This window comes from Lepus europaeus, chromosome 3 (genome assembly GCF_033115175.1).
Source record: "Lepus europaeus isolate LE1 chromosome 3, mLepTim1.pri, whole genome shotgun sequence".
Taxonomy (NCBI): Eukaryota; Metazoa; Chordata; class Mammalia; order Lagomorpha; family Leporidae; genus Lepus; species Lepus europaeus.
In genome coordinates this window covers 142,773,132-143,061,489 of record NC_084829.1, presented here as the reverse complement: position 1 = coordinate 143,061,489, position 288,358 = coordinate 142,773,132, and the positions used below count along the sequence as shown (strand labels likewise).

The 288,358-nt window shown below is 38.4% G+C and overlaps 1 protein-coding gene across 3 annotated transcripts; it reads right to left on the bottom strand.

Moving 5' to 3' along the window:
- Window positions 1-100,876: 100,876 nt before the first annotated feature.
- On the bottom strand, window positions 100,877-263,182 carry ADGRG6 (adhesion G protein-coupled receptor G6). 3 transcript variants are annotated; one of them, XM_062186851.1, is made up of 25 exons: window positions 263,076-263,182; window positions 252,999-253,099; window positions 179,128-179,469; window positions 176,339-176,962; window positions 165,833-165,901; window positions 162,796-162,879; window positions 156,056-156,141; window positions 153,084-153,136; window positions 152,120-152,182; window positions 147,842-147,984; window positions 145,094-145,205; window positions 144,013-144,077; window positions 143,226-143,436; window positions 142,117-142,288; window positions 140,529-140,669; window positions 137,722-137,841; window positions 136,021-136,066; window positions 134,445-134,551; window positions 130,668-130,795; window positions 129,388-129,656; window positions 128,117-128,213; window positions 124,553-124,836; window positions 110,354-110,455; window positions 108,097-108,249; window positions 100,877-103,675 (listed from the first exon to the last, which is right to left on the bottom strand). In XM_062186851.1, coding segments are annotated over exons 1-25 (3,753 nt in total). In that variant the 5' UTR covers window positions 263,078-263,182; the 3' UTR covers window positions 100,877-103,496. The 3 variants fall into 3 exon arrangements, with proteins under 3 accessions (XP_062042835.1, XP_062042836.1, XP_062042837.1); XM_062186852.1 differs by lacking the exon at window positions 263,076-263,182 and adding an exon at window positions 262,643-262,733; XM_062186853.1 differs by lacking the exon at window positions 162,796-162,879.
- Between the last annotated feature and the right edge of the window lie 25,176 nt (window positions 263,183-288,358).

Here is a 288,358-nt window from a genome sequence, read left to right as displayed (position 1 = left end):
ATGGGATTAGTCAGAGATTAGGAGTCTAGATAATTCAGAGAAGATCTAGAACTAAATCCTGGGAGACTTAAAAATTAAAGGACATTGTAAAATTTTACAGCTATGATTTGGATACATCATACTGCCTATTTAATTCTTTTTAGTTTTTTTTTTTTCAGGCAATGTTGTACTTGTATTCTATAGGAAAAAGAAATAGGTATGCATGAAAAATGATTATTGTCTGTAATCACTTGGAACTTAGCATTTGAATTACTCATGGCTCACCAGAGAAATAGAATCAGGGAGGATTCCAGGATGGCAGATGAAGGAGGGAGCTTACTGCTCTAGCCCAGGAGAAGATAGTTTAAAAAAAGTGGAGAGTGTAGTCTCAAGGAAGAGTTAGGGAGAAAATGGCAGAGGAAACTCTACTGAAATTAGAGGGACACAGTGGACCTCTGTAGAGGGCATGGGTGCCCATGGCTTGGGACTACAGCACCTGAGAGCCTACAGGCCAGTGCTGGAAAGTGAGGTGATACCAGACTGTAGCAGCCTAAGCCACTGATGAAAAAGCTGCAGGAAGAGCCTAGAGGGAACACGGCTTGGAGTCCCTTGGGGGAAAGTGTATCAGCCAAACTAGAGAAAACAAACAAAAAAAGGATGGGTCGGACACGTTTCTCTCTCCCTAATCACTTTACAGTGGCGCCATGTAACAAGCCAATAGAAGAGATGCCCTTTTGGACATAGGTAACAGTTGTGCCAGCTCATGTCGGCCCAAAAAACAGCCAGGTGGAGACTCCTGACTCTGATGGAAGAACTAACAAGAGGCTAGGACCTTGTGACGGTGTGAGGTGTCTGTACTAGGTCTGTGAAAAAAAAAAACTGAGGGTGTGTGAGAGGACTCAGGGTGTGGTTGGGACTTAGAGCAGTCTCAGTGGGAGACACCACAAGCTGTGGGGGTTCCTGGTTACCTGGTGAGAGACATTGGTGGGGAATCTCAACTTAAACTGAGGACTGCACAGATTCTTTGTGTGGTCCTTGAGACAGAGAAGACGAATATTATACCCACTGGGGCTGGTGCTCAGGCACTGGACTCCATCAAGGAGAGGAGCTCAGCTATGCAGAATAAACCTCCTTTATGATTAAAAGAGAGAGGGAGAGCGGCCGGCGCCACAGCTCACTAGGCTAACCCTCCGCCTTGCGGCACTGGCACACCGGGTTCTAGTCCCAGTCAGGGCGCCAGATTCTGTCCCGGTAGCCCCTCTTCCAGGCCAGCTCTCTACTGTGGTCCGGGAGTGCAGTGGAGGATGGCCCAAGTCCTTGGGCGCTGCACCCCATGGGAGACCAGGATAAGCACCTGGATCCTGCCTTAGGATCAGTGCGGTGCGCCGGCTGCAGCGCGCCAGCCGCAGCGGCCATTGGAGGGTGAACCAATGGCAAAAGGAAGACCTTTCTCTCTGTCTGTCTCTCTCACTGTCCACTCTGCCTGTCAAAAAAATAAAAAATAAAAAAATAAAAAGAGACCACAGTGAAGAAACCAAATATCTCCAACATGCCAAACAACAAACGCAAAAACCAAGGTAACAAGAACAAGGAAGACACTATGACGCCCCCAAATGAAAAAGACACCCCAAATCAAGATTATGAAGATGATGAGATTGAAGAAATGCAAGAAGCGGATCTCAAAAAATTGATAAGAACATTAAGAAGTTCTCAGAAACAAATTCTTGAACTGCAGAAATCCTTAATGGACAAGATAGAAAATCTCTCTCGTGAAAATGAAATATTAAGGAGGAATCAAAATGAAATGAAACAACTAGTGGAACAAGAAACTGTGATAGTGACGAGAAATCATAATGAAATGAAGAATTCAATAGATCAAATGACAAACACATTAGAGAGCCTTAAAAACAGAATGGGCGAAGCAGAAGAGAGAATATCAGACTTAGAAGACAGAGAACAGGAAAGGAAACAGGCAAACCAAAGAAAAGAAGAAGAAATTAGAAATCTAAAAAATATTGTCGGGCTCTGTCCTTAATGTGCTGTACATTTTGATTTAATGCTATAACTAGTTCTCAAACAGTATGTTTCACTTTGTGTTTCTATGTGGGTGCAAACTGTTGAAATCTTTATACTAAATTGATCTTCTGTATATAAAGAGAATTGAAAATGAATCTTGATGCAAATGGAAGGGGAGAGGGAGCAGGAGAGGGGAGGGTTGCGGGTGGGAGGGAAATTATGGGAGGGGGAAGCCATTGTAATCCATAAGCTGTACATTGGAAATTTATATTCATTAAATAAAAGTAAAAAAAAATAAATAAAAAGAGAGAGGGAGAGAGAGAGATTAACCGCATCAAACCTGGGTGTGTAACCTTAGGCACACCTTTAAACATGGAGAACTGAACAGAGCTCTCTGGCCACACCCACTACAAGCCTCTAGATAGAGATTCACTGAAAGCAAACATTCCACTTATCTACAGAGTCATTGTACAATGATAAAAGATGCTATAGCAAAAAAAAAAAATGAGTATCTCCACAAATGCTGAACAAAAATGCACATAATCCAAGAAATAAGAATATGAACACAACATCATGCCCCTAAAAGAACACAACACTTAAATACTAGCTTGTGAAGATGATGAGATAGAAGAAATGCAAGAAATGAATTAAAAAAAATTGATCATAAGATTACATAGAAGTAATCAAAAGCAAATGTACAAACTTCTAAAATCCATACAGGACATGAAAAAAATTTTCTCTCATGAAATTGAGATCTTAAAGAGGCATCAAAATGGAATGAAGAATTCAATAGAACAAATAAAAATGCAGTGGAGAGTCATAAGAACAGAATCAGTGAAGCAGAAGAATGAATATTGGACTTAGAAGGCAAAGCACAGGAAAGTATACAGTCAAACCAAAGACAAGAGAAATCAGAAATTAACAACACTGTTGGGAATCTACAGGATACTATAAAAAAAAACCAACATTTGGGTGGGGGTAGGAGGGCAGGTATGGGGAGAAGAACAGTTATATCCCTAAAGCTGTACCTATGAAACTTATATTTATTAAATAGAAGCTTTCTAAAAAAAGTAGAATCAATAGGGTATATGGAGATGCACATGTTTATTTACATATTTATTCATTTGGGAACTGATTCATGCAATTATGGAAGTTGAGAAATCCCATAATGTGCCATCTGCAAGCTGGAGACCAGGGAAACTTAGGGTATAATTCCATTTGAGTCCAAAAGCCCAAGAACCAGAAAAGTTGATGTTATGTCTTTGTTGAAGTCTGAACGTAGGTATAAGGAGGTTACATTGTTGTAATTCACAAAGTCCAAATTTTCCAGAGCCAGGGGCATATATCTCAGGGCAAGAGAACATGGAAGTCACAAATCAAGCACACTGAGTGAATTGTCACCTTCTGCTCCTTTTTGTTCTACTCATGGATTGGATGATGCCTCCTTTCCCGCCAAACACTATAGAGGGAGGGTCTTCTAGTCATTCTGCTGATTCAAATGCTGATCTCTTCTGGGAACACTCATATCACCTATCTGGACATCTTTTAGTCCAGCCAAGTTGACACAAAAAGTTAATCATCACAGACTTCAAGAAAATTAAAAACTTTGAAGTGAGATCTTGACTAGGTGCTGAGGATAAAAAGGTCAACACAAGTCCTTATTTGAGTCCCCCATATAAAAATCATATCTGTGTTTGTGATATGGGAGCATATCTTTTCTGCCCTGTTTCTTAAACCTGTACTTTAAACCCTGACCTGTCAAATCTTCCCTCAGAGTACCTTTTTTAAAAAAAATATTTTACTTACTTATTTGAGAGAGAGGATTATAGACTGAGAGAGGGAGAAAGAGAGAAGTCTTCCATCCACTGGTTCACTCCCCAAATGGCCAGAATGCCCAGAGCTGAGCTGGATTTGAAACCAAGGTGGTTTCCCACATGGGTGCAGGGGCCCAGGCACTTGGGCTATCTTTTACTGCTTTCCCGGGCCATTAGCAGAGAGCTGGGTCAAAAGTGGAGCAGCCAGTACATGAACTCCTGCCCATATGGGATTCCAGCATCGCAGGCAGAGGCTTAGCCTACTATACCACAGCACTAGTCCCCAGAGTAACTTTTAAATCTGACCATGTCTTCCATTTTCAATGAAGCAGTCAGAATTATCTTTCAAAAAAAAATGCAAGGGAGGAGTAAGAGAAGGAGGAGGAGAGGGTGAAGGGAAAGGAGGAGGGAAGAAAGATTCATTGGCTTTCCACTGTGCTTGCAATAGACTCCAAGCCTTCCATTTCCACTCTTACTGTCTCTCTAAGCCTGTGTAGTCCTCCCTTAATACTTTCTGCCCTTTCCTGCATGCACCATGGCTAACATTTTCATTCGGCCTTGGGGGCGATCCCGTGAGGCTGCCTGCCTAGCCCATGCAGCTAGCCTGACTGCTGGCAGGCGGCAGGACCTCCAGGCACATCTCCCCCCATCCCCGCCTTCTTCCAATCAGGTAAACTGTTCCTGGGTGTGTCCCAGGCCCACCTGGAAATCTACCCTAACTATGTGATCTTCAAACTGATTGGAGAGGCATACTGGCACCAGCGTCAGTCCTGTCCTATAGAATTAGTGTTGCCTTGAATTATTTATGCCCCTTCTGCCTGCACTTTAAAAGTATACATGGCTGTGAATAAAGATGGACATGTTCACTGAAGCCAGTCCCTGGTGCTTCTTGTGGGAAGAATACCATTGCCGTGCTCTCCCAAGTACCCTTTAGGTCTCAGCTTAAAGGTCAAATCTATATCCCCACCCTTACGTTCCCACCAGACTTGGACCCTGGTACTTGCTTCCATAAGCCCTTTTACTTCTCATGAAGCTTAAAATATGCTGTTTATTTGGACTCAGGCAAATTGTGTTGGTCTTAATAACTAAAAGTTATTAAGAATATGAGGTAAGCAGTGACTGAAAGACCTAATGTTTTATTCTCACTATACTGCATGTTTGCTTTTTAATGGATCTTTAAAAGGTGAAGCTATGATTTGCACTGGGAAAGAAGGCTGAAAACGTCAGGGGAAACATTTTGGAGAAGCTCTGCATTTCTCAAAGTGTTTGGATCTGGGAAGAATGTAGCAATTCTCTGTGTCCTTCTTCCTTTAGAATGGGAACTAAGAACAGAGGGCAAAGCTGTGTCCAGCATGAATAGAAGTCCCGCACATCCCTGGGGAACTCACCTCTCTTTTTTCTTTTCCCTGCCTTAGCATTTTATTAGGTAAGAAGCACTCTTCCTTTGTTGAGTTCATGTAAATTTATTTGGAATTACTTACCCCATCCTGAAAGCTGTTTCTTATCTGCCTGTTTTTAATTTGCTGGAAATTTTAGAAAAGATGATTTATGGATGTGTCAAATAACTCACGTTTGAAGTAACTTAAATATCAGCTTCATTTGTTCTTCTGAATATTTCAAATATGGAACGAAATATTTTGTCGTTAAGAGTTTTCAGAGGCTTTAGTAGGAACTAAATATGCAGTTTTTACCTGTCACAGCATTCTAATTGCTCGAGTGTTCTCATGAGATGACTAATATTTCAACCTCTCTCCCTTTCTTCCTCCCTTCCTCTCTTTGTCCCTTTCTTTTGTACAGTTAAGAATATTTACAGATTCATGGAAAAACAAATGATTTAACCAGATGATCAAGAAAGATTGGGAAATAAAGATTAAGGATGTCTGAATTAGAAAGTGGTGGATATGCTTATTGGAGTGGAAAGGAAGGGTGAAGATTCTGTACTATGTGCTAATGGTCCCCATTACAAAGAAAGAGCAACCAGTACAAAGAGTACTCCACTAAACCACAAAGCTAACGGGGCAGAATTTGGTCTCTTGGCACCATCCTATGTTATTAGGTGCCAGTACTCAAACAATGGTGCATGAATGGGCTATCTCTGGTAGCAGGAAAGGAGGGTACACATTAATCCAAAAATATGTGTTCCCAGTCCCCAACTCTAATCTGGCCATTGGCCGGGGCAAATATCATCTACCAGCAAAGGAGATCAATGATAATTCTCCATCTCCACCCAGGTATGGCATTAACCCTTAAGACCACTTGGTAAAGAGCCTTCCCTGGATTTTGTTGCCCTATAAAAGTCGCAAATTCATTTTAGTAGGAAACTATGTGTATTTCTGGGTTCAGATTGCTTTTCTTACTTACAGGGATTCAGCTTGCATAACTTTTTAAAGACTTAGTGATAAATCCAACAACATGGCATTTAATGTAACATTCCATCAAACCACATGACCCACTTTACAGGAAAGTAGATGCAAGAGTGGTGACCATAATCTCCACTGATTCTATCATATTCTGCACCATCCAGAACCTTCCAGACCAATGGAGTGATGGTAAAGCATGTTGAAGGCACAGGTTAGCTTGGGGTATTATCTTGTAAGTATTAAAACTATCATCTCAGAATTAATATGCACACCAGATAAACAGCAATTATGTAGTATTGTGTGCCCAACAGGTAAAATATATGGGAATCAAGAGATGGGAGCAGTACCAGCCTCAATTACCATCAAGTCACTTGACCCATTTGGGGATTTGGCATCTAGGCTCTGTGGATTTAGATGCTCTTTCTGGTGCTTGAAGGAGATAAGCTTCCACCATGGAATAAGCATGCATCAAATGGAGTATTAAGCTAGGGTTGGAAATTTCACCTGGAAACCTCAGACTCCTCATGCCACAAGACCAAGAGGAATGAAGAGGAAATGTGATCTTGTGAGGGTTAATAAGCACTAATCTTTGGAAGCATTTGGGCTACTCTTACACAATGGGTAGTCTATTTACGTTTAAGGTTATCATTGATAAGTAGTGATTGGGTCCTATTGTTTGTTTGTTAATATACCCATTGTTTGTTTTGAATCTCCTTTTTTCTTTTACTAGCAGGTTTTCTGCCTTCACATTCTTTCCTGATGGTGATTGTCTTTCTCTGTTTCTCTGTGTAATACATCCTTAAGTATCATTTGTAAGGCTGACCGGTTGGTGGCAAATTCTAATTTTTACTTGTCTTGAAAGGTCTTTATTTCACCTTCATTTATGAATGAGAGTTTCACTGGGTTAAGTAGTCCAGGTTGGCAGTTTATCTCTTAGAACTTGGACTATATTCTTCATTTTCTTACTGCCTGTAGGGTTTGTTGTGAGAACTCTGCTGTCAATCTTGTAGGCATTCCTTTAAAAGTGACCTGGTGTTTCTGTCTTGTGAATTTTAGTGTATTCCCTTTATGTTTGACTTTTAAAAGTTTAACTATAATGTGTCATGGTAAGGATCTTTTCTGATCACGCCTATTTGGGCTTCTATGCACTTCTTTGTATTCGGATGTCCATATTTTTCTCCAAATTGGAGAAACTTTCTGCTATTATTTCATTGAATAGGTTTTCTAAGCCATTCTACTTTTTTTCCCTATTCCTTCAGGAATTCCTAAGACTCATATATTTGATTATTTGATAGTATCCCTTAGATCCTGAATATTGTTTTCATTCTTTCTAAATTTTCTACTTTTTTTGTCTGGCTGAGATATTTCAAAAGAACTGTTTTTTATGTCAGATTTTTTTTTCTGCCTTACCCAGTCTGTTTTTAAGGCTTTCCACTATATTTTGTATTTGACTTATTGAATACATCATTTCTAATATTTCTTTTTGTTTTTTCAATATTCCTGTCTGTTAAATTTTTCATCCATGTAAAGCACTCATATCCAATTTAATTTAACTAGTTTTTTTTTTTGTATTTTTTTAGTAATCTTACAGTTATTCTTTTGGATTATTTTCAGACATTTTATTAATCTTCCCTTCCTTAGAGCTCAATATTAATGTACAATTGTGTTCTTTGTTCATGCTTTTTGTGTTTCTTTGTTGGTTTTTGTGCATCTGGGAAATCTCTTGTTTCTCTCTCTTCTGGGAAATTTCTTTTTTGTGTTTTAATTAAAGGCATTATTCCTGGAGATGTGTCTCTAGAGCTCAGTGGAGTGCTTAGGGCTTACACTTAAGCTCCAGATATATACTGGGTAGAGCTGGAGAACTTCTGCTACCATTTGTGGGTGGGGCAAGAGTCCAGAGTGACTTCAATATAAGCATGATGGAGCACCTCTGGCTATGAGTCAGTGGCCGTTGGTGATTTTTGAGCCAACTGCTGTGCCCAAAGTCTTTACTTTTCTCTTTGCTTGGGTGATTCACAGCCCAAAGTGATTCCACAGCATGAGCTACAGTCCACCCACTCAGGGTGTGCACTGTATGAAACACAGAGTGACTCCATAGTGTGTTCCTTTACCACTCTGAGATTTAGTTCCAGTGTGCAGGGAGTTCTGAATTTCTAGTCAGGTTGGATGGTTGTGATATCGGAATTTGACCCCTTAAAATATATAAAAAATGTGGTCCCTTAAAGTTCCCCAAAAGTCCCATCTGGAGTATCACATGTGTTATCGGAATTTGGGGTGCCATACAATATCATCATATGCTTATTAATAAATTCTCAATATTAAAAAGCCTATGTGGGTTCTTGCCTAATATTCAGAGAAGGATTCTGAATACCAGCATAAATGAACGAGGCAGCATGGTACATTTTAAGCTTTTATTGAGTACGAAAGATGCATAGGAGAGTGAGGGCTTTATCTATAAAAGAGAGGTAGATCTGGGTTCATACCAAGTACCAGAAACCAGTCACGTGGAAGAGCATCTAGGCCTTAGGAAACATGGAGTGGGTGGCCCAAGGCCACTCACCCTGGAGATGCAGGGTTGCAGCCAGCCCCCTACTGTCAAGAGGCCAGGGCAAGGAAGAAAGGGGGCAAGGGCTGGACACACCCTGTCCCAAGCTTTTAATACACTTTTAAAAGAGAGTGGTTAATTAATCTGATTGGCCAGTGGACACTCAGGTGTGGCCAGGTAGGGGCATGAGGTCACACAGGCATGGTCTTTTAGCTCAAAAACCTAATCAATTTTAATCTGTATGCCTGTCTACTTCAGTTGCACAAGAACCCAGCTATAACCCATGACTTTCCAAGCTTCATGACTGCCCAGAACTCCCACGATATAGAGGGTCTGCTCTCTGTCCTATAAACTGCCTGGTCTCTAACTCCAGTAGCCCCTGACATCAGCAGGAAGGTCTTCCATCTCTTGAGTCAGAACAGAGTCCAGCAGTGGCTCAACCATAGCAAACTATGCCTGGCAATTTGGGTCAGGGAGACAAGGGAGGTGATGCAGCTTCCCTTTTTTGAGCAAAGTAGTCACTTAGACCTCTGTCAGCTCCCCAGGCTGGATGTGAAGCCAATGGGGACTCTGGAGTTCTTCCTCAATTAAAGCTGTGGGTGGTAGGGACTGCAGCATCTTCTTTCTATCTTCTCTTGGCAAGAGGCATTTCCCAGCTAGGTGCTGGTAGCATAGCTGCAGGAGTGGCTGGAAGTGCGGCCGTCAGTGCTGTGTGCCTTCTCTGCTTACTTCCCCATGGAGACTCTGTTCTGTTCTGTTACTTTTCCACTAAAAATTTCTGTCAATCAGTCCCCTGCAAATGTGGTCTTTCCTTCTTTTTTCTGGTATCTTTCTGTGGCTGAGGTTAGTGTAGCTTCTCATTATTCAATCATCCACAATGCCAGTTTTGTGATTTAAACACTCTAGTACTTCATGCCCAAGTGATCCAATTGCAAAATGCCTTTCATTTTCTATTCCTTTAAAAAAAAAATAAAAAGGAAGATGGTCAAGACTTCAGTTTATGTTCTATTTACACTTAATTCAAATGTGTTATTATTGTAGACTAAAGAGATATCTGGAGGAAAAAAAATTTAGCTAGAGTGCAAATTTTACCTAGTAAAAGTTTTTTTTTAATTTTCCCTCAGAGAACACCTACTTTTCTGCTTGAATATGTTATATGCCATTCAAATGGAAGAATATGGATGTGAGAATAATATTTAATTCATTCATCTCATTTCCATGTCTTCAGGGCTTTTATGCTAACACTTAGTTGTGATGCCAACAAACACCAATTTTGAAGATTCCAAAGGTCTCTCTTTCTTCCAAACGATCTCCTTCCTTTTGCATGTTTAAAAAGTAAACCTGAAGGTAGCACTGCAAAATTCCTTTAGCAAAAGCTCTCTTCTTTTATTAATAATATGCTTTATTTTAACTAAATCCAAAGAGTTTGCCAGCTGTCTCCCCTTATTGGATTGAAGGTGGGAGGGAGGGAGGGAGGGAGGGAGATGAAGCTAACTGATGATTATTAGATCTTGTGAGGATGGCAGAAAATATTTCCAATTTTATTTTATTAGGCTCACAATGACAAAGAAACTGTAAGCTCATAAAAGCTTACTTCATTCACATATTTTTTTGGCCAATGAAAAATTTCACTGTTGCCAAGTAAAAATGCTTCCTTTATTTCTCTCACTTCTGCTGACATACAATTTTTTTTGGAAAGATTTAATTAGAATCAGAAAGCAGCTGATGCAGCCAGAACTGTTGATGGAGACAAGGTGTTTGGTAGCTGGATCTAGCTTTATAAAAATATTTCCCTGGTTTTGCTATAGATGAGAGTGAGGAGGCACAGTCCTCTGGCACCAAAGCACTCCCATCACACTGGAGTTCTTTCACTACTGGGAAAAAGGGAAAACTAGAACTGTATGTACTTTTCTGCCAATATGGATGCTGCTGACCTTGGAGGTTTCAAAAGAATAAACCTGGTTATATGATTTTTGGAATAGCTGCTACAAAGCAATTCCTGATTAATCCTGTAGGGGAAAAAATGATTTTTTTCAATCTGTTTAGCTCCATACTTATATCCAGAAGTGAAAGAGTTAAAGATGCTAAGAAAATAAATACCTTTTATCACCATGATTTTGCGGGAGGGGAGGGAGTAGGCGTATCCATTTGACGCTTGCCAACACTTGCTTTTCTGTTTACTTCCCTCTTGTGTAATCGTTCTTCATGATGCTCTTGTTGATGTTAACATTTAATGAGTGCCAAAAATATGCTAAACCCTTCATGGTACATAGAATGAGCAGGCCCTTTCTCTGAGGACTCACATCAAGGCACAATAAGGATAGAAAAACTAAAGATTAAAACAGAAGACACAACCACTGAATTAGAAAATGAATTCTACCAGCAATTCTCAAACAACACAAAATAGTAGCTCTCCCCAAATGAAAAACAAAACACAACCCACACTGAAGCTTATTAATTGAAGGTCAAACCATATATAGTTGAGGATATAGAAAATGCTTGTTAACTTATTCTTTATCCTTATTATTGCAAAATCCTGGGACAGGGCCTGTGTGGGATAAAAATGGGTTTCCATAATGATATAACCTCAAGGAATTTCTGATCTAGTAAGAAAAATAAAGACAAAAATAAAAATAACATCTATGCTAACAACATAACCCCTACATACATAATCATAGGAATTCAGTGACTCCTTCCAAATAATACAGATCTTCCCCAGTTTACAATGATTTGACCCAAGAAATTTTTACTTTACTGTGATATGAAAATGATATGCATTCAGTAGAAACAGTCCTTCAAATTGTAATTTTATCTTTTTTTGGCTTGTGAAATGAGGTCTGATATCCCTACCCCATGACCATGAAGGCAAACAACTGACATTCTACAGAGTGCTTTGTTGTTAAGCTATGGTGTTCATCAGATTAAGTGTGAAATATCTATTTAGCTGACACTGTGGCATAGCTGGTAAAGCCACCGGTTGCAGTTCTGGCATCCCAAATGGGAGCCAGTTTGAGTCCTGGCTGCTCCACTTCTGATCCAGCTCTCTACTATGGCCTGGGAAAGCAGTAGAAGATGGCCCAAGCCCTTGGGACCCTGCACCAGCGTGGGAGACCCAAGAAAAGCTCCTGATTCCTGGCTCCTGGCTTCAGCTCAGCTCAGTTCTGGCCTCTACATCTCTGTAACTCTGCCTTTCAAATAAATAAATAAATATTTTAAAAGATCCCTTTAAGAATATTTTTATCTCAGGATGGATTTACTGGGATATAACCTTATTATAAGTTGAGGGACATTTGTATCAATTTCTATCCATAATCCTTAATTTGAACCATATCATGTCCTTACTGATCTACTTTCAGTATTGATTTTTCTCAACCATTTTTCATTTAATAGCTGGGGGAGCTTTTTTCTTCCAGAGAAGGCCCAGAGGACATGTAAGATTTGGAGCCCTGAAAAGAAGTAGGAATGTTCTGGGAAGAAGAAATTCAGATGTGAGGCACAAAAGGGATATGTTAGAACACTTAAGGAAATGCAACATGTGCCTGGGCCTGGGTGGTGGGTCATGAAGACTTGGGGAAGGGATGGGAGATGAGAAGAGAGAATCGGGCTGGGTCCCACAGATTTTGAGGAGTTTATGCTCTCTCTAAGATGAAAATAACTGAGGGAGGACATGCATTTGGCACAGCCATTAAGATACTGCTTGGGACACTTGCATCCCACATCAGAGTGCTTGGATCTGAGTCCGCTCTTGATTCCAGCTTCCTGATGGTGTGCACCCTGGTAGGCAGCAGGTGATGGTTCAGGTAATTGGGTTCCTGCCACCAATAAGGGAGAGACAGATTGAGTTCCTGGCTCTCAGTTTTGGCCTGGCCTGGCTGATGGAGGCATCTGAGGGATGAACCAGAAGATGGAAAATCTCTCAACTGAGATCTCTCTCTCTCTCTCTCTCTCTCTCTCTCTCTCTCCTTCTCCCTCTCTCTCAAAAAGAAGTAAAGAAAAATGTGCAATTAAGTTAATTTTCAGGAAAAGGAAACAATTGGAGGTATAGAAGATCTTGGAGATGTTTATGGCACTGCATTATACATCCTGCTTTCCACATCTTCCTGTCTGGTTGTCTAGTAGGACATTTACTTTTACAAATTCCAGGTCATTGTGATTTCCTTTCTATGTCTATAAAAGAGAATCACATCTCCAGGTCCAGATATACGGCAGATGGATCTAACACAGAGATATCTTTCCTTTAGTTACATTTGTCTATGCTGTATAAAATATTTAAAACAAGGTTATAATAATATAAAAAGCCAGCCTTATGACAAAGAAAAGCTTCAAGTGCCAGAAATAAATTGTTAAATAAAGGCAAAGCAGTGAGAGTCCAACTGCCAAAGGATATTTAATCCAGATAAAAGACTTAAAGGCTAAAACCTGCAAGTTTAACAGCCTTTCAGGAAATCCCAAGCCAGGACTCTAGGCATTTTTGGGGGCATCATTAAAACCAACACATACTGGGTGGCTCACAACAGAAATGTAGTCTGGCACAGCTCTGGAGGCCAGAAGTCTGTAATCAAATTGTTGGCAGCACTGGCTCCTTCTGGAGGCTCTGAGGGGGTGTCTGTTCCACATGTCTCTCCTAGCTTCTGGTGATGGCTGTCAGTCTGTGGCATTCCTTGGCTTGTAGTTGTATCACTCCAAGACCTGCCTCCGTTGTCACGTAGCCCCCTTCCCTGTGTCTCTCCCCCTTTCTCCCTTTATACAGATTCCATCATTGTAGTTAGGGCCCACCCTAATTAAATAATACTTTATCTTAACTTTGTAACATCTGTAGACTCTATTTCCAAATAAGATTATGCTCACACATACTATGAATAGAACATACTGTTTTGGAGAACATAATTGAACTCAAACAAGGGTATGAGTATAACTTTGGTCTCAGAGCAGTGAAACACATAAAGTTCCACATGAAACAAATTTAAAAACCTTCAATTAAAAATATCCTGTAATCAGGGCACATGACAATCCAAAACACATAAACACACACCCATAAAGATAAGCTTGCAATAATATATGTGCAAATGATCTATCATGTAAATGATCATGAGAAGAAATTAGCAAGTTGAACAATAAGGAACATGAATTTGAAATAACAAAAAACATCCTGAGAGTTTGAGATTTTGAAAATATCCCTAAAAACAGTCAGTGATGTTTTTAAGGCTTTAGAGAAGAAACAGAAAATAAAACAAAACATGTGAGGAAGAATAATGTGGATTTAGAAAAGAGAAAATGGATATTCCAAAAATAGAAGATATAGTTATTAAAGTTAACATTCTGAAATTGCTTAAGCAATGGATTAGACAGAGCTAAAGAGAGTGCATTGGAAGATGAGTCTGGTACAAGTGTTCAGAAAGTGAGACAATCAGGGAAAGATTAAAAAAAATACAGAAGACTGAATGAGGGACCTGGGAGAATAAAGAAGAAAATTCAATATATATCCAAAATAAATAATACTTTAATGTGAATGATGCTGTGATGTGGATGCAGGGATAAACAAATAGACTAACTGGGACAAAGAATACATAAAAACAAGCTCACACATTTTGGATATTTGATATGTAACAGGGATCAAGATTTATTCAAAAATATTGTTTGTTAATTGATTATACTAACAATCTCTACCTTACCCCAAAACAAAATCCCAGGTGCATTAAAAGCATAAGATTTATAATCAAGACTGAAGAATTTTTAGGAAAAAAATGTAGGAGGCAATCTTTATATAACAGGTAGGAATATCTTACAGGCTACATAAATCAAAAGAAAGTATTTTATACAGTAAAATTAAAAGCTCCTATAAGATAAAGTACATGTAAACAAAATGAAAGGAGAAAAAAATCCATATAACTGAGAATAAGTATGCAGAATATCACATAACCTAGAGTATAAAATGCCCATTTTTGCATTTCAATATCTCTAAATTTTGACATTTCTTATCATCATGAGAGAACAATTTGGAATACCTAGTGAAGTTGAAGAGGATCATAGCTTATGATCAAAAAATTTGAAGTATATACACATCCATTAAAATCAAAAAATATAATTTATAATAGACATGCAAGAGAATAACCATCAATTGATAGAATGTGAGTGTATTGAATTTGGTCTACATGTATTAACTAGGATAAATGTCAAAACATTATTTTTAATGGAAGTTATTTTACTATATATATATATTTAAAAATATATCTTATTCACTTTTTATGAATACATGACCACCAGATAACTAGGCTAGTGATTCTCTTTGGAAGGATGGAGTCCATGGGGGAGAGAAGGGAAATTCAATGATTGGCAGAAAAGTCTTCTGTTGAAAACATTTTCTTTCATTTTTAAACAATAAAAGGTCTTCAACAAAACCTAGCAAAATGTTGAACTTTCTATCTACTTAGTGTTATATTAATTGCTGTATTTTTTTTACTATCAATTATTTTCTAATAAAAAATTTAAAAATAAGCTTCTTGGGAGCAAATCAAAGTAACACCAGCATCATGTCTATTCTAGAATTTCAGTATTAGGACATGTTTGGGTACAGGGGATGCTTAATACATTGGTTAGTCAACCAGTAGACTTTGGGACATTTGATGCCATGAGTAAGCATGTTGGAACCAGATCTCACGTACGAAATCTTCTGGCAGAGTGTTCAGGTTTGTTCATTGCTGGATTCATTCCAAGGCACAGTATAGGAAAGCAACAGGAGGGATCAGGCATTCCAGACAATATATTCCTGGTGGAGATGGCAGGTATGGAGAATAACACCATGCTTACTTTTTTAAGAATGCAAGGCCAGAACCAGGGAGTGACGTTTGGTTGCTGGAAGCTTTTCATCATTGTCAAGAATTCCCTGAAGGTTGTCTGGATCCCATCCAGTGTGCCTCAGATTGCTATGGAGCTGCAGATTTAGAGAAAGAGAGATGGGTGGTAAGGAGGCAAACAGAGGTTCCTGGACTTGAGGGATGGCTAAATCACTGCCCTGATCAAATGCAGCTCCGTAAATTCCTCTGCTTTTCTCCTGGTGCCAGCAGGGGAGGCAGCTGTTTATACTCAGGACTCTTCCCCTTTTAGGCTGCAGCTGCGATGGATTCTGTGGATCTTATGAATGGGACAGAAATAGGTTTATGAAGGCATACAATTCCCTGGGAGGGGGAGGGGAGACAGTGAGAAAGAGTGAGAGAAGGGAAGGGAAGGGAAGGGAAGGAAAGGGCCAGGGGAAGGGGAGGGGAGGGCCAGGGGAAGGGGAGGGGAGGGGAGGGGAGGGCCAGAGGAAGGGGAGGGGAGGACCAGGGGAAAGATTGTCCATGTCCATTCTTCCTTTTCTCACTTGCTGGCTTGGAGAATATGCAGTTCCAAGCATTTGGAGGTTGACCAGATGTGAAAATCCTTGTAGCAGCTGGTAGCAGAGCTAAGGAATCCATTACCACAAATAATTTTCAGTGCAAGTTGCGGACAGGTCATCATGACTGATTACAGCAGGTGGGGTAGGGGGCAGTTCACTAGGAATAATTTTAATATTCCTGGGTTGTCACCTTTTAAGGAAGAAGATGGATTTGTTTGGACCAGGAAGAAAAGGAATTCGTTGTTCTTTCTCTGGTGGTGGATTGATGAGGTGTTCTCACCTGGACAGTGAAGGTACTGTCTGACCAGTAGAATATGCAGGCCAGACAGAGCAAGTCCAGGGCTGAAAACAAGACACCAGCGGTGATGAGTATTGAGGAAAAAGGACGAAGAAAAAAAAAACAAATCCTAAAAGTTAATTTAGAGTTTGCTATAGATTAATCATTATTTGTGGCATCTTGTATGTATTAGTTCATTTAACCCTCTAACATCTCTAAGATGTAAGAACAGTAGAATTATTGCAAATGAAGAAAGTGTGGTCCAGTAACTTAAACAATTGCTTGTGGTCTGTTCTCCATGACTGTACTTCCCCTTCTCCTGAGTCAGGATAGAAGAGCATGCGCCTGTTTCCTGTAGTTAAGTGTTACATCTGACTTTCTTTGTTCAATAAAATGAAAGGAGGTAACATGTGGACAGAAGGTTTAGGAAGTTTTCTGTCCTTCTTGTCCCCCTGCCATGGCAAATTGGTGACATGCCAGAGAATGAAGTTGCCATCAGCCTGGGTTGCAAGGTGAAGAAGCACGGCCACTTCTGCATTGATTAGAAAGCACATAGGGTAGGTATTTGGTGCAGTGAGTAAGTTGCCACTTGGGATGTCTCTGGGGCTGGAGTTCCAGCTCTTCTGATTCCAACTTCCTGCTAATGTGCACCTTTGTAGGTATCAGATGATGACTTAAGTACTTGGGCCCATGTAGGAGACTGGGATTGAATTCTGGGCTCCTGGCTTTGTTCTGGCCCAGCCCAAGATGTTAGAGGCCTCTGGGGAGCAATCCAATGGGTGGAAGGTCTCTTGTCTTGCCTTTCAAATAAAACAAAAATAAATCAATAAAAAAGTGGAGAAAGCTCAGCCTATAATCTACCACTTCAGCTCTTCTAACAATTTTGTAAGCAGTTGATTTAGCAAGTTCAATCCTGATTTAAAGCACCTGCAATAGTTCCATCCCCATTTAAGAGAAGATTCCTAAAAAATTTCATAGTGAAATACCCCTTCACTTTATGCTCGCTCCTACTGGTTTCAATTGTTCTTTTCTGAGTGTTCATATTCCTTCCCAGTGCCCTCTTCAGGCTCACACCTTTTGCCCACCCACAAAATATTGGTATAGTTCAGAAATGATCCTTCACTACTTCTCTTGCTGTGTGTTTTGTTTATGAATTTGTATCTACAAATTTTGTTCATTTATAATTTATTTTATTTTTATTTTTATTTTTTTATTTGACAGGTAGAGATATAGACAGTGAGAGAGAGAGAGAGAGACAGAGAGAAAGGTCTTCCTTCTGCTGGTTTACTCCCCAAATGGCCGCTATGGCCAGCGCTGTGCCAGTCCAAAGCCAGGAGCCAGGTGCTTCTTCCTGGTCTCCCATGCAGGTGCAGGAGCCCAAGCACTTGGGCCATCCTCCACTACCTTCCCGGGCCACAGTAGAGAGCTGGACTGGAAGAGGAGCAATGGGGACTAGAACCGGCGCCCATATGGGATGCTGGTGCTGCAGGCGGAGGATTAACCAAGTGAGCCATGCACTGGCCCTCATTTATCATTTATATTAATGCCTACTAATATATTGATGACTGTCTTCAGATCATACCTCTCTTCTGAGCACCAGCTCTATATTTCCAGCTAACCACTAGATATCTCCATCAAGCTTTACACAATACTTACAATTTAAAACAAAACTCACCTTCATCATCACCACCTCAACTGCCTCACCATCCAAACCTGCTCCTCTTCCTAGGTTTCATGTCTCTCAGGTAAGGGCATCATAATTCACTTCATAGCCTTTGCTAGAAATCAGTCTCCTTCAGCTTCTCTTCATGAACCCTCATCCTTACTTCCCATATTCCAACTGTACTTCCAAAATTGTCTCACATTTTGTCTTCCTCTCATTCACTTTTTCATTTATCCAGAGAGCATTTATTAAACACATACAATGTTTAGGGATATTATGCCAGATGATGGTTAACATGATCTTGTCCTTGCTCACAAAGCATTTTGCTTGGTTTACATTGTCATTGTTTCTTATCCTGTCAAATAGCTTACTAACTGATGTGTTCCTCCAACCCACCATAGTGTTTCAAGTGATGTCTCAGGATTCATTAATGTGCTTAACTATGTCTTTAGCTCCCAGGACGATCTGATTTTGGGTGTGTAATCTACTACTTATTAATTGTGTAGTCTGGGCAAGTAGATAAAAGTCTTTCTTGTGTTAATGTTTTTCTGTGTGAAATAGAGGATAGCCCAATTAGTTATCAGCTTACATTATTATGATGAAGATTTGATCAATTACTAGCCATCTAATATTTCTTTCGGGAATCATCATTGTGAATAAAATAAAGTCCAATCTCCTTGACATAACACATAATAACTCAACTACTCAGGACTAAATTTTGCTTTATTTCCCTCTACTCTTACACACTAAGTGATGTATACTGAACATACCTGTTACATTTTTTCTGGCCTCTATGCTCTTGTACATTTTGTTCCTTATGCCGAGAATTCTCTTCATGTGGCTCCTAATGGACTCCTGTCCATCTTCCCAGACTCATTTTATTCAGCAATTTTATCAGTAATTTATAATTTTCAAGCCCTGTGTTAAGGTGGTTGAGACTCAATATGAGGACTTCAAAAACTCATGGAATTAAAAGATTAGCCTATTTTGATGCAAAGGTTGAACCCATGCATGTTTTTCGTAATATGTGTTTCTCATAAATTTGTGAAGACCCCTCATATTTATGACATTCAATATATTCAGGAGATTTTCAGTTCAGTGAGGGAAACAATAAACAAGTCACTCCAGTGCAGAGTGGTGATAGTCATGATATACAGGATCTGCGAGTTAGAGGAAGACAGATGAAAGTTGTCTACTTCAGATTCTGAGAATCTTAGAATTCTGGGTTCATGAGATGCCTGAGATGTTTTAAAGGATGAAATGAGAGTAATTTGAGGGAACAGTCAATGTTTTTGAGGCGTTTCATTGTACAGCATAGGAGAACAGAGAAATAGGTTGCAGCCTCTGAGAGAAATAAGGTTGAAAAGTCTTTTTTTAAAAATTTATTTGAAAGGCATGGTTACAGGGTGAGGGAGAGACAGAGAGAGAGAGAAAGAGAGAGATCTTTTCCATCTGCTGGTTTACCACCAAATGGCCACAATGGCTGGGTCTAGGCCAGGCTAAAGCCAGGAGCCCAGAGCTGCTTCTGGGTCTCCCACGTGAGTGTAGGAGTCCAAGCACTTGGTACATACTCCACTGCTTTTCCCAGGCCATTAGCAAGGAGCTGGATTGGAAGTGGAGCAGTCAGAACACGAACTGGTGCCTATGTAGGATAATACAATCTCTTTCTCTCTCTCTCTGATGCTCTGTCTTTCAAATACATAAATAAATAAATTTTTAAAAAGTGATATTAATACGGTCTTCCTGTTTCAAAATACCTTATTGTACTGTAGACCTCAGCAACTTCAGTATATAATTTTTTTCTTTATGAATTTGAGGACTTTCACATTTCCACTTATACAAAGCACTTTATGGCTTTTCTTTGGTATATCTTGTCAATATCACTACTCTCACTTTGAAACCATTATTAAGTAAAATGAGAGTCACTTGAACACATGCACTGTGATACGATTATAGTTGTTCTAGTAACTGAGGGGGTTACTAAGCAGCCAGCTGACAGGTAGCATATACAATGTGAATACACTTGAATGAAAAGATCCACATCTTGGGTAGGGTGGAATATGATGGTATGAGATTTTATCACATAACTTGGAACAGCACACAATTTAAAATTTACAAACTGTTCATTTCAGGAATTTTTTCATCTCAGTTTCTTAGAGTGCAATTGATTATGGGTAACAGCAACTGAAAACTGAAACTGTGGGTAACGGTAACCACTGTATAAAATGTTTACACACTAATAGAGATGATTCGATAGAGAAGTAATCACTGATGGCAAAATGAGATAGGATAGATGCTAAAATTCTATCTTTAAGTGGACAAGAGAAGATAGGGCCCTGGGCATAAGTGAGGACTTGTCCAAATTTTGGAGCATAATGGGTGGTGGGCCCGTACCCACTCATCTACAGTAACCTTTCTTTCTGGTATGCACCTTTGTTACTAGTTTCCCACTAGAGATATAGAACTTCAACTGTACCTCTGTAAGCAGAAAGCTCTCAAAAATATATCTGTAGAATGAATAATGAGTGATGAATGACCTAGAGATTGTACCACCATGTGCAAATTTACAACACAAAACATGTGGTCCAAGGAAGAAAATAATTGAATGACAGCTATCCTCTGAAAGATATTTGTTCATAAGTTGAAAACCATTTTTATGATTAAGATTGTCTATTTAGTGTTTTTTATTACTCCATAAAATTTTCAGAATTTGTTTTTTATATCTGTGAAATTAGTCATTAGAATTTTTGTAGGAATTGCATTGAATCTATAGAATGGCTAAGTAGGTACTATGGACTTTTTAATGACATTAATTCTTCCTAGACATGAAGAAAATTGCATTCCATTTATCTGCATCTTCTTTTATTAATCATTATTTTATAGTTTTAAGTGTACAGATATTTCATCACTTTGATTAAATTATTCCTAAGTTTTGCTTTGGATTTGTAGCTAACAAAGCTGGAGCTATCACATTACCTGATTTAAAATATTTATTTAAATTACCAAGTTAAAATATCAAAGCTATAGCAATCAAAACATGGCTCTGGTGTAAGAAACAGACATGTGGGACGTGGGACAAGTCTTGAAGAGACTGGTTAAACTACCCACATACCACCTTGGACTGATTCCAGGTTCCTTGGGATGCATTGATGATAGCCCAGGTAATTGGGTTCCTGTACCCACATGGGAAACTTGCGTTGAATTCTTCGCTCCAGGTTTGGCTCAGCCTAGCCAGGTCACTGTGCACATTTGGGGAATGAACAAGTGAATGGGAGATTTTACTTTGTCTCTCTGTATCTGTCTCTTTCTGTCTCTCTAATGAATACATAAAACTTTAAAAAAACAAATGTGCCAATGGAATATAATAGAGAACCAAAAAATAAATCAGTATACTTAAGGCCAATTGATTTTTAACAAAGTTGCCAAGAACACATGATAGGGAAAAGACAGTATCTTCAACAAATGATATTGTAAAAACTGGATATCTATACTTAAAAGAATGAAATTAGACCTTTATCTCACACCATATACAGAAATCACCCAAAATGAATTAAAGACCTAAATATAAAACCAGAAACCATATAACTTCTAGAAGAAAAGATAGATAAAAAAACATTTTGGGGGCCAGCGCTGTAGCTTAGCGGGTAAAGTGCTGCCTGCAGTGCTGGCATCCCATATGGGCGCTGGTTCAAGACCCAGCTGCTCCACTTCTGATCCAGCTTTCTGCTATGGCCTGGAAAAGCAGTAGAAGATGGCCCAGGCTCTTGGGCCCCTGTACCCATATGGGAAGACCTGGAGGAAGCTATTGGCTCCTGGCGTCAGATTGGTGCAGCTCCGGCCGCTGTGGCCAATTAGGGAGTGAACCAGAGGATGGAAGACCTCTCTCTCTCTCTCTCTCTCTCTCTCTCTCTGCCTCTCCTTCTCTCTATGTGTAACTCCAACTTTCAAAGTAAATAAATAAATCTTTTAAAAAAGCATTTTGATATTAGTCTGGACAATTACTTTTTTGGATTTGATCCCTAGAAACAAACATAACAAAAACAAAAGTAGACAAAAATGGGATTGTATCAAACTAAAAAGTTTCTGCACAGCAAAGGAAGCTATTAGCAGTATGAAGAAATAACTTGCAGTATGGGAGAAAATACATCTGATGAAATTGTACTATTTAAAATATATAAATAACTCAAACAACTCAATAACAAAAAAATTAACCCAATTAAAAATGAGCAAAGGACTTAAAACAGGTATTTCTCAAAAGAAAATATATAAATAACCAAAATATATATGAAAATAATATTCTACCCATTAATCATTAGGAAAATGTAAATTAAAACAAAATATAGGGGCCAGCGGGTAAGGCCACCACCTGCAGTGCTGGCATCTCCTATGGGCACCTGTTCCAATCCCGGCTGCTCCACTTCTGATCCAGCTTTCTGCTATGGCCAGAGAAAGCAGTACAAGATGGTCCAAGTACTTGGGCCCCTGCACCCGCATGAGAGACCTGGAGGAAGCGTCTGGCTCCTGGCTTTAGACTGGTGCAGCTCCAGCCATTATGGCCATCTGGGGAGTGAACAGGGGATGGAGGATCTCTCAATCTCTCTCTCTCTCTTTCTCTCTCTCCACCTCTGCCTCTGCCTCTCTGTAAATCTGCTTTTCAAATAAATAAATAAACATTTTAAAAAAGTTATAGTATCACACTGATTAAATTTACTATTAGCAAAAGACAAAATGTAAGTGTTGGTGAAGATGCATGAAAAAGGAGACTTTAAAAAAAGAAAAAGATTTTTATCTTGTTTAATTGAGAGGTAGAGACAGAGAGAAAGGCCCTCTACCTGCTGGTTCACTCTCCAAATGGCCACAAAGGCCAGAGCCGGGCTGATCTGAAGCCAGGAGCCAGGAGCTTCTTTTGGACCCCCTACAAGGGTACAGGGGCCCAAGCACTTGGATCATCTTCTACTGCTTTTCCAGGCTATTGCAGAGAGCTGGATCAGAAGAGGAGCAGCTGGGGCTAGAACTGGTGCCCATAGGGAAGCCAGCACCACAGTCATGGCCCCCCAAAATTCCTATTGTTGATGCAAATGTAAATTAGTACAGTCATTGTGGAAAATAATGTGGAGGTTTCTCAAAAAATTAAAAGTAGAACTACATTATGATACAACAATGCCAATATTGGTCATATACCCAAAATAAATAAAATCAATGTAAAAAAGATGTCTGCAGTCCTGTGTTTATTGCAACACTCTTCACAATAGCCAAAATATGGAATCAACTTAAGTATGCATCAGTGGATGAATAGATAACGAATATATAGCATATAGTGTATGTATAATATCTGTATACACACAAATACAATGGTATATTATTCAGCCGTCAAAAGAAGGGGGTCCTGTTTTTGCAATAAGTGGGTGAACCTAAAGGATGCCATGTTAAATAAAATAAGCCAGATATAGACAGACAAATACCTTGTGATCCCACTGACATGTGGAATAGAGAAAGCTGAACTCATAGAAGCAGAGAGAAGAATGGTAGTTGTCAGGGCCTGGGGTATGAGGCCAGGGAAGATGGGAGAGATGCTGGTCAAAAGTACACAGTTTTTGTTGTATAGGAGGAATAAGTTCAAGAAATCAAATGTACAAATAAGCTAATTATTGCTAACCATACTTGAAATTTATAAGGAGAATAGATTTTAAATGTCATTTTAACCACAAAATATGAGAATTATGAGGTAATACATGTTGCTTCTCTTGATTTTGCCATTACACTGTATGTACATATTTGAAAACATAATATTTCATGCTATGAATATCCATAATTTTCATTTGTCATTTGAAAGCATTTTTAAATGAAATTACTCATACCAAAAAAAGGAAGGAGAAAAAGTAAACTACTTTTACATTTCTTTATTGCAAATAATTTGAGTGATTTGACTGTTATATAGACGGAAACAATTTCATAACTATTGTTGATTTTATTGAAAATGTTTATAGAATTTTCCACATCAAGCAGATAATTTCACATTATGCTGAGAAGCCTTCTAATTTTGATTTTTTGAATATTTTCCATGAAATAGTCCACTGAAGAAAAAATTATTGAAAATGGAAAGATTAAGTTATCTATTATTGTTCATCATACCATTGTTAAAAATAACAATAACCTGGAAAAAATCTCCTAGCAGAATATATTAAATTAAAACACTTGCTAAATAAATATTATATATCTCCATTAAAATCTAGTAAAAAAAAGTATGCTTAATTATATGAAAACCTGTTCATGATGTATATTTCAGTTAAAAAAATTATTTCATAATCATATGCTCAATATATTTTTAGAAAAAAATGCAAATTTATGCTTTAAAAAATCCTAGGAAATATACAAAGTATCATATAATTTCTTTTTTTTTTTTTTTTTGACAGGCAGAGTGGACAGTGAGAGAGAGACAGAGAGAAAGGTCTTCCTTTTGCCGTTGGTTCACCCTCCAATGGCTGCCGCGGTAGGCGCGCTGCGGCCGGCGCACCGCATTGATCCGATGGCAGGAGTCAGGTGCTTATCCTGGTCTCCCATGGGGTGCAGGGCCCAAACACTTGGTCCATCCTCCACTGCACTCCCTGGCCACAGCAGAGAGCTGGCCTGGAAGAGGGGCAACCGGGACAGGATCGGTGCCCTGACCGGGACTAGAACCCGGTGTGCTGGCGCCGCAAGGCGGAGGATTAGCCTAGTGAGCTGCGGCGCCGGCTATGTATAATTTCTTTACATGTTGGAATTATGGATGGCTTTTGATTTCTTATTTTTTTCTTTTCCTCTCTTGCTTATCTATGTTTTATAGTTTTATGCAATAGAAGATTTTTAAAATTTTACCATTAGTTGAGAAAGAAGACTTCTGTGTATTCACTAGACTACCGCAGTCAAGGTCATATCTACATGGCCCACAGTTTTCTGTAACTAACATCCTCAATAGAGAATGTTTTCTTCTACCTCTCACATGCAAAAAGCAGTTAACTACAGGGTTAAATCTCTGGGATGTGAAAATGCTGTTCATACAGAGCTAGCATTCATCTGGGAGAAGTGTAATGGTGTGACAAACATATTTTATTTTCCATTCCAGACCAGGAAATTTACAGGTGGGCTGGGCATGTCAGGAGTAAATATTCATGATCAATGGATGTTCTGCCTATCCTGAAAAGGGCTCGGCAGCAGTGTGGCTGTTTCTTCAGGTGCTAAATTGTTGTTCATCCATCATCTCAGCATATTTCATTTTCTCAAATGCAGGTATGATGTTTAAAGAGCAATCTTCAGCTTCTCAGGTGAGGGAAGGAAGGTTTAAACTGGTCCTTGTATTGTGTCTTTAATGCAGAGACCTATAGCATCATCAAAAGGTCATTGATGGATTATGTAACTGTCGCTATTTAGCAGTAGGTAAAAGTAACACTTCTGATTTTGTGTACTTAATAATCTCCATCTTAGTTATCCTTAATTTCCACTGTAGTCTTCTCCAAGATTAGCCTCAAGAGAACACAAACTTCCTCTCCAAATATAACCTCCACAAGTACTAAAATAGCAAGTTCTGCCCCCCCCCATTTTTATTGGTCACAATCAGAGACAAGAGGATTCAGTAATTCATCCCTGTGAGTATCATGTTAAGCACATTTTGAATCCCTTCAGAAAAATAGAAACTCACTCTAGATGTGTAGCTGGCAGGGATGTGAACTATCAATATTTTAGATGGCTCGTATTCCTTCAGCCCTAGAACGGATTTTGGTTGAGTTGTGTAGACTTCTCTATAGACCAGGTGATGGGAAGGAGACTGTCAGTTTATTTCCTGCTGTGTGTATTCATTGGTGCAAATCTTGGTGCTGAGAAGACTGCCAACATTTGTTAAATAAAGATGCACATCAGGAATGAACTAGCAGGAAAATAAGTTTTTAAAATAGAACGAAGAGAATGAGGATGATCTGAACATTCATTGGGGGAGTACAGAATTATAAATATTTGGAAATATATGTCAGGGACTAAAAGATGGAGCAGAACAAGGTTGTTAGACTAATACAGGTGTTAGAGGCTCCACTGATTCAGAAAGCATGAGCCTTTTTCAAGGGGAAGTAGGTAAAACTGAAGATTTACAGAACTTCTTCAAAACAGAAAATGAGGAACAGAACACAGGAGAACTATCGGATCTCACGCATAGGAAATGCTCAGATAGTGTATCTTTTTCCATGCTTCACAGGGAGAATGTTGAGTGGAAAGTAGCAGAGAACAATGCAGGAGGAAATGTAGTTTTGGGACTGCTCAAACTTGCCCCACTCCCTGAGTTCTGCTTCTTCTTAATTAGAATAGGCAAGTTAGCTAACATGTATTTGTAGTTCTACCTCTACAAGTAGATAATATAATGCCTGACATAGAACTGATACTCAACAAAAATTACTTACAATTATTTCAGAGAATGTTTGAGCCTTTAAATATAAGCATCCCTGGAAATGTTTGGTTACTCTGATTTTGGGGTAAGAACTTATGTCTTCATATTTTACTGGAAAATATTTTTTATCTTTTACATGAATAAATGCACAAGTTAAGTGATAAGTAATCTATTCTCTTACCAAGCATCATGATTTGGTGTTAAATATTCTAAATATGCAAATATATTATAAACATATTTTCTTTTGTCATCAAAATTTAGGAAGTAGTCAGAGATCAGAGTGGAGAGAGGATAAGAGTCTACAGTGAAGGATATGTAAAAACAGGTCAGACTAAAGCTCTGATGTCAAAGAGGATAGGTTTGGAAGACTGGCTCTCTCCCTCTTAAACTACAGATCTGAGCAAATTGTTTAAGTTCTATAATCATCAGCTTCTTCAACCAGACAAATGACCAAAATAAATATTAATTAGTAATAATTCATGTATAAATCATAATAAATCATATAAATGAAGAATGGAAGGTACTGGACTTAAATATTTGTCTTAGCTGATATAGAGTTACAAGTCTGTGAAAAGAATAAGCCTGAGGGGTCCAAACTGGAACCTAAAAACAGGCATCATATTTGAGGGTATAAACTTGCTTTTCTCAACTTTTGATAATATATGAAGTGATTATTTACTATTAAATATTTTTGAGACTTATTTTTGAACTACTACTAGGCATGGTGGAGTCTACAAAATGAATAAACTCATACATTGGTCCCCAAAGCATGTACCATGAGTGCATCTGTATTGATACAAATAAGAAAGTAATGTGGACTGGAAGAGAAGAACAGATGAAATGTTATGGGAGTTTAGAAGATTATTTCCATCACTTCTTGGCCTTTTGGCTAGGATTGAATGTAGAAGATTATTTCCAGTTAAAGGGAATATAAATGTGAATTTAAAAATTCACTTACTCGTTTTTTTAATCAACAAAAGATGTATGCATAGATTGGGCTTTTGAGACACAAGCATTGACTCTATGTTCCAATTCAATAAGGAACAAATAGAAATTCTGTCAAGATAACACCATAAACAAATGTCTGCTTTATTATCAATTTAAAGTAAAAGAGTAATTTGCACCATTAAATGGAAATTCCAGTGTCTAACAAAATGTACTGATGAAAATAGGTCCATCAGAAATTTTGTTTCAGGGACCAGTATGGCACAGTGGGGTAAGCTAACACCTGTGATACTGGTATACGTATGGTTATGGTTCAAGTCTCGGCTGCTCTGTTTTCAATCCAGCTCGCTGCTAATGTGCCTGAGAAAACAATGGAAGATGACCAACTGCTTGGGCCTCTGCAACCCATGTGGGAGAACTGATGGAGTTCCAGGCTCCTGGCTTCAGCCTGACCCAGCTCTGATTGCTGTGGCCCTTTGGAGAGTGAATCTGTGGATGGAAGATCTCCTCTCTCTGAGAAACCTTGCCACGGGTGTGCTAAGCTTGATAGAATGTCATTCTGTAATCAAAGATCTGGGAAGCATTTCCTTCCTGCAGATTCTACAAAACATTCTGTTCCCATTGCTACTCTTTCTTAAAAATGTCACTGATTTCTGGGTCAAACCTGGGCCGTGCTATGAAAAAGAAAAAAATTGTGTGAACATTTTTCCTAAAAGCTGGTGGTTCTTCAATAGGTATATACACACAAGGTGATCCACTGGGGTTTGGGAAAATATTAGGTTTTCTGTTTTTAAAAATGTACTTATTATTTATATGAAAAGGAGAAAGGGAGGAAGGGAGAGAGGGAATGAGGGAGAGAGGGAGGGAGAGAGAGACAGAGAGTGCTCTGATTCACTTCTCAAATGTCCACAACAGCTAACTGAGTCTGTGTCAAACAAATCCAAGAGCTGGCAACTCAGTATGGATCTCCCATGTGGTGGCAGGGATTTAACTACTTGAACCATCACGTGCTGCCTCCACCTTAGCAGGAAGCCGAAACTGGGAGTGGAGCCGAGACTTGAACCTAGCCTCTCTAATATGGGATCTGACATCCCAAGTGACATCTTAATCATGGTACCAAAGGCCTGCCCCTAGGATTTTTGTGTATACATTCATTATCAAACAAAGACAAAAAAACTTTATTAATTCTAAAAATTTTTTAAAATAAGCAAATAATTATATATAAAGAAGTCTACACACTCAAAGATTTTACTGGTAGAAATGAGTTATAAAGAGGTTGGAAACCAAGTGCTCTAATCAGCGAAGTTCCCATTTTCCTGCACCTTTCAGTGTCCTTTATTGGCTTTATAGCTGCATTTTTATCAATCAGAATGTCAACTGGAAGAGAGCGACTATTTTGCAATCCCCTTTCCTACATCCAGCACTTAACAGAGTCATTCAATCAGTGGTCATTAAATAACAGTGTGGCGGTGAACTGACTTGCCTCATGTCTCTCAGCTAAATTACTCTCTCATTTCAACCTCGCATAACACTGGCTTTCCTTTCTCACCTCTTTGTTTCCAAAAGTTTTGGCAGCCAGAACTACTCTCTTCACTCACATCCCTATCGATGAATATGTAGTTAGCCATTGTGGATTCAGGCAACAGCAGATAAAAAATATCTGAAAAAGATTTCATCCATACTGAACATGTCTAGATAATTTATTTTTGTCATTATAGTATAACAACTATTTCCATGACACGCATGGTGTATTAGATATTAAAAGAAATCTAGAGATGTTTTAAAGATTAAGTGAGGATGTACATAGGATATATATACAAATACGGCATCATTTTATATAAAAGCCCTGAGCATTTACAAATTTTGGTATCTGCCAGAATCCTGAGACCAATGCCCCACAGGGACTGCAGGATGACTATATGCATCTCTGTGGCTCAACCCCCATGACTTTCCCATTTTCCCAGCCTGAGTCAGCCCCCAGCTGTTTTCTGGCTTGGGAAATAACTCCTCATTCTCTTACGGTATTTTCCACATAAAATGTACCTCAAAAAGTTCAAGGAAAAATGGATGTAAAAATAAGTTTATTTTGGTTCAGAAAATTTTGAAATACATTCAATTTTCTCTTAATATGCATTTCCACAAACTTTTTTTTTTTTTTTTTTTTTTTTTTTGGGCAGGCAGAGTGGACAGTGAGAGGAAGAGACAGAGAGAAAGGTCTTCCTTTGCCATTGGTTCACCCTCCAATGGCCGCCGTGGCTGGCGCGCTGCGGCTGGCACACCGCGCTGATCCGAAGGCAGGAGCCAGGTGCTTCTCCTGGTCTCCCATGGGGTTCAGGGCCCAAGCACTTGGTCCATCCTCCACTGCACTCCCTGGCCACAGCAGAGAGCTGGCCTGGAAGAGGGGCAACCGCAACTGGGATAGAATCCCGCGCCCCACCGGGACTAGAACCCGGTGTGCCGGCGCCGCAAGGCAGATGATTAGCCTAGTGAGCCACGGCGCCGGCCTCCACAAACTTTTTGAAAATAATTTGTCTACATGAGTTTCAAAATTTTTTGAATTAAAAGAGATATCTTTCAATTCAGTTTTTTCATCAAATCTTTGAAATTCCTCTTATGAGTCTGAACTCTTCTGGATTCTGAGTTTAACAAGGGCATAATGTTTGTTTTATGTTTATAATTTAAGGGACATTCATTAAATGTTGGTCAATGATTGAATAATGAGCAAAGAAAAAATTCTTTTATTCTTTGTAAAAGTGAAAAAAAAATTTCAGAATGCTTAAGATCTCAAAGAATAGTTAAAAGTAGAACATAATCATCTCTTAAAGAGATTTTCCACAATGTCTTCATTTAAATATGAGAATATAGAATTATTGTGCTAAGACCAAAACACCTTAGGCAATGCTTTAGTTTAGTTTCCTTTCAAAGGTAGCAATTTATAAACAATTACAAGTGAGAAATTCTCTGAAGAATGTAGGAGCACCATAGGCTGCTGGTGAAGTTACATGGTGATTTTAGCATATAAATGGATGAAGGCAAGTGTATGCAAACGAGTAAGGAATAATTTAAATTTAAGTCTGTCTTTTGGAACAGATATTTTAAGTGGTACTTTTATCAGTTTCTCTGTATTTAAATGAACAATTACATAGAGCCTTTGGAATTTTCTATAAATCTTTTACTTCAGTTTTTATTTGTTTATTTTTGTTTTATTTGAAAGGGAGACAGAGGGACAGAGGGACAGAGGGGGAGAGAGAGAGAGAGAGAGAGAGAATCTTTTGCTGGTTCACTCTCTAAATGCCTGCCACAACCAGAGTTAAACCATGTCCAATCTGGGAGGCAGTACTCAATCTGGAACTTCCACCTGGATGGCATGGACTCAAGGACTTGACCTATCTACTGTCTCTCAGGACTGGAAGCAGAATTGGTAGAACTTGAATTACGCACACCAATACCAAGTGGTGCCTTAAGCCACTTTGCCAAATGATTACCCCCCTAAGCATTTTATGAATTTATAAAAAGTTCTAAAATTTATGTGGTTATCTTATTTCTATACATATACTATAAATTTATAAATATAAATATATATTTATGTTTGAAAGAGAGAAAGATTACATCCACCTACTGGTTCATTTTCCAAATGCTTGGAATGGCTGCGCTGGGCTGGGGTCAGAGGCAGGAGCTGGTGACTCAGACCAGACCTTGAGTGCAGGTGGCAGGGACCCAATCAATTGAACCAGCACCTGCTGCCACCCAAATTGTGCATTGCTGGGAATCTGGAATTGGGAACCAGGGCCAGGAATTGAATCCAGACACTCCAAAGTGGGATGCAAGTAAGTGTCTTACTGAGTATCCCCAAAGCATACTTTCCAGTGTATTTTCAAATCTCCTATTTCCTGTCATCTAAACATGTCATGATTACATTAAGTGTATATTCCAGAATGATTACTTAAGTGTTTTTCTAGCATGCTCTGATTGTTATTCTGCAGTCTTTCTATTTCTCTGAAGATATAATCAAGGACCTATTGGTCCAGGAAGCCATTTGAAGGCCTGATTTGGTACTGAAAAATAAGAACAAAATGTTGTGGTCCCTAAATTTAATTCTTATAATAAAGAAAATACTTCCTTTCTTTTCTGTTTTTCTTTTCTTAAATCAAATGGTTGAGGTAATTAATGGGGCTGTAAAAAGCAACTGTTATTCAAAACCATGTGTCTGTAATGGAGTTGGCACCAAGTAAGAAAATAATTCTCTTGTTTTCCTGGCCAAGTGTCCGCTTACTATGGCATAAAACAGGTCTGTGCCACTTATCTTCCTCAAAAATACTAAAAACAGAAGTTGTAAAGGAATACAAGTTTGATCACATTGACAACTCCACTGGCTCGCCTGATATTTTAAATGTACGGCACATAAATCTAAATCAATATATTTCAGTAATATCTTGTCTATTCTCTTTACAACACAGTGCAGAAGATGGAGAACTATGAAATCACAGCTGTTTTCTCTATTCTAGACGCTGGAAATTCAGAAGTGAATAAAAGAGTGGCATTCCCTGTCCCCAAGGAATTTCTTATCCAGGGAAGTAGGAAATTAAGAGTAAACAGACGAAAAACCGTCAATTTCAAACATGAGAAATTGCTTGAAGGAACCTGGTTGATGTGAGATAAAGTAACTTTGGGGCATGGTGGATGGGAGGGGAAATGGATTCTGCATGGATATTATGGTCACTGTAAACTGCTCTGAATATTCTAGTTGAGCCAGCTCCAGAAGGGTCCAGGTGGAGAGAGCAGTCCAACAGTAATGCCCAACTGCTGAGGTTGGTACAAAAAGAGCAAGGGGTAGAATGGGGGGAAAAAAAAGGTAATTTGGAGTCACTGTGTATGTACTCATGTATATTTACAGTAATATAACTTTGCAGCCAGTAATATGCTACCTGAATCTAATCATGATGAAAGAAAAGGTAAGCCTGTACTCTGCAAAAAAAAAAAAAAAAAAAAAAAAAGAGGAGGTACAATTAGCAACAATTTTAAACACCATAAAAAGAAAGGCTAATGAATTGCTCCAGATTTAAAAAGGTTTAAAACACACCTACATCTAAGTGCAGTGTGTGATGCAGGGATTAGATTCTGGATTGAGGGTGGTAAGGTTGTCATAAAGAAAATTGTTGGGAAAACTGGCATTATAATATGGACTAGAAAATATTATTACTGCTGTATCAATGTTAAAGTCCAAAATTTGGTCATAGATCAATGGTTATATAAGAGAATATCCTTGTTCTTAGGAAACTAACACTGAAATGCTTATAAATAAAGAGTCATGAGAGAAAATAAATGTGGCAAAATATTAGCAATTGATAAATTGGGGTAAAGTTAATTGAGAGTATAATGAACTATTGTAACTTTCCTCTAAGTTTGGGATTAGTTCAATGCTCTGGCTCCAAGGTAGAAAATCCACTTTAAGAAGACCAGATTGGAAGCAGTGAGACTAGTGACCCTCCATGGGAAAGGAGATAGTGGCTTTGGCTGGGGCAATGATAGCAGAAGTGAGAAAAGGGGACAGATTTGTGAAATGATGGGTCTTCAAAAGGCTCATGGAAAATACATAGTATGAAAAAAAGGGCTGGCGCTATGGCAAAGCAGATTTAGCATCTGCCTGCAACACTGGCATCCCATAGGGGCGCCAGTTTGAAACCCTACTGCTCCAATTCCCATCCAGATTCCTGCTAATGGCCTGGGAAAGCAGCAGAAGATGTCCCAAGTGCTGGGGCTCCTGCACCCATGTGAGAGACCTGGAAGAAGCTCCGAATTCCTGGCTTTGTCCTGGCCCAGCCCTAGACATTATGGCCATTCAGGAAATGAACAGGTGGAAGGAAGATCTCTTGCTCTCTCACTCCTCCTCTCTCTGTAACTCTGCCTTTCAAATAAACAAATAAATCCTGTTTTTAAAAAATGCATAGATTTAAAAGAAAATGAACCAAAACAAGCCTATCTTTTAATTCTATTTTTCCACAAACCATTAAAGAATGCTTGTATATTTTAGAGGTAGAAACAACAAAGATTATTGATGAATTAAATGTCTTGGCTGCTTTGCTTCCAATCCATCTCCCTGATGATGTGCCTAAGAAAGCAGTGGAAGATGGTCCAAGCATGGGGCCCTGCCATCCATGTGGGAGACCTGGACAGAGTTCCAGGCTCCTGGCTTTGGTCAGCACAGCCATGGTCCTTGTGGCCATTTGGGGAGTAAACCATTGGATGGAAGATCTCTCTCTCTCTCTCTCTCTCTCTCTCTCTCTCTCTGTGTGTGTGTGTGCGTGCGTGTCTTTTCCTCTCTCTCTCTCTCTCTCTCTCTCTCTGTAACTCTGAGATTCAAATAAATATTTTAAAATAAATAAATCATTTTTAAAAATGCTCACAGCAACCAGAGCTGGGTCAGATTGAAACCAGGAGCCTGGAACTTTATCCTGATTTCCTGCAAGGGTGACAGGGGGCCAAGCATTTGAATCATAATCTGCATTGTCCCAGGAGCCAATAGCAAGTAGTGGGATTAAAGCAGAGTAGCTGGGACTGACTGGCACTCCAAGATGTGGTGTTATCATTTCAAGCTGTGGATTAACTTCCTGTGCATAAGTTGAAGGGTTTCCTGTTTTATTGCTTCTATTTTTAAAAAAAATGAAGTACGAGATCAGGTCATAAGTGAGAACAAGGTGTGAAAGAAGTGGAAATTTTTATTTATTTATTTATTTTTTATTTTTTGACAGGCAGAGTGGACAGTGAGAGAGAGACAGAAAGGTCTTCCTTTTTTGCCGTTCATTCACCCTCCAATGGCCGCCACGGCTGGCGCACTGTGCGGTGCACCACGCTGATCTGAAGGCAGGAGCCAGGTGCTTATCCTGGTCTCCCATGGGGTGCAGGGCCCAAACACTTGGTCCATCCTCCACTGCACTCCCTGGCCACAGCAGAGAGCTGGCCTGGAAGAGGGGCAACTGGGACAGAATCCGGCGTCCCGACCTGAACTAGAACCCGGTGTGCCGGTGCCGCAGGCGGAGGATTAGCCTATTGAGCCGCGGTGCCAGCAAGAAATGGAAATTTTAATGTGACAGGATTTCAAAAAGTAGTACAATGTAATTTCAGTCTTCTTGAAAAAGTGAACAGATGATTTACGTAGAATATTTGTACCACTTTTGTGAATATTTGTCCCATTTCTGTCTTTATATATAAGAATGTACCCTTCAACTCAAACGAATCTAGGTTCAAACATTAGCCCAACTACATGACAGCTACATGATTTGGATCTAATTTCTAAAAGCAGAAATGTAAAAATCTACCTCAAATGATGTCTTATAAGCAATGCATATTACTGTATGGTAGTTAAAAATGAGCACTCAACATTGCAGTACAAGGTTAACAGCAACCAAAGATGGCACAATTATGTGTCAAAAATCCAGTGTTGGCCGGCAGGATAGCTTAACAGGCTAATCCTCCACCTTGCGGCGCCGGCACACCGGGTTCTAGTCCCAGTTGGGGCTCCGGATTCTATCCGGGTTGCCCCTCTTCCAGGCCAGCTCTCTGCTATGGTCCGGGAAGGCAGTGGAGGATGGCCCAAGTCCTTGGGCCCTGCACCCTCATGGGAGACCAGGAGAAGCACCTGGCTCCTGGCTTCGGACCAGCGAGATGCGCCTGCCGCAGCGGCCATAGAGGGTGAACCAACGGCAAAAAGGAAGACCTTCCTCTCTGTCTCTCTCTCACTATCCACTCTGCCTGTCCAAAAAATAAATAAATAAATAAATAAATATCCAGTGTCTTTTTTTTATTTAATGAATATAAATTTCCAAAGTACAGCTTATGGGTTACAATGGCTTCTCCCCTCCCATAATTTCCCTCCCACCCGCAACCCTCCCCTTTCCCGCTCCCTCTCCCGTTCCATTCACATCAAGATTCATTTTCAATTCTCTTTATATACAAAAGATCAGTTTAGTATATATTAGGTAAAGATTTCATCAGTTTGCCCCCATATAGCAACACAAAGTGAAAAAAATACTGTTGGAGTACTAGTTATAGCATTAAATAAGAGTGTACAGCACATTAAAGACAGAGATCCTACATAATATATTTTTTTAAAAATTATTAATTTTCTATGCCATTTCCAATTTAATTTTTTTTCAATTATCTTTACATACAGAAGATCGATTCAGTATATAATTAGTAAAGATCTCATCAGTTTGTACCCACACAGAAACACAAAGTGTAAAAATACTGTTTCAGTACTAGTTATAGCATCACTGCACATTAAACAACACATTAAGGACAGATTCCACATGGGATGTAAGTACACAGTGACTCCTGTTGCTGACTTAACAATTTGACACTCCTGTTCATGGCGTCAGTAATCTCCCTAGGCTCTAGTCATGAGTTGCCAGGGCTATGGAAGCCTTTAGAGTTCGCTGACTTTGATCTTATTCCGATAGGGTCATACTCAAAGTGGAAGTTCTCTCCTCCTTTCAGAGAAAGGTACCTCCTTCTTTGATGCCCTGTTCTTTCTACTGGAATCTCACTCACAGAGATCTTTCATTTAGGTCTTCTTCTTTTTTTTCTTTTCCATGGTATCTTGGCTTTCCATGCCTACAATACTCTCATGGGCTCTTCAGCCAGATCCGAATGCCTTAAGGGCTGATTCTGAGGCCAGAGTGTTGTTTAGGACGTCTGCCATTCTATGAGTCTGCTGTGTATCCCACTTCCCATGTTGGATCGTTCTCTCCCTTTTTTATTCTATCAGTTAGTATTAGCAGACACTAGTGTTGTTTGTGTGATACCTTTGACTCTTAGACCTATCAGAGCCATCAACTGTGAACTGAAATTGATCATTTGGACTAGTGAGATGGAATTGGTACATGCCACCTTGATGGAATTGTATTGGAATCCCCTGGCACATTTCTAACTCCACCATTTGCGGCAAGTCTGATTGAGCATGTCCCAAATTGTACATCTCCTCTCTCTCTTTTTCTGCTCTTAAATTTATCAGGGATCACTTTTCAGTTAAAATTTAAACACCTAAGAATAACTGTGTGTTAATTACAGAGTTCAACCACTAGTACTAGAACAACAACAACAAAAACAACAACAAATACTAAAAAGGATAAAGTATTACATTGTACATCTAGAGTCAGGACAAGAGCTGATCAGGTCATAGTTTCTTATAGTGTCCATTTCACTTCAACAGGTTTCCCCTTTGGTGCTTGGTTAGTTGTCACTGATCAGGGAGAACAAATGATATTTGTCTCTTTGGGACTGGCTTAATTCACTCAGCATGATGTTTTCCAGATTCCTCCATCTTGTTGCAAATGACCGGGTTTCGTTGTTTCTTACTGCTGTATAGTATTCTATGGAGTACATGTCCCATAATTTCTTTATCCAGTCTACTGTTGATGGGCATTTGGGTTGGTTCCAGGTCTTAGCTATTGTGAATTGAGCTGCAATAAACATTAATGTGCAGATGGCTTTTTTATTTGCCAAATTAATTTCCTTTGGGTAAATTCCAAGGAGTGGGATGGCTGGGTTGAATGGTAGGGTTATGTTCAGGTTTCTGAGGAATCTCCAGACTGACTTCCATAGTGGCTTAACCAGTTTGCATTCCCACCAACAGTGGGTTAGTGTCCCTTTTTCCCCACATCCTCTCCAGCATCTGTTGTTGGTAGATTTCTGAATGTGAGCCATTCTCACCGGGGTGAGGTGGATCCTCACTGTGGTTTTGATTTGCATTTCTCTGATTGCTAGTGATCTTGAACATTTTTTCATGTGTGTGTTGGCCATTTGGATTTCCGCTTTTGAAAAATATCTATTGAGGTCCTTGGCCCATCTCTTAAGTGGGTTGTTTGTTTTGTTGTTGTGGATTTTCTTGATTTCTTTGTAGATTCTGGTTATCAACCCTTTATCTGTAGTATAGTTTGCAAATATTTTTTCCCATTCTGTCGGTTGCCTCTTCACTTTCCTGACTGTTTCTTTTGAAGTACAGAAACTTCTCAATTTGATGCAATCCCAAATGTTAATTTTGGCTTTGACTGCCTGTGCTTCTGGGGTCTTTTCCAAGAAGTCTTTGCCTGTACCTATATCTTGCAGGGTTTCTCCAATGCTCTCTAATAATTCGATGGTTTTGGGTCGTAGATTTAAGTATTTAATCCATGTTGAGTGAATTTTTGTGTAAGGTGAAAGGTAGGGGTCTTGCTTCAAGCTTCTGCATGTGGAAATCCAATGTTCCCAGCACCATTTATTGAATAGACTGTCCTTATTCCAGGGATTAGTTTTGGATCTTTGGTTGAATATAAGTTGGCTGTAGATGTTTGGATTGATTTCTGGTGTTTCTATTCTGTTTCATTGGTCTATCCATCTGTTTCTGTACCAGTACCAGGCTGTTTTGATAACAACTGCCCTGTAGTATGTCCTGAAATCTGGTATTGTGATCCCTCCAGTGTTGTTTTTGTTGTACAAGATTGCTTTAGCTATTCAAGGTCTTCTTTGTCTCCATATGAATTTCAGCATCATTTTTTCAAGATCTGAGAAGAATGTCTTTGGTATCTTGATTGGTATTGCATCGAATGTATAAATTGCTTTTGGGAGAATAGACATTTTGATGATATTGATTCTTCCAATCCATGAGCATGGAAGATTTCTCCATTTTTTGGTATCCTCTTCTATTTCTTTCTGTAAGGTTTTGTAGTTTTCATCGTAGAGATCTTTAACGTCTTTGGTTAAGTTTATTCCAAGGTATTTGATTGTTTTTGTAGCTATTGTGAATGGGATTGATCTTAGCAGTTCTTCCTCAGCCATGGCATTGCCTGTGTATACAAAGGCTGTTGATTTTTGTGCATTGATTTTATATCCTGCTACTTTGCCCAACTCTTATATGAGTTCCAATAGTCTCTGAGTAGAGTTCTTTGGGTCCCCTAAATACAGAATCATATCATCTGCAAAGAGGGATAGTTTGAGTTCTTCCTTCCCAATTTGTATCCCTTTAATTTCTTTTTCTTGCCTAATAGCTCTGGCTAAAACTTCCAGAACTATATTGAAGAGCAGTGGTGACAGTGGGCATCCCTGTCTGGTACCAGATCTCAGCAGAAATGCTTCCAACTTTTCCCCATTCAGTAGGATGTTGGCCGTGGGTTTTTCATATATTGCTTTGATTGTATTGAGGAATGTTCCTTCCATACCCAGTTTGCTTAGAGTTTTCATCATGAAAGGGTGTTGTATTTTATCAAATGCTTTCTCTGCGTCTATTGAGAGAATCATATGGTTTTTCTTCTGCAGTTTGTTAATGTGGTATATCACGTTGATTGTTTTGCGAATGTTGAACCATCCCTGCATACCAGGCATAAATCCCACTTGGTCTGGGTGGATGATTTTTCTGATGTGTTGTTACATTCTATTGGCCAGAATTTTATTGAGTATTTTTGCATCTATGTTCATCAGGGATATTGGTCTGTAATTCTCTTTCAATGCTGCATCTTTTTCCAGCTTAGGAATTAAGGTGATGCTGGCTTCATAGAAAGAATTTGGGAGGATTCCCTGTTTTTCGATTGCTCTGAATAGTTTGAGAAGAATTGGAGTTAGTTCTTCTCTAAATGTCTGGTAGAACTCAGCAGTGAATCCATCTGGTCCTGGGCTTTTCTTTGTTGGGAGGGCCTTTATTACTGTTTCAATTTCTGTGTCAGTTATGGATCTGCTTAGGTTTTCTATGTCTTCCTGGCTCAATTTAGGTAGGTTGTATGTGTCCAAGAATCTGTCCATTTCTGATAGATCTCCGTGTTTGCCGGCATACAAGTCCTTGTAGTAATTTCTGATAATTCTTTTTATTTCTGTGGTGTCTGTTGTTACGTTTCCCTTTTCATGTCTGATCCTATTGATTTGGGTCTTTCTCTTCTTTTTTTAGTTAGTTGGGCCAATGGGGTGTAAATTTTCTTTATTTATTCAAAAAACCAGCTCCTCGTTTGGCTGATTTTTTGTAATTTTTTTTTGGATTCCATCCTGTTGATTTCTTCTTTGATTTTAATTATTTCTCTTCTCCTACTGGGTTTGGGTTTGGTTTGCTGCAGATTTTCTAGATCCTTGAGATGACTTGAAAGCTTATCTATTTGGTGCCTTTCCAATTTCTTGATGTAGGCACCTATTGATATAAACTTTCCTCTTAACTCTGCTTTTGCTGTATCCCATAGGTTTTGGTATGTTGTGCTTTTATCCTCATTTACTTCCAGAAAATTTTTGATTTCTCTTTTAATTTCTTCTATGACCCATTTTTCATTCAGGAGCATGTTTTTCAATCTCCATGTGTTTGCACGCGCTCTAGGGATTCCCGAGTTGCTAATTTCCAATTTCATTCCTTTGTGGTCTGAGAAGCTGCATGGTATGATTCTAATTCTTTTGAATTTGCTGAGACTTGCTTTATGGCCTAGTATGTGGTCAATCCATGCGAAGGTTCCATGTACTGCTGAGAAGAATGTAAAGTCTTTAGATGTAGGATAAAATGTTCTGTACATATCTGTTAGATCCATTTGGGCTATAGTGTCATTTAAATCTACTGTCTCCTTGTTGATCTTCTGTCCTGTTGATCTGTCTATCTCTGGATGTCAGTCAGGAACCTCAGTACCAGCCTCCTTTACAGTCAAATGTGGCCAGAAAACTAACTCTCCTGAGTAGAATGTGTGTGGAAACGCAAGGGCCTGCAAAGCCCAAGCCAGGACTTCCCTCGTGTCACCTTCTTTCTCTGCCTCAAGGTTGTATGGTGTGGCCAAGTAATGAATTTGAAACACTGTGGAGCCTCAAGTCACCTTATCAAAGACAACCACCTGCCTTCTAGTAACTCCTGGAAAAAATGAGAGGGAGAGTAATACATTTGTATTTCTAAATTATTGAGATTTTAGATCTTATTTGTTATGGCAACTAGTGTTCTTCTACTTAATATAAAAAAATGATACTTTGAAGTGGGATGCTGAAAACACCCCAGAATGTCATTTACTAAAAGCACAAACGATGGGGAAAAAGGATTTTGGAGGGTGGAAAGATAGACCACATGTGGGGAGCAACAGAACACTATGTAAAGCTTTACTGGTGGGAATTTGTTGGGCTATCTGTGACTTCTTAACTGTGGCTCCAGGAGAGACTGAAGAAGACATTGTTAGAAGAATTGCTTTTTCTTTGTTCTATGTGGCCAGATCTCTAAAGAGGTACAGTCAGGCAAGAATAGGCTGAATCAAGGTAGAAACGAAAGGAAATAGAAAGTTTGCAGAAAGTGAAGCATCACAGGTTGATTGTCTCTGGGCCCCACCAGTAAGAGAAAAGGGCCTTTAAGTCATTGCCATTAAGAGTGAGTTCCTTTTAAAATTGTCCATTCTCCACATTCAGATTAAATGTATGTCCTTTTTTTTAGAGATTTATTTATTTATTTATTTGAAATTCAGAGTTACACACACAGAGAGAAGGAAAGTCAGAAAGAGAGAGAGAGAGAGAGAGAGAGAGAGAGAGAGAGAGAGAGGTCTTCCATCTGCTGGTTCACTCCACAAATGGCCACAATGGATGGAGCTGTGGCAATCCAAAGCCAGGAGCCAGGAGCTTCTTCCAGATCTCCCAAATGGGTGCAGGAGCTCAAGGACTTGGGCCATTTCCACAATATAGACAAATGCCTCTAACAGATATCTACAGAACTTTTAATCCTACACTTAAAGAATACACATTCTTCTCAGCAGCACATGGAACCTACTCTAGGATTGACCACATACTAGGCCATAAAGCTAGTCTTAGCAAATGCAAAAAGAATCAAAATCATACCATGCACCTTCTCAGACCACAATGGAACGAAGCTGGAAATTAGCAACTCAGAAATCCCTAGAGAATATGCAAATACATGGAGACTGAACAACATGCTCCTGAATGAACAGTGAGTCATAGAAGAAATCAAAAGAGAAATCAAAAACTTTATGGAAGTAAATGAGGATAACAACACAATATATCAAAACTTATGGGATACAGCAAAAGCAGTGTTAAGAGGAAAGTTTATAGCAATAGGTTCCTACATCAAGAAATTGGAAAGACACCAACAAATGAGCTATCAGTGCATCCTAAGGATCTAGAAAGACTGCAGCAAACCAGACCCAAAACTAGAAGAGAAATAATTAAAATTAGAGAAGAAATCAACTGAACTGAATCCAAAAAGACATTACAAAAGATCAGCAAAACGAAGAGCTGGTTCTTTGAAAAAATAAACAAATTGACACACCATTGGGCCATCTAACTAAAAAAAGAAAAGACTCAAATCAATAAAATCAGAGATGAAAAAGGAAACGTAACAACAGACACCACAAAATAAAAAGAGTCATCAGAAATTACTAAAAAGAGTTATATGTAAGCAAACATTTCTATCAGAAATGGATAGATTCCTGTACACATACAACCTACCTAACCATGAAGACATAGAAAACCTAATCAGACCCATAACAGAGTCAGAAATTGAATAAGGATAAAGGTTCTCACAACAAAGAAAAGCCCAGGACCGGATGAATTCTAAGCTGAATCCTACCAGACATGTAAAGAATAACTAACTCCAATTCTTCTCAAACTATTCAGAACAATTGAAAAAGAGGGAATCATCCCAAACTCTTTCTAGGAAGCCAGCATTGCCATAATTGCTAAACCTGAAAAAGATGTAGCAGAAAAAAGAATTACAGACCAAATTCCCTGATGAACATAGATGCAAAAATCCTCAACAAAATTCAGGCCAATAGAACGCAACAACATATCAAAAAGATCATCCATCCCAGACCAAGGGGGATTTATCCCTGGTATGCAGGGATGGTTCAATGTTCGCAAATTAATCAATGTGATACACCACATTAAGAAACTGCAGAAGAAAAACCATATGGTTATCTCAATAGATGCAGAGAAATCATTTGATAAAATACAACACCTTTTCATGATGAAAACTCTAAGCAAATTGGGTATAGAAGGAACATTCCTCAGTATAATCAAGGCAATTTATGAAAAACCCATGGCCAGCATCTTATGGAATGGGGAAAAGTTGGAAGCATTTCCACTGAGATCTGGTACCAGACAGGGATGCCCATTCTCACCATTGCTATTCAATATAGTTCTGGAAGTTTTAGCCAGAGCCATTAGGAAGAAAAAAAAAAGAAAAGAAAAGAAATTAAAGGGATACAAATTGGGAAGGAAGAACTCAAACTATCCCTCTTTGCAGATGATATGATTCTGTATTTAGGGGACCCAAAGAACTCTCCTAAGAGACTATTGGAATTCATCGAAGAGTTTGGCAAAGTAGCAGGATATAAAATCAAGGCACAAAAATCAACAGCCTTTGTATAGTATACAAAGGCAATGCCATGGTTAAGAAAGAACTGCTAAGAGCAATCCCATTCACAATAGCTACAAAAACACTCAAATACCTTGGAATAAACTTAACCAAGGGTGTCAAAGATCTCTATGATGAAAATTATAAAATCTCAAAGAAAGAAATAGAAGAGGATACCAAAAAATGGAAAAAAACTTCCATGCTCATAGATTGGAGAATCAATATCATCAAAATGTCCATTCTCCCAAAAGAAATTTATAGAATCAATTTGATACCAATCAAAATACTAAAGACATTCTTCTCAGATCTGGAAAAAATGATGCTGAAATTCATATGCAGGCACAGGAGACCTCGAATAGCTAAAGCAATCTTGTACAACAAAAACAACACTGGAGGGATCACAATACCCAATTTCAAGACATACTACAGGGCAGTTATAATCAAAACAGCCTGGTACTGGTACAGAAACAGATGGATAGACCAATGAAACAGAATAGAAACACCAGAAATCAAACCAAACATCCACAGCCAACTTATATTTGATCAAGGATCTAAAACCAAATTCTGGAGCAAGGACTGTCTACTCAACTGAGAAATGGTGCTGAGAAAACTGGATCTCCACATGCAGAAGTTGAAGTAAGATCCCTGCCTTACACTCTACACAAAAATCCACTCAACATGGGTTAAAGATCAAATCTATGACCTGACACCATCAAATTATTAGAGAATATCGGAGAAACCCTGTAAGATAGAGGCACAGGCAAAGACTTCTTGGAAAAGACCCCAGAAGCACAGGCAATCAATGCCAAAATTACCAATTGGGATTACATCGAATTGAGGGTTCTGTACTTCAAAAGAAACAGTCAGGAAAATGAAGAGGCAACCGACAGAATGGGAAAAAAAAATTGCAAATTATGCAACCGATAAAGGGTTAATAGCCAGAATTTAAAGAGATCAAGAAACTCCATAACAATAAAACAAACAACCCACTAAGAGATGGGCCAAGGACCTAAATAGACATTTTTCTTTACAGATTTCATCTGTAAATTTCTGTTAGGTTCTTCTTGATGATTTCTGTCTCCTTAGTGAATTTCACTCATGTCATCTTTTGTTTTCCTTATTTCTTTAAGCTGTTTTTCTGTATTCTCTTGATATAATTGAGTTTGCTTACAGTCATTATTTTGAATTCCATTTTGGCATTTTATTGATCTCCTTCAGAAACAAATATATTTCTGGAGACCAATTGTGTTGTTTGGGGGTGTCATGCTACTTGATTTCTTCATGTTCCCTGCCTCCCCCACATTGACATCTGTTTATTAGGTGTAATATTCTCTTCTTTATAGAGTAGGTTTTATTTGGAGAGAGTTTTTAGAGGGTTTAGATGGAATGTAAGGAGCCATTGGCTTTTTGCCTCAGCTTTGCTTCTAGGTAAGCCCAACTTTTGACTGATTTCTTTTGCTTTCAAAAATGCCAGAAATGTCTAAAAGTAATACTGCATCAGCATTTCTTAGAGGTAGAAATGTGACTTTGAGGTGAGTACGGGTTTGCATCTTCAGTCCTTATAGAATTGAGTGTCATTTACACTAGGAATAATGATATCCAGAGCCTTGTTCTTGGTGTGAGGGATCAATGGGGGCTGTCCTCTTGTCACACTGGGAAGCCTGAGTGATTCTGGGGCTTGGGACATCAATAATTGTGTTTCTAGGACTATGTGATATGGATGGGAGCTTTCCCAGTTCTTGCTGGGAAAGTGCAATTTATGCTGAGGTTTAAACACCAAAAGCCCTAGCCCAAGGTCTAGGGGATGTAAACTGAGCCCTGCTCCAGGGCTATAGGGTGACTATAGGGTATAAAGGAGATTTTTGCACTGATAGTTATGAGTTCAGAGGTGTGGAATATGGGCAGGTTTTTCCCTAAGTCCTATCGGGTTGAGTCCAGTGAGTTTGAGGAAATTAGTCCTGATTGCTACAGTACTGGTGTTGCAGGTTGCAACCGAGTCTACCCAGACCTCCCAGGATGGGAGCCAGGTGTTGGGGATGGTGGTAGCCATCTGCACTAAGCAGAACAATACAGTAGAGCACTCCAGATGATGTGTCTGACAGCAAGTTATCCAAAGGTTGTAAAACAACATCAACAGTCCTGATTCTGCAAAGCACAGATGGAACTGCCCAGTTCTCATGTGGCATGTAAGCGTAATGCTAGAGTTTGTGCCCAAGGCTCCCAGCACTGTGAGCTACAAGGTGTAGGGGGAACTTTCTCAGGTAAGTCCAGATTTTTTATGGGCTGCTGGTGCTAAGCCCAAGAAGCTGAGTGGAACCTCCCTGAATTATGTAGAGCAAGTGAGCACAGCTCTGGGGCTTATGACCAGAACATCCACAGTTGCAGCATGCAGGGAGTCTACTATCCACCCTATAAATTGTCCTGATTCTAGCTCTAGTCACAGCATTATTGCATTCTGCCTACCGTGTCAGAGCACAGTTCAGCCAGGACTCAACCACATCCAATTGAGACTGGTGCTTGGAGATGGTGGGTGAGGGGAAAGAAACAACATGCTTCCCTTTTCAGAGCAAAGTAGCCACTCAGAAGCCAGTCAGTACCCCTGGGTTGGCTTGAAGGCAGTAGGGACTGGAATTCTCCCTCAGTTATAGTTGCTAATGTTGGGGCACCACAGCAACTTTTTCCTGCTCCATTTGGGAAAAATGGCATTTCCCAGTAGCCAGCCTACTGCATAGATGTAGGGTTTGCTGGAAGAATGCACAGTCACAGAGACATGTTTTTCCTCTTTCCTTGTTGTCCGGTCACTTCCCTACTGAAATTTTCTGTCAATCAATCCCCTGGGTTTGTGGTCCTTACTTTGTTTTTCTATTATCTTTCTGTGCCTGGGGTCAGTTCCTCTTCTCACTCTTCAGTCATCTTGGATCATCCCAAGAATAGATTTTTACTGACTATTTTACACAGGAAACTTAGAGAACAAAGATAATCTGGTAACCAAAAGGTTTCAACAGCCACTCCCCCAAAGATACGCTTACATCCAATAAACCAGGAAATCAAATGAAAACTACTTCTGCATGCCAGAATGACAAAATCAAAGAGAATGACATGTCCACAGTTGGCAGGAATTTGGACAACCATACTCCCACAGTTTGGTAGAGGGTAAAATGGCATAATCATTCGGAAATTTATGTGCAGCTTCTATTAAATTTAAATATCTGCCCATTATCAAGATCCAGGCATTCTAGTTTTAGGTATGTACCCAGAAGAAATGAGTGCCTATACGGACAAAAACTCTTTTATTTATAGTATCCTAAACTGGAATTGATCTAGAGTTTCTCAACATGAAGCTGTATAAACCTGATGTGATAAATTTATTTAATTGAATTCTACAAAGTAGTGACAACAAGACAACACAACTAACCTGGCAGCAAAGGTTAATCTTAGAAAAAAAATATGTCAGGTGGTATAAGCTGGCCAATAAAAGAAATACATATAGGTAGTACAGGAATAGGAAACACTAACTTGGATTCATGTAAAGTAGAACAGTATTTTCTTCTTACAGAGGTGGGAACAGAATGTAATGACTGGGTAGAACATAAGAGAACCCCCAGAGAAGACATAATTGCTCCATATACTGGCCTGGCATATAATATATGTAAACACAATTGGGCTTACATTTAGCATTGAATCTTTTGTGGTATAGAAGTTATGTTTCAATTTAAAATAAGTAGGTAGATATGAAGGAGAAGGGAATGGGGGAGAGCTAGAGCTAGAGTGAGAGCGAGCAAGAGAGAGATGACATTTTCTGTAATAACAACAAATCAAAAGAAAACTTGTAAGTGATGGAGCTGGTTTTCAAACCCTCTGCCAGCAAAGTCTGTTCAGTAAGTATTCTAGTGTAATGCCTCTCCAATGTGCTTAATATGTAGGTGCTCATAAATATTTTTAGAGTTGAAAGAATTGATGGCCATATTCCAATGCTTTTTGCATGGCAACATGACCTTGCATATTAATTCCTTAGAAAAGATGGATTTGTGCACAGTTCCCTGAATAATTTCCCATTGCATTTTACTGTGTATCCCTCCACTGCTAAAAAGCCAGATGCTCTTTCTTTGATCTATATTTGTTCAATAGTTGTATTGTGTATTATATTAATTAGTCAATTGGGACTCATAATATTTATTTCTTTATGATCCAAATACTGATTCTATTGGGGGAAGAGAGCTATTGTTGATATATTTGGCTTGAAGAAATTATTCTGTAAACATTAGCTTGCACTTATATTTGTGGTTCAAATACATTTGAGATTAAAAGCTTTATCTTTCTTTTCTCACTTGTATTTAATTCCATTAATCCACCTCAACCCCAAAGAAATCATGAAAAATAGTGTGTAAACATTCTATTCTTATATTTACATAAAAGCTTTGTGAGTGGTAAGTGTGTGTGTGTGTGTGTGAGAGAGAGAGGGGGGGGGAAGAGAGAGAAATACAGAGATTTGTGCTTATTACAAAATTATTCTTTAGTTGACATAAAAGTGTATTTATGTTTAAAAGATATTACTATTGGCCGGCGCTGCAGCTCACTAGGCTAATCCTCCATCTGCTGCGAAGGCACCCCGGGTTCCAGTCCCTTTTGGGGTGCCGGATTCTGTCCCGGTTGCTGCTCTTCCAGTCCAGCTCTCTGCTGTGGCCCAGGAAGGCAGTGGAGGATGGTCCAAGTGCTTGGGCCCTGCGCCTGCATGGGAGACCAGGAGGAAGTACCTGGCTCCTGGCTTCGGATCGGCACAGCACACCAGCCGTAGCAGCAATTTTGGGGGTGAACCAATGGAAGGAAGACTTTTCTCTCTGTCTGTCTCTCTCTCACTGTCTAACTCTGCCTGTCAAAAATAAAAATAAAAAAAGATATTACTATCTAAAAATATTTTGGTGAAAAGACAAAGAATATGCTGAGTGCCTACCTTTGGAAGTTCCTATGTTAGAATTTTACATTGTATGAGGTACTATATGTGAAATGATAAGAAATTTGAAGTTCAAAAAAATTAAGGAATTCGTCACATTATAAATGGCATAATATAGAACATTTTACCTGTTCTACCTGTATTAGTGTTCCATACCAGAATGATAGGCATTAAAAATGATTCCTATCCTGGAAAAGGTGTGAGTTTTTTTTTTTATTTTGATATTTAAATTCTTTGGAAGGTTGAGAGACAGAGATAAGGTGTAGAGATCTCCCATCTACTCCTTTGCTCCCCAAATGCTCACCACAGCTGGAATTGGTCCAAGCTAGCCAGGAACGGGTAACTCAGTTTTGATCTTCCTTGTGCATGGCAGAAACTCAAGCACATGAGACATTACCTGCTGCCTCCCAGGGTATGCATTAGCAGGAAGCTGGAACTGGGTGTAGAGCTGGGACCCAAACCCAGGTACTCTGTTTAGAGGATGTGGGCATCCCAAGTGACTCTTTTTTTTATAGTCAAATTTTATTCTTTTTTTTATTAAACTTTTATTTAATGAATATAAATTTCCAAAGTACAGCTTATGGGTTACAATGGCTTCCCCCTCCCAAAACTTCCCTCCCACCCACAACCCTCCCCTTTCCCGCTCCCTCTCCCATTCCATTCACATCAAGATTCATTTTCAATTCTCTTTATATACAGAAGATCAGTTTAGTATATATTAGGTAAAGATTTCAACAGTTTGCCCCCATATAGCAACACAAAGTGAAAAAAAATACTGTTGGAGTACTAGGTATAGCATTAAATAAGAGTGTACAGCACATTAAAGACAGAGATCCTACATAATATTTTTTTTAAAAAAATAATTAATTTTCTATGCCATTTCCATTTTAACACCAGGTTGTTTTTTTTTTCATTTCCAATTATCTTTATATACAGAAGATCGATTCAGTATATAATTAGTAAAGATCTCATCAGTTTGTACCCACACAGAAACACAAAGTGTAAAAATACTGTTTCAGTACTAGTTATAGCATCACTGCACATTAGACAACACATTAAGGACAGATCCCACATGGAATGTAAGTACACAGTGACTTCTGTTGCTGACTTAACAATTTGACACTCCTGTTCATGGCGTCAGTAATCTCCCTAGGCTCTAGTCATGAGTTGCCAGGGCTATGGAAGCCTTTAGAGTTCGCTGACTTTGATCTTATTCCGATAGGGTCATAGTCAAAGTGGAAGTTCTCTCCTCCCTTCGGAGAAAGGTACCTCCTTCTTTGATGGCCCCGTTCTTTCCACTGGGATCTCACTCACAGAGATCTTTCATTTAGAAACAATCACCTGGTCAGCTCTTGTCCTGACTCTAGATGTACAATGTAATACTTTATCCTTTTTAGTATTTGTTGTTGTTGTTGTTGTTCTAGTATTAGTGGTTGAACTCTGTAATTAAAACACAATTATTCTTAGGTGTTTAAATTTTTTTTTTGACAGGCAGAGTGGACAGTGAGAGAGAGACAGAGAGAAAGGTCTTCCTTTTGCCGTTGGTTCACCCTCCAATGGCCGCCGTGGTAGCGCGCTGCGGCCAGCACACCGCGTTGATCCGATGGCAGGAGCCAGGTGCTTCTCCTGGTCTCCCATGGGGTGCAGAGCCCAAACACTTGGGCCATCCTCCACTGCACTCCCTGGCCACAGCAGAGAGCTGGCCTGGAAGAGGGGCAACCGGGACAGGATCGGTGCACCGACCGGGACTAGAACCCGGTGTGCCAGCGCCTCAAGGTGGAGGATTAGCCTGTTGAGCCACAGCGCCGGCCAGGTGTTTAAATTTTAACTGTAAAGTGATCCCTGTTAAATTTAAGAGTGGAAAAAGAGAGGGAGGAGATGTACAATTTGGGACATGCTCAATCAGACTTGCCCCAAATGATGGAGTTAGAAATGTGCCAGGGGATTCCAGTACAATCCCATCAAGGTGGCATGTACCAATGCCATCGCACTAGTCCAAGTGATCAATTTCAGTTCACAGTTGATGGCTCTGATAGGTCTAAGAGTCAAAGGGATCACACAAACAAGACAAGTGTCTGCTAATACTAACTGATAGAATCAAAAAGGGAGAGAAAGATCCAACATGGGAAGTGGGATACACAGCAGACTCATAGAATGGCAGACGTCCTAAACAACACTCTGGCCTCAGAATCAGCCCTTAAGGCATTCGGATCTGGCTGAAGAGCCCATGAGAGTATTGTAGGCATGGAAAGCCAAGATACCATGGAAAAGAAAAAAAAAAAAAAGAAGCAGAAGAAGACCCAAGTGACTCTTAACTGCTATGTTTTTTTGGTTCTGATGCAATGCCAGTCCTAAGAAGAGAATAGAGTACCAAACTGCTAAACTTCTTGTTACCTGTGATGAATCCCTGATGAATTTTGGAGCAGAATGATCGGCAGGCACCTTGACAGTACACCTCACAATCACCCCATGGGCTGTACTTGTCCTGGTGGCCAAGTGAAAAGACAGGAAGATAGTCAGCAAAGAGACTCATCAAAAATGCAACCAGAACCACTAGTTAACAGAAAGAAACTAAAGGCATACAAATAGGAAAGGAGGAAGTCAAATTAGCCATTTTCAGATGACATGATTCTGAATATAGGAGAATCAAACAGTGTCACCAAGAGACTATTAGAACTAATAAGTGAATTCAGCAAATTTGCAGGATAAAAAATGAACACACAGAAATCGGTAGCATTTTATACACCAACAATGATCTTGTGAGGAAAGAACTTAAAGACCACTCTCATACACAAGAGATACAAAAAAGTAAATACGTTGGGATAAATTTGACTAAGGAAGTAAAAGAACACTACAATGAATATTATAAAATACTAATGAAAGAGATTGAAGAAAACACAAAAAAAGGGAAGAACTTCCATGATTATAGATTAGAAGAATTAATATTTGTTTTCTTTTTATTTTACTTATTTTTAAAAATTTTTCCCAAAGAATATTTTATTTAAGAAATGCAAATTTCATGCAATTCATAAGAATAACTTCAGGAATACTAATTATTCCCACCATACCCACCCACACACCCATACTCCCAGCCTTCCTCCTCCTACCTCTCCCATTCCAGTCCCATTCTCCAGTAAGATCCATTTTCAATTAACTTTATACATAGAAGACCAGCTCTGTACAAAGTAGAGTTCAAAAATTTGCAAACATAGACACACAATAAAACTTTTCCTCATCAGTCGAGACAAGGGCTGTTCAAAGTCATTGCATCTTGAAGTTAATTCCACTTTTATTTTTTTGAGAAACTTAATTAACTTTGAGGAAGCACAAAAGAATGATACATCATTTGTGAGCAGTTAGACATAACTATAACTTGCAAGACATAAGATCTACATTTAATACACTAAAAGAAAATAAGTCCTTGAGAACAAATTTTATCATTAATTCAGGAAGAACTAAAGGGGGAAGAGAACAAGTTTTATCGTTAATTCAGGAAGAACCAAAGGGGGAAAAGAACAATGGGATTGGACACTTAGGCATGACTAAAACTTATGAGACATAAGAATATCCTCCACATAATACACTAAAATGAAATAAATCTTTGAGAATAAGTTTTACTGTTAGCTCTCATAATACAAGTCTTTGAAGATAGAGGTGCTACATGGGAAGTTAGTGTACAGTGACTCCTGTTGTTAATTGAACAATTAACACTCTTATATATGAGTCTCAGGTGATTGCTGGTGTCATAAATAAGAGTGCCAATTGTTAAATCAACAACAGGAGTCACTGGGTACATGCTCCCCACGTAGGATCTCTGTCCTTAATGTGTTTTACTATGAAACTTAAAAACACTACTAGTCGAACAATACCCTATACCTTGTGTGGTTGTGTGAGTGCAGCCTGTTGAAATCCTTGCTTAGTATATACTAAGTTGATCTTCAGTATATGAAGGTAATTGAAAATGAAACTGGATGAAGGGCAGGATGGGAGAGGGAGTGGGAGAGGGGAGGGCCACGGGAGGGAGGGAGGTTGCGGGTGGAAGCCACAACAATACAAAAGTTGCATTTTGTAAATTCACATTTATTAAATAAAAAAATTAATAACTACATAACAAACAAAAATCTGTTAAGTAAAATGTTCAACAAATAGTATGAAAAAAATTCCTCAATAGTGAAGACAAGGGATGTTCAAAGCCATTGCTTCTCAAAGTGTGAATTTTACTTCTACAGATTGCCTTTTAGGTACTCTATTAGATAGCACAAGTCAGAGAGAACATATGGTATTTGTCCCTTTGTGACTGGCATATTTCACTGAGTGTGATGTGGTTTTGATTTGCATTTCACTGACAGGTATTGATTCTGAACATTTTATCATGTGTCTGTTGGCCATTTGGATTTCCTCTTTTGAAAAATATCTGTTTAAGTCCTTGGTCCGTCTCTTAAGTGGGTTTTTGTTGTTGTTGTTGTTGTTGTGGAGTTTCTTGATCTCTTTGTAGATTCTAGTTATTAATCTTTTATCAGTTGCATTGTTTGCAAATAATTTCTCTCATTCCATCAGTTGCCTCTTCATTTTCCTGACTTTCTTTTGGCATACAGAGATTCTCAATTTGATGTAATCCCATTTGTTAATTTTGGCTTTGGCTGCCTATGCCTCTGGGATATTTTCCAAGAAGTCTTTGCCTGTGCCAATGTTTGCAGGGTTTCTCCAATGTCCTATAATAATTTGAAGGTGTGGGGTAATAGATTTAGATATTTAATCCATGTTGAGTGGATTTTTGTGTAAGGTGTAAGGTAGGGATCTTGCATCATATTTTTGCATGTGGAGATACAGTTTCCCCAGCAATATTTGTTGAAGAGACTGTCCTTGTTCCAAGATTGATTTTTAGCTCCTTGGTCAAATCTAAGTTGGTTGTAGATGCTTGAATTGATTTCTTGCATTTCTATTCTGTTCCACTGGTCTATCCATCTGTTTTTGCACCAGTATCAGGCTGTTTTGATTATAACTGCCCTGTGTTATATCTTGAAAATCATTATTATGATGCCTCAAGCTTTGTTTTTGTTGTATAAAATTGCTTTAGATATTTGGGGTCTCTGTTTCCATATGTATTTCAAAATTATTTTTTCTAGATCTGAGAAAAATGACATTGATATTTTGATTGTTATTGCACTGAATCTATAAATCGCTTTTGGTAGTATGGGCGTTTTGATGATATTGATTCTTCCAATCCATGAACATGGGAGATTTTCCATTTTTTTGTATCTTCTATTTCTTTCCTTAATGTTTATAATTCTCATTGTAGAGATCTTTGACATCCTTGGTTTAATTTATTCTAAATATTCCATTTTTTGTAGATATTCTGAATGGGATTGAGCTTCGAAGTTCTGTCTCAGCCATGGAATTGTTTGTGTATACAAAGGCTTTTCATTTTTATGTATTGATTTTCCATACTACTACTTTACCAAACTCTTAAATGAGTTCCAATAGTCTTTTCATGGAGTCTTTTGGATCCTGTATATATAGGATCATGTTATCTGCAAATAGGGATAGTTTGACTTCTTCCTTCCAAATTTGTATCCCTTTGATTTCTTTTTCTTACCTAATGACTCTGGTTAAAACTTCCAGTACTATATTGAATAGCAATGGTGAGAGTGGGGATCTTTGTCTGGTTTTATATCTCAGTGGAAATGCTTCCAATTTTTCCCCACTCAATAGGATGCTGGCCGTGCGTTTTTCATAAATTTCCTTGATTGTATTGAGGAATGTTCCTTCTATACCCAATTTGCTTAGTTTTCATCATGAAAGGGTGTTGTATTTTATCAAATACTTTCTCTGTATCTATTGAGATAATCATATGGTTTTTGTTCAGCAGTTTGTTAATGTGATATATCACATTGATTTATTTGTGAATGTTGAAGCACCCTTGCATCCCAGGGATACATCCCACTTGGTCCAGGTGAATGATCTTTTTGAAGTGTTGTTTTTCTGGATTTAATTGTCTAGAATTTTGTTGAAGATTTTTGTTTCCATGTTCATCAGAGAGATCGGTCTGTAGTTCTCTTTCTCTGTTTTATCTTTTTTGGGTTTGGAATTACAGTGATGCTGGCTTCCTAGAAAGAATTTGGGAGGATTACTTCCCTTTCAATTGTTTTTAATAACTTGAGAAGTATTGGAGTTAGTTCTTTAAATGTCTGGTAGAATTCAGCAGTGAAGCCATCAGGTCCTGGGCTTTTCTTTGTTGGGAGGGTCTTTATTTCAACTTCTGTCTTGGTACAGGGTCTGTTTAGGTTTTCTGTGTCTTCATGGCTCAATTTAGGCAAGTTTTATGTGTCCAGGGATCTATCCTTTTATTCTAGTTTCCCAGTTTGTTGGCATACAACTCTTTTTATTGATGTCTGACAATTCTTTTTATTTCTGTGGTGTCTGTTGTTACATTTACTTTTTCATCTCTAGTTTTATTGATTTGGGTCTTCTCTCTTCTTTTTTTTGATTAGTTGGGCCAATGGTGTTTCAATTTTGTTTATTTATTTAAAAAAAAAACAGCTCATTGTTTTGCTGATCTTTTGTATTGTTTTCCTGGTTTCAATTTTGTTGACTTCTTCTCTAATTTAATTATCTCTTTTCTCCTACTAGTTTTGATTTGGTTTGCTGTTGTTTTTCTTGATTATATATACATGGATAGCTCATTTATTTGGTGCCTTTCCAATTTTTTGATGAAGGCATGAATTGCTATAAACTTTCCTCTTAATACTACTTTTGCTGTATAACATAAATTTTGATATGTTGTATTGTCATCTTCATTTATTCCCCCCAAATTTTTTTATTTCTCTTTGATTTCTTCAATGACCCACTGTTCTTTCAGGAGCATGTTGTTTAATCTCCATGTGTTCGTATATGTTCTAGAGATTCCTGAGTTGCTGATCTCCAGCTCCATTGAACTGCGGTGTGAGAAGATGCATGGTATGAGTTTTTTTTTTCTTTTTTTAAGTTGCTGAGACTTGCTTTACAGTCTAGCTTGTGGTCAATCTTAGAGAAAGTGTCATGCACTGATTAAAAGAAGTGTATTCTGCAGCTGTAGGATGGAACATTGTGTAGATATCTTTTAGGTCCATTTGGAATATACTGTTGATTAACTCTGTTGTTTCCTTGCTGATTTTCTGTCTGGTTAATCTGTTCTTTTCTTAGAGTGGGATATTAAAGTACCTCATTACTATTTTATTTGAGTCTAGAAGAATATAATTATAAAATGTCCATATGCTTCAAAGCAATTTACACATTCAGTGCCATCCCCCATTAACATATGACATTCTTTACAGAATTTTGCCAGAAAAGTCTAAACTTCTTATGGAACCACAAAAGACCCCAAAAACCAAAGCAATCTTGAACAATAAAGCAAAGCCATAGACATCACAATACTAGATTTCCAGACATATTAGAGGTCCATTGTAACCAAAACAGCATGGTACTTTTATAAAATGTGCTACATGGATCAATGAAACAGAATAGAAACTCCAGAAATAAACCTATGAATCCACAACCTATCTTTGACAAAGGTGCTAAAAACAATCCTTTGAAAGAATAGTTCCTCCATTTAAAAGTGATGAGAAAACTGGATTTCTTCATTCAGAAGTTTGGAACAAGACCCCCACCTTCTATATGAAAAATCAACTCAAAATGGATCAATGATCTAAATGTAAGACCTGACACTAGAGAAAAACATAAGAGAAATGCATTGGCATAGACAACCAGTTTCTGGATAAGACCCCCAAATAATGGGCAATAAATGCAGTAATAGGAAAATGGGATTATATCAAACTAAGAAGCTCCTGCACACAGAAGGAAATTATCAATAAGGTGAAGAGACAACCAACAGACTTGGTGAAAATATTTATAAATGATGAATCTGCTACAAAATTTTTTATGTAATTTTTTTATTTAGGGAAAACAAATTTACAGTAATTCATATATTCTGATTTAGGAACATAGTGATATTTTTCACTCTATTCTCTTTCCTGCACATTCTCTCACCTTCCCTCCTCTTTCCTCTCTTATTTCCTATTCTAATTTTTACAATAATCTACTTTATACTCATAAGATTAATTCTACACTAAGTAAGTGGTTCAACAAATAGGAGAAAAAAACATTGCTCCTCAACAGTAGAGACAAGGGCTATAAACCATCATTGAGACTCAAAATATGAACTTCATTGGTATACATTACATTTTTGGTATTCTATTAGTTATCACAGATAAAGGAAAGCATTATATTTATCTTTTTATAACTGGCTATTTCCCTAAGTAGTCATGTGCATCCATTTTGTTGCAAAAGACAGAATTCCATTCTTTTTTACAGCTAAGTTGTATTCTATTAGTAGTATTCCATATGTATATATATACCACAACTTCTTTATCCAGTCATCAGTTGATGGATATCTGGCTTGATTCCATATCTTAGGTATTGCGAATTAAGCTGCAAAAACATAGAAGTACAGGTAACTCTTTCATATGCTGATTTAATTTCCTTTGGGTAAATTCCCAGAAGTGGGATGCCTTTGATTGCCTGTGCTTTGATTGCCTGGGGTCTTTTCCAATAAATCATTAATGCCCAGAATATGTAAGTAGCTCAAGAAATTCATCAACTACTAAGCGATCCAGCTTGGAAATAGGCAAAGGATTTTAATAGACATTTTTCAAAAGAAGAAATACAAATTTCCAACAAACACAAAACGTAACATAAAAATAATGCTCAAGATTACTAACCATCAGGGACATACAAATAAAAATCACATTGATATATCACCTTATTCCAGTTAGAATTACTATTGTCAAAATTTCAAAAAATAGCAAATGATGGAGATTATGTAAAGGAAAGGGAACTCTAGGGGCTGGTATTTTGGCATACAGAATAAAATTTCCACCTGCGATACTGACATGCCATGACCAGTTCATGTTCTGTCTGTTCCATTTCAAGTCTAGTTCCCTACTACTGTGCCTAGAAAAGCAGTAGAAGATTGCCCAATTGATTGGGCCCCTGCCCCACATGGGCTATCAAGAAGAAGCTCCTAGCCCCTGGCTTGAGCCTGGCCCAGCTACGGTTGTTAGGACCATTTGGGGATTGAACCACTGGATGGAAGATCACAATCTCTCTCTCTCCCACTCTCCTCTCTCTGTAACTCCACTTTTCAAAGAAAAAATAAGACAAAACAAAACAGCATCACTAAAAAAATAAAATGGAGGTCACACAGTGTTGGTGGGAATGCAAATTAGTATAGCCAGTGTGGAAAACAGTATAACACTATAGAAATTCTTCAAAACACTAAAAATAGATCTACCATATGACTCAATTTTCCACTTCTGTGGATATAACCAAAGAAAATGAAATCAGTGTACAAAGGAGATATAAGTATTCCCATTGTTATTGCAGTACTATTCACATTAGCAAAGATATGGAATCAACCTAGAAGTCCATCAATGGATGAATGGATAAAGAAAACACACACACACACTAGAATATTACTCATCTATAAGAATGAAATCTTGACATTTGCAACAAAATGAATGGAATCAGAGATCATTATGCTAAATGAAATAAGACAAGCACAGGAAGAGAAATACATGCTTTCAGTCATATGTGGAATTTAATATATGTAGTAAAAAAGTGTGAATGCCACATTAATTGATTAATAGGTATTTATAAATGTTTTCTTCACTGAGTTAAACCTGTAACATAGTATTATGCCCTTCTTTCTTTGCTCTATGATCTTTGTAATGAATTCCAAGTTATATATTAATATAGCTATCATCACTTTGAAATGTGGTATGCACATGTAGATAAATATATAACATTTACATGTGAAGCAACTATAGCAAAATATTAATTGTTAAATATATGTGAACTTTTCTATATAATTTTCTATATTATTTAAAATATTTTAAAATAAAAAACTAAAATATGACAAAAATAGAACTAACAATAGTAAGTTTTTTTTAAATTTTATTATTTTTTATTTATTTGACAGAGTTAGTGAGAGAGAGACAGAGAGAAAGGTCTTCCTTCTGCTGGTTTACTCCCTAAATGGCCGCAATGGCCGGAGCTGCACCGATCCAAAGCCAAGAGCCAGGTGCTTCCTCCTGGTCTCCCATGCGGGTGCAGGTGCCCAAGCACTTGGGCCATCCTCCACTGCCTTCCCGGGCCACAGCAGAGAGCTGGACTGGAAGAGGAGCAACCAGGACTAGAACCCAGCGCCCATATGGGATGCTGGTGCCGCAGGTAGAGGATTAACCAAGTGAGCCACGAGGCTGGCTCCTAGTTTTTTAAAAAAGCAAAATGCAGAGGCTGGCACTGGGATGTAGATGGTAAAGCCACCATCTACAGTACTGACATCCCATATGGTCCATGTCCTGGCTGCTTCATTTTTAATTTAGCTCTCTGCTATGGCTTGGGAAAGCAGTAGAATGGGGTCCAAGTCTTTGGGACCTGGAAGAAGTTCCAGGCTCCTAGCTTCAGATTGGCCCAGCTCCTGCTGTTGTGTCCCTTTAGGGAGTGAATCAGTGGATGGAAGACCTCTCTCTCTCTCTCTCTCTCTCTCTCTCTCTCTGCCTCTGTCTCTCTTTAAAAAAAAAAAGTCATAATGCAGAGAGCAGAAAGGGTGGAGCATGTTTCAACACCTCCTCTGGGCTTCTAATGGAATATGAATTTGTTTGCCCATAATGGATGACCACAGCTAACTCAGTGTTGGTGGCCTCCTTGAAGAATATATTGTAGAACTTACTCTCCTGCCATGGCTGATATATCCCTGTTTTATAGTAAGGTAGCAAAGCTGACCTGGTAAATGTTTTAAAGAAGTTTATAGAATGAAATTAATAAGACAACATGAGGAAATAGAGCAGGACAGTTTATAAATTTTCTCTTTCATAATCTATAATTCCAATATATCATATGTCCACCTAATTTCCTCAATATGTTTCAGTTGTAGGACTAAAGAATACCATTCTTAGCTTTTGTGTGGGACATCCAAACAACATAACTAAAAGATTCAGCTGAAGCTTTTAAAAAAATATTTATTTATTTGATAGGCAGAGTTACACACACAGACCCACAGAGAGAGAGAGAGAGAGAGAGAGAGAGAGAGAAAGAGATCTTCCTTCCACTGGTTCACTTCCCAGTTGGCCACAATAGCTGGATCTGGGCCAGGCTAGGAGCATCTTCCAGATCTCCCATATGTGTTCAGGGGCCCAAACACTTGGGCCACCTTTTGATGCTCTCCTAGGAACATTAGTAGGGAACTGGACTGGAAGTGGAGCCACCAGGACATAAACCCACAACCATATGTGTTGTCAGCATCAAGTGGTGACTTTATCCTCTATGCTATGCCAATCTCCAGAGTTCTCTTTTCTTCACATCACCTCCACCATTTGTGATTTTTTGATGTTTTGACAGTAGCTATTCTTACTGGAATAAGGTGATGCATCAATAGTGTTTTATTTGTATGCCCCTGATGGGCCATCTTCTGCTGCTTTCCCAGGCATAGTAGCAGGGAGCTGGATCTGAAGTGGAGCAACCAGGACTCAAATTGGCATTGCGACTTTACTCAGGCTCAATCTTTGCTTGGATTTGTGACATAAACAGGTTTTCTAATCCCATGCATATCAGTTACTAGTGGACTTACTTTGTCTCCCGTTTGCCAGGAAAGGCCAGCAGTTTACCATGGCTTCTATTGCTTTTTTTTTTTTTTTTGGAGTAAAAAATGTCATCATTATTTTAAATTCTTACTATTACAAAAAACTAGTTAAACCCTAACAGCAATGGTAGTATGCAAAAAAAGAAAAGGAAGGAAGGGAGGCAGGGAGAGAAAGGAGAAAGAAAGCTTGAGAGAAAAGGAAAGGAGTGGGGAGAGAGAGAGAGAAGAGAACACAGAGGGAAGGAGGAAAGAGAAGGGGAGAAGGAAGGAAGGAGTTGAAAACCCTGTCTTTAAGATGATAAATACCCATTGATGAAATTCAGCCAGTATAACATTGGATTCCTGATTTCTTTTGTCAACTACAGTACAGGGTTCTCTGAATATCTAAGAATTGAGTAGCTGTGAAAGATGAACCAGGGTTCTATCCATGTCTTCATTGCTAAGAAAAGATTTTTATACCAAGAGTTCCATGTTTGTCACATCAGAGACCTATTGGCAAGGGGAACATACATTTTCTATTGTTCAAACCAGTTGAATTAAGCAGTCTGAACCATAATACAGGCTTCAGGTATTCAAAATATGTGGTAAATAGAATTTGAATTTTGAGTAGGTAGAAATTGGTGTGAACAGGCTGTCCTGGGTTTTGATAAAGTCATATGGTCCAGTTGGAAATATTGAAAGAGGACATGACACCTTGGAAAGACAATTTTTTCCCCAAATTTTTAATTACCTAATTTTTGAAACTATAAAGGTACATTAATTAGTCAAGCATTTTTCCTCTCTTTAAGAGAAGAGAAAATATTTTAATCATTCTGGGATATGGTTCAATAAATCCTTCAGATTCAGGTAACTTTTATGCATTTCCTATTTGAAACTTACAGGAATTATTTCTACAGAGATTGATTTCTTAATCTGACCCAGTTTTTCAGGCTGAAGTAGAACATTTTTTTCAGATTCTGGGATATATGCATATGAAATGGTTTGAATTCAAGTGCTAAAATCAGACAGACTTGGATTCAGTTCTCATCTATGCCATGTATTCACTTGTGCACAGTGGACAGTTATGTAAACCTTCTGGGTACACTTTCTGAAGAGTAAAATTGGTGAAAGAAAAGGAAATAGTTCATATTCACTCTTCTTCTATAATACTAGAAGCACCTAGCAAATGTTACATATGCTATAAATGTAATCCATTATTATTGTTATTCATAATGATAGCACTGGTAAAGTTTCCAAATCAGTCTTCTAAGGATAGAAGGGACAATCTAATCGTAAAGGGTCGTAACACACCTTGACTGATGTAACTGGAACTGAGTTGGATGAAGGTAAAACATGAGGTCATGAAAACAACTGGAAACACTTTGTGAGTAAACTGGTCCAGCTAGGGTTCAGACATGTGAAACAGTCACGTTATCAGCAGCAAGTGCCAGGAAAGACTCTGGCTGATGCAGTTCATGCAGTCTCTGAAGACACTGGCCTGGGAGCAGTGAAAGACATGTGGAGCACAGGTGGAAGAGTCTGAAATCACTACCACCCAGTGATGCCACTGAGCCTTGTGCACCAGACACAGATGGGCACCCCTGCCTTTTCAGGTCTTGAGAGCGACTGATACTCTTGTGGATGGTTGATTAAATTAAAATTGACTCTGTTACCTCTTCGCAAAGTCTCCATATTCGGAGGCCTGGACAGGTGGTCTGACTGGTAAAGCATCTGCTAGAGCAAGCATACCTCTTTACTTTCTAAAATAGGAGTCATTTTTAGCTACCATGACTCATTGGGTGGAAGATCCCTAAAGGCATTAAGGATAATGAGATGCTGACAGCCAAGAAGCTTTCATTACTCTCTGCTGTGGTCTGAACACTTTTCTCAGATTTCATGTGTTAATTTTCATGGAAAATTAATCCCCAGATTTATATGTGGTGGTGCTTGGGGGTGATTGGGTCATGAGGATTCTGCCTCATTGATGGATTAATGATGAATCCATTCACTGGTTAATGGATTAGTGGATTACACAGTTATTGCAGGAGTGGCTTTAGTGTAAAAGTGAGGTCTCCATGGTGCGCTTGCTCTGTCTTGCCATGTGATGTCATTCACCAAGTTATGACGCAGCAAGAGGGCCCTCACCAGATGCCTGCACTGCAATCTTGGGGATCCCAGTCTTCACATGAAAAAGTTAGATTTCTCTTCTTCAGAAATTATGCAGTCTCCATTATTCAGTTTTAACAACAAAAAAAAATTGACTAAGCACTGTCCCCTGGAAGAGCACAGGTTTGAGGTGAGATATATGAAGTACCAAAGGCAGCTGCGTGAATCATTCTACTACACAATTCATGCTCAGGTCAAAGGTTAGCAAAGTCAGTCACTATGCTGAATTTTGTACAGCCTGAGGTCCCCTACTAGTCATTTTTCTCTGGAAGAGATGTGATATGACTCCATGGCAGCCCATCACTTAACAATATGTGCCTTGGAATATTTTTGAAAAGAGATATGGTTTGGGAATTCAAGTTTCCATGACCTTGACAGTGTCTATAATGTTCCCCAGACTTGAACAGGAAGAGATAATATAGGATTTTGGCTTGGACAAAAAAAGGAAAACCCAGACTCCCATAAGGGTGGCCCTGTGCTACCACCTGCAGTCACATCCCAGACTTTTGACTTCTCATGTTTGGGAAAATATTTAAATTTCTTCCTTAAGTATGACACACTTTACTCAGATTTAGTCAAATATAGAACACAAAAATAATTCTGCCAATTATTGACACTCAAAAAGTAAGCATATGTTTTTATATAGAAGTTACCATTTTTATTAGGAAAATTTAGAAAAACAGAGAAAAGTGAAAAAAATTAATAACCTTACCATCTTAATAAAACCATTTGGGGCCTTTTGGCCTGTTTCTGTTATGGAGACTTTGCTGTTCAAAGTGACCTGGTTATTTTCTCAGAATCTTCCCTATACAGAATTTGAGGGTCTTCTCTGGGTATATGTGTGTATCTTAGAGGGTTGGGAAACGTGGAGAGAGAATGATCCTTGAGTGCTGAGCAAAAGATATGAATCCCAAATCCAAACACTAAGCACTGGACCAGTGCACTCTTTTCTTCAAGCAGACACCCAGGCTCCCAAACCTCATTCCCAGGTGAAGGATGCCTTTATTTAGTAGACAGGGAGATTGAGAACCTAAGGGTCTCGGTCTAAATTTCTCATGGGAACAGACCTTGTCTCTAAAACTCTAATGAATTATTCCATTAATACTTCCCTTCCTTCCACATTTCATCTAAACTCTTTTTGTCAATTAGATTGGAAAATTTTAAAAACTTCTTTTTTTCACTTTTATATAATAAATATAAATTTCCAAAGTACAACTTTTAAATTATAGTGGCTTTTCCCCCCATAACCTCGTCCCACCCCAACCATCCTATCTCCCACTCTCTCTCTCATCCCATTCTTCATCATGATTCATTTTCAATTATCTTTATATACAGAAGGTCAACTTAGTATTTACTAAGTAAGGATTTCAACAGACTGCACCCACACAGACACAAAAAGTATAAAGTACTGTTTTGGTAGCAGTTTTACCATTAATTCGCATAGTACAACACATTACATGGGGAGCAGGTGCACAGTGACTCCTGTTGTTGATTTAACAATTGGCACTCTTATTTATGGCGTCAGTAATTACCCAAGGCTCTTGTCATGAGCTGTCAAGGCTATGTAAGCCTCTTGAGTACACCAACTCTGATCTTATTTAGACAAGGCCATAATCAAAGTGGAAGTTCTCTCCTACCTTCAGAGAAAGGTACCTCCTTCTTTGATGGCCTGTTCTTTCTGCTGGGATCTCACTCACAGAGATCTTTCAATTAGGACATTTATTTATTTATTTATTTTGCCACAGTATCTTGGCTTTCCATGCCTGAGAAACTCTCATGGGCTTTTTAGCCAGATCTGAATGCCTTAAGGGCTGATTCTGAGGCCAGACTGCTGTTTAGGGCATTTGCCATTCTATGAGCCTGTTATATATCCTGCTTCCGATGTAGGATCATTCTCTCCTTTTAAATCTATCAATTATTATTTGCAGACACTCGTCTTATTTTTGTGATCCCTTTAACAGTTAATCCTATCTTTTTGATGAATTATGAACTGAAACTGATCACTTTGACTAGTGAGATGGCATTGGTACATGCCACCTTGATGGGATTGAATTGGAATCCCCTGGCACATTTCTAGCTCTGCTATTAGGGGTAAGTCCAAGTGAGCATGTGCCAAACTATACATCTCCTCCCTCTCTTATTCCCACTCTTATAGTTAACAGGGATCACTTTTCAGTTAAATAATTGTGTGTTAATTACAGAGCTCAACCAATGGTATTAAGCAGAACAAAAAAATACTAAAAGGAATAAAATAGTAAGTTGCTCCTCAACAGTCAGGACAAGGACTGATCAAGTCATTGTTTCTCATAGTATCCATTTCACTTCAACAGGTTTCCTTTTGGGTGCTCAGTTAGCTGTCACCGATCAGGGAGAACATATGATATTTGTCCCTTTGGGACTGGCTTAATTCACTCAGCATGATGTTTTCCAGGTTCCTCCATTTTGTTGCAAATACCGGATTTCATTTTTTTACTGCTGTATAGTATTCTATAGAGTACATATCCCATAATTTCTTTATCCAATCTACTGTTGATGGGCATTTAGGTTGACTCCATGTCTTAGCTACAATAAACATTGAGGTGCAGACATCTCTTTTATTTCCCAACTTAATTTCCTTTGGGTAAATTCCAAGGAGTGAGATGGCTGGGTTGTATGGTAGGGCTATATTCAGGTTTCTGAGGAATCTCCAGACTGACTTCCATAGTGGCTTAACCAGTTTACATTCCAACCAACAGTGGATTAGTGTCCCTTTTCCCCACATCCTCGCCAGCATCTGTTGTTGGTAGATTTCTGTATGTAAGCCATTCTAACTGGTTTGAGGTGAAACCTCATTGTGGTTTTGCTTTGCGTTTCCCTGATGGCTAGTGATCCTGAACATTTTTTTTTGTGTCTGTTGGCCATTTGGATTTCCTCTTTTGAAAAATGTCTATTTAGGTCCTTGGCCCATTTCTTAAGTGGGTAGTTTGTTTTATTGTTGTGGAGTTTCTTGATCTCTTTGTAGATTCTGGTTATTAATCCTTTATCTGTTGCATAATTTGCAAATATTTTCCCATTCTGTTGGTTGTCTCTTCTCTCTCCAGACAGTTTCTTTTACAATACAAAGACTTTTCAATTAGATGTAATCCCAATTATTAATTTCTGCTTTGACCACCTATGCCTCTGGGATATTTTCCAAGAAGTCTTTGCTTGTGCCTCTTTCTTGCAGGGTTTCTCCAATGTTGTATAATAATTTGATGATGTTGGGTAGTAGATTTAGATCTTTAATCCATGTTGAGTGGATTTTTGTGCAAGGTGTAAGGTAGGGGTCTTGCTTCATGCTTCTGCATGTGGAAATCCAGTTTTCTCAGAACAATTTGTTGAATACACTGTCCTTCCTCCAGGAATTGATTTTGATCCTTGATCAAATATAAGTTGGTTGTAGATGCTTGAATTGATTTCTTGCATTTCTATTCTGTTCCATTGGTCTATCCATCTGTTTCTGTACCAGTACCATGCTCTTTTGATTATAACTTCACTGTAGTATGTCCTGAAATCTAGTACTGTGATTGCTCCGGCTTTGATTTTGTTGTACAAGATTGCTTTAGCTATTTGAGGTCTCCTGTGCCTCCATATGAATTTAAGCATCATTTTTTCCAGTGTTGGGGGACTTCAATACTCCACTTTCAGCAACAGACAGATCAACCAGAGAATCAACAAGGAAACAGCAGATTTAATCAACACTATAGACCAAATGGTTCTAACAGATATCTACAGAACTTTTCCTCCTATACTTAAAGAATACACATTCTTCTCAGCAGCACATGGAACCCACTCTAGGATTGACGACATACTAGGCCATAAAGCTAATCTTAGCAAATGCAAAAAGAATCGAAATCATACCATGCACCTTCTCAGACCAATGAATGAAGCTGGAAATTAGCAACTCAGGAATCCCTAGAGCATATGCAAATACATGGAGACTGAACAACATGCTCCTGAATGAACAGTGGGTCATAGAAGAAATCAAAATAGACATCAAAAACTTTATGGAGTAAATGAGGATAACAACACAATATATCAAAACTTATGGGATACAGCAAAAGCAGTGTTAAGAGGAAAGTTTATAGCAATAGGTTCCTACATCAAAAAATTGGAAAGACACCAAAAAAATGAGCTTTCAATGCATCTCAAGGATCTAGAAAAACAGCAGCAAACCAGACCCAAAACCAGTAGGAGAAGAGAAATAATTAAAATTAGAGAAGAAATCAACTGAACTGAATCCAAAAAGACATTACAAAAGATCAGCAAAACGAAGAGCTGGTTCTTTGAAAAAATAAACAAATTGACACACCATTGGGCCATCTAACTAAAAAAAGAAAAGACTCAAATCAATAAAATCAGAGATGAAAAAGGAAACGTAACAACAGACACCACAAAATAAAAAGAGTTTTATCAGAAATTACTACAAAGAGTTGTTGTAAGCAAACATTTCTATCAGAAATGGATAGATTCCTGTACACATACAACCTACCTAAATTGAACCATGAAGACATAGAAAACCTAATCAGACCCATAACAGATTCAGAAATTGAATCAGTAATAAAGGCCCTCACAACAAAGAAAAGCCCAGGACAGGATGGATTCACTGCTGTATTCTACCAGACATTTAAAGAAGAACTAACTCCAATTCTTCTCAAACTATTCAGGACAATCGAAAAATAGGGAATCCTTCCAAATTCTTTCTAGGAAGCCAGCATCACCTTAATTCCTAAACCTGGAAAAGATGCATCAGAGGAAAAAATAACAGACCAATTTCCATGATGAACATAGACACAAAAATCCTCAATAAAATCCTGACCAATAGAATGCAACAACATATCAGAAAGATCATCCATCCCAGACCAAGGGGGATTTATCCCTGGTATGCAGGGATGGTTCAATGTTCACAAATCAATCAATGTGATACACCACATTAAAAAAACTGCAGAAGAAAAACCATATGGTTATCTCAATAGACACAGATAAAGCATTTGATAAAATACACCTTTTCATGATGAAAACTCTAAGCAAATTGGGTATAGAAGGGACATTCCTCAATATAATCAAGGCAATTTATGAAAAACCCATGGCCAGCATCCTATGGAATGGGGAAAATTTGGAATCATTTCCACTGAGATCGGGTACCAGATAGGGATGCCCACTCTCACCATTGCTATTCAATATAATACTGGAGGTTTTAGCCAGAGCCATTAGGGAAAAAAAAAAGAAAAAAAAAGAAAAGAAATTAAAGGGATACAAATTGGGAAGGAAGGGCCAGCACCGCGGCTCAATAGGCTAATCCTCCGCCTTGCGGTGCAGGCACACCGGGTTCTAGTCCCAGTCGGGGCACCGATCCTGTCCCGGTTGCCCCTCTTCCAGGCCAGCTCTCTGCTGTGGCCAGGGAGTGCAGTGGAGGATGGCCCAAGTGCTTGGGCTCTGCACCCTATGGGAGACCACGAGAAGCACCTGGCTCCTGCCATTGGATCAGCGCGATGCGCCGGCCGCAGCGCGCCAACCGCGGCGGCCATTGGAGGGTGAACCAATGGCAAAAAGGAAGACCTTTCTCTCTGTCTCTCTCTCTCACTGTCCACTCTGCCTGTCAAAAAAAAAATTAAAAAAAAAAAAACAAATTGAGAAGGAAGAAGTCAAACTATCCTTCTTTGCAGATGATATAATTCTTATTTAGGGGATCCAAATAACTCTACTAAGAGACTATTGGAATTCATAGAAGAATTTGGAAAAGTAGCAGGATATAAAATCAAGGCACAAAAATCAACAGCCTTTGTGTACAAAGGCAATGCCATGGCTGAGAAAGAACTGCTAAGATCAATCCCATGCTCAATAGCTACAAAACAATCAAATACCTTGGAATAAACTTAACTAAAGACGTCAAGATCTCTACAATGAAAATTACAAAATCTTAAAGAAAGAAATAGAAGAGGATACCAAAAAATGGAAAAATTTCCATGCTCATGGATTGGGATAATCAATATCATCAAAATGTCCATTCTCCCAAAAGCAATTTATAGATTCAATGTGATACCAATCAAAATACCAAAGACATTCTTCTCAGATCTGGGAAAAAATTTCTTTTCTCAGAAATTGTTAAAGTATAAACCATATTATCATGTAAAGAATAGTTATAATAATAATTACCTCTTTTAATTGCCTCATCTATATGAGATGTTCTATGTAAACTTCGTCTAATCTAAATAAAAGCACTCTAACAAGCAGTTGGCATCAATCCTATCTCACAGACAGTGAGACACTTAGAGGTGAGGGACTTGCTCAAGATCACACAGTGAGCTTGTGTTGGAGCTGGGCTTGGAAGTGAGGTGCATAGGTAGGCACATGCTTTACTGCCTCCTTAGCACCATGCAGCCTGTGATTGAATCCCAGCAGATACTCAGGTTTGGTACAGATTTGGTGTTTAAAATGGAGTGTTCGTCGGTGGGGCTGTTTAACCCAAGAGCAAATGGTTATTCCCCTAAAGCATTTGGTCAAACTGAATCTAAGGAAGTGTCACATGCTGACTTATTTCTCTATCTTTTGCCAATGGAATAAATAAGTTTTATGAAACGTGTTCCTGAAGCCATGGCTCCAATCGCCAATGAATGAATGAATGAAACTGAACTTAAAGGAAAGTAGAAACACAAAGCAGCATGACTTCTCAGCGATGATGTAATGTTCTTCCCTCCTTTGGACTCCATACACCCAGTCTATAAAACATCTTCCAGAACAGGTATCTCACAGAATGGTGAGGCTGGGAGAACACAGCACTTAAAATGAGTCCAGACATTTCAACACTACACATTTACCATTCCTGTAGAAAAGAGTACTTTGAATTATTCTCCACTATTAAGTAATTAAGCCCATGACCTTCCCTCTTCCACATTTACTACCACTTTAACACATGGTTTTGTTAATGGGAACATGAAACACTCTAATGTGTCTACCAGCACCAGGTGTGGGGTGTAAATCTATTTATAGGAGTTGGAGACAAAGCATGAAAAAGAAATCTTTTTGGGGCCGGCGTCATAACACACTAAGTTAATCCTCCACCTGCGGTGCTGGCACCCCATATGGGCGCCGGTTCTAGTCCCAGTTGCTTGTCTTTCAGTCCAGCTCTCTGCTGTGGCTTGGGAAAGCAGTGGACGAGGGCCCAGGAAGAAGCACCTGGCTCCTGGCTTCGGATCGGCGCAGCACCGGCCCTAGTGGCCATTTGGGGAGTGAACCAACAGAAGGAAGACCTTTATCTCTGTCTCTCTCTCTCACTGTCTATAACTCTCCCTGTCAAATAAATAAATAAATAAATAAACAAACTAAAAAAAAAGAAATCTTTTTCTGTGATTTTGAGTAACTCAGTAAGAAGGAAATCAAATAGTTGATGAATAAAAGGTTTATTTTAGTGCATGATTCTTAAAATTTATGGAAGGCATTGGACCTTCTGGTAAATATTTTCTTAAGTTGTTATCTAATGGTTGAAATGGTTTGCTAAGTATTCATGTAATATTGCTATTGTCAGCAAGCGATCTAGGACTTGCTCCCTCATTTCTCTATTCTAAGCCCAACTTCTTCTTTCATTTCTCTATTCTCTTCAAGGTAGGAAACTAATTCTATTATGAAGGAATCTGTAGGACGCACAATTTAATCTTTAGACCTTATAAAAGAGATGGCTAACATTTTTCTGTAATAGAATAGCCAAAATAAGAACTTAAATAATAATCTCATAGCTAGATTTACTTCGCCATCAGCGAAGTATACAGTAAGTAGAAAAAACCTCCCTTTTAGACCAAAGGGAAAGAAAGCTTTAAAGTGAGAATATAATTTTCCTCATGGGCATTGTCTACCTTAGAAAAACTACTACAGAACATGCCCGTGACTATAGACTTGTAGTTCAGGCCACCGAAGATTAGAGATGGGACATGGGCACTCCCTTGACTTGCATCCTCTGGTCTGCTTTAACACAAACCAGGAGGAAAAGGAAGCTAGGCATCAGAAGCAATGGGTGGCAGGCCTATTAATGGCTGATCTGTACAGTGATCTGCCCTCAAGCAGACCCAACAGGCCAGTCTACTGCAGTGGCTTTCAATGTGGTAAGCCTGGGCTTCAGCAGAAGTCAGCTTGTGAAGAGCCCTGGCAGCTCTGCCAAGAGTTGGATCACTGGAAATGGACCTGCCCTGGAGTCGAAGGATGCCCAGGTCAGAGCCACAGATCTAAGTGGCTCTAAGCTGAAAAGCCCTTCACTCAGCCCAACTTCCAAAGTGACCACTGCAGCTGAGGGGATGGTCAAGTAGGGTCAGCAACATTGCAGGCAGAACTGAAAATTTCTTGTTAGAGATGCCACCTGCCTTTACCTGGCCAGCTCTCCTCCCAGGCCAGCCAAGTAATGAAAGTCAACAGAGTGCCTTCCCCTAGGAGGGTCACACCTCCCTTAGGATATACCCCATGTGAAGAGATAGATAGGTCTGGGCCTCTTAACTTACAAGGCCTAAAGCCCACCAGATTATTATCAAGCCCCTTCTGTCAGGTTCTATTTGCCTCTCAATCAGAAAACTTAATTGTAGCTTAGACAGCACCTTTCTTAGCTCCTCTAATAATGACTCTGTCCTTTGTTCTAGACCCTGTCTAGCACACTTGGGCCTCATTCCTTTGTAATCATAACCTCTACTCTACCACCAATGGCTCTACTCCCAACCTGTGTGTACTGATGGTCCTCTTCCCCACTTAATGCTGTATAATTGTTCAAACCTGGTTAATGCCACTCTTAGGATCATTGGTTACTATCCTTACTCTGTCTTTTATGACCTTGACTGAATATGATCAGAGTCGGCAAACTTGGAAGGCTTCCATAGCCTTGGCAACTCATGAGGACAGCCTAGGGTGGTTACTGGCACCATAAACTAGAGTGTTTATTTGTTGGGTCAACAACAAGAGCCACTGTGCACTTGCTCCTCATGTGGGATCTCTGTCCTTAATGTGCTGTACATTTTGATTTAATGCTATAACTAGTACTCAAACAGTATGTTTCACTTTGTGTATCTATGTGGGTGCAAACTGTTGAAAGCTTTATACTAAATTGATCTTCTGTATATAAAGAGAATTGAAAATGAATCTTGATGTGAATGGAAGGGGAGAGGGAGCGGGAGAGGGGAGGGTTGTGGGTGGGAGGGAAGTTATGGGAGGGGGAAGCCATTGTAATCCATAAGCTGTACACTGGAAATTTATATTCATTAAATAAAAGTTAAAAAAAAGGTTTATTTTAGCTGATAGTTTGTGCTATTTAATCAAGAAAATGTCTTCAGAAAAGGAAATTGTGAATTTTGTGGTACTTGATACTCTTCTAGAGTCATAACACTGGGCAGGCATCTACTAATGGTCTGAAACTCTACAGGGGTTTGGACAAATTCCTTTGTCACTTCCCCAGCATTGTGCCAGTAATAATTCTTTACACATAGATCATTGTACCATGTGACAGTTGGCAGTAGAATCATTCTATCCTCATTGTTGGTTTAATTCATAATGACTGGGATTCTCTTTTTTGGTATGAATGGGTGCTACATTAGCCACCAGACAAGATACATCATAATGACTCCCAGTTTATTAAGCTTGAAGTGTTGAACAGCTACATTAGTTCTGAGGCAGCTAGATCATGAGATCATGGGAGCCTTGAGGTGACAGTTTATAAATATCAGCTGATACTATGCAACCTCAAGAATTTTTGCATCAGAATTTCCCATCCCAGTCTCAGTCTCCCTTCCTCCCTCCCTCCTTTCTCTCACTCTCCCCTTCCCTCTCTCTCTCCCTCCTTCCTTCTTTCCCTCCCTTCCTTCTTTTTCTGGGACTTTGGGAAAGAAGAAATCCAGGAATTCAATAATAAAAAATACTAAGTAAGGACAGGCATCATGATGCATCAGGTTAAGCTGCAGCTTGGGATGCCTGCATCCCATATTGAAGCTTGAGATTGAATTCCACTTCTGCTTCTGGTCTAGTTTCCTGCTAATGTGTACCTTGTGAGGCAGCAGATGATGGCCCAAGTACTTGGGTCCCTAACACCCATGTAGGAAACCTGAGTGGAATTCTTGCCTCCACACTTCAGCCTGGCCCAGCCATGGCTATTGTGGCCATTTGAGAAAGTAAACCAGCAGATGGAAACTCACTGGCTCTCTCTCCCTCTCCCTCTCTCAGCTTCTCTCCCTCTCTCCCTCTCTCTCTCACACACACTCTACCTTTCAAATAAATGAAAAGAAATAAACTTAAATGATAAAAATACTGAGAACTCATTAGAAAAACTTAAAAAGAAATGTTTAAAAAAGAAAATCAGTGGCATTAGGAAATACACAGCTTAGAGATAAATACAGCTAATATGTTTCTAAAGAGCCATCTAACATCTTTTTTTTTTACTAAATATGGGGGGATGGGGTACAAAAGTACTAAGCTTTTCTAAGAATTTTTGTGCTTTATCCTGCAAAGGTAAACATTGTTTACCATGAAGTAATGTTGAAGTATTAGCCTTGAATTATAGTATTTTTCAATGACCATTTCAAAACACTATACTTTTAATATTTTAGCATGATATTTTATAACAACTTCACTTTTATAGACAAGTTGCAAAAATGGAAAATAGTATTTCTGTACAATCTTAACTCAAAAGTCAATACATTACCACATTTTTTGTATCATTCATATTTCTACTTTCTTCTCTACAGATGATAGATGTATAGACAGATGGGTAGATAATGATAGATTTAAAAAAATAAAAGCTTGCTTTCTTCTATATACTTATAGTACTTTTAAAATTAAATGTGTGGGTTTTCCACATCAAAAAATTTCCAATTCTCTGTGGATACCAACTGGTACAATTTAATTCAGTTCTGAAAGGTTTACCTGGACTGACACGTTTACCTGGAGCTTATGTCAGATCCTATGAGGACCCAATCTCACAAAATGATTCTCACTAAACATGCAAATTGCAAATCCAAGATTTCCATTGTATTTCAGATTGGCTATAAATCAGGTGTTCCATGATACCCACCTCATGTTCAATAAATTCCTGTAACAACTAACAGAGTTCAGCACAATACTTGTCCTATGTCTATCATTTTATCAAAAAGGATACAATTGAACAGCCAGGTGAAGAGGCACATCAGCCAAGGCAAGAAGGAAGGATTGGGATCTTCCAGGACCTTCCTGGGAAGGCCACTCTCCCATCACCTCCATGTGTTCACTAGCATTTAAACTCCTTCATTGAAGGTTTTGATAGAGGCACTATCATGTAGCCATGATTAATTAAATCATCAGCCACTAGTGACTGAATTCAAACCCCAGCCCCTTTCTCCTCTCCCAAAGGCTGAGGATTAGAGGTAGGACTTAAATTTCCAACCCTCTAATTGCATGGTTGATTCCTCTGGCAACCAGCCCCTAACCTGAAGCTACCTAGGGCCTTTCAGCCTCAACAGACAGAAAGACGCTCATTGTTCCAGAGATGTTAAGAGTCTTAGAAGCTCTTGTATCAGGAAACAAGGGCTAACACCAAATATTACAACAAAAGATACTGCTATCACTAAGGAAGTTACAAAGGTTTTTGAACTCTCTGCCAGGAATAGGGGGCATAGACCAAATACATATTTCTTATTATATCACTATATTATAGATACTTTTTTAACTCGTTTGAGAGAATGTTGTAAGTTGTAAACATGATAGTATTAAATAATATTTCAATGTATATTTCCTGAAGCCAAGGACATTCTTTCATGCAACCACAATAAAACAATCAAAATAGGGAAACTAACATAAACAAAGAAATATGATCTGATCTAATCTATAGACCTTATTCAAATAATTCAACTGTCCCATTAATGTCCTTTATAACAAAATAAAATTATCTATGTGTGTGTATGTATCTGTATGTTTGTATGTATACATGTATTTCATGTTTCTGACCTGTAAGCCGATCCAGGAGTACACTTGGCATCCAACTGGCATGCTTCTCTTTTCTCCCTTAAAATAGTAAACTCCTTGGTCTTACTTTTTAGGCCGTGACATTTTTTGAAGAGTACAGGCCATTTAGTTTGTAAAGCGTCCTTCATCTTAAGTTAGTCTGTTTCCTAATAATTAGATTCAGGCTTTACTTTTTTGGCAGGAATTCCACAAAATATTATATCTTTCTCAGTGCAGTGGAAACACATGATAACTCTTCATCGCATTTCTGCTGATGCTACAAATACTTGTTAAGATGATGTCTTCCAGATTTCTTCTCAACAAAGTTACTATTTTAAACTTGTAATTAATTAATTTTGTAATCAAGTTTCTTGTGGAATATACAAGTATAAAACAAACTTAGAAGTGTACAATATATACAGTCCTGTTTTTAATATTTAATATTGTATTATTATTATCATTATCTCAATTTTCTTTGACGGTAGCATCCTAATATTTGCATAATATTTTCTCATATGAACGGATCTACCTTTATTGGAAATACTGCTGGTCATTTAGGTTGTCTCCATTATTTGTTATTCTAAACAACAGTGTGACACATGTCCTTTTAGAAGATCTGTTAGTGTCCTCTGATGATATTACTAGGAGAGGATTTATTACAAGTTTACAGGTTTACTACCCAACTGTCTTACTATGTTCAGGCTACTTTCACAAAGATGCCATAAATGGAGTGTTTTATAAGCAAAAGAGGTTTATTTCTCACAGTTTTGGAGACTGGGAAATCCAAAATCTAGGCAAAGATTGGTTCAGTGTCTGAAGGGTACCTGCTAGGGGCTCTAGAACACTGTCCTTTTGTTGTGTCCTTACTCGGTAAATGTGAGGAAGGGAGTTTCTTGGGCCTCTTTTATAAGGGCACTGATTCCGTTCAAGAGGTCTCCTTTCTAATGACCTAATAATGTGCCAAAAGCTCCACCTCAAAACTTCTCTACATTGGGGGATAGGCTTCAACTTTAGGGAAACTCAGTCTATATCAACAACTACCAGCTAAAATGCTTTGTTACTCTTTTTCTTTAAAAAAAAAAACATTATTTTTTTCATCTCTACTAATTTGACAATAGGATAAAAAAATGCATTTTAGAGTGTGGATTCTTGAGTTCTGCTTTTGCTTGGGATATAGAAAATTGTACAAGAACTCTTCACTCTCATTTTTATAATGAGAAAATAGACAATCTATAAAAATCATAACTTTGTCCTGAAACTATCAGAGAGCCAAGATTGTAATCCTCCACCCTTCAAACCACAAACACACACACACACACACCCCAAAAATGAAACAGAAAAAATACTCAAACTGATTCAATAGAGTAACAACAACATTTGCAGAGAAATGGGACACCTGGACAGAACATGAAAAGTTGAGTTGCCATAAAAGAGCTAAAAATTGAATAACTTACCAAAGTAGGGTGGGAACTGGCATGTCAACTTGGAATAACCCCAAACCCTATCCTGTTTGGTTCACACTCCTTTGCAAGCCCATTTTCATAGTTCTCCTTGAGGTGCTTACAAGACACAAGGCACTAGAAACAAACCCTTGAGGATTTTGCTGCCCTGAAGCTAAGAGCAGCATGAAATATCAAGCTCATGCAATTGCTGACTATATTGACTCTACCCATCACCCCATTGCCTAGACAAAAGAGGAGGTGCGCTTATTACCAGATGTCAATATTGTTTACCTCAGTTTTTATCATTCATCTACACATGATGTTGTACATCTAATAAAAGATACAATATATAAAATTTCGAAGAACAATGTTCCATTGTCAAGAGAAGAACCAGCTATAAAACAAGACTTAGAGATGAGCCACATGTTGGAACTATGAGACAGAACCTGTGAAATAACTGTTTAGCCTCTGAACGTCATGAACTAAGATCCTGTAGGATGACTTATCATGAAGAAAAAACTATAAAACATAGACATAACACACAAAAAGCAACCCTCTGAATGTGCTAGAAAATGAACAGAGGTGGACAGACTATGGTGGAAGAGCTAGCTGGAAGGAGGAGATAGGAAGACTATTACATGGGAATTCTTGAAAGTGAAATTCAAACTGGGGAGCATGTGGGAAAACCAGAAATGTGCAGTGGGGACAGTATTCATGCTGCAGAGTGTGAAGCAATCCTCGAGGGAAAGAGCCAGAGAGGTACTCCCAAATCATGGCTGCCTGTGTCTCTGAACAAGGCAGGTGGGAACAGATGCAGTGAAAACAAAAGATTTGGGTAGAAACTAGATCTGCTGGCCAAGTTTGCAATTCAAACTCAGCGACAAATTTTACCTTTTCCATCAGATACCAGCTCTGAAACTGTTTTTGAGACAGAGGCAGGATATTACATCATCACTTTGTGGTCATGCTGCTTTCTCAGTTTCCACTTTCCTTCAAGTTGCATTTCACTCATTGATTCATCAGCCATTTAGAGCCATAACTTGAAGCACATGTGTATCATAAAATGTGTTTTTCCCTTTGTGTTACATTGCTAGACTAAAAAGCCAGTATATAACACATCCTATTTCTCTTGAGAATGGATTTTTTTGCCTTGGTCTCTATGGATTGAATCCTGGACAATCATTTGGATTATATTATTTTTTTCAAACAATGTAATTTGGTTTTTTTTTTTTTGACAGGCAGAGTGGACAGAGAGAGAGAGAGACAGAGAGAAAGGTCTTCCTTTTGCCATTGGTTCACCCTCCAATGGCCGCCGCGGCCGGCGTGCTGTGGCTGGTGCATCATGCTGATCCGAAGCCAGGAGCCAGGTGCTTCTCCTGGTCTCCCATGGGGTGCAGAGCCCAAGCACTTGGGCCATCCTCCACTGCACTCCTGGGCCACAGCAGAGAGCTGGCCTGGAAGAGGGGCAACCGGGACAGAATTTGGTGCCCTGACCGGGACTAGAACCCAGTGTGCCGGCACCACAGGCAGAGGATTAGCCTATTGAGCCATTGTGCCAGCCCAAACAATGTAATTTGTAATACCAACAGATCTGTAAATTGTTCTAGGCATTGCACTAGGAACTGAGGATATGACAGAATAGAACAAAAATCTTCCTCATCCCTATGGAGGGAGCTAGAGAAAATAGACAATGAATAAATGAAGTAGTAGGAAACATTGCCAATGTGACTAGAGCTATGAATCAAATAAATATGATAATATGCTAGATGAGGGCTCAGTAAACTTTTTCTGGAAAGGACCAGAGAGTAATCATTTTAGATGTTACAGGTATTCAACTTGGCTATTTTAATGCCAAAGCAGTCACCAATGAAAATGAACAATTTATGGCTGTGTTCCAAAAAAGTTCACGATGGGCCAGTTTGGCCCATGGATCAAAATTTTCCATACAGAGGAAAGCACATTTTATTCTTGCTACTTTACATAGGGTAGACATCCTGGAATATGCTAGCTGAGATATTAGGGAATGCTTGTGTATTCTGGAAAAGGAAAAGGTGAGCAAAGAAAATCTTCGGACTGGAAAAGCCTTGGGGAATTCCAGGATCCCATCAGAAGGCCAGTGTTGGCAGGGAGTGATTAGCGAGCAGCAATTACAGATGGAGAGCAGACAAGGAAGATCATGCAAGGCTTACTGATCAGTGTGAGCAGTGTGGATCTTCCTTCAGGCACAAAGGAGAATCATTGAAAGGTTTAGTCATGCAATGGGGCAATCTGGCATGCATTGGAAAGGTCATGAGGAGAGGACAGCAAGGAATCCAATCTGAGGCACCTGCATGAATCCTGTGAAAGACAATGGAAACTTAGAAATATTTTTCTTGTTGGTGTGTTGAGTTGAGAGAGAGATAGAGAGAGAGAGAGAGAGAGAGAGAGAAAGAGATAGTATACCGCGGTTGTGGTTCACTTCCCAAATGCATGCAATAGCTGGAACTGGGCTGAGTCAAAGCCAGGAACTGGAAACTCAATCCAGGTCTCCCACATGGATGGCAGGGTTTCCATCACTTGAGCTAACACCACTCTTTCCCAGGATCTGCATTAGTAGAAATCTGGAGTCAAGAGCCAGAGCCAAGTATCCAACCCAGGCACTTCAAAATGAGACCCAGGTGTTTTAATCAGTACTTTAACTAGTAGGCTAAGCATTCACTTCTGGACACTTTCATCTGGTGTCTATACACTATTATTTGCCCCATGAGATCCTATCATTCATATGAAGTAGTTACTGCTATCATCTAAAATTAAAATTTAGGAACCAAAGCAGATTGTTCAAGGTGATGGAGCTGCCCATGGAGAGCAATTCTAAAGTCTGTCTTAGCTACTCCCCAGTGGTCCTTTGACCTTAGTTACCCTTCTCACCCCTGCCTACAGCTGTGTAGTTGAGTGGTTGCCAGAGCTCTTTGGCCCAGTACCTGTGGTTCAGCAATGAGCTGTACCACCTTGGACTTTTGGCACCAAGTACAGCCAAAAGCCTGTGCTCAATTCATAAATGCAGGGGGAGCCATTGGCAACACTTTCATCTCTGAGAGCAGGTACCAGAGTATGTTCACAGCAGAAATCAAGCTGAGTATGTCAAAGGGCACTGGGAAGTGCAGTCAATGCCATTACTCAGAAAGCATTGTGCTGAAAAGACTGAAAACCCTGTAAATGTCAGTTGTTCTTTATTCTTAATGACTGACTGTACCGGTTTGCAATAATCTGCAGGATTTAGTGTTTTTTCCCAAGGAGCAAGCCATTTCAAGGTTAAATCAATGCAACTGAGGAATCCTAAGTTTTTAGAGCCAGCAGATGTTTGCAAAATTTCCCTGTCTGGTAGTTTTCAAACTGTGCTATGTGGAAGCTGAAGGTGGTAGAGGAGCAAGAAGGAAGCTCCCGAGGAACAGGTCTCCTCCCACTCAAACACTTTCCTTTATTTTAGGCATTGGAGTTCTGGAGAAGATTTTATTTAAAAGAAAAAAAGATTTCTTCTGCAAAAAAAACAAAAAAACAAAACAAAACAAAAAAACAACTTGAATTTACCTAGTATAATGCCTTGCATTTTTGCAGAAAGGTAATTTAAGGCCTAGAGAGAGTAATGTTTGGCTTAAGAACCCACAAATGGTCAGTGACAGGGCAAGGAGTAGACCTCTTCACCTCTGAATCTGTGCCCTAGAGAATTAATATGGTACTATGGATGGAGAAAAGGTTGGATCAACTGACTTGTATAGATTATCTTCTTAATAGTTATGCATTTGGGGAAATCATTTCGATCTTCTCATTACTTATAAAAGGATTTTAATTATATTGTTTTTCTTCCTTTTTTTTTTTTTTTTTTTTTTTTTTTGACAGGCAGAGTGGACAGAGAGAGAGAGAGACAGAGAGAAAGGTCTTCCTTTTGCCATTGGTTCACCCTCCAATGGCCGCCGCGGCCGGCGTGCTGTGGCTGGTGCATCATGCTGATCCGAAGCCAGGAGCCAGGTGCTTCTCCTGGTCTCCCATGTGGGTGCAGGGGCCCAAGCACTTGGGCCATCCTCCACTGCACTCCCGGGCCACAGCAGAGAGCTGGCCTGGAAGAGGGGCAACCGGGACAGGATCGGTGCCCCGACCGGGACTAGAACCCGGTGTGCCGGCGCCGCAAGGCGGAGGATTAGCCTATATTCCTATCTTTCACTATAACATTTTCAACAAGTGAGGAATGATGAGGTAAGTTGTAAAAGCTTGAGAAAATACTCAGGTCTTAATTGCATATGTTACTTAACAAGGAGTACTCTCACAAAGCATAATTTTTGTCTAATTTCTTACCTTTTGCAACCAAGACGCTAAGAATCCTGCACTCTGTAGCAGATCCACAAGCATTTGTTTACTTTCCAGCTCTGCCAACCTCCAGTTAACACACTTTGTTCTAAGGGATGCCCATGCCATCTGCTGGTAATATGAATAATTACAGTTGAATCCATGAAAATGAAATCCTTGAGAAACGTGTTCCCCTTTTATTTTTACATTTTTAAAACAACAGTTGCAAGAGAAAAATGTGAATCTTTAATTTTTTTTAGTAATAAACAATTTAGTTCAGGAAATCTCTTCGTTTTTGGTGCAAAATGACAGAATATGCATCCTTAAGTGAGAAAGCCAAGCAAAGGAGGGAGAAAGGCTGGTAGCTGAAAAGATGTGCCAGGAGGGAAAAGGAACTGATCAATGGTGCCACCCTGTGGTCATGCAGAGCCATAGCTAGAATGAAGTGATGCAAGTGAGGCTCCATTGGTGAGACAGACTCTTAGAGAATTTTAAATATACTGTAAGATTCCCAATTCCCTAGAAAAGTTCTGAGTCTCATTAGCTCTCTGGTCTATTTTTTTAGAAACAAGATCTCCCCCATCCTGCCCACTTTCTCCCACCATGTTTTAAAATGAACACTAGGATTCATTTTTCGTTTGTTTTTAAATTAGAAGCCGAGATATGTTGCTGCAAAGTGAGAATTTCTCTGGGCTGCAATTTTGTCCTGTGAAAAAAGCATGGTTCTAGAGAAACTCTAATGTAATTACAGCCCTGGAAACCGTTACATCTGGTGAGTACAGTTGCTTTCCTGTTCAACAAGTGTCCCCTCTGGGACACCTAATCCCCTAGGCACTAAGACACCTGCATCCCATATCAGAGTGCCTGAGCTTGAGTTCTGGCTCCACTCCTGATTTTAATTTCTTACTGATGCAGTCCCTGGGAAGCAGCAATAAGAGCGCAAATATTTGGTTCTTGCCGCCCATGTGGGAGGCCTGGATTGAGTTCCTGGAACCTGGCTTTGGTTTCAGGCCAGTCCCTGCCATTTCAGGCATGTGGGGAGTGAACTAGTGGTTGGGAAATTCTCTCTCTAGCCTCATAAACAAACAAATATTTAAAGTTTCCTCCTTAACTCTCTCTTACTGAGGGTAAAGTACCTGTGTAGGGGATAACTCTCATAGCAAAAGAGATTTTGCCGGTGTGATTACTTTAGGGATGTTGAGAAGGGGGGTGGGGGGTTCTCCAGGCAGGAAATAGTGTGATCACAAAGATCCTTAAAACAGAACAGTAGGAAGGCCCAATTCAGAGACAGCAGTATGAAGATAGAAATAGAAACTGGAGTGATTGGCACCTGATGAGGAATGCTGGCAACCTCCAGAAGCTGGAAGAGACCAAGAATGGATTCACCCTGGTGCCTCCAGGAGCAGCCACTCATGCTGACACCTTCATTTGAGCTCCACAATGCTCATTTCAGATTTTGATTCCCAGAACTTTAAGAGAATAAATTTATGTCGTTTTAAGTCACTATAGAGGGTCATTTGTTATAGCAGCAATAAGAAATTCATCTACCTATGGTAATTAGTAAAGTTTTTTTACATAATCCCCATGCTATTGTTGCACTTCATGAAATTATATTTTCTTAAAATCTTCAAATATCATCTTCAAATTTTCTTGCTCTGATACATCTACTCACCTTGTATTGTCATCACTTGTTTAATACATTAGTTTTACCCACTAGAATATAAACTAATTAAGGTGAGGGGTTGATTCTAATTAATAGTGAGTACCTTATAATGCAAAGGTCTTAGCATATAGTAAATGGTTGAAAAAGCAGGTTAAATAGAAATAAATCACATCATTTCTAGATCTGATTTGAAATTTCTGAAAATGTAACTTCAGTATTATGAATATACAAGCATATAATAAGTCAGAAAGATACCATTATTTAATGAAAAATCATGAAATTTTCCCCTTATGTTTTCTTCTAGGAATTTTATAGTTTCCTGTCTTACATTTTAAGTATTTAATCCATTTTGAGTTGACTTTTTTCTTTTTATTTGAGAGACAGAATTACAGACAGAGAGAGGGAAAGGAAGAGAGAAAGTTCTTTCATCTTCTTGTTCCTGCCCCTTCTGGCCTAAATGGCCAGAGCTGGGCTAATCCGAAGCCAGGAGCCAGAAGCCTCCTCAGGGTCTCCCATGTGGGTACAGGGGTCTGAGCACCTGGGCCATCTCCCACTGCTTTTCCAGGCCAAAAGCAGAGAACTGGATAGAAAGAGGAGCAGCTCGGGACACAAACCGGTGTTCACATGGGATATCAGTGCCACAGGCAGAGGCTTGTCCTACTATTCCACAGTGCTGGCCCCTTGAGTTGACTTTTACATATGGTGAATGGTAATGTCCAGGTTCAGTCTTTTGCATGTGGCTATCCATTTTCCCCAGTACCATTAGTTAAAGAGACTCTTCCTTCCCCTTTGTGTATTTTTGGCGTTCTTGTAAAAATCATTTGATCATATATGCATGGATCGTTTCTGGTTTATGTATTCAGTTCATTGGTATATATGTCTGTCCTTATGTTAGTATCACTGTATGTAGTATTACTTATGTTAATATCACAGCAAAGTTGTGATTATTGTAGATTTGTAATACATTTTGAAATAAGGAGGTGTGATGACTTCAGTTTTGTTCTTTCTCAAGATTCATTTGGTTATTTGTGGATTTTTATGATTCCATATGAATTTTAGGATCACACTTTTTATTCCATTTGGATTTTGATATAGATTGCTTTGGTCAGTATGCATATTCTAATATTAGCTCTTCAAACCCAAGAACCCATTTGGTTGCATGGTGGGACACATGCAGAGGAAGAGATCACATGGTGAGCCAGGAAGCAGAGAGAGAGAGTGCAGCTAGGCACAATTCAACTTTTACAACCAACGCTTTCACTAGAACTGACTTCTGAGAACATGCCCCCAGTGAATTATAGACGTTCTGCTGGGCTCACTTCCCAAATACCATATTTGGATCAAGTCTCCATCTTTAATACATAACCCATCAATCATTAACATAAGACTTCATGGATTCAAGCCTTCAACACATGGGCCTTTCATGGACATATACTATCCAAATGATAGCACTGTTAGAAACCTAATTAATTTTTGTATGTTGATTTTGAATTCTGCAGCTTACTGAATTCATTTATTAATTCACTATATTTTAATGAAGTCTTCAAGTTTTTCTATGTATAAGATCATGTCATCTTCAAACTTGGACACTTTTTCTTTTTGAATTGGGATCCCTGTTTTTCTTGCTTAATTGCTCTGATGAAGCTCAGCTTGGCAATGATTTCTTGGCTATGACATCTAAAGCATAGGTATAAAAACTTCTGCACAGCAAAGTAGGCAAACAACAGAATAAAAAGGTAGCCTGTGAAATGAGAGAAAATATATGCAAGCCTTAAACTTTCTAAGGGGTGAATCTCTAATATGTAAGGAACTCAATAGTGAAAAAAAATTAAAAATCCAATTTATAAGTGGGCTAAAGGCTCAAACAGACATTTATTCAAAGAAGACAAAGTATGCTCAGTATCTACTATCATCAGGAAATGCTAACCAAACTACAATATAATATCATCTCATACCTGCCAGAATAACTACTATATTTTTAAAAAAGCAAACATCAAATGATGTTTTAGGTAAGGATTTGAAGAAATTAGAATGCTGGAATACCACTAGTGGAATGCAAAATGGTAAAGCCACTATGGAAAATAGAATAGAGGTTCCTAAAAAAATGAATGATCCAGGGATGAATTCAGGTATTTATCTAAAAGAATTCAGATCAGGATCTTGAAGGGATATTTGCACTCCAATATTATTTGTGGCATTATTTACAATGCTATGATGAAAACAACATAAAAGTCCATTAACGAATGGATAAAGCATATGTGACATATGCATACAATGGAATACTATTCATCCCTTAGAAAGGAGACTATGAAATATGAGACAATATAGATAAGCCTTTATGACATTATGCTAAGTAAACTAAGCCAGTCACAGAAAGAAAAATACTGCATGATTCCACTTATCTGACATATAAAAATAGTCAAGTTCATATGATGGTTCAAATGATGGTTTTCAGGGGTTATCTTATACTTGGCCAAACCAATATTTAGAGGTCAGTAACTTGATAAACCTGATGAACTTCACCCAACAAGTGATTAGCAGACAGAAGAGTCAAGCCCTGGAAACATATACCATAAGAAACCCTGTATCTTTCAGGAATAGCTGAAGTGTGCCACAAGAATTAGCAGGGGAAGAAAATAATGAATGCTTTGACAGGAACACTACTAGTGATAACGCATGTGCAGAAAAAAACTGTAGTTGACAGGAGCACTGGAAAATAATCTGAGAATTAGAATGTGATGGTGAATATTTAATATAAGGTGCCATTTAATTCCTAAGTTCGGATAGAGGAAGAATGAATATCATTCCCACTAACCAATATCAGCTGCAGCAAAAGTGAAACACAACCCTTAAAAGGCCATGGCATGGCATGGATCCTGAATACTGATTGGATTTTCCACTCCCTAATGTGTTCACTATTGTAGGCTACATTTTGCTTCCCAAAGATTCGATAGAACCTTGAATGTTAGCTTTCATGACAAAAAGAACTTTGCAATGTGATTTAATTAAGGATCATTGGGAGATTAGCCTGGATTACCTTTGGGGATTTAAATATAATCATGAATGTTCTATAGGAAGGAAACAGAGGGGGGCTGGTGTTGTGGCATAGTGGGTTAAGCCTCTGCCTGAGATGCCAGCATCCTAAATGGGCACCAGTTAGAGGCCTTGGATGCTCTGCTTCTGATCCAGCTCTTCTGGTGTGGCTGAGAAAGGTAGGGGAAGATTGCACGACATGGGAAACCTGGATGGAGTTCCAGGTTCTTATTTTCAGTGTGGCCCAGTTCTGGTCATTGCGGCCATTTGGGGAGTGAATCAAAAGATGTAAGATCTATCTGTGTGTCTCTCCCTGTCTTTGTAGCTCTGCCTTTCAAATAAATCAGTAAATCTTAAACAAAATAAAGAGGCATATGGAAATACCTGCAGAGAGAAGGTGGTGTGTGAAGCAGAAAGAGATTTAAGGAGAGGTTGATAGCTTTAGACATGAAGGGAGTGTTCATGAGCTATGGCATGTGGGTTTGTATCTCTAGAAAAGGCAATGAAATAGATTCCCCTCTAGAGACTTGAGTTGAGCTCCTAGAATCAAAATCCCACCAGGATTTTATGTATACAGATGCTCTTCAATTATATGGGAGTTATGTCCTGATAAACCCATTATAAGTTGAAAATGTTACAAGTTGAAAATGCATTTAATATTTAACCTAATTTACTAAATATCATCGCTCAGCAGCACAGCACAGTGTAGAGTGTAAGTTGTTCTTCTTCATCATGGAGCAGGCTGGGAGCCGCTACCCAGTATCAGCAGAGTGGATCAGAGGGAATACACTAGTGTAGGGGAAAAAAAAATAAAAATCCTAAACTCAAAGTGTGATTTCTACTGAAGATATACCACACTCATATCTGCATAAAGTATAAAAATCTTAAATTGAACCATCTTGGCTCAAGGAAATGCCATATACATAAAGGAAAAGCAAGAAGCTACCAAGACAAAGATGTGGTTGGATTTCAGGTAACACCTGCTCAGGTCACAGGGACCAACTTGCATTGCTGTTTCCTATGTTTGGGAGGCAGATTGAGAGCTATGCAAATAAAGTATAAACATAGTTTGCTCTTTGCACTTAATAAGGACTAAAAGGGGCACAGAATCTGACCCTATTTTGTCTCTAGTGTTTGCATTTTCCTATCATTTATTAAAAGATTTGAGGGACAATGTAGTCTGGCATGAAAAGGGTAGAAGTTAAAACTGTTGTTTTTAAATCCAATATTTTAATAAGAACAAGAAATTAAATCATAATGTAGAACCTGAATATCTATCTTGTTGATTTTAAGCATTAGAAAATTAAGTGTGACAAGGGCTTGTTGACAATACGTAAGCAGGACAGTAAGTAACTGTGAATATATGTATCTTTACTATCAGCACATAGTTTGAGAAAGATTGTAAAGAATCCCATTAAAAATTTCCCAAAGTAAGAAAGAACATAGCAGATGTATTATGTGGAAGATGTATTGTGTGGATTAAAATGGGCACTTGGTAAGAGCAATGCAAAGTAACTTAATTCCTCTGTTTGGAACCACTGTACTTAATATGCCTTTTTGAGAGAAATCCTATGTCTCTTTAAAGGCACTAACAAGGAAATTTTATATAGGGAAGAGATGGAAGGAAAATTGGGTCGTAAATATAGAAATGGGTGGTTATTTCAAAGTAATTTGTTGACCAAATCCCCTAATTGAATGAACAGTGACTAAAAATGGATGATAAAAGCAAAATCCTCACAATTACACAAGATATCATAAACCATAGAAGATGAAAACAATTAACAAATGCCAAAATATTTCAGGCTTTTGAGAACAGAGGCCTCATTGCCACAATCCTGGAGAATTTTGATGCTGAAAGAGCTGTGACCCTTTTTGCCCTTTGAGCAATGGAAAATAATGTCTGAAAAAAAAAAAAGAAAACAAAGTCTGGGAAAGGAGATGCAAAATCATTGTGAGGAAACCCTGATTTCTGCTCTCCTGTGGAATCTTTGGAATCTGAAGGTAAAGGTGTTTCAGTGGAATCTACTGTCATACACAAAACTGGTTGTGTATTGGGTGAAGAAAGTATAGAGAAAGATTTATTTTTAGACTCTTCAGAAAAACAAAAAAGAAATGAAACCAAACTCCCACCATTATAAAAGTCCTAAATTAATATAAATTAATGAAGTAATTTAATTTAACATGTATTTCTAGAACACCAAGTACTTGTGAGGCACTGTGCTAGTTCTTTCTTGGGATAGATAAATAAGCAATGGTAATGATGTTTAGAGTCCTAGAACTTGAACCCTAATTAACTTTTTTTTTTTTTTTGACAGGCAGAGTGGATAGTGAGAGAGAGAGACAGAGAGAAAGGTCTTCCTTTTTGCTGTTGGTTCACCCTCCAATGGCCGCTGCGGACGGCACATCGCGCTGATCCGAAGCCAGGAGCCAGGTGCTTCTCCTGGTCTCCCATGCGGGTGCAGGGCCCAAGCACTTGGGCCATCCTCCACTGCCTTCCCGGGCCATAGAAGAGAGCTGGCCTGGAAGAGGGGCAACCGGGATAGAATCCAGCGCCCCAACTGGGACTAGAACCCGGTGTGCCGGCGCCGCAAGGAGGAGGATTAGCCTGTTAAGCCACGGCGCCGGCCACCCTAATTAACTTTTTAATTTAGTTCTAAGTTTTCTTCATATACCCTATCAATGGACCACACAGAATTCATCAAAAGCCCACAATAAATTCTAAGTTTGATTTCTTGATGCCTTTGTTTGTGAACTCCCTTCTGCTTGCAAATTCAGTGACTGAAGGTCAGATTTCAAGGCACAAAGAATAAAGACCTTGAAGCCCTTTCTGACCATTTCACAACCTAGAACTAGTCTTATTCTTTCACTCTCCCTCGTTGTTTTTATGCAGTGCATTTGCATCCAGAATCATTTTGTGCACACTTAAGTATTATGGAGCTTCATGTTGACCTTGTATTACTTTCCTTTATCCCTACAAGAATAAAAAAAAGAGCCTACTTCTATATATTGTTTATAGACAATTTTTGTGAGTGAACTTTGAAAGTATAAGGACATGAAGGGCATTTCAAAATATTTCCAGGTCCTCTACTCTTATCTTCTAAGAAACAGTGAATGTTCCTGAAATGTACATTGAATGAATGGGTGCTTAAGACACGGTTTCTCAGTGACTTGATCAGCCCTTGTGCTGACTGTTGATGAACAGCTTAATACTTTATCCCTTTTAGTATTTTTTGTTTGTTCTACTTAATACTTTTGGTTGAATTCTGTAATTAATACACAATTATTCTTAAGTGTTGAAACTTAACTGAAAAGTGATCCCTGCTAAATATAAGAGTGGGAATAAGAGAAAGAAGAGATGTACAATTTGGGACTCGCTCAATCAGACGTGCCCCAAATAGTAGAGTTAGAAACGTGCCAGGGGTTTCCAATTCAATTCCATCAAGGTGGCATGTACCAATGCCATCTCACTAGTCCAAGTGATCAATTTCTGTTCACAACTGATCATAATGATAGGGCTAAGAATCAAAGGGATCACATAAACAAGACTAGTGTCTGCTAATACTAACTGAGAGAATTAAAAAGGAGAGAACGTTCCCACATGGGAAGCGGGATACACAGCAGACTCATAGAATGGCAGATGTCCTAAACAGCACTCTGGCCTCAGAATCAGCCCTTAAGGCATTTGGATATGGCTGAAGAGCCCATGAGAGTATTTCAGGCATGGAAAGCCAAGACACTATGGCAAAAAAAAAAAAAAAAAAAAAAATGAAATGACCTAAATGAAAGATCTCCACGAGTGAGATCCCAGTGGAAAGAACAGGTCATCATAGAAGGAGGTATCTTTCTCTGAAGGGAGGAGAGAACTTCCACTTTGACTATGACCTTGTCTAAATATGATCAGAGGCGGCAAACTCAAAAGGCCTCCATAGCCTTGGCAACTCATGACAAGAGCCTAGGGTGATTACTGATGCCATAAATAAGAGTGTCAATTTGTTAAATCAACAACAGGAGTCACTGTGCACTTATTCCTCATGTAGGATCTCTGTCCTTAATATGCTGTACATCATGATTTAATGCTATAACTAGTATTCAAACAGTATTTTTCACTTTGTGTTTCTGTGTGGGTGCAAACTGTTGAAAGCTTTACTTAATATATGCCAAATTGATCTTCTGTATATAAAGATAATTGAAAATGAATCTTGATGTGAATGGAATGGGAGAGGGAGTGGGAGATGGGAGGGTTGTGGGTGGGAGGGAAGTTATGGGGAGGAAAAGCCATTGTAATCCATAAGCTGTATTTTGGAAATTTATATTCATTAAATAAAAGTTAAAAAAAGACACAGTTTCTGCCAGTAGAAACTTACATTCTTAATAGGATAAACTAGAAAAGCTCACAATGACTACTGTACAGAGGAAAATCAGAAGGAAAAACAAAGACTATGGATTTTAATAAATGAGAAAATGACATTTTTTAGTGGTAGGAGAGATTCTGCAGATTAGGAGGCATTTCAAATGGAGACCAATTGCAATGGCAAAAGCATGAGAGGGAACATTCCAAAGCAAAGAGAGTATAGAACAAATCTGAGAAAATAACTAAGTTGGATTATGGTATCCATGCATTTTGGATAACCTTAAACTTTAGGGAAATGGCTCTAGATTCAGTTTAGTAGGCAATGGAGGACAATGTGGAAGGAGAGAATGATACATACAGTCAGAGCAAATAAAACAACATTTAGGCAAATAAATCAAGTTGCTATGTGTGTGATGGTTTGAGGCATTTCACTGAGATATACTCCATAAAAATTGACTGACTAACTTGTAGAAGATACATCTTCACAAATTCAGAAGTTAAAAAGGAATGCAAAAATAGTTATCTATTCAAGGTGATGAAAGAGTGACATTGTTTCATACATTATGCTGTACAACACTTATGCTTGCTACAAGGACTATTAGGAAGGTGAGTGATTTTATAAACTAGCAGAACTATATGTGTAAAACAGCAAAATTTTCTGATACTTCCTGATTATTCTAGTACTCAAATTGATCACTATTTTGAGAAGTGGTCAGGGACAGGTTAAAGTAATGAATCTTACCTAAATTAAGAAGTTGTCAATGGTAGTGGTAAAACTAGAATTTTTTTTTTTTTTTTTTTTTTTTTTTTTTGTGGACCAGCAGTGAGTGAAAAAGAAATCCTTACAGAAATGATAACTTTAGGGTGGCTAGAAACCATGTCTCTGAAAGAAAAAAAATACCATACACTTTGGAGATGCTGAGCACTTCAGATTTTTTTTCCACTAATATTTTTGCTACATTTATAGAACATTGCTGAGATTTTATATTTATTTAAGTATTTGAGAGCCTGAGCTTTGAGGGAGCAAGACTTGCTGGTACCACAGATACCTGTTTTCATCAAGAGCAACAACTACATCTTTCTTTCTTGGTTTCATCCAGAAGAGATAAATGGTACATCTAATTATTTCCTGACAGTGTATTTTGGGAGTAAAACATTGTCTGAATTTGAAGGATTCTTCAATATGAAGTTTCACATATTCCAGGAAAGAGACAATTAGGTTTGTTAGAGCAACAAACTAGACCGAAGTTCCTTCCATATCAAATTTAAGTTCAACTTCCTGCGTGATAAATTAGTATTTATGAGGGAACTTCAGAAGGCTCATGGAAAATGTAATTAAAAGATAAAGTTTATTTTGGTGCAAAGAAATGAAACCCATGCATATTAGAGGTCTTCAAAAATTTTTTTGAAAATGTGTATTCCAGAAAAACTACGCATGGATTTCAATTTTTTTGGCTGTAAAATAAGTATCTTTTAATTATTTTTCCACAAACCTTCTGAAATATCCTCATAGGTATGAGACAAGCCTTCTTCAATAACCATAATGTAAGAGAGCTGAGGCACTTAGTGGGGCCCAAGATTCTACGACTGGAATAAGTTACTTTAATTGAAAACAGAAATGATAATCAAGGTCATAATGCTTTGTAAATTTTAAAATATTTTGATATTTTAAGTCTCAATTGATCTTTACAAACAAGTGAGTTAGTTGTCAATATTATCATTTTCCTATTTTATAGATGAGAAAGCTGAGGCTTGCAAAGATTAAGATACTGCCCATTACTGACAGCTGAATGTTGATAGCATAATTCTCAATATCAAATCCATTGCTAGTTTTGCAACATACTATCATGTGATGTAAGAAAATTTTACAAGGAGATGAAAAGAATTATCAATATTATTAAAGTTTTATTTGAATTTAATGATTTTGACATAATTTTCCTGGGCATTTAGAGACAGATTAGGAAGAAGATCAGGATCTGGAGAAGTTGGGATTGATGGTAGGATCATATGATCTCTTTTCTTTCCTGTTATGCTAATCTTTTTAGAGGTTTCCAAAGACATGAGCTAGGGCAGCCCCTTTAAGACACAGAAAGCACTAAGATGTTTGTCTCTTAAAGTGTCCTGACTCTGTTAGGACAATGGAAAGAGATAGACAAAATTGTTAGTATCATTCCATAATGTGAAAAGTGTCTCTCACACATAGTCTCTGTTAATATGATGTATGATTATAACATATGTGAAGTGGGCTGAGTCATGGTGCCCAAACATTATTGTGCATGCTTCTGTGAGGGTGTATTTTGGATGAGATAACATTTAAACTTGTTCCCTTGTATCAAAGCAGATTACTTTCCATAATGAGTGGGCCTCATCCAATCAGTGGAAGACTTGCATAGAACAAAGGCTGAGCTCCCTAAAGCCAAAAAGAATTCTGCCAGCAGACTGCCTTTGAACTTGAATTACAACTCTTCCCTGGGTCTCCATTCTCCTGGATCTGCAGACTTTGGACTCTCCAAGCCTCCACAATCGCATAAACCAAGTCCCTAAAATAAATCTCTTCCTATAATACATACTCACAGTTTACTTGCTCTGTTTCTTTGGAGAATCCTAATACAATAAGGTTAGACACACACACATACACACACACACGTAGCAATTCAGATGACTGAGCCTTTCTGCCTCCACGTGAAACCAAAATTAGTCTACCAACCAAGTGAAAATAATCGATTCCAGGAGCTTCCAACCACACCCTTGTTGTCTCATGTTTGAAGCTCAGGGTTCAAGAAAGAAGGCAATCATCTCAGTTGAACTCTAGAGTTGCTTTCTATGTGAAGGAAACACAGAGGGACTTAATTTGCTTTCCAGGCCTTACAGGAGACCATTCCTGTTCATCTGAACAATATGCAGCAATGTTAAAGAGAAGTAGTGTTTCATGAAACCTACCAGCTCATTTCCATGAATTTTTAGGAAATAGTACCTTGATCATTCAGAAAGAATTCAATTCTGGATTGCTGCCCACTTCCTACACCTCCTCCTGCCCCTCCATGAACAGTGATCTGTGCTAACAAGACTCTTGAACAAGAGAGTGATTGGAGTGGAATGAATTTGTATTGCTTGTGACTGCAAAGAAAGCAAGGTTTGGACATCATCACTTTTTCAGGAAGTTTCCAGTGGCGCTGGGAGTCACTCACACTGATCAGATCTGTGGGTGTAAAAGAGGTGACTAAAAACAACGAAAGGCTACAAAATACCTAACTGTGAGTTCTGACTCATCATGGCCACTTTCATCCCAAATACATGCCAAAGAAGACATGGGGAAAATGTAACTCCAAGATTGGAGGAGAGAATGTTTTTTAAACTTTCAGTGCTTTTGTTGAGTAAACACTGACTATACCAAATAGCAGAGAAAATGTTATAAAAAAATCTTTTGAAGGAAAAATGTCCAATTGAATTGGGAATTATTTGGAGAAATAAAAGCCACAACTATGTTAGCAATCTCTTATAGCTTTTGTGGATAAGAAAAGAAAAACAACACTTCATAACTACAAACTGATTTTTCTGTTACTGTGGCAAAGGTCTAGTAAAACATTTTCTAACTTTTGTTTGGAGTACTTGCTTGGAATTATTCCTAAGAAGTTATGTGCTTTTGATAATTGTGAGCACTTGATTTAAAAAGTCTCTATTTGTATGTGTATATACACACAAGTGCACACCTAAAAGTTTGTAGAAAATCAAAATTAAAAAAATAAGTTTATTTTGGTGCAAAAGAATCCATGAAGTTGTTCATCATATACAATTCCCATAAATTTTACAAAATTATTTATTTGAAAGAGTTACAAAGAGAGAGGGAGACAGAGAAATTGGGAGATCTTCCATCCCCCAGTTCACTTCTCAGGTGGTTGCAACGGCCAGGGCTTGACCAGGCTGAAGCCAGGAGCCAGGAACTTCATGTGTGTCTCTCACGTGGGTGGTACGAGCCAAAACACCTGGGCCATTCCCTGCTGCTTTTCCTAGTCAATCAGCAAGCAGCAAGATTAGAAGTAGAGCAGTCCTTGGCTAACTCTCCGCCTGCGGCGCCGGCACACCGGGTTTTAGTCCCGGTTGGGAAACCGGATTCTGTTCTGGTTGCTCCTCTTCCAGTCCAGCTCTCTGCTGTGGCCCGGGACTGCAGTAGAGGATGGCCCAAGTACTTGGGCCCTGTACCGGCGTGGGAGACCAGGAGGAAGCACCTGGCTCCTGGCTTCGGATTGGCACAGCACGCCAGCCATAGCAGCCATTTGGGGGGGTGAACCAATGGAAAGGAAGACCTTTCTCTCTGTCTCTCTTTCACTGTCTAACTCTGCCTGTCAAAAAAAAAAAAAAATAGAGCAGTGAGACAGAAACCAGTGCCCATATGGGATGCCAGCGTTGCAGGCAATGGCTTTACCCACTACTCCACAACACTGATCTCCCATAAACATTTTAAGATTCATTGTATTCATTTGAAAGACAGATTTACAGAGATGAGAGAGTGAGAGAGAGATTTTCCACTGGTTCAGTTCTCAAGTAGCCCCAGTAGCCAGGGCTGGGACAGGAGCCTGGAACCCCATCTTGTCTTCCATGTGGGTGGCAGGGTCCCAAGCAACTGGATCATCTTCTGCTGCTTTCCCAGGCACATTAGCAGAGAACTGGATCAGAAGTGGAGAATCTGTGACTCAAATCAGCTCTCCGCTATGGGATGCCACCAACACAGGCAACAGCTTAACCCACTGTACCATATGCTGGCTTCCCCCATAAATTTTTTGAAGACTCCACATATATATTCTACCAAAAACTTTGGAGAAGTCAGTCTTTATTGCTTTCAGATTAGAATCTTAATCAAGGTAGTGACAATTCCTTTTTCTAAGAAATATATATTATTTTTAAAATATTAAGATATTGATCTAGTAGTTGTCCTGATTTCCAAGTTGGCCAAGCATCCCTCCCTTTATGCTGCACATATTTTCATTGCCATAGATGATATCCCACTGTCATGATGTCTGTAAATTCATGTATGATATAATACACAAGGAGATTCTCAGGACCCTTAAAAGGCAGCCACACGAAACATTATCTCTATAAAGTGTTTCTTGGACCTCTTCAGGAAGTTCTGTGCTAAGAACTGTTCCATAGCTTGCACATAGTTCCTTGATTTGAATATAGACCTGGCTTGGGCAGCCAAGGTAAAACAAAGACAGGCCTCCCTTCTGTGGGGCACATTTGTGCAGGTTTACGAGATGCAGCCGGTTGGTTTTGCCTTTCTTACTTGCCCAGCAAGAGATCCTCTGTTGCACACCTGAGGACACTTCTCGGCAACTGTCAGACCTGTTTTACTTGCTGCCTCTGATTTTCCTGTTTATCTGTTTTGGTGTTTCCCCCTGTGGGCCTTTCTCTATGTTGTAGCACACAGCTGGGGAGGACAAAAAGGATTTTTGTACCCACACTGGAGGGGGGGGGGGTGTCATTAATTTTAGGGTTGCTACAAGAAGACTGGAGTTTCATCTCTGATTTTCCCAATGACTGGTGGGTCCATTCTCTATTTTGCATTGCAGAGTGAATCTCCCTGCAAAATTTATCACTAGAAGACTTAAGCAGAGCCCCGAAAATATTAAATTATGTTTATGGAAAAGATAAAGAAGAGATATATAGAATAGATATATACTTTGAAAAGATATAGATAGATATATAATAGAATAGATACATACTTTGAAAAATTCAGATTGAATATGATCAAATGTCTAGCATATTTTAGCTTTTAGATCTTTGCCATTTAAGCGGAAATTACTAACATTTTTACATTGAGAGAATTTAAAGGAAATTACAGAACTGAAGTGCTGAAAATAGTTTAGCAATGAATCAGTCTCCCTTCTTTTGTAGAGAATTAAACTGAGACTCAGAGCAGATAAATAACATAATAAAGTCGCACAGACCACTACTAGGAGAGTAAGTATTTTTGAAAAGCCTGTGACCTTTCTTCTACATTGTATGATACCTTCAGTGAAGGAATTGTTGACTTCAGCAAAATGAGATCAATTCACATTTCTAAACCTAAAACAATAGTAATTCTATTTGACCAGTTCTCCTTATCCTTGCTAGTTAACAGCCTTAACAACTTACTGTAGACTGTAACATGGTTTTCTGATATGTGGAAACTTCTAGACAGATAGGAATAGAACTGAGGCCAAAAAGTCAATAGGGACCTCAGATTTTTCTGTAATTGCAACAAATTAATAGGAACAAAATTATATTTCATAGAAGGCTACACAAAGCAAGTTTAACAAATACTAGATTTTTGTTAGGCAAATCATAATTATCCTCCTAACAACCTAACATTCATTCAAAGAAAGTGATGAATTTATCAAAATTGGGGATGAAAAGAAACAGTTTTCACATGTTTTCTTCAGGGTCATGCCAATAGTTCAATTCAACATAGTTTCTAAAACATCTCTTGATTTTACACTGTTAAATGGATAGGGTAATTAAAATTCAGTTAATTTCTAAACTTCATTTTTATATTAAAATTTTTTTTGTAAATCTCTAGCTGAAGATATTACTCACCAGTATCCTGTTTTCCATGCCTGTGCCCAGAACCACTTGGACAGTGCCTAGCAGCAAACTGCCAGGGTAAACAAAGTCCTCCATCAGATTAATTTTAGTAATTCTCTGGCCATCCTGGATTTGTGTGAACATGGTATGGCTGCCATGGGGCAGAGATGGGGGGGGTGAGGGGTGGTGTGCTACTTGGAACTTTCAGGAGAGAACTTGATGCAAGGAGTGGAGTCAGCCAACAGCTTCCAGACAAGGTGTTTTCAGGACCTGCAGTACTTAGAACTGAGGATACACTGTTCCCAAGCATCCCCCAGCCAATGACTGAGCAAAACAGGAGTACTGGGACCCTCACTGGAAGATGGGCCACCTTACTGAGAAATCTTTGTGCTGGAACTTGCTGTCGGGCCAGTTAAGATTCCTCAGAACAGCACTGCGGTTTGAGTTTCTTCCTACCCAGTCTTCCTCCTTCCTACTCATTTGTCACATGGGTAAGACCTGAAGGTCTTCCTTATTCCTGCTCCCATTGTCCTGTACTTTTCACAGGCGTTATTCTCAAAAAACACCTGACATATCTAAATATATCTTGGCAGTCATCTTCTGGGGGACCAAAACTGACACAATGCATTAACTAATAACCTTTAATAAATCATATTTTGCATAATTTGGTTGTTGCAATTGAACACAATGTAAGCATCCTGAATTAGCAATGATGTTCCTTCCACCTCCTCAGCCTCTGTTAAATGGGTCAGTGTGAACACTTAGATTCATACCAAGTATTCTTTGATCAGGTATAGACACCTGATTAAAGCTGTGTCGATTTGGAGCTTTCTCAAGAATTTAAAACTAAGAGTTCTTGAAATAATTGTTATATGGTATTGAGAACCAGAGCTGTGATTTCATGTTTAAGCTTGAGGTCAGAGGTGCCAACAACTTTAAACTTCATGTTTAATATGAAGCAGAAACTAAAGGACTTGGAGAGGAAGCTAGTCTGCCGAAGATAATGAGGATGGGCAAAGATGAAAACTACAACATCACCGCTTTGGAAGACAGTGTGGCAGCTTCTTAAGAAATCTCACCTTACTCTTACCATAGGTCCCAGCAATCACATTCCTTGGTATTTTCCCAAAAGAAGTGAAAACTTATGTACACCCAAAAACTTGCATGTGATGTTTGCAATAGCAGCTTTATTCCTAATTTTCAAATCTGGAAGGATTCATCATATTCTTCAGTAGATGAGTAGAAAGCTAAACCATGGTACCTCCAGACAAAAGAATATTATTCAGCACTGAAAAGAAATGTATTATGGTTTTATTTCATTTTTGTGTTACTACAACAGAAAACCACAGATTGGGTCATTCATAGAGAAAAGAAATTTGTTTCTCAGTTCTGGAGATTGGTGAATCCATTATCAAGTCACTGGCATCTACCTGGTGAGGGCCTTTCTGTTCTATCATCCAATAGTGGAAGGCAAAGGGGTGAGTGTGTGCTAGAGAGCAAGGTGGGGCTGTACTTGCTCATAACAAGCCCACTCTCATGAGAACTAACTCATTCCCATAATGGTGACGTCAGTGCATTCATGAGGGCAGAGCCCTCATTAACTAATCACCTCCTAATAGGCCTCACCTCCTAACACTCTTCCATTGGGGATTAAGTTTACAACACATGAACTTTTGGGAACACATTCAAACCATAGCAGTTATCAAGCCATGGAAAGACATAGAGAGAGAACTTCAATGAATCATACTGAGTGAAAGAAGCCAATCTGAAAAGGCTACATACTGTATGACCCCAACTATATGAAACTGAAAAAGGTGAAACTATCAAGATAGTAGAAAGCTGAGTGGCTACCAAGGATTGGGGGTGGTGAGATGGATAAATAGGTGAGCTCAGGATTGTTTGGAGGGGCAGCAGAAATACTCTGTGTAATACTGTGATATTATTACTACAATAGCTCAAACCTACAGAACGTTCAGCACCAAGAGTAATCTCCAATTTAAACTATGATGTGTCAATGTAGGTTCATAAATTTTAGCAATTAGAAACTCTGGTGAGGGATGTTGAAAAAGGGAGGGTCTATGCATGTGTAGGGGCTGTGGATATGGGAAGTTTATGTGCTTTTATCTCAATTTTGCTGTGACCCAAAACTGCTCTACAACATTAAAATGCATCAGAGCAACCAAAAGAAAATAGCTGCTTGATGACCAAGGCCATTACCTGTTGTACTCAGAGTCCCCTAGATCTGGCTGTACACCTGGACCTGGATGCTTATCTTCATGAGCACCTTCCATGCTCTTGCATTCAATTCTCTAATACTGAAGCGAGCTTGAGCCCTAAACAGTTCTGAAAACAATTGCTCAGGAGAAGGTTTTTCTAATTTCAGACTCGAACCTGGTTCCTTTTCTACTACCATTTACAATGATTTATAGTTAGTATTAAACTGATTCATTTTGTTCTTATCCAACTTGACTGCTTCATATAAAGTGTTACAAACTTGGGACAAATATTCTTGAAAAGATCATGCTAATATAGTTTCCTTTGCTTTGTATTTCTAGTCTGTTTTTGCAACCCCATCAAAATCCAAAGTATTTTTCTAAAATAAAAAATGGAAGTGCACCACCGCCAACTTCAGTAAGCACTAACCAAGCACCTGCTAGGTTGCTAAGCAGTATGCGATTATGAAAATGACTATTTCAGACATAAGGCAGTACAAAGGGCCTCAAATTAACAGCATTCAGTAGAAAAGTCACATGCACATGAAATTAAAACACAACACAATATTATGTGTTAAATTTAAGCACTTTAGCAATTGCAGGAACTTATTTAATATTTATTACTGCTAAGTGGTATGGGAGATAATACATTAACTCTTTTTGGCAGTGATGGTTACCTCTCAGATCTTCACACACAAACCAATTTTGCTTTGTGTTTAAATAGTTTCAAATGTGTCCAATCAATCAACTCAACTGGCCAGTAAACTCCTTGTAGGAAGGCCCTCTGTTTTATTTTGCTACTCTCAGAAGGGAGAAAGGATTACTCGGCTCACTTGTTGGGTTGAGCCTTAGGACAATGAGCAGGGAAATACTCGTGTTCTAGCTTTTGTTCCTTGAGTCCTTAAACTCTTAATTTTGTTGTGGTGTTTTCTCACATGTAATGAACCAGATACTACAGATATCGACCTTAAAATGTATTCATGAGAATATCAAGTATCTTAATCTGATACTGAATTTGTAGAAATCATTTAAATTCATTCAGAATGATAATAAGCCAAGCCAAACGGAACACGTAATTTAAAAGATTCAAAAGATTTTGGAATGTACTTGAAATTATAAATCATCAATTTACATGAAAATGTCTAAAATACATGTTTGGCCAAGAAGTTGTAAGATTCTAGAGTACTTAGTGTTTGGTTATGATATTTAAATAAACTAGTTTTTTCAAAATACAGTAAATAAAAATGTCAGTAAGATTACTGGGGACTATACTGGTAAAAGCTACTCTAGGGCAAATATTATTAGTTTATGTAATCTAATTAAGCCAAGGGTTCGTATTCTCTGTAACACTGTTTCAAACCATAATTTTAATTCAGGTCCCAATTTTGATGCCACTTCCTTTACAGAACCCAGCAGGTAAAATGACATCAATCTGGGAATCTCAATGAGCTTTCCCAACATCAGTCTCTCCGTTCCTCTTTGTCTCCTCCAACAGCCTGTTTACTTATCAGGAAGTGAGGCCTCTTCTGTGGCCATGGCTTAGCCCTCTCCCTGTGCTTCTCATCCATCCTCACCCTCACCTGCAGGACTTGCTAGAAGACCCACTCACTCCCTTCTAGTGCCCCTCATCTTGTCTCCAGATGTTGTATTCCATCCATAAAACAGAGGAACCTTCCCACAACACCTTTCCTTTACACTTCCTCTCCTTTAAACTAACCCCTCCCTCTTCTTCCTATCTGCACATTTCTTGACACAGCCAGCTTCAGCGTTGTGCACAGGCTGACTTTCTTTTCTAGCTCCTACCCAGGTCATGGCACCTGGGAATGACGAGGGCACTCAGGGCTACACTGAAGAGCTGAGTTGGCTCCTATCAAAACCTGGGAGGGCTGCTTAGAAAACCTTGTGACAGTGTCAGCACTTCTCAGATCCAGTGATAATCCTCAGACACAGCCCTAAGGGTGCCTGCTGTCCTGACTTGTCCAAAGAACTCCTCAGTGTTTGTCCTTTTCCAGTCCAGTCCCTCTTCCACAATCTCCTTTCTACAGCCCGGCTAGGACTGGGTTCTCTCACTGCCCAGAAGCCTTTATGCTCCCTTGTGCCTGCTAAGAAGGTGAGGCTTCTCCAGTCAGATGCTGCAGCCCTTCACATGTTGGCCTGGTTTCAGTCTTGTCATCCCTCTGCAACCGCTTTCCCATACCCTGTAATCAAGTCAACCTCAACTATTTTTCCACTCACTGCCCTGACTTTCCAATCTCTGTGCCTGGAATCACTTTCCATACCCCCAGGAGAGGCCAATCAGAATCTATCAGAACTTGAAAGACACAGTCATCATTAATGTTTTGCTACTCCAGAGCTTTTTTCTGAAGCTCTGGAAGCTTCTGTCTGAACCTCCAGGCATTTATGCTGTCCTTGGATTACCTTCCTTCACAGTCTGTAGGTTACTTGAAGGTGGCAACTAGGCAAGCTGTTGTACAGGAAGGAATACAGCATCAAATGGACTGAGATTAGAGTACTGCTCACTTTCTCGGTGGTCATTCATGATCTTTAATCACCAATTTCCCCAAATGGGAGACTTAAATAATATACTTCCTCCTAGAATTGTGGTGAAAATTATATGAGATAAAAAATAAGCAGCTGGAACCCAAACATGTCTACGGATTTTATGTTTTTTTGCTATGGGTTCAAATTACTCAGTTTAGGTTGGAGCTGCCTGTGGTCACCAAGCATGTAATTTTTCAAAATTTTATTATTTCTTTTTTGGACTGGCTTTGAATTATAAATGCAAACATTTGAAAATTTTACTTTTATTCTTATTTTTCTCTGAGAAAACAGAGAAAGAAAACTGTCACCCTAACTGTTCTCCCTGGAAATGAAGAAGGAGGGTGAGAAGAATCAAGCAGAGCAAGAGAAGAAAAGTGGAATGAAGTAGGAAAATGAAGGAGCTGAGAGAGAGGGCGATATTTAATGCTTTTTACATGAGAGAAGTGGAATGTTATTCAACTGAAAACAGAAGTGCTTCCAAAATCCTGTATTTATAAAGCCCAATTCTTTAGATTTCAAAAATACTATAAACCACAGGGCAGCTTGCAAATCAAATGAGTGTTTCTCACCTACTGCCCATGCTTCCTGAAGTAGCCTGCTCCTATGTGACTATTGAGGGGCCTTCAGCAACTGCTTGTCTATTTTCTTTGCATGGCTTGGCCAGGACTTGCGAACCCTGGCTCAGGAGACCTGGTTTGGCAGTGACCTGCCAAAGTGCCTCACGACTTAGCACTGGGCATAGACTCTGCTGCGGAGGGCTGTGAGCCAAACTGGGTCTTGGCTGTCTGCAGGAAAGAGTTACCCTAAGTAACCAGAGAAAAAGGAAGCAGGGAGGTTCTTTTCTGATCAAGCAAGTGACATTCGTTAAAATTTATCATTTTCTAAGTTTCCCACAATTAAAATAGAAACTATAAATGTGAGAAAAATATTCCAAATTCTAACTTCTGCATGTTAGTGACTCAGTTCCCTTTCTGGGATACCGAAAACTTCCTCCCAAAGAAACCTGCTTGACTTTTAATCTGCCACAGAGCTTGGCTTTGCATCAGTCATCTTGAGAAATTCTAAGAACTTCAAAATGCATGAATCCCCAGCGAACTGGATCTTTGTCATACATTCATTCCGAGTACTTTGGCGAAGCAGTCCCATGTCCCTAGCTTAATTGGCGGCAGATTATTTTCCAGCCATCAAATAATCTTTTCCTAGTTGAGAGTCAGAAATAAAAACATTCACTCATAAAGGAATTGAATAATTCAGAACATGAATACCATAAGTATTTATTTGAAAAACATTTTCCATTTAAGTAAACTGGCAAATCAGCTAGAGTAGCTTCTTATTACTATTTGGAATTTTCACTCACAATCACTGTTATCCATCATATTCAAAGATAGTGATACAGAAAACTATTTCACAATTTTTTAGGAAAATATATACAATCTCTCTAATAGAAAGTTAATTGAAGCAACAAAGCTAGGCAATGTAAAGCTAAGATATAAAACAAATTGACATTTATAAACACAAATAAATAAATATATACAAAAGAGTCTATGCCAACAATAAAGAAAATCTATACAATGCAACAATGATGACATGAATGGAAACTATCTCAGGATCCTAGCGTCAAATGCTAACACAACAGAGTTAAAAAATATGGGGGAGAAACAGAATCTGACCTGATATTGTTCCTAAAGGTCAGATAAACTAAATTTTGGCTCCACAGCTAAATTCCTACCCATCTCCTTTGAAGGTACTAAATGCAGGTGAGAACTGCATGTTTACAACTGAGAATAGAATTTGCCTTAGTATTTTAAATCCAGTCAAATAGTTCAGTTCAGTCATTTCTTCATTTTTCCTCATCTGGTTATCCAAAATTTCTAAAGTGCAGCTGATATTGTTGTCAAATGAAAAAAAAAAGTGTTTCCCTATTGTGGATGAATATGAGTAGAAACCAAAAGCAAGGCTGTTTTTGAAGCCATCTTTTACTATTAACTAAACAAGCACGTTGGGCAGAAATCTCACAGTAGAAAGCTAAGTAGACAATGAATATCTAAGGTTTGGGGGAGGCACTATATGAATATTCAGTATTTGATTAATTTTCATCCATATGTAACCTCTGCTACAGTAAGCAGCCTCTTAATAACCAGCCTATGGAACAGTATTTGGCTGTATTGTAGTGAATCTTGATAATGTTAACATTTACTATCCTTTTCTCCAAAATACCCTTCCCTGTGAAAGAGAGCTGGGCAGTGTTCATCTCCCTGATGGTGCTCCAGGCTCCTGAAAAATGGAATAGCAGAAAATCCACCACCACATTATCTCATCATCTGTCTGAGCCTGAATGACAGCTTCATGACTGAAGATCAGAAAAATTGGGAGGTTCCCAGAGTTGCTGCACAGCCTGTGTCTTCTACTGGGAACTACCTGCTTTCTGCAAGGACTCCGTGTCCTCAGTTCATCTCTGATCTCTTCCTTTAAGCAGTCTGGTTCTGTCAATGCCTCCTTTTCTCATCTTTTATGCTGCCACTTCCCAAGACCTGCCATCTCCCAGATAACCCAGAGCAAATGTAAGAAACGGCATGCACTGAGGCCAAATTTCTAAGGAACCACATACAACTCTAAGAGCAATTAAAATGTGGTCTCCTCCATGTTCACTAGCAAGCATGCGGTACTCAGGATAGTTTGTAAATTGGATTAGCTGCTTCATATCATTCCTGATTTTTAGGCAGCAGACTGACCCATAAATCTATCTTGCCAAACCTCCTCGGGATCTTATGTATTATATTGGAGGTCTCAGTACAAATATTTTTTTGGCCAGCAATTGTACACCCATATGTTTATAAATCATTTCAATTCTTATGAGTCACCCATGTGTCTCAGATTATATTCCCTGGAACAAAATTTCAGTAAGAGAAGTTAGAAACTTTCATTTGTGCAACTGGAAATGTCTTAAAGTCTTTGGAGAAAGGACAGGACCATGGAGACTCAACAGTGTATCTCCTGGAAGGGAAAGGCTGTTTCTTGTGCAGAGATGTAGAATGGAAATTCTCCTTACTCCCTTAATACCGTGGGCTCAGTATACAGCACAGGAGGAAAAGGATAGGTACAGCAGATTAATTCTTAAATTACTCTTGGGAGGCCCATATTAACAGACTATCAAAACTATAGGAGATTCAATCTATGGGATTAAATGATAACAAATAATGATACTGGAGCCTTGTGTCTTGAATATGGCAAGGGAAATATTAGAAATTTTCATAGCTTCATATTGGTCAAAATCTTGATTTTGGAAAAACATTTTTTTCTTAAGCATGTTATAGCTCTGAAGGTAAAACATTTGATATAATATGAAAAATCCTTTTAAATCTTTGGATCAAACATTAGATATTTTTTCTAACTGTGTTTAAATTTCATTGCAAAAGAGAAAATACTACTATATTCATGGGAAAAAAGCACTAGGATGGACTTGTGGGCATCCAAATAGTTGCAAATATTTGTTTTTTACTGTTGAGAAAGAAGATACAGGAAAAGGCCACATCCAGATCTATCTATGAAGTAGGGTACAAATAAGTTCTAAACTAGAGTTTGTCCTTAGCTCTGCTTCTCCTCTATCCTCCAAATTCAGTGTCTCCTCTGAATTGTGACTAGTCTGATACAATTCTGAACTTAAAATACTGTACCTCAAATGGCTACTGAGTCATACTGCTTTCAGTACTGAAGTTTTACTGATGATGGAAGCTCCTCTATGGAAGAAATATACTGAAAAGATAAATTCTAAATTTCACAAAAGTCTTCTAAACAAAATACATTTTTATATATATGCAGTTACCTAGGTAATAGCACATTTATATCTGCTACTTGCAGTTCTCACTGCTTGCAGATTTTCATGTTTCTGTAGACTGCATTCTTTTTCTATATTAGAGACATTAAAACTTTGTGCTGTGGCTGAAGGTATCTGACATGATAATATTTTTATAGAAGTTATCTGAATGAGAATTGCAATAACCCTTGACCTTATCAATGACTTGATGGACAGGGATGATTGATGTTGGTTCTCCATCAGCATGGGTCAGTTTTGACAAAGACTTGTCCATGGAGGCATTGTCTGCAAGAAATGATACAAAAAATTAGCTTGCAAGATTGGATGGTGACATTCCTAAGGGCCTCCCCACTGTATACTCTATTTTGCATATTAAAGAAGTAAGCAAAGGAAAGGAAGCTCTAATTCTTTCTTAGGTTAGGTAATAGGCAACACTAAAATTTCAAGTTTTTCATCTTCAAAGTACATTTTTAATATTCACAGAATGACAATTTGTCTTTTAGTAATTTGTGATGTGGTTTGTTTGTTTTAAGAAATATTTTAAGTGGCATTTTCAAAGAGCCAATGAATAAAAAAATCTGAAAAACCACTTCAAAAGTACAGGCACCAACTGGCTCAAAAGACATAACAGATTGTGTTATAAATGAATTAAAATATGCTGAAATATTTATGGAAGAAATGATTTGGTATCTAAAATGTTTACCAAATGATACAGGGAAGGGCAATTGGGTAGGAGTGCATAGCTGGTGATGAGTTACTTCTTACATATTTTTCATTCTTCTCACAATGAAAATATTATACATTGAAAGGATTTTGAAGAACAAAAGTAAGTGAAAATAAATAAAAATATACTCTGAATTTTTTAAAATCGATTTTTAGCTTGTGAAATGATTGGAATCTAGCAAAAAGGGCACCTTTTATGAATTACTATTTTAATTATAGAAGACAAATTTCTTTTTATCAGAAATACTTTCATAGAAATCTATTTGCTTTTATTGACAAGGCTATGGTTTCAGAGCAACTGATAGTAATAAAGGGCTGCTAAGTAAAATTCTTCCCTGAATTTTTAAGTAATTAATATTTGACTACTATTACTCTAGACCCAAAAACTTCCTAAAATTGCCCCTGATGTGCTCTGAAACTCTCATTTGTGCTATTTTTTTTTGACAGGTAGAGTGGACAGTGAGAGAGAGAGAGACAGAGAGAAAGGTCTTCCTTTTGCCGTTGGTTCACCCTCCAATGGCTGGCGCGGCCGGCGCGGTGCAGACGGTGCACCACGCTGATCTGAAGCCAGGAGTCAGGTGCTTCTCCTGGTCTCCCATGGGGTGCAGGGCCCAAGGACCTGGGCCATCCTCCACTGCACCCCCGGTCCACAGCAGAAAGCTGGCCTGGAAGAGCAACCGGGACAGAATCCGGCGCCCCGACCAGGACTAGAACCTGGTGTGCCGGCGCTGCTGGCAGAGGATTAGCCTATTGAGCCGTGGCGCCGGCTTCCTTGTGCTATTATCTATAAATATATATGATTGTTTTCATGAATCTAATTGATACCTTCTATGTATCTTCCTTCCTTCCTCTTCCAAAAACACTTTGGAGAGAAATTCTACCCTCAAATTAACCAAATGAGAGAGCTTTTACACTGATAAAGGAGAAATGTGACTTTCTATGAGACATTTAGCTTCCTAAAGACATGTTTACTCTACATTCCATGGAAGAGGCAAACCTCTATTCCCCCAAAAAAACTGCTTTTGGGGATCATGGCTCCACAACTGGAATGCACACTGTAGGTTTTTTATGTTTTAAATAAGTTGGACCCTGTATGCGATACAACACTTAAGCCCATCAATAATTGGTATTAGTCATCATCATGATATCTGTTGTCTTGGGAAAGTATTCAAATCACTCAACCACTGTTTTGGTGAAGCCACTAAATACAATGAAGACTGAAATAGGAAACAGCACTCTCATTCCACTGTAGAGGAAGCCAGAGAGAAGAAAAGATGGATCATGGAGTGAATGAGTAGACTGAAGCATGTCCCAGTGCTGATGAGAACAAGGCCACAGAGCCATAATACAAGGCCCTGTTCCCATTTGGCTCTCAGCAAGCTGATTCATTTTATGCTTTCTTAAGTTCACATATTCACTAGCCATTGGTTTTCCATTGGGGATTTTTTGAATAATTTGTGCTTGATGTTTTTAGAGTACCACACATATTTCGGGAAAATGTCAACGATATATGAATTCTGCTTCCTTGACCACTTCAAGGAGCATATACTTTTAGAGATGCTGACCAGCTCCATTTCAAAGATACCATCCAATATGATGGGGTTTCACAGTCTAATAAATAAAATTCTGAACAAAGGCTGTATTTATTTATATATAAAATATAAATATATATTTTATAATGTTCTATTCTTCATCTCCTGGTTACATATTAAATTATACTTAATACAGATTTTTATTACATTTGCAAATTTGAAAACCAGGGGCTAGGGAAAGGAAATATTTCACCTATGCTGAAATTTTAAGCACATAAAAATCCTCACAAAGCAGGCTTGGAATTGATAATTTCCTTTTTATGACTTCTATGAATGTACCATGATATGTCCAGTAATCCAAAAGAGCAGTGGAAAAGTAACAAATCTCATGTCCTTCTATTAAAAAAAAAACTCTGAAGCACTGCTTTTCATCCTCATTTTTATCATTACATGATATGTGACCACTCACTCCAGAGCATGGTACATTTCCTAGAAGGCGCGGCTTGCAGACACCCCATGCAGAGAAGAGCCGGCACAGCCAACCATCATTTGAAACATCAGAAATTCCAGCTCTGTGCAGGAATGTCATCATGCTAGCTGAAAAGTACTGTACAGAACAAGCCATTCTGCTGGTGCGGCAAGACTCTTAGCTTAATCCATGCAAATATTCTCTTATTACCTTGCAAAAATGTCATGCATTCAAAAAAGTAATGAAAGTTTACCTGAATGATCCACTTTTGCTGAAGGAATGCTCTTAGGAGACATTATCTACACCATAAACATATGAATGTCTAGATCAATTCCAAGAATAAACCAACCAGATATCCATGATGATATGCAGTGACTTTTTGCATACTCTGAGTGATTCCCCACATAAAAGCTGTCCCATTAAAAAACTGTTTAGGTAGCCAAAGGCTATTTGAAGTCAGCTTATTGGAAACCAGAATTTATTACACCACAGCAGCAATGTCATACAGGTAACTATGTCCTCAAGCTAATTTACAAGAACCCATATCACCTCAAGAGTTTTTGGGTTAAGTGAACAGAAAAAACATTAATGAATTTTTTGAAAAGCAAATTAAAAAAACTATACAGAATTTTGAAATAGAAAAGTGTCTTTAGTTCCTCTATTTCTGAATTTCTTCTTTTATGTCCTAGTCAGTTTTCCTCAGCATCCTACAGCTCTTTCTTTCCTTAATACATCCAGAATGTATTGTGCTCCAAATTATCTACAATATTGCTCCTCTCCCCTGCTTTTCTCCAGGCTAGCAAATCTCACCTGTGTTAAAAGCAAAATAATTCAATTGATCTAATTCCTAATCATTCACAACTTATTGACGATGAATTATTTGGATTTTAGAAGTACACAAAGTTAGCATCTACATTTAGTTAAACAAAGTGAAAAAAATCATTCATTATAAGCAAAAGAAAGGCAACCAGAAAGAATAATCTATCTCTAAACATAAACCTTACAAAAATATCCTCAAGCAGATGTGAATAGATCTCTTAAATTTAGGCAAAGGTACATACATATACTGCATATATACATGATTTATATGATACAATATATATATGATGCAAAATATGCACCTTATTCTGGAAGATAATCCACACCTGACATTCCATTCCCCAAGAAAATCCTTGATCCCATGAAACTTTTAAGAACTGCTGTACTAAGTTGCTTTGAGTTCTTACTTCAATCATAAATTAATTTTGGAATTAACAAACTCTCTAACACAAAAATTTTTTCCCACAATACCACCACAAATCCCAGGCAGTGGCCACACCAGTGGCAAGGTGTAGAAGTTGATGAAAAGAGAGACACATGTGCTTGTAAATGTACATAAGGGCTGTTTGTAATTCAAATGATTGCAACATGAATAATTATAGACACGTCATATATTTACACTCTTATTTGCAAAAAGCCAAATACATATCTTTTCTGTGCCATTCTTCTACTTATGTTTAAAGGCTAAACAAATTAAACAGTAAAAAGTTATTTTTATTATCCTTTTAGAAGCAATTTTAATTAGGAATGTACTATGTGCCGAGTGTCAAGAGTTGATTGCCAGGGGTTTAATTAGTGTTGAAAAGTAATCATTTCATTTCCCTTTATAATTATTAAACTATTACACCTTTTCACACCACTCACAGACGATCAAGTACTACAAAATATTCTTTATTTTCTATGTTGTCAGAATTGCTCATATACCCATAATGCTCAATGTCAGAACAAGTGGATCATTGTGAATATCATGAATAAACAGGGTATAAAAGGTACAGCTTTATATCACTTTCTACGCTTTCCACTATTTCATACTTAATCAGTAATTTAAACAGCATCATCAGTGACACTTCCATTAAGGAATTAAGTTTTAACACTTCCAGTGGTTAAGGAATTAAATACTAGACAGTGCTGCTTCCATCTTTATCACAGCCACAATGACTCACCGGAGTGGCTATTCCTTTTGAAATAGGTGGTAGAGCTGGATTTAGATTTAGATGTAAGATACGTTGAGTTGGAACCAATAGAGCTTGAAGATAAAGATTTTCCTAGATTATCAGAACTTTTCTTGATGATATTGGTAGCTGTTTTACTCCAATCTGAAAGAAATAACATCACTCTATCAATTTTCTTTATGAGACACATGCTCTGCCCTGAAAAATCATCAGAATTTATCTGGAGCATCCCATTTTCTGATATGCTGGCAGTAGCTTAGAGATTGACACTAATCAATAATAAACTGAAGAAACAGATAGGTTTCTTACATCAATCCTGTGCATGCAATATTTAAAATCCCACTTCAATGTCCTAAGGGTGAGAAGTAATCATTGATGATAAAAAATTAATTATGGCAGCTCAATTCACAATAGCTAAGATACGGAATCAACCCAGATGACCACCACATGATGACTGGATAAGGAAAATGTTACAGATACACACACACACACAATGGAATACTACTCAACCATATAAAAGAAAGAAATCCTGTTTTCGCAACGCAGTTGAAATAGGTGGAGGCTGTTTACTGAAATAAGCCAGTCTCAAAAGACAAATATCATGTTTTCTTTGATTTATGGTAACTAATACATAGAATAAAAATATAATGTGTGTAAGTGACTTTGATCTTATTCCGATAGGGTCATAGTCAAAGTGGAAGTTCTCTCCTCCCTTCAGAGAAAGTTATCTCCTTCTAGATCAAAGTCAGCGAAATCTAAAGGCTTCCATAGCCCTGGCAACTCATGACTAGAACCTAGGGAGATTACTGACGCCATGAACAGGAGTGTCAAATTGTTAAGTCAGCAACAGGAGTCACTGTGTACTTACATCCCATGTGGGATCTGTCCTTAATGTGTTGTCTAATGTGCAGTGATGCTATAACTAGTACTGAAACAGTATTTTTACACTTTGTGTTTCTGTGTGGGTACAAACTGATGAGATCTTTACTAATTATATACTGAATCAATCTTCTGTATATTAAGATAATTGGAAATAAAAAAAAACCTGGTGTTAAATTGGAAATGGCATAGAAAATTAATTAATTTAAAAAAATATTATGTAGGATCTCTGTCTTTAATGTGCTGTACACTCTTATTTAATGCTATAACTAGTACTCCAACAGTATTTTTTTTTTCACTTTGTGTTGCTATATGGGGGCAAACTGTTGAAATCTTTACCTAATATATACTAAACTGATCTTTTGTATATAAAGAGAATTGAAAATGAATCTTGATGTGAATGGAAGGGGAGAGGGAGCGGGAAAGGGGAGGGTTGCGGGTGGGAGGGAAGTTATGGGAGGGGGGAAGCCATTGTAACCCATAAGCTGTACTTTGGAAATTTATATTCATTAAATAAAAGTTTAATAAATGAAAAACAAAACATAATACTAGAAAAGCAAATCCAAATCTGCATTGAAAAAAATCATGTATCACAATCAAGTGGGATTTATCCTGTGAACCTAAGGGCGGGGGGGGGGGGTGTCAACATTCACAAATCAATAAACACCATAAATCAAAAAAAAAAAATTATGTGTGTAAGTGAAACCGTCATCTGGGATTTGATTAATGCTTATAGCCCTTGTCCATACTCCTGAGAAGCAGTGATCTTTCTACTTACTACTTGTTGAATCCTTTATTCTTTATATGAGGATTAAGCTTGTTATTATAAATAAAAAGAAAAGAAAGGAAGGAAGAGGGATAGAGGGTGAGATGTATCATTATATTCTTAAAACTGTATATGTGAAATACATGAAGTCTATTCCTTTAAATACATAAGTAATTAAGTAAGTAAAACTTTTCTTTGGTTATTTTTTATATTGAGAAATATCTCTTTGCCTGATAAAGCAACTCCAGATTTTAAATAATATATAAGGGTAGATATTGCTATTTGAATTGCTGAATTTGACATGAAGTCTTGAGCAAATAATTGAACCTGTTTGGAATTCACGCCTCCCTTCTGAAGAATAGGTGGTTTGGGTCCAAAGTCCACATCTCTTAAACTCTGGTTTCTCTTCAGATCCTATAAATCTTTCGCCTTTTACCAAAGTCTACATCTCTTCTAGCTCTATTATTTTAAGATTCCAAGTAAGCATTTTCACATGTACCACTTTTACCCCTTGCTACCACTGGGACAGGGGTTTTCTGACAATGGAAGTGTGAAGGACAGCTACTTCAAATGTAAAATCTAATTAACAACATGCCCCTTTACCTGAGTTGTCTGCCAACCGAAATCTGCCACAGCAGAGATGTCGTCTCCACTGTTTCTGAACATTCTCCTTCATTGCACAGTGGAAGATAAATATAAATAAGCCTGTCACAAAAATACCAATATTTTACCCAACAGACATATTTTAAAGATAAATCTTATAAAATACATTGTTCTTTTTAATTTTAAATCTTTTACATTTATGTCATTAAGAAACAAGGATCTTAAGGAATCTTGTAGTATGCAGTGCTCATTTATATCCAGTAGAACACAAAGACTCAGAACTAGAATAACTACATGAATCTGATTTTCTTTGCCTGTTCTAACAATTAGTAAGACTTAACCTAAAAATCAAACGGAAAGAAGCAATATTCAATTTAACAAGCATTTAATAATATTTTCCTTACACTTGTATTTGACATAAAATCATGAAAAAAATTTCCATAAAATTTAGGAACAAAGAGAAGACTGAAAACACTCATAAGTTGTCTGTTTCAATTTGTATATTCTGAGGTATTTTATATTTGTGTATTATTATAGATACAATTATAGTATAATAGGTTGGGCCATAAAAAAAAGAGGTATTTTAGCAGGACAAATATGGCCCAAATCAGCAGAGTCATGTGGCTCCAATTGTCCTACTTTAGTTTCTCAACATTTGAACAGGAGTATTTCTGAATTGCGAAACAGTCTTTGTATTTGCAGTCATTCCTATGCTTACCAATAATTGTGTTACTTGTTGTTTGAAAGCCACCCCTTCTGGGAGTTTATTGTACATTTTAACCCTCTTGAGGAAGCCTCTTCAATTTCTCCCCCTACTCTTCCATACTTGGTTATTCCCATTATCTAACAAATATATTTTACAAACTCTTTTTTTTAAAGCCTATTTTACCTTCTAACATTTTAATTTCTAATTGTCTTCCAAGTTCAACTTCCACATTTCCTCTCCTCAAACTCCTTGATGTGGCTGTCTCCACTTTTTCTTGTATCTTTTCAACCCACACCAAATACACTACTATCCACATGCATGATGACACCACGACTGCTCTTGGGTGGGTCATGGTGACTACCATATTGCAAACTCAGTTTCCCACTGTCATTTATACTATACTTCAGAGAAGCATTAACTCAGTGGAACATCCCTTCATTCTTGACATCCTGTTGTCCACTGTCCCCCTATTTTGCTACAGATTCTTTCTTTGTCTCATTCATAGTATAAAGAGTGACATGACTGACTCAGTCGTTGATTTCCAACTCTTCTAGGGCTACATTGTCCCCCTGGGAACTAACATTTCCAAAATACAAGTACCATGCACTGATTCTTATATTTGGTCCCATTTCCTTCTATCACCAATAAAACAAGGATCCCATCCCATACTTTTACTTACATACTTGAGAGGCAGAGTTACAGACAGAAAGAGGGAAAGACAGAGAGAAAGGTCTTACAGCTACTGGTTCATTCCCCAAATGGCAAATGCTTGGGTGCCTGCACCCACATGGGAGACCTGGAGGATGCTCCCAGCTCCTGGCTTCAGTTCAGTCCAGCTCTGGCTCTTGTAGCCATTGGGAGAGTGAATCAGTAGATGGAAGATCTTTCTGTCTTTCCCTCTCTCTCTCCCTGTAACTCTGCCTCTCAAATAAATAAATCTTAAAAAAAAAAATGATGGTCATCCATATACAGATACCAGCCAGACACACTGCTGTATGACTCCACATGTTGGGAACTCCTTGTTGTCACTGCATCAGGAACCACGCTCAAAGTGAGGACTGTGCAGATCATTTGTGTGGTTCATAAGTTGGTGCTGATGAGTTTTGCACCCACAGGAGGCTAAAACTCAGTCACTGATCAACTTGGAGAAGAGGAGGTGAGGGTGTGATCACACCAATAGAGGTGACCATTCCTTCCCATCTGTTAAAAAGAGATTTACTGGCCGGCGCCGTGGATCACTTGGCTAATCCTTTGCCTGCGGCGCTGGCACCCTGGGTTCTAGTCCTGGTTGGGGCGCTGGATTCTGTCCAGGTTTCTCCTCTTCCAGTCCAGCTCTCTGCTGTGGCCCGGGAAAGCAGTGGAGGATGGCCTAAGTGCTTGGACCCTGCACACACATGGGAGACCAGGAGGAAGCACCTGGCTCCTGGCTTCGGACGGCGCAGTGCACCAGCTGTAGCGGCCATTTGGGGGGGGGGGGTGAACCAATGGGAAAGGAAGAGCTTTCTGTCTCTCTCTCTCTCACTGTCTAAATCTGCCTGTCAAAAAAAAAAAAAAAAGAGATTTACCATGCCCAACTTGGGGGTTACCCTGGAAACGTGCTCCACCCTGGACCACTGACCAGAGCTCCCTGGTCACATACAGCACACACCCCTTGGTATTCACTGAAAATACAGCCATTACACTAAACCATGGAGGCACAGTTCAAAGATAAAAGCAATCAGATGAAAAAAAACAAGAAGTATCTCCACAAATGCCTAAAAAAATAAACAGAGAAATTCAAGAAACAAGAATAAGGGAGACAATATGATCCCCGCAAAGGAACAAAAAAAAACTTCAATAGTAGAATGCAAAGATGAAGAGATTGATGAGACCCTGAAATGGAATTCAAAAGATTAATTACAGGATTGCTCAAAAGCAATCAGAAGCAAATCCACAAAATAAAGAAATCTATATGTGATATGAATAAAAATTTTTCCTATGAAATTGAGATTTTAAAGAGAAATCAAAATGAAATATTAGAAACAAAGACTTTAATAGACAAATAAAAACTGTGGTGGGAAGCCTTAACAACATAGTTGGTGAGACAGAAGAAAGAACACCTGAGCCAAAAGATAAGTCTTGGAAATTTTTCAATCAGAACAAAAAAAAAAAAAAGAAGAAGAAGAAGAAGAAGAAGAAGAAATTAGAAAAATTTAAAATAATGTTGGAGATTTATGGTATACTATCAAATGACTCAACATAGGTGGTCTTAGGAGTTTCTGAAAGTATGTAGAGAATGAACTAGAAGACCTATTTAAGTACAGGAAGCTCATAGAACTCCTAATAGACTTGACCAGAAAAGATCTTCAACACAACACATTGTAGTCAAACTTTCAACAGTATAACATTAAGAAAAGATTTTAAAATGTGCATGAGAAAAATGACACATTATTTTCAGAGGATCTCCAATTAGACTCACAGCTGACTTCTCATCAGAAACTAGGCTAGGAGAGAATGCAGACATACTGAGTCTTCAGAGAAAAAAACTGTTAACTCAGATTACTATACCCTGTAAAGCTCACATTTATGAATGAAGGTGAAGTAAAGGCCTTCCATAACAAACAGAAATTGAAAGAATCTGTCACCACTCATCCAGCCTTACAAAAGATGCTTAAGGGGTCCAGCGCTGTGGTGTAGCGGGTAAAGCTGCTGCCTGCGGTACCAGCATCTCATATAGGCACCGATTCGAGTTCCAGCTGCTCCACTTCCGATCCGGCATTCTGCTGTGGCCTGAGAAAGCAGTGGAAAATGGCCCAAGTGCTTGGGCACCTGCATCCACGTAGGAGACCCAGAGGAAACTCCTAGCTCTTGGCTTCAGGTCAGCGCAGCTCCAACCACTGCAGCCAGTTTGGGAGTGAACTAGTGGATGGGAGGCTTCTCTCTCTGCCTTTCCCTCTCTGTATAACTCTGACTTTCAAATAAATAAATCTTTAAAAAAAGATGCTTAAGAATGTGCTACAAACAGAAACACAGAAAGATTGTCATTATGAAAGAATGTGAAGGCAGAAAATCTCCAAGTAAAAGTACAGAGGAAATCCAAAGTAAGCAATAGGAACATGTATGGAAAAAATTGCATGGCCAAGTCATTACTTATCAATAGTCACCTTGAAAATTAATGGCCTAAACTCTTTCATTAAAAGACACAGGCTGGCTGAATGGATTAAAAAGCAAGACCCATCTATTTGCCACCTAAAAGAAACACATCTCACCAACAAAGATACATGCAGACTGAAAGTGAAAGGATGGAAAAAAAATCCATGCTAATGTAGAGCATAAAAGGACAGGTATGGGCATCCTAATATCAGACAAAATAGGCTTTAACACAAAAATAGTTAAAAGAGATAAATATGGGCCAGTACTGTGGCCTAGTGGGTAAAACCACCTCCTGCAGTGCACCATATGGGTGCTGGTTGGAGTCCAGGCTGCTCCACTTTTGATCCAACTCTCTGCTATGGCCTGGGAAAGCAGTAGAAGATGGCCCAAGTTCTTGGGCCCCTACACCCATGTGGGAGACTCGGAACAAGTTCCTGGCTCCTGGCTTTGAATTGGTGCAGCTCTGGCCATTGCAACCATCTGGGAAGTGAATCAGTGGATGGAAGACCTCTCTCTCTCTCTCTCTCTCTGCCTCTGCCTCTCTGTAACTCTCCCTTTCAAATAAATAAATAAATCTTTTTTTTAAAAAAAGATATGAAAATATATAATTGCAAATATTAAAAGAAAATTAAGAAAGGAAAAAGGAGGTAGGGTAGGAGTGAGGAAGAGAAGGAAGAAGACTAGGATGAAAAGTAATCATTATGTTCTTAAAACTGTATATGTGAAATACATGAAATCTGTTCCCTTTATATAAATAAATAAATTTTTAAAAAACTTATCTGTTCCTTTTGAATGTGAAGTATTCATCAAGACAATTCTCAGTTACATTGTAGCTTGCCCAATTGAAAATGTGAGGAAAAGTATTGATAGTACTGTCTGTTAAGGAAAGTAGTTAAGTGTATAAGATATGCCTAAGGTAATGCTCACATGTTTTATTCTTTCAATACCTTAACTCAAAATGACCCATACTCTTATTTTAAAAATATTAGAAAAAAAGTTTGGTGGATTTCTATAGGATGGGCCATGACTACAATGAAATGACTATGGGCTAATTCTCCCCTTGGGTTTATTGTCTTGTTTGGCCATTGGTAAGTTCTTAGCATAAATTTCTGTTGAAATCAGTGAAGATGATTACATGTTTTTACTTGAAGATAAATGGCAGCATGAAAATACTGACTTGGCCAGCCCCGCGGCTCAATAGGCTAATCCTCCACCTTGCGGCGCCGGCACACTAGGTTCTGCTGGATTCTGTCCTGGTTGCCTCTCTTCCAGGCCAGCTCTCTGCTGTGGCCCAGGAGTGCAGTGGAGGATGGCCCAAGTGCTTGGGCCCTGCACCCAATGGGAGACCAGGAGAAGCACCTGGCTCCTGCCATTGGTTCAGCGCCGTGCGCTGGCCGCAGCACACCGACCGCGGTGGCCATTGGAGGGTGAACCAACGGCAAAGGAAGACCTTTCTCTCTGTCTCTCTCTCTCATTGTCCACTCTGCCTGTCAAAAATAAAAGAAAAAAAGAAAAAAAAAGAAAATACTGACTATATTTTGGTTACTGGTTTCAAATGTATGATCATCCTATTTAAAAATTCCTGAAAAATTCAAATATCTTTATCACAATGAACTCAGTATAGGTATACTATCATTGTATTAGTATTACTATTATACCATTTAAAATACAGGTACATAAATATGTTTAAATGAATAAAATGCTATTATTATGTATAACATATTACAAATAATTAATTAGTAATAAATAGTGAGGCCTCAATATTGAATTTAGACTTGAAAGCTTTGCAGCATCTTGACAAACTCACACTGATGTCATGAAACCTTCATATCCTACAAAAGAGAACTGAACTCATGGTGAATTTTAGCCTGTAGAACTACCAGTCTGATGAATCCAAGCCATTAGCAATACTTCCTTCTGCTTGACAATTGCCTGGATTTTTTATTTTATTCATGCAAATCCATTTAATCAACTTTGAGCGAACAGATGTCTTTCTTAATTTCATACACTTGAACGAGTATCAGAGAAAGAGTGAGAGGGAGAGAGACCTTTCATCTGCTACTTCACTCCTAAATGGTTTACTCTCGAAATGCCCCCAAATAGCCAGGTCTGAGCCAGGCTGAAGCCAGGAGCTCAGAACTTCAACTGGGTTTCTCCCATGTGAGTGGCAGAGGCGCAAGCACTTGAGCCATTATCTGCTGCCACCCAGGATGCATTAGCAGGAAGCTTCATTGGATGTCGAGTATCTGGGACATGAAACAGTGCTCCAGTGTGGGATGCAGGCTTCCGAAGTGGCAGCTTAACCTGCTATATGCAATAATGCCCACCCCTAAATTAACAGGTTTCTAACCAGTCCCTTGTCTTCAACCACATTCACCCATCTTCCTTTAACCAACAAAGATATATAATCTCTAAATGTGATGTCTTAATTCTCAGTAAAATCTGCAATTTACTCATATAAAATAAATAACATTTACAGTTCTGTTAGGAAGACGAGGGTTGCAAATACAAAGGTACTCAAGATGTTTGTAGAGAAAATTGGATTAAAATATGTTTAATATTCATGCAAAAGCATTTTGAACTCCATGTATAGTTTTTCCAACATATGCATTTTTCATGTACTCTGAATACTCCCTCAAATGCATCAACATCAATTTAAAATTGTTTTGCACCATTTAGGGTTTTTTTTTTTTTTTTTTTTTTTCCAGAGTGTCTTGGCTTTCCATGCCTATAATACTCTCATGGACTCTTCAGTCAGATCCGAATGCCTTAAGGGCTGATTCTGAGGCCAGAGTGCTATTTAGGACATCTACCATTCTATGAGCCTGCTGTGTATCCCACTTCCCATGATGGATCATTCTCTCCCTTTTTGATTCTATCAGTTAGTATTAGCAGACACTAGTCTTGTTTGTATGATCCCTTTGACTCTTAGATCTATCAGTATGATCAATTGTGAACTGAAATTGATCACTTGGACTAGTGAGATGGCATTGGTACATGCAACCTTGATGGGATTGTATTGGAATCCCCTGGCACATTTCTAACTCCACCATTTGGGGCAAGAGACCTAAATGAAAGATCTCTGTGAATGAGATTCCAGTAGAAAGAACAGGCCATCAAAGAAGGAGGTACCTGAAGGGAGGGGTGAACTTCCACTTTGACTATGACCTTGTCAAATTAAGATCGAAGTTGGGGAACTCAAAGGTTTCCATAGCCTTGGCAACTCATGACTAGAGCCTAGGGAGATTACTGATGCCATAAACAAGAGTGTCAAATTGTTAAGTCAACAACAGGAGTCACTGTGCACTCACTCCTCATGTAGGATCTCTGTCCTTAATTTGTTATCCAATGTGAAGTAATGCTATAACTAGTACCAAAACAATATTTTACACTTTATGTTCTGTGTGGGTGCAAACTGATGAAATCTTTACTTAATATATACTAAATCGATCTTCTGTATAAAAAGATAATTGAAAATGAATCTTGATGTAAATGGAATGGGAGAGGGAGCGGGAGATGGGAGGGGTGTGGGTGAGAGGGAAGTTATGGGGGGGAAAGCCATTGTAATTCATAAACTGTACTTTGGAAATTTATATTTACTAAATAAAAGTTTAAAAAAAATAAAATTGTTTTGCACCAAAATAAACTTTTTAAAGTCTCCTCATATGTGGCAAAGTGAATCTGCTACTGATATTTCTAGGGTGGAAAATAAAAGGAAGTTCACTGTGCAAAATTCTCCTAGAGGACACACGGGCCAGGGCTTATCCAGCAAATATGGTGAAGAAGATGGTGAAGGCAAAGGAGCATGCTGTAAACTGGAATGGAAAGCATTCTAAAACATCTCATCAAGTACTGGATTTTATTTTTGATATCTGCCTGAGAACACGTTCAGATAGCACATTTGAGCAAAAAAAAAAAAAAAAAAACTACTTCTAAGTATTAGCATTATATTCAGTGTAGATTGCACGAGCCTGTATTTGATCTTGGACCTTACAAGAGTTATTTAATTACTTAGGGAAAAAAAAAAAGACACACTTAGATATCTGGGGTAAAAATCTGACTCCTACGTGGAACTCATTCCCTTTGCCTGATTCAGGCAAACAGTATGTGACTTCTGATGCAAATGTGAAAGAAGTCATCAAATGTATTCTCAGAAATTCACCCTGATTATCAAAAGCTTAAAATACTGCCAGAAACAGCTCCTTAGAAATTTATTACTATGAGTAGAACATAAGGGAGCTCATATAGACATCCTTTTGCTGTTCTAAAAAAGTTCACTTCCTTTTTTAAAATATATTTTTTGTTTTTTTTAAAGCGATTTATTTAGAAGGCAGAGTTAGAGAGAGAGAGAGAGAGAGAGAGAGAGAGAGAGAGATGGACTTTGCATGCCCTGATTCACTCTCCAAATACCTCTAACAGCCAATGTTGGGCCAGGCTGAAGCCAGGAGCCTGGAGCCTGGAGCCAGGAGCCAGGAGCTTCATCCATTTCTCACATGGGTACAGGGACCCAAGCACTTGGGTCATCCTCCACTGCTTTCTCATACACATTAGTAGGGAGCTGGATTGGAAGTGGAGTGGCCAGGATTGGAACTGGCGCCCAAATGAGATGCTGGTGCTGCAGGTGGTGGCTTAACTTACTGAGGCACAGCATTGACCCCAAAAATTCACTTTCAATAAGTGAAAACAGCAACTTTGGTTCCTCATTTTCTTAAGTTCTTTAATAAATAAAGGCCACCGACAGTTTCTGCAGAATCCTCACCACTAATCTCACACAGGTAACCTGAGTTGACTTTTTCTTAACCTGGATACTAAAGATTTAGAAACTCAATTAAAGGGAAGACTAAGAACATGGGTAAGTAACCAGAGGCTTGTGTCTTGATAAGACCATGAGCATAAAGCAGTTCTGGAATTTTTTGATGGGAAAGTTGGTCAGAAATTTATCAAGTATTTGGGTAGAAGAGGCCATCAACTCTAGGTAATTTGATTTTTGACAAACACAAACTAGAGTATCTCTGAACTCCCTAGCAAGCCTGCATTTGAAGCTTTAAACAGCTCCTATGTTCTGCTGTTACTAGAAATAGCCAGCTGGCTGTTATTAGGCTGGGGATCTTTAATGACTTATGATTCTCCTTGGAAACTTCTTAAATCTTCCTTTCATACACCTAAGGTGACTTTAGAAAATTATTTCTCAATGGCACAGACTGCCCCACCAAAAGATGAGTAATTTATTTCCTTGTGGTGTGTAATGTCTCAGCCAACATGACATCACTTCATATGTTAGGAGTTGAAAGGTGGTTCACCTCTTTACCTTGGCACCAGGTCAGTGTGTGTATTGTATGTGTGATTATGTAACAACTGAGCTTTCATGAGGTTTCTAACCAAACTGACAGTGGCAAGGGAGACTTGTTGGCATTTAGTATAGTGTACCTGATAATTTAACTCGATCTCCTTTTTTAAAAATAAATTTTATTTATGAGCAAGAGAGAGGAAGTACTCTCTTACTCTCTCCAAACAGCCCTGATAGCTGGAGCTGATCCAATCTGAGGCTGGCAGCCGGGAACTCAGTCTAGGTCTCCACATAAGTGACAGTATCCCAATGACTTCAGTGATCACTGCTGCCTTCCCAGGGTCCACATCAGCAGGAAGCTAGAATCAGAGCAAGAGCTAGCCCAGGCACTTTGCCGTGACACGTGGCCTTCCTAATCAGTGTCAACCAGCAGGCCAAACACCCACCCCGACTTTAACTTCTTAGTTTACCAACACACATGACAATAATATAGTATTTCCCTAAAGGATTTTTTTCTGAATAAGGCTAAGAGATGATTTATATCATTTATTCATTAAATGCATATTTGCTAATTTTTAATAAAAATAGATATTCACTTCTTAGAGAGTTTGAAGTAAGAAACTGAAGGTCCAGCTATTTGTTTTAGTTTTCTCTTTACACTTTGTGTCCTATTACTACACAATATATGCTATATTGTAAATAATACATTTTTAGATTAAAGTTGACTTTGAGAAAGCCATTATTTTTTCTGTGCTTTAGTTTCTTTATCAATCAAATGGAGAAAATACCTCTTTCTTAGTATGTACTTCGCAGACTTGTTGCAAGAATGAAAGTAAAATCACAGATGTTATGTGAAAATTCTCTATATGATAATGTACCATACAAATGAATTTATTCCTGTGGCTCTGGTTTATTTTAAGATTATCAAAGTAATTAATGAATGCAAACATTATCCCTTAGTAGAATGATAATATCCTTCTGTGTTCTCCACACCAGCATCTATTTGAACTATGTGTGACATCTTATTATATTGTCATGTATCTGCACATTAGATAGGCTGACTATGCCTAAACTATTAATCATTATTGTTTTCAATTCCTGGAAAATGAAAATTAAAATGCAATCTCTTGGTAGGAAGCTAACCTGATATCCTGAGGAACTTGACAAGAGAGTTAGTGTCTCTCTATATTGGAGATGCCTAATGTAATTAATAGTGTCAAATACTTTTCATCCATTAGTGAACAAGATCAGCAATCTGAGACACTGTCACTTGCATAACAAGCAGCTGTGTGCACATGCTACATCTTAGGACAATACTTTAAACCTACACTTCTACTAAAAGTGTCTTCAAGGGAGAGAGGGCCAAGAATCTGTAACCAACAAATTGCCTTTTATTTCTCTAGGATGAATTCTTTCACATTTATTGAAGTATAGTCTAATGTTTTTAGGCATTGGTTCCCTTTCACAAGGCAATTTTTTTTTAAATTTTAAAAGATTGTGTGTGATAGAAATTTTTAGACTTTACAATTTTTTCAAATTGTATTCTTTAGAAAAATTGAAAAAAATTAATATAATGATTAGCTAGCTGCATCCTGGGAAGGCAGCACAAACTGCAAAAGCAGATGGATATATAATCTACCATATTATAAAGGTATATTTATCTTTTCATTTTTGAGGGAAAAAGTCGATGAAATGTTCACTATATTACATATCCAAGAAAAGTAGGCAAAATAAAAATACCAAAGCAATCTACTATGGAAAATTAGACAAACTAATAAAGAAAAACTTTGTTTCAGCCTTGATTCAACTTGTGACTTCATTTGCTCATATAAGTAAAATTTTAGTCACAGTCACACAGATCATAATAATTTTCTAACATTCACTTAACATGATTTTTGCAATTAAATTATAGTTATAAATGTACATAAAATACATATAAAACTTTAAATATGTAGTAAAAATATTCAAATACAGAAAATATAAAAATAAAGAACATAAAAATTACAGAATATATACATTTATTAGTATTCTAATGACATACATGTGCTTATACACATATACCTCTATATATTATTTCCAAAAACATTGAGGGATAAGATGAATTTTTTAAAAAACATGTTTGAACTGCTATTTTGAATAAATGAATGAATGTGATAAGAAACTTATCAGAAGTCGTTCTTCTGATTTATGTTCCCTGGCATCTCCATAGAATCAACTTGAATCCTTGTTGCTTGCATGAGTCTCATCCCATAACACTACTGGTGACTTGCCGCATTCATAACCATTTCCTGCTGCACTTTAAGTACCCAACCACAGGCTAAAATAGAAGCTAAAATTCGTGTAGTATTGCTATAGTTTCCAGAATACTGTGTTAAATTCTTAATCTTCACCTATAGCTAAGTCTTATAATGACAGGCATTTAATAACTGTAATATCCCATTAAGAAGATGACCAGGTGCCTTAATCATTGTAGAAACATAAAAGCTTATCGACCAAACCACTGAGGAGTGTTTTGTAAGCAGCATACTTTCTAAACTTCTTTTGACTCTATGTACTTCGTTTCAGCTCTTCCCTTTCCAACACAGTCTACAGTACTGGACCATTTCAAATCAAATCACTGGAAAAGCCTCATATCTGCTCTTGCTATAGACACTACAGGGTGTTCGCATCCATTCTCCACAATACATCCAGCTTAGTCTTTATAGAATGTGCATCTGAGCCTGCCATGATACAAGCCAAAACCCTTTCAAAGACTTTGCACCGCTCTTATGAAAGGCCGTTTACCTGAAATATTCTTTTCCCCATAACTGTTTCTACCTTTCACCTAGTTTAGACTTATGGATCCTTCAGATTTCAGCTTAGATATCACATATTCGTTAGTATGTTCTCAACACTATGGGGTCCTTTTTAAAACCACTCTCCTTTAGAATAAAAGCTCCATGAAGAAATGGTACCAAGTCATTTTGCTGAAAGAAAGAGTGTCATAAAGGAAAAAAAAAAATACACATAATGTCATTTGCCTAAGTACTACCTGTGTTAACCTTGCATTCATTGAATTGTTTCTTTAAACTGTCTAAATTCTACAGGTTTTCTTTAATAAAGTACATCCTTCTAACAATCAAACCTCTCTTGGAATGTTCAGAAAACAACTTAGCAATAAAGACCATTGTTTGACTTTCCAAGTGTCCTGAGAACTCTTTATATAAGCGCGGCCAGTAAGCAAGTGTTCTTAGACTCGTGTACTTTGTATCAATGCCTTTTAATTTAAAATTTCTTTTTAGGAGGTGTTTTTAATATCACTGGATGTGAAGAAATCTGTTCTGAATTTATATAATTTAAAATCAGTCCTAAAGTCAGTGATTTATGAATAGCACTGACCTGATGATGGTTTACAACATTTTTCCCTCCTGACAGGAGACCCAAGCTGGGAGAAATAAAACATCCCAATTCTCATTAATGGAAACAGAGCTGAACAGACAACTGTAGCTGCTGAAGGCTACTGACGCTGCCAGGAAATTCTAAAAGCAAAACCAAGGCTGGGCTGGCAGATCAATGTGCCTTTCATGTACAATCCTGAAATATAAAACCACGGAATTTCCAATGTTAACAGACACTTCTGTCAATATTGATTTAGGCACTTATTAGTTGTATATTATTGAAGAGATTAGAGAAATATTGACTTTACAAATCTAGATTCTGGTGAAGGTATATTCATATGCTAGGTAATCCACTTCCAACTTTGGGAGGTTGCAACTGAAGCTTATTATTCTGTTTACTAAAGATAATGAGCATGTGTATTTCCTCTGTTATAGGAGATATAGGAGTTATAGGAGATAAAATTTGCTAAGTTAATTAATACGTATTTATGTCAGAGGAATCTGAGATTGAATTAAGGCCATCCTCAAAGTCTCTGTGCTTTTTTATCTAACAATCCATTCATTTAACAATCACTGAGCACCTACTATGTGACAAACAACTTTGCAGTTCACAAGCTAGTGGAGGACCCAGAAAGATAAGCAGGGCACACCACACTCTCCAGTAGGTAAGTACAGGCTTTTCTTAGAGCACATTTGTAGAGAGTACCCACCTGGAGAGAGAACCTGCTTCCTAGCCCAGCTCAGACTTGCTCAGCTTTAGTTAGCTCTTTCATCCCCACATACCTACAGTTGTAAGATCAACAGCTTCAGGTAAAGCCATTAGTCCTGCTCTGCTAAAAACCCCCTTCCAAATGTTGTCATCCAGTTTCTTTTGGAGTACTGACATCATGGTGTTTCTTCACATTAGAGAGCTTTAGCAACACAAGGAATATCCAGGACCTTAAAGATTGTCTTTAATTTTCAGAAAAAGTAATGTGCACCTATTTTAGCTTAAAAGTTGAATCTATTACAGAATATAGTAGATTGTGGATAGAATCAGTAGTATGACTGAAAGCTCCCTGAAGGAAATCTAGTATTTTTCTACAAAGTTGGCCAGTGGCAAGTGCTTGTTAAGTCAATCTAATTGCTGAATCTCATGAAAAGATGAGTTTCCAACTAAACTGTTTATATTTATTTAAAATCCAAGGAGACAGGAACCAAGGTGAATGGCTTCTATCCTTGCATAGAATACAAACATTCTTCTCACTATGAATGGCAAATCTATATGTGGAAGGGTTCTGTGAAGAACACAAACATTCAATAATGCTGCAAAGAGGACTAGTGTATGCTTTTCAATTTCCCACTGAGCTCTCAGCTGAACACTCTGCTCCATATTCATTCATACAAGAATATATGTCTACGTTCATAAAAGAATATTTATATAAGCTTTGTGTGTGTGTGTGTGTAATATATTCAACATCTAATATCAGCCTGGCTCTGTTCTAGGTGTTTGAGATACATCACAGGGGAATAAAACTGATGTAACTCACACTCTGCCTCATTTACCCAGTTGAGACCTTTTCAAAGAGTACCCACCCTGTGCCTGGAACTGTGCTAAGCATTTGCAGAAACTTAACATGGCATCCATCCAAAAAGAAGCTGTCCACAAATATGATAAAATTGCAAAGAGGAAAATGTTCAGCTACTGTTTCTCTTACCTTGTAATGAATTGAAGATGGAGAAGAGGTACATGAAAGCAATATTTAAGGGTCCCCAGGCAAAGAAGGCAAAACCCCATGTCATGCCCAGCAGGAATGTCAGGCTAACCACACTGCGCAGGTTTCTTAAAACCTCTTCTCTCAGGGTCCGGCTGCTTCTCTTGCCATTCCTCCCGCAGATTTGCACCATTACCACAATGAACATGGCAACATTCAGAAAAAACATGACTCCAAAGTACCCAGTGCAGGTCACATAAAATATGACTGGATCTTGAATCCAACAGCTTAAAAAACAAGAAGAAATGAGAAAGATTTACTGCTATGCCATACCCTGTTTACCTAGGATTTCCCTTGACTTAGGTTGTACTACTGCAGACTTCTCTCTCAAATGCCTTTAGAAAAGTCACTTCACTTCCCTGCCCCTCAGTTTCTTCTTTAACCTTTTCATATGTGTCTGTTTATGGGTGATCATCATCTTTTTTTAAAAAAAATTATTTATTTTTTTGAGAGGCAGAGTCACAGACAGAGGGAGAGACAGATAGAAAGATCTTCCATCTGCTGGTTTACTCCCCAAATGGCCACAATGGCTGGAGCTGGGTTAATCCAAAGCCAGGAGCCAGGATCTTCTTCTGGGTCTCCCAAATGGGTGCAGGAACCCAAGCACTTGGGCCATCTTTCACTGCTTTCCCAGGCCATGGTACAGATCTGGAATGGAAGAGGGGCAGCTGGGACATGAACCAGCACCCATATGGGATGCTGGCACCACAGGCCGAGGCTTTGATTACTATGCCACAGTGCCAGTCCCCGACTGTGGCATAATATCTAGTGAAGTCACTGTCAAAAAGAAAAACCAGGTAGCTTTTAGAATCCTGACTTGGTGTGAAAGTACTCTTGGTTGGCTCACCCTAAACCATGCCTGAGCTCCTTTTCTCTAAGAAAGGGAAATTTAAGTATGTAATTTTGGCCTCTTGATATTTAAAGGGTAGCCATGTGATGCTGGTCTACAAAATGATATGGAAGCAAAAATCTGCTAAGGGATTTTTGGGGAGAGCTACTTTTGACAGATTAGCTGGCAATTCCTTATTCCTTCTTCCTGCTACAAACATGACAGTGAGAGACAGAGCTGCCACAGCCATCTTATACCATGAGAGGGAAGTCAAGAAAGCTGTAGAGTTGTTGTCCCCGGCATTTTTAGCCACAAAATCAACGCCAGTGGTTGTCTATTTCCATGTTTCTTGTTACATGCAAAGAGTAAATTCCCATTTTTTTAAGCCACACCTGATTGTGAGTTCATTACTGTAGACAAAATAATTCCCATCAATATAATTAGCCTAAATGAGAGAAGAACTTTAGTTAGAGAACTATGGAATTCTTAAAAAGACACTTCCGACCCATGATTACAAACCTACACTGATTATAAATCATTCTTATGAGATACAGACGGATATTTTTGATATTTAGATTGAACAGTTAAGATAACAGATGAAACAGTAAAACCTTACTGTGGGCAAATACGCTATGAGCAAAGTTGACAGCCACTGTAATTTGCAGATGTTCTAGTGTCTTATTAATGCTACAGAAATTCTTAGGTACCTCAAAAACAGAAATGATTTAAGGTAATTCAATTCATCTTAAAATTTTAGAATAAGGGGTCAGCATTGTGGCATAGCAAGAAAAGCCACTATATGCAATGCCAGTATCCCATATGGCCACTGGTTTGTATTCTGGTCACTACACTTCCCATCCAGCTCCCTGCATATGGCCTGGGAAAAGCAGCTGAAAGTGGCCCAAGTACTTGGGCCCCTGCCACCTACATGAGAGACCCGGATGAAGTTCCTGACTCCTGGCCCAGCCCTGGCCATCTGGGGAGTGAATTAGCAAATGGAAGATCTCTCTTCCATCCTCCCTCTCTCTAACTCTTTCAAATAAAATAAATCTTTTTAAGAAATTATAGGATAAATGGTCATCATTTTCAAGCATTCCACATTATAATATGATCTCTATAGAGGCAAAAGCTGTCTTGAATATCTTTCAATTCTAGAACCTAACAGAATTTTTGGCATATAGTAAATGTTAAATAAAGAGACTTGTAGATGATCTAGAAATTTACTGAAGAATATAGCAATTAACATACTTCTAAAAGTCCCTTATTCAGAATTGATAGACTATTATGTACTTTTTTTAAAAAAAACAAGGTTTTATTTATTTGAGAGGTAGAGTTACAGACAGTGAGAGGAAGAGACAGAGAGAAAGGTCTTCCATCTGTTGGTTCACTCCCCAAATGGCCACAATGGCAAGAGCTTGGCCAATCTGACCAGGAGCCAGGAGCTTCTTCTGGGTCTCCCAAGCCGGTGCAAGGGCCCAAGTGCTTGGCCATCTTCTACTGCTTTCCCAGGCCATTGCAGAGAGCTGGATTGGAAGAGGAGCAGCTGGGACTAGAACTGGTACCCATATGGGATGTGGGCACCTCAGGTGAAAGATTAACCTACTGCAGCACAGCACTGGCCCCTTTTATTTACTTTGAGATATCCTATTATAAATGTCTCTAAAATAAGTCTACTTTCCCCTAGACCTAACTTTTCTTCCTACCTGGAAGATCCTCTAAAATCTGGAAATTCCTGACTTAGATCCATGCTTGCCTTCTCTTATTGCATGGTCTTTTGAGTCCACTTAAGAAACATGAAGAAGCAAAAACAATGAGGGATTGGACAGACTGGACAACTGATTGGATATAGAAGTTATCCAACCAGGACAGGTGCACAAACAAAAGCCTTAATCTCAATTATCTCATAGCCTAAAGGGCACTTTCTAAATTACTCAAGAATGCAATGTTCTATTCTCTACCTTTCTATACAGCATTCATAAGGGCACGAGTCACTCACTGATACTATTTAACTCTCTTAGAGATGTGTGTGGGCTTGAGAAGGTCTGAGTATTATGGAATGTGCTAAAAGAATGTGTCTTCTGAAGCTAGAAGGTGATATTTTGGGTTTTCTGGATTCTCTAAAATGATGAAGCACAATGTTAATGTGAAAAAGCAGCTCAAACATTCAGATCATGCAACTGAATTAATCTGTGTTGCAGCCAAGACCTTAGCAAATCATGTAAATGAACTTCAACCTTTTAAAATGATAGCCTCGGGGCCAGTGCTGTGGCACAGCGGGTAAAGCCACTGCATGTAGTGCCGGTATCCCATATAAGCACTGATTCGACCCAGCTGCTCCACTTCCAATTCAGCTCTCTGTTATGGCCTGGGAAAGCAGTAGAAGATGGCCCAAGTCCTTGGGCCCCTACACCCATGTGGTAGGCCTAGAAGAAGCTCCTGGCTCCTGGCTCTGGATCGGTACAGCTCTGGCCATTGCAGCCAATTAGATAGTTAACCAGCAGATGGAAGACCTCTCTCTCTCTCTGCCTCTCCTTCTCTCTCTGTATAACTCTGACTTCCAAATAAATAAATAAATAAATAAAAAATGACACCCTCATGACTGGCATAGAAAATTACACTAAACTTTAGGAAACACACACCCATTACAGATCAATTCCCCCAAAGCTTTTACTACTTACAATTCATCACCTTGTTCTTTTCCATAACTTTCTTTTCCGTAGACTTCATTTTGGTTTCTGCTAGCTAGAACAATGGACACCACTAAGGCAGGCAAACCTGTTATAAAAGGACCATGACATAGGAAAGCATTGTGAAGCACCTGGAACTGCTTCGTAAGATTGACAATGGCAAGGGGGGGAAAAGAAAGAAACACTCCATATCACAGATTCAAACTTCTTGGAACTGGCAACCTGATATTTTAAGACAACAGCAAAATCTCCTTGGTGTAGAAAACCCAATTCTAATGAGCACAGTCAAAACCTACTCTTAAAAGACAGATATTTAAATGTTGTGTTTGCTTAGCGGTATCCACCAGAGGGCCCACAGTCTGATTTATATTGAATCCAGCACTAGCAGATGTGGTTTCATTAACGACACCTCATTAGACTGCTAGAGTTCAGACAGATAAGGTAATTGCAGATGATTTTGCCTCTTTCTATGAAAGGAAATATCTTAAGAAAAACTAAGGGAAAAAAAAAAAAACCAGGGATTTAAAATCTATAATCTTTTCTCTTCTCTCAAGAGAATCAATAAAATGTTTCCATGCCTATTTTGGTGGGGAGATGCTCTACCACCCTAGTTCCATGAAATATTCTTTTATTGCCTCCAAAGGTGGTGGTGAATATCTTGGAAATGTCTCATGCTTAAATATTGCCATCTGAAAAAGATTTGTGGGAAAGCTCTAAAATGCCTGGCCTGATACAAAACCCAGATAAAGATGGGAGCTAAAGGAACAGATTCCAAACAGGCCAACACAACCGTCCATATCTGACAGAGGATTCAGGTTAAAAAGTTCAAGGTAGAATTCTATGTCTTTTGTTTGCATACACAAAAATAACATTCTTTCTCTAGTTTCCAAGACCTGGTCATGCGTCTGGGGATGAGTACGGCCTGGATTCTCAGTTGGCCTTTATATTTTGAAGCATAATGGAAACGCATCGCTCTCTGCCAGTTGCTGCTTCTTTGGACTTGGGTGGGCTGGCACTGGGCTCAGGAAATAGATTGTTGGTGACTCAGGAGCTAGGGCTACTCCTTTACTCCTGAATTTAGTGAGTTATCATGTTAGAGTTTTTAAAAAGACCATTCTGAAGATGACCCTAATCTACACTGTTCATAATTTTAAAGGTCTCTCATAACATTACTTTTCTTTAGACAAAAGGATTTTCCTATGAGAATCTGGCAATACTTATGAGAGAAACAAAATAACACCCTCAAATTTCAGGAGGCTTACCCCAGCCAATGATGCAGAATTTTAGAATATACCGGCGAATGTAAGTGTTAAACACTTTCACCAGGGCAATGTACATGTGAATGGCTTCTAGTCCCATCCAGGTAAAAGTTGCCAGAAGGAAGAAGTGCAGTAGGGCAGCCACGGCAGTACAAAGCCCATCCACATCAAAGGAGGTGATCCAGCCGTCCAGGAGGAAGATGAGATTCAGGAAGAGCAAGGCTGTACTGAGGTTCATCAAGATTTTGGAGGGATAATCCCTTCGCAACTTCCTAAAAGCAGAAAAATAGAAATAAATACAAGAACTGATATTGTAAATAAATCACTGACGCACAGACAGTAAACTCACATCTGATACAGCCCTGAGATAGGTTATGGGGCACTATCTTTTCAACATGGTTCCACTAGGAGAAAGGCTAAAGATAATTATGAGTATTTGGCCAAGTTGTAAAGACTTTTAAAATATTAATTTTATTTCAAAATTGTTTCCAATAATTTAAAAAATCCCCAAAGGATTTCAATGGATTTTTTTAATCCAGGAAAATTTCTAAAGTTACAGGAATGATATTTTTATTGAAAACAAATTTCCAAGGGTGGGGGTTTGGCACAAGTTACTGCTTGGGATATCCACATCACATCCCATACTGAAGTGCCTGGGTTCAAGTCCTGGCTCTGCTTTCTATTATAGCTTCCAGCTAATATGCAACCTTGGAGGTAATAGGTGATGGCTCAAGAACTTGGGGTCATTGCCACCCTTGTGGGAGACAGGGACTGTCTTCTCAGGTTCTGGTTTCAGCCTGGCCCAGCCCTAGTTACTGCATGCATTTGGGAATGGAATCAGTGGATGGGAGACCTCTAGCTACCTTCCAAATCAACAAACTAAATTTTTTCTAGGATTTTTTTAAATCACTTTTTTTCATGAGTTATGGATAATCTTTCTTAAATTTCCTATTTTAGGGCTGACTTTATAAAATTTATGAAGCAAATATCTTCATCTTTTACAATGTAGAAAGTATTTTAAAATAATTTTTAATATACTTCAATGTTAATCATCCCTAACAGGTTTGCATTCATTTTAGAAAAAGAAATACAATAACAATAAATTAAGATTCTGTAGCTGGAAAATCCATGTTGCATGATATATCTATGAAAAATCTGAACATTGAACTTGAACCACCCTACATGATTCACAAAGTGTATAAATGTTTTTAAAAGCCAAGGCAATTTTCCTATTCACATTTGGAACAGTTCACACTGGGCTTGGCAGAGAGAAAAATACTTACTCAAAAGCAACATATGTCAGGAGAGTTGCTGCCGAAAAAATAGCAGATATTCCACACCCAATATAGGTGATGAAAGTAAGGACTTTTGTGTTTCTTGCATCTATTTGTGAGGCACTCCTTGGAAGGTCCTGCACAGAACATGGAAGCAGTCATAAGAATTCCTTTTCTCATGAGAACAGTAATTTGTTTCACTAGAAAGTTTACTGCTAACATTAGGGCAACTCAACCTCAGGGGCTAAAAACAACTGTGTAAATCAACATAGACATCTTCATTTATTGTACTCTTGTGGATCAATAGAAGAAGGAAAAATGTAGCATTATTGCCAAGAAGAGTAGCTTATTGTTTTTTTTTTTAATTTCTTTCCCAAGCTCTTTGCACACCATAGAACATGCAGAGCAAAACCACAGGGTCTCCCAACAGAAAGTGAAGAGGAGGTAGTTGCCTGTGTGTGATAAGTTATCAGAACCATTTTTAAGTTTACAAGGCTAATGCATGAGTGTGAATGAAGTACATTGTGGCCCACATGGCCCAAACCCTTGGACCCTTAGATTCCTTGCCTGGCAGGGAAGCAGGTGCTGGTGCTTGGACTGTCCAGCTCTAAGGACAGTGCTGACACTCCTTACCATTGTCATTTCAAAGCTTGGTACATACAAGATGGGTGGCTAATTTTTTTCATAAGTCAGAAGCCACTAAAGATTTTGGGGTCACAGTTTTTGTCCCTATAGACCTGGAAGGTCACAATCTGAAGTACTGTGGGGTGTGGTGGAATAAAAAGAAATGAACACTTTTCAGCATATTAATATGAAGCATTAATTTAAATATGCTGTGCTATATTTGGAATGTCTAGGCCATGTAGAAAAATCTTTCCATTCTTTGCTAAATGGTAGTTTGGAATAGGAATAAATAATGAGGGAAGAGCAACTACTCCATCCCGATTTGAGGAGAAAGTCACCTCCATTATGCATATTTAAAAAATGGAGCCTTCTTGGAATAGTGATGTCTTGAACTTTCATGTCTTAAATTATGAAAAAGATTTGTCTTATAATTTTTTCTTTCTATATGTTACCATTCTTTCATTTTACCACGATGTCAACAAAGTCTGCTATTCACACACAGGCTTCCAGTAAGTGGTATTTGTTTGTGTGTATATGGGTATGAAACAAAGACATAGGAGTCAGTTCCAGGTTTGCTAATGGAGTATGGAATAGGTAAAGTACCTTTATGACATCAAAAATCACATAAAGTGATGGAATGAAGGAGAAGCAGGGCTTAGAATCAGTAGAAACCCACTGCCTTCTCTCAGGAATCCTTTAAAGCACTGGCAGGACATGGGGTGTCCACAGCACATGAGACAGGGTTACAGTCCATGACACATCACCACCACTAAAAAAGCCCATGGTACCTAAGTAGGTAAGCCTATTGGCTTACAAACTCTAATTAAACCCAGTCTTTATGCTAAAAATTAAATTAAACATTGCTATTTACCAATAGATATTAACACTCAATTCTTGTTATACTTTAAGAGAATGAAAATATTTATTTCTCTGAATTAACTAACATGAAAATGTACAAATGCTAAAAATACAAGTCAGTTTTACTCCAAAGAAATGTAGCTGAAGACATTAAATTCTTCATACATCTGCAGATTAGAAGATGTAATTGTGGGTCAGATGTTTGACCTACTGGCTACAATCCTGCATCTCATGTTAGAGTACATAGGTTTAACACCCAGCTCTGGTCCCTGACTCCAGCTTCTTGGTAATGCAGATCCTGAGAGACAGCACTGACAGCTTAATTAACTGGGCTCCTTCCAACCATGGGGCAACCCAGATGGGGTTCCCAACCATTGACTTCAGGCCAGCTCAGCCCCAGACACTGTGGGCATTTGGGGAATGAATCAGTAGATGGGAGCGCTCTCTCTGTATCTTAAATAAGTAAATACATTTTTAAAAGGAAAGATATAATTATGGTTGAATGTGTCACAGGGCAATTAAGACTCCAGGATATCTTGGGCAAATGAATAAAGTGACTGTAAATCAAGAAAAAAATCTAAACAGAGTCTTGGTGGTCTGAAAAATCTAAAAGGACATGGGTATGTCTCCAGAAAGCATAAATTCTGAGAAGTTTTTCTTCGAGCACTTTATGGTCCTATAAAAACAGCTAAGAAAATGGACGAGCAGCACTTAACAATGCAAGATGCACATCTCCATACACATGTTACATTAACTATTTAATCAGATGGCAACAAAGTAATATATAGCTATAAGCCCACAATAGAATTTAAACAATATAGGAACTAACTCACAGTTTAAAAAATGGGTTTTAATACTGTTATTTATTTAACATTATTATAACACAATCACACATGTGCACACATATACACAGCTGAAATATATGAATGAATTAAGCTAAAACATATAGCTGAATAAACAACTGTACAAAGTAAGTGTTTTCTGAGAGAATTCCCATTATTACTTTTGGAGAAAAGAGAACACAGAAGAACAGAGATTTTCTTTTTAACTACTTAGAGCAAACATGCCATGGTTTAGTTGTTCATGTTCATGCTCTGTGAAGAAAAAAATATTTATATGTTGAGAAAGTTGAATTACTTTCTGTGATTTGGCACCTTTGTAATTGACTTGTTCTCATGCTTCAGAGCACTTATGTACCAGATTGTCAGGAAAATTACAACTTGCAGAGTTGCCATATGACAATGACCATTCACATAGGCCAAGCAGATTCAGGAGCCAAATGCTACAGCCCACAGTTCCTCACTGCTTCCTCCCAGGCCCCACAGGAAGAAGGGTATAAGATTTAAGGGTGGGGATAAACACAACCTGTGTCTGTGATTCCAATTCAAAAAGCTTTATTGCCTCAGCTCACATTTCTTCCATCTCCTAAGAAGAAACAAATGCAGTTCGGTGCCTTTATGTAGGCAACACAGCAACAATGGCTATGTCACAACCTGAAGGGTGCCTTGGACACCAGAAAAGTATTTCCAAAAACCAAGTGAACCAAATAAAGGGAAAAGGTTTAACTCTGCAGATGAATTCAAACAAGCTGTTGGATGCAGGGTGGCTCCTGAATACTCGGTGGGATGAAGAAACATGGATATGATGTAATTTTTGTTTAAACTGTTGGGCTGGCTGGCTAATGAGATAAATGAACAGCATCATGGGAAGGAAGGAAACGAGAAAGGAAGGAAAAATACATGAAGGCTTGAGGATAGGAAAACAGCACACTCAACATTTTTTGTAGGACTTAGGTCTCCATTCTAACCCCAGTTGCTAGTGTGTTGGAACAAAATATTAACTCCCCCAGGGAGATCACTGGCACAAAACCTGGTACAAAGTGGCATTCAAACATATTGAGTGATGACATAAGGAAGACAATTTTTGATCAAAGTATTCACACTTCACTTCCATGTTAGTAACACCTGATGTTTTTACTTCTTTAACATTCCCTCCTTCCTCTCAAGTCTCCATATTTGTCTCCTTGTCCCAGTTCTCTCTTAACTCAATGATTTGATGGGGTTAGGATCATTTATCATCATAATTAATGCCAATGGGGAAAGAAGGTATAATTCTCTCCTGGAATTAGTTTAAAACATTTTTATGATTTCTGCTAATTAGATTCTTCTCTAAGAATCAAGGTTCAGGGTCAGATGAATATGATCAGAAAACAATTCCCAAACAATCTAAAATGTTGAACTCAAAAAGAAATATGCTTTCCACAATCATATTATGTCAAAATGAGCTCAGAGGTGCCCTCCTTACCATCAGAACTCCAAAGTGTGTGAAGTGGTTACACAGACAGACTGTCTCACTTGCATCTGAATCTCTGTGTGCAATACATCCGGATGTGTTCCAGCCTCCGAAACTTTCTGTAGGAAGGATCAGCAAACAGCATGGAAATAATAGTGGGTCAATACCTTTTCTGTAACGCATGAAACCTTCTTTTAGGAAATTTACCTTCTGCTTACTGAGTTTAACTGTAAAACACATGTCATTCTGGGAGCTATCAATACTTAGAATAATTTCAATTCCTGGAATCATGGTAATAGGAGTACCAGGTGGGCAATGCAGATTATCTATCCAGTGCTTTCAATGTGTGTACCATTGAATGGCCTCAGGGGTTCTGCATGTCTGATTCAATTTTAATTTTAACATATTTTAAAATAAAATTGTGGGGCTGGTGCTGTGGTATAGCGGGTAAAGCCATTCCATATGGGATGTCAGCATCCCATATGGGTGCCAGTTCAAGTCCAGGCTGCTGCACTTCTGATCCAGCTCTCTGTTATGGCCTGAGAAAGCAGTAGAAAATGGCCCACGTCCTTGGGCCCCTGCCTCCGCATGGGAGACCTGAAGGAAGCTCCTGGGTTAGGATCTGCGCAGCTCCTGCCGTTGCGGCCAACTGGGGGAGTGAAACGTGGATGGAAGACCTCTCTCTCTCTCTCTCTCTCTCTGCCTCTCCTTCTCTCTCTGTAACTTTTTCAAATAAATAATCTTTAAAAAATAAAATAAAATTGTATGAAAAGAATACTGCTTTTCAAATGTGTTTCATGCTCATAAATTCTCTGTGGATTAGGACATTTTCCCCCCTATGGTTGTTCTACATCGTTGTGAATATATAAGAACATGGGGGTCTGTTTCTTTAGAAAATGCTATTAGGTACACACCAGTCCCATGTGATAATATGCACATTTATCATGACAGCAGCCTGTACTGGCACTGAATGGATTTAGCCACAATAATCTCAAGCAGAGACCATGGGAAAGGTACCCTTAGTGGACAGGCATAGGAGATTCCCTCATTTGTACTTCTTTTCTCTACACCTTATGCCTAATGATTTGTTTATCCTTAATTTCATCTTCCTTTATTGATTGTTAAGCATCATTTTGGAAGCTGCTTATTTCTTTCAAGTAATCCTTTCTATATTGATGTTCTCTTAGCATGCTTCTCTTCTCCTCTCCTAATCCGAGGTCTGAAAACTGGATTTCAAATCATATGCCTCACTCATACCAAATGATGCTCTGAGATGTGTCCTTAAAGAATGAAATCAAATAAACACCTAAAGTCATCTGAAAGCAGTTATAAAACCAAATTTTTACAAATAAATGAAAGAAGCTACTTCATTTACAGAAAGGAAAACAGAATGAAACATGCCTATTTCTTCTTGCAATGACTAAAAAGTTACAGAAATTAGAACTGACTCCCCAAGCAACCTAAACTAAATTTTGTACATTACACTTACATTGTGACTCATTCTGGAATTAAAAGAAATGAAGATGCCTAACAATATTTAAAATTCAATTGATATCTAAATTAAGATAACTAGAATTTTAAAACTTACTGTTTTTGTTCAGATCCCAGAAGGCACAGATGGGATGATGCACTTCCTATATTAACATAAGAATAAACATGAGAAGTTGTGTTTTAAATAACTTAAAAATTGTCATTTAAACATCAAATGAATAAAAGTGCCAGGGGTTTCATAAAGAAATGGATCAGTAGTAGCCATAGTAATACAGCTTGCAAATGTCAAGATAATCTAGGGGAATCTTCTCTTTTACAGAAACTCTGTGTCAAAATTAACTATAATTTCATGAGGAATCCTATTACCCACTTTTCAGCAGGTTACCATATATGTACCATCATTAAACACTGAGTCATTTATCATTCTTGGCATTTAGTGAAGTTATTTACAACTGAACTGTGCACTGTCCCCAGAATCTCCTTTATATCTTACATAATAAACAAACTGACAATAGGGATTTGAGCAGATACTTGTACAATGGCATTCACGGCAGCATTACTCACACTAGCCAAAATGTAGATGCAACCCAAGAGTCTATTGATGGATGAATGGGTAAACAATACCTGGTACATATGTACAATGTGATATTACCCCAACTTAAAGAAGGAAGGACATTCTGACCTATATTACAGCCTAGATAAACCTTAAAGACATTATGGTATGTGAGATATACCAATTACAAAAGTTACAAAAAATACTATATAATTCCATTTACATGAGATACTTAGAGTAGTTAAAAGAACAGAAATGGAAAGCAGGAAGGCACTTCAAAAAGTTGGTGAAAAAAAAATGGAATTAAAAGATAATACACATTTTTCCATGAGCTTTTAGAAGATCCCTTGCAGAATTGTGTTTTCAGGGGGCTCTTGGAAGGGAAGAATAGGGGTTAGTATTTAAATGGGAACAGCTTCAATTGTGGATGATGCTGATGGTTGCACAACAATTTCAATATAATTAATACTACCTACCAGTACACTTAAAAGGATTAAAATTATACCTGTTATGTTAAGTATATTTCACCAAAATACAAAATAAAAATCCTCTTCTATAGATAAGAGATGAAAACAAAGGAGGTTAAAGGATAGAACAACAAGGTCTCAGGGTTCACGACCAGGGAGGGCCAGTTCTTAGATGACCTAACTCCAATCTTTAGCCCAGTTCAGTCTGCTCATTTCCTGCTGCCTTCCTGCCTGTCCATTAAAGGGCAGAATCATGCCCAGGACTCTCTGGAAAAGTGAGAAAAGCCTGTTCCTGGGCCAGCTGGGACGAAACCCTCTTCTACTTTTATCAAATAAACAGATGATAGCAAGGGTAATGAAGCAAGAAGCAAAGCAACACTTGCCAAGATTTTTAACAACAGCTAACCTCTTGAAAAGAAATCCACCCTCCCCTGTTCTCCCCTTGGCTTTTCCAGTTACAGTTATCTTTGACTTTAAAAATGTAAACAACCAAAACCTCTCAGGGTGGAATGGTGTGCCTCATTGACTTGAAGCGCTGTCGTATGTTGTTCCTTAAGGACTGTAGTTCTTTTCTTTGTTCACACTCCCCTTCAGTTTTTTGGGTCCCAGATAAGAACAATCCCCTAGTTGCTGCCATTAATGGGGACTGGGGAGTGATGCCTGGCTAGTTCTTCTCCCTTTCTGGAATACTGCCCTCACAAAAAGTGCCAGTTATTTATTTTTATCATGTCTGAAATGATCTGCCTCTGTTCAATTGCTATTAGTAAGAGTTTCTTACCTGAGTTCTTGTATGTTTGATTTTAATTTGAACAGGATCCTTCAGGTCCTGGATAGTAATGTTTCCAATACTGCATGCCATCACATAACTCACTAAGGTTTTTCTTTGGGGTCCTACATCCTTTTAAAGAACAACAACAAAAAAATTGCATGCATTAGAAGTACACACTTTCATTTTACTTTGGGCCTCCAAAATAAGCAAACAGTCAGCAATTTTTACACTTAAGATCTTCAATTCTAGAACATCCTGTTTATAAATCAAGTTGCTGGCTTTCCTGAAAGAGCTCTGCTATTTCCCTTATTATAATAAATACATTTAGGGAGAGTCACGAACCAATATTGTCAGGCAGTGTTCATAAAACTCCACTCTTGATTGAAAAGACTGATGTTGGCTAGCTAACATCCAAAACAATGCAAATTCATAAATAATAAAAACCATAAAAACTGTGAAACAATCAGATCATTTCCCTGCTCTAGAAAATAGATGAAGTTGTTTTCCCTCACAGAAGTATGAAGGAAATAGCAGTTCATCTTTCACATCCATGCCAACAGGTTGACAGGTTTACTGACTTACACCTAAATGCAGTTTCACTGGGCTAATGTCCCATCCAGAACCCGTACCTTCTTCTTAGGTCACATACTTGCCAGCATCTGCAGATTCTACTGCATGATAAGGTTGTCAGGAAATCAACTTAATGGAACTGTGCTACAAAACAATTTGGATCAAGAGGCTGTCTTGCCACAAGTTCATCTCTATTTTTACTTCTCCTTGTGTTTCTTGTCAAACCTCCTAAATTTCTCTCTGTAGCACAGTTTATAAATCAGTTGTAAAATAATTAAGGGATTGCTTCAATGCCAAATAAATCCCAGCACCAGAATATAGCTTTTTAGTTTTTTTTTTTTTTTTTACTAATTTTGTAAAAAATTAGTGGCAGTCACTATCAGTAAAGTCAGCTATTAGTTGGTAATACCCAGCCTTTAATTAAAAATATACTCTGGGGTTGGTATTGTGGTGCAGTGTGTTAAGCCACCACCTGTGACTGAGGCATCCCTATGAGCACCAGTTTGAGACTTGGCTGCTCCACTTCAAATCTAGCTCCCTGCCAGTGCATCTGGGAAGCAGTGGAAGATGACTGGCATGCTTGGGCCCCTGCCATCCATAAAGGAGACTGGGATAAAGCCCCTGGCTCCTGCTTTGGCCTGGGCCAGCCCTTGCTGTTTCAACCATTTTGGGAGTGAATCAGCAGATAGAAGATTGATCTCTCTCTTTCTCTCTCTATATATAATAGATATCTATATCTATATCTACACATACATATATACAATATAAGTATATAAAATAATATAAATAAATAAATCTTTTGGATTCAATTCCCTGAGAAAGCAGAGGAAGATGGCTCAAATGCTTGGGCTTCTGCCACCCATGTTGGAGATCTGAAAGGAGTTCCAGGATCCTGGCTTCAGCCTATACCAACTCCGGCTGTTGAGGCCATTTGGGGAGTGATCCAGGGAATGGAAGATCGCTGTAATGCTGCCTTTCAAATACATAAATGAATATTTCTTAAGAATATATTCCTATTTTGCCTACTATGTTAAGGAAGTATCATAAAACCTGTAAAAATTTTTTATCTGGCTGTAAATTTACTTTAAAAACCTAAAATATGCTCTTACTAGCAATTTTGGAAGATGCCAAAGGAGAGGTGAAAATGGCATGGAGAAGATCCAACATAAAATAGTAGCACATCCTTAAGAGTTGTCTGAAACTCTTCCTACAGGCCAAACTCCTCTCTGAACTAACCTCTCTCTACCATTCACATTTTGTGATACTCACTGTGTTTTTAATATTTTTAATGGTCACATTGCTGTAAGTCTCAAATTATAGTGATTTTAACAAATGCAGTTGTAAGTGTTCACAGCTAAAAGCAATCCTTGAGCGTAATTACCAGGCTTTTATGTAGAACATATAAATCACATTTATATAAAGTATAAAACTTGTATATAGCTTGTTCCTAAAACATTTGTTGATGACAATTCCTAACATCTGGAATTAATTACTGTCAACAGTTCCACAGTATTCCCTTTCCTTCCCTCTAACCTATTTGGCCATTTCTCTACACATGATGTATGAGGAGGACTACTTAGACACAATTCTTTCAGGCTTAAGACTCACTATCTTCTTACATAGGTTGCAGTATTTGATATACACTGATGCCTTGAATTTAAGAAATAACTTTTGTTTTTAAAAAAAAGTGTTCAGTGAAATTCTTCTAGATAGGGTTGCACTCATAAGGCAAGTAGAGGTCACCAGTGTTTGCTGGCAGTGGACCTTCTAGGATCTAGAAATGGTGCCAATAAAAATGATAATATGTGCTCAGCACAATGCCACTCTAGTCTGCGGATGTGTGAAGGCCTAAGGTCACTTGAAATGCTAATGGAAAACTGATTAAAGCCAAGAATGCTGCTCTTTATGTAAACAGTGCTTCCTGCTAAATTAAAAAAAAAATCTTTCTTTAGAGTACAACTTCTTTAAAGATCTAAATGACTGGACAGAATAAAATATTAAAAGAAGGAATAATGATTTCTTTTCTACTTCAATTTTGATTTGTATCATGCAAGTTTCAGCCCATTATTTGACTTATTTCAGAAACTCAATTAAATATAACCTGTTAACACCATATTACTATATTAAGTATTTAAGGGATTATATATAAAGTTTTCACTTTTCAAAGGAATCTGAACTTTCATTTTTATATTTGCACAAGGTAATTTCATTGGAAATTAAAAAATAACATTTTGGTACACACCTACCTGGAAAAGTCCAGTTTTGTTGAAGAAAGTAAACTGTGCCCTTCTAACTAATACAGAATCTTCTTGACTTAAATTTTCAAGTAAGTTTGGAGGCAAAATGACAGAAGCCAATGAATCCACTTGTCCACTCTCAAAATCCATCTGTCACACATATACAGATATATTGATGGAATCATCTCAAGGAAATTTATGATAAGTTTATTCCACATGTAAGTCAAAACTGTATGTATCAAGTTAGCAAGGATCAGGGTTCCCCTTGACCTCTTATCAGTCCCTGCAGCTCCTGCATAGATCCCCTTAACAGACAGAGCCAGAGACTCACATTTGGTGACTGAATGTGTAGCAAAAGAGAAAATGCACTGATTTTAACTAAGGCAAACTGAAAAACTTACACATTAGACAACATTTGCAAGTATAAAAATTAGATTTAGCATTATCAGATTTTGAGGTTTTCACAAAACCATGAAAGACAGTAACTAAGAGAGAGAGACGGGGCAGGGTAGGGGGAAGAAGGGAGGGAAGGGAGGGAAGGGAGGGAAGGAGGGAAAAAGAGAGAGAAAAGTTAATTAAGTCAATTTGATTGTAGAGACTGAGCTATCTCAGTAAAGAGGCAATAGTAGAGGTTTACACACATTCTTGAGTATTATTTTTCTGGAAAACATAGCTTAGGCTAGGGAGTGTTTTCTTGCACTCTTGGAATAGACTGAAGCTGACCAAATTTTCACTCTTAAAATGGGAAACAGAAGTAGCCTAAAGAACCACTAGTTTAAAGGAGAAAAAAATTCTTCCCTATATCCTTGTTCCTGAATGGTAATATATTCAGTTTTGTCCATCTCCCAGCTAAAGAAACTCTACACCCCACACACATTCTTTCCCTGATCAAGGACGATGCTTCCCTCATTTTCCTGTCCTGGTGGCTAGCATTGTCTGGCATATAACAGGAACCCGAAGGGCATTTTACCAACTCCAGAGGGTCTCTGTTAATCTGGCCCCAGCTTGCTGTCTAACTTCGTTGTTACCTCCATGCCGACGGCTCCCTAACCTGGGGTTTTCAAAATGTGCTCCTCACATCAGTGGACTCAGCAATACCTAAGAACTTGCTAAAAGTGCAAATCTTCACCCAGGATCTATTAATTTAGAAACACCGGAGGGAGGACCCAGTAGTCTGTTTTAATAAGTCCTCTTAGACATTCTGCTACTCAGTTTGAGAACCGCTGGCAAAGAGAATGTGCCATGCATCTTCTTACCTTTGGACCCTTAGTTCGGCTCCCTCTCTGGTTGAACAGATCCTCACCCCCACTCCCACTATGTCAGCCCTTCCTCAAGCTTTGATATTCATACTTAGGTCCAGCATCACCTTCTGTAGGGGGTGAGCTGATCATCCCCATCATTTAGGTTTTGAAATTACGCCTCCTCTTTGCTTCCATAATATCTTTTGTCTATTCCTATAGTTAAAATTTTATCAATACTTGGACCTACTCTCCACATCCCAGATCCATATTTCCTTGAAGGAACTAATGTAAGTGATGAGCAAGTTTTTATTTGTCTAATTAGTCGGTAAAAATGAAAGAAACCACTGGTTCATTACCTGGAAATATGATTCATTATTGCTTGGAAGCCCAATGCTAAAATTTGAAATTACATTTGTCCCTGGGGATAGGGATGATACGCCAAGAGCCAGATTCCGCGTTGCGATGTTCACATGTGGCGTGCTGTTTAAGTCTATCTTGAAGGCCAACTCATCAATTGTTTTTAAAGCTCTAAATAAGTAACAGTAATACCTCTGATAAGTAATACAATATTTTAGATACTTGAACATACATGTTTTGCTGCATTGTAAAATACAAACCAAATAAAATTGTCTTTGAATTTTCTGATGTTAACCTAACTATGCACAAATTAGCCCAAACCACAATAACATCAGTTAAAACATAAATTCACAGTGATAGCTATATCCAGAAGACATACCTGCTTTAAGGAAAATCAATAACTAAATCATTCTGAATAAATATTGCTTTTCATTTATCTTGGCATCTCTTTCCTCAAATGAAAAATATCTTTCCTACCCAAATGCTTAGTGGAAATCAAAGGAAATAATGTGTTAAAATGTTTTCTGAACTGCAAGACACTATAAGAATCTATAATTATTTATATTATGTAGATAAAGTAACTTAGAAAATACATTTTAATGAATATAAAAATTTTATACAAAAATGTATTTGAAAGAGAATAGGAAAAAATCTTAACATATTAAATGAAATAATCAGATATGCACAAAATTATATAAAAATATGTTTACTTTCATCTGCCCAGGCATTTTAATTTCAAAAGTCCAGCAATCACATAGTGGTGGCAGTCTCTATCATAGTTCATAGCATAATGGGCTTACTGTAACCAAGTTATACATAACCCTGGCTAGCTAAGCTTTTAGAATTTTTCGAATGAAAAATGAAATACTGATTATGCTCTTTGAGGGCCACTTATATATCTTGCCAGATGACAACTCTAGACATTTTCTAAATTATATTTCATAAAAAATACAGAAATTTGTTTTTTGACCTTGGAGACTATCACTGAACCTTTTGGAATTAAGAATTATGAAGTCTTTCCATACAGCATTCAGATAGTGAGAAATCATACCATTACACATTTCTCCAATAATCTGACTCTCCAGAAAAACAACAACAAAATACTTACTCAGAAGAAGACTCAAACAAGTCACTGTCTGAATTGCTTAAGATATTAGAAAATATATTCATTAGAGTTGAGCCAAGTGTTATATCAATGTTTTCTTCTTTGCTCACAATTCTTTTGACCTGTTCCACAATGCTAGTGATATTGGCTGAGGTTAAGTTCTGCCCATCAGCAGTTAAATTTAAAATCTCACTGGCAACTTCATTTGCTTCCCCTATAAAAAGACAAAAGAAACAACACATAAAATTTGACCTGTGTATTTTGAGTACTTCCAGGAATCCAAAGCATAGTGTGACTTTTCACACTATAGTTGATGTGGAAAAGTGAAATTCCAATGTATATCCCCCTATCACCATCTTCATAGGACAATAACTTTTCTTTATATTTGGAGACTAACTTCTCTCTTTAGTAAGATACAAACAACTTGGAGAGACCAATGCTTATATATGTTGCAAGAGAAATTTCCCTATAATCACCAAATAAGTGCATATTTATTGTTTAAAAATAATATAAGACTACAAAAGTTTGATATAAATAGCAACTTATACATTATTTTCAGTTTTTCTCTAGAATTACATTACAGTTTTTAATCTCCTACAGAATGAATGGGACAGAAAAGTTAGATTGCAGAAAAAGAATCTTCTACCTTAAGTAAGTGAAACAATCACTTGCCTGACTTTTAATATTAAATAGGATCACATAGCAGAAAAACGTGTCTAAAGAGGAAAAACAATCATGAAGAATGAGGTAATTTCATTTTGTCACTGAGAATTGAAGAAAAACTGCTTACTTGAACAGTTGGAGATATCAAGAGGCCCCCAATAAGCCAAAGATGTGTTGGAAGAGCTGGGATAGCTATGAAACAACAACAACAAAAAGATATTTCAAACATTTTGCATGAGTTTACAACTGTCAGAATTAGTTAATAGGTTTTAGAATTTACCCTGACACCTAGGTAAGTTTCATGTGAAAATAAAACTGTAATACATTGAAGTGAAACTTCCACTAAAAATTCACAGTAACACATACCAAAGAAACAAACCACTAATAATATCTGGTGTCTGAACCTATGCATGTTGGTCAAGTTCTGCTTAACAGCTTTACAGGTAAAACCTGATTTTTATTTCACATGACTGGAAAGTAGATTATAATTCACATTTTATGGTGAGGAAATGGACTTACATAAGTCAGGGAATTTCCCAAGTCTTTAGCTAGGAAGAGACAGGGCCATATTTCAAACTCAAGTCCATAAATCCTGAAAGCACTCTCTTTTCCTCCTTAGGACATGTCAAACACAGGAGTAGATGCCAAGTATTTACACTTGGGTAATGGCCCACTTCTGAATTCTTCCAAGAAAATTTAACTGGGAGTAGGATGGAAGGTAAGAATGAAACTTGACTTGCCATTTAGCAAGTCCCTACAATTATCTTATCTCCATGAAACAGTAAAAAACCTATATCTTGACAGTGTCCATCAGAAGACTCCTGCCACCTAGATGCTGCCTTATTACTTGTTTCCCATTTCTCCCTTCTCCAGATACAAAGTCTGGAATTTGAGCTGCATGTTCCAAGCTTGTAAACTTGCAGGTTTCATCAGTGTGCATGGTGCTACAGACTGGGACCACCCTTTGGTTTACAAATTCCTCTAGCTTTTGGGGGGAAGGAGTCCCTCGACATGTTGCTGGAAGAAAAATACTGCCTTTTGGATAACCTACTTTATTTTCCAACCCACAGGAAGCATATGGGTTAGGCACACACAGATATTCTGACCTTTCTTCCCAATCAATTTAAAGCATGAGAACTACAATGTAGTACCTATAACCCTGGGATGGTAGAAGGGGAGCTTTGGATGCGAGTCAATAACAGAATTACCATATCCGTGATACAGAAAAGCCAGGCTTATCTGGACAGGAAAGGCTATACTCAGAAGGTGCAATGGATGGCCAGTGAAAGCCTTTGGGTTCCTCTAGGGCGGCGCACACACCTATGAGAAAATAAGGGTGAGCATGAGAAACACTCATCTATTACTCGGTTAGGTAAAAGCAAAAATAATGATACTTGTAATTTGGTATTTATTTCATGTAATATTAATATTAAATTAATATTTACAATTAAATTATTGAATTTTATATTAAATTAATATTTACAATTAAATTATTGAATTTTATATTAAATTAATATTAAAATATTAGTGTTTAAAAATTGATAAAAATTCAGAAATTGGGAAATGTAAACATGTAATACATTTCAGAAACAAAAATCATTACATCTTGAAAAACCACCAAATAAAAAATACACACTCATGTGAGTATGTATAAATGTGATACATTATCATTGTAATGTAAATCATTAGCAGAGAATAAAATAAGTTGCAGTCAAAAATAAACAATACAGGAAATGAAAAAAATCTGAAAAATATATAATGTAATCTTTTTAAAAAGGGAAAGTCTACAGATTAGTGGATCAATAAGGTCACTGCTGAGTTGTGAGCATATTTCATGGAGAATTTTCCAGCTGCTGATAACACCCACTGCCTGGAAGCAAGAAGGCACATGTAGGCCAGCTCCACACATTGATCTTCACTTTTCCTCCTCAAATCATTCCAAATTTTGTTTGAAAATTCTTTAAGTGATGACATAAATGATTCACATTTACATTTCATAAAATATCCAAGAGCATCAACATATAAATAGCAACAATAGAATTACATATTTCAAATACTGAAAAACAAGTTACACGGGTTTGCTGGAAGTGACCAACATAGTCAGCAACTGAAAACTCAAGTGTGTTATTATGTTGATAGCGTGGACTTTTAAATTGTCATATTTTAGCCTAAAATTTTCCACCTGCTAGAAAATGTCATCCATGTATCCACTTGTAGGAAAACAGTAAAATGCGCAGTGTAAGTTACAAGGCTAACTAAATGTTCAGATATGCATAGGGAGTCATCCTGGGATTCTCCAGCCTCTTAGGACAGATGGGACTGGTCTTGCCAGGGTTCCAGGTCTTAGGTAAACTCCCACTTTTCCACTCCTCCTTGGTAAAGATTCCATGTATAAAAAGACAGCAAGTTGTACCATCCCTCCCCAGGAAGCCTTTTTTTTAGGTAGCAAATATTTTCCCGCAGAGACTCAGAAACTGTTTTTAATATTATGACTATCTCTATTATTCTTTGCATTCATCCAGCTCTGTGAGGCTCTGTAATTGCATATGTTGTCACAGGAGAGATGGGTGGTTGCTCACAGAAGTGGAGATGTCAGATTCCTCACTGCACCACGTTTCTGGTGTCAGTGGTCATCGCCTTCTTAGGGCTTCCTCACCTTGCTTCCCCTACTGCAGCCTCATAATGTATATAGTGTTAGAGTATCAACACTCTCTCTTGATTGCTACTAAAATGCTTGAGATTGTTTGGATAAGAGTTTGAGTGTCTCTCAAAGGTTCATGTATTGGGAGAGGAACTTGGTTCCCAAAGCATAATTAATGGATTAAGGCTGGTGGCTTAATCTAATATGATGTGTAGGAGGAAGGCCCAGTGGGAGGTCATTGGGGCATACTCATGGAAGGCTGTTCTCAGGAGAAGGTTGGTTATAGAAGCTGAGCTGGGCTTACCTACCCTCTCTGTGCTTTTTAGCTAGCCTAGTAGTGGTCATTCCTCTAAACAGATGAATAAGCTGCTAGAAATAAACTTTTATCTTTACAAGCCAAAATACTTCTTTCAGAAGTAACTTCTCTCAGGCATTTTAGAGTTACAAAATGGTATAGTACTGAATTCTAATATATTATTGTACTTTAGTAATATTAGAATAGTTACTTTTTATTGATACTGTATTTTTGCTTTTCTAAAGTTTTACTTATTTATTTGGAAAGCAGAGTAACAGAGAGAGAAATGGAGAGAAACAGAAAAAAAAAAAATCTCTCAATTTTTCAACTTCTGGTTCACCCTCAAAACACCACAACAGTCAGGACTGTGCCAGGCTGAAACCAGGAGCCAAGAACTCTATTCAGGTCTCACAAGTAGGAGCTCAAGCAGTTAGGCCACCATTTGCTGCCTGCTTTATTACTTTGATCCCATTGGTATAGACCTGATTTTTTTTTTTTTTTTTGCTATGTCATCCCTATTTTTTTTTTTCTTAAAAAGATTCATTTATTTAAAGGTCAGATGTACAGAGAGAAAGGGAAAAACAGAGAGAAAGATAATAAACCAGCCACTGGTTTACTCTCCAAATGTCCTTCAATGGCCAGTGCTAAGCCAGGCCGAAGCCAGGACCCAGAAGTTTCACCCAGGGCTCCCACATGAGTAGCAGGAGCCCAAGCAGTTGTGCCACCTTCTCCTACTTTTCCTAGGCCATTATCATGGAGCTAGTTCAGAAGTGAAATATCCATGATATGAACCAGTGCCTATATGGGATTCTGGGGTTGCAGGTGGTGGCTTTACACACTATGCCACAACACCGGCCTCTATGTATGTCATCAGTTTTCTACAATGTCACCAATATAATGAATTTCATCGTCAGAAAAAATATTCTTACATAAACAAGAAGAAAAGTTATTTCTTTTGTTTAATTACAACTGACTCTAGACATAGGAAATGTGTATTATAAAAGAATTAAAGTCACTTACCCAGTTGTCTCACGTTCACTGTATACAGCTTCAAGCCCTCATCCAGAGACTCGTTATTTTTTAAGAGCTTCTGCTGAATGGTTTTTCCTTCTAAAGTGGCACTGTTGGTAGCATTGTAAACTAGAAGGGCCCAAATCACCATCCTAGGAAAACATTTCAAACAGAATTATTGTTGAGATTGTGGTTTGGCTGGTTGCCTTTGGTGAGAAAAACAGAACACTTGTATGTGGAAGGTTGACCAGGAAGTGCAGACATTGAAAAAGCTGGTCAAGGTGCTCGCCAACTTTGCTGTTGCATAAATTATAATATAAAAATATTTCAATAAGGATAGATTTTATAGAATATTACATGTGCAATTCTATCATCTTGCCCTATTTCTTTTCAGAAGTGTTTACATGTTTAACATCAATATTGTTTAATAATATATCATGTATTGATATTTTATAACATGCACACAAAAACAGTACCATAGTTTTGGTATATTCTATGTTATTTCTTAATGATCAAAAATAAAGTTTCTGAAGAAAGATTAGAAATTCAATGGATCATTTTACTTTTGAAATTATTAAACGCATTATTATTCATAAATGTTGTATGATTTCTTCAGGAGAGTGACAAATGATTTTTCCATTTTCATGAACCATTTTCAAGTACTTTGTTAAGTAATCAAAATATTCTCTGTGATTGGTTGGCACAATGATGAAGAACGTGATAGAATGTCTGACCTTGAAGATCTTAAAAAGAGCAAATATCTCTTTGGGAAGCAAAGAGATGTATTCTGGAAGCCCTTTTAATTTTACAATTTCAGGGCATATAATATTCTGTTCACTTGCAGTCACAGCTATAATAAGAAGTAGAAATCAAAAGACTGATTTCAACAACAGAGTAAAATTAAATGACATTATTTTGTCATGTAGAAAATTTTTCCCCTTATATATGAAAGCTTTGAGTTTGCAAACAAAACTTTCATCTTCTTTGTATTATGAGGAGAAATAAATAATGTGACATAACAAAAGGCATTATATTCTCAAGATCAGTTATGTTTTATAAACAAAGACAAAGTAGTAGCATTTGTTTATTTTTTACAAACCTACAGAGTATTCAGTGGAGAGGTATTAGCATATTTATGACATTTTGTGAATATGAATAAAAATTAGAGTACTAATATATTTCTGTGCTAAAACAATAAGAAAGAAAAAGTGAATATCTTATATTCAAGGTTAGGTGAAATTATAGAATAGCTCCATTTTTCACACCTTAATATCTGTGCTAATCTCAAACAGAATATGCTCTAATGTTCTAATTCTCTCTGAAAACTATTTTTCTTTACAATGATCTACTACTAAATGTTCATATACAAGCCATAATTCAGGATGACACAGATGTGTGAATATAACTTTGGTATCTTAATAATTTTTAAAATTGCCTATGAAGAAGTATCTCCAGATTAAATGACTTCTCGAAGATACGCTTTGCCACTCGAGTTACTGAGAACTTGGGAATATGACCTTTGTATTCATTCACTTGAATATTGAGAACATGATCAGCACAATGTACCATGGATGGTATTGAATACCGGAATTCACCAGCTGAAGAGTAACTATGCATTTTCATAGGTCTTATCTGTGTTGTTTTCCTCTCCCATCCTGAAAACTAAAACTATTTTATGGTTCTGCAAAGTCTAATTCTATCTGTTGTCACCATCAGCCATTCTTTATTTGAATAGACCAGTCTCTGTGGTTTTGGTTTCCTGTCTGTCTAGGCGATAGAGTATGATAGTGTTATCTGAAGCTACAGTGATTCATTTGAATCAGCAGGAAAAGTTTAGAAAAAAAAAATGTTTGTAAAACTAGTAGACTGTGGTTTGAGGAAAGCTGTGAGAATATAAAGGTTCATCAATGGCATAAGAGTAGTAGAGAAGGGGAGGGCAAGGCAATAAAAATAAATATGACAATAATGCCAAAAGTTCATACCAAAGAAAAACTAAAGCGTGCATTTTCCCCACATACGCAGTCTTAGTTCATTCTCTGTATAATTATCTATGAAAATATTTACTAGTTTCACAGACTAGCAAATTGAGATTCCATAAATTTAAACATCTTTCAAGCAAGGGTTTCTGAGTAGCTAACATATATTAATGATAGCTGACTTATCATTACAAGATTGGAGAAGATCCACAGGGAGTAAAAGTGAACGCTGACTTCCACTGGTGATACCCATACTATGGTTGTCTCAATTGTTGGACAAAGTGCCCAGCAAAGGATCCAGATTGCTGTTGTATCCAGTAGAGAAGGTTCAGTGTGATCTAGCAGTAAGGGTTAGAAAGAAACCGTTCAAATAAGTGGAGGAGAGAAGCCCTGTTACCTTCAAGAATAAAGTATTGAAATGTATAAGGGTGCTTCAAAAAGTAATTAAAAGGTATTTATTTTAATGCAAATTTTTTAATCAATATAACTTTTTCATACTATATATTTTTCCATGAACATTTTGAAAACCCACATAGGCATGAATTTCAAAATCTTTTTTGCATCAAAATGCACTTTTAAAATTTTTTAAATTCCATTTCCTGCAAAATTTTTGAAGTACCCTTATATTGCTGTTTTCAGATCATAATGGAAGAGACATAACATAAAATCGAAACAACTTTCCCTATCAGATGGATCAGTCCAGTTTGTTGAACACAAAGAAATGGCAAATTCCAATATAATTTTTAAAAACATTTGTTCTTTTGAGTTCGCCGACTTCGATCTTATTCAGACAAGGTCATAGTCAAAGTGGAAGTTCTCTCCTCTCTTCAGAGAAAGGTACCTCCTTCTCTGATGGCCCCGTTCTTTCTACTGGGATCTCACTCACAGAGATCTTTCATTTAGGTTTTTTTTTTTTTTTTTTTTTTTTTTTTTTTGCCAGAGTGTCTTGGCTTTCCATGCCTGAAATAATCTCATGGGCTCCTCAGCCTCCATAGCCTTGGCAACTCATGACTAGAGCCTAGGGAGATTACTGACGCCATAAACAAGAGTATCAGGTTGTTAAGCCAACAACAGGAGTCACTGTGCACTTACTCCTCATGTAGGGTCTCTGTCCTTAATGTGTTGTTCAGTGTGAATTAATGCTATAACTAGTACTGAAATAATATTTTACACTTTATGTTCTGTGTGGGTGCAAACTGATGAAATCTTTACTTAATATATACTAAATTGATCTTCTGTATAAAAAGATAATTGAAAATGAATCGTGATGTGAATTGGAATGGGAGAGGGAGTGGGAGATGGGAGGGGTACGAGTGGAAGGAAGTTATGGGGGGGGAGCCATTATAATCCATAAACTGTACTTTGGAAATTGATATTTACTAAATAAAAGTTAAAAAAAAATACTATTTACATTATTAAAAACTAATTTGGTAACTTTTAAAATCAGCACTTGTCATTTTTATACAAATAAAAAGGTCATTACTCCTTGAAAAAAAAATTTGTTCTTCCAATGTTGAGTAAAAAAGAAGAAAAAGTAATAAGAAAGCTCTCTAGCCAATTCTCATTTGAAATCTTATTTTTATCTTCTTGTAGTAAGAATAAATTGTCTGAAAAGAAGCAAACTTTATCATCATGCTTGCACAGCCAAAACATCAATTCAGTCAACTGAAACTCAGCAAGACTTACATGATCTTTGCTTTTCAAATGATTTTAACAAAATCTTTAGAGATGCAATCAACTATGTAATATTGTTCCATTGAGGAGGATAGATCGTTTTTCATTTTGCACCACTCTTAACAGCTGGTTCTTATAAACCTACTGTTTATATATGCTAGACATATTCACTAATTTACCTTCATGGTTAAGTCATAATCCTGACATAAATTTTAAAATGAATGCCTTAGAAAATTAGCTGATGGCTTTAAATGCTGAAATCACTTTTGTGCCTATAATCTGTATTATTAGATATTACAAAATAAAAGCACTTTATTTAAAATAAAGCCACTTTCCTTAAAATCTCTTTGAAATTTCAAATAACAGATTATGACAAATAAAAAAAAACAAAAATGTTAAAAACAGTTTATACATTTTAAATGTTCTACTCATTAATTAGATTTCATTAGATGGAGATTTCTATTCAAACTGTTACATTACTATCTGCAAGGAGGAAATGCATGTATTAGTGCTAAAGAAATAATTTAAATATGCTACGTGAATAAAGATTTTCTATCGCATTGCTTGTTTATCTGCCAGTCAAGGCAGTGTGCAAGACAAAGGATAGGACACTTTCTGTAAGACTCCGCAGGGTTACCTTTGATCATTCACAATGCTTCTCTTGAATTTAATGTTGTCTTCTTCCATGCTCTGGTGAAAACTACAAATATAAATATACATATTCATTATATATCTTATTTAGCAACTTCATCCCTCATCATCAACAATAAAACCTGCTAAGGTGAAAGAAAGTGGAATGGATATTCTAGGACACCATCTCCAAATGTGTGTGCTGGGGTCTTGTTTCTTTCATAAAGCTGGGCACCTTTGGGCTCTTGCTCTGCGCAAGGATTGACGACGAATAATAGTAGACGGAAGAACCTGAGAAGTTCTGATAAAGCAACCTGCAGCTTTCACTGAACAACATACTTCCTGCACTTATTTACAACTTGATCTCTCTAGTGAGTTATCACATCTTTCGGGTCACAGAATATATGCTTAGGGGTTGTGAAATACATTTTAGAAAACTGGCTTCAGGATAAAAGTATAAAACCAAGAACAGATGATAATATTTGCTGAGGAGTTAGTGGTGCATTTAAAGAGAAATGCGGGAAGAGAACTTTTGAAAAGCCGTTGCAATCAGAGCACAGGTGCCTTATTTGTTATGTAAGTGGTAGGAATATAACTACATGAGCCATCACAGCCCCTTCCTAGAGTGCACATAACCGGAAGTAGGAACTGGGAATGCAGTATGCAAACCAGGCACTCTGATGTGTGATCCCGAGTGCCCCAGGCAGTTTCTTGACTGCTGCATTAAATACCTGCCCCATGCTAAAATTTTAAACAATGACTAGAATTCATGATGAGAAATGTTTGAAACTATTTCTGTAGCATTGAAGCATTGGTTGAAAGAAGCAATATAATATTGAGTTGTTTTACAAAGATTATGAATACAGTACGTGTGTGTATGTGAGAATGTGTATAATGGTACAATTGGGGAAAGGGTAGAATTAAATTAGATACTACTTTTTATTTCTCGAATAATTTATTCTGTCATTTACCTGATATTAATTACATAAACAGTGTAGTTCCAATTCTGGAAAGTTGAATTGAGCTGAAAAACACAATGCAAAAGCCTGAGTTTTTGGAATATTTTTTTTTTAAATTGAATCAAGTTTTCCCCCCTCTCCCAAAATAAGCTGTTAGTGGGATAGGACTCCAGGAAAATCCTGAAGATCTGGGTGAGCCAAACATAAATGCAATATTTACAGGATCATTGTACACCAAGACCTGACAAACATTCTTTCTTCCATTCCTCACCATGATCAGAGAGATAGGCCATATCCCCCTTCCATTGCCTTGTACATGAAGAAAATAAGGAGAAATAGCTTCCTCCAGTTTACGTAATCAAGAAGTAATAGATCTCAGACCAGAACTGAAGTCTATCATTTCCTCTCTAGCCCTTAATACAATGAGACTAGCACAATAAATGCCTTCCTTGTTCTTCATTTAATAAACACTGAGATGTACTGAGACATGTTTTCTAGTAATTAACATAATCTAACAATATTAGGAATACAGAAAAATTAACAACATGAACCTTTAGAAAGCAAGTGAAGACTAAGTGCAACATTACTGGGATGACAGAATTCGTGTTTAGTCTTTAGAGGCTCTTTGGGGCTCAGCATCAGACTCTTCGGAGGCAATGAATTTCTCTCGGTATAAACAGCGAGCTTCCAGGATGCAGGTGAAAAACAGAAGGTCTCCACTTACGTAAGATCCTGCTATCTATGTATCACCTCCAAAAGTTTCTTTAGATCTTATTTCTATGCACATGTAGCCTTCCTTGTACTCAATTCTGAAATTCAGTGTATATTTTAGAGAATGTTGACAAAAAGTGTGAAATTATTTTTAATTATAAATTGCAATACAGTGAATATTCCTTATGCACAATGCTTTGGAGATAGAACTGATTCAGATTTTATTTTTTTCTTGAATTTTGGAATAGACTTCATGAGTTCAACATCTCTAATCTGAAAATCCAATCATCCAAATATTCCAAATTCTAAAACTTTAGGAGTACTGCATTAAAAAAAAAAAAAAACTTGCAGATTTTGTGGGATGCTCAATCTGTTTTATGAAGCAGGGAAATCACTTATATTTTCTCCATGACCAAACAAGTATCTACTTCAGTAACTTGCATATTAAATGAAAAGTTTTTGTAAAGCCTAGCTTTAGGTAACAACAATGTTATGCTGACACTGTCTGAAGCAAGTACCAATGTAAAATTACACTTTGGCTAGCACAAACTTTCTGGTGAATGCTAATTTTCAGAATTAATGATAGTACCAGAGTATTTGTTTGAAAATGAAAATAAAGAACTGTCAAAAGAAATTTACTTCTGAAATCATTCTGATTTTAAACAAAAAGAACAATGCTAGAGAGAAAAATGGGATGCAAGAATGTAGTCTCTCTGTAAAGCTCAAGAAATTGAACACCTCTGCTAGTGTTTGAGTCAGCTGTTACTGTATCATTCCAAAAAGAAAGCAACTGCATTTATTTTGACTTCTATTACAGAATTTCATTTTCCTCTCCTGTTTTGCATCACAGTTGTTAATTACACACTTTTGTTTCTGGATATTGCTTTTAAAAACAAAACTACGTTTTCCAGTGAGTTATTCTTCATACGTGTACACACAAATAAGAAAAGTCACCTTTCCTGCTTCAGAATGTCTACTTTTATTCACAATGACTTTTTTTCACAAAAATACTAATCTTTGAACTATAACAGAATTCTACATAAAAATAACTACAAAGCCTTACAGTGTACTGTAGGTAGGAAGTGAAAATTTTGAAATTGGTATAGAGCGAATAAAAAGGAAAAAAATCATCGGTTTTATTTATAAAGAAAAGAAAAAAGTTAGATTTTCTAAAATCAGAAACTACCAAATTGTTCTCTGATAGAATATTGCTAAATAAAGTATAACCTAATGTCCCTCAACAGAAGACCTAGGCAGTCAAATAATAAAATAGTATGCTGTGTGTTTGTGTTTCTGTCCTTTTTTTTTTTTTTTTAAGATGAAGTCCTTATATTAATGTTATAAAATCTGGCAACAAGAAAAATATGGTGGAGAATGATGAGTAAAATACACTACTTACTTCTAGCGTAAAAAGGAATGAAATAAGAATTTATAGTCATATTTTCTTTTATATACATAAAAAATCCAGAAAAACCACGTTAACAGTGATTTCCAAGCAGATGGGTTGGTCTCCCAACAGATGACTGACAAAGATGGGATGATTTGTCTTTTTATACTCTGACTTTGATCCAACATTCAAACAAAAAGAATAAGAAATGTATTTTGAAAAACATAAATGGGCTGGCGCCGTGGCTTAACAGGCTAATCCTCCACCTTGCGGTGCCAGCACACGGGGTTCTAGTCCTGGTCGGGGCGCCGGATTCTGTCCTGGTTGCTCCTCTTCCAGGCCAGCTCTCTACTATGGCCCGGGAAGGCAGTGGAGGATGGCCCAGGTCCTTGGGCCCTGCACCCGCATGGGAGACCAGGAGAAGCACCTGGCTCCTGGCTTCGGATCAGCGCGATGCGCCGGCCACAGCGGCCATTGGAGGGTGAACCAATGGCAAAAAGCAAGACCTTTCTCTCTTTCTCTCTCTCTCTATCCACTCTGCCTGTCAAAAAAAAAAAAAAAAAAGAAAAAGAAAAAAAGAAAAACATAGGTGGCACTGTGTGGATCTACTAGTAGATAAGGATACTTATCAAAATCTATTTCCATTTGTGTGGTACCTTTCTTATTTAAGATGCTGATAGTCTCCTAGGCTGTTTATTACCCTTTATTCAAATATACCTCTCTTTCTTTGTAAAAGCACATCCAATCTCATGTGTCTATTCCTATATTTATAATGAACAGCATCCATGTTTCAGGATGACCCTAGATTCAGTTACCCAGAGTCTTTTCTAGATTTTAAGAACTTGAAGATTTACAACAAAATATAAATTTTACCAATTCAACTTACCCATTCTGCAACCTTGCTCTGTACTTTTACCTCAGGGTGATGAAGGCTGTTTTGAATCACTATCGATATTCTATACATAATTCCATCTGCCCATTGGAAACAAGATTAGTCCATTAATTATATTTGACAGTAATTTTAAACCATTTAAATATAGTCATATCATTCCACAAAAATTATAAGAAATGCTTTCTACAGAGCACAGAAAATTTCTGAGCTACTTTTCATGTTAAGCTTACTAACCTATCTGACTTAGGGATAGTTACCAAGTATCTATTCCTACACAGAATGTATTGTTTCTAAATTATCAACTGTATGTTTCATCACACTCTATAAATTCTATAGATAGTTGATATCTACTATTTGCAAAATGATGATTTTATGCATAGTTTGATTTCTTATATGAAATTATACTTTTTGCACATTATAAAGATTGATAATGAGGTTGGGGGCATGAAAACTTGGTGAGATTATGGGCAGACATTAACTGGGAAAAGAACAGGCTCATGTACTGACTGCCCACAACCCCTCCTTCTCATTTTCTTGTTTTCTTCTCCTCCAATATGACATCTACTATACTACTGTATTTTACCTGATTTCTGACCAGATTTTCTTAAAAATGGCCATTAATAACAAAGTAGAAGGAAAAAAGAAAGAATGTTGGCAGGAAGAATTTTAAGAGGACTAACTTACATAACAGGAAAACCTTATTGTCTAAAAGGCTCTGTTTCTTTCGTTTTGGGGCAATCTTCAAAGTAGCCTTTTTTTTTTCTTTTTTCTTTGTTGCATGAAAATCAAAACTCAATATTAATGGTTTGCTAAATCTCTCTGGATGTGTTCTACAGGTTATTTTACTTAAAGTAACTAATGAGGAAAAAATACCCATTTAAATATGATAGGTTATAGAAAAACAAAAACTTTTGATTTTCATTATTGTTAATCATATTTCTTCATCATTATGTTGTCTTAAGTAAAAATGCCCAGAAAATAAAGAAATATAGAAATATATAATTAAAATAATGTTGCAGAATACATTTAATGAAATAATGCAGAGGCAGTAAAAAGTTACAAAAGTATGTCTACATGAACCCCTGAATCTAGCAAAATGTAAATTCCAGTCCCACTGCATAAGGAATGTCTTTCCTGTAAAGTAGTCAGTTTCATGTCTAAATAACAGAATTGCCACCCCCCTACAGGTATAATTGCATAATGTATAAATGTATAAAACTGCTACAAGCCCAAGACAGGTGACTTTTTAGTTATGCAAACTAGTTTATTTCAACTTCTAAAACTTTTCAGACATTTTAATGATATTTATTTTATACTCCTTCAAAAATATTCTGAACAAAATGTATTCAGAGGTACACATTAAACAAATGATAATTCAGACCAAAAAACTATTTATCTTACAGATTTTATAATGTCAAATCATGAACTTTCTGAATGTTTGAAAGGAAATTCAAATCGTAGATTTTCTGAATAACTGAGAGGAAATTCAAGTTATAGAAGCCAAGAGTTGATTCAGTTTTCAGGAGGATATTCTGAGACTACACACGGGGGTTAGTAGACAATCTGAGAACCCACCACTAGATGGAGATCTAAAGCACACTTTTGTGATATAAGTATGAATTGTTTAAACTCTGGAAAAATACTGCAAAGTACTAAAAATAAGTATTTTTAATCACTGGCATTTCTTGAAATTTTATGGAAGTACAAAAATATTTAGGATATTTTTAAATGTTAAATATTTCCAACCCATTTTTTTCCAGTTCATTATTTTTATGAGAGACATCCAATAGCAGACATCTACATACAGTAATAGTCTTAGTAGTTACATTGCTTACAGCAAGTAAAATGTTAGTATCCCAACTTAGCATCTCATGCTACAGATTCTATTGTGCTATGACTAATTTTCAGGTAGTGTCTCTTCAGAATCCTGGGAATTATATAGTTTTTAAACAACCAAAAACTACTCAGTGTAACATACTTGTTATACTTATTTATAAGTTTTGAATAGTGGAGTAAGCAAGTAATCATGAAAATGCTTATAAGTGAATCACTAAAACAAGATAAAATGACCACCGAAGAGCTGATGAGAAGGGTTTGGAAGTTAGGAAAACAACTGGTTGAAACATTGGCCCCAGAGGAATGCTATTGAGACAACTTGACGCAGCCTGTTCCAGGACCTAACAACTCCAGGGGTATCTCAATGTAAAAGATATTCATGAATCTTCATGCCTTCCAGAAACTTCAAAATATGTATGTATTTTCCTAAAAATGATATCCAGGCTAGATGACTTAATGATACATATTTCTTGAAAAATAAGTATTTAAGAATATATCTGGTTTTTTTAAAAATACTTATTTATTTTATTTGAAAGGCAAAGTTAGAGAGAGAGAGAGAGAGAACAGAAAGAGATCTTACATCTGCTGGTTCACTGCCCAAATGACTGCAAAAGCCAGAGCTGGCTAGATCTAAGTCAGGAGCCAGGAGTTTCTTCTGGTCACCCATGGAGTGCAAGGCCTAAGTACTTGGGCCATTTTCTGCTGCTTTCCTCGGTGAATTAGCAGGGAGCTGGATCAGAAGTGAAGCAGCAGCGAATTGATCTGGCACCCACATGGAATGCCAGTGCTGCAGGCAGCAGCTTCCCCTGCTACACCACAGTGCCAGCCCCTATAACTATTTTCTTATAGCACTGTAGAATTCAAAGTAGAACTCACTGTCGGTCATTACAAATTCGGTTTCAAAGCAGTATTCCTTTCTGTAAGCATCTCTCCAATTCAGCCTTCCTTTTTTCAGATTAACATTCTTCTCAGGGTTTCTTGGATAATACAGAAATGACACTATTTTATCTAGTGTATATTCAATGGTGTGACATATAAGTGTGAAATGACAGATTTGAAAATACATGTTTGAGGCCAGCGCCATGGCTCAACAGGCTAATCCTCCACCTTGTGGCGCCGGCACAGCGGGTTCTAGTCCCAGTCGGGGCGCCAGATTCTATCCCGGTTGCCCCTCTTCCAGGCCAGCTCTCTGCTGTGGCCTGGGAAGGCAGTGGAGGATGGCCCAGGTCCTTGGGCCCTGCACCCGCATGGGAGACCAGGAGAAGCTCCTGGCTCCTAGCTTCGGATCAGCGCCGCGCCAGCTGCAGTGGCCATTGGAGGGTGAACCAACAGCAAAAAGGAAGACCTTTCTCTCTCTCTCTCTCTCTATCACTATCTACTCTGCCTATCAAAAAAAAAAAAGAAAATACATGTTTGAAAGGACAAATATAAATATATGAACCCAATGCTATTTTCTAGTTGAGATTATTTGTTTGAACTGGTGACAATGTAATTATCTAATAACAGGTGACTGTCATCCTGCAGATCCTGCACGTCCTAATTCTTCAAAATGCTTGGCATATAAAGCTACACAGATAGTTGGAATCTACCAATATCCTCTGAGATTATTGTTTAAAAAGCTAACTATATGTGATAAAGAGGAAACAGCATTTACAATTTATACTTGCATAAGCCAGATTTCAGAACAATAAGGACTAATGGAGTCAATGCCTTATTTGAGTTGCTCATGCCAACCTGATATAAGTTTATTATTCAATAGGTTTAGGGTAATGTTTCTAACGATTTGGAATCAAAATAATCATTGGTCCAAGAGCTTTTCTTGGGAATTTAATGGACAAGGCACAAAGGTTCATTATTTGTGAGAATGTTCAGGAATGTTCTCCTGAAATATTTGTTTGTGAAAAGTAACTTGAAAGATATTTTTAGTATATAATCTAAGTTGTCAGATGGAATCCTGCTGAAAATAACAAAAAAGCACTTCAGAGAGAAAAACAGGAACATTTCACAAAAGCTAGGAAGACAAATTTTATTGACATATTAAGAAAATATATCAGATTATTAAGCAATCTAAATTCCTCTCCTTTCCTTGTACTGGCATATTATTATTGATGAGCTCAGTAAATCTCTGCCAGCCCAGAGTTAAAAGGACTGGGTAAGGCAGATAACAGATGTGACAATTGTGCCTATCTTTGTTACAGTGAGTGAACAAAGTAAATACATATCAGATCATAACCCTGAGACTGTTTACTGTATCAGTTTCTCAAAGAATAAGAACTGTATGTAGTACATGAATAGTTTTAGATAATCTAGGACATGACATTAATTTGCATTTATTCCCAAAGTGAAAAAATAATTCTCAATTGCTTCAAATTTGATTACATCCAAGAAAAAAAATTCAGCTACTCTGCTTCTGGTCCAGCTTCCTGTCAATGTGTATCATGGTGGCAGCAGGTGGTGGCTCAAACAGTTGGGTCCTTGCACATGCGTGGAAGACCGAGACTAAGGTTTTAGCTCCTGGCTGCAGTCTGCTCTGGCCCTGGTTGCTGCAGGCATTTGGGGAATCGACCAGAGGACAGAAGACCTCTCTCTCTTTCCTTCCTCTTTCCCTTTATTGTACCCATCCCATCACCCTCTCTCTCTTTCTTTCTCCATTGTTCTCTCTCTTTCCTCTCTCTCCTTCTGCTTTTCAAATAAAATTAAAATAAAAGAAGTTCTTTTTTAAGAAAAGAGGTAAGGAAATATGAGGAGCCAGCAGGATATTATAAAACACGGTTTACCTTATATTTATTTTCACTTTCATTTATATATTTAATGATCAGTTATGCTTCTATTTTACAATAGCACATTAATTTCATAATGTAAATACAAAAATTTAAGTTAAAAAGTGAGTCAATTTAGTAAAAAATCTTAATAGTATGGGTGATTCAGGAATATGGTAAAACTTATTAAGATAGTACAGAAAATTGAGTACACAACTTTGAGAATATTTCTACCATGTGATAAGTTTTTGATATTTATAAATGCTCATATTATTCTCTGAGCAAGAGTCATCTGAATCATATTTTTTCATTAATATGGTTAAGATACACCATTTTAACTATCTAACATTTGCTTGCTTTGTTGAAACTCCATTGAAAGTTGTGATGCAAACAGAGATGGACTGAACAAGGCTTTCTTCAGGAATGTCAAAAATGACATGATTGAGTGAATGTAGTTCCACTCCACCAAGTCTCAGGCTCTGAAGCCTCCTATAAATGTTCTTGAGCAGTAGAGGATGTGCCAATTTTGAGGGAGAATGCTACAGAGGCTCTTTGTATGTGCATACAAAGAATGAAATACTTAGTGAGAATTATAATATTCCCATCTGTTGGCTGGAGTCCATGTGAAATATGCACTGGAAACTTCAGCTGCTCTTGCTTTCTTGGGGGTTGCTGGAATTTTTGCTCCATCATAAATCTCCTTGGTGTAACTACCAGAATAATCATAAACACTTTACTGAATCGATGTCTTTATAATCCTAATGAAATTTATATCTGTGTTTTATGTAAAATATTCCATACTTCCAAGTTAAATGTTCTTACAGAGGAAGTTGATGTAACCCCCAAAGCCAAAGAAAAAATGAGTTATGTGGGTTTCTTTTTTCTGGGTTTGGGACCTCTGGTGATATATTACAGATGTCTTGGCCTCACAAGCTAAATGATTGGGGTTTACAAAATTCCTTTGTTTCTAATATCTCATATTTGAGAATATTACTGTATTTGAGGCCACAGAATGGTCACCTGATTGGAATTTCTCTTTATTAGAACTGAAATCACAGGGGGCCGGTGCTATGGCGTAGTGGGTAAAGCCACTGCCTGCAGTGCCGGCATCCCAGATAGGCACTGGTTCGAGTCCTGGCTTGTCTACTTCTGATCCAGCTCTCTGCTGTGGCCGGGGAAAGCAGTAGAAGATAGCCTAAGTCCTTGGGCCCCTGCACATGAGTGGGATACCTGGAGAAGGTTCCTGGCTTCGGATCGGCACAGCTCCAGCCATTGCAGCCAACTGGGGAGTGAACCAGAGAATGGAAGACCTCTCTCTCTTTCTCTCTGTCTCTCTCTGTCTCTCTCTGCCTCTCCTTTTCTCTCTGTGTAACTCTGACTTTCAAATAAATAAATAAACATTTAAAAAAAGAAAAAGAACTGAAATCACTAAGACTGAATTACATGGTCCCTAAGTATTAAGCTAAACAGTTACTCAATTTACCTGGGTTTTCCTCCATTATTTTCTTTCCGCAATATTTGCAAATTACAAAGAAAATAAATAGAAAAGGATATATGAACAAAAAAGCAAGAAGCATTTGAAGTTACTTGAATTTATGTCATTAAAAGATTTTCTTAGGACTTGACATTTAATCATATTCTAACTTTATTCAACACACAAATATAGCAAAATATTTAACACAAAAATCAGTTTAAATGTCACAAATGTGTGAATATAAAGCTAATTTCAGTGATCAAATTACTAAAATTTCTTAGCTTTTTGAAATTGTAAGTTCCATTTAAAACTAGTTCCCTGAATAATCTGAGAAAGGATAATGGGAATAATAGGGCTTTTTTTCTGCTCGGATGTCCACTATTGTGAAGATTAATTTCTTATATTAAATGTATTTGTTTTACAACTTCCTTTGAAAGAAACCTTATCTAAAAGTACACAAGAGGAGTCCTGGAAATCTACCCATCCCACTGACCCTCAGCATGGGAAACCCTAGATCAAGTGATTATTACTACTGCAAAACTACAGATGCATCAACTGTCTCCGATAACAAAAACACTGTTGGAATAATATATATTCCCACCCTCAGAATATAATGTTTTATTGGGTCAGACACACCACAAATATAAAAGGTAATTATTTCTTACCATTCTTTTGTTTATCGATTCTATTAGTAACAGGCATGTTAGTGGTGACAATGGGTGATGTAGTACTAGGAGAGCTTACAGTAGCTGGTAATAAAGATGAGAAAGATGTAATTTTGCAAGGAGCACAGGAAAGTTAATATGGATGAGCAATCTATATTTAATGCATGAAAATATATAGAGGAGGAAAAAAACCATTTTTTGCCACTAAATACAACAGACCCCAAGGTTATAATGCATAAAATCAAAGCAATGTTTTCTATGTATGGCACATTAAGAATCAGTTCACATGACCTCTGGTGCCACGTGTCATTTTGCACAAGGATCTGGAACTTGCATAATGAGATTAAAGAAATGACACTTAGATTGTAGACCTAGGTCTGCCATTAAGAGGTTGGTAGTTACACAGAAGTTACTAAATCTTTCTAGACCTGTTTCCTGAGTTTGTAAATGGAAAACATTTTAGAGTGTAGTCTTTATATATTTATAGCATGCAAGTTACCAAAATTAAGTCAGTCTGCTTGATATAGTGACATTAGAGAAATAAAATTTCTTAACAAGAAGTATGTTTCCTTGTGAAGATAAAGTACACAAAATGAAAGCGAATGAAATATATAGACTAGATCAATCAATTAATGATTCTAATAACTTTACTAAACATTGTGGACAAAGAGTATTTCCCAAGGGCAAGCCTTACATGGGAGACATTTTCAAAGCCTATGCTATAGTTATGCCTCTGACACTATCAAAACCCTAAAAAGATTAAACCATTAGGCAGTGCGTTGATTATGGAAAAGCAAAGAAATAAAATAAGCTACATACATAATTTTACTATAGCTTATCAGATGATACATTTGTATTCAATGTGCATTCAAATGTACAATGTCCACATATATGTATTAAATATTAATTAATTAAAAATTATCTAAATTTAAAACACTTAAGTGATTATGCAGAGAATTACCTTCTAAAGGCCCTTAATAAAATACTGAATTTCTTGAATCAAAATTGTACATTTGTAATTAAAATAATTTTCTACTCCAAAGTATACAATATTTAAGAATAGGAATGGGGCCGGCGCCGTGGCACACTAGGTTAATCCTCCACCTGTGGCGCCAGCATCCCATATGAGCACCGGTTCTAGTCCCGGTTGCCCTTCTTCCAGTCCAGCTCTCTGCTGTGGCCTGGGAAAGCAGTGGAGGATGGCCCAAGTGTTTGGGCCCCTGAACCCATGTGGGAGACCGGAAAGAAGCTCCTGGCTTCTGGCTTCGGATTGGCGCAGCTCCAGCCGTTGCAGCCACTTGGGGAGTGAACCAACGGAAGGAAGACCCCTCTCTCTGTCTCTCCTTCTCACTGTCTGTAATTCTACCTCTTAAATAAATAAGTAAAATCTTTAAAAAAAAGAATAGGAATTCTTTTTGAAGACTTTTTTATTATGAACAACCAGTTATATTGATCTTCATGAAAAATATATCACGAAAATGGCTTTTGGTCATTTAGCTTAGAAGAGAAAAAATTAGAAAAGGCTGGGTCTCTTGTTCTTTGAATCAAAGAATCAGTACCATAGATACCTCAGACTAAATGAAAAAACAGGAACCGGCATTGTGGCAAAGCAGATTAGGCCTCTGCCTTTGGCACCAGCTTCCCATATGGGTTCAGGTTAGAGTCCCAGCTACCCCATTTCTGATCCAGCTCCCTGCTATGCACCTGTGAAAGCAGTGGAGGATGGCCCAAGTACTTGGGTCCCTGAAACCATGTAGGAGACAAGGAGGGAGCTTCTAGCTCCTGGTTTCAGATCTGCCCAGCTCTAGCCATTGAGGCCACTGGGGAGTGAACCAGAGGATAGAAGAGCTATCTCTCTGTCTCCCCTTCTTTAATTCTGTCATTCAAATAAAGAAATAAATCATTAAAAAATGCAAAAAGAAAATTTTTAAAATTTAAACCTGCCTATCTTGATTTAAATAAAATTAAGATTTTCTGGTTTATTTCATATAACTTTTAAAACTGTACTGAGTTCATGGAAACTACTTAAAGACCTACTTTTTAGAGTATCAATTGATAATATCAGAGACACAACATCTCCAAAGGAAAACTGTAGATAATAATGAGCTATACTCCCTTCCCCTGTCTGCCCTACCCCCAACACTAGAATCACAGAAGAGATCTAATGTTTCTGCTCATTTATTCTCACTTCTCATCCTGTCATCCATGCACTATGATCCCTTTAACATGAGATCCAGTTTTTGCATAAGGCATGGCCATGATTCTTAATGTGGTACATAGAATGTATTACTTCATATTTTACAGAGGACAAATGAGTGAAAAAGGGTCATGAGTAATTAGGAGGGGCACAATAAAATTAAAGCAAAATATATTATTATTTTAAAACTCACTTTATGTATTACTTAGCATGCAAGTATCTAAAATACAATACATAATGGGAATATTGACACAGTATACTCATGAAGCATCATAATAATTAACACATTAACATTCACTTAGTGAAAGCATTTTTATCTTATGATTTAAGTTATACTTTACATCATAAATTGCCTCATGGGCTTAACTAAATATTCAACTTAATTTCTTTCATTGTTTTATAGACATAAGTATTTCTTTATAATATTACATGGTTATATTTATCCTGGGCCTTTGCAATATTCTTGAGAAATGAGGAAAAATTAAATCAACCCTGTTTAAATTAACACAATTAACATTTTTTAAAAACTTAGTGCTTTATGGTATAACATAATTAACATTTTTAAAAAACTTAGTGCTTTATATAACATAATTAACATTTTTTAAAAACTTAGTGCTTTATGGAAATGTGCTCATCCAGTGTGTGAATGCATTCTTTCTATACAATGTATGTACTGTATACCCACACAACTAAAACACATCCAGAAATTCTTCTGTTTTGCTGGTTTCTGGACTTCCTAGTGAAAATTAAGATGAAAATCAAAGCAATGACAACTACATTATTCAAGGAAGAAATACAAATCAAGACAACTCCAGAAGAGGATGTTGGCTGGCTCCCTACCTTGACAAAGGGTCCCCAGATCTGCACAGTTGGCAAGTTCTGCGGCTGGGAGCGGGATCAGGTAGGAACCTTGATTAACATAAAGAGAATATATAAGTCTGTCTCAATTAATTTAATTCATTGATATTATCCTAAAAAAATAAATCAAGAATCATATGGTTGGTATAATATGAACAGCCCAAGAAAACTCCATCAAGAATACTCCAATGGGAATAAATTCTTTTAAGGTTACTGTGTTTTAATTTTCTCAAGCACAGAATCAAGTTAGTAAAATTGCCTTCAAAATCTTTACATGAATTATCAGCAATCCACACATAAAATGAGAAGTGCTATTTTCCTCCAAATTTTATAAAAAGTTCAAGGCCTTTTGTACAATACATTATAATACCCTGGTGGAAATTCCTACAGATATAATATCAACAACAAGGAGAAGTTTCAGAAGTGAACTTGGATATTATGAGTCACTCACAAAATGCATATTTTTGGTTCACAAATGCTAGCACATGCTATTTGCAATTCCAGAAACATGGTTCTGTGACTTCAAGTTAGGCTCTGTCTTTTTATTTAAAGCTTTTACTGACTCATACTTAGCAGGAAACAAGTTTTGAGCTGATTTTCTAGTAGAAGTAGGGGATTTTCTCCATCTCAATAAATCTTCCTTTGGCAGTTAACAGTTTTGCCAGTATGTTGAGCCTGGGGAAGATGGGCTACGTTTATTATGAAAAAAGCATAATTCACCAGGAATAAAGATCTAAGAATAAATGCAATTATATATAAGATACACATTTATGAGAGATCTTCAAAATGTTCATGAAAAATGTATGTTATGAAAGACTATGCATGAATTTCAAAAATTTTTGGCACCAAACTGAACATCTTTTAGTTCTATTTTCCATGAACTTTTTGAAGTATTCTCTTGTATGTACTACAAAAACAAACTTACAAGTATAAATATATATATACAAAATGATACATACTGTATTGCTAATTTTATTATTTATAAGCTACTGATTTCATTCTAATGTTTGAACATCTTCCAAACTTTCCCATGGGAATAACATGATGGGAAAGCAAGGCCAGTGTATGAGCTAACCGAAGATGCCTACTTAGGTAAACGGTGCGCATAAGCAGAAAATATCTCAGTTTAACAGCATCCCTCAGGCACCAGGAAGGAATCACATATGGTAACTCAGAAAGACCTAACCCCACAGGCAAGTCTGTGAGATGACATTGACTTATCACAGACCTTTAGAGACTCATGTAGCAAACATTTACTCATTATCTACAATATGTGAAGCAAGAAACCAGAACAATGCCTTAAGCAACATCATGTCTCTAAATTACACATGGATGGGAAATGGTCTCACAGTTCTGAATGCAAAGAGGAGAAGAGCTCTGAAGTGGTAGTGGTCCAAACTGGGACATAATGGTAGTCTGGTCAGAAGAGTAAATAGGAAATCCATTCAAAACAAGGAGAACCATAAGGCATGTGAGGTCAGAAGGATCTCGGGTAAGAGAGTAGAAATTGGTATCACCAGCAAGTAATTTCTACAACATGCCATACCAAATTCTGAAAAGGTCTTGGACTTGGGATTGCTTGGTAGGGTAACTGTAAGCAATCAGTGGAGATGATCAGATATAAAAGTAATCAGTAGCTGGTGGAGGGCTTGGTAGAATGTGCACACCATGAGAGCTGGGATCTTGTGTCTTTCTTCCACTGGTGAATTCTATACACAGTAAGTAGGTGCTCCAGCTTTACTGAAAAAATTACTGAACGTATTATGAGTGACAGCTAAAATTGTGAACTCTTAAAAGCCATGGGAAAAGATGAAGGAGAACAAGGGTAGAAACTTAGATTTAGATCAAAAGCATTCTTTTTGAGGTTATATAACCAAAAAGCAGGAGATAACAAGAAGCAGGAACAATACTAATAAGTCAGGCTTTATATCATGAGTATAAGGAGGCCAGACATAAAGAGATGGATGTAAGAAATATGGAGGCACTGGCATTGTGGTGCAGCAGGTAAAAAGTCCCTGCCAGGATATCAAAATCTCATATGGGTGTTAGTTTACGTCCTTACTACTCCACTGCTGATCTAGCTCCCTGATCATGACCCAGTAAAAGCATAAGATGGCCCAAGTGTTTGGGCTCCTGCCATCACATGGGAAACAAGATGAAGCTCATGGCTCCTGGCTTCAGCCTGGACCAGCACTGGCCATTGCAGCCATCTATGAACTGAACCAATGGATGTAAGCTCACTCTTGCTCTCTCATTCTCTTCCACTCGCTCTCCCTCTACTCTCCCTCCCTCCCTCTCCCTTCATTTCTGTAACTCTATCAAATAAATAAATCTTTTTAAAAAGAAACTTAATTATGGAGTATGTAGGGTTTAATGACTAATAGAAAACAGGAAAAGAAAGGGAAGAACTGAGATTCTACCGGTTTCCAACTTAAGAAATTGGTACATAATGATCACATAAAAGGAGACAGAAAATACCAGGAGAAGAACAAACTTTGGAAGAGTAGGATAAATAGTCCAGTGATGGAAACAGACCACTATATATAAATGGGAAGTTGTGTGTTTTTGTAAGAGGTTTTGCCAGGACATACTCAATGGAAGATACGGATGTGAAGAGAACCAGCAGACCCAGACTGTTAGTTTGAGTAGAGAATATGAGGGAACCATAAATATTCTGATATTTAATTATCAAGTATAAGTAAAAGAGCTACAGACTCCCTTATACAGAAGATGCTTTTCCAGAATTTAAGTAAAGAAAGGTTCATGGAGGTTGTAGCCATGTCAAGAACACCAGAAGCATTAAGAATGATAAAGACTATGAATGCCTTTAACTTTGTATTGGAATTGTGGTAGTGCCGCCAAAGAAATTAGTTTCAGCAGCGTGGGAACAATGAAATCCAAACTACCCAAGTTTGAGTATTGAATGCAAGAAGAGGAAGCTTGGCTGTGAAAGAAAGCAGATCTAGGGAAGGGGAGTTTGAAAGACTGAAAACTTAAGTAAGTGTATTATGGATAAAAAGCAGCGGAGAAGGCAGAAGCTGAGACAGAACCGAAGGGGACTTTTATCATGAATGCTCTCTGCCCATTATTTACTTCCATGACAATGATGGCTCATTATTAAAAGATCCGGATTTCTGAAAACTACAAAGTCTTCAAAACTCAACATGACTGATGTAATCTCAGTGTAACACACAACAGAGGAGACCCTTGGATGGAGTTCCTGCAGTTCTCAAATTACACACAATGTTGGCAGTCAAAGGTTCCTTAAACCATTTCTGGCACTGATACAGTATCTCTAGAAGACAAAGAGAGATAAGAGGAGAGTGTTGTGGGAAAGAAGTTTTAAGGCTAACTGCATTTTCACTACAGTGTGTTAAAGAGGTTTAGAGATGGGAAAAAGGAAAGTAAATCTGAAGAACTATGATTTAGAGTAAGGTTTTTAACAATTTCCTTAACTATTTCATCAGTTCCAATGTGCAGGAACAAGGATGAACTTCAAATTGTAGCATCCTTTCATGGGAAATTATAATACTTGCTTCTCAATATTTTAAGTAGCTGTTCCTTTGGGATAATTTCTTGTTTCGGCAAATTAACATTGTTCTAAAAGTATTTAATAAACACTATTTTATGATGACCCAATATAACAACAGAATTTATACTTGAATATTGTTTTGGTAAAAGTGGTATAAATATAAGTGACAAATTTAGTTTAATTAGAAGGAAATTAAACTGGGTAATGAAATCTTACTTTAAAATTATACAAACGTTCAGAAACAAATACATGAAATATAAAAAGTATACACAGACTTTTTTACAAATATCCAGTTCTATTTCTGGCATGTAAAGCCTATCACATGATCAATTTTCCTAGTCTGACAGATTTGGAAAACAGCTGAGTATTAACAAAGAATAGACATTCTTTCTACTGGATAGTGATTAACCTTTCATCTACAAATTGTTCTTAGAATGTGATCTGTATATTTTCACTGATTTGTGAGGCTACCATAAAGGTACTGAAAGGTATTTACTCAATATTAAGGGTAAATTTAGGTCTAATTTTTCTGAAAAATAAAAGGAATTCAGTGAAAATAGGCAGTTGATGGAAAATTATAAAACTGTTAATCTTTTCCCCATTTATTGTGATTGTTCTAAAATCATGCTACTGAGAAGTGTCAATAAATATTTACAAACATTGTACTAAAAAAGGGCTGATATATAGTCAGCAAATCATCTTTTACTTTACGTAGTGAAAATTCAAATAATAGTGCAGTAAATCTTCAGACTAAGATGCAAAGTGGAAAAAATAATATTTTTCAGTCTGCTCTTACTTGTTACTCATAAATAAATATATTTAACAGAAAATTATTTTGGAAGTCATCTATGTTCATAAAATGTTGAGAAACCTCAAAGAATACAGTCCTTTGTAAAGAGAGAGTGATTTTATCTCAAAAAATGGGTTGGTAATCTAAAAATGCTGAAATCAATAATTCATTTGGGATGGAAGGAAGGGGGTAATAATGACTGGAAGTTTTACAGTATAAAGGACAGAAATATAGTAATTAAAAATGAAAGGGTATGAATCCAAGATTTGGTGAGTCTTAGATACTAGGTGTAAAATTTTTGGAAATGAAAACCGAAGTTGGCACAAATCCAGATATTTCTAGAAAAGATCATCAACAACGTTAAATACTTAGTATTTGCATTTTTTCTCCATAGCCATAGTGACTAACAGATGAAAGTGTTTAATAAGTGCTTGTTAAATAGATGTAACTTAATTGAACCTGGACTATTCATTGAGTTATACTGTGCCACTCCTCAGGAAAGAGCAGTAATCAGTAAAATAAATAAAACTGGTAGAGAAGGCACTGTCTGTTCTTTATGAAAATTGATGGATGTTAGCCAGTATCTAAACTTGAATCATAACACAAGCATACCTACAATTAAAGAGTCCACTAAGGAAATCATCTATCCATGGAAGTCATAAAACTGAAAATATTTAATAAAATTGTCCTAAGAAAAATAAAGATGTTATAAATGGAAAAGGAATTACTGCTAAATAACATTTCTCCCTGGAAGGGACTGACAAGATTAAGCATGATTTTTAAAAACTGCTGAAAAATTCTTATTCTCCAAATATGCTTAGAACAGTGTAGGGGAAATTAAAAAGTACAATTCTGAAATTATGAAATGTACACTTATATTAATTTTATTAAGGCTTGGATATTTAATATGTGAAACAGATGACAATATGTTTTAATGTTAATTGAAGTAAATTCTGTTCTACCATTTAACTTTCACATTAAAATTGATTTAGCAATATATCTTTGGAAAATCCATTCATTTTCTATCACAAGTTTATCCTGGAATATTTAACAGACAATGTCAGTCCAATGGAATGTTAGGAATGAATTCTGTTTTCACATTGGTTACTGTACTGGTCCTTAGTTTGTTGGAAATTACAATAACCATAAACAGCAAGACACAGTGTTTTCTGGAAAAAAAAAAGAAAGGTGAAAATGTCAATAGAGCACACTTATTGCAGTTTTGCTTTGTTAATAAGCCTAGATATAATCTCTGCTACAGGTATTTCCTGTCAGTTAATAAGTGACTTCAGCTCTTAACTCAAAGCTGATGATTAAGCGGCAGGAAATTTCCTCCGCCATCATTACTCCTGAAACACGGGCCTGGGCATCGCAGCTTGCGGAATGAGGGCTTGTGGCATCATCTTGGAATGTCAGGAAGACAGCTCTAAAAGTTAAAGAAAAGCAAATATTTTGACCCTGTAAGCTTGTGTTACTCCTTCAATGAAGTCATTTTGAAAATTTATAAATGACTAAGGCAGATGAACATGCATTTGATATGTTCTGGTAATATTAGGTTGTGAAAGAATTCTCAAAGGCAGTGCTTAAGAAAATAGGAGGACTGCATGATCTCACTTATATGTGGCACTTACATGCAGACAAGAGCTCTCCAATAAGTAAATGATACATATGAATATTAGGTAATCAATATGTTATTTGGCTTGAATTAGCTTTTGAACAATATACACATACAAAAGGTCTTCAAAAAGTTCATGGAGGGTCAGGCATTTAGTTTAGTGATTAAAATGCCAGTTAAGGGACCAGCATAGTGGTGTAGTGGGGAAAGCTGATGCTTGCAATTCCAGCTTCCCATATGGGTGCCAATTCATGTCCTGGCTGCTCTATTTGGATTCCAGCTTCATACTGATGCACCTGGGAAAAACAATGGAAGATGGCCCAAGTATTTGGGCTCCTGCCACCCATGTGGGAGATCTGGATAGAACTCTTGGTGCCTGGCTTTGGGTTGGCACAACCTTGGCTGTGTGGTCATCTTGGGAGATTCTCTCCTCTCTCTCTCTCTCTCTCTCTCTCTCTCTCTCTCTCTCTCTCTCTCTCCCCCACCCACACCCCGCCCTCTTTAATTCTCACTTTAAAAATAAATAAATAAATAAACAATTTTCTTTGAAAAAAGATATTCGTTAAGACACTGGCTTCCCACTTAAGAGTGCCTAGGTTGACTTCCAGCTCTGGCTCCAGCTAATGCAGACCCTGGGAGAGAGCAGTGATGGTTCAAATGATTGAGTTCCTGCTACTGATGTGGGAGAACTGGAGTAAGTTCCTGGCTTCCAGCTTTAGCTTTGGCCCAGACCTAGGTGTTGCAGTCATTTTCGGAGTGAGCCAGTAGATAGGAACACTAACTGTCTGTCTCTCTGCTTCTCAACTAAATAAATGAATTTTTTAAAAAGTTCACAGGAATGTGTATCATGAAAAAACTATGCATAAATTTTTAAACATTTTTGCACCAAAATGAAGTTATCTTTTAATTCAATTTTCCATAAAGTTTTTGAAGTACTCTTGTGTATCAAAATATCATGTTGTATAACAATGAAATTTTTTATTTATCAATTATAAATTCTTGGAATAAATAATGTTTTTCAAAAGAAAATATGAGGATATGCTGATATAAATGATAGACAAGAAGACAGGTGTTCGCTCACCAACTGCCTTAGCCACTCATTTTTTTTCTTTTAAAGATTTTATTTATTTATTTGAGAGGCAGAACTAAAGACAGAGAGAGGGAGAGACAGAGGGGTCTTCCATTCACTAGATCACTCTCCAAATGGCCACAACTTGCTGGAGCTGGGCTGATCTGAAACCAGGAGCCAGGATTTTCATCCAGGTTTCTCATGTGGGAGGAGGGGCCATCTTCTACTGCTTTCCCAGTCCACAAGCAGAGAGCTGGATTAGTAGAGGAGTGGCTGCGAGAGAAACTGGTGTCCATATGGAAGGCCAGCGCTACAGGCTGAGACATAGCCTATTAGGATACAATGCCAGCCTCAGCCACTGATTATTCCCTAAGCTTTGGTTTTCACCCTGCTACGTGAACAGAGTGGCCTGAATTGGGATTCCTAAACTTAAATGCCCACAAGTGCCAGCAGGTGACATAAACACGAAAAAGGATCTGGAATGGGAAAAATACAGGGAGTGCTAAAGGCTGAAGTGAAATGGAAAACCCCTTCAGAGGAGCAGCCACCACTTAGCTCTGGCTGCATAGGCCACAAAGAAGTATTAGCCACAGATCAGTTTTTTGTTTGGCAGAGAAATCCAAAAATTTATTTTAATATGACAGATTTTTTTTAATGTTGTAAATAATTTGCCATTTAAAAGCATTGTGTGAAACAAATGCAAATGAACAAGAACAAATAAACACTACCAGCACCACCCATGGCTAAGGGCTAAACTAGCCTATGGACGGCTGGTTTGCTGCCTCTGGTCCAGGAGAAATTGCAGGTCTTTCCCAGTGTTGTCCAAAGTGTGTGTTTCAGTGAATTAGATCCTTGTGGTTCTTTGGAAGAATTTCAAGGATTGGTAATTTTTTCTTAAAGAGGTAGGCAGTAAATATTCTAGGATGGTGGGCCACGCTTTACTTAGCACCACATCAACTCAGTCACTGTAGCACTAAGGCAGCCATCGACAATATATAAACTAACGGGAATGGCTGTGTTCCAACGGAATTTTATTTACAAAAACGTGTCCTGCCATAGGCCTTCTTGGTTTGCCAAACCCTCATCTAGAGGATTTCCTAGAGAAGTTTAGGAAACTCTGCAACAGTATATCCCTCATATTTTATCATATTGAGTTATCTAAGAAGCACTGCAGGAAGGAAATCCCATAAAGTTTGTTTAAAACAAATACTGTGTTAACACCCTATAAAGCTGGTGTTTTCTCACGAATGGACTGCTGGCCTGAAGAGATGGTTCTTGGGCCTTCATGCTTCTCCCTTGGGCAAGAGCTAGCTTGCCCTGCTGTGGCCCTGAGTCACATCTTCTAGCCCTGCTTATAGTGAAAAACAGTCTAATTTATTGTGGTTAGGAGAGCTGTAAAACCAAACTTTCTGGGTTCAAACTTTGGTTTGGACACTTACTAAGTAACATTAGATAAGCTATTTAATTTCCTTATGCCTCTGATTCCCCTTCTGCAAAATGGGAGAAATAATAGAACCTTCATAATGAGATCCATGATGAAGGAAATGGGTCAGTATGTGTAAAGTGCTTAAAATGCTTTCTCACATATAATAGGCATTCAATTTAAATGAAATTTAACTATCATCAATTATTAATGTACATAGCCAAATCTTATTTGTGGGTCACTATAGCCTTTATAATATAATTCCCTAAGAAGACAATCATTATAATAATTGATCCATGTTATGACTTTCTCATAAAGGTCAAGCATATGGTAAAAAGAGGAGCCAAGGCCGGTGCTGCAGCTCAATAGGCTAATCCTCCGCCTTGCGGCGCCCGCACACCGGGTTCTAGTCCCGGTCGGGGCACCGATCCTGTCCCGGTTGCCCCTCTTCCAGGCCAGCTCTCTGCTGTGGCCAGGGAATGCAGTGGAGGATGGCCCAAGTGCTTGGGCCCTGCACCCCATGGGAGACCAGGAGAAGCACCTGGCTCCTGCCATCGGATCAGCGCGGTGCGCCGGCCGCAGCGCACCTACCGCGGCAGCCATTGGAGGGTGAACCAACGGCAAAAAGGAAGACCTTTCTCTCTCTCTCTCTCTCACTGTCCATTCTGCCTGTCAAAAAAAAAAAAAAAGAGGAGCCAAAACTAAAAACCACCACTCAGAGCACAGGAAGAGCACCAGTCCCTCTCTGCTCTACACTATCCCACACCAAATACGCACACTTGGCGTCAGTTTCTTCGCTGCGTGAGACTTTTCAGAAATCCCTGAAGGTCTTCCCCAGCTAATCTTAGTCTGAGAGAGGATCATATGGAACACTATGAGCTCTTAGATAGCTCTACAGTCTCCTTCTGTCACAGGGTATGGTTTACTCTCTTTCCAACAACCCAGGAGAGAATATCTCTCAGATGAGATCGCTAAATACCCTTCCCGTCATTGCAGGAGCACCATGAACCACAGTAGAGAGGTGGGTGCTCTTATGGAGGGGTAGGCAACAGTTCTGTAAGTCAGAAGGGTAGGTTCAGTCCAGGAACCTTGAGGAGGTGGCCTCAGTTTTTCATTATAGGCCCCAGTTTGTTCAAAGTATAGGAGATGAATTTCTGATAAAATGTCCTCCAAAGTCACAAACAAGTTGTTCAACACTGGGCCACTTCTTTCTTCCTTTATTGAGAGTTACTGCTGTTGACTAAAATGTATATATTATCAATACCTTAGATTAAGTCACAGAACATTTTAAATTGATAATGAAACATCTCCTTTTTTGTGCTTGAATCAGTTCTACAGTAAAATGAAGATTTCCAGAATTATCTTCTATACATAGAGATATTTCTCATAAATATTTTCCATGTAGCCACTTCTAACAGTATCACATTTAAGGTCTCTTACAGAGCAACCAGAGAAGACAGACAAATGCTCATTTTCAAATGGAGAAAAAAAGTTCAAAGAGAAAACTTATAATTCCTGATGATCAAGATTTTCCATAAAGTAGGCTGTGAGTAAATATTATTCTCTTAGGTGGTGGCATTTTATTTGTTATGTTATTGACATTTCATTCCAGAATGATAAACATGAGCTTGTTACTGCATCACTTTTGTGATTAAAACAGATTAACATATGTTAATTTCTTTCATTTCAAATCTAATATTAACATTTTTGTAGGACTCATTCACAATAACTATTATTCACAATAATAATAAAAAACTATCACTCACCATAACAATAATATGCTAGTGATAAATTTGTGCTATTTTATGACATAGAGAAAACTTTAAAGTAGAGGAAAACTTTGACTGAAAAAGCATGGCTTATAATTAAATGTATACTATGAAGGGCTGAGCTGATAATACTTCAAAAATGAAAAGAACTCTTTAATTTCAGTAAATATAGATGCAGATACATATGTGTTTATGTATAATTTCTGTTGACAACATATTCATAGAACAATGCTAACCAAAAAAAAAAAAAAGAGAGAGAGAGAGAGAGAGTGACCCTGCCACAGACTTACCACAACTGAGGTTACTTTCAGCTTTCAGAGCTATGGTCGGGATATTCCAAAAGTCATTTTCCCAGTCGACCACATTCCCTTTCACATTACAGCTGAGGTTGGAGAGGATTTTGGAACTCATGGTAAAATTCCAAAGTCGAAAGTTATAAATGTCCCCTTTTAGAGAGGCAATTTCATTCCGATTGGAGCCCAACAACAATCTCCCATTCCCAGGAATAACTTTACTAATGGTAGAATCACAGCGAACTGTTTCATAGTTTCTTTTGAAACTTACACCAATAGAGCCCAAAGAATTATTCCAAACAATGCAGAGCTGCTCAAAGCTTTCTGTGAAAATGTCTTCTTTTTCTTTGACAGGTAGCACGCTGCTCAGTGAGCATTTTGAGCCAGAAATAGTTAGAAAGTAGTCACTCTTGGCCTTTCCAAAACTGAGCAATTGTGCAAAGGATGCATTTGAGTAGGAGAAAGCTGTCCAGTCATTGTCTTCATTTCCAGCTTTGATTGCTTCAAAGCAGAATGTGAAAGCACTGAGCTCTGGAATGGAGATACTTTTTGCAACAGATACCTGGTAGGCATCTAGGGTCTGGGGTAAAATGACCTTTTGATTCCTTAAGGACACAGCAACTAGGATGAAAAGAGAGATAAAACATGTTATCTACAGAACAATGACCAATGAGATGCAAAATGTCTCATATATTTCAGTTACCCACTGCTTTCTAATTAATTTTCCACTCACTCCCATTGCCGCCTCCTTTCTTTTTCTGAACAGCCTTAGTCACTAATCCATTACCAACTACTCCATTACTAACTATTCCAACAATAACACTAAGAGATTCACCCATTTTAACTCTAACCATGATTGGACCTTACATGTAAACATCTGAGTGACAGCCAAGTTGATAACTACTTTTTAATCTCTAATTTTAAAAAATTAAAAAATATAACTCGATGATTTGATTGAGGGAATAACTTTCCAGGAAGTCTTTATGTACCTATCATGATTTTCAAAAACATGTTATTTTTCCAACAACTTCTAAATACAATCAATTGTTCTCTTTTTCATTAACAATTGCCTTTTACTCTTCACATTCTTATTCTACCCTCTGCTTTCAGACACTGTATGTCCTCTTTCTGTCCTACTTTCTGGCTATTTTAGGTACAAATGCAAAAAGAATTCTATTGAAGAGATGAGTTTAGAGGAAAGTTTAACAAAAAATAGAGTGTTAAGGTGTAGCTCCTTTACATCTTTGCATATGAACTCATTTTTGAGGGACAGAAGGAGCATCTGGAAAGGGCAGTCCATGAGCTTCCTGGCCCAGGTCTTCAGGGAGCAGCCACATGACCTCGGACCTCCCTCTATCTTAATCCTCTCAACTGTAATGTGGAGCACAATGGCATTCGTGGCATAGATGGACAATAAGAATTCGATAAAATCTACACAGTGTAGGGCAGTATCTGCATGACAGCAATAAATAGCAAGGGATCACCATTATTATATGTATAGTGAATTAACAATTAAAATGCAGTTACATGTACATGTGACAGGATTAAATATTACAATAGATGTAGCCCTTTACTAATATCACAGACATTATAAACTTGGTTTGAGAGAGAAGTATCTCTCCTGAAAAATAATATTAGTTAATACCAATTTCATATGAATGGTAGTTTGAACACATTTTAATATATACTAAGAATTGCTCTATGATAAAACATCATTTTAATATAAATGTTCTGCTAAAAAATCCAAGATAGAATTTAAGAGAATCATGAATTTTAGTTTATGTTTAAAATAGATAGCAGTGTATAGGTGTAATTATGCAAATAAGGATACTTATTATAGTATGAAAACAATATTCTCTATGAATTGTTAAAACAGAAAGCCTGGAAGGAAATACACCCATGAACATTTTATTAGTGGTTATGGCTACATAGTGGATCTATAGGTAATTCTAATTTGTTCCATTTTTATTTCCAAATATCCCATATAATTTTAAACATTATTTTGAAAAACTAAAGCATTGTTTTGCTTAACCACATGTGTACCCTAATATCAGTCACAAATAATATATAACTTAGAACCAGGAAACATAATTTACAATAGTGAGGGAAGATCAGTTTTGCCTTTCCTTTTTGCTTATTTTATAAAATAAATGACATATATTTAGAAACACGAAAAAAGTTTTATAACTAAATCCCAGTGCTTTAAAGCTTGACTTGTTTTAAAGAAAATTGTTTTGGCGTTATGATCTGCCAGAATCTGGGAAGCACACTGGATAATAATGATTTACTTACTTCAATTAGTCGTTTTCAGGAGGCTTTCATCAGGTTAAATTGTTTATTAGCCTAAGTAAACAATTCTTCTTAAATGTATACACTAACTTTCTATGTTTGTCCCCTACAGTTTCTTAAAAAATTAACATCTTAAAACTCAAAATAAATTGATTTCTAAGTAGAGATGTTTTAAATTTTCAGTGGAGAGATATTAAAATTACAGATTTTAATTATTAGCAATGGAATGTCTATGTGTCTTCCAAAGCAGCTTTTAACTGTTCTGTGTATAAATAGTATAAAAGAATTCAGCTCTATTGTAACCTGATTTTTGACCTTGTAATTATAGTTTGCTAATGAGAATGCTCAGAAAATAGTAACAGATTCTTACCCTTAAATCCTAATCCTAATCATTCACATTCACATAAAAGAGCATGACTCTGTCTTCTGGTCGTTGTGTTTATTGCAGCACATGTTTAATGAGAGCAGAAGCTTGGCACTGCCTTTGGTTTACATACCTCTGATGTAGCTGGCATTGAAACCTTTCTTCTGGATGCTAAAGTCACTTGAAAAGGACACACGCATCTCATTCGCACTTGAGTTAAATGATAGGCCTTTGGCAGTTGCTCCACAAAATTTAGTCTGGCTCTCTCCATTATCAAGGGATAATGAGTCATAAATGCAATTGGGAGCTTCTTCAATGTCAAAGTCATTAAAGGTTATCTGGATGATGTAGCCGGTGGGGGCTCGGAGGGTCCACAAGCAAGCCTGGCTGTTAGGGTAGTCATGAGGGTAACATGGAGAAGCGAAGGTCCCAGAAGGGCTGGACAGGACGACCCTGCAGTTGGCACATCCCCATGCTGTTGGCCAGACAAAAGAGAGACAGAGAAGGGCTGGGATTAGATGCACACAATAAACCAAGAATACTACACACTAGGGACAACCAAATAGTAAATATTTAAAAATACCAAAATACAATCATGAAAATTAAAAGGAAAATGAAACCATCTTAAGTAGAAAATGAAATACCAATAGTGATACAAAAATGAAAGGAAAAATATAAAATTTTAGTACATGATTCTTTTTTGTGGATGATGGCTTTATTTATTTTTTTAACTTTTATTTAATGAATATAAATTTCCGAAGTACAGGTTATGGATTACAATGGCTTTTCTCCCCCATAACTTCCCTCTCACCCACAACCCTCCCATCTCCCATTCCCTCTCCCATTCTATTCACATCAAGATTCATTTTCAATTATCCTTATATACAGAAGGTCAATTTAGTATATATTAAGTAAAGATTTCAACAGTTTGCATCCACATAGAAACACTAAGTGTAAAATACTGTTTCAGTACTAGTTATAGCATCACTGCACATTAAACAACACATTAAGGACAGATCCCACATGGGACATAAGTACACAGTGATTCCTGTTGCTGACTTAACAATTTGACACTCCTGTTCATGGCGTCAGTAATCTCCCTAGGCTCTTGTCATGAATTGCCAAGGCTATGGAAGCCTTTTGAGTCCACCGACTCTGATCTTATTTAGACAAGGTCATAGTCAAAGTGGAAGTTCTCTCCTCCCTTCAGAGAAAGGTACCTCCTTCTTTGATGGCCCCATTCCTTCCACTGGATCTCACTCACAGAGATCTTTCATTTAGGTCGTCTTCTTTTTTTCTTTTCCATGGTATCTTGGCTTTCCATGCCTACAATGCTCTCATGGGCTCTTCAGCCAGATCCGAATGCCTTAAGGGCTGATTCTGAGGCCAGAGTGCTGTTTAGGACATCTGTCATTCTATGAGTCTGCTGTGTATCCCATTTCCCATGTTGGATCGTTCTCTCCCTTTTTTATTCTATCAGTTAGTATTAGCAGACACTAGTCTTGTTTATGTGATCCCTTTTGACTCTTAATCCTTTAGTTATGATCAATTGTGAACTGAAACTGATCACTTTGACTAGTGAGATGGCATTGGTACATGCCACCTTGATGGGATTGAATTGGAAACCCCTGGCACGTTTCGAACTCTACCATTTGGGGCAATTCAGATTGAGCATGACCCAAATTGTACATCTCCTCCCTCTCTTATTCCCACTCTTATATTTAACAGGGATCACTTTTCAGTTAAATTTAAACACCTAAGAATAATTGTGTGTTAATTACAGAGTTCAACCAATAGTATTAAGTAGGACAAAAAAATACTAAAAGGGATAAAGTATTAAGTTGTTCCTCGACAGTCAGGACAAGAGCTGATCAAGTCACCGTTTCTCATAGTGTCCATTTCACTTCAACAGGTTTCCTTTTTGGTGCTCAGTTAGTTGTCTCCAATCCGGGAGAACATATGATATCTGTCCCTTTGGGACTGGCTTAATTCACTCAGCATGATGTTTTCCAGATTCCTCCATTTTGTTGCTATGTTTTTTTACTGCTGTATAGTATTCTATAGAGTACATGTCCCATAATTTCTTTATCCAGTCTACTGTTGATGGGCATTTAGGTTGATTCCAGGTCTTAGCTATTGTGAATTGAGCTGCAATAAACATTAAGGTGCGGACAGCTTTTTTGATTCTTCAACTTGGGAGGTCATATGTCCTGAGAATTGATGAAACTTATGAGAACTCTTAAGAAAATGCACAGAGGCCACACACATTGCATAAAAAATTAAGAAACACTGAATCCTCAAGGGCCAACAATAGGTTTCACAAAGGTTCACTGACACAGGTCTATGCCAGGGAGCATTTGGATTAGGTTGAATTAGGTTATAAAATTATAAAGGTAGATGTAAATATTAAAATCCATGGGTATAAAAGAAGAAAAACTCTTACTGCTTACTTCGCTGATGGCGAAGTGAATCTAGCTATGAGATTATTATTTAAGTTCTTAAGAAAAACTCTTAGGGAATAAGTGCTTAAATAGAAAGCTACTGGGGCTGGCACAGAGGTGTAGTACATAAAACAGCAGCATCCCATACAGTGCCAGTTCGAGTCCTGACTGCTCCACTTCTGATCCAACTCTCTCTTAATGGACCTGGAAAATCTGCAGGAGACTGCCTAAGTACTTCTGTCCCTGCATCCATGTGGAAGACCTGGAGGAAGCTCCTGGCTCCTGGCTTTAGATCCACCAAATTCTGGCCATTGCAGCCATTTGGGGCGTGAACCAATAGATGGAAGACCTCTCTATTTTGCTCTGTCTCTCTCTAACTCTGCCTTTCTAATAGATAAATGAATCTTTAAAAAAACCAGAAAGCTATCAATGTTAAAAGAAACAGGTTACTCCCTGGCAGGATACATTTTTGTCTCAAATTCAAGTAAATAGCATCATTTTTGCATGCACAGAATATTTATAGTTTTGAAAATTCTTTCACTTGCTTACCACATTTGGTAAGTATATACTTGTGTGATCATCTTATTTATTCAGTCATTGAATAAATATTTATCAAGTGCCCGTTATGTGTTAGTTACTATTTAAACAGTCTGTATCAATGAGCAAGAAAGACAAAATCTGTGAATTATACTCCAATCTTGGACCTGAGGATAATTAATCACATAATCTAATGACAGGTAATAACAAAATGTGGGAAGAAAAGTAAAGCAGAGGATACAGAGTGACATGAATTGGATGGAGACAGCAGGTAGTTCTCCAAAGAGATGACACTGAATGAGACCCAAATGAAGTGAGGGAGCACACCATGAACATGACAGAACATCACTGCATCAAAAAGAACAGCAAAAACAAAGGCCCACTGTAAAAGAATACTGGTCTTGCCCTTTGACCTCTATGTGCCATGAGGTCAAGGGTCATATTTTCTTTGCTTATCCCTCTATTCTCAGTATGCAGTGTAGATTCACAATAAATATTAATTGGATGATTTTATGTAAAAGACAAAAGTAATGCTATTATCCTATTTTCACTAAAGAAAGCAGTTAGAATCTCCTCAATTATTATTTATTCATGGCCTGCCTGCCAGCTGGAAGCAGAAACTAAGGTCTCCTATCTTCCCACAATAAATATTCATGTTATTTAAAAATATTTATGTAAGTTCAGACAGAAATATTGTTAATCCAACATTCTGAATAAATAAACTACCATAAAACTTTACTTTCAAACAATAAAATGTTTTATTAAACTTTCAAATAAAATGTTTTAACCATATTAATGGAAACTGCTATAAATTTAGTGTGTTCCTTCCTCTTTTACTGCATTAAGTGGAATGACAATGCAATGACTTTTCTTGAAAATTGTAGTGATGGCAAATACTACTTATTATTCTGACACAGTGACATATTCAAGGGCTTAGATATGTTCCACTGCTCAAGTTGGTTTTTCCTTTTATCTTTATCCTGTGACCACCTTGTGTTCCAGCTCTTCTCTACCAATTCTTTCTAACTTGCCCTCCCTCTGCTCTTCTTCCTGAGTAACTGACACCTTGTAAAGGACTGAAGACAAACAATTCAGAATGAATTATGTCCATCAAATGACTGCAAAATGCATCTTATCCATCTCTGAAATACCATGTTCTCCTTTATGGCACTATTTAGAAAAGTTATGCTTCTCCCATTTGTGAAATTATTTGTTTGCATAGACAATAAATAAACTGCTAGTCAATAAACTCAAAGAGCAGAGCATAGATACTGGTCATATTCACCAACCTATTCCCAACACATTACAGTACCCTGGTATATGGAGATTTTCAATAAAATTTGTTAAATTTATGGACAAGTTGATGAATGAAAATATGAATGGGACCACGCCTAAATTAAAGAATGACTCTTTGAAGCATATGAATCCAATTCTAAGCCTGGAAAAAAGAGTGTGTGGGTTCTGTAACAACTCTTTAGATGGGTCCTTGGGTTCTTTCTTCCAATCATTTCACTCAGAGCACAGAGACCTCTTTGGTAAGTTAAATTTCTTGTTACTATACTTGGTAACTCAGAGACAGAAGTAATCCTCATTAATTAATAATAATTTATTTGGTAATAGACTCTGGAAATTTAAAAGGAAACACAAGTAAAGAAAATAAAAAAAAAACAATTTCTGTGTCATCCTCATGTGTAGATAGGTAGCATCATTTTTCCAAGATAAGATACCATCCCCTACATCCAAGATCCAAGTAATGTTCATGACTTCATTTATCCTGATAACAGTATTTCTGCCATATTCTCCCATAAGAGCTGGATGAGGGTACTAGAAAAGTAACTCTGATTGGTAACACTGAATACACCATTTTTAACAAGTTAATCTCTCTGTGTCTCAGTTTTACCATCTTTACACTGGGATAATAATAGCACCTACCTCCTAGACTTATTGGGAATATTACATGAATAAGGAGTTCTATAAATTATAGATGGCACATGGTTACCACCATGTAGTGGTTGGCACTTACCATTGTTTCTCTAACACCAACATCTTTGTATCATTAAATGAAGAGAGATAAGGCAGTATCCCTGATAGTATGATGCCTTTTTCCCTTAGGCAATTATTGGGATAGAGAAAAGACAGAGAAGATATCCACAACATGCACTTGAAAAAAAAATAAATTCTTCCATATGATTCTCCTCTACAGCAGCTAGAGTACATTTATAGAGTGTTACTGAGTAATAATTATGTTAATTAGAGGACATGTCGCTTAAAGTATGTTTAATATTATCATGTTCATTATATTTATAGACCACAGCAAAGGGCTTTCACATGTATTATCTCACTTAGTATCATAACGGTTCTGGGAATTATGACCACCTCCATCTTTTGATGAAATCAATGAGACCACAAAGATTATATAAATTGATCAAAGTTACATATCTAATTGATAGCAGGACCAAGATTCAAACCAACTCTTCTGAATGTAAATCTAGTGTGTTTCTAGAAAGAAGAAAATGTTGCCACAAATAAAGACATAGAATAAAGTGGTGAGCTCAAATGCTATTTTAAAAGATAATTTTAATGGATAATTTCTTAAACTAAGAACTATATTTTAAGAAATGAATTTGGAACTACTTTGTTAGTAAAAGAATCCTAAGAATCTAGAATATAGTGCTTTTGATGTTTCCATTTGCAGTAATCAAATGTCACTGCTAATCACTTCCTACTCTATGAATTACTTCATTATATAATCAATACGCTCTCTCAGAGGCAGGGTTACTTAAAAAATGTCTATTGAGATATCACTGAGTGAGATCTTGGTAAAACCAGGTTTAAAATATTTTTATGAGCCATTCAGTGCACAGCATCTGGTTCCTGATGGCAGAGTAACATATTTGCCCCCCTAATTTATGAAAGCAAAGTTATTAGGTAATCCAAACAAATAACAAACCAAATTACACCTCAACTTTTGCCTATGCTACAAAGGGTTACCTGTAATTTGTTTGTGTGTATTTTCTTTTTCTTTTATTTAAAGGTTTATTTAACTTGAAAGAGCGATCCAGAGACAGAGAGAGAGAGAGAGAGGGAGACAGAGAGAGGGAGAGATCTTCTATCCACTGGTTCACTCCCCAAATGACCACAACAGCCTGGGCTAGGACAGGCTGAAACCAGGAGCCAGGAGCTTCATCCAGGTCTCCTATGTGGCTATAAGGATCCAAGGACTTGGGCCATCTTCCTCTGCTTTCTCAGGCACATTAACAGGGAGCTGCAACTGATGTGGAGCAGCCAGGACTCAAACTAAGTGTCCTTGTGGGATGCCGGCACTGCAGGCAGCATCTTAACAGGCTGCACCACAGCTCCAGCCTTTGTGTATATTTCCACAAAACTTTAATCTTCAGTGAAACTCAAAGTCAAGATGGAAAACTGCCCGGGCATACCAAGGCCTAACTCAACTAACAATTAGGTATAGATTTAATAACCATTATCCTAGGGGACATTTTACTATCTCACAGATTTGGATCCTTACTCCACCCTTGCTGCAAGTACATCTCTGTACAACTCAAATATCAAATTCCTGAAAGTCTGTCTAAAACAGAGTTTCAAATCCCAAGAGATACATGAGAGCTCAATTTTAGCTGCTTTCAACACAACTCTGTGGCTGGTATTGGATAAGTGGTTTCTTTTTTCCTACAGTGTGTTAAATGTTGAACAAAATGGCAACATTTAAGTTAAATCTTCTTATTTACATGAAAGTATATAATATTATAGCTAATAAATTTGCTTGAATATCTGGCTAATGAAAATTATCTTCAGAAAATTTAGCTAATGTCATCTGTACCTTTGCGTTTATTCAAAGTCATTGTTGGAACTATCCATGTGAATACACTGAGTACCAAAGAATTAAAAGCTCATCATTTGTTGCCTTAAAAGGTTTAAAATACTCAGTAGCCTCAGTGCCTTCTAAAAATTAAACCTAAGAGCCAGCAACCAAGAATTCTAGGACCAGTTCAACATCTAAATCTTTAAAGAACCAGGATAGCCGCACACCATTTCTAGAGATCATATCTACTTCTGCCAAATTTAACATGAAATGTAAAATATAAACAATAGTTCAGACACTGGTATGTATTAAATGACTGGTAATATACAGAACTAGACAACTTCATCGAAGTAGCTATTTATGTTTAAGTGACTTCAGACTATGATGCGGATTTTTCAGGATGGCAAAGAATCTGAATGCAATCTGGCTGTGACATCTGCGATTCTGTTAATGTGACAGACCTGGCAAGCATCCCCACCCGCCCTCACCACTCCTCCAGCTCTGCATTCAGTTAGCATTTCCAAACTGGGGAGGGTCCCTCTTGAACCAAAGTTACACTGATCACGCCAATCTCCTCCTGGAACTTCCAGCAGCCATAAAAGGATATCAATTCACTCCCACATTCCTCCTAAAACACTAGTTTCCCCAGAGTTAGCCAGCTAATTGTTTCATTGCCCTGTGTGATGGTTCAACCTCAAAATGTTCTTTGGAAGCAACAGGAATTGAAGCTACCACAATGACTTAAGCATGAGTTCAAAAGGGGACCTACTTGAATGAATTCAAGTTTGACACGGCTAGAAAACGACAAGATATGGAACTGAAGGATCCTTCACGAGGCATATACATTTGACAACTTTTTGAATCTCCAAAGATATTCACATGTACCACATCCTCATGCCTCTGATCCCTGCAATACTGTTAATGTTTAAACCTTGAGCCCTGTCTTTCCTTAATCACCTTGGCATGAAAGCATTCTGTACTTAGTTGTAAAAGATAATACTTTCAGAGGATCCAAGCAAAAGAACTGTTATAAATCCTTCTACAGTCAGCTTGTTATGTAAATGTATGTCCTTGGCAGGAGGATCAAACACACAAGTGTATGGACATGCATACCCACACATGCCCACACATATTTTCATGGGAAGTCCTTCTCTCTGAAGCAGTGGTTGATTCTTGTCCATCTCTCAGAAAAACAATGTAAAGTTAATAAGTAACTTGAAATAACTTACACGGCATTGTCTATCATTGAATCTACTATCTGGATAATATATTTATTCAAGTCCCTTCCTCATGCCCTTCCACAGTAATCCCCTGCAAATTCTGAACTCTGGATTGATCTGACTTTGGAAAACTTTCTCTCTAGTCCATAGCATTCTGATCACTGCTGAAAAGAATTCACAAAGTTGTGCAGATTATTCAATATTAAAGTGGCTCACTCGGTTAATCCTCCGCCTGTAGCGCCGGCATCCCATATGGGCGCCCGGTTCTAATCCGGGTTGCTCCTCTTCCAGTACAGCTCTCTGCTGTGGCCTGGGAGGGCAGTGGAGGATGGCCCAAGTGCTTGGGCCCCTGCACCTGCATGGGAGACCAGGAAGAAGAACCTGGCTCCTGGCTTCGAATTGGCGTAGCTCCGGCCATAATGGCCATTTGGGGGGGTGAACCAACGGAAGGAAGACCTTTCTCTCTGTCTCTCTCTCTCTCACAGTCTAACTCTAGCTGTCAAATTAAAAAAAAAAAGAGGCTTCCATTTTTATGACACTCACTCTCTGCAGTATTTGATACCTCTGAACAAACTCTGCTTCCTGAGAGTCTATCCACCCAGAGCTCTTCCATTCTCCTTCCCCTGCCCTTGCAGCCCTGAGCATTCACATTCACCCTCTGCTTGCCCTTCCAATTCTTGCAATTTCAAGTATGTTTCTCAGTCCAGCAGCACCCACGAATTTGTTGGACATACAGATTCATCCAGAGCTACTAAAGAAAACCCACATTGTAAGAAGGCTTCCAGGTGATTCATAAGCACATTAACCTTTTAGAAATGTTCCTTTAAATAACAGCATGATATTCACAATTTCTATGTGGATCTTTTCCTTAGAACATCTATCCACTTTCAGAGCTTTTGCTGTCACAGTTGTACTACTTGATCCAATGCGTGAACTTGACCTGAAGGAAACCAAATAATGGGCTTTGCTAATCTGTCAAATTCTTTTCTCTCTCAGAGAATTGGGAGTTATAGACACAGATAATGTCATCAGAGGATCACAGGCAAAAAAAATGGCGAAGTTGGTGTGGGCATTGGCCCTGGTGGTTAACATGCCAGAATCTCACTTTGCAGTGCTTGAGTTTGATTCCCAAACGCCAGTTCCTGACTCTAGCTTCCCACCAATGCTTCCTGCCTCTCACAAAGGAGACTTAGATTGTGTTTCTAGCTCTTGGCCATGGCCCTAGTCCAGCCTCAGCCCTTATGGGCATTTGGGGATTAAACCAACTGATGAAGGCTGGAGTGGGGGGCTTTTTGTCTCCTAAATGAATTTTAAAATAATTAAAATGATGACTTTATACTCAAAAGTAGCAGCCACTTCGGCCACTTGCAAACACGGGAAACATTAGAGGCTGATAGAAAAAGAAAAAAGAAAATTTACAGAACAGAGAGGTAAGAAAAAACAAGACCCTTGAGAAACAGAGAGACATTAATTCCACACATTTCACATGCAGTGATGACAGAGGAGCTGTTCTTTGTGGCTCATCCTTGGATTCTATGACAAGAAATCTTATAGTGCATAGCCACCACTCCACTCCCTTACTGGATCCAGCTTTAGTAGATTTCTCTTCCTTCTAACCAAGGGTGCTCAAGCCAATATTCTGTGAAGCTCTCCTCTCTATGTACTTTCTTTCTGAGTAATTTCATCCAAACTGAAAGGCCTTCATTATATCCAAATGCGAATGACACACATGGATTATTTGGCACCACACTCTTTTTATGTTTGTTTGTAATGGAGAGAGAGAAAAAAAATTTGCTATCTTATATCCTCTGGTTCATTCACCCAAATGCCTGCAACAGCCAGAGCTGGGCCAAGCCAAAACTAGGAGCCTAGAAATCTACCCAGGATTCCCATATGGGTGGCAGGGACCCAAGTCCTTGAGCCATCATGGGCTGCTTCCCAGGATGTGCATTAGCAGGAAGGGGGATCACAAGCAGGGGTGAGTCTCAAACCTTAGCACTGTGATATGGGATACAGGTGTCCCAAGCTGTGGCTTCACCTGCTGTACCACAATGCTTGCCCTGTGGGCACTTACTCTTGGTTGCAACTGTATACTCAACATCTCTGCTGCACGGATTCACCATTCCAAGCACAATTCCTCAAATAATTTATTTGTTTTTAGTCCCTTTATAATTGTTATTAGCAAGAGATTCATCCAAGCTAGGACACTGAATACCCCTCCTCTTTCCCACATCATTTTCGTTGGTTAAGGCTATGACGTAAGTATATCCACAGTTACGAAGTCTGTCCTCTGATTCTCATGGTCACACAATTTTAATTTTCTTATCTTTTCTCTCTTGGACAAAAGTTCAGTAACTAGTCACTTGTCAATACTCTCATCAGCTTAATCTCACACTACCAACCACCATCTTATCCTTCACATCAGTATGGGAAGGATCAGTCAAAATGCAAACGGAAGTATGAAAGCACACTTTCTCTAACTCCAAGGCTTCTCCAGAGTCCAGAAATCCGACAGCCTTTAAAGGATAGACACAGCACCCCATAGTTGCCCTGCTCACTTCCTAAATCATCTCTTACTAGCCCCCTACATCCAATCACTTAATAATTGCTTATTATGCGTAGTACCAGGCTTTCAGAAAATAATCATGTACAAGATTTAACTCTGCACTTTATGGAATTTATAGATCCTGGGAATGCAGATCAATAGTAAATGTATAAGATAATAATTGTTCTCTGACAGCAGGTATCTTAGGGCAATAGCTTATATTTAGACCTCACAGAAGTAGTGTCATTTCTAACTGATTAAGAAAAAACTGAGACCTAAATATGCAGCACAGAACTGGGCCAAGTGCAGGGAAAAGCAGAGAAGAAACAGCAAAGACCATGCTGGGTAAAGGAATCAACAGGTGCAAAGGCCTGCATGTTTAGCTGATGCATCCTGTGCGATGTGGGGAGAAGTAACAAAGATACTAAGGTGGAGACTGGAATTTGAAAAAGTTTGCAATCTATGCCAAAGAAAATGAAAAATTAACATAATAGTAGGGAAATATAAATGTTTTCAATATGGGAAAGTAAAATAGATATGTTTATCACATGTATTTAAAACCTTACATTTTTACACATAAACAACACATAGCTACCAGTGAATAAAGATCCTTGTAGGAATCACTGCAGCCTAACTCTAAGGGCTTGACAGATGACAAAAAGGAAGACAGAAGACAGCAAGCTACCCTGGCCATTTGTTCATGGAAAGAGAAAAGCAGTCACAGTGGTAGGGCAGATGAATTCTACAAGGGCTGAACTCACTGAAGCAAAGCCTAACTGTTGCTGCGTAAGATTTAAAAAAAAAAAAAAAAAAAAAAAAAAAGAAGCAGAGTGACTATCTAGTGTTAATCAAATACCTATCTTCTTTTCATCTTCTGTGTCTTATTACCTCAAAAGGGAGCCTGAGGGAACTATAAGCATCAAACTTTCAGTGTTCATTTCCTTTGAATATGTCACAGAAAACTTTTCCATATGGATTATCCAGGCAGCACTGCAGGTGAAACTGGTTATGTTGGCATCAACCAGAAAAATATTGCCAAATACTACCACCTTAAGTAGAGAATGTCCTAGTCTCATAAAAATTAATTACAGCTGTAATGCCCATGAAGGCAATGATGTCATGATTGGCTAAATAGTACATTACTTTTTGAGTGCATGAATGCAGCTAATGAGATACCCATATAATGCACCAAGACTGTACATGGCTCACAGTATAAGGTTCAAATATTAGTTTTTAGCATCATTTTGAGTATGGTTGTTCCTTATTCACACATTTTGTAGTTTGCTTTCTCATTCATTTGTACCATTGTCAAGGCCCCCACATCCATTCACTTTCAGTTTCCTTTTAGGTATCTTTATATTTGATTATCAGGAGGTGCTCAGAAGGGATGGAGATAAAAATCAATGCTAAGAGTCAGTGAGGGGCCAAACACTGTGTTACAGTGGCTAAAAGTCCCAGCCCACAGCACCGGCATCTCATATGGCTGTGGGGTCAAGTCCCCGCTGCTCCCTGCTAATGTGCCTGGGAGGGCAGCAGAGGATGACCCAACTCCTTGGGCCCCTGTACCCACGTGAGGGACCGGAAGAAGCTCCTGGCCCCTAGCTTCAGATTAGCTCAGCTCTGGCCATTGCAGCCATCTGGGGAGTAAACCAGTAGATGGAAGACCTTTCTCTATCTCTACCTTTCAAATAAATAAAATAGATCTTAAAAAGAAGTCAGTGAAGGTTATTGCTTCCTATTTATTCTGTGTTATGTGGTATTGGTAAGGGACCTAAAATTAATAGCTAGAGCAAATTCTGGGTTTGCAAAATTACTTTCTCAATCAGTTGGGAGAATATATTGGGAAGAAGGTAGTAGTAGCAGGATAAGTATGCATGTTTGCTCAAATTTTCCAAATAAGCCTTTCATTTGAGGGCATTTAAATAAAATCTTTCAGGATTGTGCACATAAATGGAAGCAGTTTAAATAGTCAAGGTTTGGAGCAAGACAAATTATAGATGCAACTGACATCATTTTTCCCCTTTAAGGAATATTGTTTCATGTAAACATCCTAGTAATAAGGTAAAAATAAAAATTCCATAACATAGACTTAAAAATAGAAGTATTTTTTCAGTAAAACTTTCCATTTGACATATGAACAGCTTGTTTAAATATGCTGTCCATTTCACAGTCTGCAGTTAATTAATCATTGGAATTAATTACTTTTCAAAATATTTGCTAACTTTTCAAGTATAACATATTAAAGAAATTTTTTTTGACAGCGATGGAGAGAAGCAGGCAGATTACTTTAAGTCTTTTTCACTTAAAAAAAACTTTTAAAAGTTTTCTTCTAACACCCTTTCAGTCAAATCATTAGATTTTGTTGATAAGGAAGATGTTATATTACTCTGGAAAAATAATCATTATGGGAAGCTGAATTAGAGGCTCTTTTGAGATCTTTTCCAGATCTAAAATTACACCTGTCAAGTATTTTCTTTAACATTTGAATACCTATAAATCCATAAAACATACTGTCTTGAAACACACCAATGTGCAGAGAAACAGAGAAGTAAGGAACACTCAACAACTGGCATTTAGTGAACAAGTGCTTTGTGTGAGACGAGAGAAGAGACTAAATCACCTCCCTCTTTCAATAGTCCACACCGAGGTGACTCTTTGGCCAAATCACAGTGGCTTCTGGTCTTGTCGCTTCTGCTCACCAACTATGGGACCTTGAGCTTGATCATTGATCATTGAAGGCCTTGTTTTCCACATCTTAAAAAATGTCTCCTTTGCTTCCAAAACTGTAGTGTGGATGACAGATTCAGGTCCTTACACACAAGAGAGATCCAATGGTTCCCCATATTAGGAAGACGCTTCCAGGAGAGTTTAAAAGATACCTGAGGCTTCCCTGAGGAAAATAGAGTCCTGATGTATAGTTCATAAGGTTACGAGGCAAGAGGGTCTTGTTGAGTGGTCATGAGACTCAGCCTGTTTATGTTTGTTGGCCTACTTTTAAGTTCTGACTCCCTACAGGACAACCAGGACAGGGAGAATGCAAGGAGAACAAATGGTCAGCAAACATCCTGACTTCTGAGGTACACTCCTGCTCAAGAAAATTTCCACATCTCGTTAACAGTACTTATTGTGCTATTTTGAATATTGCTGGCTTAGAATTATGGAGCAAGCTGTGACAGATCGTGAAGATTGAGAGTGTGGTTACATCAGGGAAACAAAAATTGGCTCCTTTTTCCCTTAATATAGCTATGTTAGTGTGCTCTTGATGCCTACCAGCTTACTTTACAAAAAAAATAGTTCATTAGTTTTATAAAGTTAATATACCTACTGAGAAGCAAGGCTGAATGTTGGCTTGTCACACCATCGCAAAATGTTTATCTAATTTGAAATCACACTGGGTTGGGGATGGGGTGATGTAGGTGCTAACCTTGCATAGCCTCTGGAAGGCTATGGGCATGGAGGCAACCCATTCAACTTCCCTCCGTTTCAGCTGCTTTCCTATGTCCCAGGGATCCTCCACATCAATCATAAGCCTGCAGAAAAAACACTCTTGAAGAAGTTCACGAAGTTCACCGAACTTTATAATTATAAGTTTCCAGGAGAGTATAAAAATCTGCTTGCTTACTGCCTTCTTTCAGCCAGTCATATTTTTAAACTTCAGAAAAATGGGAGAGTGACTTGTTCTAAGTGGGTGAATAAGGTCACACCTGCAGGCAAGCTAGGGAGAAAGCCAAACCACCAAAAGTGGGTGGGCTGGGTGGTCTACAGAGCAAACAGGGCAGCATGTTTCCAGTGGGAGGCACAGCCCTAAAAACAGAAGCTTGTCAGTGTCCCCGGCGAGGTGTGGACTGCAGCAAGCCTTGGTGCCACTGGGAGCGTGGGAGTACTCAGCTGCACACATCTGTGTCACTCTCTATTGGAGGAGTGGAATGATCATCAAAACGTCTGCAAAACTGCCTCTGTGCTGATTATGATTTGGCTTTGTGATGTTCTTTGAGAGAAAAAGAAATATGATTTGAACAGATGGATGCCTTCCATGATCTCAGAACATCAAACTACAAAGTTCTATAGGGCATAATTCCAGGAAAGTATTTTAAAATTTTATATATATGCATATATATCTATAATATTATTCTGGTTCAAGATAGACTGTAACAGAGATTAGTTTCCCCATTCTCCATGAAAACAATACTGCTAATGAGGCAGACAGCCCTAGTGCTTGCTGACATGAAGGAGGTTCATCTTATTGCAGAATCAAAAGGGACATTTCAAACAATGGCAATTTGGGATTCCAATATCAGTATAAAGCTTTAGAAACAGATATATCATTTTCTGAGGAAAGAGTATGTGCTGGGAAACTATGGGTAATTTCCCCAAGAACTCTCAGCAAGGAAAGATGAAAAACCACAGGTTTGGGAATTCTTTAATAATGAATGAAAAGAAATAGGAGACATTTGGATACAGGTCTTTCTGAAAGTTATTTGCAAAGATAATTTGAGTCGAATATCTACTCAAGGAAATTAAAATGATTTTCTCTTTTCTCTTCCCTCTCTCTCTTTTTTTTTTTTTTATTTTACAGGCAGAGTTAGACACAGAGAGAGAGACAGAGAGAAAGGTCTTCCTTTTCCGTTGGTTCACCCCCCAAATGACCATTACGGCCGGTGCGCTGCAGCCAGCGCACTGCGCCAATCTGAAGCCAGGAGCCAGGTGCTTCCTCCTGGTCTCCCATGCGGGTGCAGGGCCCAAGCACTTGGGCCATCTTCCACTGCCTTCCTGGGCCACAGCAGAGAGCTGGACTGGAAGAGGAGCAACCGGGACAGAATCCAGTGCCCCAAGCAGGACTAGAACCCGGGGTGCCAGCGCCGCAGGGGGAGGATTAGCCAAGAGAGCTCTTCTCTTTTATATAGAAGGGGTCATCAAAAAATTCATGGAAAATGTAGATTATTATTCCAAAGTTTTCTTATACCCAAATAAACATGTTTTAATTTAATTTCCATAAAGTTTTTGAACTACTCTCGTAATCAGCTGACTTTCAGTTTTTAGATGAACAGAACAAGCCTTTTTTCCAAGGACAATTTCTAGAGGGTTGCTAGCTTTTCTAACTAAAATGGGACAAAGAACTAAAGCTAGTTGAAAACTTAATAAAACTTAATATTTGCTTGTAAAAATGTGTTACTAGTTTATGTATCATGTGTTTTTTCCAGAAAGTAATAGTTTTTTAAATTATCAAAAGTACTTTTCTCTAGTACATCTCTTATTTCATGTTTTACAAATTTCTTTTATATAAAACTAAGTCATGATTCAAAAGCAAACAATGCAGCTGAAGTTTCTTGTAACCAACATAATAAGAAATACATGTTTCACACTGAGTTTAAAATTCAGGCAAAACCCTTGGCCAGAACATAAAAGAGAATGTTGTAAGTGATTGCTTATAAGACTTAATGTGCAACTGGCAAATTGAGGATCATGTTTGGTCATTAGCAATTTAAACACAGCAACGTTCCTTTTTATAGAAAATGAGAACGAAATCTTAAAGGGAAGCCTATCTTATCATTTCTGTTTACTACGTTTAAATGTCTGCTCACAGGAGAGCTAAAAATTATATACCTATAGCTCATATTAGATATTTTGGATGCACTGGCTTCTAACTTGTTCCTATCCCTGCATCTTTACAGCTGTTCTCAGCATGTAAAGTCTCATATACTTGACTGGAAATAACACACTGCCTGGCTGGAACTTTTTGCACAGTGTTTTGATGAAAGACACTACTGTCCTCCAAAGCACATTATTCAACAATTAGATTTTGGTTGCTGAAGCAAAAGACAAAGGCAGCACTATATCCTATTGAGTTGTACTAATTTGTTTCATTGGCGTCATTTTTAGGTACAGACTTTCAGTTCACAGTTTGCTTTTTATTAAGGATTTCTAGTAGAAACCATGTAAAAAGACACATCCTTCTCTGTGCGGCACACTCTTTTCAGAAATGTAAAACATAAGGATTAGAGATATAAAATTTCATAAAGTAGATCAACAACAACCATGTTTTGGCATAGCAGGTAAAGCTGCTGCCTGCAGTGCCGACATCCCATACGGGCGCTGGTTTGAGTCTCAGCTGCTCCACTTCCCATCCAGCTCCCTGCTAATGCACCTGGGAAAACAGTGGAAGATGGCCCAAGTGCTTGGAGTCCTGCACCCGTGTGGGAGACCGGAAGAAGCTCCTGGCTCCTGGCTTCTGAATGGCCCAGATCCAGCCATTTTGGGAGCCATTTGGGGAGTGAATCAGTGGCTTCTGCCTCTGCCTCTCCCTCTCTGTTAATTCTGCCTTTCAAATAAATAAATAGATCTTTAAAAAATGCAATTAACAGGCCGGCGCTGCGGCTCACTAGGCTAATCCTCCACCTGCGGCGCCGGTATTCTGGGTTCTAGTCCCGGTTGGGATGCTGGTTCTGTCCCTGTGCTCCTCTTCCAGTCCAGCTCTTTGCTGTGGCCCGGGAAGGCAGTGAAGGATGGCCCAAGTCCTTGCGCCCTGCACCTGCATGGGAGACCAGGAGGGAGTACCTGGCTCCTGGCTTCGGATCGGCACAGTACGCCGGCCATAGCAGCCATTTGGGGGGTGAACCAACGGAAGGAAGACCTTTCTCTCTGTCTCTCTCACTGTCTAACTCTGCCTTTCAAAAAAATTGCAATTAACAAAGCCAAAGTTTAATGTTAATGAAATTTTTAATTAATTTATTTGAGAGGTAGAGAGTGAGTGAGCGCTCTCTCATCTGGTGGGTCAGTCTCCAAATGCCTGCAATGACCCTGAGCTAAGCCAGGAATCAGGAACTTAGCGAAAGTTTCCCACACAGGTGGCACAGGTGGCATGAACCCAAATACATGAGCCATCACTTCTGCCTCCTAGGGCCTATATTAGTAGGAAGTTGGAATCAGGAGCCGGAGCCAGTAATCAAACCCATGTATTCCGACCTGGGACACAGATATCCTAACTGGTATCTTAACTGCAAGGTCAAACATCTGCCCATTATATTAATGATATTTTAACAAAGTACATAAAATCTACCCCATTTGGTACAACATCCAAGTAATAGTAATGTGTTGCTCCTTTTGCTGTCTTAGATGGATAAAAAGAAAAAATACATTTTTTTAAAAAGGGCCAAGTGTTGGCAAACTGTTGAAATCGTTACCTAATATATACTAAACTGATCTTCTGTATATAAAGAGAATTGAAAATGAATCATGATGTGATTGGAAGGGGAGAGGGAGCGGGAAAGGGGAGGGTTGCGGGTGGGAGGGAAGTTTTGGGAGGGGGAAGCCATTGTAACCCATAAGCTGTACTTTGGAAATTTATATTCATTAAATAAAAGTTTAATTAAAAAAAAAAAAGGGCCAAGTGTTTGGCCTAGTGGTTGACATTTACGTCCCACATTGGAGTGCCAGATTCAATCCCTGACTCGCATGAATTCAGATTCTAGGAGGCAGCAGGTGATGGCTCAAGTAATTGGGTCACTGCCACCCACATGGAGACTTGGACTGAATTCCTGCATTCTGACTCCAGCCATGGCTCAGCTCTCATCATCGTGGACATTTAGGAATTGAACTAGCAATGGAGCTCTATCAATCAGTCTCTGTCTCTCTCTCACACTCATACACACACAAATATACACACAAAGACAATGCCAAGGCTCAATTGATTTGATCTAGAACTTTATGGGAAGGCTGGGAGGAAAACAATGCATACTGATACACTTATGATATTTGATACACATTGTGATTAAATTAAATTACTGCAGTTTGGGTGGCTTCTTTTTATATGTAATTAGAATGGTATTATGGTAGATTAAACTATCATGTTTTCCTCTTGACTTTCTTTGGTAATTAGTGGTAAGGAATACAGAGGAGTAAAATAAAATATTTTAGACATAGCTTGGGTGGAAACTTTTTGCTGTCTGCTTCCTCTTTGATTCTCTGGGTTTTATCCAATAAAAATGGAAGTAGAGAGAAAAGAAAAAAAAACAGCAAGTTGATATTGTTAAGATGACCCACTTATCTTGAGTTCATATTGTGACATTGTGTGATGCCAGGACACAAAGTTACAGATTTCCTTCATCCCACATAAAGAAAGGCTTAGGGTTCTTTTTGAGGGGCAGGAGGAGGGAGGCAGAAGAGATATGAACATCTTGTGGGTACACCCTCTAAAATTTAAGACTATTTTCCTTGGCAAGCTTCATCTAATTTATTTGCTTGCCTTCCTTGTCAGATATTTCTTCTTGACTAAATACCACAAATTCATAGAAATGAGCTAGGTTAAAAAAAAAAGGAAATAACATAAAAGTAAACTTTTGCATGCATGCAGGTAATGTGTACATTTTCTGGATATACCTGTATATATGACATATGAGTGCTTCAAAAAGTTCATGGAAAATCAAACTAAAAGGTAAGTTTATTGTGATACAACAAAATCTAAAATCTATGCATAGATTTTATAATATGCATTTCCATAAACTTTTAAAAATGCTTTTTTTCATCCTTTTGAAAGTCAAGGAAACAAAGAGAGAGAGTGAGACATCTTGATATGTTGGTGCATTCCCCAAATCCCTACCAAGAGCCAGGGTTGGGCCAGGCCAAAGCCAGAAGCCCAGAGCACCATCCTGGTTTCCCAGGTGGTGGTAGCCCAAGCACTGACCCATCATTCACTACCTAACAAGATGCATCAGCAGTAAAGTGGGAGATGCAGAGCAGCCAGGTCTCCAACAGGCACATCAATATGGGACATAGGCACCCCAAGCAGGTTACACTATCATGTCCATGCCCTATCATTTTTTGAAGTTTTTGAAAACTTCCTTGTAGGTATGGATTTCAACTCTTTTTGACACCTAAGTAAACTTATACTTAAATCCAGTTGTCCACAAACCTTTTGAAACCCCTTGTGTATACAATTTCCATAGGGTCAGGCAGCATGTCTACTTTATTCACTTCCAAATCTCCAGCACCTGTCATCATGCACAGCATAGATATGTCACATAAATACACAGAAACTGAGGATAAACTGTCTGAAAATACGTGCAACAGGGGCCACATTGTGGTGCAGTAAGTTAAACCACTACCTGAGATGCTGGCATCCCATACTGCAGTGCTGGTTCAGATCTGGCTGTTCTGCTTCCAATACAGCTCCCTGCTAATGTGCCTGAGAAAGCAGAGGAAGACAGCCCAAGTACTTGGGACCCTGACACCCACATGGGATATCTGGATGGAACTCCAGGCTCCCGCCTTTGGCCTGACCCCAACCCAGCAGATGCAGCCATTTGGGAAATTAGCCAGCAGATGAAAGACCTCTGTTTCTATCTCTCTCCCACCCTCCCATCACTCTGCCTTTCAAATAAATAGATAAATCTTTAAAATAAAAGAAGAAAACATACATCATCCACATATATAAATCATGCTTAAATATGCATACATTATGAGATACTATTCTAAATAATCAAGATTTTTTTTCCACAGAGGAATTTTTTTTTTTATTTGTAGAAGCCTAGTTTGTCTACTTCATGCCCTGCACTTTACAGATGTATGAGCTAAGGCCCAAGAATACCAACTGACTTATACAAGAGGACAAAAGTGAGAATTATTTCTGATACCCAGTTAACTTTATCAAGGCAAGCTTTTCACTAATATCTCTAAGCTTCTACTGAATTTAAAGCATAGAAAGTAAATTTTAGAGTTACTAAGCTATCTTAAGGTACATACTATTCTTCTCTATATAAATTAAATTCTTAAAACCATCTTACAATGGTAGGTAGTAATTTTATTGATGATGAGATTTCTGTATCAATTTAATTAATGACTTTGTAATCTAGTCTCTAAATGTCTGAAAGTCAAGGGTCACATCTAATTTGGTTTCATCAATATTAAGTGCTAAATCTATCTCAAATGGTGGTAGTAGCTGTAGTCACAATATTAATGGGACAATTAATCTTCAAATTTTCTTCAGAATCAAAGGAATGTGAGTAATCTTAGAGTTTAGATAAGTCATCCTGCTGCTTCTTGTAACATAGGAAACAGCTTCATGAAAGCAACATGAGCGTTTGGGTCATGCAGACTTGCCGTTTCTGTGTGATCTTGGGGGAGTTATTCAACCTCGGTTTCTTTTTTGAAAAGGGAATATGGCCCCTGCTTTTTGTGGTTAGTCTACAGATTAGTGAAACCTCGTGTAACGTATGATTTAGTCAATAGCTAAAAAATGTAGACACTTCATTAATGGTAGAGTAGAAGATGCTTCAGGGCACTGGTTAGATCCCCGGTCTAGACCATGTCTACTCTCTCAGCTGTTGAGACTGCCAGCCGTTGGCAGCTCATAGCTGAGTCTCTCTGAAGAGACTGCTGTCAACAGAGACACCTAAGCCAAAGCCAAACTGCTTTTTCAGCGTAGCTGGTCAAGACAGGGGTATAAGGCCCAGTCTGTGTGCCTCAGAATAGGGTACCAGGATATTCTAGCTCCAGAGCTGCCATAGTCGTAACTGTGTCACCACCCACTTCTTTCTCTGTCCTCTCCTTTCTTCAGTTTCCTCACAGGGCTGGTGCAAGATTAATGCCAATAAACCTCATACATTCTAATCTCCATTTCAGAGTCTGGAGTTCCAGGACCTTGACCTGCAGTATCTTTTAATTTCATTGTCTTAAGCTTTGTGGAAACCACAGACACTGAGGATGTTCTATAAAGAAACCTCTATTCAACCTGTAGTGATAAGTAGAAAAATGAAGTGAGAACTAGAAGTAAGTTCTGGTTCCAGTCACTACCTAAGTAGGTTGGTGACTTATTTAATACCTCAGCTTTAACACTTTAAATACAATGTTATTATATTTTTGACACCAAGGTTAGTTTCTTTCATTTTGGAGGCATCTTTTGGCCCAATACAATTAATAGTTCCAGCAGGTCAAGAAAAAATTACCTGAACGGAAAAGAAAATCAATAATTATATATATATATATATATATATATATACACACACATATATATATATATATATATATATATTTTATTTGACAGGTAGTTATAGATAGTGAGAAGAGAGAAAGGTCTTCCTTTCGTTGGTTCACTCCCCAAATGGCCACTACGGCCGGCACTGCACCAATCCGAAGCCAGGAGCCAGGTGCTTCCTCCTGGTCTCCCATGTGGGTGCAGGGACCCAAGCACTTGGGTCATCCTCCACTGCCCTCCTGGGCCACAGCAGAGAGCTGGACTGGAAGAGGAGCAACCGGAACTAGAACCTGGCGCCCATATGGGATGCCGGTGCCGCAGGCGGAGGATTAACCAAGTGAGCCACGGAGCCGGCCCCAATAATTATATTTTTATCAAATCCCAATCAAATCACAGATCAAAGATAACTAAAGACTGTGATGTTTTCCTATCAGATTTGCAATGCAAAATTGTCCAGACTAATCTAATCTCGCAGAAATAAAATGATTTATTGTGGAATACTAATTGAAGTAGATTGCTAGTAAGTAAAATTTTCTATATTCCATTAAAATTTAAAATAATTGTTAAAAAATCAGGTTTTTTGATGAAGTCTGAATATCTCAAAACAAAACTTCACCTCCAAATACTGCTTTGCTCATGACCCATGAATATTTTTGAAGTATATAGAGGAAGCTAGTTACTGAACTACATTTGTTATTCATATTGAAGAAGCAAATGCTTTTAAATTATGTTGGGGATGAACAAACGAAGGGTACTTTTAAATAGTGTAGAGAATTAAAATATGATATTTTCCTGTTATCCTTAAACATATGAGCCTTCTAGAAAAATGACCTACCTCATGCCTAGATGTAAATTTTGCCCCTTCCAGATGGTCCTTTATCATTTGATGCTTCATCCAATTATAGGAAGGCTCAGTTGATCAACGTTGGATTTTTCATATTCTGTGTGATGTTTCCTCTGGAGAGCTTAACAAATACCATTTTAAAAATATACTGTACTAGATCATAAACCTATCACTCATGTTTGTTTTTTATTGAATTTCTGGTAAGCGGGTGGTGTGATGATTCTCAAAACCTTAATACCACCACTCCATTACCATGTAGCTAATGGGTTCAGAAAAATCCAACCACAAAAACATAATCACAGTAGCTCTCTGTAAAGAGGTACCTGAAACCTCATTGATTACTACACTTAAAATGTTCCCTGTGAAGGTCAAATTCAAAACATATTTATGAAAAATAAACCTTTATGTTTAGATTTTAAATTTGTTGGCCAGAAAAAACATGGTAGTTTGGTTCAGAAAAAAAAAAAAAATGCTAGCATAGGTATCCAGGAGAATATTTAACTACTTTATTCAAAAAGCAAGCTTTGTCAGTACTTACGACCTATAATGAAGAGTTCCCCAGGAACTTAGGAACCAGATTGTTCTTTAAAGTGTTACATTTTTACTTTTTTTGCATTGGTATCAACAGACATAATCATCTTAGAAAACGAGACTTTTTCTGAGACTGGTGAGACTTGACTGCTATCAGATTGAATGCAGAGAATTTCTGAGTAAAGTAAAAGTCTAAGAAGGGCTCAAACCTCCACTAAATAAACAACTCAATAACAGAAAGTCATTGTAAAAATAAAAGAAAAATAAGCAAATAATGAGAGAGGGTGGGTGGGAGGAAGGGAAAGAGGGTAGGGTGAGAAGTATCATTATATATGAAATACATGAAATCTGTTCCCTTTAAAAAAGAAGAAGAAGAAGAAGAAGAAGAAGAAGAAGAAGAAGAAGAAGAAGAAGAAGAAGAAGAAGAAGAGCTCAATAGTAATATCCAGCCAGCTATAGGGAGAACATTCAGCAAACGATCAACAGTCTTTGAGCCACTGATGAGATCAAGATTAAGCCTAAAGCTGATAGTTAACCCAGTTACCAAGATGACAAAGGGCTTTTGGGATCACAGTTCTCTATCAGCCTTCCTATCAGCAGACCACTCTCCTGAGCCAGCTTTGCAAACACAATGGGAATGTTGCCCCAGACCACCTACAGTGAGATGGTCAATATAAGGAACAGAACCTAGTTCATCTAGTGGGAATCCAGGCTCCCAAATCAGAAGCATTGACTGATGCCTCCTCCTGAAAACAACTTTACAGTTATGATATTAACACAAATCTAAGACATAACAACTAAATTAATGGGTTGGTACAGTAAGCCAATTTTGCCCCAAATTAAAGTCTGGCTGTAGTTTCAAGTTTGATTATCGAAGCAGTCAACTTTAGCCATAGGAAAACAAAACTTTCTAACTTTTGCATTTCAGTCACACACTATTAGCCATGCTGCCATCAGGAAACTGTATTTTAATTGATGGAATTATTTGATCAAAAAGTTACATGAAACATAAAATGAAACATCATAAAGGTTAAATTCAGAACATGCTGTGGAAAACAGGGCAACCTAATATTTTTGATATTCTGTTTCCTTTTGCTTGTCAGGAACACCCGCTAAAACTCATGTATTTAACTTATATGTAAACCAGAAGGACAATTCTGAATTCAAACACAGTTGATCATTATGTGACCGAGACTTCTAAACAGAAAAGCAAGAGACTTACTGCAGTATTTTTTTTTTTTTTTGACAGGTAGAGTGGACAGTGAGAGAGAGAGACAGAGAGAAAGGTCTTCCTTTGCCGTTGGTTCACCCTCTAATGGCCGCCGCGGTAGCGCGCTGCGGCCGGCGCACCGCGCTGTTCCGATGGCAGGAGCCAGGTGCTTCTCCTGGTCTCCCATGGGGTGCAGAGCCTAAACACTTGGGCCATCCTCCACTGCACTCCCTGGCCACACTCTGGCTCAATATTTTCATTGTGTACATTGTGATTAGCCAACAAGTGTAAGCAGAACAGCATTCACCATGACTGCCAAAGATAATAAGACAATCTTCAAGCTACTTACAGTTTCCTCTAGGCTATTTCCTAATTGAAAATCCAAGAAAGATTAGAGACAATTGCATTTTTATATCAAAACTTTATGAACTTGGGGAAGGCACTGTGGCACAGCAGGTTAAAGCTCCAGCCTGCAGCACCGACAACCCATGTGGGCGCCGGTTTGAGTCCTGCCTGCACTTCTCCTGATCCAGCTCTCTAGTGTGGCCTGGGAAAGCAGTGGAGGATGGCCCAACTCCTTGGGCCCCTGTACCAGTATGGGAGACCCTGAGGAATCTCCTGGCTCCTGGCTTCAGATTGGCTCAGCCCTGGCCATCATGGTCATTTGGGGAGTCAACCAGAGGAATGGAGGATCTCTCTCTCTGGCTCTACCTCTCTCTGTAGCTCTTTCAAATAAATAAGAAAAGCTTTAAAAAAAAAATAAACTTTATTAAATCACCAACAAATCTGCATAACATACTTTTACTCTTTTATACTCCGCAGGAAACTTTTCATTTATGCAAAATTTTAAATACAAAAGGATATTCTTCAGGTCTCTTTTGACTTTCACAATCAATAATATTTTATGATCTGATCTTCACTAGACTGGCTGGAATCTCAGTTCTAATCCCCAACCCATTCTTTCTACTGTTTAAGCCCCTGATATTTGAAATTATTTGAAGCTTGATAGAACAAGTTTAATTTCCAATCTTTTTTTTTTTTTTTTTTTTTTTTGACAGGCAGAGTGGATAGTGAGAGAGAGAGAGACAGAGAGAAAGGTCTTCCTTTTTGCCGATGGTTCACCCTCCAATGGCCGCTGCGGCCGGCGCATCGTGCTGATCCGAAGCCAGGAGCCAGGTGCTTCTCCTGGTCTCCCATGCGGGTGCAGGGCCCAAGGACTTGGGCCATCCTCCACTGCCTTCCCGGGCCATAGCAGAGAGCTGGCCTGGAAGAGGGGCAACCTGGATAGAATCCAGCACCCCAACCGGGACTAGAACCCGGTGTGCCGGCGCCGCAAGGTGGAGGATTAGCCTGTTAAGCCACAGCGCCAGCCTAATTTCCAATCTTCCCAACATCTAGAGAGATTTCCAAATATTCCTACAGTCATAAATCGATTTTATCACAATGATAACTATGATAACTATAATTATGGACTCATTGAATATCACTGTGTTAGAAATGTTAAAAGTTCTCTTTGTATCCTTTGCATAAAAACTTACCTGCCAATGATCCTAAGAGTGGCCTTAACCAGGTCTGAACAATTATACAGCATTAAGTGGGGAAGAGGACCATCAGTACACACAGGTTGGGAGTAGAGCCATTGGTGGTAGAGTAGAGGTTAGTTGAAGTATTTATACTAAATTGATCTTCTGTATATAAATAGAATTGAAAATGAATCTTGATGTGAATGGAAAGGGAGAGGGAGCGGTAAAGGGGAGGGATGCAGGTGGGAGGGAAATTATGGGAAGGGGAAGCCATTGTAATCCATAAGCTGTATACTGGAAATTTATATTCATTAAATAAAAGTTAAAAAAAAAAAAAAACAACTTACCTGCCCATGACTTCAAACAACAGAATTGAAGCAGAAAATTTTTTCCTTTAATCACTTTAAGGTACCAAGTCACCTAAGCAAAAATGTTTGGACGAAGTAGTACATGCAGTATGAAATGTTAAAAAAACAAAAAACAAAACAAAACAAACCCCTGAATTAACCAGCTAATTGTAAAAGACTCCACGTTAGAAATTTCCCTCTCTTAAGTCTTAACAATTGGAACCCCTTCTTCCATACTATTTCCTTAAAAAAAGGTTCATAAACAAATATCAAATATCAAGCTAATTTTGAAAACATTAAGGATCAAGCATGTAACACTTTTTCTCTGAAGGTTGAATATTTTGTTATGTACATTTAAAACACAGTAGAACTGACCTAGAATAACTCTGTATTATGTGCTAAAAGTCATGTAAAAGATTCAGACTACATTTAAAGAATTTCAAATACTTTTTTATTACAAAAGTATACTAGAAAGAAACATTTATACTGATCATTGCATTATTAAACAGTGTTTTCTCAAGGATGTATTTCTTTTACAATTTGAGCTCACGTAATATTTTTCTTATCGCTAATGCTTTGGAAAGAAAACAATCAGTGACACCATCCAGAGAAGGATTTTCACATTTCACAGAGTAATAAATCCAGAATAATAAATCATGTATTATTAGCATGTGAGCTAGATCTTTCTGGCTTCTCTCTGAGGACCCTTTCAGTTTCCCAACCAAAAGAAAATCCAGTAGGAACTGAAACTATTGTTCACTAGAAATATCTTCCACACAGTTCAGTTAGCATTTAGATAAGCTTCAGAAACAGGAATTCAGTGTTGTAAATGTCAAGCATCAGTGAAGCCTATCAAATTTTATGCTATGGGCTATTATAAATCCTAATGTTTCAAACAGGAGAGTACAAATTGAGCACTTCCTCCTTTTGAAATTTGTTTTCTTTTGCCAGATAATTCACACAAAAAAAGTCCTGGCTTTTAGAATCATATTAAAATAAATAAGTAAACTGAACATTTTCATGGATTTGGATTTGGTTAATTTACCAGTTATGCATGATTTGATCTTATTATGTTTGGAAGCTAAATGGATTTTACAATTTGTTTGACTCTTGCTGTGCTTTTCAATAGAAATCAAAATATTAGTTTTATTTTTTATTGTTCTAATTTGAAAATCTATTATTTAAAAACCATAATCTAAAAAGTTTATAATTTTATAATCAAGAAAAACCCGAACTTACAGATAATAAAAATGTATCTACAAATACTATTTATTATCTTTCATAGAACAGTTTCATTAAATAAAATCATAAGAAAAAACAATGTAAGGAATAAACAAGGTACTTTATTTATTTATTTTTTTGACAGGCAGAGTTAGACAGTGAAAGAGAGAGACAGAGAGAAAGGTCTTCCTTCTGTTGCTTCACCCCCAAATAGCTGCTATGGCCGGCGTACTGTGCCAATCCGAAGCCAGGAGCCAGGTGCTTCCTCCTGGTCTCCCATACAGGTGCAGGGCGCAAGGACTTGGGCCATCCTCCACTGCCTTCCTGGGCCACAGCAGAGAGCTGGACAGGAAGAGGAGCAACCAGGACAGAATCCGGCGCCCCAACCGGGACTAGAACCCGGGGTGCCGGTGCTGCAAGCAGAGCATTAGCCTAGTGAGCCACGGCACCGGCCCAACAGGGTACTTTAGTCACAGATGTGGGTAACTCCTACTCATTTTCATTAAAAGAAAGCTAATTTGTTTTTCTGAATATTATTGTAAAAAATACAATTTGCTAATTATTTGCTTAAAGATGGTTCAGCATCTAGGTTATTAAATTTTAAGAACATATTATGTTGTTTTCTTACTTCCAAGTGCACTGTTTATTCCAAGTCACTAAGCAAATTTTGTTTTAAGGTCTTTGTGAATATGAAGAATGCATAGACACTTACTTAGGTCACATTAATCATTAAAGCACAGGAAACATAGGCAATGGATTTTATATATTTGCCAAAAATATATCCATTTCATTTTGCAGAGAATACACTTTTATAGACTAACATTTATCTCATTTAATATAAAGAATCCATTCATGTATATTGGACAGTCATGCTGAACTATACATAGAAGTAATAGTAACATAAATGAGAAGTGTGAACTTCATCTATATTCCCAGCAGAAACTTTACTTATTTTAATACATTTTAAAATAAGCTATTTCTTATATTTCTTTTACTTTGAATAGCCACATGCACTCTTACTAAAGGGAGATAATCATTTATGCTACATAATTATACATGAAACATTTCATCCATTTTTCAACTGTATATGTGTCTGATCTGCTTTGTTATGCTATTTTGATCATTTTTAAGATTTTTATAAGGTTACCAAAATTTTAAAAAATTCACAAGAGAGTCAAAAAATACTGCTGGCTTACTAATTTTGATCTGTGTAAAATACAACCTAATAGTCAATTAATCATGGCAATATCTATATACTTCATTTAACTGGTAAAGTCAGAGTACTTAGGTGCTTTCTAACAATGTTTTCAAAGTTAATAGTAAGGATTATATCTCCTAATCTTTATAAAAGAATATACTGCGTTCAAGCAATAATGCAAGTCATTTAATTTTTCGTTGACTGCTCAGGGTATCACAACTTCTCATTTTCAGTGGTAGTCATCACTGTATCATAAGATGAAGTATGGACTGCGAAAACATTGTGGAAATGAATCTCCTCTGGAGTTTGATTTGGAATAAATCCCAGAGATAAACTTAGTTTCCTATGTTTTTCCTTTCAACAATTCTGTTTGGCTTCTGGAGAATTCTCTCTTTTCCACTTGGTTATACTGTATTTCTTTCAATCCCACCACTGTCCTGCTGGTCTCTTGGTAACAGGTTCATATACTCAGTTGAGTATACCACAGGTTGGAACTCTGAGCATCTTAAGGGATGAAATGCACCAAACGAGTGTCTTCTAGATCAACCCTTAATACTCAATTTGCTAGGAAAGGGGACTAACTCTAAATTTTACTTTTTCCATTCACAGAATCAAACAATTTTGGAAGTATTTCAATTAGCCAATTTTCAGACTGGTTGGGTTAAAAAACAAAACAAAACTTGTTATTCATTAGTAAAATACTCAAAGAATTACACAATTCTAATAGAAATAGAATTATAGAGTTTATAGGACATTTACTTGGCACATGGATGAGATGTCACTTGGGATAGCCACATCCCATAATAGAGTGCCTGGTTCAAGTTGCAGCATTTCTACTGGATTCAGCTTTGTGTTAATGTGCTAACTGGTACGGAGCAGATGGTTGCTCAAGTATTTGGGTCCTTGCCACTAATACAGGAGACCTGGATTACTCCTGGGTTTGGCTTGGACCAGTTCTAGTTATTGCAGACATTTAGGGTGTGAATCAGCAGATGGAAGAACTGTCTCTGTCTTTTTGTCTCTTTCTCTCTCTTTTCAAATAAAATTAAAATAAAATTTTTGAGGTAAGAAAATTATTTACCACATATTTAAAACATAAGTTTAATATTAAAAAATTATACAGCTTATTTAATACAGTCTACTTTCTCATTTTATAATTTAGGAGAAAGGGGAGAAGGAAGTATAAACTGTCCAAGGCCACAGTGTTACTCAATGGCATGCTTGCAGGTAGAATCTTGAAACCAATGCAAGTTTTTCCAAGCAAGCAAGCAATAAACAAAGAGAGAGGCCTTCCGTCCATTGGTTCACTCATGGCCGCAATGACCAGAGCTAGGCTGATCTTATTTGCAATAGCCACTAACAAGAAGCTGTCACATTCCTTCCTTTTCAATTTTTAAAGATATCTTTTTCATAGTTTCTTGAACCAATTCTTACTTACACTTGCATTTTGTAAGTACCATTCTTTCTACATATTAAAATGTTATGATATATGTAATCCTATAATGCCTTCACATCCACAATGACCAGAAAAAAAGTTATGTACCAGGTCAGTACTATACTTATATAACCACGAAAACAATCCTAAGATACCTTAATAGTAACAGAAACATTTATTCTATGAATTCAAATAAATTCTACACACTATTATTAAAGTTATTCATTTATTGAGGCCCAACAACTTCACTAATCAAAGTTAAAATTTTGCGCAATTTTACTTTGGGGTGGAAAGGCAAAGGATCTCCCTCTCTCTCTCTTTAGGAAATTATATCAATCAACGGCATTTAGAATGGAAATACAAAGGAAATCCATTTATTAATTTCATTCTTAATAACTGAATAAAGATATATTTCTTTGATTTTTTAACACATCCAAGTATTTTCTATATGGATTTACACTACACAACACAATACACATACACACACATTTATGATTGTAAGTTTCATAATCTTACAGACCATAAGGGTACTCAAAAAAATAGTGGATAATGGAATTAAAACACTTTTTTTTTGGTAAAAAACTGAGATCCATAGAGTTTTTTCTCAATATGCATTTTTCATAAACTTTTGAACACTCTTCAAATGCATTTATTTCAATTTTTTGCACCAAAAACTCATTTTTTAATTCAATTCCCCATAAACTTTTTGAAGTATCCTTATATATGCGCCCTTTTAAATTCTTATAATCTTCTACAGCAAGTTGAATGCATACATCAGGAATTGAATAAATACAAGGATATTCATGACCAGGAAGACTTGTATATAGATTATCAATAATATTTGGTAAGATGCAAATTGCTACAGATGAACTTTTATTCTTCAGACTACATCTGCATTCCATTTGTCTTCCTTGCAAAATAACTTGCATCAGGTGCTGGTAAATCAGCATAATAATACTTGTTAATCTAACTCCCACTTCTAATGTTCCTCTTTCCACAGATGTGAAGTTACTTAAAGGAGAGACAGTCTCATCCCATGATGCACATAAGCTGTTAATATGCAAGATTTTTATTAATAAGACCAAGTAAAAACTTAATTCAATAAGGGTGGCTTAGCACTACCTAACTGTGCATCTAATGTTTGAAAGCTTTATTGTCTGTAGATTAGGAAACAGAATTTCCAATGCCAACAAAACCTGCAAGACACATGGATAACAATGGAACACAGAAGGAAATATGTATCCAATTATGTCAAAGAGCAATATACTAGACCAAGAAGGGGAAAAGCACCTAGTTTCTAGTTTCCATGATGTAAAAGAATTATCTGGCATTACATGTAGACAGTTGCAATGAAAAGATTCAGTGTATAATTTCATAATAGGTTTTATTCTGTACCTCTAGTAAGGCACATAATGATCTTTGAAGTCAAAACATACTAGAGAGGGTAGCGCCGCGGTGTAGTGGGTAAAGCCGCCTCCTGTAATGCCGGCATCCCATATGGGCGTCGGTTCGAGACCCAGCTGCTCCACTTCAGATCCAGCTCTGTGCTATGGCCTGAGAAAGCAGCAGAAGATGGCCCAAGTCCTTGGGTCCCTGCAAGGTTATGGGAGACCCAGAAGAAGCTCTGACTCCTGGCTTTGTATCGGCATAGCTCTGGTTGATGCGGCCACCTGGGGAGTGAACCAGCGGATGGAAGACCTCTATTTCTGTCTCTGATTCTGCCTCTCTGCAACTCTGTCTTTCAAATAAATCTTAAAAAAAAAAAAATACTAGAAGCATGGATTGCCTTAAGGGCCTCCTCACTACTGCCAAGTGGAATAGAGCACTGGACGGACCTGGTACTGGATACCACAAAAGGATCATGCTTTTCAACAAAAGATATTCTACCAATAAATCTGGGTTACTAATGAAGCAGACATAGAGGAAATGAAATGGCCAGAGTTTGTATCAGCACTGATTCTTGGCACTGAGAAGGAAAGGAGGGGTTCTCATTTTAGTGTGGTTTTTGGAAAGCTCTGAGATCGGCCTTGACTGAAGCATGCTTGAGAGTTCTTAAATCAAATCCTTAATTTCAGTGCCTCATATCACTTTTACTGCTGGTCTGCAGATTTCTCAGAGGCATTTGCATTGTTGTTATGCTTCCTAAAGCCAATGGACAGTTGACAGAGATTGTCTACCTGGCTGATCCTTGCATATATCTGCTCTGAAGGGTTTATATATCAGTGGTAAATGAGCATAAAATATTCCACATAGCTAATATCAGATTCTCAACAGGATACCTGGCTCAGAACTTGAAGGGAATAGAAGTCTGCAGCAGTGGTTAAAACGATGCATTTTGTATCAGAGTTCCCAGGTTCAAATCCAGACTTCCACTCCTGATTCCAGCTGCCTGCCAATGTGCACCCTGGGATGTAACAGCTGATGTAGTTGGGTCCCTTCTACTCACATGGAAGATTCAAATTGAATTCCAGGCTCCTGGCTTCAATCTGGACCAACTCCAGCTATTGCGAACACTTAGGGAGTGAACTAATGGATGGAAGATATATCTCTCTCCCCCTCTATCTCTCTATCTATCTGTGCTTTCCACCTTTCAAATAAATATGAAGAGCACTATTAATATAAACATTTAAATTAATATCTGATATTTGTATAATAGCTGGTTAACACAGGTTAAAAATTAGTAAGTAGCTATCTTAGATGTGAATATTTAAGAATAGAAAGATTTACATTTTCTTACATTGATTTAGAGAATCAATACACCTGCAATCACAACCAGTAAATGTGGAGTATGTTTACAAGAGAGCAGTTTGACAAGTAAGTTAACTACTGAAAGAAAATTTATATTTTGTCAGCTTCCAAGTTTGGGTATGGGGCAGTGGTTAATAATAAATAGTGAATAGATGGATAGGGCTTACTATTCGAATTAAAAAAAAATCATTTAAATGCTTAAATTATGTAGCATATAAAACTGGCCATTATAAAGTAATTAACTTTTTCTTTTTTTTTTCTTTTTTTTTTTCCCTCTCCCCTTCCATTTGCATCAAGATTCATTGTCAATTCTCTTTATATACAGAAGATCAATTTAGTATAAAGATTTCAACAGTTTGCACCCACATAGAAACACAAAGTGAAACATACTGTTTGAGTACTAGTTATAGCATTAAATCACAATGTACAGCACATTAAGGACAGAGATCCCACATGAGGAGCAAGTGCACAGTGGCTCCTGTTGTTGACCCAACAAATTGACACTCTAGTTTATGGCGCCAGTAACCATCCTAGGCTCTCGTCATGAGTTGCCAAGGCTATGGAAGCCTTCCAAGTTTGCCGACTCTGATCATATTTAGACAAGGTCATAAAAGACAGAGTGAGGATAGTAACCAATGATCCTAAGAGTGGCATTTACCGGGTATGAACAATTATACAGCATTAAGTGGGGAAGAGGACCATCAGTACACACAGGTTGGGAGGAGAGCCATTGGTGGTAGAGTAGAGGTTATGATTACAAAGGAATGAGGCCCAAGTGCACTAGACAGGGCCTAGAACAAAGGACAGAGTCATTATTAGAGGAGCTAAGAAAGGTGCTGTCTAAGCTACAATTAAGTTTTCTGATTGAGAGGCAAATAGAACCTGACAGAAGGGGCTTGATAATAATCTGGTGGGCTTTAGGCCTTGTAAATTCAGAGGCCCAGACCTATCTATCTCTTCACATGGGGTATATCCTAAGGGAGGTGTGAACCTCCTAGGGGAAGGCACTCTGTTGACTTTCATTACTTGGCTGGCCTGGGAGGAGAGCTGGCCAGGTAAAGGCAGGTGGCATCTCTAACAAGAAATTTACAGTTCTGCCTGCAATGTTGCTGACCCTACTTGACCATCCCCTCAGCTGCAGTGGTCACTTTGGAAGTTGGGCTGAGTGAAGGGCTTTTCAGCTTAGAGCCAATAAGATCTGTGGCTCTGACCTGGGCATCCTTCGACTCCAGGGCAGGTCCATTTCCAGTGATCCACCTCTTGGCAGAGCTGCCAGGGCTCTTCACAAGCTGACTTCTGCTGAAGCCCAGGCTTACCACATTGAAAGCCACTGCAGTGGACTGGCCTGTTGGGTCTCCTTGAGGGCAGATCACTGTACAGATCAGCCATTAATAGGCCTGCCACCCATTGCTTCTGATGCCGAGCTTTCTTTTCCTCCTGGTTTGTGTTAAAGCAGACCAGAGGATGCAAGTCAAGGGAGTGCCCAAGTCCCATCTCTAATCTTCGGTGGCCTGAACGACAAGTCTATAGTCACAGGCATGTTCTGTAGTAGTTTTTCTAAGGTAGACAATGCCCATGAGGAAAATTATATTCTCACTTTAAAACTTTCTTTCCCTTTGGTCTGAAAGGGAGGTTTTTTCTACTTACTGTATACTTCGCTGATGGCGAAGTGAATCTAGCTATGAGATTATTATTTGAGTTCTTATTTTGGCTATGCTATTGCAGCAATATGTTAGCCATCTCTTTTATAAGGTCTAAAGATTAAATTGTGCATCCTACAGATTCCTTCATAATAGAATTAGTTTCCTACCTTGAAGAGAATAGAGAAATGAAAGAACAAGTTGGGCTTAGAATACAGAAATGAGGGAGCAAGTCCTAGATCGCTGTAATTAACTTTTTCTAATACTATAGGATTATAAACTTACAAATCTAACCTATTTAGGAAATATAAATTATCTTATTAAAACATTTGCTGGGGCTGGCACTGTAGTGCAGTAGTTTAATCCTCTACCTGCAGTGCCAGCATCACATATGGGCACCAGTTCTAGTCCCAGTTGCTCCTCTTCTAATCCAGCTCTCTACTAGTGGCTTGGGAAAGCAGCAGAAGATGGCGCAAGCACTTGGGCCCCTGCACCCATGTGGGAAACCTGGAAGAAGCTCCTGGCTCCTGTCTTCGGATTGGCTCAGCTCCAACCATTGTGGCAACTTGGAGAGTGAACCAATGAATGCAAGACCCTTCTCTCAGTCTCTCCCTCTCACTGTCTATAGCTCTATCTCTCAAATAAATAAATAAAATATTATCAAAAATTGCTGAAAACTCTGTTTTATAATATTAAAGAAAACCAATTTAGCTATGTTTATATTTTAAGTATAAAATGAATTTGAAGATATATCAATGTAAAGCTATTAGGTATTCTTCAAATACTAATTACTGTTTTAAACTGCTAAAATGTAGGAATTATAATAATATTTTTCAGTCTTAATAAGAAACAAGTCTTTGAACCAGCTACCAAAGAAAATTAAATATTCTCAACACTGTTAAAGAAATAATTTTAATAGTGAATATTCACAAAGATCATGGGAAGTGCATATTATGAAAAAAACTATGCATGGATTTCAATTTTTTACACCAAAACAAACATCTTTGAATTTCATTTTCTACAAACTTTTTGAAGTGCCCTCATACATATATATGTACATGCATGTATATATATATATATATATATATATATATATATATAAAATACACATAAAATATATAATGCCTGGCATCAATATCTATGATGAGGCTATTATATTTATATTCATACAATTACTGTACTTCATTTCTAGTAGTAGATTCTTTAGTTGCTAAAATGAAAATCATGAAGTATTTGAAACAAGGACTGTAGTTACTATTTTCATAATCTCACATAGTAAACTACAAAGAAGTAAACATGTATGTGTTCCCTAATTACAGCCTTATATACATGTTTGATTACTCTGTCAGTGACTGGAGATTTGCCCTTCCTGAATTACTATTTAGATCAAAGTCAGTTTTAGAACAAGGTTGTTGCACACAGTACAGGATTTGAGAGCTAACTGGAAGTTCCATGCTGGGATGCCCAGATTGTCTACTTCTCTTCAATAAAGAAGCAACAACACTGTCCTCTTATAGACTTTGAAAACTACAAACTTAGCCCCACTGAAAGTCATTACCCCTGAGTGCAATCTGAGCTGGTAGGTGGAGAAGAATACTACATACCCTCCCAGGCATATACAGACACTGCTTCACCCAGAAGGGTTAAAAAAAAATTATGGGAAGTCGCTTGTAGTAACCAACAAAATTTTGACTAGTGCATTATCTGCTGCCATCTGTTATTTTACATTATAAAACTATATGTTCACCTCAATTCTGAACTTCTTGAATGGTGGTCGGCATTTTCCATGGGAACGTCCATCTCAGGTTGTCCTTATTTTCTACCATGAGGGTCTCTCAGAGAGCCCTTGAGCACACTGTCTTGAAATTTTCTTTTCTCAGCTTCCATAAACACCATCTCGGGTCTTCTCCTTATTCATTAAGTATTCTCTGATGTCCACCTTCTGTAATCTACTTTTTTCTTCTTTCCCCCTAAATTTTGTGGTTTCCCACAGTTCAGATGAGCTTCCTCTCTTCACAGATTTTTTTCCCTTTGGAATCTAATAAAATTGCATGATTTCAGTGGCATCCTCTATGTAAATAATTACGAAGTCTGTGTCTCAACTCCTGAGTCTGATCCAGGCACCAGTTTTATACTTGGGGCCATCTGCTTGGGGACAACCTGCTTTTTCACTGATACCTTCCAAAGCATGTTCTCCACAAGTGTCTTTTTGTTTCACTGATAGGCAACCCTGTCCCTACGGCAGTGGAATTCTCTCTTGTGCCACCCTCCTTTTAGTTTTGGTATTTAGCACTTACTAGGCTTCAATTTTCCCACCTAGACTTTTTGTATTTCCCTTCCAATCCTTTCCTTAACCTTCTTTCCCACTACCACTAAATTAATGTTTGTATAACAAAGCTCACATGAAGTCCACATATATTTAAAAATTTTAAAAAATGTAAATCCAATGTCTGCCAAAGGCCAAACATCAAAGCCTGAAATTCAGGTTTGGCCTCCTCCATGACTTAACACTATTTCTGTGGTTTTTTATTTATTCTTTTTCTTTTTCTCAGTACTGTCCTCTAATCACCTATTGTAAAAGAATATTTTCCTGAAGCTCTCTATAAATGTCCTTTGCTTTCTTACTACTACTGTTCCTGGTGTAAGCTTTTCCCTCTTCCAGATAATACTAAACACAACAGATAAATTATATTCTAGATGTGTCTGTGTTCATACCCATCACCTCTCTTAATTCTACTGAAATTTGTAATCACTCCTGTAAGTTTTATACTTATGACTTTTCAATCTATCTCACGCTTGGGATATTTTTCTCTAGAATACATTACTTTAAATTCATTTGATTACTCCTGTTCAAGGATTCCCACAGCTAATCTACCCTGAGTATATCAAAGGATATTTGTGAAAAACAGTAAAACTCTTGATATGAAAGAGAAATAAGGTGCAACCCAGTCATAGAATCACAGAGTCTTGGCAAGAGATGCTCAGGTTCGCCTGATAGAAAATGTGACCTAACACTGGAACCCGTTGATGGCACTCCTGCCAGACAATTTTCTAGCCGCTACCTGACCGTCCAGTGAGAGGAAGCTCATTAGGGGAAGAGGATATTTCATTGTTGGCAGCATTTATTGTTAGAAAGTGCTTCAGTTTTCTGGGCCAAGACATACTTCCTGGTAACTTTTCCTCATTACTCCCAGTTCTAGTTCTACAAACGCTTGGGCTTCTGTTTTTTTCTGGAGTTAGGTAACAGGACTTCCACAATCTGTTAATGTTTGTAAATTTGCTTCATTGTTTCATGGGGCACAGAGTGAGACAGTCTTAACCCCCTAGCTACTAATGAGTATAAGACTATATCTAGTGATGCAGAATATTTTGTTTTTCCTCCCCTTTTCTTTATCATTTTTCTTCCATTAGCCAAATTCACTGTTTTGATTCCCTGCCTCTTACATGAAATGTTATTCTCTTTAGCTTCCTCCTGAATTATTTCTTTCATATTTTGTCTGGGAATGGTATATATCCCTTAATAAGTACTTTTTGAGAATTTCCAGCAGGGCAGGCATACCTTGGGGCTCACTTTAGAAATACTCTGCAACTTCCACAGAACAGACTGTCAAACCCATTCAACAGGCATTACTGGAACCCACTTTCCTTCCCCAGGTAACAAAGTGTTATCACTAATTAGCAGCAATTCATACCAGGTTTCCTTGCACAAACCTGTGAGTTTACCTACATCCCATCCCTTGTAAAGCATTTTATTCACCAAAATCTATTTGAATTGAGAGAAACAACAGCAAGGAACAGGCAAAAGAAATAGAAACAAAAGACCTGAATTGATATTGCTACTTCTACTAAGTCCTAAGTGGTCATGAGCAAATTAATTAACTTTTCTGTGACTCTAGCTTCATTATCTCTCAATAACAATAAACTGTAATGTCCTGGAGACCTCTGTTGCTGCATTGTATGAGCCTTACCACAATCTGACACATGTATTATTAATCTTAACTGGAAAGTAATGACAGGGAACTTGGCACAGGTTAAGACGCCTGCTGTTTGGAATGTCCGCATTCCATATTGGAGTGACTGAGTTCATGTAATGATTATTTTCCATTCCAGCTGCCTGCTGATGCACACACTGGGGAGTAGCAGGTAACGGCTCAAGTTCTTGGGTCCCTGCCACCCACGTGAGAGACCTGGATTGAGTTCCCAGATCCTGATTACAGCTTTACATAGCCTGGCTGTTGTGGCATCTGGGGAGTAAAACATCAGAATCAAGATCTATTTGTCTTTCAAATAAATAATAAAAATAAATAAATGTTATAAATAATATTTAAAAGATAAGTAATGTTTCCAAATTTCCAGAGCTTGAAGATTGAGTGATGAGGGTGAGACCGTACCTCGAGTCTGCCTGACTGTAACATGCACTCTTCAGGAATCACACACTGAAATGAGGAAGTCAAGCCAGCTGATGGCCAAGGTCTGTCATATTTTATGATTCTAAAGGTATATGAAAACACTTAGACAATAATAAAATGGTTCAGATGGAATATAACCCTGACAAACCAACAATTACACTTGGTGATGGATTACAACAAATGAGCCATATTAGGTGCTCTGTTTATTTATTTTTTTAAGATTTATTTATTTATTTGAAAGAGTTACAGAGAGGGAAGGAGAGGCAGAGAGAGAGAGAGAGAGAGAAAGAGAGAGAGAGAGGGCTGTGCTGATCCGAAGCCAGGAGCCAGAAGCTTCTTCCAGATCTCTCATGCAGGTACAGGGGCCCAAGGACTTGGGCCATCTTCCAACTGCTTTCCCAGACCATAGCAGAGAGCTGGATCAGAAGTGGAGCAGCTGGAACTCGAACTGGTACCCATATGGGATGCTGGCACTGTGGGCGGCAGCTTTACCCGCTACACCACAGCACTGGCCCAGGTGCTCATTTTTTAACCATCTGCCCCAAGTTGTTCTAGGCACCCGCATGTTCCCTGCCCAGGTGGGTTTGATCACTGAGACTTTCACTAACTGACAAATTACCTTAATCAAGTCTTGTACCATATATTCCCTTTGCCCCGAAACTTGAGGCCCATGTTAGGACCACATCTCTCTACTGTGATCACCTTTACTCTCCAGCTCTTGAAACAGTCCATGGCCCTCTCAGTCAGTGGAGTAAGTGCCAGGCTATTTTACGCTTAGTTAATTTCCAACTGCAGCAAGGCTAGGAAGACAACTAGACAGCATGCTGACACTGCCATGTGCTTGGCTTTCCAGGATGCCCTTCCCTGAAGGTTCTAGAATGCCTGCTGGCCTGCTTTCCCTGTCATGATCCCTCAGCCCATATTGTGGCCCACTGCTTGTTTCTTGGGCAAGTGGAAGCAAAAAGACATTCTCACTAACTTGAAGCCTCAAAGATACCAGGTCAGAGCCACAGATCTTATTGGCTCTAAGCTGAAAAGCCCTTCACTCAGCCCAACTTCCAAAGTGACCACTGCAGCTGAGGGGATGGTCAAGTAGGGTCAGCAACATTGCAGGCAGAACTGTAAATTTCTTGTTAGAGATGCCCCCTGCCTTTACCTGGCCAGCTCTCCTCCCAGGCCAGCCAAGTAATGAAAGTCAACAGAGTGCCTTCCCCTAGGAGGTTCACACCTCCCTTAGGATATACCCCATGTGAAGAGATAGATAGGTCTGGGCCTCTGAATTTACAAGGCCTAAAGCCCACCAGATTATTATCAAGCCCCTTCTATCAGGTTCTATTTGCCTCTCAATCAGAAAACTTAATTGTAGCTTAGAACCTTTCTTAGCTCCTCTAATAATGACTCTGTCCTTTGTTCTAGGCCCTGTCTAGTGCACTTGGGCCTCATTCCTTTGTAATCATAACCTCTACTCTACCACCAATGGCTCTATTCCCAACCTGTGTGTACTGATGGTCCTCTTCCCCACTTAATGCTGTATAATTGTTCAAACTTGGTAAATGCCACTCTTAGGATCATTGGTTACTATCCTCACTCTGTCTTTTATGACCTTGTCTAAATATGATCAGAGTCGGCAAACTTGGAAGGCTTCCATAGCCTTGGCAACTCATGACGACAGCCTAGGATGGTTACTGGCGCCATAAACTAGAGTGTCAATTTGTTGGGTCAACAACAGGAGCCACTGTGCACTTGCTCCTCATGTGGGATCTCTGTCCTTAATGTGCTGTACATTGTGATTTAATGCTATAACTAGTACTCAAACAGTATGTTTCACTTTGTGTTTCTATGTGGGTGCAAACTGTTGAAATCTTTATACTAAATTGATCTTCTGTATATAAAGAGAATTGAAAATGAATCTTGATGCAAATGGAAGGGGAGAGGGAGCGGGAGGGGGGAGGGTTGCGGGTGGGAGGGAAGTTATTGGGGGGGGGAAGCCATTGTAATCCATAAGCTGTACACTGGAAATTTATATTCATTAAATAAAAGTTAAAAAAAAATAGTTATATATAAAAAGGAACATAATCCTTTATTTCTCTTGCAAAAGTACCTTTCTTGACTTGGTAAATAATGTTTCATGTCCACACAACATTCAAGGCACACAGCAAGATTTATAAGGAAAGGAAATCATTTCCTAGAGAAACTGCCTTGGAATGAGGTGGCTCATTATCTAAGCCAGCAGAATGTCAACTCTGCTTAACCCAGATTTCCTTCACAAAGGAGGTAAAAAACATCCTAATTAAACACACTCTAGTGTAGTGAAGAACAGAGCCAGTTAAAGACATTCAGCCAATAATTTACAAAATTTACATTTGTTAAAAATAAAAAAAATTCAATATCTATAAAATGGTATCTAATATTTACATGTGTTTAATATCTTTGCAAACTGGATTAGAAGAGATATCAAACTATTTTAAAACATTCTACCTACTCATGATTATGTTGGCAAATATAGCCTCTCTTCTACAAAAGTTAGTATTCAAATCTTTCACAAGCTGGGAACCTGTCCCATACTATATAGTTTATAAAGTAATCAACAATAGGTGATCATCTAAATTTTGATAGTAGGAAGAATTGTGCACCTTAACAATATTAACATATGCTTTCTCTTTTTTATCAAGTAACAATGATATGTACTTTCGATTTAGCAGTATTTTATTCTAAAGATATTTATTAAATTGTCCCAATGTGCTACTACTACAAGACAGCAATACAGTACTGAATTAGAAAATAAAATTAGCAGGGCCAACATTGTGGCAAAGTGGATTAAGCCGCCACCTGCAATGCCGGCATCCCATATGGACGCTGGTTGGAGTTCTAGCTGCTCCTCTTCCAATCCAGCTCCCTGCTAATGCACCTGGAAAAGCAGCAGACTAAGGCTTAAGTCCTTGAGTCCCACACTCATATGGGAGACCCAGACAAGCTCCTGACTTAGGCCTAGTCTAGCCACAGCTGTTGTGGCCACCTGGAGAATGAACCAGTGGACGGAAAATTGTTCTCTGTCTCTTCTTCTCTCTTCCTCTCTGTAACTCTGTGGTTTAAATAAATAATCTTTAAAAAATACAATTAGCTTTCTCAAGGTAATGTTCCTTCACATCTCATTAAAAGATGATCTAAGGACTAGACACAAACATTAACATGAAAACATGCTAAATTCGATAAGTTGAGAATTAAGATGACCAGTTAATGGGGAGGGGGTTGGAGAGCAGGAACACATATTTTCCTGCTTAGTCACAAGTACAAGAAAAATAAAAGAGCAATTTACCAAAAGCATAGAGGAGAGGGCAGCAGTTTTCACCATCTGTTCTGTTCTATTAACTTTGCCAATAGTAATCAATATTGTTGCCTTTGAAAAATTCAAAAGTTGGACAATCTAAACCTTTTATTCTGTAAGTACTACTGTATTTCAGGACCATTCTCATCAAGAAAAACAAAACAAGATCAAGCTAACAACATTTCTGAAAAGTTTTTTTTTTTTTTCATTTACAGCATCCTTTTCAGAAGGCCATGCCATCACTAGATTCCTGCTGCATTTTCGTCATACAGCATGAGGATTATGCCAGCAAACACAGAACAGAGAATCTCTTTTCATTTCTGACTCTGCAAGATGAGATCACAGAAAGCCTCACAAAAAGCCCATGGGCAGCAGGACATGTTTCACTGGGCCTAAAAAGACACAGCCCTTTTCACTATGGCTTTCTTTGAAATACACACTTTAAAGGAGCCATAGACTCAAGGGTTTTGGGGTGGAGCGACAGAAGGGAAGAAATAGAAGCAGCAGTTTATCTTCTAAGAACTGGAGGGAGGCACAGGGATGGCAAAGGTTAGGTGTTGGTGGGAAAGCACTACAAAGCCTAGACAATTGAAAGCACTCATTTGATAGTTAATTTTTTAACTCTTTTCCATAAAACAGCATTGCTGTATTATGTAGAATATGAGGGCACTTCTAAAAGTTCCTGGAGAAATTTATTTTAGTACAAAAAAAAAAAAAACCTAGAAACTCATGTATTCTTGTTTCATAATACTTATTTCCTATATATTATGAAAAAAAGTGAACCAGAATAGACAAATACTTTAAAATCTCATTTATTTGAAAGGCAGGAAGACACAGAGACAGAGAAGCGGAGAGATCTTCCACTAACTAGTTCACTCCCTAAATGACAATAGCCAGGATGAGGCCACACTGAAGCTCAAAGTTTGGAACTCATCCCAGATCTCTCACATGGACGGCAGAAACCCAAGTTTTTGAGTCATTAATGGCTGCCTCCCGTGTGCACGTTAGCAGGAAGCTGGAATTGGGATGGAACTGAAACTGGGACCCAGGCACTCTGGTAGCAGGATGCAGGCATCCCAAAAGTGTCTTTTTTTTTTTTTTTTTTTTTTTTTTTTGACAGGCAGAGTGGACAGTGAGAGAGAGAGAAAGGTCTTCCTTTTCCCTTGGTTCACCCTCCAATGGCCGCTGCAGCCGGTGCACCACGTTGATCCAAAGCCAGGAGCCAGGTGCTTCTCCTGGTTTCCCATGCAGGTGCAGGGCCCAAGCACTTGGGCCATCCTCCACCGCCCTCCTGGACCACAACAGAGAGCTGGCCTGGAAGGGGGGCAACCGGGACAGAATCCGGCACCCTGACCGGGACTAGAACCTGATGTGCCGGTGCCACAGGCGGAGGATTAGCCTAGTGAGCTGCGGCGCCGGCCCCAACAATGTCTTAACCGCTGCTCCAAACACTTGCCCCTAATCATGCCTCTAATTTCATTTTTCCATAAAAGTTTTGAAAAGCTCTCCGATAACACTGACAACCATTTTTTACCTCAACGCCAAAGGAGATTCAGCCTTCCTGGTCCCACTGGTGACCAGCAGACAAAAACAAGTTGGGTTTTTGAGCTCCCATAGACACAAATGTTCACCCCGCCTGCTACATAAATGAAAATATGAAAGGCCTTTTGGAAAAGCAATTCCGACGTTTTTAACATGGGCAAGAATTCTACACTCCAACACTATGGGGCTGTAGCTCCTCTGATGTATAATAAATTAAGAACTGGGTTTTCAAAATAGAGTGAGTTTTTTCTCTAGGATTGAAAATGGAAAGAACACATTATAAATTCCTTCCCCTCAAAATCCTAAATTAATGTTCATTAGGGAAAAAATATAAAGTATTTTCAACTTTCATTCCACTAAATGCATTCAGTACAACTAGGTAGAGCAAATCAAATCCATCTTCTTCTCAAGCAGATTGTATTTATTTTTCTAAAGGGAAAGGTAGAATATCAAGACTCTAATACATCAACTAGTCCTTGGTTCTGAACAGGGAACAGAAACCTTTGAATCCAAAAGTGGATTGAGTGACCTAGTGTATTACATTGAGGATTAGGGGAAGCCCTTTTCTTAATATGGTTTTCATGACTAAATAATGACATCACCATATTTACTCCCGCATTTTTCTGGTTTGCATAAGCCCCACTGGCTGAGAATACTATCTGAAAAAAAAAAAAAAAAAAAAAAAGTTTTCACTACCTAATTCTTAACCTCCCCCCTACCCTGTTTTTCTGCTCTTAAAAAAATTGCAGTGGCAAAAAATACATATTTTTTTTTGTTCCAGCAGAACATTTTTATCCCTGCCAGAGCTTATTAGGGACTACGCTCTGGGCTGCAGGGAAGAGTGAAGTTCGGCAGCAGCACTCACAGGGAATCTTCATGGGGCCGCCTTTGCCATGCCCTCCTCCTCTCTACCTTCTTCCTACAACAGAGGACAGATGCATGACACAGCTATTACCGAAAGCTAGGAGGGGAGGAAGAAATCTTAAGGAGTAACTGAGAATCCTTATGGTCAAAGTATTGGAGCATCAATATTTAAATAAAAAAAGAAACCCTCAGTGTAAAAACAACCCTTTCCCACTTTCAGGTCCTCTCATTTGCCTTTTGAGTTGATCACAAACAAGCAGTGACCCAATGCCAGGAGCTTTTTCCATAAGATAATTCACTGGAGCAGGAGGAAAGGCTAGAAGTTGGATGTTAAATTCACTCTGAGAATTTCTTGTTTTGAAAGGATAGCAGGTGAACAAAAGTAGACTGTAAATGTTGCGGAAGAGGTCTGAAACTTAATGCAATTATTTTCTTCCTGTTCAAAAAAAAGTGTTGAAAAAAAATGAGGAATAGAATATTCAAATGATTTGGGGGAGTGAATTTTCTCTTCATGTTACTTTTAGTTACTGATAAATTATCTACTAAGATGAAATTTCCAATAGTGAGTAAGGATAAAAAAAAATCTGCCAATGAGTCATGAAGACTACAGGATATTTCTAGAAAGCCTTCTAAATGAGTTGTTTCTCAAAAAGTCAATGTTTAAGGTCTTCAGTTAAAACTTAAAAAAATCATTTTCAAAACAATCTTTACTTATTCAGTAGGTAAATCACCTGTGCCAAATGAAAACATTGGTAGCTAATATTCCATAGGTACTTTCTGCGGAGTCAGGCTGTGCTAAAAGCACCATGTGGATTCTCTTAATTATTTGTTACAGCAACCCTAGCAGGTAGGAACTATCAAGAGCTTATGTCACAGAGAAGTAACTTCTAAGTGATGAAACCAGAATTGCAACTTACAGTTGCACACACTGAACCATTATACTCTACCATCTCCATTGCCAGTGTGTGGATGCAGACATAAATTAGAAAAGTGTGATAAATGTGGCATGGGCCCCTTAGGTATCTCAGGAAAAGGTTAAACTAAAATTAACCTGAGTCTCAATTGCAGTGATGAAGAGTTTAAAACACTGTTTTGTCAACTTTAGCTTGAATGGGAATCACTTGGAGGACTTATGCTACCAGAGATTGGTGGTGGGCTTTTCCTGAGGGGTTCTGAAGCAGAGGTTCTGAGATGAAGCCCAAGAATTTCCATTTCTACCATGTTCCCCAGTGTTACTGTAGTATTGGCCCCAAGGCCAGAACACATAATAGCCACTGTCTGAAACGTCACTCTGGAAATACTTAGAATTGAATCATCATGGAAAAAATTTTGTTGCTTTCAATTCACAGAATTAAAACAAGGCTTAAGAAGCATTCCTTGACTAAGCACATAAAGGTATATGAATCTTCATAGCTTTGGCTAGACATTGGTGGGCCATTTGACATTTACCTCTAATTTAGTGGAAGGAACAATGAGTAGGGATTAGGGATTAGAAAAACCATGTGCTACCTCTTATTATATATAGCTGCCTCTTAACTATTCCTATATTCACTCAGAGAACTACAGAGAAAATAATTTTCAACACAGAGAAAATGATAATTCCCTTATCTTTTGGGGTGGGGTGAAAAGATTGTAAGAATCTGACACAGTAGCTGAATAAAAATAATTCATATACCAAACCAAAACTATGTAAAGTATTATTGTGATTCTTATCGAATCAGATTTTTTAAAAGATTTATTTATTTTATTTGAAAGTCACAGAGAGAGAACGAGAGACAGAGACAGAGGCAGAGAGAGAGAGAGGTCTTCCATCCGTTGGTTCACTTCCCAACTGACCACAACAGCTGGAGCTGCACGGATCTGAAGCCAGGAGCCAGGAGCTTCTTTCTGGTCTCCCACATGGGTGCAGGGGCCCAAGGACTTGGACCATCTTCTATTGTCTTCCCAGGCCATAGCAGAGAGCTGGATCAAAAGTGGAGCGGCCAGGTCTCGAACCAGCACCCATATGGGATTCCAGCACTGCAGGCAGTGGCTTTAAAACCCACTACACCACAATGCCAGCCCCTCGAATCAGATTTAATCTCAAAATATAGGACTTTTATTTTCTATTATGAAAACTGGTTTTTATGCCAGTTTTTGTTTATTGATCAGCATGCTAACCCACTAGAAATGCATTTTAAGAAGAGTTGGAGGAGGAAATGGAAGGGAATTCAGGGGAAAATTGAAAAAGAACTTGCCATTTATAGAAACAACTGACTTCCTAAAAATCCGATGAACAGAGATTTGTGACATGCAGAAAAAGAGGAGAAAGAGAGGGAAAGAGGAAAAGAAGTTCAAAGCATTTATCACCAAGCACAGGCCCTGCTTTTTACAATGATTGAAATGATAGATACTTCCTCAAATATCAAATAGCTGATCTTTAAACTGATGGAGTAACAGTGTTCAGTCTCGGGCATTTACTCTGCGTTTCTACTAATCTGTTTCAGAGCAGCACTGATTTTCAACCTGAGTTCAGAAACAGATTTCCTAATACAAAAGGTGGACTCCATGTGTTACATTTGAATGAAGAAATATTCCAGTTTACAAACAAAGTTGCTGTTATTCTAATTCCAGTCCCTCATAGTCCTCAAAGACAAAAAAAAAAAAAAAAAAAAAATTCCTCGTTAGCTTTTGGCCTAGTATGATTTTAGTTGCAGCTACAGTTCATTCGCCTCATCCTTTATTCTACAACACTTTAAAAAATAAAGCATTTTTTAGAAAAGTCATTATATCCCATTGACAACTATGCTACATCTGCAAACAACAAAGTATAAATACTCAAACATGGTATTACAGCAAGATGGGGTACTAGTCTTTCATAATCAGGCCAAGATGAGAAATTATACTTTCATAATAACCAGAATTGGGTACTAAATTATTAAATAATGTGCAAAGATTTTCTGGATGCTATCAGTTTCTGAAAGAATGATCTATGTCAATTAATCTAAAAAGCATTTTTAAAGTGAAAAGACTTTTAAGTAAAAAGCAAATTATGTGAATTCAAATCCCATAAGTCTACCAAAAAGCGTACACAGCCAACAGACCATTCGCCACCCCGACTCCCGACGCACACACCCTTAACCTCACATTTGACTGTATGGCTCCTTCTACAGATGCCTCTGTGATCACTTCAGACATGAGGTCTCTGTCTCCACCTCATAACAGAGTTTTGATAACAGATGATCTCAGTCTCATAGAATGAATTTGTTCCTGCATCGTTAATTTAAAAGAACAGTGCACAGTCAAGGGGTACACAAGAACAAAACAACTCTGTTCTGTGCAGGGAGTCAGCATTCAGCGTGACACTCATCTTGAACTATATTCAAGATCAGGAAAAAAAGCTGAGTCTGAAAAATTATCGCACTGTATATTGTAAATAATTGAGCCCAATGAGATATGCCAATTATTTCTCTAAACTCCCAGTTGCTTTTTAATTCCTGATTTTTGTTATTTTGGTATTTTTTGTATGAGAGTTGTAAGAATTCACAATTTGTAGCAATTATGGGAAAGGGAAACACAACAGTTGGCAATCCCTCACTAAGAGAATAACCTTTTTTGTTACAAGGGAATACAAAGAAATAAAGTATAATTTTGAATTTGTCTTGATCAGTCTGCATCATTGTTCCAGAAACCACTTGTTTAAAATCAAGTAGGATTATTTTGAAGGCACATTTTGCAAAAACAATAAAGCTATTATTTCTAATTTTCTTCCCACAATTTTAATATTTGCACACTACCTTTCAGTTATCTACATGCATGGGTATTTTGCAGACATAGTATAGTGAATATTTAGTATTGATTTTTTATTACCTAAAATTTTGTGTGTTTCTATACTGTAATTGTGGTCATTTTTCCATATCATAAAATGATTCTGTATTCATGGATTTTTAGGTAGTTCTTTTTTCTACCATACATAATGTTAAATAAATACCTTTATATGTAAAGATTTTACATTTATTATATTATTTTCTTAGGTAAATTTTCCAGTAATTATTCAAAAGGTATATCTTCTTGGTACAATAAATCTAATAGATATACAAATGATAAATTCTTTTTTAAATCTGCAAATACTCATTTAAATGAGAAGTATCCAGATACATCAATAAAAGTTAAAACATTATGTTTCTAAACAATCTGTTGAATACACCTCAGAATGTTTTAATCTTATTTTAAAGAACAAGACATGCGTATAATAAATTTAGAAATATTTACTCCTTATTTCAGGCATGGAAAGCCAAGACACTCTGGGAAAAAAAAAAAAAAAGCAACAACAACAACAACACATGACCTAAATGAAAGATCTCTGTGAGTGAGATCCCAGTGGAAGGAATGGGGTCATCAAAGAAGGAGGTACCTTTCCCTGAAGGGAGGAGAGAACTTCTACTTTGACCATGGCCTTGTCTAAATATGATCAGAGTTGGTGAACTCAAAAGGCTTCCATAGCCTTGGCAACTCATGAGAAGAACCTAGGGTGATTACTGATGCCATAAACAAGAGTGTCAATTTGTTAAGTCAACAACAGGAATCACTGTGCACTTACTCCTCATGTAGGATCTCTGTCCTTAATGTGCTATACATTGTGAATTAATGCTACAACTAGTACTCAAACAATATTTTTCACTTTGTGTTTCTATGTGGGTGCAAACTGTTGAAATCTTTACTTAATATATACTAAACTGATCTTCTGTATATAAAGAGAATTGAAAATGAATCTTGATGTGAATGGAAGGGAAGAGGGAGCGGTAAAGGGGAGGGTTGCAGGTGGGAGGGAAGTTATGGGGGGGAAGCCATTGTAATCCATAAGCTGTACTTTGGAAATTTATATTCATTAAATAAAAGTTAAAAAAAAAAGAAATATTTACTCCTTAAAAAGTCAAAAATCACATGTTAGGAAACACACTAATTCATTATGTTGCAAAAAGAGTTCCAAGTTGGTTGTCTGGATTTTAGAATTCTTTTTTCTCATGGAAATAACATTATAAAGTTTAGCTAAAATCCCAAGCCAACTCATAACATAGCTAAAACAAAATTAATAGCAGCCCCAAATCCCAAATCCACATGGTACCCAGGAGTCTCAGTCCAAGATTCATCTAAACTCTGAGCCTCCTGGGAAATGTCAAGAATATGAAGGTGGAGGTGGGTGGAGGCCCTACTGTTTCCCCTCCTCTCCTGGGAAAAGGGAAAGGAGGCGGATTACAGTGGAGGTGTGCTGGGAGCATATGTCATGACACCACAGAGACTGTCCAGTCAAGAAAAGACAGGGAGAAGTAAACTTCAGACATGTTGCCTGTCTGTCTGGGATTCTCATGTTATCAGCTGCCCAAGAAGGTTTCCTGAGGTCCTTTGTAATCGTAGGTACAGTTGCTCTCCTTTATCTGAAGGTTCTGTTTCCCCAGACTCAATCCATCATCAATTGAAAATACTCAGAAAATAAAATTGCACCTACACTGAACATGTGTAAACTTTTTCTTATCACTATTCTCAAAACACACAGCATAACAAATATTTAGGTAGTTCTTTTTTCTACCATACATAATGTTAAATAAATACCTTTATATGTAAAGATTTTACATTTATTATATTATTTTCTTAGGTAAATTTTCCAGTAATTATTCAAAAGGTATATCTTCTTGGTACAATAAAATCGGGTTTGGTATATAAGTAATCTAGAGACAATTTAAAGTATACAGGAAGACAGGCACAGGCTATACACATATACTATACTATTTTACATAATGGTTGGTAGCAACTGTGGATTCTGGAATCTGTGGGGGTCCTAGAACTAATCCCATGGATAATGAAGGATGACTGCATACATCAACAGAAATAAAATTATCAAGATAGCATGAATCACCAGGATCTACCACACTCTGAGTAATTAAAGCTGCTCTGAATCAGACAACTAAAATGCATGGTTGCATCCAGCTTAATTTGATCACAACACATTTTTCTCTGCCTTTCATTAAAACTGTAGAGTCAATGGGTTACCCTAATTACAAATGTCTTCTTTCAATATTGTGTTTTCATTCATTCTTATTTTAACGCCTATTCTCTCTTGGTTTTATCCAGAATACAAAAACAAAGATGTACCTCCTGGCTTTATGCACTGATAACTAATATGAGAGAAAATACAAACGTTAATAATCACACAACAGACAACAAACAGAATGAACACACAATTGTTATAAAATTGGAAAGGTGAGATGGAGAAAAATAGGAGATTAAGAAAATCCTTTGCTGCTCTATTTCTATTTCTAAAACACGTATCTGAGGGCCAGTGCTGTAACATAGTGGGCTAAGCCTCTGCCTGTGGCACAGGCATCCCATATGGCTACCCGTTCTAGTCCCAGATGCTCCTCTTCAGATCCAGCTCTCTCTTAGGGCCTGGGAAAGCAGTAGAGGATGACCCAAGTGCTTGGGTTCCTGCAATCACATGGGAGACCTGAAAGAAGCTCCTAGCTCCTAGCTCCTGGCTCCTGGCTTTGGATTATCCCAGCTCCAGCCATTGTGGCCATTTGGGGAGTGGAACAGTACATGAAGGAACTTTGTCTCTCCCTCTCTCTTCCTGTAACTCTGCCTCTAAAAAAAACAAAACCTTTTTAAAAAAAATATGTCTGAGAGTCATAGAAACAAACAAAATAGATATCACTTATCCTCAGGTTCACTCCCCAAATGCCCACGAAAGTCACTAGGTCTGGGCCAGAAAAGCAACCCATGCCTCCCATGTGGGAGGCAGAAACCCAACTACTAGAGCCATCACCAATGCCTGCCAATCTCTGCATTACCAAAAAGCTGGAATCAGAAGCCAGAGCCAGGAATCAAACCCAGGCACTCTCATCACAAGCAGTTAGAGTGGTACATACCTACATGCAAATTAAGAACAAAAACACCAGTTTTTAGGCTTATTTTAAATGCTCCCCAAGCAAAGAGTTATTCAAGATATTTCTTGAAATGGAGAAGCACTGTTGATCAAGTATCAAAGAAGCAGACAGGATTTTGAGTTGAAGAAATAGAGAGGAAGCAAAAAAGTACATGAAATGGCAAAAAATATTTCCTACTTCACTTATTTCTTACATTATGTACCAAGATATAATGGACACAGTTTAGGAAATATTGTTTAAGGATACATGGTAAAGAAGCCTGAGCAGCATTCAGTGGAGGCCATATTTCAGAAATTAAAAGCTCTTCACAGTTCTTGAGCAGATTATAGTTTAAGTTATGTTTTTATAAAAGTAATGGATTGGTATATTGCAGGGGAAGCAAACAAACAACAACATCAAATTTTCTATTAGCAAAAAAGCTGAAACAAAAGGCAATGAAGGGAGGCCAGCACTGTGGCACAGTGGGCTAACGCCCTGGCCGGAAGCACCGGCAAACCATGTGGGCGAAGGTTCGAGACCCGGCTGCTTCACTTCCGATCCAGCTCTCTGCTGTGGCCTTGGAAAGCAGTGGAAGATGGCCCAAGTCCTTGGGCCCCTGCACCTACGTGGGAGACCTGGAAAAAGCTCCTGGCTCCTGGCATCGGATCCCTGCAGCTCTGGCCATTGCGGCCAATTGGGGAGTAAACCAGTGGATGGAAGACCTCTTTCTCTTTCCTTTCTCTTTGTAACTCTTTCAAGTAAATAAATAAATAAATCCAAAAAAAAAAAAAAAAGGCAATGAAGGTCTGCATTAGAATGAAGGACATTCAAAAAACAAAGGTATGTGAGAGATATTCCCATATTAACAGTGAATTTAAAAAAAAAAATACACAGAGATGCTGCTAAGGAGGCGTTAAAGACATCTTCCAAATTTTAATTCGGAAGGGATGGAGAATGGCAATGTTGTGAATACACACAGAAGTCAGGAAGAAGAAGCCAAAGTTGAAGAGGAGCGTAGGCTGCTGCACAGAGGTCTATGAGTAGCTCTCCTAACCAGCCTGCACTTAACTGATTCCTCAGTTTACCTGCTCTCATGACCCTCTCTGTAAAGTACCCTGACAGAGAAAGCTGAACATGTAAAGCTGCAGGTTTCTGCTTCCACTGAGTTGTAATACACTTATTAGACTGTGTTTCTTCCCAAACTTACTTTTGCTAGTTATACTTCATGTTATGGATACAAAATACATTATACTTTACATCAATCAATAAAAACATGAACATACAGGGATATATGATTCTATGAAAACTTACTTGAAGGGCTAGAACAGTTTTTATAAAGATGAATAAAAATAGCCATTCAATTAGTTATAGCAAGATAACCTTTCACGACTGGTAGTAAACACACACGTGCACACACACACATACACACACACCTAAAAAAAAAGAGTCTGCATTCCAGATCACATCACAAGCAATTTCCCTCTGCTATTACGGAATCAAATTAAAAACTGTGAGTGATGATCATGGGCATGATATACGCATAAAAGACAGCACTGAACTCCAGTTAAGTCTTGTATCTGCAAAGAAAAAGACTCGGCATCATATGGAATGACTGGCAAATAAATATAAGCTTGCATTTAAGGGGCTCCTGGCTTCAGCCACAAGGAAGTAATAAGTGTTGCATTTCTATCATAAGCAATGACAAAAGTGGATGATATAGTTTCATAGTACTGTCTAATAGTACTTTCAAAGTCACTGCATGGCTTCACAAAAGCAAAGACCCATAAAATTTTCTTTTATTATCATATAGATTTGATTCCAAGGTACCACTGGTACCTTCGTAATAAATACAGATTTCTAAGAAAATGCTCACCTGTTCAAAGGCTACAGCCAATGGTACCATACCTACTAGCATGCACAGCAAAATGTCTGCTAAAGCAGTTTAGTGCTAAACTTATATGAAATTCCGTAATGAAATCAGATTTTAAAGAGATGTAAAAGTTGAGCCTTGCATTTTGCTAATACTCATGGAAATTTAAGACTACTCTACTTTTTGCCCTTTGGACTGAGTGAATTTTACATAGTAGTTCCTCAAATTACCATCCAATAGGCCAGGAAACAGCATTGCTTTCAAGAGATGTTTTTGAGTAACCTGTGAATCATCTGGAACCTTAATATTAACAACTGATGATTATGGGCCCTGTTATTTTGCTTCAATCAACAGCCCCATTCTCATTACACCTTTCATAAGTTAAAAAAAATGACCTTTATTCAGGGGTCCAGCCATAGCAGGTGCTTCCACAAAAATGAGACCGTCTTGACTGATGCTTTCAATGCACTACTTACCTAAGTAGCCTCTCTAGTCAGTAACCAGGGCAGAACAAACAACGTCTCAGAAGCCTCTTACCAGGTGCTGAGTCTACTCTAGGTCAGAATTTTCAAGTGTTTGATTGGAATCTACTTTCTGATTCATGCTTCATATTTGCACAGCTATCCAATTTACAAAGAGCCTTGTGGAGATTTTCACAAAGATCATGAGTTTTTGAAGTGAAGATAAATCACCTTATAGTAGATAAATGATAAGCCACTCAGTTAAAGTAAAACAAAATAATCAGAAAGACAAACATGCACATCATGACTACAAATGCAGTGACTTTTCCTGAGCTACCTACTTTTTATTGTTCGCTTTATTAATAGTGGTAATTCAAAAATATCAGTAAACTGCCTATAGGCTTTAGTTTAAAAAAACGCAATAGGTATATCAAAAATTGAACTAACAGAAAATAATACAATGATTGCTAAATTTGTCTCTGTTAAATGGAGAAAAGAAGCTTTGCAAGAAAAGGTTGTCAAAAAAAGATCTATATAACAACCTGAACTTTTGAATGTGTGCAGAAGCTAAAGACGGTGAGATGAAAGTTACACTTGAGACAGATGGAGCTGATATGTGCACAAGTATGTTGTCCCATGGCCAAAACTTAAGTACTGAAAATATTTGAATAAACATAACTAACATAAACACAGTAAAACTGAATATTCCCTTCTTGCTGACAAAATTATATCAAATACAATGAAGAATCTGTATTTTAAAAAGCCATAATTTACTTCTCTGTATAGTTAAAAATAAACCTGATAGTTTGGAAGCCTTAGAATCCCACTTATTATCAGAATTTTTTTAATTAAATTACTTTTTAAAATGTAATATAAAGTATGGAAGTGTAATATGTAGGGAACCAGACCGGAGGAACCGTGCCCCTAAGATGGCGCCGACTCCCTGCTTCCGGGTTCTTCCTCATCTCAGGGAGTTCCCGCTCTTGCTCGCTCCTTCCCGCCTTAGATTTCCCGCTCTAGCTCGCTCCTTCCCGCCTTGCCACGAGATTGTCCTATCCCCGCGCTTCTAGCCTATCACCTGATTTGTGACGTGTATTGTGCATATAAACCCTTGCTACGCGGGTGTAAGGGAAGTTCCTGCCCAGAAGAGATCGAAGCTGGATCTCCTGCTTGCCGAGCAATAAAGGAACCCCGTGCAAAGTGTTCGGTCTCTGTCTCTTGCTGGACGAGGACGGCGCCGAGCAGCTGGTGGCCCGTACGGGGAGCTTCCTCTACGTTGCCCGGTAAGTAGAAGGTAAGCGAGGTCAGTCTTACCGTCTGGGCCCCGCGAGTGAGGTATATCTCGTGGTTGGAGGGTGGACGCACCCTAAGATAGCGGACTTGTTTCCCCGCTTTAAACTGAAAGAATAGCAGACTTGTTTCCCCGCTTTAAACTGAAAGAATAGCAGACTTGTTCCCCCGCTTTAAACTGAAAATAAGATAGCGGACGTGTCTTCCCGCTTTAAACTGAAAATGGGAAATTCATCTAGCCATTCAATGTTGCTTAATCCGTTAAAAGCATTATTGCGTAGCAAAGGGATTAAGGTTTCTAAGACCACACTTGTCAGGTTCCTTGGAAGTGTTGATTTCTTTGCGCCGTGGCTCACCCACGAGGGCCAAATAACTCTTGAGTCTTGGGAGAAATTAGGAAAGGATCTCCGGCGCACAGTTAACGATCCCCAGGAACCCGATATCGACCCCGTTGTTCTCCCCTTATGGGAACTACTGCGGGCGTGCCTCCAAGAGGAGAGGTCGGTGGGAGCGGACCGCCCGACTCTTACGGCGGTTCGCGAGGCTCTCGAGGAAGTTCGTTCTCAGAGCTCGGACGGCGCCCGGGACCTCATACAATTTAAGGACACGGGATGCCAGACTTCCTCACTGGCCTCAGGCTCCGAATGTGGCTCCGCCTCCTCTGAGTCTGAGGGGGAAGGGGACGGCGATCCTAAATCCCCGCCTCCTACGTATGCGCAGCTGCGGCAAAAGTTAAAAGATGCCTGTTTACGCCCTCTAGTGCCTACGGCTCCTCCTATCGATGTCGTGCCCGCCCATCAGATTAAAGACGCAGCGCCTCCTGCTGGCGGTCATGTAGGCGTGCCTCAGCCCCATCTAACACCCGTGCCGCCATGGCCATTAAACGTCCCAAATGTGCCACCTTTTTCAGGCAGACAGTTTCATCAACAAGCCTGGAAACAGTTGCGAACTGGCGCTCCCGCTGCCCCCGCTCAGGCTTACCCTGTTTTGGCTTTGGGCACGCGAGAGGCCCGGCACGAACCATTGGACATGACAGTATTAAAACAACTTAAGGCTGCGGTCCATGACTATGGACCCACAGCCCCATTCACATTGTCACTCCTTGAATCAGTCGGCCAGTCCATTTTAACACCTAGCGACTGGACCCAATTGGCTCGGGCCTGTTTAAGTCCAGGCGGCTTTCTTTTGTGGCAATCTATGAATACAGAGTGCTGTCATGACCAGGCAGATGAAAATGCTGAGGACGGCCACCCTACGTGGAATGCTGATATGCTTTTAGGGCGTGGACCTTATCAGGCTGACCAGACCCAATTCCCTAGACAAGTATACAGGCAAATTTCCAACTGTGCCCAACGTGCGTGGAGGCAGGCGTCCAATCCAAGTGACTCAGCTAGCCACCTCACCAAGATCGTTCAGGGCACGGCCGAACCCTTCGCTGATTTTGTCGCTCGCATACTTGAGGCTGCGTCGCGTATTTTCCCTTCCGAGGTTGACGTTCAGCCACTGGTCAAACAAATTATTTTTGAGCAGGCTAATAAAGAGTGCAAAAACATTCTTCGACAATATAGACATAAATCTCTGGACTCCTGGTTAAAATACTGCAGAGATACCGGTGGGCCACTTACTAATGCGGGCCTAGCTGCGATGCTGGCAAAAGTCAAAGAAAACAGTCCAAAATCTAAATCGACCCGACCCCCCATATCTTCAGGACTTTGCTTCCAATGTCATCAACCGGGTCACAGAAAACGCGATTGCCCCAATCTCAGCCATGGGTATTCCACGGCACAGCCTTCAGGCATAGAGCCTTGTCGCCGTTGCCGCAAGGGCCCTCATAGGGCAGAGGTATGCCGTTCTGCTTTCGATATCGATGGCAACCCACTTACAGGTAGCGCCCAGGGGCCAAAAAACGGCCAGAGGGGGCTCCCCAACCCAGCGAGGAGCCCCCAAAATCAAATCTACTCTCAGGTTCCACCTCCCGTGTCTGCGCTACACCCAGTGCACCCTCAGCCCGTGCCACTCACGGGTCCGCAGGCCTGGACCTCCGCGCCACCTCCCCTCTCCTCTTAACTCCGGAGATGGGGGTACAATTAGTGGAGAGCGACTGCTCCGGTCCTCTGCCCCCGGATTCGGTTGGATTAGTGTTGGGTCGGTCCTCCGCCGCCCTCCGAGGGCTAGCTGTGATCCCCGGGGTAGTTGACTCTGATTTCACTGGTAAAGTAAAGATCATGGTTCAGGCCCCTCAGGGACCTTTAGTAATCAATCCTGGAGACCGTATCGCACAAATGTTATTACTGCCCAGTCTTCACTCTTTAATCCCAGCTAAAAACCACGTTCGCGGCGCTGGTAACTTTGGGTCCTCTGGCATTAATTTTACCGGCTTACATATGCTTTTAAATGAACGTCCCACTTTAGTGTTGCAGATTAATGGCAAGGACATTAAGGGACTTTTAGACACAGGAGCCGACAAATCCATTATAGCAACAAAGGACTGGCCTAGTACATGGCCTACAAATGTGGCGGAACAAACCTTGCAAGGACTTGGTTTTGCTCATTTCCCAAAAATCAGTGCAGCCTTGTTGTCATGGCAGGATAGCGAGGGTCATAGAGGACAGTTTTCTCCATTCATTTTACCTCTACCCATTTCCCTTTGGGGGAGAGACGTCCTGGCCGAAATGGATGTTGCTTTGGTCACCACTTCCCCTGCAGTACGATCTATGCTACAAAATATGGGTTACGTCCCAGGCAAGGGACTCGGTGTCCAGCTCCAGGGCCACCCTTCCCCCATTGAACCAAAACAAAGACCAAGTAAAGTTGGCCTGGGTTTTTCCTAGGGGTCACTGTTTCGCCTCCTAAACCAGTGGAGCCTTTACCCATCTCGTGGCTAACGGACGTACCCGTCTGGGTTCCACAGTGGCCCCTATCTCAGGAGAAACTGGAGGCAGTCAACACTCTGGTCTTGGAGCAGGTCAACGCTGGTCATTTGATCCCATCCACCTCTCCATGGAATACGCCTATTTTTGCCATCCGCAAAAAATTAGGTCAATGGAGACTCTTACATGATCTTAGGGCAGTCAACGCACAGATGCAGCCTATGGGCCCTGTGCAACGTGGTCTTCCTCTGCTTTCGGCACTTCCCAACCAATGGCCTGTTATTGTAATAGATCTTAAGGATTGTTTCTTTTCCATTCCATTGGACAAAAAGGATACCCCACGTTTTGCTTTTACTGTCCCCACCCAGAACCAGGAACAACCGGACAAGCGTTGGGAGTGGACAGTCTTGCCTCAGGGTATGACTAATAGCCCCACCATGTGTCAAGTCTATGTAGCCCAAGTACTAAAACCTCTTAGAGACCGATATTCCGACTGCAGGTGCCTACATTATATGGACGACCTACTGTGTGCAGCCCCCACAGCAGAGAGGCTCCTGGCCTTATACAGTACACTCCAACAAGTGCTGGAAGGGGCAGGGCTGCATATTGCACCTAATAAGGTGCAATTGTTGTCTGTAGTTTCTTATCTTGGGGCTATAGTCGCCCCTACTCAAATTAGACCTCAAAAAATTCAAATAAAAATCAATGCTATCTCCACTCTAAATGACTTACAAAAACTTTTAGGGGATATCAATTGGATTAGGCCCTACCTTAACATTCCTAATGCTGCATTGCAGCCCCTCTTTAATATACTTAAAGGAGACCCGGATCTTGCTTCCCCCCGAACCTTCACCTCTGAGGCCAAACAAGCACTGTCAATTGTCAACGATGCCCTTAGTAAAGCTGCCCTAAAACGTTGGGACCCTGCGGGAGACCTTACTCTTTGGGTCCTCGACACCCTTAAACAGCCCACCGCGGTCCTATGGCAGGATGGGCCTCTCCTCTGGATCCATCCCTCAATGTCATCTACTAGATCTATTAGTTACTATCCCGTGGCAGTGGCGGAGATAACTCTCCTAGCCATTCAGAGGGCTATCCAACATTTTGGACGCGAACCATCCACCATTGTTGTCCCCTATTCCATGGAACAGGTACGTGTGCTAATCGCTTGTACTGATGCTTGGGCGGTTTTAGTCTGCTCCACTTCCGCAACTATTACAAACAGAACACCCTCTGATCCTTTGCTAACCTTTGTTCAGTCTCACCCAGTTATTTTTCCAAAGTCCACATCCCAAAAGCCCTTACAGGGAGCCCCAGTAGTGTATACCGACGGTTCTAAAACAGGAGTCGGTGCATATGTTGTTTCAGGATCTGTGCCAAAAACATTCCAATTCGCTACTAACTCCCCCCAGGTAACTGAACTTCTTATAGTTAACCAAGTCTTCTCTGATTTCCCCGGACCTGTCAATATTGTGTCTGATTCACGCTATGTGGTTAATTCTGTGTCTATCCTTGAGGCCGCAGGACTAGTCAATTCTTCATCCTCCGTAGCGACAGTTTTCCTCACCCTGCAAAAATCTATTTGGAATCGGTCTGCTCCTTTCTTTATTACTCATATTAGAGCTCATTCTTCCTTACCTGGACCCATGACCACAGGCAATGCTATAGCTGATCAAGCCACACGCCCCATTTGGATACTCCAATTTTCTTCCCCAGAAGAGCAGGCTATCCAGTTTCATTCAGAGTTCCATGTAAACGCAAAAACCCTTGCCGCCAAATTCGGTCTTTCTCGTGCTGCCGCTCGCGATATTGTTCGCCATTGTGCCGCATGCCCTACTTTAACCCCTGTGCCTTCGGTGGGGGTTAATCCCCGAGGATTACTACCAGGACATATCTGGCAGATGGATGTCACCCACATATCCGAGTTTGGGACCTTAAAGTATGTTCATGTGTCAGTTGACACCTGTTCCCAAGTAATTTTTGCTTCTCTGGAGACGGGTGAGCGTACCACCCATGTCACTAATCACTGCCTTGCTGCATGGGCAGCCTGGGGCAAACCAAAAACTTTAAAAACAGATAATGGTCCTGCATACACAAGTAAATCATTCCAAGATTTCTGCACCCGTATGCAGGTACAACATAAAACTGGAATCCCTTATAACCCTCAGGGACAGGCCATAATTGAAAGGGCTCATCGAACCCTCAAGGCTTTTCTCTTAAAACAAAAGGAGGGAATTGCCACGGGCAAAACCCCTCGAATGCGCCTCTCCCTTGCACTGTTTACTATAAACTTTTTGAATTTGACAGATCATTCTATGTCCCCCGCTGAGAGACACATGTTAAAGGAGCCATCTTCACGAGGCTATGTCCGTTGGAAAGATGTCCTCACGGGAAAGTGGTACGGCCCGGATCCGGTATTATGCTGGAACCGAGGCGCGGTCTGTGTCTTCCCACAGGAATCTGGAAGAGAACCTCTCTGGATACCGGAAAGATTGGTCAGAAAAACAGCCCCGCCGCCGCAAGATACACCTCTATCACCTACGGACGACATCTCCCCCGAGATAACCGAGATTACCACGCTCTCACAGGACGACAAATTGCAACAAAACAACGAGACGTCCCTGTGTACTTCGCTGGGTGAGCTCCTTCATCAACAACAAGTTGGAGAGCGTCAGACATCAGTTCCGCGCGGCAGCGTATGCTGCTCTCCATCACCGTGATCCGGATGCATATGCCATGCTGGCTCGCATGACTTATGACCGGGTCCATACCAGCGATTAAAACCCTCGTCCCCCCATCCCTACTCACGCCTCACATATGGACAATGCCTCCATCAGGCACACACCTTCCTCGAGTTGTCTTGTTCCCCCTCTCATTCATTGGGCTGTATCACCCATCCCTGACGGGGAGCGAAAACTGGGTATGCGAGACCAAAGGTACTGCAGCAGGAGTCCACCCGGGGGTTCCGGGGGTCCTGGGAGAGCATATGCATATGCATGCAGGTTCAATTCCCAGCCTGCCCCAGCAAAAGGGAATAAAAACTGATCCCTAACGGAGACATCAGGGGTTGTGGCCAGGCCCTTGAAGTTCCGTAACTAACGGATCACAAGCACGCTGGGTATGCACCTCTACTCTCTGCCTAGTAAATATTCTCCCGGCCCTCATGAGCCAGGGCCGTCGGGGATGTGATTTGTGCAAAAACAAAAGGAGGGAGATGTAGGGAACCAGACCGGAGGAACCGTGCCCCTAAGATGGCGCCGACTCCCTGCTTCCGGGTTCTTCCTCATCTCAGGGAGTTCCCGCTCTTGCTCGCTCCTTCCCGCCTTAGATTTCCCGCTCTAGCTCGCTCCTTCCCGCCTTGCCACGAGATTGTCCTATCCCCGCGCTTCTAGCCTATCACCTGATTTGTGACGTGTATTGTGCATATAAACCCTTGCTACGCGGGTGTAAGGGAAGTTCCTGCCCAGAAGAGATCGAAGCTGGATCTCCTGCTTGCCGAGCAATAAAGGAACCCCGTGCAAAGTGTTCGGTCTCTGTCTCTTGCTGGACGAGGACGGCGCCGAGCAGTAATATATATGTAATAGAAAGTATATAAATGTAATATAAAGTATAAAATTACTTTTTTAAATGTGTAATTTGGGGCTGGCGCATAGCGGATAAAGCCGCCACCTGCAGTGCTGGCAACCCACATGGGCTCCAGTTCAAGTCCCAGCTACTCCACTTCCAATCCAGCTCTCTGCTATGGCCTGGGAAAACAGTGGAAGATGGCCCAAGTTCTTGTGACCCTGCACCTAAGTGGAGACCCAGAAGAAGCTCCTGGCTCCTGGCTTCGGATTGGCACAGCTTCAGCCCTTGAGTCTATCTGGGGAGTAAACCAGTGGCTGGAGACCTCTCTCCCAATCTCTGCCTCTCTGCAACTCTTCCTTTCAAATAAATACATTTTTAAAAATAAATAAAATGATATAATTTACATGCAATAAATGTATAGGTTCTAAGCATGCTCTTTGATGAGTTTATGTTCCTATACACCAGTGTAACTACATCAAAATCTACTTTTGGAACATTTTGATCAGCACAGCATAAATATTTACTGTGTCTCCTCCCAATCAGTGGCTACTAGAGCCATGATTTTATCATTACAGCTTAGTTCCATGGATTCCATAATTCCATATAAAAATCATAAAGTATTAAATGCCCTCAAAGAGTTCACAGAAAATATGTATTATGAAAAAACTGTGCATAGGTTTCAAAAAATTTTGTACCAAAGTAAGTATCTTTTAATTCCGTTTTCCACTAACTTTTTGAAGTGCTCTCAAACATACTCTATGCTCCTTCCTTTCAACCTATTTTAAAGATCCCCATTCAACTGTTACATGTATCCATAGTTCATTCTGTTTTTTGCTGAGTAATATTCTAAGAGTACAGCAAAATCTGCTTATCCATTCACATACTGAAGGACATTTAGATTTCTTTTCAGTATGAAGCTATTATATGATTTTTTTTTAAACTTTTTTTGGGAGAGGGAGAGGGAGAGGGAGAGAGAAAGATTTCTATCCACTGGCTCACTCCCTAAATGGCCACAATGGCCATGGCTAGACCAGGCCAAAGACAGGAGCCAGTAGCTTTATCTATGTATCTCACGTGGTTGTAGATGCCCAACCACTTGGGCCATCTTCTGCTGCTTTCCCAGGCACTTATAAAAAAAAAAAAATCAAGGAATTTAACCATGTCAGTTCTAAAACAAATCAATTACAGAAACAGAGTATGCTTCAATTTTAAATAATTATAAAATCTATATATGCTTAGTGTTAGAAAACTACAATGGTTTTTCTACTTGTTACTTCTTGCATATTTAATGGAAGGTTAAGCTTGTGATTATAGAGTAAATTGAAAATATGACATTATAAAAATGAAAAGAAAAGTAACAAAAGGAGGAGGAGGAGGGTGGGAGTGAAGAAAGGAGGGAGTATAGAGTGGGAAGTATAATTACGCTTTTAAAACCGTATATAGGGGCTGACGTTGTGACATAGTGGGCTAAGCCTCCACCTGCAGTGCCAGCATCCCATATGGGTGCTGGTTCAAGTCCTAGCTGCTCCACTTCCAATCCAGCTCTCTGAGATGGCCTTGGAAAGCAGTGGAAGATGGCCCAAGTCCTTGGGCCTCTGCACCCGTGTGGAAGAGCCAAAAGAAGCTCCTGGCTCCTGGCTTCGGATCAGTGCGGCTTTGGCCATTGCAGCCATCTGGGGAGTGAACGAGAGGATGGAAAACCTCTCTCTCTGCATCTCTATAACTCTGCCTTTCAAATAAATAAATAAATCTTTTTAAAAAAAATTGTATAGATGAAATACATGAAATTTGTTCCCCTTATATAAATTCTAAATTTTTTTAAATTTTTAATATCTTAAAAAAGGAAAAAAGAAAAACATGATGAAAAAGGAAATATCTGAATTTTTAAGAGCAATAAGGATTGCTATCTTATATTTCTTTGTATGTATTTTTTTTAATGCAGACCATTATTTAAAAACCATACTGCTCATGGCTACTAGTGACATGTGTTGCTCCCCATACTGGGTTGGAGGTCCTCACTCAGCTTTGTCAGCACCATCTCATGCGTGATATTCTCCAGTATGGCCTCCCACTCACCAGACTGGACTCTTTCCTTACCCTTTTCTGCAAAGACCCTTTATTCTACTATCAAGAAGCTTTAAGTGGGGGTGGCATTGAGGCACAATGTGTTAAATTTCCACCTGCAACACCAGCATACCATAGAAGCTCTGGTTTGAGGCCCAGTTGCCCCACTTCCAACCTAGCTATCTGATAATGTATCTGGAAAAGCAGTAGAAGATGGCCCAAGTATCTGGGACCCTGCCACCCATATGGGAGACCTAGATGGAATTCTAGACTTCTGCTTTTAGCCTGACCCAGCTGCAGCGATTTTAGGAGTGAATCAGTAGATGAAAGATTCTCTCTCTCTCTCTCTCTGTTTTCCAAATAAATAAATAAATAAATCTTTAAATATTAAGGCTTCTGCAAAATCATTTTCAATGCAAATAAGTGTTTGGCCTTGCTCCTGCCTCCTTCTCTGCTTATGTTACCTGCCTCCATTTCCATATCTATTCTCCATGGTCTCACTTTTCAGTCAAGGTTGATTCTTATTGGGTACAAACCACCCCATTCTGTTCAGATGGTCAATAAAGAAGCCACAACAGTTTCAAAATATTTTGTGCATAACCTCTGCTAGAACTTTGAACACTGAACATTATCTCCTCCATGGAAACTTTTCTGAGATCTCTTCTGCTATCACTCGACATCATGTTTGCAATTATACTGAATAACGCAACACACTGCATCCTAGTATTTTGTCTTGTCAGTCTCCCCATTAATGCTAAAGCTCCTTGGAGTCAGCATTGTAGTGCAACAGGTTAAGCCACCACCTGAGATTCTGGCATCCCATTTGAGTGCTGGTTCAAGTACTGGCTACTCCAGTTCCTGCCAGTGTACCCAGGTAGGCAGTGGAAGATGGTCCAAGTCCTTGGGTCCCTGCCATACATGTGGGAGACCTGGATGCAGTTCCAGGCTCCTGGCATTGTCCTAGACATTGCAGCCATTTGGGAATCGAAGCAGTGGATGGAAGATAGCTCGCTCTCTCTCTCTCTCTCTCTCATCCTGCCTTTCTGTTTTTACTTGAAAGACAGAGTTACAGAGGAGGGGCGAAGAAGAAAGAGATCTTCTATCTGCTGGTTCACTCCCCAATGGCTGCAACAGCCAGGGCTGAGCCAGGCAGAAGCCAGGAACCAGGAGCTTCATCTAGGTCTCCAACCTAAGTGCAGGGGCCCATCTTCTGCTGCTTTCCCAGGAGCATCAGCAGAGATCTGGAGCACAAGTAGAGCAGCTGGAACTCAAACCAGCACCTATAAGGGATGTTGGCGCTGCAGGCAGCAGCTTTACTTGCTATGCCACAGCCCCAGTCCCAATAAATAAATCTTTGAAAAGAAAAACGCTAAAACTCTTCAATGTTATAATTTACCTTTTCATATGCAGGACTTTAAAACACACAGAGACACACACACACACATAAGTGAGGGTACTTTTTAAAAAAATGGGATATTTGAATTAAAATAAGTTTATTTTGGCACAAAAAATTTTGAAATTCATGCACAGTTTTTTCATAATACACATTTTCCACAAACTTTTTGAATTATATCTATACACACACAGTGCTCAGGTACTTTTTATTATTAAATCATAGTCCTTAACTTTTAAATGAGTCTAAGTGTAGCAACACTAATTCTGTGTTCTCTGTAATACACAGTAATACAATGCTCTCATAAATAAAGGTTGAACACATCCTAACCTAATGGGAGAAGTGGGAGGCCCTGATGAAGAAAGCAGACTTCTAAGCGAGGCTGCTGTACCCTGCTGGGGGAAATCCAGAGTCTAGCAGGACTGCTTGGAAAACAATTCAACTCATTCACTACCCATTTGCTGAAAAGGACTTCTGGGATGGCACAATCAGTAGTATCATGGATGTGAAGGACCACCACCTTAAACATAAGAAACAGCTTAAAATTCAGAGAGAATTATCTTCTGAAATGGATAATAAAAGAGGTAGACTTCTCTAATACCTGTGTGTAAGACAGGTGAGCAAGTCCGATGGTGAGAACTGAAGAGTCTTAAGCAAACACCAATTAAAGGTTACCAAGCTGGGAGCATACCAGGCTCAGAGAGAAACCATAAAATGTATCGTTTATTGAAATACTGGGTCTTTAGCAGTATTGAAACTGAAGCTGTGTGATAATGAGCTTCCTACAAGTAATACGTTTTCAGGTTACCATTCTAAAGAGAAAGGAGATCAGCAGCCCAAAGGAAAAACTAACACTGGCCCCTGATGAACCAACAGGAGGCATTTGGTGTCCACACGCTGATTAAGGGAATTCAACAAGAGGTGCAAATCCCATTTGCAGAACTTTATCGAGCATATTTGAAGCTCATCCTCTCTAAAAATAAAAACCAACAACACTTAACAGCTCAAACTGAGCACATTGGATCTAGAAGTCTAGCTGCTTCCCCCACTGTAGCAATATTGTGCAGCCACTGAAATCACGGTGACCGGAACCTCTCATCTTCTGCCTTAAAATTCAGTTAAATAAATCCAGCAAAACTATCATTTATACTAACAGGGGCCAATAGCAGTTGTACATTAGGCCGTATTTCTGGACAAATGTTTAGACATAAAATTCATCAAGGAAGGAAGGATACAAGAAAGAAGCCATGAATATGTATGAAAGTAAGGATCAACATTCCCAGAGTCTCTTCTTCTTCCAGATTCATATTTTGCTTTTAATAATATCCTTTAAATTTTTGGCCAACAAAAGGATCTTCTAAAATGATCCTTATGTTTGGGGATTTTTAAAAATTATGAACATTGGCTCATTCTTGTGACTTTACCCAAACCAGTAAAAGTGATCACTATAATTTTATAATCAATGAGGAGAAAATATCCTGATTTAAAATGGGTTGACACAATCCATCAACTGGGCTCTGTTGTAAAACCTTCTCTTTATCTAAACTAGCAACCCCAAGCTTGCAGTAGCATACATTAGAGGGAGGCATCTTTCTTGGCTCCTAAGAGTTGATTGATTGAAGGAAACTTTGTAACTTTTTTTTATTATTAAACTTTTATTTAATGAATATAAATTTCCAAAGTACAGCTTATGGGTTACAATGGCTTCCACCTCCCAAAACTTCCCTCCCACCCACAACCCTCCCCTTTCCCGCTCCCTCTCCCCTTCCAATCACACCATGATTCATTTTCAATTCTCTTTATATACAGAAGATCAGTTTAGTATATATTAGGTAACGATTTCAACAGTTTGCCCCCATATAGCAACACAAAGTGAAAAAAAATACTGTTGGAGTACTAGTTATAGCATTAAATAAGACTGACGCCATGAACAGGAGTGTCAAATTGTTAAGTCAGCAACAGAAGTCACTGTGTACTTACATCCCATGTGGGATCTGTCCTTAATGTGTTGTCTAATGTGCAGTGATGCTATAACTAGTACTAAAACAGTATTTTTACACTTTGTGTTTCTGCGTGGGTACAAACTGATGAAACTTTGTAACTTTTTTAAAACACGTATTATTTCTAAGCCACAAGTTTAAAATAAGGGTGATTTAGGAATGACTATAAATCAAGGTATTCTGACATCAAATGCATCACAATCCAAACAATTTTTCTGAGAAAATGTTTAACTCAAATATGTAAAAGGCTATAAATATTTAATGACTTTTGAGAGAATGAAGAAAATGCATCTAAACCATGAAAACCGCTGTGTTACTTGATTCTCCAAAGTGTTTTTTTTCCAGAGATAGTTAAGAAAGTTAATCTAACTAGTGACAGCCATCACCCATGCGTAAGCAAAACCTTTATTTTCTTTTCAGGCATTTAGTCATCTTAGTTCAATGAAGATGAAAGAATGTTTACATGACTTTATGCTCATTGTAGAATTAATATAATTTCTCACCTAACCACTATACTTTCCTCCCTCTGCCGCTCCACCCTTTAAAACATATTTCCTCGTTAAATCTGCAATGCATATGGGTTTTTTCTTCCTCTTTGGTCCATCACTATTTCGTTCTTTTCCGCATTCTTTCCTTACCAAATACTATGACAGTGCAACTTTAGTGAGAACAGTGCCAAAGAGCAGATTCTACTTGCTTAAAATGAAAGGAAAACTCTTTAAAGAATTAGTCATTTGAAAGTGGAAAGAATTTTGCACTGCCAGAGTCACAGAGTACCTAGCTTCGTAGTATACCTATGGAAGTCTGGAGTTGCAAAGGTTTATCCTGTCCAAGAGTTACCTTCTCAGTCTTTAGTTCTAGGTTAGGCTAAAAGTTAGTCATTACAAAGGAAAGGAAATGAACACAGAAGAAACTTTCCACCTACAGGCTCTGAAGGTACTTTAAAATGTTCACAAGAAATGCACATTGTCTTTTAATTGCATTTTCCATACACTTTTTGAAGTATGCTTATACGAAACACAACTGTAGGCTTAGGAGGCCTTCAAGATTTCCAGTACAAACACCTCCTTAATATTGTGATCCCTCATGTCTTGAATCCCAGGGACAGGAACACTGAGGGACAGTTGGTTTTACTTATTTATTTTTTGAGAACCAATTACTCTTTAAGGTACTTAGGATAAGTCTCTTAACAATGCCAACCACCACTCCTCAACTATCTGAAGACCAGTGCTGTATCTTATTGAATTCATCATCCCAAAATAAATGTGCCACTTCTCTAAATCATTCAGCAGGATTTTTGCTTTTAAAACAAACTTACACACAAAAGCGACAGTGTTGGAGCTGAGGCCCAGAATGGGAATCCTCCAAGGCAACCCTTCCAGAGGGGAATCACAACATTGTGCAGAGCGTGCTCTGAAACCTTCCTGGGATTGTTACAGACTCATCATCTTCCTGGTTGAGATAGCCCCCGTTCATGAGTGTTCTCTAAATTATGACAAGTGTGCAGACAAGTCTGATCTGACCACTGAAGACTGGACTCTATCCTCTCAGCTTTTTGCATGGCCCCAACACATTGATTCCTCAAGTTCACCCACTGTGGTGACAAGGTAAGTCTCCCCAGCCTATGTTTATGTAACTGACCCCTGATGCAGGACTTGATCTTTATTTATTTATTTGACAGGCAGAGTGGACAGTGAGAGAGAGAGACAGAGAGAAAGGTCTTCCTTTTTGCATTGGTTCATCCCCCATTGGCCGCTGCGGCCGGCGCGCTGCAGCCAGCGCACCATGCTGATCCAAAGCTAGGAGCCAGGTGCTTCTCCTGGTCTTCCATGTGGGTGCAGGGCCCAAGGACTTGGGCCATCCTCCACTGCACTCCCAGGCCACAGCAGAGAGCTGGACTGGAAGAGGAACAACCGGGACAGAATCCGGCGCCCCAACTGGGACTAGAACCAGGGGTGCCGGCACCACAGGTGGAGGACTAGCCTATTGAGCCACAGCGCCAGCCAGGACTTCATCTTTAATCATATCTAATTCAGATCACTCAAAGGTACTCAAAGGAAATTATCTGAACAGACGCCCCCCAGAAACATCTGTAGACAACTTTCTAGGCTGTATTGATTCCATCACATAAGCTCTTTTAATCTGAATTATGGAAGGGGAAAACAGCCTTTCAACTGAAAGCTTCACAAGGGATCTGGAGCACTCTGACTGAAATATACACGTGCACAAACACCCGTTTATGATGATATGCAAAATACTCAGAGATTTATTTCTAACCTTTCAGATATTAATACTAAAATGGCTTTATAAAAAAAAACCTTGAAAAAATATAAATAGACTATTTTTCTGAGCATTTGAAAACCTTCGGATTAAATACAAAAATATGCACAAAATGTCTACATAACACTTACATACCGATTGTAATGTAACTGATACTAAATAATCGTTGCTCATCCTGAGAATAATGAACAAACACAAAAGAAAAGGAGCAGCATTCTTTCTGCCCAAGCACTGGCCTTCTAGAACTGTGCTGTGCTCCATGTTTGAAAGGACATAATTCAGGTCAGACTGTACTCTCAGAAACATTTCCCTTTTTAGATGTTGGTGGCTCATGGATATCAGAATAACACTGCACTTTGAAATAATCTGCTGATATCACTGATTTTCAGGAGAGAAGGGAGGCTCCTCCCTCAGTGCTCATGACTAAGGCTATCTGTGTGAAAACAGGCTCCAAGTTGCTTGGGAATTCGTTGGCTCTGGGCCGTCCATTTCCCACTCTTCTTGAACAGCAGTAACTCTGTTGGAGATATCATCACTCATCTACAGTCATGGAGGGTCATGCCACATAAAGGGGTTATTATTTAAAACACCTCGTAGAGATTCTGATCATGTGAAGAAAGAGCTAAAGTAACAGTTAAGTGACTAACAGAAAACTAATATAGGCATACATCTCAACATTCTCTCCAGCCAATGTTTGATATGACTTTCTTTAAAATGCAAAGAACTGCACCAGGGTCAGTTACATCAAATCACTAAAGTAATACATACTATTGACAATCAGGCAAAAAATGTAGGGGTCAGTAAAGTTGCACTGTCTTCCCCCTTCTCACTCTAAACTATGCCCTTATGATAATTCATTTTAAAAGTCTGGTATGTATCACTGACTGTTTTATTAATATGTTCACCACATGGTCTTACACAGATATATATGCATAGTACATCCTAGTTTTGTAGTACAACCTGAGATAATCTTATATTATTGGACAATTTGCTTAATTTAATGTTATTATCATGGACATATTCCCAAGCCAATACACACAGCTTTACCACATTGTTTGGGAGGACTTGATATTTTATATAATGAATATAAAATATTTCATATTTTGATATTTTATATCATGAATATAAAATAATTTACATATTTGATAATTAGTTATAAATAATAATTTATATATGTTGATATTCTTTTCTAATTGTATGCTATTACAATGCCACATATAACATGCTGATATTTTTCTACATTTGCATTTTTTTTGTTTTTATAGGATAGATGCCTACATGTGGGAGTGACATGCCAAACAATAGGAGCATTCTTAACTTTTAAAACATAGGGCCAACAACAGTGTATTGGTGTATGCCCTTTTTCCAACAACTTCAATTAGATTGTTATTAGCAACCATTCAAATTTTGTTGTACTTTGATAGAACCAGTTTAAATATTCAATTATTTTGTAGTCCTTATTAAAAGTTATATTTATCACTTGTCAAAAGACACTGTGCTGTTTTTCTAAATTACTTTTTGAAATTCTGAAGGGCACACATTTGTATACTATTATCTTTGTAAGTAAACCATGAAATTACAAATATTAACACCTACTTGGTGCAAACATTCTAATTCTGTTACACAGATTAAACTCTGGATGTTGTCCAAATGGAACCATAGTATTCCAACTTTTAGTCACTTGAACTAAGGGCCAATCTTATTCTTTTTTTTTTTTTTTTTTTTTTTGACAGGCAGAGTGGACAGTGAGAGAGAGAGACAGAGAGGAAGGTCTTCCTTTTGCTGTTGGTTCACCCTCCAATGGCTGCAGCGGCCATCACGCTGCAGTCGGCGCACCGCGCTGATCCGATGGCAGGAGCCAGGTGCTTATCCTGGTCTCCCATGTGGGTGCAGGGCCCAAGCACTTGGGCCATCCTCCACTGAACTCCCGGCCCACAGCAGAGAGCTGGCCTGGAAGAGGGGCAACCGGGACAGAATCCAGTGCCCCGACCGGGACTAGAACCCGGTGTGCAGGCGCCGCAAGGCGGAGGATTAGCCTGTTGAGCCACGGCGCCGGCCAGGGCCAATCTTAATAATCAGAAGAGGTTTGCCAACCCTCCAGCCTGGTTTAACAGTCAAATTAACAAAACATTAACAATGAAGGGAATATCCAAAATTGAACAGATTACCACAAAGGGTTATAATAAAGAGTGGAGTCAGGTTCCTTTGATTGGCAAGATAGATATAGATTTCTGAGGTGGTAATAATTAAACAGAGATCAGGGTGCCAAAAAGAGCCAGCATATTCTTAGGAAGAAGATTAACACTTAGCCATTAGGGAGAAGACAATACCAGGTAGACATGGTCTGGGGCTAGAAAGGTCATGTGCCTAGAAAATAGTGAAAATTGGAGAGAACATTAGGATAGGAAGGTGGATTGCAAAGATTGAGGGAGAAGTAGATTTGGGAATAGGAGGTAGGAACCAAGTATCCCACTCACACATGTGAAGTTTGAGGCCTATTATATATCTAAGGGCAGATGAGGACCAGCAAATAGAGAGGTGACCCTAGGGTTCCAGAAGGGGCAGGACTGATGGTAAGGATTTAGAAGACACCGGCATCAAAATGTCATGTTAAGGTCACAGGATGAGACCATCCAGGGTTCATTCAAGATGTAAAAAATGTCAAAGAACATGTATATAGATAAATACTTATAGATAATATGGATATCTATATATAAATATCTATAGAAATATAGATAATATCTATATTCTTCAGCAATAGTCTTATAGTGTACTTCACTTTGATCTATGCAAAAGTTTTTAAGATTAGATATATATAAAGGTGTAATTTATGTGAAATGGTTTGTGAGTTCATTCTAGGAAACATCTATCTGAACTATCACATGTGAATTTGATATGAAAATGCCAATAGTAATCTCTGAAGTGGTTTTGTGGTTCAGAAATCCATGTGTGAGATGGTGGCATTTTCAGTGAGTCATGCTTCGAGAGAGAAAGATAGAAAGTGTCTTGGCTTCACGATTGAACACAGAGAACTATTTGTCATAAACCTCACTTGACGCACACAGAGTTGGGTAATGAAAGAAATTTTAAAAAGAGTGAATGAAATTCTTGGTGAGAGAGCAAGAGAATAACTTAACAAATTTAAGAACTTTGTTCCCACAACTTGAGCAGGTCTCTTATATTTGGCTTTCCTGGCCTCACCTGGTCCCAGCCTGATTGATTCCTTTTAATAAGCCTAAAAACATGTGTTCCATTTTATTTATTCAAATGATTAAAATCTTTAATGTGTATATATATCAATTCAAATGTTGACCTCTAAAATAAAAGTCTCATTTTGAGGGGCTTTGGTTTGAAGAAGCCATGAGAAATCACAAACGGTTGACCTAACAGAAATAAAAGTAAATAGGTCTCAACTAATTTTAATCTCATAATTTATCCTACATTATGTATTGATTCTTAAAGGATCAATCACTTCTGAAAGTTAAAAGACAGTTCAACACTGTACATCATAAATACAATATATGTTTTATTTCCAGATCTCTTTCTAAGTGTGTTTCCTCTTTCTAGAAGTGACTTAGTACCAGGAAGAGGAACTTCACTAACTAATAATTAAACTGAGATCAGAGTGCCAGAAAGAGCCAGCATATTCTTAGGAACAAGATTAACACTTAGCCATTAGGGAGAAGACAATACCAGGTAGACATGGTCTGGGGCTAGAAAGGTCATGTGCCTAGAAAATAGTGAAAATTGGAGAGAACATTAGGATAGGAAGGTGGATTGTAAAGATTGAGGGAGAAGTAGATTTGGGAATAGGAGGTAGGAACCAAGTATCCCACTCACACATGTGAAGTTTGAGTACCAAGAAGAGGAACTTCAAAATCCACTGAAAAATCAGTTTTCTTCTTCAGTCATCAAACAAGAACAGAGATTTTTCAGCTTTCAAGATTTTCCAACTCTGAAAACACTTGGTAGCTGGAAAAAGTATTTACGTACTAAACACAAGTTGAATTTCTTGATCCATGCATGAGCAAATTTAGCAGATAAACTATTCCCATGGTTCTTTAAGTATATCATTTATACTAGCAGATACAGCTATGGAATTTATGATATTGATTAAATCTCAAATAATACATAAGACTTCAAAAATAATGATTTCCTAAATTGACATTTTCATTTTATTCTAAAGGAAAACACAATAAATTTAATAAATATTGGAGAAAGTAAATAAACAGAATGGATATAAGAGAAATAAAATGTCCTCAGTGACAAAACTAAATAAAGAAGCAATACTTTACTTTTAAACATCACATTCTTCAGCCTGTGATTGGCTATTCCTATAATTAGCTATTTACAGAAAACTTAGTTTTCCATAGCCAAAAGGAACACATTTTACAAAGATCAGAAAAAAACTAACTATAAAAATAGATATTTTAATACCAAAAATACAGCAATTCAAGTTAACTTTTCCATATTAAGTAAACTAAATAAACTGTGAAGCCTAATTTCAAAATCCTATTTCACACTGCAACACAGTAACAAAAGAATGAATGAAAATAGCAGTCTGTACTTTCCACAATGAACTATTTGAAAAGTTGAAAGGAGAACTAAGTGTTGTATATTTATTCAATAATAGAAGTAGCTAGCACTTTCTTAATGTAAATTATACAGTTATCTCATCATTCAATATGTACTTCATAAATAAATAAACCCAAAACAGCAAAGATTAAAGAAATAAATTCTTAGGAAACAAAACAAAGATCAAAGTAATGGTATTCACACTTAATTCAGAGAGGACAAAGAGCATACACAGATCAAATCCTGCAAGGACAAGAACAGGAGGGGAAAAAAAGCAACAAATAAGGTAACTTGAATAATTAGTGCATTTACCCTGAAGACAATATTATCATTAAACTTTGGATTTATAAGAGATATGAGTCTTACCTGAGTGAGCAACACAAATGATGCACAAAGCAAATAGGAACAGAAAGCAGCTCGGCTTCCATTTCCAATGGCAGTTCCACAGTGCACCTGTGTGAAACATCCTGCAAGCAAACAAAGTTGCAATCAGGCCACTCAACCTCAGTAAAGTATTGTGACAAACAAATTGAAGATGTTTGTTCCCAGCAGGGATAAGAGAACAGAAACCTTTTATAATCTTGCTTTCAAACAAAGAGGGAACTTAAAAAATGATGATGACCTAATCACCTGTTTCAAGTTAATTAGCAAAAGAAAAAATTAGAAATTCATGAATTTATTTGCCATTTGGTGGCACTTTATCAGAATATATATAATAAGTAATTTCTTTTTGAAGATGGGTAAATGTCTAGACAGTTCAAGAGAACACAATTACTAAAAAAAAAAAAAAAGCAACTTATGGGATGTGCTTTGGAATACCCACATCCCATATCAAAGTGAAGGAATCCAAGTCCCCACTCTGTTTTTGGTCCAGCTTATTGTTAATGTGCACACTGGCGGACAACAATTAATGGCTCAAGTAGTTGGGACCCTGTCACCCATGTGGGGACTCAAATGGAGTTCCAGGCTCCTGGCTTCAATCTGGCCCAGCCCAGGCTATTGTAGGCATTTGAGGAATGAACCTGCAGATGGAAGATCTCCTTCTGTCTCCTTTTCCCTAGGGCTCTGCCGCCGTTCAACTAAACAAAACAACAGCTTCAACCTCATCAGAAACATGCCCATTTGGGTAGCAGGAATATGTTTTTATCAATCACCCCTATATTTCTCAGACACTAGGTTTTAAGGATATGTGCTCACTTTATATTGTTATCAGGGTTCTTTTAAAACTTTTTTATTTATATAAAGGGAACAAATTTCATGTACTTCATATACACAGTTTTAAGAGCATAACTGTACTTCCTACTCTACCTTCCCTCCCTGTCTCTCAGCTTCCCTCCTTCTTATTTTTAATTTTTATAATTTCATGCTGATTTTTCTACTTATTACTTGAATTTTTAAAATATATTTATTTATTTGAAAGGCAGAGTTTTGGGGGTAGGAGGACAGAGGGAGAGAGAGAATCTTCCATCTGCTGGTTCACTCCTCAAATGGCTACAATGGCCGATATGAAGCCAGGAGAAAGGAACTTCATTTGGGTTTCCCATGTAGGTGGCAGGGCATCAAGCCCCTGGGTCATCAATTGTTGTCCCAGGCTGCTTTCCCAGGCATGTTAGCAGGAAGCTAGATTGGAAGTGGAGCAGCCTGGACTGGAACCTTGGCCATCTGGGAATACCAGCACTTCAGGGGTTGGTTTAATCCACTATGCCACAGCACTGGCCATTAGCTAAATTCTTTATTTAGTGGTGGGTTAAATTTGAGATTATAAAGAAAACTGAAAGTATGTCATTGTTATTCAGTTTTACACATGGAATTATTTAAAATAAAATTAAATTGCCTGTTTTCTTTTTTCTCCTAAAATGAAGCCTTATAGTATTACCATTCCAAAAAGTTAGAATGATTCAAATATAACAATGATTATCAATTTTTTTTATTTATTTGAAAGGCAGAGTTAAAAAGAAAGAGAGAGAGAGAGAAAGGGGGAGAGAGATCTTCTATCTGCTGGTTCACCCCAAACAGTCACAATATCCTGGGCTGGACCAGGCCAAACTGGAAGCCAGGAGCTTCTTCTGGGTCTCCTATGTGGGGACAGGGGCCCAAGGACTTGGGCCACCTTCTGTTGTTCTCCCAGGTGCATTAGCAGGGAGCTGGATCCGAATTGGAGCAGCCATGACTCAAACTCAAACCTGAGCCCATATGGAATGCTGACACTGCAGCCAGTGGTTTAACTCTGTGCCATTGATGCCAGCCATATTAATGATTTTAAATTAAGAATGAATATCGAATATTACAGAAATTACTAAATCACAATGGATGGAGGGATGGTGCTTTGAAAACTTAATTATCCTACACAAGCATCTCATCTTTTAAGTTATATATAATAATGTTTTAGAATGGAATCTCCATATTCTCTTGGCTTAAGAACAACACTTTGATACATCTCATTGGATTAGCTCCAATGAGACCAGCATGGGATGGGGCAGCAAAAATAAAAGTCAATCACCAAGAGAGCCCATAAAAGGGACTGGTGCATCAGGCATTAAGATGTTGACTAGCAGTAAGAAACCTCCAGATCTTAAAATCCCCAGTTAGCTTGCCTGTAATAATAGTTAAGAATCAGCTGATTTCTAAAAAATAAAAGGGGGGGGGGTAGCTTTGGGATCCGCAAGGAGGGAAGGCCTACACTTCTGGGAATGGAAAGTTCCTACCTGTGCTTCCAGGGAAGAAAAGTCCTTGTCAAGGTCCCCGTGGGTGCCTCAAGGTTAACCAATGAGGATCAGACCCGCCTCAACCTTTAACCCCCATGCCCTGAATCTATAAAAGGAGCTCTCCCAATCTCTAATGCAGGGCTTCCTCGGCCCCCCACTCTGTTGCTCTGTTGGGGCCGTGGAACCTCGCCTGGGAGCGGAATCCCAATAAAAGCCTGAGAATTAATCAATTCGTCTGCCTGGAAAGATTTGTTATGCGCCAGACACCTTGCAGGGGGGCAACTCATAACACAGTTTAGAACCACAGTAAAACATTCCTTAGAGCCTGAAGGCTGCTTGCTTGGGGAAACTGTGCAATACTAAACAGAAAACTAGAAAAGTAGGAAGAGAAATACCACAATGAACAAAGTAGACATCAAATGCTTCCTACATATGCCACAGGCTTGCATTTTTTAATCTTTCTTTTACTACAAGAGGCCATCTCATGGCAAAGGGAACAGCATTAGAGTCAGATCCAAGTTTGCTACTTATGAACTATTCATTCCTTAGGAAATTTGACCATCTTGTGCCTCCTGTATGTCAGTTGTAAAACAGTGTGGGTGAGATGATTAAGTAAGATAGTATCTTTACAAACCATGTCTGAGCAAGAGCTCAACAAACATCAGTTATTGTCATTACCTTAGGTATTCTAATATAAGTGGTTATTCTGCCAACAATGAAATCAAAGGAACAAAACTAAGAATGGATAACAGGATTAGTCTTATATGTCAACACCAATCAATTGACTTCATGCTCACTTCTAGAACCACTCAGGAAGAGAAATGAAATTGGTTATTCATGTCTGCTAAGAATATAGTGATTTTAAGTCATGTCTGAAACTCACGGCACGATTTTGTTTTCACCAAATCAGAAGTTCCAGTAACTTCTGATTGCAGCTCTCCTACTGAGAATTCTAAACAAGGGCAAGTTTATGATATGAAGACTATTTTTTATGGACGGCATGTTTCGAAATGCATCTATTAAAAATCATTGAACTTAAAAGTTGTGACTGCTAATGAGAAGTTTATTTTAGTAAGTAATAATAACAATACTAATGCATATGGACTCTGAAATGGCACACATTTGCATGCTGGTTCCTCTATTAATCATGTGGTTTGGGGAGCAAACACTTAAACTCTGAGCCTTATTCCTCTCCTATAAATGGATATTACCCATCAAAAGTAGTCCTAGAGATAACAGTTTTGGTGCATTTGGGTAATTACAAATGTTTGTCACATAAAGTTCACTTGAAGAACATGTTAATTTTTTAAGTTCTATTTATTTATTTGAAAGTCACAGTTACAGAAAGAGAGAGAGAGAGAGAGAGAGAGAAATTTTCCACCTACTGTATCACTCCCCAGATGGTCACAATGACCATGGCTGGGCCAGGCTGAAGCAGGAGCCAAGAGCTCCTTCCAAGTCTCCAAAGTGGGTGGCAAGGGACCAAGCATTTGGGCCATTTTCTGCTTCTTTACTCAAGCCATTAGCAGGGAGCTGGACTGGAAGAGGAGCAACTGGGATACAAACCAGCCCATATGGGATGCCCACATTGCTGGTAGCGGCTTATCCTGCTTTGCCACAATGCAATCCCCAACAGGTCCATTTCTTATTGATGTTAGATAAATAAAGTGTTTCCCATTCATACTGTTTGCTTCTAAAACAAATTGAGTTTGCTTCTAAAACAAAGGAACAATTATGCATTCAGAGTTTAGAGTTTCGAGCTGGAAGATGAAATCTAACCTCCTCGTTTCACCAGGGAGGAAACAGAGATCTAGAAAAATAAAGGGGCAAATCAATCAAACTTGGCTGCCAGCCTCACAGATATTAACAGAAGGAAGTATCGGCCTTAGAGAACTGCCAGCTCTTACTCTTTGTGGCTCATGACAATTCCCCTTTATCCACATGTGAATAATGGTTCCCTCTCAAATCCATGTACTCACTCAACAAGATTCAGGGAACTGTGCTCCCTGGCTTGGCTACACTCAATACTGTTTATTTTACAAGCTCATGCAACTTCTCCTTTGCTATATAAGGTTCTGATATTTAAGGATTTCATATCCAATCCTTAAGTTGTCTTAGCAAACCTGCCTGCCATCCTATCAAGCAATAGCGGCAAATGACCACCAGGGTTGATGCATTCCAGGTCTCAAGATTCCATCACTACAGACAAAAAAGGAACTGAGGACAGGGCAAGCACTTGTAACCAAACATAAACCACATGACAAGCCAACTTTCATCCACTTTACTGTTTACTGAAGAACAGAAACAAATAAATTAAGAATAGAACAGAGGAAGGAAAGCACTGTGTGTCTTCTCAGGGGATCACTTAGCAAAGACACATCTCTGGGATTTAAACAACTTTCTCACAAGAATGGAAACTCTTGAACAGGGTTACTAAGGATCTAAATAGGAACTACAAAAAATAGTACAGCCTCATACCATTTTGAGGTTCATCTCAAAGTTTTACTGAAGAATTGAAGAGAAAAAAATCATTGTAACTAAATGAAAGAGAGGAGAGAGAAAGGGAGAAAAGGTGAGACAGAGAGAAAAAACAATATCTGTAATCCGAAAGGAATATAAAATTATGCATTAAAACCTATTATCTCAGATGAAAAAAAAAACTAAGGCCGGCGCCGCGGCTCACTAGGCTAATCCTCCGCCTTGCGGCGCCGGCACACCGGGTTCTAGTCCCGGTCGGGGCACCGATCCTGTCCCGGTTGCCCCTCTTCCAGGCCAGCTCTCTGCTGTGGCCAGGGAGTGCAGTGGAGGATGGCCCAAGTGCTTGGGCCCTGCACCCCATGGGAGACCAGGATAAGCCCCTGGCTCCTGCCATCGGATCAGCGCGGTGCGCCGGCCGCAGCGCGCCAACCGCGGCGGCCATTGGAGGGTGAACCAACGGCAAAAGGAAGACCTTTCTCTCTGTCTCTCTCTCACTGTCCACTCTGCCTGTCAAAAAATAAAAAAATAAATAAATAAATAAAACTAAGATACCAAACACTTGCTCCAGGTCACATAATCCGTGACACCTGAGTCAAAGATCACACATGTTAACTGGCTTCCAACCCAGCTGCCCTTTTTTGCAAATCAAGCTACCTCTATTTCAAACCAGTAGTGCTGAATGACTCCGAGATGTAATATGCTTTTCTGTTTTGGGAAGCTATAGAATGTAACCTTTTTATTAGAATTGTTTTAAATGGGGTTATGACCCCTTGTAGACCTAATTGTACAAAAATGTATCACTGAAGTAATGTTAAAAACCTACTATCTTCCATTTCTCTACTCCTAGTGGTTTCCCCAAAAAACAACTTAAAGATATTCAGTGGAGAAGTTGACACAGTCCTAATTCTATCAATACCAGCAACAGTCAAAAGTAACTTTTTTTCTGCTATCTCAAATCTGTTTTGATAGTAAATCTTCTCAAAAAGGGATTTTTGGAGTGACAAAAGGAATACCTTGATTCTTTCAGAGTGAAAAGAATCAACTTGGTTTATTAAAGTCTGCTCAGGGTGCCGGCGCTGCGACGCAGCAGTTTAGGCCAACATCTGCAATGCTGCCATCCCATATAGGCGCCAGTTCGAGTCCAGGCTGCTCCACTTCTAAGCCAGCTCCCTGCTAATGAGCCTGGGAAAACACCAGAAGATTGTCCAAGTCCTTGGGCCCCTGAACCCATATGGGAGACCAGGAAGAAGCTCCTGGCTCCTGGCTTTGGCCTGAACCAGCCCTTGCTACTATGGCCATTTGAGGAGTAAACCAGTGGATGGAAGATCTGTTTCTCTCTATCTCTGTAACTCTGCCTTCTTTTTAATTTGACAGATAGAGTTAGACAGTGAGAGAGAGAGAGACAGACAAAGGTCTTCCTTCCGTAGGTTCACCCCCCAAATGGCCGCTAGGACTGGCACGCTGTGCCAATCCAAAGCCAGGAGCCAGGTGCCTCCTCCCAGTCTCCCATGCGGGTACAGGTGCCCAAGCACTTGGGCCATCCTCCATTACCCTCCCGGGCCACAGCAGAGAGCTGGACTGGAAGAGGAACAGCCGGGACTAGAACCTGGTACCCATATGGGATGCCGGCGCCGCAGGTGGAGGATTAGCCAAGTGAGCCACAGCGCTGGCCCCAACTCTGCCTTTCCAATAAACAAATAAATGAAGGGGGGGGGGGCTGCTCAGAATAGTATTTCTTCTTTTTCTTCAAGATCTTGTTCTCAAGCTTATATAATATACACAAAAAAAGAGAAAGTGCTATATAGTTACTCAGTTGAAGTTCTTTTATTAAGTTGGGTTCATCTCTACTTTAAAAAGCCTGATTTATCCCTCAAATATGCACAAATTCTAAACATTTGAACAATAACACTCATAACAGGCTTATATCTTAGGTAAGCCTAAAAAATTTCTTAAGAATAATACATACAAATCAGTATACATAAAATTGGGGGCATAGGAAAAAGATAAGTAGATGCTATCAAATCCTGGTTTTGACTTTATAAGATACTTCTACAAAATATTACCATTACAGGAACTGGGTAAAGGATATCTCTGTAGAGTTGATCAACTGAGGAGCTGATTTCTTTACGACTCCATCTGAATCTACTAATGTCTTAAAAGTTTTCATTAAAAAGGTCCCCTCCGGAATCCCTGGTGCATACAACTTACTCTCAGATGATTCAGAAAACAAAAAAATCTGTGTGTGTGTGTGTGTGTGTAGGGGCTAGGGACCCAATGGAAGCAGGAAAATGATAAATGGGATTAATATTTATTATAGGTGATTTTTAATAAAGGGTATGCAGGTGTCCTTTGTATTTTTTATTCTCATGAGTTTCAGATAAGTTTAAAATTATTTCTGAAAAAGTTAAACACCCACTTATACTAAAGTGTACCAGTGTTTTTATTTCATAATATTCTTATCACTATTATTATTACTTTACCATTATCAGTTTGATAAAATAAATACTGCTCCATGTGGATTTCCTTTATTTGGACTGGCATGTTCAAGTAATTTGTGTAGTTTTCCATCACAATATAAATGTTCTTCTCAATGATGTGATTTTTGAAAATAAATTCTATATTATATATAATATCTATCAAGTTTGCCCTAAATATTTAAAAATTAATCTTTAAGTGTTTTTTTTAAGGTACTCCAAATGATTCCATCCTAAATAAGCTTATCATGCAAAGTAAAATGATACTCAGGGCGCCACACTCAAATTTTCCTGGCATTTTTAGTTGTGATTGATTTATTCTTTAAATGTTTTCCCTGATCATCCAGTATGCATCTTAATGTCATCCAATGTAGATAATATAATGATGTCATCCAATTAAAAATAAAAATGGAAAGATTCAGTTTTGCCCATGCATACCACACACATTGAACAAAGTGTTTTTTTTATTTAGTCTAAATAAAAATCTAAGTAGTCTCTAGTAATTTTTAATCATCCCATCCAAAGTATAAACTCTGTAAGATATATGGGCAGTTAGAAAAACAGTCAAGTTTAAGGAAGCAGTTGTCAGTTTATTTTTAATCTATAAACTGATTCTTTTTCAAATCATTATTTCCAGAAATCATAGTGACATGTCCAGTTAGACAGTAAAAATACAGGCATCTAATATTTCCCATAAACCAAGAGACAATAGTCTCATTCACCATTCATATTGGAAAAGCACAATGTCATGTAATTTATATAAACCATAAACAGAACAGTAGCTTTATGCAATTTCAGACCAATTATCCCAATTCTTGCTAAATCTATTAAATTTGTTAAGGTATTAAAGTATGCAGTTGCAACTCTCAAGTTGATTTATAAGTCTGTAATTTCAGAACTTGAGAGTAACAATACATACACTTGCACAAGGAGTAGTATAACATACACTTAAATAGTTTAGGTACTTGAATTTATTAAAATTTAAAAGATAATATCATTAACATTGCTTAACAAAATAGTGGGAATATTTACATTGGGAAGGTTGGTATTATTTCCATATTTTCTACCATATCAATATGTTAAAAGATTCAGAAGATCTTCAGTTATTCCAAGTGAAATAACAAGTGGAAAAACTACACTGTGAGTCTGGCAAAAAATTTTAAAACTATTGTCAAAATAGCTCAAAGAAAATCAAATCAGGGTACTACACTGTAGTCTATGTGGTTGAATATCCCTGCATTTACTGTATAATAACAAGATTTTTTTAATCACACCGAATTCAAATGGACTATATAACTTAGTTTCATAATCAGGATATGTTTTACATCACCTATTGGTCAGTTTCACATTTTAAAAACTGCCATTCCTTTTAAAAAAAAAATAAATAAATAATATACCTCTACCCCATATGATCCTAATACCTAGGAGAGCTGAAAGGAAGTTGGAGAAAGATCTGCTGTTAAGAACTCTTCGGTATTTTCAGGAAAACTTGAAATTGAAAACAAACTCATATTCACTGAAAATGTGCTGGCTGAATAAGAGAACAAGTCTTACATGAGACTACTGGCCAGATCCCAAAATAAAGTCTTCTATGTTATACCTTGCTGATTTCTCTGGCAATTCTGTAACTTTGAGCCTCACAGGTGTGGGACGACTTCCTACCAGTGTAACAAAAATGATTGGTGTCGGTATACTGCCCACTACCCACAACAGAGCTGCAGGACTAGCTGACCGCCACTACTCTTTCTCCTTGGGTAGGGGGCAGGGCAGGGAAGACAGGACCCTGAGTGGCCATCTTTTCCCAAGTATTAACCTGAAAGGGAAAAGTCAATTGGAAATGAGTAAGGATCCCAGGGCAGTGGAAGAAAGGATGAACATCATTTCTAGAAGCTCTCATACATCAGTTAGTGGAAGTGGGTAGAAAGTCTGTAAGGGTGTCTGCCCAAGATTAAACACCAGAAAGAAAATTGCATAGTGCAAGAAAAAGTAACTGCTTAGCTGGCCACAAAAATAAGCTTGGCCCTCTGGAAAACAACCTTCCTTTTTCCATCCTGGAGGGGTCAGGCGGTGCCCGGCCATCCTTGTGCGGCATCACCGAGGCACCTCACCTCTTCCCGAGGATTCCCCAGAAGCAAAGCCCTTTAGATTTCTCCAACCCTTCTCGGCCTCCCTTATCTCCCCGGAGCATTCTCCGCAAGTCCCCTCGTGCCAGCATAGTCCCCTCACGTTTCACTCTACAAAGTAAAAACGGAAGAGAAAAGTAATTCCAAATTGCCCCCAGAGATCCAAGAACAACTGCTACAAGCACGGAGCGACAAGGTGCAAAGTCAACATTCTCTCCACAAACCAGTACCTTCCAGGCCCCCAGGTGTTGATGGCGGAGCGCGCTTGCTTGGCAGGGCCAGGGCCCTGGACGGAGCAGCAGCGGTGCCTGTTACTCCTTGTTTAATTTGAATCGAAAACACGTTTTCCCCATTTTTGAAGCCCTGCCCTTCACACCGCCCAAATGTGAGGTTTACCTCTCGCTGCGGGGAAAAGAAAAAAAAAAAGAAAAGAAAAAGAAGAAAGTCAGCAGCACACATGTCACAGCTGCCTTTGGCAAGACTCATTCCTCAGTGCCTCGAGGGGCAGGCTGGAGACAAACCGGTTTATGCCGTCAAAGGAGCTGAAATTCCTTTTCAAAATCGCTTAGATGAGGGAAATGGGGGGTGGGGGTGGGGGGAGCCCGGAGATGCAGGGCTCAGAGCAAGGTGTGAAGGGAGCGTGAGCCCAGAGGTGACACTTACATGTTGGCATTACTGCCGGAGGCGCCCAGAGGCCGCTCGGTCCTCGCTCCGCCGCTCCGATCGCCCCCGCGGGGACCCCTGGCGCCCGGGCGGCGCGCGGCGGCCGGACCCCTCTTTCACGCCCTTTCTGCAGAGTTCATCGGGGCTTCCCGGCAGCTGCTCCTCGCCCGCGCGCGGGGCGGCGCAAGGTGGACCCCGGCGCCGCTGGGCTCAAGTGCGGATCCCGCGAGCGAGGGGGCGGGCGGGCGGCAGGTTCCTCCTCGCGGAGAACTTGGAGTCGCGTTCGCGGCTGAGGCAGTTGGGTCTGCCCGAGCGCCGGGGCTGGGGCGCTCGGGGCCGGGCCAGGAGGGGCAGTGAGGGGTGGGGGGAAGGAAGGGGCGACTGGCAGGTCGTCGCCCGCGCCGGCGGGAGGCGGGACGCGGCCACCCGCTGTGCGGCTCTCGTCCCCCACCCCGCGGGCTCAGGCTGCCCTCCACGAGCCCGCGCGGTCCGCCCGCGCTTCCGGCGCCGCCGCTGGGCCGGAGCTGGGGGCTCAGGTGCGGCTGCCCCGGCTGCGCGCGGCCCTCCGGCGGCGGCCCCGGTCTCGGAGTCGCGCGGCGTGGGCCGTCCCGAAGGCGCTGCTGCCCCACCCAGGATCGTCAACCCCAGGGCAGAATGGGAGAAGTCGCCCCGCGGGGTGGGACCAGCGCTCACGGGGAGCGGGCAGCAAGGAGAAGGCGGGGGCGGGCTGGGGTGGGTGGGAGGTGGGCGCGGAGCCCGGCGGGGTTCCCAGGCAGGGAGGGGTCCGGGTAGACCCGCAGGCCACCCTAAAGCTGCGATCCCTGAACCCTAGAGACCCTCGGTGAAAGAAATGAGAAACTCGGAACGCAGGCGTCACGGGAGGGCGTTATCGTGTCGCTACCCGCGCCACTGTCGCGCTCCCAGCCACCTGGGACGCCGCACAGGACCCCTCGCCAAGTTCCTGGGCCGTTTACTTTCTACTTTCCTGTGTGCCTTCTTCCTCCTCTCCTCTCCCGGAAAAGGGACTTGGACACACCTCCCTGGAGATGAGAACCGGGAAAAGGGGGCTCCCGCTTCTAAGAGGGTCCCTTCCCATTGTGTCCCACCAAAGGTACGCACCACATGCTAGAGGCGAACTTCCCAGTGCCAGAACTGTGCGCGCGCTGACAGCCAGAGCAGCCCAGCTGGCTCTGCAGATGGCGCGTGCCCAGGCCGCCCACACAAGGGCTGAACGAGTGATTTCACCTTGATTGTTTGCTGATAGAGAACTGTTGGGGTGGGATAAAAAAGAGGTAGAGCCAGACCTGAGCAGAGGCAGTTACCATAAGAAGGGAAGCTGGACTGTTGACACCAGATCTGGAGATCTGAGTCTAGGGTGTGTCCTACCTGTGACTTTTATCAGTATTTATTTTGAGGAATAAAACTGTAGGATTAGGGATCTGCTATGTGGCAAAGCAGGTTAAGCCTCCGCTTGCAGTACTGGCATCCCATAAGGGCGCCGGTTGGAGCCCAGGCTGCTCCACTACTGATCCAGCTCCCTCCCACTGGCTTGGGAAAGCAGTGAAACGGCCTAAGTGCTTGGGCCCCTGCACCCCTGTGTGAGACCTGGAAGAAGCTCCTGGCTCTTGGCTTCAGATTGGCCCAGCTCTGGCTCTTGGGGCCATTTGGGGAGTGCTGATGAAAGACCTCTCTCTCTCTATCTCTCACTCTCTCTCTCTCTCTCTAACTCTGTCAAATAAATAAATCTTAAAAAAAAAAAAGTGGGGGGATTAATAGAAACATTGAATTGTAGCACTTAAGGACACTCAAGTTCCTCTGCTCAGCATTCTTATATTACAGGGGTAGAGAAAGGAGACCCAGAGATGTGAGATCTGCGATCTGCACACACTAGCTAGCGGTGACCAGGGGCTACTACCCAGGTCCCCAGCCTCCTAATTCAAGTCAGTCTCTAGTACACCAGTTTATCCCAAGGGAAATTCTAAAGCTCCACTCATATAATTTCTCTGTTAAGCCACATTTGTTATTTCACATTTCGGTGGGTGTGGAATCTGCCTGCAGCTTAGTTCAAGTCTCTCACAAGATTGGAATCAAAGTGATGATGAAGGCTGTGGCTATGCCTGAAGGTTGAACTAAGGAAAGATCTGCCTCCAAGCTCTGACATGTGATTGTTTCACTCATAGAATTTTAAAACAAGAAGAAAAACAGGAAACCTAAGGCATACAAAGAAACATAAACAGCTGTATTAACCAGTGTGCTGCACAAAAACAGACCAACTGAATGCGTGGATGTGTAATAGATTTAGTCTAAGGAATTGGCTCACACAATTGAGGAAGTACAAGTCCAAAATCTGCGGTGTTATAAGCCTGCTGGAGACCTAGGGAAGAGGTGTAGTCCAAGTTCAGTTGCATTCTGCTGGCAGAATTCCTTCTTGCGTGGAGGCTGTCAGTCTGGTCTGTTAAGGCCTTCAATGGATTGCATGATATCCACCCACATTATGGAGGAGAATCAGCTTTATTCAAAGTTCACTGATTTTTTATTAAGTTATTTTGTTAAATTCATTTTTTATCTTTAATTGACTATGGTTACATACATTTATGGGTATATGTAATGTTTGTATGTAGTATACCGCGTGGAATAATTAACTCAACCTAAATTGCACATGCATCACATATGGTGAGAATTTTGAAACTTCGCTATTTTGGAATATATAATATATTAACTATAATCACCATGATGCCCAATAGATCTCAAAAACTTATGTATCTTAACTGAAACTTTGTACCCTCAGATCAACATCCTCCTGTCCCTACCCCCTCACCCTCTGATGATCACCATTTTACTCTATGAATTTATTTTACAGTGGGGGCTTCAAGAAGTTCATGGGTGCAAAAAACTTTTGAAATCCATGTGTAAACTTTCCATAATACATCTTTTGCATGAACTTTTTGAAACCCCCTTAACTAAGTGAGATCATGGATTATTTTTCTTTTTGTCCATCAACCAATGGATGAATAAAGAAAATGTGATATATATACACAATGGAATTCTGTTCAGCCTCATAAAAGAAGGAAATTCTACCATTTGCGACATAGATGAACCTGGAGGCCATTACGCAGTCCATTAATTTAAATATTAATCCCATCCAAAAAAAGCACCTTTACAGAAATATCCACAATAACTTTGACCAAATATCTGGACACCATGGCCATGACACATTAACACTTAACGTAACCCTCACATTAACCAAAACAAATGAAAATTCTTCTGGCAGCTAGAGCAGTGGTTATTTAAATGTGCTATAATATATTAACATATATCTTCATAATATATGCATCAATATTTTTATTTAATCACATGTATCATAGCTACAGTATGCTTACCATTGATCAGTATGTTAGCAATATCTATGTACTTTGTACTCTGTCCTTAAACTAAGAATTTGTTCTTTTCTTTAAAGGAGCATATCAAGGGAAATATATATATGTATATATATATATTTCTTTTAAAGATCATATTCAGGAAATGTATATAATGGAGAGGATTATTTTTTAATGTCATAGACCCATGTAGAAAATCTGACCTTCAATTGGCCAACACTGAATCTGCCAGTTGGCCATGGAAACTATATAGGCCTGGTTTGCAAAAAAAAAAAAAAAGCAAAATTAAGAATTACAATACTCAAAATGTTTAACTCTGTTAGGCAGATTCAGTGAGCTAAAGATATAGAGAACTCAGCATATTTTCTGGAATTTGGTAATGTCAGTGGCCTCTGCCTGCCCCCACACATCACATCCTCCTAAAACTAAAAGTGCCAGAGCCACATTCCTCTGCATACAGGAATCCTCTGTCAACATTCCACACAAAATGAATATTGAACATCTGTTTGAATCCCTTAACATTGATGAACACTCAACTATGAGAAACTTCCTCTCTCCCCAGTGATTGAATCAAATAGTCTTGCCTTCAACTTCCATACAGAACAAGGACATTCTATTTTCCACAATAAACCTTTCAGATATTTGAAGGCAGCTTTCATCTTTCTCCTCAGCTTTCCCTTATTTGGTTTTCACAGCCCACATTGTTTTAACCATTTAGTGTCTGGTTCCATACTACGTGTGATTTGTCCTTCCGTGTGTACAACATCAGCCCACTTTACACTGTACTCAGAGTGAATTCCATACCTCACCCCATGCTAGCAGAGAGATCCTCATCTTTCCTGAACCAGATATTATTCTTGTGTAAATAAATGGTAATATTGACTTCTGGAGCAACCACGTAAAATATCTATGGCAGAGATAAGAGCAGCCAAAATAGATTGATATTCTAGGATGCTCCAGGAGTATATAAATTTCATTCCACAAATCATATTGCTAACTTGTAAATAATTCAACTCAATTGTAAATTTGTGTTTTAATCTCCCATTCTGCTTTAATCAATCTAGTACTCCCTTTTAACCAGGCTGATGGCTTTCTTCAGCAGAGTGGGTGGAAGAAACAAGGTCTTTGACTTACACATGTCAATACATTCAATCAGTAAAGTTCCTGGATGGTCGACTTGGGACATCAGTGTAGTCAGGGAGATTCTTCCATGTTCTCTCTCTCTCTTTCTCTCTCTCTCTCTATTTATTTATTTCTTTATTTGAAAGGCAAAGTGACAGAATGAGAGAGAGAGAGAGAGAAAGAGAGAGAGAGGGAGAAGAGAGGATAGCAAAGGAGAGAGAGATCTTTCCATTTTGTTGGTTCACTTCTCAAATGACCATACACCAATGCTGGGCCAGGCCAAAGCCAGAAGCCTAGAACTCCATCCAGGTCTTACATGCGGGTGGCAAAGGTCCAGGTACTTGGGTCATCTTCAGCTGTTTTCCAAGGCACATTAGCAGGGAGCTGGATTGGAAACTGAGCCCCCAGGACTTGAACTGGCACCAATATCATGCCAATGGCTCAAGTGGAGGCTTAAGCTGTGGCTATGCACATTACCAGTTCCCAGGCATTCTCTGGACTCCCTTGATGGACAGTCCAGTCTTCATCAGCTTAGTTGTTCCAAGGCGCCCCTCTCTGCTATTTTGCCTTTCCCTGGGCCACCATCAGAGAAGCAGAATTCAGGATTCTTCTTGGAAACCATTTAGACCCCTGATCTGCTAAACTACCCCTCCTTAACTCCAGCCTCTCTTCCTTCCTTTTCCAACCTGAGAGAGGGAAGCCAGCTTCTCTTTATCATTGTATCTCACTATTTATCTGTACCCCAACTCCACTCACTTCCCTTATTGTTTCAAGCTATGGAAAAAAAAAATCCAGATATTCTGAGTACTTCTGTCCTCCCCTCTTCCTTATCATTCCCAGAAACTATGAGCACACACAGCTTGAAAAGGGAGAAGAAAAAGTGGGAAAAAACAGAGGGGAAGGAAAAAAAAAACAAAAACAGAAAATTAAGCTTTCAAAAATATCCTGCCTCCACAAATTCAAAATGTCTGCAAATAACTATTAGTCCTAATGAAATATAGAAAATTGAAGTTCCAAATGATAACATGACTTAGCCAAGATCATACAATGAGCCCCCGATCACACACTAATGTCTGAGTGGCTTCCAATGTTGTGCTTTTCCTCCACAGCCTCTCCTGACTGTTAGCCCCAAGTCTTCACATGAACTGTCACCAACTGAGAAGGCTCACACTGCACTGGTGCATGAATTATGTGAATCCATAGTCATGGAGCCTTGTATATCTAATTTTATTACATTCAGTCCACTGTATCAGTTTGTAGGAATTAATTTGAAGTTTGATTCCTCCACTAATCTTGTTAACAGTCTTAGAATTTTTTTATTGTGCACAAATTCAATTATACTGTTTCCTATATTCAGGTCCTAAATAACAATATTAACCCTAGGAGGTACTGCAAGAGGCCAGCTAGTGATACTGACCTGATAATTAACATTGGGGGGGGGGGAGTGTTCACCCTTCCCTTTTTTCATTGTTTAACTTCTTAATTTATTTTCATTTTATTTAAAGGCAGAGAGAACTTCCAACTGCTGGTCATTTCCCCAAATTCCTCCAACAGTCAAGGATGGGCCAAGCTGAAACCAAGAACCTGGAACTCTATCCAGGTTTCCCATAAGGGTGGCAGGGACCCAAGTACTTGAGCCATCACTTTCTGCCCAACAGTTGTGCATTAACAGAGAACTGGAATCCGAAGCTGCGCCAAGACTCCACTCCTGTATGGCAGGATGCCTCCCAAGGTGTGTCTTAACCGTCGTGCCAAAAACCTGCCCAGAAAAGTTGTTGATCTATTTTGCCTTACTGTCATCTCATAGTTTCCCCCAAATGAGGGGCCAAAGTTATTGTAGCAGGCGATATAAATCAAGAAATTCATATGGTTTTCTATTTTTCTTATCTCCTAATCTAAACATTCTAGTGATCCACCCAACTCATGAGTTTGAGGACACGACTTTTTCTTACAAGTGTCTGCTAGTTCTCAGTAACACCTCATTCTTTTCAAGTACTTGAAAGCCATCTTTTTAAAAATTCTATCTCCCACAAACCCTCCTTTCCTATGAGAAAACAGAACACAGTCTATATTATTTTGAAGTTGACACGGTATATATTGTAAATCTAGTTGTTATAATTGGCTGATGAACATGGACTGCTATGAATGTCATGCAGTAAAGTGTTTTCATCAAGTTCTTTAGTCTTCATGGATAACTTAGGAAGCTAAATATTACATGTAATTATCTTAATTAAGTTCCCTGTGCATAGAAAGCACTAAATGACAGTGATTATTGCCGATGTTAATGTCTGTATAGTGCTAGCTGGTATTCCATGAAAAATAAAGCATGAAGAGATTAGAGGAAGAGAGATGACAAGGGCTATCTCCTACAGAATGATCAGGGAAAATTTCCCCGAGAAGGTGCTCTTGAAGAAGTTCAAACTAAGGTGAGGCTAGACCCAACAATTATGTGAACCAAGAGTGTTTCAAAATAAGACAAGCAAGTGCAAATGCCCTGAGGCAGCATAGACTTGGGCTACATACAAGATCAAGGAGAATAGATCAGCTAGATTGAAGGAGAACAGAATGATTTCTGAGAGATTGTAAAAGGTCAAGATATGTGCCACATGGGAGTAGAACAAGGTTGTGATTTTACTGTAAGATAATTTAGAAATGGGGATCAGAATATGCCACGTTAGCATAAAGATTATTTTGAGCTAAAGGCAATTTAAAAGCAGAAAACACAAAAAGAGCTTTGTGTCCTCATCCTATTTTCTTAAAAGTAGATTAAAAATCTCCTCTTTGTGAAGGGGTTTCCCTCCCATCTCCCATATCAGGAAGAGGGAAACAACCATTATCTCTGGAAAAGGAAGGCCAGGACCAAGATGGGTCTGCACAAGTAAACCTTACAGAAATAACCGTTATCTTCCACAGCCACACACTCCCATATTTACTTTCCCATGATTTCTCCCTAGAAACCCAAATCCCTTTTCCTTTGCTTGTCAATTCTCCACAATGTATTTTTCTATGTGACATGGTATAAAAACCCCAAATTTTAACTATCTCTTTGAATTATTCATCATTGAGTTCTCCTGTGTGTTGTGCACGTCCTGTGTGTTATGCACGTTGCACGTATAAGTTTCAAGATTTTTTATTTCCTGTTGATCTTCAAAAGTCTAATTCATAAACTAACATTAGTAGAGTGGAGGAAAGGTTATACTGCCCCTCCTCCAACACAAAGCATGGGAGCACCATCTGACATGTGGAAAATAGTCTCCAAGGAGTTCAAGGATTATTTAGCAGCAGGGATAAGGAGCTCTCCAGGTTTTTTTTTTTTTTTTAACTATGCAATTGGGTAAATTGAGTTGCTAATAAGTGAGTTGGAGAACAATCGGGGTCAGGGGGAGCAGGTTTCAGAAGGAGAATCAAGATTGCAATTTTGGACAGGTTAAGTTCAAGATGTGTACCATTCTTCTTCTTCTTCTTTTTTTTTTTTAGAAAAAAAGATTTATTTATTTATTTATTTGAAAATCAGAGTTACAGAGAGAGAAGGAGAGTCAGAGAGAGATTTCATCTGCTGATCCACTCCCCAGTTGTCTGCAATGGCTGGGGTTAGGCTTGGCGGAAACCAGGAGCCAGGAGTTTTTTCCGGGTCTCCCACATGAGTAATAGGGACCCTAGCACTTGGGCCGTCCTCTGCTGCTTTTCCTAGACCATTAGCAGGGAGCTGGATCAGAACTGGAGCAGCCAGGACAGGAACTGGGGCCCATGTGGAATGGATGGTACCACAGCACCGGCCCCATGTACCAGACATTCTTTTTTTTTTTTTTAATAGAAATTTTTCCCTTATAATTCTTGAATTAGCACTTCAACACTTGATTAGATTTACTCATTAAAAATCCTATATAGCTCTTATTCATACTTAGAAAAGAAAGAAATAAGTAAAATGAATTGGATAAGACATTATAAAACTCCTTAACATAGAGGGTCTAATTCTTGTGAATGTCTTGGGTCAGCATCATTAACCTCCACATGTCTTCAGCCATCTGTCTTTTCTTATTTTTTTAGACTTTTAAAATTTTATTTAAATTATACAAGTTTCTTGTATCATACATATAGATTTAGGAGCATAGTGATACTTCCTTCCCTCCCATCCATGCTCCAACACTTCTTCTTCCTCCCTCTCCCTCTCCCATTCCCACTCTTATTCTTAACAGACATCTACATTCTAACACATACAGCCACTATACTGCCTAGAACTTATTAAGTGCTTAATGAAAGTTGTTAATTAATTAAGCCAGCACTGCATCCCAAGGTCAATGTCAAGCTTCCTTGGTGATTATTTGCATAGTGAACATTCATATTGAGCTGGAACTTTAATTAAGTGATGAAGAGTAGTTTGGATCGATGGTGAAAATTTGAAGCAGTGGAACGATTTTAGCAACAATGTAGGAAAACATGGAAAAATGAAAATATTTGAAAGAAAGCGAACAAATGGTCAGAATGCAGTGGTCTATTGTGGAGCCTGATGAGGAGAAAAAGACTGATTGTTGGTAGATTGTGGAAGGTTTGGAAGGTCAGGGTAAGGAGTTTGGCTTCATCCTATAGGACATGCAAAACTAATCAAACATATTTTAACTACATTTGCTTCTAGTTTAGCTTATTGAAAAGGAAGCCACGTAACTAAAGCAATATTGTGAACAATTAATCATAATGGACTATAGCAGAGAAATTTCTGTAAGAGAAGCTTAAGAAGGTTAGCAGTAACATGGGGAGAGATAATTAGTATTGGAACAACAGTAGAATTTTGAAGTCAAGGAGGCATGATCCTGAAGTAGTCCAGTCCCACTTACCAGGTATTTAAGCTCTTTAATGCCTGACATCATGCAGACAATGTTAAATTCTTGCTCATTTATATGATTATGTACGATTCTTTGCTATTTATACATGATAGAACTATCAGAATCTTTAGGGCTATTTGCCAATAGGGTGGCTAGCCTTGTCCAAGCATGGTAGAATCATTCTTCGCTTTCCTTTGAATGTTAGGCATAGTAATGAGTTGCTTTGGTAAGTGAGATATAAGTACAAATAATGTATGTCACTTTGGGGCAAACATTTTAAGAATTACAGTGGAATCTGTCACCTTCTTCTTCTCCTGACATAGCAACTGACATTTAGAATAATGGTGGAGATTCCATCAGCCTGTATATCAAAGGGAGGATAATGTGTAGCAACTACTGCAGCCAACTTGCGGGATAAGCACAGTATGAGTCACAAATAAGCTTTTATTGCCATAAGCTGCTAGAATTTGGGGTTAATTGTCGCTCAGGTATAATCCAGCTGATCCTGACTAATACAATAATTGTCTAACTAATGATTAAAGTGATCTATTATCATTTACCAAAATATGTAAATTATTTAAAACTATCTACTTTATATAGGAAACCTTGTGTTTTTGTATTTCGAAAGTATTGAGCAATACAGATCCAGATATATTGCTGATGTGTAATGATATCCATAAGTCTGGCCAAAAGGAAACAAGAATGAACAGGAAGAAGTAGTTTTTATGATGTATTTACTTTATTGAGTTAATTCTATACATTTTCCCGTGATCTGTTTTTTGATAATTAAAGTATTTTTCCAAGAATTTGGCAGAAAGTGAATATGTTGTATGTGTTTGTGTGTGTGTGTGCATGACAGAGGGGAATGTCAAATTCTGTATGGAAGAATGACAAAGCTGGAGTAGAAGTAAACACTTTGTGAAACATATACACATATCTTGTTTATGAGGGCTCTTGGTGCAGAATCAGAGCTATTTTTCTACAATTGGAGAAAAGGCTAATTAAGTTAAAAGAACAGGTATACCCCTTAATGCAAAAGACTCCATGATATTCCACTTATAACTATGAAGACAAGAATATATTCAGAAAGGTGAACAAACAACCAACTTTAGGTTTTAGATATAGCAGAACACATTTCTTTTTTTAAAGGGAATGTTTTCTCTTTTTTAAGAATATTTATTTATTTATTTGAAATTCAGAATTACACAGAGAGAAAGAGAAGCAGAGAGAGAGAGAGAGAGAGAGAGAGAGAGAGAGAGGTCTGCTGGTTCACTCCTCAATTGGCTGCAATGGCTGGAGCTGTGCCGATCTGAAGCCAGGAGCCAGGAGCTTCATCCCCGTCTCCCACGCAGGTGCAGGGGCCCAAGGACTTGGGCCATCTTCTACTGCTTTCCCAGGCCATAGCAGAGAGCTGTATTGGAAGTGGAGCAGCTAGAACTCAAACCGGCGCCCATATGGGATGCCGGCACTGTAGGTGGCAGCTTTACCCACTACTCCACAGTGCCAGCCCCAGCAGAACACATTTCAATGATTTTCTAGAACAGTAAATGCAATGAGAATCCATAGAGGTATTAACTAGGCTAACTTAAGCAGCCGGTTTTAAAAATAACAAGAAAAATAATTCCAGAGATGGAATGTGCTATTTCCGAGTGAGTTCTCTAGAAAGTACCTCAGAGATGGGGGCACTTAAGATCTGATTGAAAAAGGTGCCAGCAGTGCCTAAATTTATGGGAAGAATATTAAAGGCAGAGGAGTATAGTTACTACAAAAAGCTAAAACAATAAAACATGGCACAGACGGTATCAGGGGAAAGTAAGGGAAGGAAGGCAGAGATACAGCAGGGTAAGATTATGTCAAGTCTTCTGAGTAGGGAATAGAATTCTATGTTGAGTTCTATGGAATGCTATTGAGGGATTACAGTAGAAATTTGCCAACTGGATGCTAGGTTGAGGACTTAGGGCACTAAGGAAAGTGTGGTATGATGATTAGTTTCATGTGTCAGTTTATTTTGGCCATGGATTGTCCAGGAAATTAACGTTTGTGAGATTAATAAATGAACTTTGAGTAAAACAGATTGCCAGGTATAATGAAGGTGGGCTTCGCCCAATCAGTTGAAGTTCTTGACCAGAACAAAAGGCTTTCGCTAAGCCAAAGGAAAATCCCCAGACGATTACTGTTAGACTTCATCTGCATCATTGGCTCTTCTGAGCTCTACAGATGACAGCTTCAAAGTCTACTGGCGTGCTGGCTCTTCTGGGGTCCAGGCTGCTGGCCCACACTACACGTTTTGTACTTTGCCCTCTCATGAGCCAAATCCTGTATCTCCTATTGGTTCTGTTTCTCTAGAGAACTCTGACTAACATACATGGTGACCACATAGATGGCAGTCTCAGTATCTGGAAAGAAGTAATGGTGACTTGAATTATGGAAGGAGACTTAGACAGATTCAGTATACATTTTGGAGGTTGAGGTGATTGGCTTTATAATGATTTGGAGCCTGGAGACTGAGAAGAGAGTGACCATGGAGGACACCAGGTTTTAGGCTTGAAAAGCTGCATGGATAGTGGGAATGACAGCTAATACATGAGAAGGGTACAGGTTAGATATGAAATGCCCATAGATGTCTAAGCAGAGATATCAAATGTATAATTGGCACATATATCTGGAGTTCAGGAGCACATTTGGGAATCATCAGCATACCAGTGACTTTTAATGCCCTGAGAATGAGTCAGGTGACTATTCAAATAAATGTATAGAGAAGAGAAAGGACTTCAGACAACGCCCCGGACAAACATTTAATGGAGAAGAAGGGTAGCAAAGAGGACTGAGAAGTTCATGCATACTCTACTTCCACCTGGAACATTGTTTTTATTTGTTATTTGGTATGATGTTGCAAGAGTTTGGTCTTTTTCCTTTCTTTAATAGTAGTTTAAATCATATTTCCTCTCTGCTGGTCTTGGAGAACTAATGTAATTGTTAGAATTGTCTGACAACATCAGAACAAAACATGCCTATTAGACCTGAAACAAGTACTGTTGGAAAAAACAATGAGGAGTCAATGGTTTGAATTGGCTCACAAAGAATAGTCACTCCTGAAACTTAACCATGCAGTACAGGTGTTATAGCCGACGTTATCAAGAATTCTAAGCTCTGGATCTAGCAGAATGAGCAATGAATTGGAGGCTTGCATAGCATACAGAACACAACGGGAAAAACACAACTTGAGGGCCACAAAAGCAAGGAAGCAAAAACACGTATTACCACTCATTCAGTAGCTGCCTTTGGGCCAAGATGGGCCTCTGTGAATTGATTCCATATGTATATATTGGAATAAATAGTACTAAGCTTTGTTAGTTGCTATTAAGTTTAGAGATAATATTTGTAACATGTCTGGCACAGTTGGAACTTAAAAATGGTAAGTGCTGTTATTATTAATATTAACTTGAAAGTAGAAACAGATTTTTCTATGAAAAAAAAATCCCTCCAGTGGAGAAGGCAAAATGCATTAGCAGAGGGGCCAGAGTTGTGGTGCACAAGGTTAAAGACCCAGCCTGAAGTGCTGGCCTCCCATATGAGCACCAGTTCAAGTCCTGGCTGCTCTACTTCCAATCCAGTTATCTGCTATGACCTAGGAAAACAGATGGTCCAAGTCCTTTGGCCCCTGCACGCACACGGAAGGCCCAGAAGAAGCTCCTGGCTCCTGGCTTCGGATTGGTGCAGCTGCAGCCATTGCAGCCATCTGGGTAGTGAACCAGTGGATGGAAGACCTCTCTCTCTCTCTCTCTCTCTCTCTCTCTCTGCCTGTGCCTCTCTGTAACTCTAACTTTCAAATAAATAAATAAATCTTTAAAAAATTAATTAGTAGAATAAAATAGTCCAAATTAATTGTTATTCAAATGAAGCTGGATCCTGTGATTCTGTATATATATTCTGTATGTTTCTATCCTGGAAATAATTTGTAGCCAGCATTCCTTGAATTGTGGTATAATAGACTTTGCCATCTCAAATTTTCAAGGTTTGGCTGACCCTCAATGGATTAAGGACACATATCTTGGACTGTGAAGATTTGGTGTGATCACTAAAGATTGGATCAGCTTCTAACAGCTGGCTTTTTCCATATTTACAGTGCAAATACACAAGTCAGGTAAACTAGACATTCCACACGCCTCAACTGAAACCTTTAAAGAATAATGATTTCCTGAGCAATACCGCCATCAAAAATTAACTTTTCTGTTTGTATAAATCAGTCCTGTTTTTGATTTAGAAGAAATTATGACTTTTGCTGCTATGACTTCTATAGGGTGTCATTTGCCATCTTTGTTACATATCATTTTGGGGGTAATTTCTTATTTACTTTATTGAAATATTTCAAAATGCCTTTTCAAATTAAAATGGTGCACTGAAGCTTTATTAACTTTTTTAATGTAGTGAAATGTAGATAATATAAATTTACCATTTTAACCATTTTTAAGCATGTGGATCAGTGGCATTAAATACTTTCACATTGTTGTTATCTATCACCACCATCTATCTCCAGAATTTTTTTATCATGCCAAACTGAAACTCATTAAACAGTTCCTCTCCACTTTCCCTTGCCCCAGTCTCTGGCAACTTCTGCTTCCTGTCTCTATGTATTTTTTCTATGCTTATAAGTGGAATAATATAATATTTGTCCTTTTGTGCCTGGCTTATTTCTCTTAGTGTAGTGTCTTTAAGGGTCATCTCTTGTTGTAGCTTGTATCACAATTCCATTTATTTTCAAGGCTGCATTGCACATACCTTTAAATATTTAATTCTCATAATTTTGAGCTATATTTCTGGAATCACACAGGAGTAAAGCAGTAATCCCAAGACTTTCAAGTGGAGTGAAGTGGGGTGATCAAAAACAGATCAGGCCTGGTCGAGGCTGTGTTTGTTTCCAATTTAGGTTTATATCGCTATATTACTTCATTGCAGCTCTGATAAGAATCAGAGAATAGTATATATTATATACTATATTATTTCAGAATTTATATCATTGAAATCTTGCCATATCATTTTGAAAATCAAAATATATAAAATCTAAAGGAAAATAGAACAAATTCAAACCACCCCTCACATCCTTTACATATGGCTCAATTAGCCAATATTAAATATTTGAGCAAAAACAAACAAACAAAAATATTGGAATGATTGCAATGAGAAGTGGAATTTTGCAGTTAAATACAAGTAAAATTGACTTTCAACAAAAACTCGCTTTATAGACTATTTTAATATGCCACAGAATGAATAATTCTGTTCTAAAAGTGGCAATAAAATTAAAGGCGACAAGAGGGAGGTGCCTGCCATGAAAGCCAGAACTGAACTTTCTTTTGAAGCCATAGAGCATCATTAATCTTTGAGTGCAGTGAAACAATCCTCCCTCTATTCTCACACAGACAGCTGCTAATAGTTAGGTAGTTTCAGGAAAAGAAATATTTTGACATGGAAAATGCTAGTGTATTTGGGCATGGGCAACTATAAAGAGTCCAAACTGATTTAACCAATAAAATATTTTAGAAAATGAATGTCATTAAAGAGGTGTTTTTATCAGTATATTAAACAATACCCATGTGGAAATTTTCTTAATTTTTTCCATACTATATTAATACATTTGATAATCAGTTTCTCATTGCTGTATGTAAAAATTATGGCTGGTATTAAAGAAATATTATTCATGCCACAAATATACTTTTTCTTTCATTTTATGAGCACCCACATAGGACATGATAAATTTAATGTAGTTACTATATAAATGCCGAATACTATTTATGACTATAGAGTTGCTCCATTAGCTTAGATATTTCTATTTATATATATATATCCATTGATTTAAATGAAAATTTAAAAATTTAAAATTTGCCAAAATCAATAAAGTTTATATCTGTAAGCACGTGATCATTTTTGTGGTGAGAGTGAACCATGAACTTGCTCTCCCAAATTAGCTAGACTCAACAAACATTTGCCCTTGTAATAAAGGCATAAACTAGTGCTTTGGTAAGAGCTAATTCTTGAACGGCTCAAGAAAACTATTGTTCTACTCCTGGTGGACATTGTTTGGCCATCAGTCTTTTCCATCACTCTAACACAATTACCAGAGTACAAAGCCATATTCTTTACTGACTGGGCTTATTCTTCATGCAAACTTGAAATGGCTACTGTCTCTCAAAGGAGACATTTCCTTTCCAGTGAGTCATTATAAAAATAGGCAAGAAATTTATAAAATTATTTGCTGTGCTTCTTTGTTTTATAGCTCTCAAAGCTGGGTTAATAAAGAAATTGTGAATGTCTTCAATTTAATTATTAACAAAATAACATTCATTGGGGTCTATGGTAAACATACGGCTCAGTAAGAAGTATTAACTGATATCTCAGTGAAAGTGGGATCATAGTCCCTGCATAAAGACTAGTTTTTATATGTGTGTTCATCTTTAAAGTCATTATCCAAATTTATTAACAAAGTTTGAAGAAAGATATTAAAGTTTCATTTTTGATACAATTGAAAGGAAAAATATATGTAACTTGGCACAAAGTAAGTATAAAATAAATTATAGTAATTTTTATTGTTAACAAAAACATTACAATTAATTTTTGTCATATTCTTTTGTCTACAAAACAGTCACCAGTTCCTGTTATTAAAATTAATAATTGACTACAATGTTTCCATATATTTCTAATTCACTTTTGTGCATCTAAATTTTTTTCTGAAAAGGTAAGCTGCTTTCCTTCAAATCAAAGTGAACACTGAAATTTCTGCCTAAAATGATAGATCATTTCTTTATATGGTCATGTCATATTATTTTTCTGCTTGACTAACTTCCATTTTGTATTATGAACTTCATACTTATTTATACTGCATTTTTCTTGTTCTTCTTGTGCCAAATACTATGCAGTAGCATAGTAGTCTAAGCTTTGCCTGCTGTGCCGGCATTCCATATGAGCATACGTTCATACCCCGCCTGCTCCTCTTCCAATCCAGCTCTCTGCTTATGGCCTGGAAAAGCTGTGGAAGATAGCCCAAGTACTTGGGCCCTTGCACCCACGTGTAAGACCGGAAAGAAGCTCCTGGCTCTTGCTTAGGATCGGCCCAGCTCCGGACATTATGGCCATCTGGGGATTGAACCAGCGAATGGAAGATCTTTCTCCTTTCTCTCTGTTTATAAGTCGGCCTCTCAAATAAAATCTTAAAAAAAGATTAATATTTTCACTTAAATTGGTAGACTATATATTAAATATAAGTGTGAACTATAGACTCTGTAATTGTATATGGCTTGAATTTAATCTAAGTTTAAAATGCAATGATTGGGGCTGGCACCATGGCTCACTTGGTTAATCCTCCACCTGCATCCCCAGCACCCCATGTGGGCACCAGGTTTCAGAAAGGTGCAGCCCGCCGGCTGAAGTGGCCATTTGCGGGGTGAACCAAAGGAGGGAAGACCTGTCTGTCTGTCTCTCTCTCACTGTCTAATTCTACCTGTCAAATAAAAAAAAAAATGCAATGATGTAGTTTCATGATTAGTCTTTCGCAATTAACTGTTGATTATATTTATAAAGCTAATATTTGACAAAACCGCTTAGTCTTACACTATTATAGCTATGGAAGCATAGTATAAATGAAAGAATCACTGATTTTGAATTCAAGGTGAATATGGAGCCTTGCTATAGTTCTAAAAACTGAGTTGAGTGAAGTATGTTGTGATTGCTGGGAAAATTAAAGCCAGATTGTTGTGTATTCCATAAATAAGTGTCATGACTGCTTAGCTTGGAATTATAACGTCACCTATTGAATAGATCACATTAGATCACAGAAGGGACAAAAACTGAAATGTTTTTAAAGCAAATGTTTGTTATTATTTGAGTTTCTTCCATGTGATTTAAATTGTTTTTGGATTCTTGTTGTTAAGATCTCAGGGTAAAAACTATCTTTGAAGACTGTAGGAAACATTTATAATATTGAACCATAATAAATAAAAAGCCCCCAAGGATGGTAAAATCCAAGGAACTGTAAGAGAGAACACAAAATGAAGACCTTGGGGAGAGCTGGCAGAACACAGAGTTCTTCTAAGTGGAAACCTCCAAAGTCAAAACTAATTACCCATTGTTTGGAACAACTGGAATGGAGGAGACTGACTGGTCTCTGAACCACCTAAACTCCATTGACATTATGTTCTTAAAAGGAGAGGCAAGACTAAATGTGGAAATATAGAAACATGACATCTTCACCAGAAACATTCCATTGAGTATACAGTATAGAACAGTCATCCAATTGTCAACAGTCATCAAGAAAAATCAAGACATATATACATGTGAACCCATCCCCGCACACATACATGAACACATCCCAGTATTGTATGAGCCATGGAGGCTTCCAGGCTTCCAGCCTAAATAAAACTTCTTCAGCAACTGAACACCAAAAAAAATTGAGCAGAGATAGCAGTTACCATGTATCACATACAGATATATTTTAAAATCTGAGTCTATGAAAGTTACAAAGATTAGACAAAGCAAAACAAAACAAAAATCTTCAGAAGAATAAAACAAATTTCAGAGCTATCACACTGTCCAATTTCAACTAAAATTTGTTACACAAAAAAAAGTTCCTCAAAATCAGAATCAAAATTGCCAGTAGAAACTAATTTGAAGTGGCCCCAGGACATGGGTATAACAGATACGAACTTCAAAATAGTACTATAAATATATTCAAGAAACTAAAGGAGATATTTTAAATAATTTTTTAAATCACATTAAAAGTAAATACATAGTGATACCAACAGGGAAACTGGAAACGATAAAAAAACTGATATGAAAAACTGCTAATAGACTGTATGTGTTTTACATGGCACAAAAAGATTAGTTTACTTGAAAATAATAATAATAAAAGAAAGAAGTGACAATATTGTGACAATAACAAGTAGTGCAATACCCATGTAATCAGAGTTCCAAAAGGAGAGATCTGCAGAAATTTTCCAAATTTCTTGAGAAACATAAACTTAAAAGTTCAAGAAAACCTGTGAAATCCGAAGAGAAAGGAAACAGAGATAAATATACTCAAGCACATCAGATTCAAACTAATGAATTCCAAAAATAGAAAATAAGAAGGGAGCAAGGAAAAAAAAAAACATATTCTACAGAGAGGGGTAACATTGTGGGTAATGTTAGACTTCATTAAAAACAAAGGTGGCCAGAAGATACTGAGATGACATAGTCAAAGTACTGAACAGAAAATAAAACTATTATTCAAGATATCTCTATCCTTCAAAGCTCAGGCGAAATAGAGAGATTTTTAGATTAAAATAACTGAGAGATTTAAGCCAGCAGAACTTTACTATTTAAAATGTTACAGAAAGTCCTTCAGACTAATGAAAATATTACAAGCCAGGGTTCCCTATGTGTAGAAAAGAATAGAGACTCAGAAAAGATAAATATATATTATGTGACTATAGATATACATATATATAATTTTATATACAACATATATTCTTTTTATTAACTTATTTAAAAATATACACATATATTAAGTAAAACATTTTCACATTTCACATTATATATGATATATATATATCATATATAATGAAGATAATCCAAAGGATGGAGGGATACATAAAACTATATTGTTAATGGTTTTATATATTCAGCTAGAATAAATTAAAAAATAATTAACTAGATTTTGATAAGTTAAAGTTGAATGATATATTTAGGGCAGCCACTAATGAATTAAAAAAGTGTTAAAATGGCCACATAGGATTTATAGTTATACTGCAAAATATTTTCTTTAAAACAAGCAGAAAGAAGAAGAGGAACAAAATGGAAATGAAACAAACATTTTTTAAGATTATAAAAGTATCAGGACTTAAAACTTACAATATAAAAATTTTATTAAATGTTGATTAACTAAGTATGCAAAATAAAAAGCAGAGAATTTCAAGCTGGCTTAAAAGCAAGATTGCACTCTGCTTCTTGAAAGAGACACACATTAAATACAAAGACACAAATAGGCTGAAAGAAAAGGATGGAATGAAGTACAAGGGTTTTTCAAAATGTTGAATAATGGAATTACACAATAAACTACATCAATGTATTTCTCTACATAAGCTCTATCAAGTTCAAGACAGTTTTAAGAATGATGATACCAGTCATTTAAGGGTGCTGGGAAATTTGTCAATTAAATTCTTTTTACATTTTTAACTGAAGGAAAAGTGGCTCCCCTTAATTTTTTTTTAATATTAGAAAACTAAGGGGTGAAATCAGAATGGCAAGGAGCATGTCTAATGATGTCTCACTGAAATGCTGACAAAATTGCCTTTGAGAGGAATGTTAGCATTGTCATAGCGGAAAAGGAACTTCTCTATGGAAGTTTCATAGGCATTCTACTAACGCGTTGTCTACTCACAAAATACTTCCTAACAAGCAGATGTTATTGTTCTTTGGCCCTCCAGAAAGTCAACAAACCTTGAGCATTCCCCAAAATCATTACCATGACCCTTGCTCTTGACTGGTTTGCTTTTGCTCTGATTGGACCCCTTTTACCTCTTGGTAGCCATTGCTTTGATTGTGCTTTGTCTTTAGAATCACGCTGGTAAAACCATGTTTTATCTTCCATTACAATAATTCAAAGTAATGCTTCAAGATATTGATCATATTTGTTTCCTTTCAAAACTTTGCTCTTGCCTCTAGCTGATCTAGGTGCTATGGTGTTGCACTCATGAAGCACAAAGTTTGCTATAGTTTGATTTTTCAGAGTTGTGTAATCCAAGCCACTTGAGATGCCTATGATGCTGGCTAGTGTTTCTGCTCCTAATTGTTGGTCTTTTTCAATTAGGACACAAACAAGATGATTTTTTCCTTAATAAATTGATGTGGTGGATTATGTGTCCCTGTGAGCTCAATCTTCAACATTATCTCATCCTTTCTTAAAATGAGTTATCCATTTGTAAACTGCTAATTTCTCTGGAACATTGACCCCTTAAACTTTTTGTAAAACACCAGTGATTTCCCCATTCTTCCACCAAAATTTGATGTTTGTTTTTACTTCAATTTAAGCAGAATTTATGTTGCTCTGACAGGGATTCTTGTCAAAATGATGCCTTGTCTTTCCTGGTACCTTAAACTAGATCATGTTCAAACACATTCTAAAATTTTAGTATGAGATTATTTTGGTGCTAAAATTTTTTGAACACCATGTGTAGTTGTGTAGTTTTTTTTATAATATATGTCTATGAACATTTTGAAGGCCCTTTGTACATGCTAACAGCATGCATGCAAAATTAGAGTTGAGGTTAGTGTTGTGGCATAGTGGATTAAGCCTCCACTTGGCACCACTGATGTCTCATATCAGAACTGGTTCAAATCCCAGCTGCTCCACTTTCAGTCCAGCTCTGTGTTAATGCACCTTGGACATCAACAGAAGATGGCCCAACTACCTCAACCCTTGCTACCCAATTAAGAGACCCAATGGAGAAATGGGTTTCTGGCTTTGGTCTGGCCCAGCCAGGGAATATTATGAAAAACTTTATGACAATAAATTGAATACTTACATTAAGTGAAGGTTCTAAAAGAAACTGCAAAACTCTGATTCAAGAAGATACAGAAAAGCTGAATAGCCCCATGTGAACTCAAAAATTGAATTTAAAATTAAAATATTTGCTACAAAGAAAACTGGACTTAGATAGCTTGATTGCTAAATTTTATAAAACATACCAGAGACACACAAAAATTGTACTGGAAAATAGAGACAAAGGAAACACTGCTGAACTTATTTTACGAATCCAGGGTTATGCTGAAACAAAATCAGAAAGAAAAAGAAATTACAAGAAAAGAAACTATAGAACAATATTGCAGTCAAGCACAGTTGCAAAAAATTCTTGAAAATATATTAGGAAATTAAATACAACATGGCATAAAGAATATAAGAAAGGGAACACAATGTTTTCATCTGACATGGAACATGAGAGTTAGAAAATTTTCCAAACCCTAAGAAGGAAGAGGGAAGTGTGCTGCTTGAAGCCAGATAGATGTGGGTTCACATTCTGATTTTACTTGCTTTATGCCTCTTGAAGGTTGCTAAATGCTTGTGTGCCAATCGTAAAATGAGAAAAATGCTCATCTCTTGAGCTCATTATGAGAAATTAATGAAGAAGTGTGTATACATTACTTAAAATAGAAACTGTGCAGTGTAAGAACCCAGTTAGTTTTTTTTTTTTTTTTTTTTTTTTTTTTTTTTGACAGGCAGAGTGGACAGTGAGAGAGAGACAGAGAGAAAGGTCTTCCTTTTTGCCGTTGGTTCACCCTCCAATGGCCACCGTGGTAGGTGCGCTGCGGCTGGCGCACCGCGCTGATCCGATGGCAGGAGCCAGGTGCTTCTTCTGGTCTCCCATGGGGTGCAGGGCCCAAGGACTTGGGCCATCCTCCACTGCCTTCCTGGCCACAGCAGAGAGCTGGCCTGGAAGAGGGGCAACCGGGACAGGATCGGTGCCCCGACCGGGACTAGAACCTGGTGTGCGGGCGCCGCAAGGCGGAGGATTAGCCTAGTGAGCTGCGGCGCCGGCCAGAACCCAGTTAGTTTTTAACATACTCAGCGTAAACATAAGTACAGTATTAGAAAAACACAAGCATGTTTTGGAAAAAGCTAAGATTTTTATTTCCCTGGATGACCGTACATGAAGTAAGGAAATCAACCAGTAACATGGAAAATAAAGAGACTATATTTTAAAGATAGAATATAGATTTCATCCTATATCCATCAACAGACAGTTTGGATCAGGTAGTGAAATATTCAAAACTTTACTTAAGCAGAGTACTGTGATGATGTAGAAAAAAGCTGAGTAGTTGAAATGTTTATCTATTAACTGCAATAGTTTCAGGGAAATCGACATGAAGATATTTTCAGTGGGCCGACGCCACAGCTCAATAGGCTAATCCTCCCCCTGCAGCACCGGCACCCCGGGTTCTAGTCCCTGTCAGGGCGCAGGGTTCTAGTCCCAGTTGCTCCTCTTCCAGTCCAGCTCTCTGCTCTGGCCCGGGAGTGCAGTGGAGGATGGCCCAAGTGCTTGGACCCTGCACCCGCATGGGAGACCAGGATAAGCACCTGGCTCCTGCCTTCGGATCAGCGCGGTGTGCTGGCCATGGCGTGCCAACCACGGCGGCCATTGGAGGGTGAACCAATGGCAAAGGAAGACCTTTCTCTCTGTCTCTCTCTCTCACTGTCCACTCTGCCTGTCAAAAAAAAAAAAAAGTTATTTTCAGTGAAAATGAATGTGTTACATACTGGCACAGTAGTCGTGAGGAAAGTTGGCTTTTGGGGATGAAGGAGGAAATAAAATGGTTCTAACATTTATATCTGGATGATCAGAATGAAGGTCCCTCCACAATAAGGCAGGGAAGAGGGTGTAGACATTCTGTTCTAGAAATGAATCAGAATGGAGTGAGCCAGCGCTCCCTTTCTGAATACAACATTCTCAGTACCCACTGCAACTGCTGGCTCTTTAGGGAAGTCATTTAGCTCCTCTTACCTTTAGGTGACTTATCTCTACTTGAAGCAACAACAACAAAAGTGTGTGTGTGTGTGTGTGTGTGTGAGAGAGAGAGAGAGAGAGAGACAGAATTCACCAAAAACCTGACACCATTAAATCATGCCAGAATTGCTGTAATGCAATGAGGATAAATATTTAACCTATGCAAGCATGAATAGTACTGTTATTATTCAAATAGCATGTACTCTAAGCACATAGAGTTTGCTTATGCCAGGCTGCTATCCGATTCTACAGCTTGCTTTCCCCGGAAGCCAAAATCATCTTCCTACATATTCTCAGAGTGCTGTTGGGGTCAGATTCAAAGTAGGATCATTTGTTCTCATGAAAAAAGACAGTCCTTGTTTCCCTTCCTCATCTTCCTCATTTGAGAGCTAACTACTGTGTAAAATAGTTGCCCCAGGTTAAGAGGGAAAAACAAGAGAATCAGAGAAATTTATGAAAAATAACTGTACTCCAGATAGGAGATTAAACACTGAAATCACCACAAAGCAATGTAGTATGCGGACTTTTCAAGACACTGGTGTGGAAATTTAGTAGCACTGACAAGAGGGAGCACACAAGCAAGACTTCAGACAGAAAGTGACAATGAGTTCACACTGTAACCCTTTTGTCTCTACTCTCCTAAAAGACCCCTCCCCTGCTTTTTCTCCTCTCCCCCCACCTTTTTTTTTTTTTTGAAGATTTATGTATTTATTTATTTGAAAGGCAGAGCTACAGGGAGAGAGGAGAGATCAAGAGAAAATCTTCCATCTGCTGGTTCACTCCCCTAATGGCTGCAATGACAGAGGCCGGGACAGGCCAAAGCCAAGAACCAGGAGCTTTTTCCAGGTCTCCCATGTGGGTGCAGGGATCCAAGGATTTGCACACATTTGCTGGGAGCTGAATCAAAAGTGGAGCAGCTGGGCCTGGAACTGGCACCCATATGAGATGCCAGCACTGCAGACCATTGCTTAACTCGCTGTGCCCTCTTCCCTTTCCCTCACAGCCTCTCCCACATTACCAAAGGTCCAGCCTCCCTCACTGTCTTTCTACTCTCTTTCCACCCCCACCATCAAAATGTGTTTGCAACTGAAAAGTTGAGATAGTTGTACATAAGCATTAGAAGTAGAAATATTACTCCTGTGTTCTTCCCTTATTTGTAGTTTAATATGTAAGGAAGAAAACCAATACTTATCTGTTGGTAGGATCAAAATTCACAATAGTAAAGGCAATTCTTAGGAGACAGCCCTGGTCAGCAGCTGGGAAATCACCTCTTCTAATGTATTTTTAGTGACTCATCATCTGCACAAATCAGAAAAATATCAGAATGGAGCTGGAACATGACTTTTTTTTTTTTTTTGGTCATCTTCAAAAAGATCAAAAGCGAGTAGAACATTATTGTTGTGCAACATACCAATGGCAAGACAGAATCTGATGAATTTTCAAGAGGATATCATTTTAAAAATGACTAAGAGGATTTTCCTTAGATTGTATCTGGAGGGAACCCTTGTCAAAGAAAAATATCACTCACGGACCTCTGAGGTGTATAGAAATGTAAGTTCTGGACATTTGATATTTGAACTATTGAGAAACCCAAGTATTACATTGGAAGCCCTGCAGCACAAATGCCATTGCCAAGTCCTTATTAAATTCCTCCCTGAAATATCCCCTTGATTTACTGAGGAGAATATTTTGATAAGTGCCCAGAATTCCTGTAGAAATGTTTGTGCTGCCTTTGAGCTTGAAGCTAACAAAGATATGCCCTCCAGAATCTCCCCACATGGAGTTTCTTAGGGTTATCTTTTAGTTTCATTTCATTTTGTTTACAGGAAACTTTATTCTTTGAGTACTAGACTTCTTTGTAACACTTGTTTCTCTGCATGTATTTAAATGCCTCACCCTAATGGTCAATTAATAAATCCAAATAATACCCAATTTCCTCCTCTTGAGGTAAGAGTTTCTACTCGACATGTTTGCTGAAACATGTGGTTGCAAAAGTTATTATGCATGAAAAACAAGGAACTGGTGGGTGGACAGGACAATGTAGTGGCCACAATGGAAACCAGAACAACTTAAAAACATCTTTGTGAAAAACACTATGTGTATGTTTAGGGATGAAAAATATTTAAAGAATCCTTTTGGGTAGTGTTCTTCCACATCAAAAGTAAAATAGATTTAATGTAGCCCCAGAAAAGGTTTTTCATAGTTTGCCTTCAAATGTAAACAACAGTCACTAAAGAAGAGAGCGGTAAGCATAAATGTTATCGGGCTAAATCTGCAAGTCAGTGAAATGAATTACTGATCAAAGTAGCATCATGTACGTGTTTTTAAAAGTAGGAACGATCATTTGGGTATAGATCGTCCCCCAAGCATGGTTTTACTTGAATGCAAAGCATGAAACCCTTGACCACCCCCCGCCCCCCTCAATTCCCATTTCA

Coding starts and splice junctions, on each gene's coding strand:
- ADGRG6 (XM_062186851.1), bottom strand. Junction 152,183..153,083: donor GTTTATGTAATTAATATCAG/GTAAATGACAGA, acceptor TTATATTTGTAG/TTTTCACCAGAGCATGGAAG. Junction 147,985..152,119: donor AGCATTGTGAATGATCAAAG/GTAACCCTGCGG, acceptor ATGTTTTCCTAG/GATGGTGATTTGGGCCCTTC.